The sequence below is a fragment of the Perissodus microlepis genome, chromosome 13, assembly GCF_051167445.1.
Source record: "Perissodus microlepis isolate ML-2025 ecotype Zambia chromosome 13, ASM5116744v1, whole genome shotgun sequence".
Classification (NCBI taxonomy): Eukaryota; Metazoa; Chordata; class Actinopteri; order Cichliformes; family Cichlidae; genus Perissodus; species Perissodus microlepis.
The window spans coordinates 18,834,609-19,064,088 of record NC_140473.1 but is presented as its reverse complement, the minus strand read 5'-3'; the positions used below and the strand labels follow the sequence as shown (position 1 = coordinate 19,064,088).

At 38.8% G+C, this 229,480-nt stretch overlaps 8 protein-coding genes and 1 long non-coding RNA gene across 10 annotated transcripts; 4 read left to right on the top strand and 5 right to left on the bottom strand.

Annotated features, from left to right (window-relative positions):
• Window positions 1-11,977: 11,977 nt before the first annotated feature.
• On the top strand, window positions 11,978-17,998 carry LOC146375050 (serine/threonine-protein phosphatase 2A 55 kDa regulatory subunit B delta isoform). The gene is made up of 10 exons (XM_084948551.1): window positions 11,978-12,157; window positions 12,355-12,429; window positions 12,969-13,066; window positions 14,599-14,764; window positions 14,849-14,961; window positions 15,049-15,226; window positions 15,340-15,504; window positions 15,754-15,923; window positions 16,066-16,157; window positions 16,315-17,998. Exons 1-10 carry the CDS (start codon window positions 12,151-12,153, stop codon window positions 16,592-16,594), a joined length of 1,344 nt encoding a protein of 447 aa, XP_084804677.1. The 5' UTR covers window positions 11,978-12,150; the 3' UTR covers window positions 16,595-17,998.
• Window positions 17,999-18,050: 52 nt separating this feature from the next.
• On the bottom strand, window positions 18,051-21,526 carry LOC146375049 (BCL2/adenovirus E1B 19 kDa protein-interacting protein 3-like). Its single transcript, XM_084948552.1, has 6 exons — window positions 21,289-21,526; window positions 20,716-20,887; window positions 20,525-20,585; window positions 20,151-20,257; window positions 19,808-19,957; window positions 18,051-18,566 (listed from the first exon to the last, which is right to left on the bottom strand). Exons 1-6 carry the CDS (start codon window positions 21,329-21,331, stop codon window positions 18,530-18,532), a joined length of 570 nt encoding a protein of 189 aa, XP_084804678.1. The 5' UTR covers window positions 21,332-21,526; the 3' UTR covers window positions 18,051-18,529.
• Window positions 21,527-24,541: 3,015 nt separating this feature from the next.
• LOC146375048 (alpha-2A adrenergic receptor-like) lies at window positions 24,542-29,901 on the bottom strand. Its single transcript, XM_084949411.1, has one exon. The coding sequence runs from the start codon at window positions 29,506-29,508 to the stop codon at window positions 28,312-28,314; it is 1,197 nt and encodes a 398-aa protein (XP_084805537.1). The 5' UTR covers window positions 29,509-29,901; the 3' UTR covers window positions 24,542-28,311.
• Window positions 29,902-39,881: 9,980 nt separating this feature from the next.
• Window positions 39,882-45,636, top strand: smndc1 (survival motor neuron domain containing 1). Its single transcript, XM_084948693.1, has 6 exons — window positions 39,882-40,024; window positions 40,379-40,498; window positions 41,146-41,288; window positions 41,755-41,916; window positions 44,672-44,825; window positions 45,001-45,636. The coding sequence occupies exons 2-6, from the start codon at window positions 40,379-40,381 to the stop codon at window positions 45,136-45,138; spliced, it is 717 nt and encodes a 238-aa protein (XP_084804819.1). The 5' UTR covers window positions 39,882-40,024; the 3' UTR covers window positions 45,139-45,636.
• A 304-nt stretch (window positions 45,637-45,940) lies between these two features.
• On the bottom strand, window positions 45,941-53,675 carry LOC146375046 (max-interacting protein 1-like). Its single transcript, XM_084948692.1, has 6 exons — window positions 53,276-53,675; window positions 52,168-52,270; window positions 52,040-52,069; window positions 50,684-50,798; window positions 47,936-48,107; window positions 45,941-47,840 (listed from the first exon to the last, which is right to left on the bottom strand). Exons 1-6 carry the CDS (start codon window positions 53,502-53,504, stop codon window positions 47,677-47,679), a joined length of 813 nt encoding a protein of 270 aa, XP_084804818.1. The 5' UTR covers window positions 53,505-53,675; the 3' UTR covers window positions 45,941-47,676.
• A 4,680-nt stretch (window positions 53,676-58,355) lies between these two features.
• Window positions 58,356-84,019, bottom strand: LOC146375045 (gamma-adducin-like). Of its 2 annotated transcripts, none has more exons than XM_084948326.1 (15): window positions 83,544-84,019; window positions 75,119-75,349; window positions 73,842-73,986; window positions 73,047-73,198; window positions 71,709-71,789; window positions 69,569-69,718; window positions 69,089-69,232; window positions 67,712-67,810; window positions 66,917-67,090; window positions 64,997-65,257; window positions 64,670-64,786; window positions 64,408-64,497; window positions 62,478-62,601; window positions 60,242-60,337; window positions 58,356-60,120 (listed from the first exon to the last, which is right to left on the bottom strand). In XM_084948326.1, exons 2-15 carry the CDS (start codon window positions 75,317-75,319, stop codon window positions 59,870-59,872), a joined length of 2,085 nt encoding a protein of 694 aa, XP_084804452.1. In that variant the 5' UTR covers window positions 75,320-75,349; window positions 83,544-84,019; the 3' UTR covers window positions 58,356-59,869. The 2 variants fall into 2 exon arrangements, with proteins under 2 accessions (XP_084804452.1, XP_084804451.1); XM_084948325.1 differs by lacking the exon at window positions 83,544-84,019 and adding an exon at window positions 78,074-78,287.
• A 23,521-nt stretch (window positions 84,020-107,540) lies between these two features.
• LOC146375044 (VPS10 domain-containing receptor SorCS1-like) lies at window positions 107,541-156,525 on the top strand. The gene is made up of 27 exons (XM_084947755.1): window positions 107,541-108,348; window positions 122,381-122,448; window positions 124,712-124,811; window positions 125,005-125,163; window positions 126,496-126,569; window positions 132,965-133,029; window positions 133,555-133,673; window positions 134,002-134,091; window positions 134,916-135,095; window positions 137,549-137,695; window positions 139,402-139,504; window positions 139,812-139,888; window positions 140,529-140,620; window positions 140,796-140,903; window positions 141,226-141,343; window positions 141,508-141,641; window positions 142,696-142,809; window positions 143,547-143,718; window positions 144,005-144,191; window positions 145,138-145,271; window positions 145,374-145,497; window positions 147,100-147,212; window positions 148,118-148,252; window positions 151,505-151,604; window positions 151,966-152,074; window positions 153,105-153,259; window positions 154,551-156,525. Exons 1-27 carry the CDS (start codon window positions 107,659-107,661, stop codon window positions 154,607-154,609), a joined length of 3,726 nt encoding a protein of 1,241 aa, XP_084803881.1. The 5' UTR covers window positions 107,541-107,658; the 3' UTR covers window positions 154,610-156,525.
• Window positions 156,526-157,893: 1,368 nt separating this feature from the next.
• Window positions 157,894-210,128, bottom strand: LOC146375043 (VPS10 domain-containing receptor SorCS3-like). The gene is made up of 27 exons (XM_084947754.1): window positions 209,292-210,128; window positions 192,089-192,156; window positions 184,038-184,137; window positions 183,768-183,926; window positions 183,571-183,644; window positions 182,676-182,740; window positions 181,927-182,045; window positions 178,923-179,012; window positions 178,481-178,660; window positions 177,861-178,007; window positions 176,853-176,955; window positions 175,319-175,395; window positions 175,131-175,222; window positions 174,230-174,337; window positions 173,867-173,984; window positions 173,612-173,745; window positions 172,905-173,018; window positions 172,151-172,322; window positions 169,839-170,025; window positions 169,440-169,573; window positions 168,947-169,070; window positions 168,523-168,635; window positions 168,165-168,299; window positions 167,398-167,497; window positions 166,465-166,570; window positions 166,216-166,376; window positions 157,894-160,696 (listed from the first exon to the last, which is right to left on the bottom strand). The coding sequence occupies exons 1-27, from the start codon at window positions 209,985-209,987 to the stop codon at window positions 160,632-160,634; spliced, it is 3,741 nt and encodes a 1,246-aa protein (XP_084803880.1). The 5' UTR covers window positions 209,988-210,128; the 3' UTR covers window positions 157,894-160,631.
• Window positions 210,095-227,195, top strand: LOC146375042 (uncharacterized). Its single transcript, XR_014801904.1, has 2 exons — window positions 210,095-210,180; window positions 226,581-227,195. It is a non-coding gene; the product is annotated as an uncharacterized LOC146375042 (long non-coding RNA).
• Window positions 227,196-229,480: the final 2,285 nt, after the last annotated feature.

The following is a 229,480-nucleotide window of genomic DNA, read 5'->3' as shown; positions in this document are numbered from 1 at the left end:
ATGAGGAGGAAAATAATAATAATAATAAAATAATCATAATAATAATACATAACAATTACTCGGAATTCATTGCTTATTATTTTTAGCTGGCCTACCGATTGCAATTTCCGTGATTAGTTTTATTATAATGGATTAAAATTAATAGCATTTGATATATTTATTCGATTAAATTTGTTAACACCATTACAAATTGACTTGATGAGACTGTTTGTTCACTGACGTATCGAAAGCATCTCAGTGGCTATGAGATTAAAGGCCATAAATCATATTTCAATAAGAGCAGATTACGTTTCTTCATAAAATTGATATATATTCTATTTCGTATTGTGATCGCGTGCTGCGGGTTATGTTATTGTAATTAAGGTGTAATTAATACAACGCGGAAATCATAAAATCACACATGATTATAAATATTTTAATTTACATTAACTTTTCATTGATCATTTTTTAACAACAGGTATTTGACTCATTTGTTTCGCTGGGGCAGTCGGGCAGATTTTTTATTTTTTATTTTTTTATGTTTTAGTTTTTGCGCACAAAATCCAAAAAAGGGAGCAAAGTTTGGAAATCAGACGGAGTTTTTCAGCATCTTTGTTATTAATGTCAAAACAAATCAGTCACATCGCGGTGCCATTTACTGCAGATAAAGTCAGGTCTTTTGACCTCCTTTATAGATTAAAAATCAGAGTCGGTGTCTCATGACATTAAACAAACTTCGGGAAATCCATGGTTCTATGTCTTCCGCATTTAATGCACGCCATGTACCTAATAATCAGAAACATCTTAATCATTTTTAAAGAGCCAACTGCCTACATGTCCGACTCCGTCCGAGAGGGACAAGCAAGCAATTCGGTTCATTAGTGGTGAAAGGGGGGAGAGGATGAAGGAGAGAGGGGAGGGTGCGAGGAAGAGAGATGTGTGCTATATCCTGAGCAATCTATCTAGCTGGTGCAGAGGGTTAATAGCTGCTGCCAAAGATAAGTGAATTATAAGCTGTTGCTTTCACCTCTACACAATCTATTGCCAAATTGCCCAGTTACAAAACCAGGTTGTAGATTTTTTTTTTAACTTTTTATTTTTGTTTTTATTTTTATTTATTTTTTTAGAGAACTCAAAGTTTAAATTTGTGGGGAGGGGGATATGAGAATGAAATCAAATGGGTGCTCTTTGTTAATTGTATTTTTCCCCCTTAGATGAAACAAATCGAGACGCGTGCTGCAAATGTTTTGTCTGTTCTACCGAGATTGCAAATATCTTTTTTGCACAGAACTCACTGTGCTTTTTGCACAGTTTCAAGTCGCTTATTAGAACTTAACCCCTGATTACACGCACCGAGGCGATTTAAATCTGATTATCAAATTAGGAGACTTTGAGACAAATCCTCTTAGATCTGATACTGTTGACTGGAGAGGGAAAATGGATCTCCACACCCGTCACGTAGGTAACGATGCTGTCCTGAAAGGGAGTTTTAAACCGTATTTGACAACAAATGCAGCTGCCCCGCTATTTCAGAAGATATTAAAGGAAAATGAATGCAAATCTGTGTGCAGGAGCCATCTGGACGTGGAGAGAGGGAGTCAGCTGCTCCACACACTGAGGCGCGGAGCCTGAATCCGTCTCAGCTCATTCTGTGGGATCATCTGCGTGGTGGGCTTACACCGTGGAAAATGCGCTCTCCATCATTAGGTGAAATGTTAGCATCAAAATAAAAGAAATGTTGATCCCCGTTTGTTTTAGTGGTTGCATGCATGAAAACTTTGCACGGGCGTGGAATTAGACCATCTCAGTCACATTTTCTTTTTATTACCCGCCCCCTCCCCCACTCTCCTTAAGAAATTTTTTTAAATCCACTTTTTTCAACAGCATGCTAGAGGTAAGTGATGGGTGACAGAGAATGGGAAACAATTGCAAACTATTTCATCTTGGCCGCATTAAGCCAGCCTGAATGCTCGTATAAATGACCGGCTGATAACACGGGGGCCCTGTTATCTCACTCTTTCTATTCAGTGATCACAATGAGTGAACCCCCAAAGATTTGGACCTGACCACTGATATAAAACCAAACTCCTCGGGACGCGTGGTTTCCACTCAAAAAAAAATGTTACAGGGTGACTTTAGAAGACCTCCCGTCTCGACGGGACGAGGGTGACGTCTTCTTTTTTGTGTGCGTGTGTCTATGTGTGTGTGTGTGTGTGTGTGAATTTACGGGGCGAGGCCCTCATGATCTCCTTAAATTTGCATGTAAATGGCGACATCAGCCTATACGCGTGCCAGGGGCCAGCGGGCCTCCCAGATGTCAAGGCAAAGTCAATCAGCCGGCCGCTGCCCAGCTGTCCATCGATGCACTTTATTGGGACAACACTTTCATTATGCTCACCTGCATTGTTTCCTAATAGATTGATTGGTAAAAAGCGAAGTGAAGGAAATTTTATTAGCACCCACCAAGCAAGTTTCCTCACGGCTTTATCGCAGAGGTTGTTTTAAAGTGATCTTTTTTCCCCTTCTCCTTCTTCTTCTTTTTTTCGATTAAATATTTATCAAGTACGCCCACAGTTAGGCATTATTCCAAATTCCATACGGAACAAATAGGCAATCAGCCCACTTACTGTTTACAGCTAACATCGCCTGTTCCGTTGTTTAGAGCTACAATATTTTGTGAAAATATTTGAAGTTGAAATTTAAGTTACACCGCGCAAAGAAAACTAATTTAGGGAGCTTCAGCCTACAGCCTTTGTTTAAAATTTCTGTCACTTGTAGCTGAATTAGAAAAGATTAACTCCAGCTGATGCTTGCGCGTTGACAATTTTCTCATGAGTAGGGAGGAAAAAAATACACATCACTTATATCAGTTTTCCCCTTTTAATTAAATTACCAAATAGCTTGATTCCGCATCACATATATCAAAAAAAAAAAAAAACCTTCAGTGCAAACTTTAGTTATTACAACTTATCGGCCTAATAAATGCACGCCTAAAATTCGATATCTCATATTAAAACATGGTTTTCACGATATTTTTTAATTATTGTAGTTAGAAAAAAAATCAAACGGCCAAGAGTGATGAGATCAATCATGAAGGCTGTTCGTGTCAAGTTGGAGCTAATAGACGGACAGCGCCCCTCGTTGGTTACACTTGAGATCATGGAGTCGATATGAGGCAGCTGTGTTGTTCAGTGACAAGATAGCAAAATCTCAAGTTTGGTTTATATGTAACTGCTTCCCCACTGCCCCACGAGCTACATTTTCTTTTTTCAAATTCAGGTACTATTTTAAAATGCAACAGAATTATTTTTAAAATAATAAAAAATATTTTTTTATTTTTAAAAAAAAAAAAGATCTTTGTCATCTCGCACACTAGAATAAGAAAAAATAACAGTTATTTGAAGGGCTAAAAAAATTAAGGAAAGAACTTTTTTTATGTATTATTATTATTATTATTATTATTATTATTATTATTATTTCTGATGTGTTTATTGTGTGTCTGAAATAAACATTATTTGACAATGTGCTGGTGTGACCTCACGTTTCGTCACTAACTTCTGTCAGAGTGTTCATGTTAATTGTGTGCAGTGGTGAGTTCTGTCAAGGGCATTGCCCGTGCGCACAATTTGCATTTCCATTCTGCTGTGGAAATGATGAGAGAGTTTCTGCGCGGTTTAGAGCCTCGCGGCGCAGTCTGTGGGCGAATTACATTTAAAGAAGGCGAGAGAAATTAAATAAGAAACCGAGACCACTTCAGGGCTATTAACATCTAAAATATCCCCTGGAAATTTAGACCAAAATACACATGACCAAATACCCAGGATACCTTCGCTCTTAACACAGCCCTGGTCTTGATTGTGTCCATCACTGTTTTGTAGGCCTATCTAAAATTCTTTATTTAAAAAAAAAAAAGTTATCACGCCACCTCACATTTCTCAGTGGCGCTGATGGAAGTGAGGCAAATTTGATTATTCAGCTCTAAATCGGAACATATTAACTTAATATATAGGCGCCCTACTGCCAAACAGACTGTGACACTCAGAAAAATGGGTGCAAAAATCCGACTTTAAAGGTCAGTTTAAAAAAAAAAACCCTCATCAGTAAGTATGATGTGGGCACATGTTGCATCGGGGAAAGTGGCCTCCAAAAGAGGAGGCATCAGCTTTAACCTTGTTCCTTTTTTTTTCTTATTTTTTTAGAGCGCCTGTGCATGCATGACCAAACAGGCAGCAGCCTTTCCCTCAGTACTCCAGAGACCTTTAATTTGCCTGTTGACCCCAGGATGGAGGTGTTGCCAACTCACAGTGATACTACCTCACCCACAAGAGACTAATAATTCTCAAGTTACTTACATCAAAATATATATTTTCAACGTGTTGCATCAGTGCCTCTAATTCGTTTTTCTCCTTTAGGGGCTGCCATTATAAAGGAGATACATATTTGATGGCAACTGGCAAGTCTACAAATGCATTTTGATTTTAGTCAGATTATTAATATCGGACTGTGTTACTATTAACAGAAATGTTAATTATGATGTCAAGACAGAGGGAGTCAAGGTGAAAGCTGCACAGCAATAGCTAAAAATAATCCATGCCAGCCAGAGTACAGTATGATCCTGCAGAGGAGTGTTACTGGCAAGGGACCTTTTTGCTGCAACAAAGAGGTGGAAAAGAGGAAGTAAATGAATTAGAGTACAAGCCAGATTTTGTCTTTGTTTCATCCACACTTGTCCTGTCCCTATTTTCCAACCTCTCCCTTTTCCTTGCTATTGGAAGTGCTGCAAATTGTATAATGCTGGTCTTTGTTCTACAGAGTCAAGCCACATGAATAGCCGTCCTGAGCACACACAAAAACACACTGACAAACTGATCATCTTAAAAAAGCAACGCCCTGGTGCTCACTTGGCCTACTTTCCACAGCAGCACTGGGACGTGGGAAGAGGAATAGAATTCAGGGGAGGATGTTCTTGCACTCTGGGAAACATTCAGTATAGCAAGTGTGATGCACATAAACATAGCCTTTGCATTGTCAACCTTAGACCGTATTTGCCCCAGATAACTAGTCCCCATGTGCTAGACTATTCTCTTTGACTTTGCAATTGAAATCCTGAGAAGATTATGCCAAAGCTAAAAGAGGCAAACTCTGGGGTGGGATTTCAATTGTCAATTCCTGTTGGATTTTATAGCATTATGACATATAGTACACCATCTGTTACGCTTCCCGTGACTAGGTCTACATCTGCACAAGTGGAGCTTATTGATGTGAACATCAGTACAACTAAGACCTGGTTTTTGAATGGACAGCAATTTTCAATCACCGATATTTTTCTCCTGAATCCCGTTTAACACAGATGTATGACTAAGTAGCGGGGTCTCTAGCTTACAAAACACCAGAGCAAATTAAAAAGGTGCAGGAAAGTAACCACTCCTAACTTTAGCTAAACAGACTTCCTGGAGCGCTAGATAATCTGGGGCTTCTATGTACACCGCCTAACCAAATGTCGACATCTGTGAGGGTGTGCATAAAGAAAAGCTCCTCAGAGAAACGGGGGATAATAATCTTAGTTCCCCTCACCTTCAGCTTGCCCATAGGGGTTTAAAAGGGAGATGAAGAAATCCTATGTAAACATGCCAAGTCAAATTTTCACTTGAAATGTGACATAAAGGCAAAGGGCAACCTTGGTGCATCGCTAATGTGCTTCCACGCATGAGTTTTCCAGTGCCCCTGGATGTAAACAATTGATGTATTCAGTCTGTGGTTTGAACACTGACTCACTGTGCACACTTAATATGTTTGAGCATCTTCTTAGCCATCACTGTACATTTAGTGCATAGGTGAAGAGCCCAAAAGAAGTCTACACAAAGCCTGTACACAATCAGAATCTCTGTACTCAATAGCTGCATGAAAGTGAGTTTTGCTCTCCTGAGAAACATACAAAGTTTGAGCATCTGTTCCATCATGTAGTCTTTGTTGAGAAATTAAATATTGAACTGATCTAGTGTACCATGAATGTTTCACTCACATAGTGATTAGACAGACTGGAGAGGCAAGACATCGCAGCACTTTACTCTGTTCTTTCATATACTGTATTTGTTGGTCTTGCCTTTAAGTGTTTCACGCGCCAGATTGTGTTGTTGTTATGGAAAATGTTTTTTAATGTTGCGTCAATTATACTTAGCATGCATGTGTAACTCGACACAAAAATAAATTCATATGCATGCTATGTATGTGCACAAACGCAATCATCCTCAGTCTGATAATTGCTGTATAGTGTAGTCCAGCTGAATCAATATAATTGGAAAAAAAGAGAGAAACATAAATTAGAGTTTTGGTTTTATGATTCAATTATGAACTTGGCAGCATCTGTTTTTTCATACTTTTATGTTATTGTGAATATGGAGAAAATACTGATTGGTTTTCTTGTCGCATCTCAGAATAAAGGGCGTCTCTTTTATAGTTTCTCATCCCTTACTCCAAATCAACAATTGTCTCTCGGGAGAGTCCCAAATGATGTTTCCTGACATAAACATTTTGGATTATAATGAGCAGACCAAGCCAACGTGCAAGCAGGAGAAGGAAACAGTATCATCACAGAGATCATAAAATGGTGTCGTGAGTAGTCTTTTGTCCAGGACCATAGGAGAGTTCTGTTGCTAAAGGGAAGGACAAAAGCAGAAGGCGCCACGGGTATAAGGTTCCCCTGAGCAACAATACTGAAAGTTTCAACTTGCAGCACATGGGTGTAACTTTAACTGGAATACTGTGGATCAAAGACTCACAAACAAAGTGGGTGGAAATGCTGAAGGAGTGTCTGTGCTCAAGTGAAGGACAGGTTCACTAGAGAGAAAGCGGGAGCGACAATTTCTGAAACACAGACCAGGCAATCAAGGCTAATTACTGAGCCTGTGTTTTGTGAACTCAAAGGGCAGCATGATTCAATTAACAAAACCGATGTGTATTATAATTCTGAAAAGCAAAATTACCTCTGTCGACAACACGCTTATCAGATATAAAACAAAAGCAAATTCAAATTAAACTGAACAGTTTTAAATGTGTTGGTGCTTCGTGCGCTTTAATAAGGAAGAGTGCACACAGTCGATTTTGTATTGCATCTCAAACATTCATTCCGCACTCTTGTCTTCACCTGTCATCTTTTAGAGAGTGGGAGAATTATTCAGTTCTGCTTCTTTAAATAAAAAAACACAGCCTTGAAATTTGTGAGGCTTAAGGCAATTCATCAGGTTAGATCAGTACAATGTGGATGTGTAACCTTTACACTGCACTGGAACCTGCACATACAAGTGTTATGAAAGGTCCCCATGGCACTCTGCTCTTCTGACATGGATTTGAAGACTTGCCACTTTATTAGCTGCTAAGCCCCCACTACTTGTTCTATATAGTGGAGGCCTATGTTATGAGCTGGGATCTCATTGTCTAGCGTTATTAGAGGTAGAGTCTGCAGCGCTCTCTTGTCTCCCCTCGAGAGTAGCCTGACTATTTGAAAGGAAGCTACAAGTGCAATTTAACCCATCTTATTTACAATATGATCTCTTACAAGGACATCATCGCAGCAAGGATTCACATATAATACATCTCTACAATGTGCTTCTTTCCTGTTTTGATTGTTTCAGGGGAGTTGTTTGACGCTCAATTGAGCCCTAAGAAGAAAAAAAATCTCTGAATGTGTCAAGTTAGAGCAGACACAAACTTTAGTCAACAACACTAGTCCGGTTTTGTATTTTTCAAAAATACTTCACATAAAATTTATGCACAACAACAAGTGTTTTCTGCTTAAAGGTCAAAAGAGTTAATAAATAAAAAAAGAGTGGGTATGGAGTTCTTAATGATAGCATTAACATCGTGTCTGGGAAAACAAGCTGTTTGTGATCATCACTTTTCTCAACAACGCACACACACACACACACACACACACACACACCCTCCAAAATGGAAATGATCTGTTGGCACTGAATAATAAGTGCCATAGTGCCATCTAGTGCACAAATTTGCACACTGAAGAATGATAGTCCCTGTATGTAAAACATACACTACATACTGCAGCGTACATGCAAAGGTACAGGGCTTAAGGGCTACTTGTGATTATGATAAAGGATGGTGTACTCTTTTCACTGATCGCTTGTGTGCTTCAGTGTGAGTTTCAGCTACACTAAATGACCACACTGAAAATTTCCACTCATAGGGGAAATAAACAAGGAGACAAAGGTTTGTCTTAGAAGCCAGGTCTTTGACAACCCGCGGCTGTGGCAAGCCGCAAGGATAATCTCCTTCAGACAATGAGACGATGTTGAAGGCTGTGCATGCAAATTATACTCTGCCATCTAAATTACAAAGACATACACAGACCTCAAGTCATCAGGCCTCATATCTCACTCATCTGGCCTCCTGGCTGTTAGGTTGCCAGAGGATACTATAGAGACAACAGAACAGAAATAATAAGAAAAAACACATGAGCCAAAACAAGAGTCTTGAATAATTGATTGTGTTTGTCTTTTGCTGTTTGTGTGTGAGAGTGTGTGTTTGAGTGAGAGCGAGAGTGTGTGTGTGAGTGTGTGTGTGTGTGTGTGTGTGTGTGTGTTAGGACTCAGGGTCTGGACAGAGCTTATGCCCCTGAGCAGAGCAGACACATCCACTGGCCAATGGTTTGTGTTAAAAACTGTCTGATTGACCAAATGTGGGGGAAGGGTATGTTTGTGCGTGCCGGGCAAAAATGAATGTGCATGGGTATTTATGTTCATGACTGTGTGTGTAAATTCAAAGAGAAATAGGTGAGGATAGTAGCTGCGATGTGTGTGATTTTTGGCAAACTAAACCTGGGCATGATTAGCTCATGTTGAAATCAGCGCTGGTTTTGTATTCAGTAACATGGGAATAAGATGAAGTAAAGATTTCCAGGATAACAAACGCTTTTTGTTAAACGGGCCAGGAATAGGTGTGTTGTAAGATGTTAAAAAGTCAATATACCTTCATTTTGTCTGTGCTGGTAATGAGCCATATTTTCTGGGGAAAATGGCTGCTTCTCCGGAGGCACCATGTCTACTGAATGTGGCCCTGATCCTGGATAAAACAGAAGGCTCACCAATCAATCTCTCCAGGTTGCCCACAGCCAGAGAAAGCAGCTGCACCACATGTTTGCCTTGCGCGATAGCGACAAGTTAACATACGGGCAGCACAGTAACCATCCACAAGCAGCCTCTAGCTGTCTTATAATGAATTCCCACAGGGATGGGGAACTATCAGAGTCAGTGGTGTTACTGGAGGCTCGGAATAAAGTCAACACCTCTCCTTATACCTGATGAAGCTACGGCACGGCAGCACACTCACACACACAGTCACAGCCACAACGCTCGACTCATACAAACGTGAACATTTCGAATGCACACAACGATTAAGCTGTACGGTTTATTAAATCATAAATTAGGCTGCAATCGGGCATTACACGTTCACGCAATGATGGTGAACAGAAATTGCTTGCTTTTAATAATGCAGTCTTATCGGGACAGCAGTTTTGTTTAATTCAATGTATAACACGTTATAAAGAGACATTTTAAATTAACGAAAAATCGCCATTCAGCAATTTCTTTAATTTTTTAAAAGCCCTATTTTTCATTCTGATTTGGACATCAGTGTGGCGTCTACACCCACACACCTACTGCTTTCAAATCATGATGTGTTTGTACTGTATTCACAAAGTAATGACTGACACAGTGGTCCACTTAGTCAAACATTTAAGCAATCAAAGTACAAAACACACCAAACCCATTTGGTGCACAGGGCTCGACACGTAGAAGTCAAGGGTGTTTTAAAAGGTTTAAGCGGTTGTTAAAATAATGATGGTTTTATGAAACACTGGTGGACCATCTTTTGTTAATTTAAAGCTAAATGCCCTCACATCTACTAACTGCAAATGAGATCAATACACAAGCTGGTGCTGTAGAGTTTCTCTGGTAAACTGACATTAGTCAACTGCATTTCAGACAGCACTTTCAGAAAATGCATAAATTACACCCATTATGTATTCATGTGTGGAATAATGTTAAACTGAGTGAGCAAAAAAAGTGCAATGCAGTCCATGTAGATAGATAGATAGATAGATAGATAGATAGATGGATGGATGGATGGATGGATGGATGGATGGATGGATGGATGGATGGATAGATAGATAGATAGATAGATGGATGGATGGATGGATGGATGGATGGATGGATAGATGGATGGATGGATGGATGGATGGATGGATGGATGGATGGATGGATGGATGGATGGATGGATGGATGGATGGATAGATAGATAGATAGATAGATAGATAGATAGATAGATAGATAGATAGATAGATAGATAGATAGATAGATAGATAGATAGATAGATCAAAGTATTTCCTCTGGTAGCGTTCCAGAAACTTTCAGAATCAATGCCAAGGAGTACTGCAGTTGTTCTGGTGGCAGGTGTTGACCCAACACCTTATAAGAACATTTACTTTTATGCTATATCTGTATAAATATCTCTATAGACAAATATATAGATATGTCTGTACCTGTATAGATAGTTAAATATAGATATATAGGTGTACTGAGAAAGAGAGTGAGGGAGTGAGAGAGTCTTCCTAACCTCCAGGCCTCTGCTCTGCTTCTTCCCGTGAGACTCTGCGTGAGTGATGAGACGATGTGTAGCTTGGGAGAAGGTTTTGGTGGGATTTGGCCCAGGTCTTCGAGGGTACATCGTTTTTATTCTCTTGCCACCTCCTAGACAATGTGCAGCTGCAAAAACCAAATATAAACTATGGGGAAAATACATATATATATATAATCAAACTTCAAGTCAGTGCAAGTGATGAGTTGGCTTCAAAAACACGCTATGATAGCTGAATAAAAACAAGCTTTAGACTATGCTTTTTCATATCTGCTTATTGGCATTTATCCACTGAACTGTGTATATATATCACCATATGTATTTAATTTAAAAAAATACACCATCTATGGCAGTTTTTTCTGTATGCACTACATCACACTTTATTTAAAAAATAAATACACAGAATATTTTTTCGTTGATTCTGTGTAAAATAGCTAAAACATTATTTTGTAGCTTGAAAAAATCACACTGAGTATTTGAAATAATATCAAATTAACCTAATATACTTTGAACCATTATCTAAGTTACCTTTGTTTGGTCATAGAAAACTGAAATTGCATGTGCAGAATTACCAGTTTTAGCCAATAAAACTAATTTAAAAAGCTCACTTACATTGTTGTGAAATTCTCTCATAGATTTAAATTCTGGATTCTTTGAATGGCAGGCTTCTTTCTAATAACACCTTCTTGCATTTGTTTTCACTGGACTTGTCAGACTCTTTTTACCTTTATCTTCGTGAAGAAATATAACAATAGAAACGGATACAGACTAAAATAAAGACTGAAAACTATATAGTGGATGCGGAGTAAACTGAATTTTCTCAGTTTTGCCGCTAGATGTCACCGATTGACCATCCAATACAGGCTGAGGTGTTACATGTTGTCACTATAATTCAAAGTGACGCTTTACTCAAAATCACACTTTGCATGTAAAATATGAAAAATAAAATAAAAAAAATTAAATGTCAAAAAACGTTTAACATGCAAACAAAATGTGTTTAACTCTTATTCATGGGCTGCTGTGCAAATCATTTTAATTAAACATATTTGCTCTGTGGATATATGACTGAAAAAAATGTAGATTTTCTTAGTTGTTTTTGCATGTGTAGCTGTTTATTTCAGTCACAGTGAAAATAACCAGGCGGGGATGTGTAAATTGTATTTGTCCTGCTCATTAGTGGGCAGCTAAATAGGATTAAAACTCCTCAATAAACATATATGTAAAACATGCAATTCATCGAAACAAAGCTGGGTGGATATAAAATCAGGTGAAAATGCACATTTACTGATATGATGCTCAGGAGGATGGATGGAGTCAGGATGTGGCATGTGTGCATGACGTCATTTCTCCATGTACTGTGCGCCATTTTGGAAGAAAAAAAAATCACGGATAATTTCCGTGGTCTTGACAGATCTGGACCCGAGTCTTCACACTGATTGTGGATGCTATCTATCTCCCCGAGCGCGCCGCACTGGTTGATAAGGCATTGGAAGCTGTGTACAACAAGAGCTGCTAAATGAAGCAATGGCGGGTAAGCTACTTTTTAAAGGAAGGGAAAAGGATCCACCTCACTTGGTGTGTGTGATGGCCTGAATCTGCAACTTGGCTAACCAGCGTTAGCGCTGGCAAGCTAAGTTGCTAGTTGTCAAACTGTGTCACTGTCAGGTCATTATTACCGCCCGATGAAGGGCGAGCCGGAATCACACTAACCCTGGTTTCTTTTTGCAGGAGTTGCAGGAGGAAATGATTTTCAGTGGTGTTTCTCTCAAGTAAAAGGAGCGATAGATGAAGATGTTGCGGAAGGTATGTGGCTAACGTTAGCTCGGCGGCTAGGCTACAGTGGTGGGCAGCTAGCTAGGTGGTCTGATGATGGTTCTCTGTGGGATTCACTTGAGGTGCACGAGAGCTGACGGCGGATGGACGCGCGTGCTTTTTTGCAAGACTGCTCTCGTGATTAGTGTAGACCTGTTTGTGGATCAGTTGCACAAACGTCCTTTCCTTGTAGATTACTGTGTGTCGCTAGCTCGCTATGAGCTAGCTGGTGGCTAAACTATTAAAGGGGGAGCGACCGTGCCCGTGACGTCAATGTGCTGCGTCCATAAATTGTCGAGTGACATCATGCTTGTTTTCATTCATACCTTAATGGGTGTACGTGATTTTATGTGGTTATCGGTATTTTACATTATATATATATATATATATATATATATATATATATATATATGAACAGTGGGACCAGACTTAGCCTGCAGCCCATTACAGTAGCATTCTAGCTGCCATCCCAACTACAGTGCGGAAGCTGAGCTGTGAGGTCTGATTCACAATGATTTGTGTCTTTTCAGCTGACATAATCTCAACAGTTGAGTTCAACTATTCTGGAGAGCTACTGGCAACTGGAGACAAGGGAGGCAGAGTAGTGATATTTCAGCATGAACAAGAGGTAAGGATCACACAGCAGTAACACCGTTCCAGAAGTGAAGCCCTAAGCTGTTGTTGTATATAAATATTAAATATTCTCTGAGCAGTATTTGCTTATTAATGATCATAAAACTGACCTTACAGCCCATTGTTAGTCAGTGGCACCAGTTTAGATCATCATGCAAATGTAGTGTTTGTAAGGTTGGGGAAACGTGCACTCAGCTGAGACTGAGGAAGTCATTTGGATGAATGCCTCCCACTGAAAACGCAACATCCAGATGAGCAGAATGAGCTCTCTGGGATACACTACATATAAAAGACCAAGTTTATTGTATCCATTTCAACAATACAATTTCTATGAATTTGTCTTGTTGTGCTCACATTTACCATAAGATGCATTCATCATCGTACAGCACAGAACAATGTAATGCGTAATAAAACTACATGTAAGAACTGAAGGCTGCATGCATATTTTAGGAAGTAAACAGTTGGCAGAAACACTGGCTAGGAACAAAGTGTGAGTGGTATTCAAACTGGATATTTTATTTATTTTGGTTTTAAGGTTAAATATTTAGGTACTAGACTATCATGGGAAGGTGTTATCTTAGTTTTTCTCAGTTTATTCATATATTTATTCAATTCAGTAAAACTTTATTGATCCTGAAGGTTGACCCCAAAGGAAATTGGGTTAAGGCTGCCGACCTTTGCCAGCGCCGTCTTACCCTTCTGACCATACATACATTACACAAACATCACATGGGGAAGACAGGCCAGAGAGGTATAACAATGGAAAATGCACAACACGAGGAAAGATAAGGAGCTCCAACAGGGAGATCAATTTGAGAACAGAAAAAAATCACCTCTGCACATAGCACATGAAAAAACTCTTAATACACCAAAGAAACACATGACAAGCAACAGGGGTGGGTAAAGGGTGAGAGACAGCCAATGTAGACATTACATCCGGGCCTGCAGCATAAGTGCTGGTCTCCTTGATCCACCGTCAGCATCGGAGGGGAATAAGCGTCAAAGGCGTTTGGACGGGTAGGGGGGATGAGTGTATTTATGGAAAATATGGTAAAGTTACAATGAAAATGTGCTATTAAACATTGTTTAGGGCATTTCAAAAAGCACAATGCCATGATCATAGTGTTTTACATCAGTACTCCATAATGGAACTGTTGTGAAAAATCTACATGTGGCTCCACGGTGTAGTAGTTTATACATGTACTTGGTCTATGGGTTTTTGGGGTTGTCTCAGGAAGACCAACTAATGTCTACTATGCAGAACCAAATATAAGGAGTTACCCACTTGGGCACCCCACTTGTAAATAACTGAGTGGCCGAAAATGTATTTTTTATTTATTTATTTTGCTTGTTGTTGATTGTGCTATTTTCTGTAATGAGCTTTCTTTTACATATTTATGCAAAAATATGAACAGGTAATGATGAAATCTTGTTTGTTTTTGGTTTTTTTGCTGTTGTTTTGGTTTTTTTAATGCCCTAAACAATACCATGATTACAGTGTTGTTTTTGTTGCCTTTTCCCCCTCAGTCTAAGAATCGTCCACACCTGCGTGGGGAGTACAACGTCTATAGCACTTTTCAGAGTCACGAGCCAGAATTTGATTATTTGAAAAGTTTAGAAATCGAGGAAAAAATTAATAAAATAAGATGGCTACCACAACAAAATGCTGCTCACTTTCTACTTTCAACAAATGGTAAGAGCTTTTTTCTGTTTTTCTTATTTGTTGATAATGAAGCGCTATGTTCCCTCTCCTAAAGCCTTTCCTTTTTCCCCCCAGATAAAACTATCAAATTGTGGAAAATTAGTGAAAGAGATAAACGAGCAGAAGGTTACAATCTGAAAGACGAAGACGGACGACTCAGAGACCCCTTTAGAATCACCTCTTTACGGGTGTGTTTAGCCGTCCCTCAGACCTGCCTCATTCTGAGCATGACTCTGTGTGATAACTTTTCTAAAATTGATTGTTGTACATTTCAGGTACCAGTACTGATGCCAATGGATCTCATGGTAGAAGCAAGCCCACGGAGGATCTTTGCAAATGCGCACACCTATCACATTAATTCCATTTCTGTAAATAGTGATCATGAAACTTACCTCTCTGCAGATGACCTAAGAATAAATCTATGGCACTTGGAAATCACAGACAGAAGTTTTAGTATCCTTTTTTTTTATATCAGAAAGCTGATTTTTAGATGTGTCTTAAAGTTTTAATAGCATTGCATCAATGTAAAATATAAGACTGCTAGCTCCTTAACAGTGTGCTAACAGATATTGTAGACATCAAGCCCGCCAACATGGAGGAACTGACAGAAGTAATCACAGCTGCTGAGTGCCATCCACATCAATGCAATGTATTTGTGTACAGCAGTAGCAAAGGAACCATCCGCCTGTGTGACATGCGAGCGGCAGCGCTCTGCGATAGGCACTCAAAGTGTAAGTACTTCTACCGTATTGTAGTGAAGCCATCGGTCTGTCTGGAAAATAGAGAATTCGAAAGTGCAGCGATTTCTGAAATTAACCTTAGTCTGACAATTTGTCTAGTTTTTTTGTTTTTTCAAAGATGCATCTGTTACCTGTTAATCTAATTTCTTTGTCGTGATCTGTAATTCAATTAAGAGCTCATAAAGATTCATTCAAGAATTTGAGGATTTCCCCCTTCGCCCTTTCCCTTTATTTTCTAAGTCTTTGAGGAACCAGAGGATCCCAGCAGCCGATCCTTTTTCTCTGAGATCATCTCCTCCATCTCAGACGTGAAGTTCAGTCACAGCGGACGCTATATGATGACACGTGACTACCTCTCCGTCAAAGTTTGGGACCTCAACATGGAGAACAGGCCAGTGGAGACGTATCAGGTGCTTAAACGTGCTTTTCTGGGGATTCAGTTTTAAATTACATTAACACTTGTGATCTTTTCTGGGACTTGGTTTTTATTTTTTAAAAAATCAACTGTAAGATAAAGCTTTGAACAGTTCCCTTTACATCGTTTCATTTCAGGTCCATGAATATCTTCGCAGTAAGCTTTGCTCTTTGTATGAAAACGACTGCATCTTTGACAAGTTTGAGTGCTGCTGGAATGGCAGTGACAGGTATGTTTCCTTCCTGCTGCAAAGGACAAGCATTTCACTCACTACTGTTTTTATAAATGTTGTTCCCGGCTTATAAGTTATATCAATCGGTGGTCAAACATTTGGTGTTACTGGAACAAATTCAAACATTGAGTTTATTTTTTACTCTCTCCGGCAGTGCCATCATGACAGGCTCCTACAACAACTTCTTTCGAATGTTTGACCGGAACACCAGGCGGGACATCACACTGGAGGCATCCCGAGAGAGCAGCAAACCACGGGCCACACTTAAACCACGTAAAGTGTCCACCGGTGGCAAGAGGAAGAAGGACGAGATCAGCGTGGACAGCCTGGACTTCAACAAGAAGATCCTCCACACTGCCTGGCACCCCAAAGATAACGTGATAGCTGTGGCAGCCACCAACAACTTGTACATTTTCCAGGACAAAATCAACTAGAAGATTTGGGGCTCCAGAGGATAGGGCTTTTACCGTACCTGTGTAGTTAAGCCTACTACTTGTCTATCTGTATAAGAAGAAACAGCCTTGTTGTCCTCCTGGTGAAGAATTTGAAAGCACGTGTCTACTTTTTTTGCCACAGGAGGTTGATCCATAGGCCTGTTTTATTTTGAGTCTGAGCTTAGGTTGTTTTTGCCTTTGGCACCAGGGCAATCGACATGCCCCCCTGACCCAGAAAGCCCAGTTCGGGTCTAATTGACAGAACGGCACTCCCTAGAGGTCAAACTCTTGAACGTTGGTGTTTGTGTTGACATTTTAAGCCTTCATTTCACAATTTAACAACAGAACTCTTGGAAGTACTTAAAAATGACGTCTTGTCAAGGTTGTATCATCAATTCAAAGTTTTTGGGCCCTCTGAAGCACGGATGAATGGCCAATAAGCCTAACTGTAACATTCCCCATTGGTCATGTATTCAAGCCACACAACTGGTGGAAAAGGCCATGAATTTGGAAAAGCGGACATGTTTCTCCCCCCAAACCCCACCCCCTTCTCTTATTTTACCCCAGTCAATACGGTGACATAATTTCACTGACTGTATCTACTCAAGTACACCTTGTCATCCACATAATAAAATAAACTAAATCTACAGACGTGTTTTTAAATTTAGAAGTATGTATTAAAACATGTTTATTGCTTTGCATGTTTTTATGTTGTAGAGAGGTGGAAAAATCTCCAGTCACACCACTGTCTATTGAGCAGATCTCAAGAAAACCTTGTTAAGGAAATACCATTCGGGGCTACCAGTTTGAGAACCACTGTTGGAGACAACCTATAACGTGTTTGTGTCAAGAGATTCAAGTTCTAGTTTTTGCTCATGTTTAGGATGCAGGCTGGAAACTACACTGCACAAGATGGGGTCCAGGACAAAGGGAATCTGCAGCCTTAATACCTACTTCTATCAGTGACAGCTACAAGTTATGTCCCCCAATGTTTTACAAACCTCATGTGCATTATTTGTAAATCCTATTTTATAGTTATGTCCTCATATACTGCTGCTACACGTGGCTGTCTATGAAAACACCGAGGAGGAAATTGCACACCATACAGTTTGTGATAGAGTGCCTCCGGATCACGAGATAAGTAGGACATTAAGACAGGCCTCATACATGTGCCCTTACTCATTTATTAGGGATGTCACCCAAATTTGAACTGCATATTGCAAATGTGGATCTTATCTCTGTAGTTGTGAACGCAGAAATGAAGGTTGACTACACAAAATATACTGATGAAATTAAAACAAACACATAATGCATTGTCTTTGTCCATTGATTCCTAACATGGTGGCAATGTATTCACTTGTTTATTATTTTGACCAAAGTTCAATAAAATTTTAATTGTGTTCATCTGCTGTTCGCCTGCTCTGCATCATTGTGAATTAAATCAACTGTAACACAGTTAAGGTCATGCATACGTTTCACACTTTTAATGTTTTTTGATGATGAACATGTGCCATTTCTATGCTGTTTGTTCTTTTTTGAAAATCACAATTTATCATTGCACAACTAAGCAATCAGTAATGAGTGCCATTAACTAATCTAAAGATTCCCCAAAACAAATAAAACAGTCAAGTTAAATTTCTTTGAGCCATCTGCCTCCTCTAAAAAACTGCTTGCATTATTTTTTAAAAAAAAAAAAGTTATTTGAGTTCAATCAAAAGAAGAAAACGCCGCTGCTGTGTTCAGAGGTTTACACCCAAAAAACAGCAATGACTGATCCCTCAACTCTCCACACTGCTGTGGGAAATGTGGAACACTGAATTCAACAGGACCACATCACATGGCTACTACATTTCCTTTGATCATTAGAAGGACCCATTTTAAGGCATGCCAAGATGGTTGCATGACGTTGATGTGGTAGTGCCAAGTGCCACGATCCTATTTAGGATGTGTTAGGCGCCTTCCAATATATATCCTACCAGGAAAGAAGAAAACAGAAATTAAGATGCTGCTTTAAAACATAAACACAACTAACTAGATGTATCTACTGAAATTGTTTTTTAACCGGGTAAAATGCAAACTCAATGACCACCAAATTAAGTACAACTTTTCAGCCAATGGCAGCAACTCAAAGCATTAAGGCATGCAGACATGGCCCAGATGACCTGCTGAATTTCAAATCGAGCAACAGAATGGAGAAGGTGACTCAAAGGAATTTGAACGTGGCTATTGGTGCCAGATAGGCTGATCTAAATGTTTCAGAATCTGCTGATCAAGCAGGATTTTCCAACACAGCCATCTCTAGGGTTTACAGAAAACGGCCTGAAAAAGAGAAACTTGAACAGCAGTTCTCTGGTTGAATATGCCTTATTGATGCCAGAGGAGTATGGCCAAACTGCCTCAAGCTGATGGCGAGGCAACAGTAACTCAAATAGCAACTCATTACAAGCAAGGTATGCAGAAGCGCTGCCTCTCCAGCTAATTTGCATTTGCTCATCAAAACTGGACATTAAAATGAAATTGGAAAAACATTTGTTATAAAACAGAATTTGCTATAAACAACATGAAAGATCCATCCTGTAGTTTTCAGGCGGTGGTGGCAGTGGGATGGCATGGTGGATATTTTCTTGGCACACTTTGGGCCCCTTCATACCAGCGAAGCATCACTGATATGGACCAAAATCTCTGAAGAACATTTCCACCAATTTGTTTAAGGTGTACCTAATGAGGTGGCCAGTGAGTTTATGTGGTAGTTTTTTAATGTAAAAGTCCAAAATACGATGTGTTGAAATAATGCTCTATAGAATAATAACCACAGGCTCCTAAATAAAGACAATTATATTCTCTGTCATTTTGAAGTTGATATACTTCAGGGAGTATCTTACCTAAACCTATCTGCTGTTTATCCAGTCAGACATTGTTCTAAACATCATTATGTTTGTTTTATTTTTACATATATTTCAGTGTTTTGTTGTGATGACACTGTCGTTTTTCTATCCTGCAAATCCTGCAAATGTTAAGAGAATACTGATTGGTCATTATTTAATATACAAATACCATTTTTAAGTGCATGTAAAATGATCCCAATATTTATGTGAAAATAGAAAACATCAGGTCTAGTGGGTCAACAGTTTCTGCAGCAACTCAAGATGTTCCCATACAGTGTTTTTAGTTTTTGCATACTGCCTGAGTTAAAGATTAAATGATGCTGCTTACCCTAAGCCAACAGCGAGTATGTGGGAAATGATAAATGATGGAAGGAAAAGCTTCAGAAAGTCAGAAGAGAGAAAGCCTCCCTTCTTCATGACGCTGGTTTTCCTGATGCTGAGAGAGGTTGAGCGCTTAGGGTGCTTCAGCAGGAACTCCCTACAGAGCGACACATTAATTTTTCATTGTTCTGAATACATTAAGATCAAGTGAGTGCCAGTTTAATGTCACACCGGCACCTTTGCTCACACAGACATCATTCCAAATTCTATGAATCACAATTACAAATCATGGCATGTAATAATTATAGTTGGGGTAAAAGATTATCTCTAATTGTGATATGACTACTTACTTTGGTGGACTGTTCTCAGGTCGGCTAGACCAGTCCCAGATCCAGTCAGCATTTTTCTTCATCAGGTTCTCAACTTCCCGTATTCTCTCTTGGAAATCTTCATCTGACTAAAAGGGGGAAAAAAATAATTAAAAAAATAATAATAATAAAATTATGTCACAATACATTTAGCTTTAACAAGGTTATGAATAATGCATAAACATAAAACTATATATAAAGAAAACAGATTGTTTTCAACTTGTCTAAGCAGGAAAAGCCCGACTCAGCTGTTAAGTAAGGATCTCCTTTAAGTGGAACGCCATTATAATTAAGAATACTTTCCCTTGCCTGCTATAACATGTCCAAATTTCTGCTGTGAGAAAAGCTTAATGTACCTGTGAGCTATTCCCCTCTGAGCCTTTCCACAGAAGAAGCGGGGTCTGTGCTCTGCGTGGGCTGTTGTGAAGAAGAACAAGAAGGAGAAGGAGAAGAAAACACATAAGGGAAACTCAGCTCACGACTTCTTCATATTACTCAACAAACAGAGGAAAAACTGCTCTTCCCCCTTCTGGCCACCCCCACCAACCTGTTGCACTGAGAGCTTCCTCTGGAGCTGCTCCTGCCTGATTCGTGCTGTGCTTCTAGCAACATTTTCTCCATGTCGGCTGCCAGGCTGGATGAGGGAATTTGCTCCTGGCTTCCTTGCTGACTGGCACTTTGGGAGCCATTCCCACTGAAATGCAGCTCAACCCAGGAACCTTAAATCAAATGCAAAGTCTTTAAACATGAATCCTGGTTATCCAGTACTACATCACAGGCCTATCTCGGCTAGGATAGGAATGCAGTCTCTGCGCATAGAGGAACAATAAACAAATGAGGACTGTTTTTAGCTTGTAGGCATTTTCATCGTGGCAACACTGCAGATTAGCCTTAATAACTAACTAGAACCATGGCCTACCCTGTATAGCTGTGTCTACACGTCTTATAGGTATATAAATCAATGTGGAGTTGAGATTCAATCTCGCTATTTAGCCAAACACCCCTATCGACTGGCTTTTCACGTGGTCAGGCTAGGTGACGTTATTTACTCGTGGTGTTTAACTATCGTCTACCGCTAACAACAACACTGGCAAATATAAATTTGGCGTAAATACTTCACCTTGCAGACTCTCGTCAGAGGAAGCGTCCACCGGTAGCGACATTGCAGCGGTATAATGCAGTCTCCGCAGGTTTAAAGGCCTATATATCAGCGAAATGGTGGCGAAATGCCTGCAAGCAGCTGGAGCTCCAACTACCACAATAACAATGACGCAACATTGTGTTTATCTAAAATGTGATTGGCTCGGAAAGGAGAGCACGCGCGCCACGCTCTCCCTGCGTGTTGCTCATGCGCGTTCACGCCCGCATGCAAGGACACGATTTATGACCCACCTCGATAAACACGTATCCGAGTTATTTGTGAAAATTTTATGCAAGCAGCGCTACAGAGAAAATGTGCTTATGTCAGCTGACTGTGTCTCACATTTTTGGTTTAACCTTCACTGCAGCAGTTATACACATCTGTCTGCAGAGGGCAGTCATAACTAGGATGACCAGATCCCCCCCCCCACAGCTTCAGACAATGTCCCACATTTTGACTTGTTCTGCAGGATATGCACTTTTCTAAAGTCTGGCTTTTACCCTTTGTATATGAAGTGAAGGCTTTTTTATTATAGTCAGAAGAAGGTCATCCGGTATAATGCCATACTCAAAAGGGAAAATTACAAGTCACCAAAAAGTCACATGCTTTGGAGAAGGTGTTTCTACACCAATCTGCATTTTATAATTAATCTACGGCTTTCTTCTACAGGGTGCCTTTTGTTTTGTCTCCCTTCCCTCACCCTCTACTGCTCGTGACAGATGACTGCCCCTCCCTGAGCCGGTTCCTGCTAAATGGGAGTTTTTCCATCCCACTGTCGCCAACCTGCTCGTAGGAGGTTGTCGGATTCTAACTTAAAAGTTACACAACTTCATAGTGTAAAACTCATAATCAATGATCTTTACTCTTGCATGACTATGTGTCAGTTCCATAGTCTACCAACCTAATTAAATTAATGCTTACTCGTTTGTACAGTTTTTCTTTCAACCAAGAACTGAATAACAACATGCTGTTTGGGAACAGCTAGACATATATTATATTGTATTTATTGTTCACAATTTCTTCAACCGGCTAGTCCAAATCTACAATCTCAAATTTGGGACTTGCAAATACAATTATGTTTGTGGACATGGAAATTAGTTTGGCTCATTATTCTTCCTAAATTGCATTACTGTGGGGGCTTATTATTATGGGTTGTGTACTGCTTCCTCGCAGGCAAAGGTTTACACAGTTTACCACATCATTTTAAAACACAGATAAAATACTTTGTTAAAAAATGTTACCAAACAGTTGATATCTTATGAGAAATGAAGTTTGCAAAAGCATGCAGTGAGTGGTGCTTCAGTTTGTGGTGCTTCAGTTTGTGGTGCTCGTGATGTTCCACCTTTTATCTTTTTAACATTTAGCTCTACTAGATGTAGATGTCAGCTAAAAGTACAGAAAAATATCTCAAACCTCAAACTCAGTTCAAACATATTTCCAAATTAAAGTGCATAAATTGGATTTATCAGCTAATGTGTACAGACAGATATAAGGAATATTCCCAAAAGAGCCAAGGAAGGAAGTCCCAATTTTGGGTATTCGATTAAACCAGAAATTTGTATCTGGAAACCTATCACTAATCTGTGTAGATAATCTGCCATTTTTATCAGACGGACTGCTTTCCGGGTAGAAGAAAGCCAAATTCCTGTTTGCATTAACCAGACCGCAAACGTATTAATAAATTGTGGTATAAGAAAACCTATCATTAGTGCATGAACAATAATACCTGGTGGCACAAAAACAGGGAACACATCATTCCACGTCACATGGTATTAACAAATTACTGCAGTGGTAATAACTTACTACAAATGTGTTGTTATGCAGCAGTCAAAGGAAAGGAATGATGTTCTTTTTAGATAGATTAAAGCAGCTCTTCATAACTGGATGAGGCATGGACCACTCCAACATCCTGCTGAAGAGATTCATTATTTTTCATGTAAATGTTACATTTTGAAAAAAGCATCTGGAAAAACATTCAGGCTAATTGGAATTAACTGGATTTAACTTGGACCTAATTTTCAAATATTAAGTGAGATCCTTGGCAATTATTTTTATTGTCTGATATTGCCTTTATTCTGTCTGCATGTTGTCATGTTTTTATTTCACAATTAGATACTGTAATTTACACTAAATTACTTACTTAGACTAAACAATTAGGTGCACCTGCTCAATGGCTCTTTATCTAGGTAGCAAATCAAGCAACTCTTAAACTTAAACCAAGCATCAGGATGGGGAAGAAGGGTGATTTAAGTGACACTGAACAGAGAATGTTGCAAGACGGCTGAGCTGAGTGTTTCAGAAACAGGCTGATCTCCTGGGATTTTCCAACACAACCATCTCTAAGGGTCACAGAGAATTGTCTGAAAGAGAAAATTCCCAGTGAGCTTTAGTTTTCTGAGTGAAAATGCCTTGTCAGTGACACCAAAGAATATCTGCGTATTGTTTGTGACAATGTCCATCACTTTATGACCACAGTGCATTCATTTTCTAATGACTGCTTCCAACAGGATAATGCATCATGTCACAATGCTCATATCATCTTAGACTGGTTTCCTGAACATGACAATTTGTTTACACTGCTCAAATGGCCTCCACTGTCACCAGATCTCCAAAAGAGTAGCTTTAGGGTGTGGCGGAAATTATGTGGGAAATTTGTAGCATGGATGTCCAGTTAGCAAATTTGTAGCAACTGCCCAATGCTCTAATTTCAAAATTAACTCAAATATTCTGAGGAATCTTTACAACACCTTGCTGAATCTGTGCCACAATAATTTAAGGCAAAAAGGGGGTCCAGTCAAGTACTGGTAAGGTGTAAGTAATAAAGTGGCCAGTTTGCTTCGTCGTCTTAGAGCCTTTTAAAAAGAGATGAGGTAGAGACTGAGACTTTGCTGGAGTTGTGAGCCTATAAAGCCACACATCTATCCACCTTGTTATGCCAGTGTGTTGGTGTATGGTAACTGGAAGCATATTCAGAGATTAATTGTTGGGTGTCTGAGTGATGAGGACAGAAATTATTGCAAGCTTGATCGGGAGTTGGTGTTTGCATAGTTCACTTATATGTTTGTGGATGTGTTTGATGACATCATCCGGGAGCATATGATGGTGCTGGCGGAAGACAAGGATTGAATACAATCAATACTACAGACAGGACAAGATGCCTCAGGAAGAATTATGATGTCCGGAGTAGGAAATTTGCAAGAGCTACACTCGGTATCAATGAAGGTGTGCTGCAGACGGTGATGGCACTTTCCCAGCGGGCAGAGCTGCTTGACTTGACAAAAAGAATCAAACTTGTTTTCAGACTCAGACTTTTATTAAATTATTTCTCATTTATGAGGTCACAAATTTGTCAGAATAATAGGACCTAAACAGCTCACTCTTTCACCTTTTCCATCAATTTGCCCTTCTTATCCTCTCTCACACACACGTACTCATACCCAAAGAGTTCTTTCAGAGTGTACTTTCAAGCACATGTTGTTCATAAAATAAAATAAGTTGCTCTTTATTATCCAAGAAAGACAAAGAGTTGACCCAAAAATGTGACTCGTTTACAAACTGCTGTATAACTACAGTTCTACTCATCATATTGTGTTGGCAGTAAGTGTTCACCTATGCTCTGCTTTTAGCATTTATGCAGAGATAAATGCTAACATAGCGGCCACTTCTTGAGCCTGGTTCTATTGAAGGTTTCGTCCTGTTAAAGAGCACTTCCCACTGTCGCCAAATCATTTGCTCATAGGGGGTCACATGATTGTTGGGGTTTTCTCTGTTTTCTTTGTGTTATTGTAAAATATAAATGACCTTGAGATAACTGTTGTTGTTTTTTGGCGCAGTATAAATAAAACTGAATTGAATTGAATAGATAAATGCTAAAAGCAGGACTGCTTTCATATTTCTCATTCAAGTAGCACTTGCATAAGGTATCTTTTGAGTAACTACAATCTAACCATCAGGTACTGTGAAATAAACTCGCGTTAACTGAATTTGCTGATGGTTTTGATGAATAATTGAGCAGGGATTTTCTGCTGTAGCTCAATACAAACAGGAGGTAAATATGATTAAAGTAAAGTATGAATTAGTAAAGACTGTGCTGGCTGACCCAAAGAATGAACTTTGATTTGTTGCCATATTTGAAATATTTATTCAACTTCACATTATCCATGCACTTTGGCTGTCTTTATTTCCTCGTTGAGGTCCTCTTTTCCCTGGGGTTTTCTTCTGGAGATCAAAAATAGTCTCTAATTGCACCAGTCTTGGAAAACAGAAAACACTGGGCTGCAAAGCTATTGCAGAAATGTCCATATTTTTGATTTTCCTCCTACTATGTTGGGTTATCATTTTATAATTTCTCGCAAAGAAAAATGCAGCCATCTTCTGCATAATTAGACAGCTAGAAATATTATCCTTAAATATATTAAACACATTCAGAAAACTAGGGATTGAAATATTTATTTTGGATGCAATGTGAGCACAGTGAGATCACGAGGCAAATTAAACAGGAGGCTCCTGCTGCTTACATCCCAGAGAATCTAATTTGATTGTCTTGCATCCTTATCAATTCAGGGGGGAGGAAGTATTATATGCCCCAGTGTGCATGATGCATTGTGCTCAAACCATAATGAATGACCCAACATTCAATTAAAAACACTCTATTCATCACCAGCTATGATTTAAACTTGTTAGTGTGACCTTGATGTTTCTCTGACTCTGTGCAATCCTGCCTTGGCAGTCCTTGTTTATTCAAGATGCACACTTTTCTCAGTGCTTTTTAATTGTCTCTAAGTTAGACCCCTTTGAGATACATGGCTAGCAGCTTTAAAGAGTACTTATTGAGTTGTAAGTGGGAAGAAATTAGAATAAAATGATGGAAGCTGAGCAGAGAGCTGCGTGAAAGTTGTAAGAACTTTCGCCAGAAGCAGCTTATAAAGGATGTCAGATGCATAAATCGCAGTGCTCTGTGGCCTGTAGAGAGGGAAATAAATCATTCTCTCTGCAGACCGTGCAAGTGGTCTTCTGTGTGCTAATGTAAGTGCTTATTTATCTAACCAACCGTCAGTCCCACAGCACGTTGAAAAAACATCCAGCCATATTTGACGCAGTCAACATTTGTCTGTATTTTTGTGATTTACATATAACTCTTGTTATACTTCACGACTTCTACTTTTGTATTAATCTTTTGGCCTAGTAATGTTATGGGCCTCTTGGCATTTAATTTCTCTGTTGCTTGGTGAGTGTGTTAAAAATGTAATTTATGCATCCTGCTGCTCAAGCATAGCAGCAGACTCCAGGAGAATTGTTATTTTAATTAAAGGATGAATTCAGACGGCAATCACTGCAGTTTCATCGTTCAAACCATACTGATGTGCAGCAGTAGAAATATTTGTTTTGAATACTTTATAGTACTAAATAGTTTTTTATGTTTATTTGTAATACTAATACAAGCAGATACCTGTCACAATGTTTCAAAAGATAATCTATTCTTATTAGGGCTGCTATAGCAGACCCTTTAGAAATTATGATATATATCGAATAAACCCTCATTACCACAAAGCTTCCATTACAGTGTGTTTTTTTTTTATTCCTTTTGACAAATTGTTCGCGGGAACATTCGACAGTCAGGTCGATAGTTTGCCATTCCTAATGGATGTTGTATTTTAAGACTCTGAGACATGGCTGAACCCACACATGTGTACCACAGGAATCTCAAAACACCAGAGTCCCAAATAACAAGCCATGGGAATCACTCTGTTGTATGAGAGGTGACTGGGGGTGGAAATGTTTGCTAAGTTAAAACAATTACGGATGGCTTATTTACTTTATGTCAGGTTCACAGGCTAATAGTGGCTTGGAATTAGAACTATAAAGAAAGGTTTTAGTGTTCTGAAAAGTGTGGTTAAATAGCGACAAGACAATGAATGGTGATAACACACCAAGTAGGATAACAACGCATTGATAAGCATGTGTGGATATTAACTTCACAGTGTTTGCAGGAGCCAATCATATTTCTATTGCTCCATGACTTCTGTTTGACTCAGGGGAAGGATTTAATGATATCCTGATATGAAGGACTATAATTCACAATGAACTGAATTAGATATTGTTTTGCCACCCGTACCTCCAAGGCATCATTTTCTCTTCAAATAATTGTCTTATTCATGCATTTGTTGTTTGAGAATAGTTGGTGCTGTGGGGATAGCATCCTTTGGGTGCAACTTGTTATTATGACTTGGTGCTATTGATTGTACTATACAAAGTATGATTTTTTTATTGGCAATATTGTAGCATTTACAGTTATCTACATTCCTTAAATGTGTTTATGTTTTTAATTCAAGTGGCATAGACAGAGAAGCTTATGTGCATCAATGTAGCATTCCTTCAGCCTGCTGTGAGCGCATCACTAAGGTTCAAACATAATACTTATATGCTTATTTAGACTCCTTTGACATTCTTGTGGATTAACAGTAATGTATAATTATCACTAGTAATCATTTTCTTCAGCTACTCCATGAACAGTCACTTTGATGAAGCCGTGGCATGTTTATTGTGGTAACGTCTAAGCCAAATGTCTGCCTTTGTATTACCAACATGGACAATTTTGCATATGTTGAGCAGACTCTGTTGCAATATGCTTCTGCTGACTTCTACAAGCTATTAACTTTGAAGCTAAAAACAAACACAGGATATCAGTTTAAATACTGTATACCAGCATAACCATGTAGAAAATGTGCATCATCAACATTGATACAACTTCACAATATCAAAGCTTTAACTCACAGGTTGTCCAAATATAATACGAGCTGTGTAGCAAATGCACATTTAAGTATGATTTAATATCGCAAAAACGAACACTTCATATCAATAAAACATTAATATATAACAGAAAAAATGCCCTTTTCTTTTTCAAATATTCAATATTGTCTAATATTTTCAAAGGTTACAATAACAGATAAATGTATGACCAAACGCCCTTTAGTGTTCAAAATGAATGCATAAAAGTATTTATTACACTCTTCTGTCCCTTTTACAAAGGATCTTTTTAAAGGATTTCCTGAAGTCATTATTGAATACAGTGTATATGACGGGGTTTAGTGAGCTATTGCAGTAACCTAACCAGAAGAACATTTTGAACAGGGTCTCTGGCACACAGCACTTGTCACACACAGCGGTGAGCGTGTACGTGAAAAAAAAGGGGAACCAGCAGAGAACAAACACTCCCATGACTACAGCCAGAACAAATGTAAAGCGCCTCTCTCTGTACTGCCTTCCTTTCCACCTTCTCCCTCTCTCGCGGGACTCCGGCTGTGGTTTTGAAGCGCTTTCTCCGGGATTCACCTGAGTCACTTTTGCTGTTTTCATAGCCTTCTTCTTTGTAAGTGAACATAAGATTGTTTCATTCCCATCAGAAGAGGAGGGTTCTTCCTCCACATCAAGCTCATTAGCCTCTTTACCGTCTTCTCCTCTCACCTCCCTCTGTTCTCTGTCTTTTCTCTCCAGCGTGTCCAAACCGAACTTTGGGTCTTCTGAGTTCCCATTGTGTCTTTGCCTTTCTCCAGGTGGGGCTCTTGTTCTTTTCTTGGCAATCTGGTAGATTCTAACATACACCGTAATCATAATGACGCAGGGTACAAAGAAGGAGGCACAACTGGAGAATATGATGTACCATTTCTCACCATTAATGTCACATTCAAGACTGTCTGTTTTGTCCTTTTTCACTGTGATAAGCGGAGGAAATGAAATGAGAGCTGCCAGTATCCAAACTAAGCAGACTTTGCCTTTAATCCTGAGTGGTGTCCTTCTCAGGTTATACTCAATGGCTTGTGTGACAGACCAGTATCTGTCCAGGCTTATTGCACACAGATGAACAATGGATGATGTGCAGAAAAGAACATCCAAAGCCAGGTAGATTCCACACCATACCTTCCCAAAGAACCAATAACCCATCAGTTCATTCGCTAAAGAGAATGGCATCACTAAAGTGGCAACCAGGATGTCTGCACATGCTAGAGAGACTAAAAATAAGTTCTGAGGTGCTCTCAGGACGCGGCTTGTCATCACAGCAATTACTACCATGACATTACCAAACAGTGTTAGCAGGATAAGGATACCCACCAGGATTGTTAGAGGCACAGAGGTCTGCACAGTATAAGGGTTCCTCCCAGGCAAAGTCACATTTCCACTGTTGAAGATAAAACAACCCATCAGAGTGAGCTGTGATGTCGATGGTATGGTCTGAACGGGGCTCTGTCAGGAGGCTTGGAAGCTGTGCTCCAGCAGTCTATTAATTGCATCCATTCAAGAACACGGCACAGAGTTGAGGCTTTTCATTTTGTTCACTGGAAGAGTTTCCTTCAAAGATATCTATGCTTCTTTCCTCTTTGTCAATTATAAAATAGAGACCAAAAAAAGCAAGGATTGGGTTTTTTTTTAATATAAACTAAAAAGACAAACAAGCAGTAAAAGAAATAAAGGGAACCTATTTATTCCCTGTTTTTCACATAAGATAGTTTTAAGAGTACTAAAAAAAATCGTTATCCACTAACCTTCAAGAATAAAAGCTTCTGCTAAATCCCCTGGAAGGTTTTGTAAAACAGACTTATATTGCAGGCAGATCTTTTCATCTAGTGCAGCTGAAGAGGAGCACATCTTTTATATAGGCTTATCTGACGCTGGGGATCTGTGACGCTGGAATGGGCGGGGCTCATCTCACACTGGACATTTAACAAGAGATTGGGGGTTGTTCTAAGACCATGAAACCACTGGCTGATCGTGACAATAATAATATTGTTGATTTATAGAAACAATATATGTAGTCTATTAAATTTAATTAGAATGGATTAAAAGCACACATTGGGTTTTTCATTTCTGTTCCATGAACAGATGGTGAGATGTTTTAAAGGAAAAATATCTGGATTGTTAGAGACAATTAAAGCTGCTTATAGAATCTTTTTCTTTTTTTTTTCAAATATATAATGACAAGATATCAAAATCAGAGTGAATGAGCTGAGGAAAAAAGCTTAAATGCTTAACCTTTTGTAACTTTCTTTTAATAGCACTACATTTTCAAGCACAGTCTAATGAATTATTAAACCTATGTGTACCAGGTAGGATACACTGATGTGATGATTATGTTCAGGTTTTACCCACTACCTGTATGCACTACTTTACTAAGTCACAAGCATGCTCACCAAGCTGCATTGCTTGTTTCACTTTTAGTTCGCTATGTTTTTCCGAAAACAAAAGTGCACACAAACCCAAGGTAATTCATGGCATTAGATTGGATTAAACAGCTTTAATAGTTAAATGTCAAAAAGCAGGTTTGTCAGCTAAATTCTTTATCCTGTGATATGGTGTGGTGCAAAAGTCTTGAGCCATCACTCACTTCCTGATGTTTTGCTTGGGAAATAGATGCAGACATTTAATGAAACATGTAGCTATAAATGAAAATAAAACATTAAAGGAAAAACAGATAAATTAAAGAGCATGAAAATCAATATTTGGTATGACCACTTTTGCTCTTCAACACAAAATAAACTTTCTTCCAATTTTCTTCTTTAAGCAGTCTTCAAGATTAGCTCTTCAGGCTTTCAGGAAGACATTTAAAATGTGTTTGAATGTTGAGGGGTGTTGTGGAAGTTTTCCGTTTAAATAAAGCCTGCAGACAAGTGGTGAGCGGTAGCTAACATTCTTTAATCAACACAAAGAATAGAAAACCAAGCTTGGTGGAGAGCCTGCATCATCGCGGGGCAGACGGTCAGCAGCCTAGCATGGCTCGCTCCTTCTTCAGGAACAAAAGGCAGTACACAGCTGTTTCACACCTTAAGGTTCACACTCCCTTGCTACCTCCCACAGTCCTCAAGGGAACAAAAGACTCTTCCCGTGGAGTTGTCTGCTTCCCCCAACTTCCTTACCAGACCCCCACCCTCTGTCTAACTGCACGAGTGTGAGACATGCTAAAATTCAGTGGCACCAAGGCATTATACAATAAAAATAATGTGATTAATACATAAATAAAAGAAATTCTTATACAATCCCACCCTTTGATTCTTAAATCAAACCTTAAGAATCACATTAATAACAGAATTTCTTTCCTGACATTCTGTATGTCACATCAACATTATTGTACACTTAAAGGAGTTTCACACTGTGTATCCTCACTTCACTGTTCTCTCACCACCCTTTGGTCATCTTTAATCATCCTCACAATCTAAGCTCTCACATGCAATGGCAACAACAATGATACAGAGGAAAGGCCCTCTCCAGAATATCAAAGTATGCATGGCAGAGTGAAACAGCATTTTGTTGTCAGTCATTACCCAGTCATGGTCATGGCTCCTGGTGTCTGTGCCATTTACAGAGTCATAATTCCAACCCTGATCTTCCTCTGCGCTGTCACTCTTGGAGCTTGGCACGCTCTCTTCATCCCTCAGTTTCCGTTCCAACGCCGCTGTAGATTTAGGAGCAGAGCAAGTCGTACACTCTTGTAGTCTTCCTCAATGTCAATGTAGAAACTCTTTCACTTTATGGGTTAGGGACGATCTCTAGGAAGCCCAGTGGCACAGCCCTCTGTGGGGTATCAGCTGTGCTGAAAGTGGTCTCTGTTCCTCACTGATCCTCTTGAAGCCTCTCTCCTGGCCTCCTGCACCTCAGTCTGTCCCTCCATATCCCTCATGTCACGGTTCCTGCAATTTAAAAATGAAAGCTCCCCCGGAAAACACTCTTTTGCCACATGGCCCTTGCCATGTGTCAGCTTAACGCAATAAAACATGCACAATAAAGTTGTGCATTGTCTCTTAAAAATTCCAGGGCCTCTCCCCTGGAGTAGCTCCACTCCAGGCCTGTAACCCTGTCATAAGAAAAAACATTAGCCAGTGGTGTGTCCTGCTGTAAATCATGTGATTAGATCACATGATTAACCCTCTGCTGTGGAAAAAGTGATGTAGATGTTAGCGCAGCGCATCTGTATGCACACTTTCTCACAGTGACCTCTGCATTGCAAGAAATACAAGGTCATGAATAACACACTGTTGATAAATTCACAAAGACACAGAAAGTGGCATTTAAAAGGTTAAGTCGGCATGGCCCAGAGCTCATGCAACCTAGGATGTTGCTGTCACAGTTCTGCTCCTGTGAAAAAGAAACATACATACATACATCCACCCTTTTGTCACTGTCTGGGTGGAGGTGCAATCTTGCACATTGGTGTCAAGTCAGTCAAGCTTTTGTCAGTCCAGTCAGTTCCCCTTTTTTTCTTTTAATTGCTGATAGCAGAACCTCTCATGTCACATTAAGTTTCTAGTGCCAGCAATATGATGCCATTTCAAAAAAAAGAAAAAGAAGAATTTAGACTGGATTACCTCGCTGAACCTTTTGTGTCCCAAATAAGTGGCTTTTTCCAGAGTCCATTTAATGTGGAGAAGCTCACTTGCAATCGTTTCCCGACGAAGTGTTGTGTAGCGCTTTCAATTCCGATCATGCAGGCCTGCTCTCCTCTTTGCAGTGCTCCAGACACTTTTCAATTCTCCACGCAAGGCAGTCGTTTTTTCTTCCCAGTTTCCTAAACCCAAATTTCAGTTTCCCACACTAAAACAGCCGTCCTCCATGCATCCTCCCGCCCCACTATGGACTCCTCTCCCCACTCCTTGTCAGACCAGTGGCAGTCAGTTCTCTTCCAGCTTTGTCCGGTGTTTTCCACTGTCTCATCTTGCCATTTTGCTCCAAAAGTGGCAATTGTCACACTCAGACAGTCTTCTCAAAGGTCCCTTCACGCACAGTGCAGTTGCAGCTAGTTGAAAACGCATATCTCCATCCATCCATCCATCCATGATGTTCTGGAACTGCACTTCTTGTCTTCAGGGAGAGATTCTTGGAGCTTGTTTTCTCAGGGTGACACACATGTGGAAGTTAAGCTGTTAAACAATTCAGCCAAAACTCAGCCTGAATGTTTCTAACAGTGTTAACCTATAATTTTCTTCCAACTGCTGCACATGGAAAATTGATCCAGGTCTGCTCTTCACCTGCAAGTGACACACTGAGAGACATTTTGATCATTCTTATCACTGCTTAAAACAACACATCTCCTCTCTCTGGTTTTGAACTCTCCTTTGCGTGTCTGAGGAGGATGTGCGGAAGTGCTTCAGGAAGGTGAACGCACGCAAAGCTACTGGTCCGGACGGGATTCCCGGCCGCGTCCTCAAGTCATGCGCAGCTCAGCTGGCTGGAGTGTTTACACACATCTTCAACCTTTCCCTCTCTCTGTCTGTAGTCCCAGCCTGCTTCAAAATGGCCACCATCATCCCTGTACCCAAATCCTCATTGAATGACTGGCGACCTGTAGCCCTGACCCCCATCGTGAGCAAATGCTTCGAGAAGCTGATCAGGGACTTCGTTTGCTCTGCACTACCTGACTCACTGGACCCTCTACAATTTGCATACCGCCACAACAGGTCCACTGATGATGCCATAGCCCTGACACTACATACTGCCCTCTCACCCTGGAGAAGAGAGACACGTATGTGAGAATGCTGTTTGTAGATTACAGCTCAGCATTCAATACCATCGTTCCCTCGAAGCTGGACAGGAAACTGCAGGATCTACGACTGAGCAGCTCCCTCTGAAGCTGGATCCTTAACTTCCTGTCTGACAGACGCCAAGTGGTCAGACTGGGCAGCATCACCTCATCCCCCGTCACACTGAACACTGGTGCTCCACAGGGGTGTGTACTGAGCCCTCTCCTGTACTCACTCTACACCCATGACTGCACGGCCACTAACAACTCCAACATCATTGTGAAGTTTGCGGACGACACTACAGTGGTGGGTCTTATCACCAAAGGTGATGAGACGGCCTACAGGGAGGAGGTCAGCGCCCTGACCCACTGGTGTCAAGACAACCATCTCACCCTCAACGCCGCAAAGACAAAGGAGTTGATGTTGATGTGCAGAGAAGTACACACCCCCATCACCATCAGCGGCGCTGCTCTGGAGAGAGTGAGCAGCTTCCGCTTCCTTGGTGTACATCTGGCTGAGGATCTTACATGGTCAGGACACATAAACAAAACAGTGAAGAAGGTGCAACAGTGCCTCTTCTTTCTCAGGAGACTGGAAAGATTCGGCATGAGCCCCCGCATCCTCAGGACCTTCTATCGCTGTGCCATTGAGAGCATCCTCACTGGATGCATCACCACCTGGTATGGCAACAGCACCGCTTACAACCGCAAAGCTCTCCAGAGAGTAGTGCGGTGCTCTGAACGGATAATTGGAGATGAGCTTCCCTCCCTCCAGGACATCTACAGGAAGCGGTGCCTGAGGAAAGTGGGGAGGATCATCAAGGACTCCAGTCACCCCAGCCATAAACTGTTCAGACTACTTCCATCAGGAAGGAGGTTCTGCAGTATCCGGACACGAACCAGCAGACTGAGAGACAGCTTTAACCATCAGGCCATCAGACTGCTGAACACTTCATAGACACCTCACCTTCACTACTGGAACTTCAACATTATGCACTCCATACTGTATATAAATGCCACTTGTTTTGCACATGTCCAACTACCAACCACTGTATATTTTATATACTTGCCATTTGTTTACTCTATTTAATTTGTAAAATATGTATATACACACACACACACACACAAACACATATATACACACACGTAGATATACATATACACATTCAGTAATATGCATACACTCTTATAATGTACATATATTTATTCATATTACTCTCAGATTTGGCCATTCTTATATTTTGATTGTTCTTATGTTATTGTATTTTTGCACACCTCTGTTGCTGGTGAAGCTCGCACACAAGAATTTCACTCACATGTACTGTACCAGTGTACCTCCACATGTGATGTGACAATAAAAGTGATTTGATTTGATTTTGAAAAATACAACTGTAGGGAGATGGTCTGCAACCATAGCTGATCTGAATTGTGCAACAAAAAAAAATATCCACTCAATGACGGTTAAATGGCAAACAAAAGAACTATGGCTGCAACGGTTCATCGAGTAATTCGAATAATTCGATTGTAAAGAAATGTCCACACAAATTCTTTGCTTCGTTTAATGCACGGCTCGGTAGCGCGCCACTGTTACCATGGGAACTCGACCGCCAGCGTTTCAGGGACATTTGTAACTAAAAACAGAGCTGTAATATTATGGGCTCAAAATGTGGTCATAAATATTTTGTACTTGTAAAAAAGATTTGTATGTGTAAAAAAGATTTGTGTGTGCGTAAAAAAGATTTGTATGTGTAAAAAGAATTTGTGTGTGCGTAAAAAAGATTTGTATGTGTAAAAAAGATTTGTATGTGTAAAAAAGATTTGTGTGTGCGTAAAAAAGATTTGTATGTGTAAAAAGAATTTGTGTGTGTGTGTAAAAAAGATTTGTGTGTGCGTAAAAAAGATTTGTATGTGTAAAAAGAATTTGTGTGTGCGTAAAAAAGATTTGTATGTGTAAAAAAGATTTGTGTGTGCGTAAAAAAGATTTGTGTGTGGACTTAGCCCAAAAAAAACCCTGCAAGTTACAAGTACGAATTTTGACCCTATTTTTCTTCCTTTCATCTGATTGGTCAATGTCATGTCAATCACAAATGTAACAATCCAATCAGAGAACAGATGGGTTTGGCTGTCGGAGGGGCGCTTTTTTGAACTGCAGGTCCTTGAAGGGTAATACAGTTTGAAGCTGGAGGATCTCTATATAAATATCCGATAGCAGCTAGGTCCCCTAACTTTCAGCAGCTGTTGAAAGGATAAAGTTGTGCTATATCAGTGGTTAGAAATACCATTATTACTTTAGGATTAGTTTAACACAAAGTCAGGGCTGACCCGGGACCATTGCTGTGAGTCACAGTGCGCAGCATAAAAGTCCTTTCACATCGGACGCAGGATGTGCTAATGCTAACTGCTAACTAAAAGCAAAGGATCCAGAATTTGTTGCGCTGGCTGCTGGGCTCTGTGGGTTTTTGCAGCAGCTCTACCTGTACTAGATGCACCTGCTCCTTGTCTTTTCTATCTCTGACTTTATGTCCTCTACAAGAGTTTCTGTTTTTTTTGCTGGTTCTTCAAATGTTCAATAAAAACATGTATGCTAATTCATAACGAAGAAAGATTTGTAATGAAGACTGTCATTTCCAAAACACTGCCCGCCCCCACCCCGTGGTCCGCAGCGCTGTTGAAAAGGCTGTGGAAGTCCCTATATTAAACACGTAGACCTGTGACACAAAAATCACCAAACTCGGACGACCACAGACTGTTTTCCTTCGTGGTGATGAAGGAAAACCTGGGTTGGCATGTAAAAGGGCATTTATTCCCTTCAAAGACCTGCAGTTCAAAAAAAGCGCCCCTCCGACAGCCAAACCCATCTGTTCTCTGATTGGATTGTTACATTTGTGATTGACATGACATTGACCAATCAGATGAAAGGAAGAAAAATAGGGTCAAAATTCGTACTTGTAACTTGCAGGGGGTTTTTGGGCTAAGTCCACACACAAATCTTTTTTACGCACACACAAATCTTTTTTACACATACAAATCTTTTTTACAAGTACAAAATATTTATGACCACATTTTGAGCCCATATTATAGAAACGTAGTTAAGAGCAGCGTGTGAATAAAAGGTCTGACTGCATTAAGCCCACACAACCGCCAGTTTTTAACCGAAACACTGATAACACAACGGCAGCAGCGACGATGACGTTGGCACAGTTTAACGTGTTGAACGTGGAGCTGGCGTCTGTTTACACACCGCGAAGAGCAAAGAGGCGGGGCCGGTACCAAGACGGTGAGCTCAAGTCGAGTGAAAGAAAACGTGTTTGTAAAGTTGCAAAACAGCGACGCAGTTCCTGTAATCACCAATAAAACCTTTACTGGGAAAAAGCTAGCGGGAGTCCTTCATCAAAGCACAAACTTAAATCAACAAACTTAAAGCTGCTCCTTTTGTTTTACACTGAGAAAAATCTGCAGCCTCCAGTTGTATTAAAATATGCACATGAACTGTTAACTTAGTCTGATAACAGGCTGGTGCATGATACAGTAGCCTTCCTATTTTCCATGGAAGAAATACCTGCAGAAAACAGGGGTAAGTCTAAAGGGGGGCATGGAGTGTATTAGACCAATGGTTCTCAAACTTTTCACAATGAGTACCACCTCATAAAATATATGAGGTACAGTAGTATAGACCTATTTATTTACCACCATATACAGTTTACACGAGACAGTTATATTTCTTATATGAATGATATTATTTTAACTTTCATAAACAGGACGTGACAAGTGATAATAATAACAACAATATTAAAACATTCACAGCAGGTGGGATATCCAATCTTTAAGCAATGACATGATGAAACCTGCTTGCGGGTCCGAGCTGCTCTGTGTTTATTAAGGCTGTTGTGTTTTTTAACATGTTTTAATGCTTTGTATCTTTTTCTATTTAATCTGAACAATCAGTGATCACCGTCGGCCTCTCTCGGTTTTTATTACCACTATTCATTTTAAAGCTCAGTTTTTAAAACCTGTAATGTAACTACAGCCCAGCCCATGCAGCAGTATATTAATGATTAACCTCGTGTTGTGGATGGATTATATCAGTAGTTCTCTTGACTGAAGTTTTGTCCATTTAAAATGATGGTTAAAACAGGGAAATGAGCCTGCCAGCGCTCTGTAGCAGCGGCGACCACTGGCAATAAGGAAAGGGTGCTCTTCACAGAGGACTCACGCTCCGGGAGGGGAGACGTTTTTCTGGTCGACTCCCAGAAGAGCCTCAGGAACTCTTGTGTGTTGTGCAATGCCTCCACAATGGTATATTAATTAATCTTAAAATTCTTTTTGGAGATTTTTCCGCATACCATTAGAGAGAGCCCAAGCACCACCAGTTTGAGAACCACTGTATTAGACCATATTAATCTCAAGGCGTTCATAACATTTCTCACAATGAAAGTGAAATAGTATCAAATATTGTGTTAACTAAACTGCATTCATATTTAAAAATATAGAAATACAAGCTTTTTTTTTCAAAAGCCAATAAATATGTGCATGGGCCATTAAACTCTGATCCACTGACCTGAGGGTTGTTAGGTTAGACACTGAATTATTATTAATATTAATATTTAACATCTGCATCGTCATAACGTCTATGATGGTCTAATATCTGGTCAAATGTCTCTTAGGACGTTGCACCTCGACCAGATGCTTTTAGTAGCCAAAGCCAGCAGGCTTTGGGAAGGTCAGAATAATGAAGCCAGCTTTATTTTGTTTCATCAGAGTTGGTGTAAAGCACCCACAATTTTGTTGTACATCTTCAATGACTATTCTATTCTATTCTATTCTATTCTATTCTATTCTATTCTATCCTATTTTCAATCTAAACCAGTTTTGATGTGTATTTGGGATCATTGTCCTTTTGGAACCCTCAAATTGTGCCCAAGTTTCAACGCTCTAGCTGTTGGTTTGAGGTAAAGTTGTAGAATTTGGAAGTAGTCCCCCTTTTTATTATTCCAGTCACGTTGTGCAATATACCATTACCACTGGCAGCAAAACTGTCCCAGAGCATGATGGTAACACCACCATGCTTGACAGCTGGTACAGTTTTCTTAGGTTTGACCTCATGGCTTGAACTTTGGTGATTCCTGGGTCGTTCCTGAACAGTCTAACCAATTTCCTCTCATCTGAGGTGACAATTTGGGCCATTTTCCACACCTTGGCAAAGTGGTCATGAGCTGAATAACTTGTACTTAAAATTGTAAAATTGTCTGAATTGTCTGAATTGATGATCTTGGAATCTGCAGTTATTTACAAATGGCTCCAAGAGACTTTCCCAACTTGCAAAAATCTACAATTCTCCTTCTTAGATCTTTACTGAGTTTCTTGGACTTTACCATTGTTCTGAGTATTGCTCTGTCCAATGAATGCTGTCAAACAAATCCTTTTTATGCTGGCAAACAGAAACTACCAAGTTTTAGTCAATCATGATCACTAATAAAAGGTTAATAGGGCTTGGCCTTGTCAAGTTAAAATATATTGTAGAACAGAGCACCACTTATTAAAGGATTTAAATGAGTTTGCTTATATTTTTGAATCTGGGTGTATAATCTTGACCCCATTTGGTTTAGAGAAATTCTGTAAGAATGTGAGAAATTCAAACTTGTGCAGCCAATTATTGTTTTTGTTTTTTAAAAAGTCTTTAGGATCAACAGAATCATTCCACTCTGGAAAAAGGACTGATCAAAGATATCAAAGATTTAAAGCCACAAATTATCGTGACATTCATGCCCATTATGAGCATATATAAACTTTTTACAAAAACTGCATCCCTACATAGCCAAAATACATAGTATGTGAGTTGTAGGAAGTTCAGTTTTTCTGTTGTGGACCTGATTCGTATTTGAATTAAACAACCTTTTGATTTATCGTTTTACCCTTGGAGTCTCCAAAATGTTTAAGCTTTTATTTTATAATCTTCATCCTATAGGATAAGGGTATGGTTCACTTGTGATATGCAAAGAGACAATATTATTATCACCGTCAGGGGCGCTGGCGACATCAGAGCCCATCTGTTATCGCGAGAGCGTGTTCAATGTGTTTCCGGCTGGTTGTCCGCGACGGAAGTACAGAGAGTGGACTGTTCTTTCTTTTTAAGCAGGCATTTTGAACAAAGATATCGGGTTTAGAGTTGAATGCTTACTGTATTTATCGGCAAAGAGTATAGATATTGAGGTAAGATTACACAGTAATCTGTTATTTTTGTCTCTCAACCAGTGTGCCGCTTATAGTTAGCATTAGCCGACGTACGTTAAATTTACGCAATTTTAGGGCCAAGGGAACCCTGCTTGCTAACCGTTTAGCGCCATGTTAGCGCGGATGCTATATGAGACAAAACGTAAATCATGGTCTTTAGTATTTTTTGTGACACAGCTTTCACTCGTTACGGGTTTTACACAGCCTACGTTAGAAGTTTGTACATTCGGCATATGCCTAATCCAGGCTAGCACGCATATTTATTCCGTTTGTCACTGAATTATAGGATTTGTGCTAACGCAAGTAGCCATTTTCCCTGTTTTGTCAACACAGATGTCGGAGGACTTGGTTAAACAGTTGAGCAACTACAAAGCCCAGCTGCAGCAAGTTGAAGTCGCTCTATCTACTGATCCAGACAATGAAGACCTTCTTAAACTCCAAAAAGACTTACAGGTTTGTTTAATTTACTCATAGTAGACAATTGCTTCTTTTAAAGCAAGGTGAGCAAGTGATGTGTTGCTGTTACTTTTAAAGTAACACAACGAACACATAAATGAATTATTTATAAGTTTTGAATAAATGAAAAAAACACTATATAAATTAAATATTTTTTTTTACACAGTGTTGTTTCTGACTCAAAATTATTTGCTATCATTCAAGAGAGATGTTTCACAGATTATAGTTCAACAAGGCATTTACAACAGTTTAAATACTTACAATAATACTTACTATATACACATACATACATATCCTATGTGGAGAATACCCCATTTAACAAATTACACCTTTGCATGAAGGCAATAGCATGCATTCCAACTTGTAGGAAACTGAAATGTTTCAAAAGACAATATTTTGTGTTATTCCTATTTTAATGTTTTAAAGTTCTGTCTGACTGTCTTTACAGTTGAGCTTGATTTCCTTAACTGATTAATGTTTTAAACCTTAATTGTGGGGTGTGCCACAGTGATTTATATTATGATACTTTTGCACTTTCTGTCACTCTGTTTTTATTGTTACAACTGCAGCGACTTTAAATGTTACTGTTAACTATATTTTCTGATGGAAAATGAAAATCTGATTTCCTTTTGTGTATTTTGCAGGAAGTCATTGATTTGACAAAAGACCTCCTGACCTCACAGCCGGCAGAGACTGTTGCCAAAACAAGTGGCTCGGACACAGTTCCTGTGAAGCATGGCTGGAAAGTGGGAGACAGGTGTCTGGCTATGTGGAGTCAGGATGGACAGTGAGTGTCAGCAGCCTCTTTAAATGAAAACATTATGTGTGTCCGCATACTTTTTATAGCGCTGCAATTTAAACCCTCATCTGATTTGTAGTAGCTGTTTTATTATTTACTTTATTATTTTTGTAGATGCATGTTAGTCGCACATGTCAAGTACCTACATTTCCAACTGTACTTGTTCAGTGAGTCAAGGAAATGAAATTATACTGATATGGGACAGCATTGTAAAAACAATATTATAAGCAACAATTTTAGATTTAAATCCACACATTTAGCCATGTTTAAGGAAACAAGTGTACAGTTTTTTTTTATAAATATATATTGTAAAAATTGTAAAAATAGAAAATGGTGTAAGATGTGTAGTTGTATTTAACAGACAGATTATATGTTAGTTTTAGGCTTTACTTATAAAGTAGAGCTGGAGTATTTGGCTCATACTCACCTGCTTACAGACGGGATTTTTTTGCAGGATTTATGAAGCTGAGATTGAGGAGATAGACCGAGACAACGGCACTGCAGCCGTTACCTTCACTGGATATGGGAATGCTGAAGTGATTCCTCTACAGAACCTCAAGGCAGTAGAGGAAGGAAAGCTTTTGGAGGAGGATGGGAGTGTAAAGCCAAAGTCGAGGTATGAACAAACTCTTCTCTAACTCACTCAATGAAACTCTGTGCATATAAAACTGAACTTAAATCAAGGACAGGAATGGGAACAACTGTAATCAACCATACGGACAATTGAGACACAATTAAATGATTTAAAGCTTTAGAACTAACAACACAAGAACTTTGAAGAATTGGTGCTGCATAACTCAAAAAAGTAATTGAAGCCGAACTTAGCTTAGCTCAGTGGTTCCCAAACTTTTTTTGCTGGGCCCCCCTTTGTTTTACAAGAATAGACAGGGGGAACAAATCGTGGCAGGATGAGCCTGATATTATTTGTATCCCGCTGTAACTTTACTGTATAAAGAGCTAACATCTCCAAAATGTCCAGAGTAGTTAGTCATTACAACAAGTGTTTGTGAACTAAAAATCAAGAATGTGGGATACTGTTTGTCTGTGATTTGAAGAGCCCAGCGTGTGCTCCTGACGCAAGGGAAACCAATTCTGCCGTTGAGACCTACCTTAGCACTTGTGCAGGTGAAACCAAAGGGTAGATATTGTTCACCATATTTTCTAGTCTTTGGCTTAGAATGAAGTTGGTTTGGAAACATATTCAGCGATGCTTCATCTCCTGCTTTGCGTTTCTGTGGGCGCCCCGTGCTAGCAGTGTCCAAGCGTTGTTTTGGTTTTTTTCCTTTTCATACCGCGCCGGGCCCCACACTTTGGGAAGGTCTGGCTTAGCTAATCTTATTAAAAGAAAATAACAAAATTAAACTTAACTTCATGCTACTTAACACAAAAGGATGTAGCGCCATTAGAAAAAAAGTTTGTTAGGAAAAAACAATATAGAATTTTACTATCAAGCTATGGGTAACTTTTGCATCAACCGTACATAGCAATGAAAAAGGGCAGCAAACTGCTAACAGTAAATTATAGGAACCTAAAATGATAGTTTAGCAGCCCTAAAGCAGCTGCGGCTATTAGTGTTGACGCTTGACTGGACCGTGGGACTGAAGTGGTCCAGTCAGTTGTTTTTGAAGGCAGGATGAGAAACAAGTGCAAGTACAAATCAGTAGCAGAGGCCTGCGCACACTAATTAGTCTATAAAATGGGTAAAGTGGGACTACATATGCAAATTAGCTTAAGCTAACTCTGGTACAATGCCTGGAATGGCAACATTTTGTTAATATTGTACATGTTACCTTTTCAGATAAAATTAATTATTGATGATGATAATAATAATAATAATAATGATAATAATAATGATGGTGATGGTGGCACAAGGGGAAGTAGTGCATTGACCCAGGACTATAAAAGGTATGTTATAGTTTCTGTGTCAACAGGTGTGCTTGGGTGTGTATGTGACATAAATTTAGTCATAAAACTGTGAGCTTGCTTGCGCCTCCCTGAAGATATCATTCCCTGATAATGACCGTGGTTCAGGGGGTTGGGTCTGGAAGCTCATCTTGTAACCGGAAGGTTGCCGGTTTGATCCCCAGCTCTGTCTGTAGCTGGTTGTTGTGTCCTTGGGCAAGACACTTCACCCTACCGCCTACTGGTGTTGGCCAGAGGGGCCGATGACGCGATATGGCAGCCTCACTTCTGTCAGTCTGCCCCAGGGCAGCTGTGGCTACAACTGTGGTTTGCCTCCATCAGTGTGTGAATGTGAGAGTGAATGAATAGTGGAATTGTAAAGCACTTTGAGTGTCTAGAAAAGCGCTATATAAATGCAATCCATTATTATTATTATTATTATTATTATTATTATTATTATTATTATAAGAAAACAATAGGAAATTCTACTATTATCCATGAAAAAAAGTTTCTTTTCTCATTTAACCATCAGTTTAAAACAGTGCATATACCTGTAACAATTAGCTTTATTAGTAGAGACACATCAATCTCTACTAATAAAGAAGAAAGTAGAAAAATAAGATTGTTTCTATAAACAAGGGCTAAAATTCGAGGGACCGGAACTGGCAAATTTCCAGTATTCTTGTTCTGGAGTCGTCATTAATTGGTCATATGGCTGATTAAGAACTGGTCTGCTTCAATCATACACAACTTGCGCACAGCAGCGCAGACAAATAGTCACTTCTGCAGTCACAGCCATATGCTAACAAAGCATGGAAGTAAGTTTGCCAAAGACCACCGTGAAAACCTTTGTAACAACAAACCTAATCAGACAGCTAAATGTGGACACTCTAAGGAAGTTAACAGAGGGAAAGTAGCTCAAAGTATCAAGGACTCAAAGCCAGCCACAAGACAGCAGTCTCAGCAAGAGCAAGGGATTTAAGCTGTTAAAAGGAAAATGGTGGAGATGAATATAAACAAGAAAAGGGACAGTGTCCTGCTACCAGGCAAATTTATAGGCACATTGTAAAATGATGCAAGTATCTGAAAGTCTTTTGCTGAATAGATCTGCTGCACCTGCTTTTGGTTGGTAAGGTAAAATCTGTCAGATTCAGTTGGGTGTACAGCAACACTTCCAGTTAATTCTTTTTGTACCGCTTTCCAGTAGCAGAGCACTTTATTTTCAATAAAGTGAGAAAACATCCTTTAATTTACAGCAGTTAAAGGAAAATTCTCCCCATTTAATAAGCTCTTTATTATGAAATATGTTTTGTGTTGGAGAAAATTGTATTTTTTTCTGTGTAAATGCTGTCAGTTACAATTCTGAGAAAGAAAATTAGAATCGGGGGGAATCTGTATTGACTGACTCTCTCTCTCTCTCTCTCTCTCTCTCTCTCTCTCTCTCTCTCTCTCTCTCTCTCTCTCTCTAGGAAAGAGCAGATAGCAGAGCAGAGGGAGTATAAAAAGAAGAAAGCTCAGAAGAAGGTACAGAGGATGAAGGAGCTGGAGCAAGAACGAGAGGAGCAAAAGTCAAAGTGGCAGCAGTTCAACAACAAAGCCTACTCAAAGAACAAGAAAGGCCAGGTAAGTTATTTTTAAGACTAGTGTTAGAAAACCAAGATATCGGCTTGAAACTAGTGACATGTGTCCATAGGTTACTGTTAAGTTCTTTGTAATGCATAATTAATACAAATTTTCCAGTACTACATTGTTGCAACAGCTACTAATGTTGATTTCCATGTGCTTTTGTTTATTCTAGGTGAAGAGGAGCATATTTGCATCTCCAGAAAGCGTCAACGGAAAGGTGGGAGTGGGAACGTGTGGTATTGCAGACAAGCCTATGACCCAGTACCATGACACGTCCAAATACAATGTCAGACATCTAATGCCACAATGACCTGATATGACCTGTACATAATAGTCCACTGTATACTAGCTGTATCAGTGCTTTCCATTGTGTTTATACATGATTTAAGTTTCTCAAGTAAAGTAAGCTTTGAAAGTAAGTGCTTGCACACCAATGTTTTGAAATATTGTTGTAGTTTCATATATATATATATTATTATTATTATTATTATTATTAGGCACAACAAATAAAATCCATATGAGGGACTTGCCCTCCATTGGAGCAAGATCATCTATTATGTAAGAAAAGGAAATGGTGTTTTAGAAAAGCCATAGAGTTTGCTGTTTGTCCACTGAGGCCAAATACCATCTGTTTTATTTATAAACATGCGCCTGTAGATGTGGTGTTTGCATTTGAGGCTGGATTTTAAACATTAACGTGTTCTAGGAAAGTCTGAATTAATAATGGTGTTGATTTTGAGTTGGCTGAATTTAAGTTTTCCCTCATGTACATATAACAGTGAAATAAACATTGTTTTCAGTTTTTAAAGATTTGATCCTTTACATCATTTCACCATCTCAGCAGTGTATTTTAGTTGTGGCCCCGTCAGGTCCTGTAGGTGGTGGCAAAGCGATGTCGTCAACATCAGGTTGCAGCTGTGAATACAACCGATTTTCTCATATGAGTAACATGATTTTTTTATTTTAATTTTTTTCTCTTTTCTCATGTTAGATGCTCAACATTGGTAAACTGGCTACACCACAGACCTGACTTACATGTGAAACTTGCTCTGTTCTAATACAACTCTTATAACTTTATTGAACGTTAAAAGTAGGGATTAAAATAGACAGGATTGGGGTTTTTCTGTGTAGAGGTTTATTAAGATTTCAAGGGTAGTTATCAGGAACTGTAACAAAGCAGGGGACCAGCAGCACATGTTTTGCAAAAAAGTCACCTTGGATGGCTGATTAAGCACAAGAAAAACATTCTGGGGGTGTGCTTCAACGTACTTCCTTAACAAAAGTCATTTTCATAGTGCATTTTATAGTTTCCCAAACACGTTGGGGGTTACAGGTGCAAGAGTCATATACCCACTTTAAGACACAATTTGGTGGTGATCTACTTAGAAACTGGATCAGAAGAATGCAGATAAATGGTCTCATTTGGTTTCATGGATTTGAATAGCTCAGCAGTGCAATTCTTTGCGTCAAATACACATCAAATTATCAAGTCTCCAGATTTCAAGGATTTTAGCTTTTTCTGCTACGATACAAACAAAAAAGTTAAACAATGAAGTACAAACCAAAATCTGTGGTGTTTATGTGGTTCATGCTACACACATGGTTTTAAGACTCAATCAAAAGCACATTACAACATGATTAGAAAGGCTACATTCAAATACACATGCACCATAGCGTTTCGAGTCCATTACAATCATTTCACTGTTGATTATGAATAGCTGGTACTACCGCTGGAGCAAGTGGAAAACTAGAATTTGGAGTTGGACGGACAGAATAATGTGCTAAACCCAGCCAACGCTGAAGATATATTAAAACTAGAGGCATTATTGCTTGAGCTTTGTGCTTGGACAAGTGCGGGATAGCTTATTACTGTCTAAAAAAATTTAATTCACGCACAGTGTGAAAGCATTTCGAGTAATGCATTAAACTCCTAGCACTGCTTCAGTGGGGATTTTATATCATGTAAGTTTGGTAAACATTTAGAAACAAAAAATAATAAAAGAATTTAACAGCAAGGGTTTTTTTTCCCATTCAAGCATGACCAAGACCTAGCTACAGTACAATTAAATATACCAAAAATAAATATTATATGCAAAATAAATTAGAATAACAAGGGTGGACTGCACCACCTGTCTGTATCTGACTGTATGTCACTTAAGAAGAGGGACGCCACATGGATCGATGATGTTTGTGGGTCCTAAAGCAGAGGTTATAGAAGTATGATAAACATTTTGGAATGCAGACATTTTAGCCCTTTCCTCTGACTTGGACACTGACAAGAAGTGCTATCTGGATACATTATCCAAAGAAAAAGGGCCATGTTTTTTTTTGTTTTTACAAGGCAATGGAGCGAACGTTCCCAATGGTGAGTTTCTAGCTGGTATTTGGGATTTTTTTGTCTGTTTTGCTGGTTTCTGAGGATCAACTTCACTAAAGGTACAGTTTAGCCTTTAGTGTTTGACACAGGTGCATTCATGGGTCCTCTAAAGGATCACTATCAAGTGCAGGTATGGCGGCTTCAAGCTGGTAATGGGTAAAGGGACATTCGGGTGATTGATTAAGTCATCTTTTAAAGTAAGGAAACCGTATATTGCTGGAGATTTGTGGTTGTGTAAATTGGAGCCGCTTGGTTTTTGGAAGGAGACTGTTTTAGACTTTCAGACTTGAGCTGAACTTAAGGCTGGTTCTTGGGTGGAGATGTTTCATTTGTCAGGTAAAGATAGGATAGGGGCTGGTTCTTCTGATGACAGATTAGCTAAACGGTAAGGGAGACTGGAGCTGTAGGCTGGTACTTTGACAGGTAAAAGCCATAAAAGACTGCAGCTTAATGAAAGTATAGGCTGGTGCTTTAAGCAGAAAAGGCCAGTTTCAGGCTGCAAGTGGAGTAGCCCTCATCACTGGCGGAGCTCTGCCGGCTGCTATGGTCATCCAGGTCGCTTGCACCACTGGTGCTTACACTGTCCATTTCTCCATGGGAGAACTCAGTGCTTTCCACATCAACTTCAATTTCCTCTGCTCAAACACACACAGACACATAAAAAAAGCCAATGAATACAAATCAGTCTCTGCATTTGAAATGAAATGAAGCCTTTATTGCAAGTACTAACCTCTGTCAGACTCTGAGCGATCAGAGTCCATGCGGGAACCCAGGCTGTCCGTACGAACGCGCTCCCACTCTCCGTGGGTCTGCAGCAGAGCTAGCTGCCTCTGCAGGTGCCTTTGCTCCCTCTCTAAGGTCTCCAGCTGGTGCTGACTCCTCCGGTCTATCTCTTCAAGTTTCTAAAAAGTGGCACGAGTAAGAATTAAAGGCACTGCATTATGCAGAAACCTAACAACGATGTCAGGCAGTCTGTGGGGTTCTTAACCATCCCAGTCGGTGTTTTCAAAAAGCATTTTCAAAGATATTGTTATCACTACACCTCTGTAAATGTTCCTCGTGTTTAACATAATATGGAAAGCATGGCAGAATTCTCATGTATGCAGCGAGTTGATAATGTGGTAATATGTACATATATATGGCTGCTGTAAAATGCGATAACCCCCTGCGCTTTCTAATAAATTATTTAACACAGTGACAGCAAGTTGCTGGATGGGATCTAAGGGAATAGATGGTGTCTGTGTGTGGTGGATAAAAGTGAAATATGGCTGGATGGAGAAGGAAGAGAATTCATTTTATGAGCTTCGCTATACAAATGAATCTAAAGGTCACCCCGTCCTGCTTTGGACAAGAGCGTTTTGCTTTTGGCCCTCTTAGTTTTAATTTATGCATTTAACCTTCGCCAACTTGGACTCCAGTCCAGTTTAGGTCCACTTATGATTTCCAGTAGTTTGTGTTGGATGTTTGTACTTCAAGCTGTTTACTGCAATTGTAGCTGTTAAGCTAAGAAATAACCAAAGTCCTGAAATTCAATTATGAACCTCTGTAATTATACGGATATAAGATCACATAATCCCGGTCATTACGCCCAGTTGTCCCATGAATCAAAGATCATGTATGGAACTATAGCAGCACAGTCTGGATAATTTGCACACAAACCAGCAGTTGAACAAGATTTGCTGCTTATGCGTACATTAAAACTAATGTCATTTCTCCACAGCTGCACATTTATAGTTCCAAGTGGCAGAATGTGTCAAATGAACAGTGATTTTGGGGGAAAGTAATTAATTGAAAAAGGACTGCTTTTCCTATTGGCAAAAGCTGTGTATTACATTTCATGTAATGTCTCCTATTATATTATTAAGATAATAAGCATTTGGGACATATTAGCTTGAAATATAAATAAAGATTTTTTTGGCTGTGACACCTGCTTCATTTTACATAAATATGACAAAAATGTATTTGTGGTATTACATTATGAAGGGTAAGACTTTTGACCTGCTAGTTCTGAGTAACGTTTAAATAGACTTGTGTGTTTGTATAATTGAATTTGGTATAATGGAGCCTCCACATAAGTGACAGTAGTACTAGCCTTTCTCTCTGCAGCTCAACAGAGCTTATTATTGGTTGCACCTGCTCCACCTTTTATTGTACTGCACAACCCCTGGTTCCAAAAATACACCGCAGCAGCATTCAAAAGCCTCATTTCCTGGATGTGAAACAGGCAAGTCCAAAGTCAACAGCTGACATCTTAGGTACTTTACTCACTAACCCCAACTGTGATAAACTCTCAGAGCCTGTTGCCAAGCCAGGATTGCTTTCATATTGTAGCCCTTAGTCATTCTTTTGCTGTTGCTCACAGCTGGAAACTGTACAGACGGGGCAAAAAAACAGCACTAATTTTTCCACCAAAGTTTGATCTGAGTTTGCTTGCTGTACTCAGGGGAGCCATTGCATTGAATGTTTGAAATCTTTAAGTCTCTTTTAGTTCAGTCAGTCAACCAGTTTTAATAGCAGGATAGCTGCAGTGCTCCTAAGTCCAAGGTTAAGTGTCCCATTCTGATGTTATCCTGCAGTGTTAAAGACACAAGTTCTAATCAAAGACTTACCAAGGCTCAAAACCTTGCAAAGGTGAGCCCTGCAAACATCCCCAGGGAGATTTTTTCAAAGGGGAAGAAAAACTCAAACAACCACACAGCAGCTGCCTTAAGGTCCAATCATCTCGGGGTTCTGGGAAAAGTGACTCTGCTCGAAAAATCCCTACTTTACATGTAAACCATCAGCGCGCAAGCATTTAGCGTTGCTTTATTGCCAGTTTATGATAAATGTTGTGTTTATCTAGTCGTATCTTCTCCTTTCCTAGTGTTTGAACTGAGTCAGTTACAATTACAATCAAACCTTTTCATCCTGCAGCGGCTGCTGGAAATAACACAGCTCTCTCCCCCTGTTTGAGCCAATATACAAAGCAATTTGCTGTAAACAGAATGCCGGCACTGCTGTTGACAGCAACAGGCCTTTTCTTTTTCTTTTATTATTCTTTTTTTTTTACTGATAATTACCCATGACTGAATTTAGTTGCTTTGGTTTCAGGGTCCTGCTCTTAGTCGCACTTTGCCTGTATCCAGGCCTTTGAATCTCACCACTTTGCAGAAACACAGCAGACAGTTCTGTTTGATTTCAGGCCAGTTCATGCTGGCTCGCCGTCACACCGCTATGGCTTGCTGGGACACATTATGTTATTAGTATCACCTGTGTTTTTCGTGCTACGACAAGTCAAAGCCACTGCTGTGAATAAGGCCTTTTTCAGTATGTTGACTAAACGGTTATCTTGTTGCTGCTGCTTTCCCAAAACGATATTAACCAAACTATTAACACGTCAGCAGTCAGGCAGAAAAAGCACGATGTCAGTATGGTTGCATTACTACTTTTGAGAGGAAATCAGCTCTTAGTCCCATTACAGCACCATAGACTACCACACCTTGATATGTGCTTTGGCCTTGTTGAGCAGTCCCAGAGTGGTATGCCGACTGCAGTCTGGTCCCAGAGGAATGAGGGACTTCAACCTCTCCAAGCACAGACGAAGATGTGCTCGCCTGTAAATGACATAGAGCAATCTGCATTATTCAACATAATACATGAACAGAAAACTGACTGATGAATTTGCACAGTAATGTATTCATTTGCACTGATCCTCATCCGGTCAGATTATTACCTCCTCATCCAATTTGATTTGTATCTTATTAGAAAAAGCAAAAACTACTTGATTGTTCCTCATCAATTCTATTCAGGATGATGAGTGATGTAAGTGTTAATGGATCCTGGCACTTTATCTGTTTATCCCTTTTGCTCATAAGCTATGCCATCTGACTCCCTTACAATTAAATATGGATCTGTCTGGTCCCAGATTTAAAAACTGCCGAGGTCAGCCTGATATTCTATTTCTGATCCACCAAAGCCTCTGAGCCTGTGGTCTGAATGAATGCAGAAACTGGCAAAGGACACTCACTATCCTTTCAAAAAAATGGTGTAAAATGTAGGTCAAGTCATGATGTCATTTCTTTTCTTCTGCATTGGCCACCATTTTGTAATAGAAAACAGTCCTTTATGAGCCTTCTTGAAGATGCTCTCTTCCTCTTTTCATTTATCATTTAAAGTGAGAATATGTCACACATGGCTGGGCATTTCATTTTAGGATAAATGTGTCCTGACATTTGTTTCAGAGCAGAGGCTGCCTCATCCTGGAGCTACAGACGCAAGCTGCAGTTAGACCTGCAGCTGAGAATCTCTCACGAAGGAGCCCTGTTGTCTGGAAACAGACGGTTCCCATTTGCTGACTGGGGAAATGTCTGCACGTCCTCTAGGAACAGTGCTGCTTACATCTCCCTTTTATTTGCCTCGCAAAACGCACTCTCCTATCACACACAACTCATGAAATATCAGAGTTGTTGATAAAAAGAAGGCCTTTTTTTTATAATCCCATGATGATACTATGCTGACTTATAGAACTCTGGTACGAGTCATGTTGAAAATGCATGGCCAACATATTTAGCATATGACTTAGATATGCAAACAGTTTGAAGCTCCATTTCGAAACAACCGACTGTTAAGATAAACTGCCACAGACGATTAACGACTATGGGCGTGTTGTCGTTCTTTTTCCATCCTTCATCCTCACAGTCAACTTGTTATGCGTAGGTAACAACGAAGGAAATATAACTCACAATATTTCATTGTCTTTATTTTACCCTCTTTAGTGCAGTCTTCACCTGTCTGCATTATGTGTTTATAACCTAAACATGCGTATAAGTGACCTCCTCTGTGATTTTTCACTCACCTGTTCTTTTCCAGTTCATTGTGTGCCGACCTGTTGAAAATAATAAATATATAACCAGAACGGTCACATGGCTTAAATATGCAAAATACAGCATATGCATATAAATATATTTCCAGACTTTAACCTACCTATTGTGAATATTGTCCAGTTTCCTGTTCTTCAATTTGCGTTGTTTCTGTTGAAGTGAAATCTGGGTTGCGGGGTATGTTGAAGCATACCCGTGCTCACATTCTGGTGATAGAAGAAAAAAGATAAAGAGGATTAAATATGCTACAAGGAAGAAGATGGTTGGATTTGAGCAATGGCAACACATCCTTGGAATGACTAAAATTCTGTGCAATGCACAAGCACACCTTAAAAAATGTCCATGCATATATACATATAGTTTCATTTAGAGCAAGACAATTTAAACTTATCAAGAACAGTCCAGACTGAAGAGCAAACGCTTGGAAACAGCTCTCAAGCAAGAAGAATTTAACAAATCACACAAGAACTACTGTTCCCAGAAACCTCGCCAGACACAATCCTGCACGCGATTGGTCAACTGCAGTGACACTCGCGTTGGGAACATGGATCCTGACCAATGAGAACTTTGCAATTTGTTCCATGTGGAAACCATGTGAACAACACATACAAGGAAGCAGATGCTGGCCGAGCAAACCCGCAGTTGGATTCCGAATTAGGAATTTTCATTGGAAATTAAAAAACCCACATTGCAGTCTAGATCAGAGAGGGCGTAAATGCGAGATTTCCGAGTGGATGTGATATTTTAGGAGCGCAATCTTAAAATTAGCTGTGAGGGAATGATAGAAAAAAAGAAGTATAAACTGGATGTCTCGTGTCATAAACGTCTACATGTATGAACGTAAATGCGCACACATGCATGGCTGTGCTAGTTCATATAATGAACCGTGCGTTATGAGCCGGTCTGCGTCTCCCACGGTCTGCAAAAACACCGGTTTTAATGGGAGCGGATCGCTGCAAGGCTATTGTTGCGAGGCTGTCTCCGCTATGCGATTGTTTCCCGACTTCCAAATTTCGGTGATTTCTGGAGTTCTTCGAGTGGTCATATTACGCAGGATAAGTGTGAGGCCGATTGAGACCGCACGGTTTCCCAGTAGCAGGTAAAACATGACGGGCTGCTGTCGGGCTGCGCGTCTTTTGTCGCCTTCGCCTCTATTGTTGTCTGCTCGGCGCATTACGTGTTAATATCCCCTGCAGCCCGTGTTTACTTACTTCCGTTGTTCTTCTCAATGTTTTCAATGTAATTGGCTGCATCGAGCAGCACTTGCACGTTCTTCATAAAAGTGCCGATTTGGTCCATTGCGGAACATTTGGAGTATATAACGTCGCTGAAAGAATAGTCGGACATCTCTCCGAAATCCTGCTGGTCCATGGACGCATCAGACTCCGACATGACCTCTTCGGGTTTCAGCTCGCTGTGATGTCTCATGTACTTTACCATTTTTTCTGTTCTTTCTTTGTTTCTTTTTTTTTAACTTTAGGCTTTTGGGGGGGCTTTGACAAATACGCAGCGCTGAAATTGCTCTCCTTGTTCCGTCTGTGCGCTGAGCGGATGACTGAAATGAACTAGGCTGGATGGAATTGCAGTCCTTAGCCTCAGCCACTTGCCCTACTTGGTGGATAATCCCTCCCACTAACGCATGCACATTGCATTCATTGTCAACCGTGCCATAATAAATCCTCATTATCAATACTGCAAGAGAGTAACAAATAGCACACTTGTGTCCAGTGACATTCTGCAATAATGGCTGCTTTCATTTGTAATAAAGCTGCATTATTTTAGCTGCCATAAACTGGATAATTATGACGAATGCTCCTTTTCCCATGTGCATTCAGTTATCTCTAAATATGTATGTGAACAGAGTTTAAAAGTGAAAAAGCATTAAGATCAAACGGCAGATCTAATCAATAGTTCAACCTGTATACCGGGGACAACTGCCAGGGTTGGTCTTGGTTATAAATATGTAATCACTTGGGGCTTTTGTGTTGTTAAAGGGCCCCACATGGTCCTGCTTCAATGCTGGAACCGCACTCTATTCCCACATGCTTTTAAATGTGCTCTGTAATTAACATCTTTACACATTTGTACACTGGAATAGCAGTTTAGAGAGCTACTTGTGTCGCTTTCATGTTGCACCGCGTTGTCATCCCATCCTCACAAAAAACAGATACCTGTGCGAGATTTGAAAGCCGATTGAATGCAGTACAACATGCAGAACTCAGGTGTTTGATGTGATAATTTTAGGTGATTCGTTTACTTCCTGCTGGATTGGAAAATTGAGTTTTGTCAGGGGAGTGCGGGTGGGGAGGGGGATTCTTGGTGTAAATCAAATGAACTCATATTAGTTCAGGTGCAGTTTGTTTGCCATTATTTGCATTTAATAATCTCATTGTTTGCCCCCCTCAGCCCCTCTGGGTGTCTTTTCCTGGTTCCAAAGCAGTCTAAACTCACATCGAGATTAAAAGGAAAGTTGCAAACAAGTGAAAGGATTTTTAGGAACAGGCACAGCCAATCCTTGTGTAGAAATGTCTTTACTTTACTAAACTTTAAAGTTATCTGCCATTTTCAAAAATTAACCTTGAAATTGAACCTTTTTCGAGCTTGATGCTCCACTTCTGTTGTCCCTTTTGAGAGATTAAGAAGTCATTTTGCCCCACACTGGGAGGAATGGAAGAGAACAGAGGGGGGAAAGGGACTGCCTTTACAAGGCCAGCCATGCGTGCAGGGCTGTGTTGTGCCTCTGAGACAATGGGTGCAGATGGCTGGCCCGCTGCAGATGTGGTCTGGCCTGTAACGGACGCCTGTGAGAGAGTACACCATCCCATAGAGGCTTTAATAAGCCTGGCGAGGCCTCTCACATAGACACTGAAACAGTGACGCACACTTCAGGGACACATATTCTTGCAAATACAGGTCTGTTTTGACTCATAGGCACTGCATATTTCTCTCCTAATATGCAATAAGGCTTTTGTTACTGGAGCATGTTTAGCATATAAAACAACAACGCCAGTGTGCACTCAGACATCATCTACTGCTACGCACATGCTCAAAAGGACACACAAATAGAGTGAGACATGGACAGAGAGTTCAGTGGGGGATGGAAACTGACAGCATTTTACCAGGAAAAGACTCATCTGTGCTGTGAGGCTTGTGTGCAGACTGATTCTGCGTGCTGCACACTGATAGCGACTGTGGAAAGCTGACCCGCTGTAGGTTGGTGTAGAATGTGACCCCAACTGGAGTAATCTGAAAAGCCTGAGGATTACACCAGTGGCTCAGTTGTCACAGAGGAGGCAAAGTCACACAGTGCTGGAGTGTGTATAGGCTTGCTTTTATAAAAAAAGAACATGACAAAAATCACACATAAGGGAGAATAATCCATTCTGGGTGTTGTCAAAAAGGCAAATATATTTATTTATTTTTTTAAATGCAGGGGACTCTATTTGATGTTACCCTGTTAAGATGATGTTTTCAGACTATCCATTGTACCACAGCAGTCTCCCGTTGTTTCAAAACAATAGTTGCACTTTGCCCCGAGGTCACAGTAGGACAATAAAGCAGACCAGACGTGTGTCACCTGCTCCATCCTCTCCTTAGCACTGTCAGGATGTGGATGAGGTCAGCAGCAAGCTTTTTTCCCCCTTATTTATTCTTAATAACCATCAGTCTTTGTTTTTACATTAAACTTAAAATCATGTTTATGTTTTCTTAATTATCTAATTTTATTGTTGTTGGTGGTGGTTTTACACAGTTAAATGCACTGCCTTAAAACTTTTCTCCCTATTACATCTCATAGAAGATGTGTGTGGTTTGGAGTTTGGTGGAGGTTCAGATCCTGTCACTCCCCCCCAACATGAACACCTGTTGGAGACACCAAATCCTCTCTTTGTCTCTGCATCTCCCCCCTCTCAGTGGATTACTATGACAACGCCCATTCATATCATGGCTGAATGCTGATTATACAGCTTCACACAATTATCTCTGAATAGAATATATTGTTTTAGGGGAGCTCGCTTTTTCTTTTTTGAAATTAGATGCAGAGGCTGTGTAAACAGTTCCCAAGATGTATTTAATATAAGAGGTGTTACTCCATCTGGTGAAAATGGCTCAAGTTTTGTGATGCATCACTGTCCAACAACATCAAAAATCTCCTCATGTTTAACTGATTCCCATGTAAGTACTCCACAGGGTATTTGTGCATACTTCTGCAGTAGCCAGTAGGTTTGTGAAGAGGCGATCAACTAACTAAAAGACAACATAAAATTACAATTTAATCATAGAATTAAGTAGATATGGACAAGTTTGTGCACCAAGGTCATAATTAACAAAAGCAACCAGGAAACAGCTAAAAGTACGACTGAAATCATAAAAACAAATAAGTAATACATTTTTTTTAAATGAAATGGCAAGCTAAAACTATGGATAACTAGCTAAGATTGTTCACTAGTATAAATAAGTTCCTGACATTGTTTCCCAAAAGTAAACCAGGCATTTAAAATGGTTTGCTAAAAATCTTGGCTAACCAGTTAAAATAGCAAAATATTAGCATGGATAAACTGTTGAAACTGTGAAAGTAAAGTTAAAAGAAAGAAATGCTTTATCCAAAATTTAGAAAATACTTTTATTAGAGCAATTAATAAACAAAAATATAAATACATAAAATCATATGTGGCTAAATAAAATAATAAAAACAAAACTCTATAGTGCTAGCTAAATGCTATAGATCCACAGTTTGAATAAGAGTATTGATAAACAGTTAAAATTGTTAGCCAACAGTATGGATAACAGTTGTATAATCATATTAAGGAAGTACACCCTCTTTTAAATTTGATGTTTTAGGTTTCAGGACATGAAAATATCTTGGCTTTTAACAGATATTATAATGTGATCAATGTAGTCTCACATGAACAACAACACATTACATATTATGGCTTGTAATTATTTATTTATCAAAAACTGAGCTGAAATTTAGCACTGATGAAAAACTAAACACACCCCTACTTCTTCCATAGGAATTAAAAGTAGGAGCCAGGTGCTGCTAATTAGTAAGTATGAACACAGCCACTAAAAACAGTAGTTTTTGGCAGTTTGACGGTCTGGAGCAGTCGGTTGTGTTGCTAACGATCTCAGAGAAGCAATTGTTGCCGCTGAACAATCTCCGATGGGTTATAAGATGATTTCAAGACAACTTAAAAAATGAAACAAACAAACAAACAAAAACCCAAGAGGTGTATTTCGGACTCAGTTACACTGCAGGCTTCAGTTAGCATGTTAAATGTTAAAGATCGTGAAAGTACAAAAAGAAAACAAATGAAAGTGTGGTTTGTATGAAAAGCTATGGAGTTCCAAGGAGAAAGCCTCTACCCTTTAAAAAAGTTGCATGTCAGCAACTCATAAGATGTCTGGAACAATGGCTTTTGGATACACAACAACAAGGTGGAGTTATGTGGTTATTGCGCAGCTCGACACTTGGAGAGAACCAAAACAGCAAGGTGGTGGAGGGGTGATGATCGGGGCTTGTTTTGAAGTCAGATGATCTGGGCACCTTACAGTCATTGTGTCAGCCATGGACGCCTTTGTATACCAAAATATTCTAGAGTCAAATGTGAGGCCATCTGTTCAACTGCTAAAACTCAGAGTCGTACAACAGGACAATGATCCCACTGCAGCAAATCTACAACAGAATGGCTGCAGACCCAAAGAAGAGTACGCTTAAATTCCTGAGCAATTTCAGAGACTAAAGTCATGCAGGAAACAATTACAAGTTTTGCTGCTGAAGGCGTTGAATCATAGGAAGTACTTACTTTTGCACACACTGCTTCTGCATTTTGCTCAGTTAAAAAAAAAAAAATAGTGATGCAGTATAATAAATCTCATGTTGTTGCTCATTTGAAGTTGCATTTACTTAATTTTAAGGTCTAATAAGGACTAGATAATGTCCTGATATGTAATACTTTAGAAGTGGCAAATGGTGCACCTTTTACCACAAGTGTGTGTAAAATGTTACAAAGTGGATTAACAGTTTAAATTTGTCACAAAGTCATGAAATAAATGACTGTTAAACAGAGTCATAGCTAAATGCAGTTGGTGAATAGTTTAAAGTTGTAGATATCTCAGTTTAAACATCAAACAGATCTAGTTTAAGATGAGTTCAAATAAAGTGATTTAATGACAAAAACAGTTCATGTAAAATTTTGACTGTATAACAATTCTGCGTGCAAAAAGATCGGGAACCACTGCTTTAAATGATCGAGCATCCTTCAGCTAATAACCGAGACAGAAACAGAACAGTTATGGAAACATATCCCAGCTTTTATTAAATCAGGTCGTTAAATCAAGGCATTGTTAAAAGGCTGACTTTGAAGCAAGGTGACTGTCATGTAAAGCATGATGGGAAAAAAAAATAGGTGATACAAACAGCAATGTAAACAACAGAGGAAGAACAGCATTAAGCACACTAATTACACAAGTAATACAGTTTGTAAACACAAAGCGCTCTGCATGTTCAGTAAATAAGGAGCTTAATTAAGGTGGGTAAAAAACCCCAAAAAACAACAGAGGAAGTGTTAAAATATTGTTATTTGATTGTACTGTCACATCTCTATATTTCATTGTTTAACATTTGGTTTAGCGTAACAAAAGAACTTCACAAAAAAAAAAAAAGAAAAAGGAAAACTATTTACAAAGGCAAAGAATTCACTCCCTTTGGGTTTAAACAAATCATTCACATTATTGACTGGGATGTAAATATATGGCCCTCTAATATACTTTATATCAAACTAACAGTGGCTACAAAGAAAAGCTTTCCATCAGCCGACTACTTAGCCAAAATCTGCCATCAGCATCCGTCACATTCATTTCACTTTGTGCAGCGCAAACGTGCCACTTTCATCCAATGAAGCGATTTTCCCATCAGTTCTGTAAAAAGTCACGCTTTGTCACTCCTAAACAACGTGCAGCAATCCTCGCTTTGCTGAGCTCTTTCTGATAGTCACAGTCAATTCCTTGTCACAATTACAATAAAGCAGCAACCATGGGAACAATATCACATGTTAAAAACTACATGAATTATTACTGAATTATCAATCACTGTGTGTTAAGTATAAGAGTTAGTATGTAAATAGACAAAGAAATCATCTCTCAAACACTATAATGTTAATACCTATAATATAAACCGACATATATTATTACAAGGTAGTAGAACTATGACTATGTTCAGTTACAACTCGTACTTCTTATAAGTCTAACTGTCATATAATTTGAATATCTTCAGCCGCTGTTACACTACTGGTATGGAAGTTAAATTTTTTTTTAAATTGTTAAACAATTTTCTTAGCTGTCAGTATACATTCAACAATGAACTTGTGCAAAAAGGGGGAAAAAAAAATTCACAAATATGTAACACGTCCGATCGGATGCATTAACTTCAAAGCTTTGGCCTGCGTTTGGCTCTCCAGGGCTCTGAGTCACCCCCGTGTCCTTTGATACCTATTTCTAAAACCCGTTAAAAAATATGGGTGAGAACAAAGAACCAAAACAAAAACAGTCCTGCATTGCATTTTGATTTGATGAAACTCCGCTGAGCCCTCAGTGGTCAAATGAAATCTCACAGGAAATTAAACCTTCCGCATTACCATCTACTGGCACATCTCTGAAAAACGTTCACATTGAATAATAGCTGTGAATGTGGGGAACTGGGTGTTCAAATACAACAATGTCCTGGGGGGCTTATTTCACTTCCCTTCAACAAACTGAAAATTAGGAAGGCAATTCAGACGTTTTCATTGCTTTTCGGGTTCATTCGCTCATGCTTCTGGTTTCTCTTTCTCCTCCTTCTTTTTCTTGCTCTTCTTCAAGAATGAAGGTGTGCGGAACTTCTTTTTCTTTTTCTTGGGGGACTTGGTTTGGCTCTCCGGGGTCTGAGGCTCCCCCGTCTTTTCCTTCGTTGTTATGGAGATTTCCACCGTTTCTGAAGTGCTCACGCTCAGCTTGGATACCTCGATGCTCAGATCCTCCTCCATCTCTGCCAAGTGGTCTTTCCCATTGGGTATAGTGTCTGTCACGAGATGAAGCCAACGGAGAGGGATGCGAATAAAAACACGTTAAATTATCCATTTCATTTGAGGTATTTCTTGTCCTTTTTCACTAACTGAAACACCCATTCACTTGCTAATTACCTTGTTTAGCTGGCGTCATTATGGGAGAGAGGGAGAGGGAGATAGTCGAGCCATCAAATGTGGTCATCTCATCTGCATCAGTGGCATCATCATCTTCTGTAAAAGGATTGAAGCTCATAGGGGTCAGTCATCCAACAAAGCAGGTATGAGTCAGCTTAGGCTATTATATGAACAAATAAAATCCCAAGCTGATGTCGGCACTCTACAAACAGCTAACAGGGTTACACAATTCATTCAGAGGGAGAACGGGAATGTTGGAACAAATGTCCCAGGAATCAATCATTAGAAATTTTCCCCGGCAGCACACATTTTGCAATCTTACAGCAAAGAAGGTATGGATGTATAACTGACAACAGCACTGCACTCTTCAGACTTCCCTTTATGCATCCAGAGCCGTGATCAAAAGCACATCTACACTAATATCATTTACTTTAGCAACATCTCGATGTCCACAACACTCCCACGTTTTAGGAAACCAAAAAGAGAGACTTTTGGAAATGCTGCCGACCCAGTTTTAGTTTGAAAACTTGAAATATCTAATACCAGGCTTTACTGTAATGTGTGGATGTTGAGGCTGTGGAATCAATGAGGCAGAAAACCACACTGACTTCTTGATCAGACCGCATCAGTTATAAAAGTAAGCTATTATACCTGTTATGACTTTATCTTTTCTGTTTGGGCTCTCCTTCCTCATTACCACAGCTGTTTCTAGTGATGGATAACGCCCTGGGGGCCGCTCAAATATCTTGCAATATTTGTTTTGTTTTCTACCACCATGACTGGTTATACTGGTTTTACCTTTAGCGACAGTTACACCATATTACTAGCCCAGATAATATTTGTATCCTTCCTCTGTAGTATTTTTAAAAGCAACTAGCTCTACCCCTCTTTCCACATACAAAGGTATGAACAGTGCACCTGATTGGTCATCATTTTCAACTGTGTTAGGAATTAGCAGGGACGCCACTAATATCTACCACGAAAAGTGTTTGTAAAATCTTATGGTAGCACAAGCTTAAAGGTTAGGAGATGTCCTTTTTCTGTCTGGTCAATGTTAAGATTGACCAGATAGCATTCCAGCATTCCCATAATTATTTAGGCACTGACAAAACCTGTGTAATTTTGTTCCCGTATACTACCCGAGTGGATTTTAACTCAAGCATTCAGTATGTGATTTAATTGCAGACTTTCATCTTTAAGGCAAGGGGTTTAACTAAAGTATTGCATTAACTGTTTGCAAATTGCCGTCATTTTTATACACAATACGGGTCAAACATAATTGGACAAACCAATGATGAAACTCGTGTGCAGTCAATGACTGCCCGAAGTCTAGATCTCGTGGACATCACTAAATCCTGTGTTTTCTCCCTTGAGATGCTCTGCCAGGGCCTCACTGCAACGACATTCAGTTGCTCCTTGTTTGTGGGTCTTTCTGCATTCAGCTTGGTCTTCAGTAACTGAAAAGCACGCCCTATTTAGTTTATATCAGCTGGCTGACTCGGCCATTGAAGAATATCTCTTTTCTTTACCTTTATAAACGGGTTGCTTTTGCAGTATGCTATGGGTCGTTATCCATTTGCACTGTGAAGCACGCTTCGATTAGTTTTACAGCATTTGGCTGAATCTAAGCAGAGAGTTCAGCCCTGTACACTTCAGAAGTCATCCTGCCGCTTCTATCAGCAGTTACATCATCATTAAACACTAGTGGCCCAGTTCCACTGGCAACCATACATGTTTATGTCATAGCATTGCTTAACCATGTATACCAAATACTTACATCCCCAACTCTACCAAAAACCTCACTACACTCATGCTGCCAGCATGCAAAATGCAAACTAAAAGTATTGAACACAAGAACATTTTAACAACTTTGTTCCATAGTTTTCTTAGCTCACATGTTCCAATAGTGAAGCATTTCTGTGATGGAGAATAACAAAGGAGTTACTTTGATGCACAGTTGCAGAGATGTTTCCTTCCTGTACACAGATTTCCCTTTGTTTACAGTCACAATGAGACAAAAGGAGTTTGACACGGCGAGTGTCTCTACAGCTCATCTCTCACCAGTAGGAAGTAGTAGGAAACTTTCCTCCTGTACAAACTTTCCTCCACCCAGGACAAGCTGGCTCTAATTAACTGCCTTGAGCGTAACCTAATGGCACAATTCTTGTGTGGCAACAATAACCACAGCAAACTCAGTAAAGCGTCTGACTAATGTATAAAGGATAGAGAACAGTACCTTCTTGGCCTTGCTGCTTTCTTTCTACCATGCTCTTGTATTCTTCCAGCTCCTTCTCTGTGAGATCATTGAAAGGATTGGGAGGAAGAGAGCGGGTCTGCTCTTCATCCTCAATGATGAAAGCCTAAAGACACGGGAAAACATAAGATGCCGTTGCAGTCAGCTGATGCACAATATTATTTCCAAAAGGTTGAAACAGTTTGTTGAATGTCAAATGTTGAAAGTAAAAACTTTTGTTTGTTTTATTTGTTTTTTTTTAATATATTGGGGCTTTATAAATGTAATAATGGTAACTCCTTTTCTTAAAAGCAAAAATGGGTCAGGGGAATGTTTACCACAGTGTTGCATCACCTCTTCTTTTAAAACCCTCTGTAAACATTTTGAGCTCTGACATAAACTGTTGTACAGTTATCAAAGCACCCCACCTCCCCCCACCCCCCTTCTTACATGGTGAAGGATTTCAGCTGCTCCAATATAGAAGGACTTCTTTTTTGTACTTTGTTTTTTCGTTAAGTGCCAAATGTTCAACTGGTAACCGACTGAACTGCAGACATGGCCGTTTAGCACCCAGACCCTTTCATGATGGAGCCACGCTGATATCACACGCACAGAAATCTTTTGCTTAAATAAGGAAAGGCGTCCCTTATGAAACAAAAAAACAAATGCAGTATCTGGATAGCAGTACATGTTGCTCTAAAACCCAAATATCATTCATTATTAATGGTGCCTTCACATGTGCAGTTGCACCAACTCCTTTCAGCTTCCATTTCTGAATGCAACGGAGTGGTTTTCTGATGTGCTCCTAAGCCCGTGCACTCGTTTCCACTACACAACTATTGCCTGAGGATGTAAAGATCAAGATGATTTATTACTGGTTTTCAGCACTGCTGCTAGCATGCAGAGATTTCTGTGGATTTCCTGAATCTTTTAATCCTATCGCGTACCATAGATGGTAAAATCTTCAAATTCTTTGCATGTTTATAGCTAGAAACTTTCTTTGCATTATGTATTATATCTTATTTACTTATTTACAAAATAAAATAACACATAATCACAGTCTTTTTGTGAAGGTGTTCCAATTAGCATTTATGGAAGGATCATGACTGTTGATACATTTGGTTAATTGGCACAATCTACATAATTAAAAATCTTAGGCATATAGTTCCTCTTTGGACAATATTTGAATTTTTGGTTGCTTTCATAAGGAAATAAATAAATAAATGTAAACACTGTGTTAACCTCTGCAATCAAAATCTACGAGAATGTGTGAATTATATGTGTGACAGAATATTTTAGTGTGCTATTCATTTACTTCTGTGTGTTCGGGTTTTTTGGCTACATATTTTTTTTGTAATCTTGACATTTATCAGCCTCCAAAGCTGAAAGATCTGTAGATCAATGGACTCAAATTCCTCAAACCATTCCTGAACAACTCTTGTTTTAGTCGTGTCACATGATCCTGATGAACAATGCTGCTGTGTGTGTTGCAGTCTGAAACAATGTTTAAACTAAGTAAGACCACAGGCACTACACCTGATACTAATTTGGAGAGATGACTGATTCAAAATTCCTGGATCACCAACTCGTAACTGAACGGTTTAAGAAACATAGGTGTGTAAACAACAAGCTATCATCTAATGTTAGACCTTGTATATGGACTTCACTCCAAGGCCACAAATTTGTGTTTGGTTAATTATCTTTGTTTTAACAATGATTGTTAGCAATAAATCCTGTCCGTTGGAAAGACACATTTGTAAGAAAAATGTCTTCATGAGTTGAGCAGCAATTTAGTATGTGGGTTGAGTTGTGTGTTATTTTCAGACGTGCTTAGGCAAATGCAAAACACACTAAAATACCATGACACACACTGCATCATGAAATCCGGCTGCTAATGTTGCAATTTTTTTTTACAAATGATACATAAACTTACTGGTCCTGGTATGGTGTCCACAACAATGCCTGCCAGTAACTGAGATTTAGGTCCCGGGGTCATCTGGTCACCTCTGTGTTGCTCTTTTATCTGAACAAACATATACAACAAAGGAATCTCAGCTTTAGGATTTTGGTTATTAGATGATATGACTGACATTCAAATGACAGTGTAGCTGTTCCAATCTTTGTGCATTTCTACCGCCCAGGTTTGTAACATCTGGGGGCAATCTTGTGGAAAATGTGATCATTTTTCAACTGACCCGGTTCCTCTTATCCAAAACCTCAGTGGGGTCAGTGTTGAGTGGGACAAACTGGTTAGGGTCTTCAATCTTTATTGGGGTGCCAACGCTGTAGCCTGGCTGCGAGGACTTCATCCACTGAGAGAATTTAAATAAAGCAAACACACACATAGATTAATAGCAAGAATTCAGAATATAAAAAAGTGCATTTAAAAAACTTGCCACAAGAGGGCAGGCTAACACAGATAAAAATGGGCACCTCAAAAGACGAGCTTGCTCAGGACACCAAAGCCAATAGGATCAAATCGTTTCATTTCCTCTTACACTTTGACAATAAAATCAACACACCATGGTTTTTGTCCTCGGGCTCACGTCCCCGCTGGGTGACTGTTCAGGAACATTGACCTTCAAGTAGCTGTTGGGTGAATTAAGCCACCGGGTCCTTTCTCTCTGTTGTTTCTGCGCCATAAACTTGAAGGGGCTCCGCAGGCCAAGCTCACAGTCTTCTGGCGGCATAGCCGACACTGTGGCGGGGATTTCGACGTCGTTCTTAGACCGGGGTTTTTCACGGACAATGGGGTTCCGGTAAGAATGGCCCGTTCTGTATCCCTAGCACGTTACACAAGGAGAAAATATTATTGCGGCACACGCACCGAGAGTTTCCCTTTGCCAGAAGTTAAAGTCTTTGAAATATTTTGCACTATTCTTCTCTGCTCATGGGATAAATAAGAAATATTAACCCAAAACCCCAAACCCCCCACAATTCAAATGATTCACAGGCCACCCAGAATCCACTTACACAATACTTTTAAATATTTAAACGCAATATATACAAACAGCATTTTTGCAGACGCCTCCAGTTTGAAAGGGAGAAGACACAACTTTGGTTTGAAGGAGTGTGTTGTTAACAATACATCAAAGACCGAGAGAGACAACTAGAAAACTAGTGATGGGTCCTTGCAGTATGTAGAAAAGTGTGGTCTGAAGAAAAGCAGTGTAACGCTACATTAAAAACAATCAAAACTGGCATTTCTGCACAGGCAATTTGACAAGTTTGCCACAAAAAATAAGTAAATAAAAAATAAAAATCCCCTCTGCATTGAGCTTTGATCGTCGCAGTGCCAGCAAGCCATTTTTCACAGAGCCGTTCAGTGGAAACTAAGGCTCAGTTTCCAAATGCTGTAAGTGTGACTGAAACACAGTAAACAAATACAATTCAGGGCGTATCAGTCGTAGCATTCATCATCATAAATTTCTGCACAAACTGTACAAAGGAGTACAAGAGCTACAGTAACTATTGCCAACATGTGTGACAGAATCTAATATAATGAAAAGGTGAACGGACAGATAGGAGGATATTTTTAATTAAGCAGGTACTTTAAAAGGCCAACTCCTCATCCACACCCCTAATCTGTTTCACCTTTCCATTGCTCATTGCTTGGTTTAGAGAAGTCACGCAGCCTTTCCTTTGAGCATTTTTTTTTTTAAAATCATTTTTAAAACCATGCAATGCAATTTCTAAATCGCCTTCTGTCAGATACCATTCCTTCATCATTAGCTGTGACCTTTAGCGCAGCTCAGCTTTTTGTTGTCTTTGTTTGGGAATCATCTCTGACACGGCAACAATCAAACTCCACCCTCTGTCAGGGAAGGTCAGGCGTCCGGTTGCAACGACTGCGCTGGCATTTTCGTCCCGTGGCATACTCAACAGTCTGGAAGAAAATGCCAAATCCTATTTCCAAATTGAGTACACGGGAGTTATTGCACTAAGTGGCTGTGTGGTCCGTGTGGCTGTAACTGCCCGCAGCACGGCTCACCATCTGGAAGCTATGTTTGAGAGGGTGGGCGATCTCTGATCACACAGAGCTAACACAGCTGCAGTCTGTTCCAGCCGGAGCTGTTAGCAGGAAGGCGACTCGAGCAGACAGTCTGACATCTTCTGTGTCCACAAAACATGTCAGGGCCTGGGCATTATCAGTGAGGCTTAAGAAAATAAATAAAAATCAGGGTGTATGGTTTTGCAAAGCCCAGCAGAAGGAGTTCTGTTCTCACAGCTAGAACAACAGTATCCTGAATATTAGGAAATGAAATCTGCAAATATCATTAAACAATATGAGCCAATTACAAAAAAAATCCATTTAAGATTAGATAAACAAAAAAATACATGAAGTTTCATTGTGTCCTCTAGTCAGCAACTTCCCGAGGAAGCATGTGAGACAGGAAACTCAAAGCATCGTGGGTAAAAGGCACAGGTCAGGGTTCACTCACCAGGTTGTCTAGCATCCTCATAAGAGACTCGAACTCTGCCTCGCCTATTTTCCACTTGACCTCGTTGTCTATGACGACACCGGCAGCGGCCACTCCCTGGGTCAGGGGCTTAAACTTATCCCTGTCCAGGAGAACGAGGTTGTCCGCGCCGCCTGAACATCTCATAGCGTTCACCTAAACAAAGCCATTTGTACCATCGAAGATTGTGTTAATACAATTTTCACTTGACATTCGGTGCAGTTACTGAGGATTTCACTCATAAAAATTGGAGATTAATTCTAAAACTTTCTTTTCTGAGACACATCATTTTATTTTTAAAACAATCCATCATAGAATTATATAATTCAACAATTGTAAGTGAGGTGAACTCTGAACACGTCAAAAACGACGGAAAAACCAACAGAGTCGAGAAAACAAAAATCGCTGCAAAAGGATCTCTTGCACAAAGCAACAGGAGTGTTTCAGGAACACTGCGGGGTTCCACCTGTCTGTAAACAGAGATCACTGACACATATTTGAATCAGGTTTACTCAAGCAAGCAGCACGCTTGATATTAGCTTTGCCTCCATTTCAGGCACTGCTCTGTTTAATGTGTCTGACTCATTTGTAGACAGAGGGGAAAAACATTTCAACAAATAAAAGCTGGAAAATAATATCAGTGACTCACACGCATAAAACTGACTTATGAAGTGTGAAGAAAGGCCACATCAAAGTTAACCAATTGCTTTGACCGGAATGGCGCAATTACACTCCATTACCAAGGGCAGGTAGGATCAAGAATAACGATTTTTATACCTGGATCTCACAGGCGAGCTGTGAGTGGTACATATAGTGGAAAGCTTCTTCTACTGTTTCTCCCAAAGCCAGAAGCCCATGATTCCTCAGGATCATCAGCTGAAAAACACAAACTGCCACATTAGTACATCCTGAATGTGCATTAATGAAAATGATTAAATGATGGATTGGATTTATATAGCGCTTTTCAAGGCACCCAAAGTGCTTTACAATGCCACTATTCATTCACTCTCACATTCACACACTGGTGGAGGCAAGCTACAGTTGTAGTTTAATTAGACATTTCTTTTAAGAATGCATTTATTAGACCAGAAGCTCAATGACATTCTCACATTTGTCTGTTCCATACAAGGCTACAGCTAAAATAAAACAACGACTGCAGTACAGTAGCCTCGTTCTGTCCAACAGTAACAAATCTGCCTATTAAAGCTTCTTTTTGCACTTTTAGAGTTTATTCATGCACATTATGGCTCTTTTGTTACTAATATATGAGATATCTGCAGTATTAATATGTTGTGACTGCTGCTTAACTGGTCGACCCAAGTCAAATATTGCTCTCAGCATTACATTTCACACTAATATTGTGGCAATCCAGGGATGCCATCTGGTACAGACAAGGTTATTAAACCATTTCTAACTTTCCCTCTTTGTAGTCATTGTTCAGCACATTAAGAAGCTGGTTGTGACGATTCAGTTTGTGTTGTTTTTGAGTAATGCATTAACATTTGGTGATATATTTATAAAACTGCCTAACTCTAGATGGTGGGTGAAAAAATGGCAGTGATGTGCAGCATTCTTCAGCTATCAGAGATCCAAAATAAAGAAATAAATAAAAATGAGTCACAGAGCTGTAGTTTTCAGCATAGTCTAAATATATGGGACTACCACTGGGGGGGAAAAGGAATAAATAGGCAGGCTTCAAGGAAAAACACTTTGGTAGACCAGACTATTTCTGGGCTGGGAGCCCTAGAACAATCTTAGATCGGCTGGTTTAAGCAGCCTCTACCTCTTTAAATTTGCTCATCTGCTTGCAATGATTGTGTGGCAGACATGAGAGCGGTATCGTCTCATCTAACTTTACTTTAAATGTCAGAGTAGTCCCTAAATAGGTGGTTCTAATATTTATTAATTTTTATTATTTTATTTATTTATTATTAAAATGGGTAAACGCGCTAAACAAACTGCTTAAGACTACTTGTTGCACCTACACTCCATATCTAAATAAACTAAATATTCTAGTGTACTCAGCTATTTACAGTTAGCAACCAGTGGTACAAATACCCCCAGCACATGTGCATACAGTACAATATAATAAGCCCACTCTGTCCCACGTGAACGTGAGCTTGCCACTAATGGAGTGCCTTGCTTTGACAGTACCTTGGCAGTCGGGCCCAGAGCTTTCTGAAACTCCACCTTTGTCTCTTTATCATCCAGGCTGCCATGGTAACCAAAGCACCTCACGTCTCCCAGAAGCAAAGCCTCTTGGGAAATGGGCAAGATTCCACATTTCATCGAGGACACCTGTTAGCATGGGATAAAAACAACTAAGCGTGTGACACACCAGCATAAACAGAGGCGCCTTTTTCGCTGTCAGGCACAAATAAAATGGTGCACACATCATGTGCTGTGCATTTTATAGCAAAGCTTCAAAGAAAATGGTAAAAAAAAAAAAAAAAAAAAAGAAAAAGAAAAAAGAGAGAGAACAGAAACTGCATTACAGACAGCCAGCATCTAAAATAACTAGACATGCAGGGGGCTGCCTTTAACTCAGCCTTCTTCGTGTGATACCAAAGTAGTATTTAGCAGCAGCTTTGATTAAAATGAAGCTCATTTAATATTTGCCCCGAGCGTACTTACAGCGGCTGTAACTGCGGTGTGTGTATGGATGATGCATCTCACATCAGGGCGCATTGAATAAATGGCAGAATGGGGAGCAAATCCAAACTGCTCGATGCCCAGATCAGTAGAACCCTGGTCTACAACCTCACCAATTATGTTGACCTTCACCTAAATATTGGAGAAAACAAACAAACAACAAGCAGAGATTTGTGAGAAATGGGAGCTGGCTGTTTAGTATTGTCAGCAGTAGTTGTAGGTGTAGTACTTTAAAAGAATACTCAACTTTGGTTTGCTTTTTTTATAACACTATAAACGTTAAGGTAATAATTGCCTGCAGCGTGACTGAACCATTAAAGGTACCCTGTGGAGTTTGTGTCTAAACAAGGTCATGTTTACAATTGTTAATTACAAGTACACATTGTGTGCATGCTTAAGGTCTAGCAGAATGTTTTCTTCTCCTTAGAAGTGTATTTCTTTTAATAGTTTAGAATATACAGTGTTGTTTTTCTTTCCTTTATTTTTGCGGGGGCATTATGACTACTTCTGTAACCTGTCGAGCAGTGAAACAGTGTGAGGTGGATGACAGCAAACAGCACAGAACCACACTTGTGTGTCAGATACTTTTCATATCCTTTCTTTGATATGCCATTATTTCAAAATCAAACAGTTAATTAAATTAACGAATTTCCCCAAAACTACGACTGGTTTCGGATTCATTTTTAATGAACTTGACTTCATTTAACACTGGTTTACTTTAAGTAAATCAAATAAAAATCCTATTAGGATCTGAGCTCTTGACGATTTTTCATTTTTAGAATGACAACTGCAAAAACCAAAAGCTAACATTAAAGAAAAACTTATGCTTTTAGAGTGCGTCAGCTGTCAGGAAGTGTAAGACCGCTGCATGAAAGAGAACGAGCCAACTGACAATAATGTAAATTTACAGCTGACTGACCCTTCCAGTCATAACAGAACACAAACACAGATTTTATGCTGTTGTTAACTGTGTGATTTCTGATGTTTAAAGCGTCTGTGTATCTGCTTAAAGTCATTTTGTAAAACTTTACGGCTGGTCACATTATTGGGGTGGTACCTGTTCACCTGTCAGCTGCAGGAGGAGTGGGTGAATGCCCTTTTTTGTGACTGCTCAATGATTTTGTGTACTTTACATTAAGTCCAATCATTATTATTGAAAAGAACCCGCCTGCCACTTTGACTTTAGTTGTGATTTCAGACAAAAACAGTGACATTAATTCACATCTGTTGCCAGGTACATGTCGTAAATAGAGATGTACGTATTGACCAGTGAAAAGCCGGTCAGCCTACCAAATGTCCAATTACAAACTGGTCCATTTCATGCATATACAACATGCAGCACACTCACAGCCACACACTAAAATGATGTTAGTGTGGAAACACATCACTGTGAGTGAAGACACAAGGTTCACCAAAATAAACCACAGTTGGTCTTAATGAGGCACTTAAATCATTTTCACTCAGCTGAACATGGACATTTTAAAGAAGCTAACAAAGGCCAAGTGGCTAAAGCTAATCAGATATCAGCCTGGCGTGAGCAACAGATCAAAGCATTTGTGAGGAAAATGGAGATAAGTGAAGAAGAGAAAATAGTTAATATCCTGATAATTCAGTACAGTTTTACTGCAGTTGCCTCAAGACGTTTTACATTTTAAGGTAGAGACCCTACAATAAAATACTGGAATACTAGAAACGATTTAAGTACCAGACGTTTGTTTTGTTATATGAAGCTGCTGCAACTGCTTTTGTTTGGAAGGCAAAATACATATATGGTAAAGGTGAGTGTGCAGCAACTAATTTTCAGTTAACTATTTGTCCCGCTTTCCAGTAGCAAAGCACTTTATTTTCACTTGTTCTAAATAAGATCCTGAAACTTATAGTTTGAGGCAAATTGTAAAGTTTAATCATTTCTTTTAATCATGAAAATAATATTTGGTGTTAATGAAAAGTTACTTTTTTGTCTGTATATGCTTTTAGTTAGTTCTCAGAAAGAAAATCGAAATCAACAGAAACTGGTATTACAAATAAATGGGAATCAGAATTGGCCAAATAAACTGCTATCTGTAGTACTAAAACTATTATATTCCCAACTAAAAATAACACACTCAACTACTTTCCTTACCAAATTTGCTGCCGTCACTTCAGCAAAAGAAAGACCTCGTGGACTGATGAGAATGTGGTCCTGCTCTTTATTGACACGTACCTATGACAAAATGAACACATGAGTAAAGTGGCGAAAAGCCCAAGTTTGATGTACAAAAATCAAGAGGACAGTGATTTAAATGCAAAACGGGGGCTTCAGAACAGGAGTCCGAAAAAGAGCTATGTCTGTTTTTATATAGTCTACATGTATCTTCATCTAGCATCAATGTGGCTGCCCTTTCTGGTTTCATTACTCTTTGGAATATTTCAAACTCATTGGCAGAAAATGCTTAAAAATTGCTTTGGTTTTGTTTTGCAGATAAATGTTAGCAGTGAGAGATAAAGCCTCATTCACACAGACCCAGGTGATACAAATCATTGACCGCTTGGCAACCTCAAGTTGCCAGGTAGGAATGTGTATTCCCCAGCTGGTTGGTAAGTGCTTGCTGGCTGTTACTGGGTGAAATCAGTCACAAACAGGGTGCTTCACCTTTGTATTTATCACACTTTTCGGTTTCGCCACTGCTCACTGAGTGGCGGGGTAGTCAAATCATCATCTTCCATACAAACTATAGGTGACAATGGTTTTTTTATGTAGCACCATACAACTCTTTGCAACCAGTCTCACCTACCTACTGCCAAACCTCAGCAGCCTTTTGCAAACCGGTTGGGGAATACACATTTTTTCCTAGCAACTGATGGTTGCCAAGGCATTGTCCACTGGTGACCCGGCCCATGTGACGGAGGCTTTATACACTGCATATCCTGCGACTATCCTTTAATATAAATTAACTGATGTAAAATCTTTGAGGCAGCATTTTTAAACATTTGTCTAAGTAAAAAAAACAAAAAAAAAAAAACAACAACCACTGCTGCTGCCATGAGGAATGAAATCTCTACATTTACAATGGGGTTTTTTTTCCCTTTTCAAGAGGGGTTAACACTGTCTAAGAGAAGGAGGACACATTTTCCCAAGTCAAGGGTAAAAAAACTCTGAACCACAGACAAAAGCTTTTTTTTAACTTAGAAAAACTCAAAAATGTGTCTGTCTTTGCTTTGTCTTTGGGGAATATCAGAACCTAACATTCTGATGTTCTCCAAGGTGTACATCAGATGTATGGTTGTGAATTCTTGCTTCATATTCACAAACCTTACTTTTCTATGCCATAAATAATATATCGTTTCTGAAAATAAAGTGGTATTCCCCTTTAAGCCTTCCAGGTGCCAGAGAACAAGGAGCACACATAAAGAAACACAAACCTCTTGCTGCATACATAAGCAGGTGTGCACTGGAGCATGATTGTGAAGTTGTACTCACAGTAATGTAGGAGCTTGTAAAGCGAGCCCAGCTGAAGAGGTCAACGAGCCTGTAGAGGCTGGCCAGCTTGCAGCGACTCTGTTTCTCCCCTTTGGCAAAGGAGGGAGACTCTACGCCATACAAGTCATTGACTGGGGTCACCATCCCGATGCCTGCCACAACACATAACATCATCAGTACATTGCAGTGCATCCGAAAAATGTACAAGCATGTTTACATGATTTGTTTCCACAGTATGTAAAGTCAAACATCCCGGGGAACATGAGTCTCCGCAGCTGAAGATTGAAAAAAGGGCCCTACTCAGAATTCCCAAAGTGTATCTGAGGGTATTTTGGGGATGTAATACCATATAAGGCTATTAATGATACAGGGCATTAACTTTTACAGCCACTTTGGCTTTTTAAAGGCGCAGGTCTGCCTCAACACTTCAAAGCATGTTCTTACATTTTCCAAACATTTACAGTTTTGATCATTAAACTGTCTAAAACTATAACTTCAGCTCTGTGACCTCCCACTGAAACACAGGGGTAAAAGGTCAGGCCAGTATAATGAACACTGCAAACTGCTATACTTGATTACTCAGACTGGTCATGAGAGTTACTTAATAAAAGCACTATTGAGCATTTTATGCTGTTTCAGGGTTGTTGAGTGTCACAGGAGTTGGGGAATTCAGCCTCCAACAATGAAGATATTCAGTCTGGCTGATGCACACCGACGCAGGATACACGTTGAATGACAAACAGGCCGAAAGGGACATAAATGGATACATTCAGACGCACACACGAGGCCACTCACTGATGGGAGCAGTCAAGGGGCCTGCCCCTCCCGTGGTGCTGGCCATGACCAGGTCAGCAATCTGCCTCAGTGCCATGAGACCTGTAGGGTTGTTGCCCTTAGTCAGCTGGTCCTGAATCAGACCTTCTAATTCATCTTTAAACACCTGCAAACAAAACCAAATAAAACTCTTTTATTGTAGGAGATATGGTACAAAGAAGCTAAAACCTAGCAACTCATGTACATGCAGCCTATCTTTGTCCTACTTCCAACACCTTCACAGGATGTGTGGGGAAGCACAGCGAGCTTTCAGATGCTCCTTATAACAACTATACACAAACCACCAGACCACTAAAAAAAAAGCTCTTTGTGTACATCTGTGAAAAGGGGGTTCATTAGAAGAAGGAGCTGGCATTAAACTTGACCATCAATTTCTGCGTCAAGAGTAGCCTGTGAATCTTGAAACGACATCATTTTCTCCTGAGCTGCAACTAAGCTCAGGCATTCTGCTTCATCCGACCACGGTTCCCATGGTGATGTGATGAGCTCCACTTGTTTGGTGGGTTATGCAATCACAGACGAGTGTGGGCTCGTCTTATTTCCATGCACTTCATTGGTGTGTACTTATTTCACATCCCTGTACTTACACTGACTGTATGCTGTCTCCTCCATTTGCTCTACATTTGATCAATTTTTTACTGTGTATTATATGCACTGGTGTTTATATTATTCTGTCTTTTGTCAACGAGAGCAGATCACATAATAGAACAGATCTCTAAATGATGCAAATTATATCCTAGGGTGAATCTCTACATTATTTAGGCTGAGTTTTTGCTGTGCTGTCTTATTATTAACTTAACTGAAATGTACCTAATAAACTGACATAGGCTTAAGGACAACAAGAAGTGCTACAATTAGGATTTTAAGGAAAATAGTGAAAAATGCCTCCAAGTGTAGTTTAACTTTAAAAATGAGTCACTGATACACAGAAAAAGAAGCAGACTAACACTAACCCCCTTTGTAAAGTAATGATGATAATAATAATATTAATAATCTGGACAGTAACAATGGTAGAACCATTTACACTTAATTCTGTAAGCTAAAGCTAACCCATATTAAAATACAATGCAGTATATTAAATGATGTGCACATAAACAAGTAAAAAATACATGCACTACAATCAGCATTGAGTAAAGGGTAGAGTGTATCTCTCTGGGGTTTAAAGCTCTGTTTATTACTCATACACAGTGAAAGCTTGTGTGTAGGAGGCTATTTGTATGAAGCCTCTTGCTACATACTGGACTCTGCAGGATCTGGGTGACCCTCTTCTTCTGCTCCATCATGTTAAAGTCCTGCCTCAGGTCCGGTGACATATTCTTGCTCCGGAGATACTCAGGGTCGCTCTCATCCACGCGGTCAAAGTAGCGCTCCTTGGAGTCGTTGCTGGACAAGGCCAGGGTCAGAGACCCCACCGTCTGCCTCACATCCACCAAACTCATATCCTCACCGCAAGGCCTCCCACTCTTCCTCTGGAAGAAAGGAGAAAACATCACAGCTCATTTCGCATTCAGGCTGTCAAGGCAACTGATGCTGTTTTAACAGAAAAGATGCTGGATGGGTGCAATAGTGACTAATGTAATTACAGAGAAGGAGATAAAAGAGAGGCGATTATTGTTATGTGACTGATGCTGCTTTGAAAGGACAAAGCTGGTGCTTTGCAAAAATGACAAGTTAGTCACAGCTACTGTGAATATAATAGCATTTTTGTTTTATTGCGATCAGTACATTTTACTTTCTTTTCCCCACAAACACGCACAGAACCAACACATTTCTGTCTCTATCATTCCTCAGCGGTATATTATGTTTTATCAGAGAACACTGGCAACACTTTGTAATAATCACTGCCAAAAGTAAATGATTAATAATGTTTATGTCAACTGGTCATTCGTTTGCATAACAAAACAGTACTTACCAAAGTTTTAGAAATATTTGTTGCAACTTTACAGTTAAACAGCTAAATAATACTTACAGATTGTTTACAATCCATTGATTCACAGTTAGGTAAACACTGTTTTATTGTTTGCTAACAGAAACGACAGTTTATCTAACCATCAAGTTATTCTAAGTCTTAGGCATGAATTTCATTTCAGCAGGAAATCACTCGGTAACTTGTGTTGTTACCGGGATCTCCTTTTAACTGTTCGCCGTAACCTTCTACGTAACCTGACGTGCACAGCCCGAGAAATGTAACTACACGTCAGGTTGACACAGCACGCAACAACCTGAAAGGCGCGAAATGCTGCGGTGTAGGGATAAAAGGAGTTTTTGGTTAAGTTAGGTCATCTTCACAGTGTCATTAGCATTTTTAACAGAGACAATTATTCAACACCATGTCTAAAGAACAGACGATATTATGACTTTATTTCACATTTGGTTGATATTAAATTGGTGACACCATCGTGGATTCTTTTAGATTCTTCACAACAAATGTTGTATAAGTCCGGACAGACATGGATATAAACTGCAGCTTTACGGGTTGGCAGACAAATACAACTGAAAGGCAGTATTTCCAGTTTTCTGTTACTTAGTGGGTTTCAGCACCAAACTTCAACATCTCCTTCCTCTCCACACAGACTGATGCCAATTTATACACTGTGAGAGGAAAGTAGCAACAGTTTCAACTCTTCTGTTCATCAAGAAGCTATAAAGCATGGCCAGCAGCAGAGCCAGGCATGAAGGGCTTAGGTGGTTGCCTAGGGTGCATAATATCAGGGGGGAACTGGCACGCCACACTTTCTTTTCTTTTTTTTTGGTTAAATCATGCTTACAGCAACAAGTTTATTAACAAAAACAGTCTTTTAACTACAATAACAAAAACTCCATCCCCTGAACTGTTGACAAGATGATGGAATAAACAGCGGCTGCCATCATGAGGTAACCATCCGTGTAACCAGTGCATGATAGCATGCCTACAATCCAAACTGCCCAAACTAATCTCAAGCCAAATTAGAGGAAGCCTCAAAGCTCCTTGTTTATGAAAAGAATGATATCGGTGAACAGCCTTTTTCATCCACAGGACGAAATCTAAATGATAAGACTTTATGATAAGATGATAAGATTTCAGCAACAGAACCAATCTACATACTTACAATTTCCAAAGTTATGCACACGCACTTGTTCGTAAGAAGTTACAGAGGTTCGCCAATAATCTCGATTTAACAAAACAAACAGGAGCTAAAGTTGTGTTTGTCTTTCCTCTGAGTTTATTAACTTTCACAGGGTTACCTACAGCATCTACTTGTGTCCCCACAGGCAGAAAGTTGCAGGCATTTACACCACAGTGGTATCTTTGTTTGTTTAAGAGACACGTAAATAACTAAATAAATCTGTTTTTCCTAACTTCAAACAAATGAGGTGTCACACAGAGAGCCCCGGCTTTACTGTTCAATCAACTGTTGACATCTGCCTTCCAGACATTTTTATTTTACTGTTAATACAAATGTGACTGGTTTATTCAAGTCAAAAACAGTAAAACAGCTTTATTTAAACATTCTTGTCATGTATCCGCCTACATTTAAGTCATCATTATTGACAGTTCCAATAACTACATAGGATGCAACTTTACTATTGATAAAGTAACTAACTTGAAATATGACAGCAAATAGCCCAGGAGCATTGGAAATGCACTCAGACGTAGTTAAGTCTAAAATAATGAATCTACTAATTAAACAGTTTTGTAAAGACAGGCAGTAGATTTGAGTTTATAATTAATTATAATAATCTTAGCTGTTTTGGGAGAAAAGAGCAGGCTATTCAACCAAAACATTTTTTTTGTACAAGAGCTTTTTTTTTTTCTTTGGGGGGGGGGGCACCGAATCCAAAGGCTACAACCGGCCCTGGTCGCCTCATGCAAATGAGATATTTTGAAAAGCAGCGTGCGCCTTTGATGCTGCAGTGTTACCTGATGTGGGGGTGGAGGGAGATACATCTAGGTCTACTTCACATTAGGCCGGGAAACGCAACAATTTCACTCTACTAAAGCAGAAATAACACTCTCACAGCTGTTTTCATGGCAGCCTGTAATCAACCACTCGATGCGTGGCATCAAATTACAACTTTTAACCGTTACTGCAACGAAAAGTAACGCAGAGGGGGATGTATTAGCCAAAGCTAGAGGTACGAGCTGAAGAAAAAAAAATCAAAGTGAGCACATGAACCCAAAAGTAAAACTGTTACTGCAAGTTGAAAATTACCTGAAGCAAAGTTCTCTTAACTACCTCCGGGCGACGTGATGTCGAATATCTCCTGAAACGTGGATAAAGGTGAGCCACGCGGATATTATTCCCAGTTCGGATGCATGGTTTTGGGGGGAAACAGGCTTGCAACTTGTGCTGCTACAGTATCCAGACGAAGCAGCAGGCTGCCCGCTGCGGGTAAGTAGTGAGTTGAAGAGTGAAGATTGGCTGCATGGAGGAGGGTGTGGGTGTGTTGGTGTGGGAAAGAGGAAAAGTGACCATGTGACTTCACTTATCCACCCACTAGAGCGTTTGTATTGAGCGGGACAAAAGCATGGCCACTCAGAGCTTAGTTTTTCACAACCACACTGTAGCTAATATTCCTTAATAAACCTTATTCTTAAAATCCCCCCCAGGGAATATCTTACAGGCTTGCAATAATTTTTGGTGAGGATTTGAAGTAAAGTTTGTGTGTCTGTGTGTGTTTTTTTAAATTACTCTTCTCTCCTGCTCTCTTCCTCTCAGTGTGTGATTCATTAACTCCTGCCACTTCATATCATAAATAACTGGGACGCCTGTGATCCCACTGCAGCTCCGAAGAGGTTTACATCAAAGCTGTATGCCTCAATCATACAAAAACAGAATATTTCAAAGCCAGAATAAGTGCCCCCCCCCCCCAAAAAAAAAGTTTTCCACAATATAGCATATTTGCTTACAGAAAGCAATTCATAAAGTGTCTCAAAGACGAGAGACTATAACAATTCTCACTATTTTATTCACATCACACTTACTTTTCCCGAATTCACAAGCACAGCATGCCCACTTCACTTGTAAAGTAAAAAAAGACCACCACTTAATGTTCTGGCTGCACAAATCATATTTTTTGAACGGCCACATTGTTGTGCAAGGTTCTTTTAGACACGCTGCTTTTCTTTAAGTGAAATAAGATGGTTCTCTCAACCGAAATAAGGAATAAGATCAAAGTACAACTGAATGCAAGGCTGTGCAGATTTGTGTTAAAAAGAGCAGCCACCTCTCCACTCTTTTCTGCTTTGCTGGTCACCCTCTACGAGCTGTAGTGTAGCAATATTCAAATGCACTCCTTGTTAAATGAATGCAAGTCTGGAATTTCCAATTTTCTCAGTACGGCTTCCGTCAGCCCACAGATGTATTACCGCTTTTATTCACGCACAGTCGGACACACTCGTACCAAAATCTTGATTTTGAGATGTAAGAGAGAGAAGGATTAGATCACTGACTGACACAACAATTGCAGGAAACACAGTGGAGTCTTGGAGGCGGGGCAGATATGTGGACATATGGGTTGATGTAATGAAAAGCAGAACTTTCTCACTCTGGAGCAGCGTGACCCCCTAAACTCCCCCCTCCGCTCGGAACCCTGCCTCCCTGTTACTGGCAGGGTTCCCACCAGAAACCACATGCAAGCTTAAATGTCTGCGCACAACATCCTCCCACCTTCCAAGCACCACATTCTTGCTGGCTATTTAAACTTTTCAGTGAGGCCAGCCTATCCTGAAAGCAACTCACCAAATGTCAGGTGTTATTACTTGACGACTCATTCATACAGATTACTGTTGAGGATACTGATGTCCGCTACTGGAATCCCACCTTTTTCTTGTCAAAAACCTACTACTGCTCTGCTGGATGTGACATTGAAATCAGACACACAAATACTGCCTGGATAGATCAAATGAAAGCATGTAGCCTACAGTAGAGTAAAACTCTGGGAAATAATCATATAATTCCTTATAAGATGAATCAAAGAGATGCAATATAAATACCGATGCAGAATTGTTGCTTCAAGAAAAACCATTCCTGCAGAAGATATTGGTGAGATTTGGTATAGTCAGAGTTAAGTTATAACCACTAACTGTGTGGTGAAAAATAAAAGAAAACTCAGAAAGTAAAGCAAACACAGCAAACTCCATTTCAGAGTGAACAATAAACTCAAGAAAAACTGCAAAGCATGACACCAAAAAGTCACAGCTGACTTTCTTTTCTAAAGGCTTAGAGAAGAGTAGGCGAAAGCTTTCAGGGTGTCATGCTAGATGAGGGACCAGCGTGTGAACTGGAGTAAACCCAAAGTAAAACCCGGGAGACATAGGCACAGGGAATGGTGATCGGTGTCGTGTCATGGTTGAACTTAAGAAAGATATCTGGCCCTGTGGAAGGCACAGCGTGTTGGGATGTGTGTAGCCACCTTTTGACCTGTGGATTTATCTTTTATCTCTGCCCTTGATGGGTTTCTTGGGGGGTTATGATCACACCAGTGCTAGTGCTTTATCTCTTTTCTCTGTAGGGAAAAGCTGACAGAGGGATCTCTATTCTTTAACAGGTACGTAACACAGCATGGAGATTGTTCAGTATAGGCATCACGTAGAGTTGTAGTTTAAATAGTTTCCTATAGATGACAGAAAAGGTAAGAAACTACTTATTACACAACAAAGAACAATTTCTGCTATTGTGAAATTATATATATATATATATATATATATATATATATATATATATATATATATATATATATATATATATATATATATAGAGGTAAAAATATCTCGAGTTTCTGTATATCAAGTGGCAAAAATATGAGATAATACATTGCCCATAATGCAACTGCTGTGCTATTTTTTAGAGCACTCCTTCCTTATTTTTTCAAGTCCTCATCAGTGTTTTCTTTTTCCTTAGCAGTCAGAAACTGCTAGTATTTAGCACTGAACATTATCATGATGATTAATTTCGAGAGAGAGAGAGAGAGAGAGATGTCAACTTTGTTTCAGGTCCTTGCAAGCATTGTTGCCTTGGTAACCAATGCTTATGCTGTCTGAGGCAAAATTAGTAAGGGAAAGAGAGAATTGGTGCCAGATAACATGGCATCAAGAAGAAAGATTAGAAATCGACACAAACTGTACCGTTTCACAGAAATACACAGAGTCGAACTAATCATCTCATAAATATAACCCTGATTACCCCGTCTGCATGACTGATGGATCTTCTTTGTAATTAGGCCACAGGGTAAAGACCTGTTGTATTTCTCTTTTAACCAAAAGCATTCTGTGCTGATTACCTTGAAGACTTAAATCATAGCTCTGACTTTCAGACATGTTTGAAATATTAGTCGTAACCATTACGTTGCACTCACTCAGCCAGACATCAGATTCTGTGAGGCACCTTTCGTTCTTTTTTCTTTTTTACATAATCAACCCATTTAGCCTCTGAACACAGCATAAATGATACTGGCTACTTATTGGGATTTGACAATGGCATGGAAAGCTCTATTTTTGTCCCAGATCCAAGTATTCAAATATATGTATAGAAATAAAGCTACAAATAAACTAAATTTGATAACTACCTATAGAGAGTTTTAGAGTTTTGCTTATTTCCCCCTTTCTCTACATTTTGTGATTCTGTTTTGCAGACATTATGAATAAGATTTTTTTTTTTAATTTATTTGTGTCTAATTTCTTTCAGTTTTGTCTATTTGCATGGTATGGCTCTGTTTTATGACCACCGCACATGGCATTAAATCAGAGACAACATAAAGAGGAGGAGCTGGGATGAAAGTGGGTTGCAAAGTGGCTTACAGATGGGAAACATCTACAGGCAAAGTAAAGCAGCTCAAAGAGCATGTGCTCTCAAAGAGCATGTGCTCTTTGAGATTTGCCAACTAGATGCATTGATATGGGCTGTCACTGAGATCAGTAAATAGGGATTAATGAGTTCTACTATACTTGACTTCACCGCCTGTCTGAATTAACTCCATCCATCCCTCTCTCCATCCTCTCATTCATTTTCTTTCACTTATCCAATTCAGTGTTGCAAGGATGCTGGAGCCTATCCCAGCTGTCATAGGGCAAAAGGTTGAGTACATCCTGCACTGGTTGCCAGAAAGATATCCAGTGTTCTGCACTCTATTTAATTCACATTTTTTAAGCTGAGAGACTCATCAGAGCCTTATTTATGTCAGTGACTTCTTTAAATGGTCAGTTTCTAAAACATATTCCTTTAAACAAGGTCCTTTAAACTTTGATCAAATGAAAGGTCCCAAATAGAAACAAGAACATTCCTACTGACATCTTTCTGATAAATAAAATACACCTTAGTTTGTAGAAAAACTCAGACACATACGTTTTGGAGAGGAAACCTTTTAAATTTTCTTTAAAATTTCTACTACAAAACAATGCCATTGTTTTGGTAACATCACATAAATATATATCACTCCACGTCTTGCTAAAAATGGTCGTGCTACTCCCGCTCAGCAGGGTGGGTGGCAACAACAGAGCGCACTTTGAACCTGAAACAATTTACATTGTTATAGTTGGATCGGTGCCTTCGCGGCATTTATGTGTAGAACTGCGTCGGCACACGCATGATCACACACTGCCGGAGACATATTCAAACACACACACGTCGCAGCACTTTGGAAAGAGACAGACTTTGTTTACCTAAGGGGAAGAGCTGGCTGTAGTCGCTACTGCGGTTGTCTTTGGATGGCCTCCATGTTGGAGATCTAGCGGTTTTGTGTGGTTCACTTTAATTGAGGCTGAGGTGGTGGCCTGGCTAACAGATCCTTGCATGTTGTCACATTCAAATCACAACTATGAAAAAATGAGGTGGTAATGTGGTAAATTTTCCATAAACCTCTCACATTTGTGCAAAAACCTGACATTTACTATAAACTGACAAAGTACCCACATGCAGTGCAGTAAAAGCCATTTATTATCAAATTAATTTAGCAAGGAGATGATGACAGCGTAAAACTTAATCTAACGTAAAACGTTATAAAATGAAAACTGTGTCTAAGTGTAAACGGCAACAGGAACAATTGATTGCATGGTTGATAGGGTTTGGGTCATGACCTGCTTTTGGGTTTTATGGCCGTCTATAACTCGCATCACCAGGCACACACATTATGAAATCCCATGCTGCCCTAGCTCCACATCTAAAGTCAACAAATGCTTGTTCAGAGTAATGTTTCTGGAGAGTGATGCTAATTGAAAACATCTGTTTGAAGCCTCTGCAGCTGGAGGTAACCCTGCTGCAGCAAACAGGCCAGTTAGGCAGTGACAGACGACTACCATGTTAAGTCTAGAAAAAGCAGTAAATAGAGATGCAACACAGTCTTTCTGTAAAAAGCAGCAACTCAGAAACTATTTACAGGTTTGCTGTAACTGAAATTTCATATGGTGTTACAAAAAAATCACTCCACAAAGGATGTATCACAATCTGTTGCTGTAAGAAATGCCATTCTCCTGGGCCATAAGGTGTCCTTTATCTGTTATTAGTGTACTAAAAAATACACTTTTCCCTTCCAAAAGCTTCAAAGCTTGCATAGAAAAAAATAATTTAAAATAATCACCCTGCCATGTAACTTATTTGCTTTGATCTTAGCTCTAGCAAATGCCTGCTCTCATGGATAAAAAGGTAAAAAAAAAAAAAAGGAAAAAAGTAAATGAACACAACTTACATTGATTGCTGTCTCTACACTTATCCTGCAGCAGAATTCTTCACGTTTTATTTCAAACTCCCACGATTCCAGCCGTTGTTGGATAGCTGTTTACATTATCACTTTGAAGAAGGTCATCTGGTTTCCCAGAAGAGAGGAAACTGCTGCTTTGCCTCTGATCTCCTGAACTCCCTCGGCTCCTCTTGTCACAGCGGCTGTCTATTCTCAAAAGGAATGGAAGAAAACTTGACCAAGCATTTTGAATGGACTGGACTGCACTGAAAAAAAAATGGGAGGGACAAGCTTCCACCCCGGCATACATATATAGATATATATATATCTGTATATTACACCAACTAGTTTCTCTAAAGTACGTATGATTTACTTCATTATTTTTTAAAGGCTTTTTTATCAAGCAGGAATTACATGTTGCGTTTGTACCTAACCATAAATGGAGAAAAACTGCAGCAATCTCCTGCCAGGCATATTTTTCCTCTGCATATTGAGTGTGCCTCATGTTCTAAATTTTGCTTTCGAGGAGGGCATTGCACACAGTGAATTCTTGCCTGCATGCTTTCACCTCCTCCCACATACTCTCTCACAGTGAGTGAGTAGGATGTGTTGCTCTCCCTCTGTACTGCACCACCACCTGAATATATCAGGCATTTGAAGAGTGCATTCTATCGCTGTGAAGAAGGTAGAAATGCAAGGTAATTACAAGCTGTAGACTGCGAATAACCGTTTTGACTGAGCAACAAATGCACCGTGATGGCAGATGATCAAACAGCGTATGTGGTAGACAGCGAACCATGCATGCCTGTGATCTGTGGGTCTGGGTACAGTTTATCTTATCAAAATGATAAGAACACTAGGAACACATCACGAAACACAAGGAGCGTGAAATATGTTAACTTCATGTGCAAAAATCCATTTTCTAGAATGTCAACAAGCCTCTGCTGTGATAGCAATAACATGGCATTTATAACTTTTACACTCCCACCAAACATTGATATGATCTGCCCCAATGAAATTCCAGATGTTTTGGAAGAGAAACCAAGAGGAAACTGTCCGCTTTTTATTTTATTTGGCTTGGCATCAGCTGATGAGTTAAATTTAGACGTTTCTCTTTCCCACCCACTACGCTGCTGTTGTTGTCTTTGCGCAGTCTGATAAAACATTAATTTCCTGAGCTTTCTGCAATCGCAGAGCCACACCCACAGGACGGCCCCAGTCAAAGAGCGCACGGAGGGAGGTCAAAGGTCGCAGTCGGATGAAGTAAGCAAGTTATTAAAATAAACATCTATATTGTGCGGCTCAGAAAGTTCCTTCAGAGGAGTTATTGATTTTCTATCCTACCTGCACAGGCACACTCATGGAGACACTGAAACAGAGAGACTAAGGAAAAGGGAGAAAGGAGGCCCTAGAAAGTTTCTAAAATGATTCCATGTGTGATAAAACTTGTCAAGCAATATCACTACACTACACTGCCATCTAGTGAAGACTTGGCAAACATAATGACAGTAATATACGTCTCCTCTCCTCCACTGTTTTCTAGTGACACACAGTGTATTTCTCTCTCGCGCGCTCTTTTTTTGGTACATGTTAAACCAGCTATCTGGAAAATCAAGAAAACAAGAAATTGAAAGCGGTGGAAGAAAATAAAACATCACTCTGTAGCTGGTAGCTCTAGGCTCTGAGATTTGTGCTTCAGATTTGGGTGAAACATCTTGATGTTTGTAGAACAGTGTGTTGTGAGGTTGCTCGAGAAATTGCAACCAATTTAAAAAGAATATATATATATATGTGTGTGTGTGCGTGTGTATAAAAATAGGTGATTACTGTGGTTGATTTAGCTGATAAAAAAGGAAGCTGGAAATTTTTTTTTTTTAAAAAGGCACTACATCAGTAGCAAAAGGGCATTAAATTGTTTTCCTAGAAGCTTTTTCTGCAGCAACCTTTCACTCAATATCACATTCATGAGTATTTCAGCGTAAACATGACTTCAGTATTTGAAGGATCGTCTTCAGGTCATAGAAAAAAGTGGTGACATGATCACAAAAATGAACTAGAACAGAAAATTATGGAGATATACTTGCACATGTCAGGTATGCTGACTGAATGGCAAAAACAAAACCAGATAGTTTTCATCTCCCACAGACACTGACGTGCCTGAAAGAAATGTTAAAAGCGGCTTAAGTTTAAATCAGTTTCTAGTTAACAGACTGTTATAAAGCTGAATCCCAAAGCTTTAAATGGAAAGGAGATTTTTCTGAATAATGCTGCACTGAGGTATTATTACTGGCAAAATGCACAGTGCTGCATTACTAAAACAAAAGAAAGGAAGGAGGAGTTAACAGACGAGTGCAAGACAGTATTTTTTAGGAAATTCTTTACAGAGGAAAACATTTGTACTTGTAACTCTGACTTTTCAGAAACACTGGCATCAGAAACCTTGGCATCACCTCAAAATATGTACCCAATCACACACTTTGAAAAGCCTTGATCTAGCAGTGAGTGGATGATCATCTGATGGCAGTGGCAGGAAAAGTCTGGGACAAATGAGCTGTTTGGTGTCAAGAGAAAAATAAAACATCAAAGATGAGAGTTCTGGTTGTTTCCTGAGCTTTCAGTTTGGCACCAACATGAGCGTGCACCACCAGTTTTTGACTCAGCTGCTGTTACTTATCACAGAGCCCAACAGTTTGGAAATAAATCAAAGCTTCTCTCTTGGGGCTACAGAGTAATGGGTCTTTGTATTCAAGAATCTTTTCAGCGTGCCATTCTACGCTCTAGTCGAGTTGAGTGCTCGCCACAAAGTTTGCTTTGGTAATTTACATCAACAGCTCCTTCGAAGGAAATGCAGACGGGATAAAAATGTTAAGCACACTCCCCCGTATCGATTGGGTGGACCGATCTTGGCTCTCTGCACCTCCTAACCAGAGCTCAGTGCCTGCCTGGCTCACCGCGGAGGCAAAGAAGAATAGCGCTGATCTAAAAGGCAAAGCCCCAGCTGGGGCTTCACTTTATGTTGGAAGAAGGACAGAGTGCTGTCAGACCAGATTCCCAAGTACTTGAAGAAGCTGTCTCAGGCACAAAGCAATTAACTGTTGCTGTGGTTGTGATGGAGCCAACTGGGGATGCGCTGCTTCCTTAATTATAGATGGATTTTATTCTTTATTGATATAATCATAACTGGTGGCACAATGCTCAGCCTCTTTTTTTTTTTTTTGCTGCTTCTTTCATGATTATCCTGAAATATTTGGGAAAACAAAAATCTCCTTCAGTCACTTGTGTAATGGGATTCATTACGTTTGTATTCAGGTAATTTGCTTGACAATGGGTAGGCTTATTACATCAATATGTATATAATAGTGGGGGATCCACTAAAGTGACCCAAAGTAGGCTATAAGCCGTTCAGTATATAGAGTTGTTTCCTTCCACAGCACCATAATAAAGACAGTGCTGTTTCCATTCGTTAAACAATTATGTCTCAGTCATGCCAAACAATAGCAAAGGACACAAACAGACTCACTCAAAGGGAAATGAGGCGCTTTACCTCAGTCTAGCCTTCCAGGTTTAGCCTGTCGTTGAACTTTGTAAAAATGGCTCTTCATTTTATCACCCACTTCACATCAGGAGCTGCCCTCAAACTCCCCTCATTTAATAGAAGGCCTTACCTTCACAACACATGCACACACACACACACACACATATTCTCATGCATATATTACTCCCCACGCTGTGACACAGATTGCCCGTGCTAGCTAGTTTGAGGAGCCACAATATCTCCTTAGGTGACTCCAAACCTTAATTACCCCAGGAACAGAGGCATAGATGGATATCTAAGACAACGTCTTACTGAGTACCGCGCTGCCTCAGAATCCCTGTAAGGCAATTACTACTTCTGCAAAGAATAAGGAGACAGAGGTAAAGAAAGGAAAGCAAACTTCATTAAAATGAAAAGCATTAAAAGCATATCCCCTCCTGTGATCATCATTTTCTTGTCCTGCGGTTCTCTAAACCTGGCTGAAGCCCAGGTTTGCAGAAATATCAGATTTAGCACAATAAAACTTAAGACTGAAGCTAAGCCAAAACCTGCCTGCTAAAGACATTGGTACTATCACATTGTTTATAAATTGGTTCTTTGACTCTGACACCCTCTGAATTTGGAATCAATCCTCTATCTACCTTAAACGCATAGTTATGGATTAAAAATAATAACTGTCTAATGATGGAAATCCCAGACCTGGAGCACTCCCAAGATGTAATCAATTGTTCTTTGGCTCAATGTTCACCTCCCCAACTAATATCACGTATATCCATTCATATCTTTTAAGATATAAGACAGAACATGATAATGGTAATAAGAAGAGGCAAAGACATAACCTTGTTAGCGCAGGTGATGGGAGAGTTGATTTGAGAGCACTTGCTGAAAAATGTTGCCTATTTTCTAGGTCAGTTTCTACCATTTGCTTTTAAAACATAATTATTTCTGGTTATTTCTTGTAGAATAACAGGGGAACATGTCATTAAAAGTTACTTTCACTGACTTTTAATGACTGCGATGATGATGTGGATGATGAGTCCACTGAGAGCTATAATGCTCGGATATGTTATATAAGTTTGCTGTAAGAGTGGTACAAGAACTTTCTAATGTAAAACAATGTCAAAAAGAAATTTAATGTTAGGACGCGAAAAGCCGGTTTTCCCCTCACTGACAGCATCATTTGTTACCTTTTCGCTATCCCCAGAGAGCTCAATTATTTGTTTGATCTTCATGGGCTTTTTCAAAGGAACAAAAGTATTTGTGATCTTAAATTCCATGCTGTGTTATTCATATAACAAATCCGGTCATCTGGATTTAGATCTAAGAGATCAAAAAAATGCTTTTTGATGAGTTTCGACTGACAGGGAGAAAAAAAAAGAATATTTTAGACTTCTTTGGAGCACAAAGTTCTCCTAAGATTCAAATAAACACATCCGTTCTTCTTAGATTAGATTAAAGTTCTTGCAGAAGCAATGACACGAGCGCATTTCTCTCTGCAATTGCTTATTTTCTCTCCAAAGTCCTTGAAGATGGAGTTCAGACCATCCAGCTAATCACAGTGCGTGTGATTTGCGCCTAAACTTGATCCCAGCGTGGCCCTTGATCTAATTGTTATTGAATACTTCAAGCTTTTAACAGTGCTAGAGGAAATAATATTACTGGAAGAGCATCTGGTTTGGATTTCGTGAGGGAGCATAGGCACATAAAGCTTATCTAACCTTAATTTTAGCTTCGCCACCCCTCGTTCTGGCACTTATTGAGAGTTTTCTATGAGGTTCTTTGAGGTAAATGCAACCAACACGTTAGGTCACAATGCAGTTACACCAAGTTTCTCATTTGAATTTCACGTGCGCTTGTGCAAACATTTAATTAGTACTAACAGTTAGAATTTACTCAGCGGGATGCATGAATATCTGCCAAATTTCAGGGCCGATCCATTCAACATTTGACATTTAATTAAAAACTAAAACGTGAATCAAATTGTGCCTTTAGAGGAAAAGTTACCAGACTAAATTAAATTAAGAAAATAGTGCGTGCCAATCCATCATGTTCACTGAATAAAGATATTTCAGTAGGAAAGTGAAATTTTTGATCCGCTGACTGACTGTCTAGTGTGCTGTTATTGCTTATGAAACTTTAATGATGAAAGGAGGAAGAGAGAGTCGTATACTTTTTCGAGCAGAGAATAGGCCCATCATTGCAGAATGCAGCAAAAACCGGAGTCTCGGGCTTAACTGACAGTTCAGATTTGCAGATACAATTCATCTCTGGCTGCGCAGTATTCACACTCGAGTGGAAAATATAGAACATGCTTAATTTGATTTTTCCCCCCCAACTTTTGAAAGGTTTGTTAAACCTAGTGCGAAACCATTCAATATCAATATTCTGGAGATTTTCATTATTCACAAAGCAGCTGCTGAGGTGAAAGAACTGCCTTTTCAAACAATATAAAGAAGTGGACATGAGGTTATTTTTACTGTGGCAAAATATATCGTGAGGTACTTTTTTCCCCCCCCAAACACAGAGAATCTATTTAAATCTGTGAATAGATGTTTGAGGTGCATTATCACACAAAGCTCAATCATCTTTTAACAACACCTATCTGCCTTGCGGCACATTACCAGTCTTTTTGTGCGTGTCGGTGTTGTATTTGAAGAAAATACACTTTTAAAATTGTTTTCCATCATTTCAGTTTGTAATGAAATTCTGTCCTGGCTGTATGCACTGCTGTGTGTCGTGAATATTTGTCAGCTATACTGTTATACTTAAGAGAATGTCTACAAATCTGCTGCTTATTCTACTATTAAATCAGGGATGCTCGGTGTACATGCGCATTCAACAAAAACTACAAGCTGTAAGTTGGATAGCTTTGCCACAGGTCTTTCAAAAACAAGTCGATCACACAGCTGCAGCTTGTTCAAAACGCTGCTGCTGGAGTCTTAAAAGACAAGTGCAATACTTACTCTAACTCCACTTCTCGCTCCTTTGTACTGACTTCCTGTGAATTGATTTGTCAAACAGTGCTACTGGTTTTGTAAAGCACTAAATGGTTTAGGGCCAAAATAAGTTTCGGGTCTGCTGATATTTTATGCACCATCCAGGCCTGCTGACAGTTCCCAGAGTGAAAAGAAAACATGAAGCTGAGTTTAGTTTCTGTGAATCACAGACTGGGATAAACTTCCAGAAAGCCTGAGCCTCACTCCAACTCTCCATTTTCAAATTACTTTTCTTTTGCCGCTGCTTTCAGCCTTGTTTTCCTCTTTTTAAAAACAAAATGTCACTTGGGTTGTAGCAAAAGGTGCCACACAAATGAACTTTTCTTACATTTGCTAATTTCCATACCTTCAAACCACTTAACACTTGCTTGGATTCTTTTCCTCATTTGTGATATGAGAAATACTACAGGCGGTTAAAGTTCAGGTTTAAAGAAGGAAAAGTTTCAGACCTTCAGCAAGTTTTCCGATTGATATTGGGCTGGTCAGCGGGGTAAATACTTTTTAATCGACATTTGAAACCCTGCTTGTACTGGCTGGACTTTCATTGACATTGTGTGCATCACTGTGTGCAGTGTGTCTCTTGCTTTTTTATTGACTATCCTTAGAAAGGTGCTGCAGCAATGAATTAAACTTTATATTTACCTCGCCTCTCTGCTTGCCTTTCACCTTGCCATTCCGTGCTTGGAGCTCTCCAGAAAAAAGGAAAAGTGAAAAAGAAAAAAGACCCTACAAGAACCAGACGATATATTTGTTAACCTATAATTCACCATAATTAATGTAACAGATTAAAGTAGTCCTTTAGGTTCATGAAATATAACCAAGGGTTGGGAGACATATCAGGTGCTGCTGCTCAGCATTGCCGTTATCAAAGAAGAACACTGTTAAATGAAAGAATTAAGGTCATGTTTTCAGTATCTTGGCTCTGATTCATGTTAGCCTGCTGATCAGGGATTTGAAAGGTAGCTCTTTGAAGACCAGCTTCAATCATTTTAATGAGTTCATCATATCATTGCAGACTGAGATGTCCCTGATGTCATGGTGGGGTCTCCACTAAATATATTCCATTGTTGTAACCATCGATTTTTCTCCTCTGATACATTCATTTTTAACGAGGCACATCTCCTCCCTGCTCCTCAGAGGCAATCAAAAATTGACAGATATTCTGCAGGATCCCCAGTGGTACTCAAACACCACACAGCTCTACTGGGTGAAAAGGTGGGGGGGAAAAGGTCAGTGGAGGTATGTACGATAATGCCCTCAACAATGAACTTATGTGGAGTAAATCGTATGTTACATGGACTCAGCATAGTCTAAAAGTCTGTAAAAGCAGGGTTCCTAGAATTAAATTTATACCTATAGCCACTTCGTTTGGTTAAAATATGTTTTTAAGAACTGTTCACGCTGCATTTGAGTCATGTTTACACACAACAGATTTTCCAACACAGTTAAAGCTTCCTCTCAGGGTGGTGGCTGTGCGGCACAAACACAGCACATGGCTTGCATGTGGGTTTACGCAACAAAAGTACTTCAGTTGAGGTTAGCGAAAATGATGGTTTTCAATCAATCGTGTTTAACAGTCATGTGTCCATAACAAGACTAAGGCCTGGTGCAGTAGTAGCTTATGTGAGATGATGTTTAACTGGTGCCCGTTTAAAAGAAGGAGTGAAAAAAAAACAGCTGATGCAGTGCAGGTGTGATACTGGTTAAATAGATCCTCTCATACAAACTCCCTCCTGGTCCGATTGATCGCATCAGACTCCGTTGTTCACATAAAAAGTGACAGGAGTAATTGTGTCTCCGGATGAGAATAGCGATCAAATCCTGGCTCTTTTTCCACCTCTGCACAGCTGACTAATCACTGCGTGAAGCGGGTCTGAATGTTGGGTCGCCACAAGTCTCAAAAAGAGAGGGAGGGAAAGGGGAGGTACTATCTGACAAGCAGTTTCAGCAGGGTGTACCTATTGTCCCTTTATTTGAATAATGCGTTAGAGCTAATGGATCTGTGAGGCTGTTGTTAGGCACAGTAGTGCTGATGTTTATCATTTAGTGTTTTACCATGCCAACTTTGATTGTGATAACAGGATTTAATCTTAATCATAGTTTACAAAAACTGGTCCTCAAGCAGCACTCAGTTAGCCTCATGCTAGTCATGCAATTATTATAATGTCTGAAGGCCGCTATGACCAAAATATCTATGAGCATAATTCATGTCCTATAAATCACCACATGCCTCGAATCTAACAAGTGAATCAAGTCTTCCTAAACCACTGCTCTGGCTCTAATATGCAAAAGCACATGAACCATATAAATCTTCACTTTTTATTCATTTCTTTACATGAGGGTAATATGCTCGCAGATGCTTTGATCATCAAAAGGCTACATACTTTGAAAGTGACAGTGGGTTTGTTTGTGCCTCTCACCGCCCCCCACCCCCCTCACAAAAGATCTTCTTGAAATCATTGTAGAACAACCCAGAGAGTGTTTCTTTTTGTTGCTTAAGCACACCCATGTGAATGTCATATTTTATTCATAAAGTCTGAAAAGTGTGCCACAGAGAAGGCTCAGCTTCCTACGTCAGGCTTCAAAAAAACTGGATGGTGCTCATAAAAGTTTCAGCTCCTTTCAGCATGGAGAGTTCAGACATGTTGTCTTCAATTATTTCATTTCACATTAAAAGTTTTAAAACATTCACTCCGTGTCCAAAAATGGGGATACTTCTTGGTGCATTCTGAGGGTATGTCCCCTTCCAGACCTTCTAACCCCATTCATAAAACATATGAGAAAGACTGGCAGTTCTCCAGCAACCATATCGGTCTGGCTTTTCTTTTGGTTTTCATTCTTGCTTTATTAGATACAAGCTAAGTTATGAAATGCTAACTTTTGCTCCCCTCCAACAAAGTACATTTCCTGCAAAAGGGGAAAAAAATAGTAGTGTTTTCACTGCAGGGGCAAATGGCTTCTTCAAAGTCACACTCTGCAGTACTTTCTTTTATAAAAACCCGCTGCTAACAGGTCTCTGAGGACATGCAACTGGATTAAAGATCAGATTAGAGCTCCTGGAATTAGGGAGTAAATTGAAACAGATGCATGTTTATGAATTTGTTATGAGGAGATGCACTCCTTTTTAAAATCACATGTGCTTTTTGTCCCCCCACTGTCCGCAAATGCTGTATGAAGCTGAAGAGAATTATGAAAACATAATGCTGGAATTCATCGTTAGGAAGAGTTTGCCCCAAAATTTGGAGCTTTGATGCCAGCAATATTTCCAATGCTGTCACATCAAAAATGTTCTGAGCAGCCACTGAACTCTGATAGTCTCCCATGTGAGACGCTTGTACCTCATTTGTGACATGTTTCTTATTTCAGTCTTTTCACAACAAATAATGATGAAGTCATGGAGTTAAATAAAGCATCGGTGTTATCACCCTAACAGCCAAAACTGAGACTTCCAAAAATACTCCATTGACGTCACCCTAAAACTGCTCAAACAAATTAATGTGAACCTACACGAGGTTCGCGAATGCACTTCTGATGGCCCTGATTACTGTCTCTTCCCTCACACCTACGATAAAACTCGACTGAGGAGTTTGCAAGCCTTTGTGTGTGCTTTTCACAGAAGCAAATCTCAGAGGAGCAGCGGTACGCTGCGCTATGACAGCCGAGCATGGGACGTCAAGAGTCTCACACTTTCCGTTTCTTTATCTTTCTTTTTTCTTTTTCTTTGAGTACTGAGAATAAGCTGAGTCTTCCCAATTAGCACGTTTCTGAAGAGGTGTTGTGACAGCCAGGGAATACAATTTACAGTTGTTACAGCTTAACTGAAGTCACTGTGAGTGTCTAACAAAGATAATATTAAGCTTGATAATAATTCAGAAGACTATATAAAGCAAAGTATCATGATGATTGATTGGACACGCTCGGATCAAAGGTGGTCTAATCCATACAGCACATCTGTCCAAGCTGCTTAAGCATTCCTCCTGAAATTGCTGTCTGCTGCCAGATAATGTAGACCAGTCGCGAGTCACACCTGCCTATTGTAAGCTTGTGGGAGACCTGAACAGCTTAGCGAAAAGCAGGAAGGAAGTTTGCAATGTGAAAACTCAGAAAAGAAATGTGAGATATGTGCTGATGTTTCCTGGAAGGCTCTATTTTTTATCTGGCAGGATACAATGAGCAACGTGTGGGTGAAAAATGGAATAAATTTGTTTTTACAAAGCTTGCAAACTTGCATTATGGAGTCTCTTCACTAGAACTATGCTCCTCATAGTTATCTCTCAAGCAAAACAGAAGCTCTAGCCACCTCATTTTTCCTCACCTCATAACTAATTTTTTTCACACTGAGAGAGCATCTGTGAGAAGTAGCTGTATGTCTTCATTTCCATCGAGATTCTTGGGAAATAAATGATGCTACTGCTGTAGACTATATAGGAAAGATGGATGTAGCCATTGTGATGTTATGCATTAGCTTATATATGCCTTTTTGAAGCCTTTAGCTATTACCACCCTGTTTTTGTTTCTTCAGATTTTTCTTGTTCTGCCCTAAAAACACAAAAGAGCAAGTTGTGAATCACAGTCACACTACATGAAACTATATCCTAATAAAAAGAACAGTTTGCTTTATTAAACAATCCCGAAACAAATATAAAACCAACAGGAAAGTGTTTACTAAGGTTAGACTAAGTGAGCAGCAAGCTTGTTTGGGCATAGGTGTCAGTTCAATCAGTTTTTAAGCAACCAGAGCAGCTGCCCCCTGCTGGCTATTAGCAGAATGATTGAGAAACGTCACTCTTTCAGACTCAGAGGCAATGTCCTTTGTTTACATACCTTCTATGACTGGAACACCTTAAAAGACAAGGAAATATAAATCAGTTTGCAAACCACTGGCAACATGTGGTTGTAGGTAAATATGTGTATTCCCCCATCACTTCATGAGTGATTGATGGCTGCTACGAAGAGGGTGCTGCACAAAAAAACCTCTTTTAGACTGCTCTGCTCTCTAGCAGATTGCTGCATTTGCCTGTAGTTTACGTGGAAGATGCCAAGTTATCTGCAATCACTCGCAAGCTGCAATCACTGGCTGAGCAAGTATTGACTGGAAACCTGACAAACCAGAAACAGAGATATTTCTCCATTATGGACACGGACAGCTGGAGACGCATGGCCGAGCAGTCATCCTATTACACTTATTTGAAGTCTGCTTGAAGTCAAGGGCGCATTCACATGTGGTGCATTGTAATGTACATTGTCTCTGTGAATAAGTGTATGTGGTCAAAAAAAGCAGGCAAATGCAAATGTGCAACTTTTATTTTGAAGGCCAACAGTATCAGTTTCTTGTTTGAGTTCCACTTTTTACATTTCAGTGGGTGTTTGCAGGCAAGTTGACATCTTACATGCAAACAACGGATGACTCCTGCAACCTGCTTGTGACCAAAGCAGTCAGGAGGTTTTCAGTGCAGTACCAACTTTGTGACCCATTTCACCTCTGGTAACCACTCGCCAACTGTTCAGAAAATCTCGCTTTGCACTAAACATCTGTAGTTGACAACAGGGTTACTAGCTGGTCTCAGAGTGTGTGAATCTGTCTGTACAGTAAAGCCAACAGTTTGACTAATCCTATCAGAAAACGCACAAAAGCAAAATCTAGAAAAACAAGATGGTTTTTCATGGATTTAAAACTCAAACTATAACATTAGAGGTGCAGATGGGTACATCATTGCTGGAAGTTCAATTTTAGCTAACACAGAGATATAAAGATGGAAATAGTCTCGTATGATTCTCAGCAAAGAGGCTTATTTTTAAATGTCAAACATTTTATATCACTGGCATTAAACTTAAAACTTTAAATATGTGACCTCAGATAGCATTAAGACAGAAGGCTTAGGCCTTCCTGTGTAAAGTAGCAGTGAGGGATATTAAGATTTGGCTCCATGTCTGCTTTGAGAAAGAGACAAGATTCTATTGTAACTCCTTTAATAAGTTGTCATTAGTTTGTTCTATGATGCATGACTTATAAGCTTTGCAGATTTTATGGCTTTTTATTGTTTATTGTTGTAAAGTGGAGATGGCTATACACACGCTAACATATTGTTGGCTATCTAAAGACACTTGTTGTTCTCACATTGTGCAGACGAAGCTGTGATCACAATATCCTGTCGTTTTGCTGTATTCCATCATTTATGTTTCCCAAATCTCCAAGAAAATAGAGGGAAACGTGACAGTATCCTACAGAGGCTGACTCATGAAACTGAACTCATTGTTCTTTCTTGGCGACTCTGCGAGCCACTATCCGCTATCGCATCTTACCAGTGGCATCGGAAACAAAAAGACTCAAAAGTATCGATTTCTATTGGTGCCTTTAATCTTAAATGACAGGTCTCTGTGAGTGCCATTATCTCAAAGAAGCTACAATGAACTCCATTGATTAATTTTGTCTTTTGAAATAGTGGTCTTGAGTCCAGTAAGTATACTTCTTTTGTGCTGATACAGAGAATCGATATATGGCCCTTTGTAATATTGTACTGTTTTTTTTCCCTTCAGTCAACTTCTTCCTCCACTCAGATTTCATTGAGTCTTGGAAACGATGTAGTCAGATAAAAAAAAGTCTGTCAACAGAATGCACACTGGCATGTTCACAATAGAATCAATTTATTTCACTTACTCTTTCTTCTGATGCCATTTATGAGCATCATCTTTATCATACTGTCATCCTCCTACAGATTTTTGATGCCAAAAGATTTTAGATGTAAGTACACAGCGATGCAGTTGGAGCGTGGTAAACTATGCTGCAGTGCAGACCACTCCATTATACCTTGGAGAACTGGGAATTGGAGTAAAGGGACTGAGTTATATGAAAGGAGCTGTGCATTTGAGACCTTCAAGCTGATAAATTAAACCTTCATAAGTGGAGATTGACAGCTCAGCTGCCTTCTGTGCTTGGGGAATTCTTGAGGAAGTGCTGCAAAAACTATACCTGTGTCCCTGAGCTGCAGTGCAGGGTCAGCGCTGGAGGTGGCCACCTCAGCTAGGTGTAAAATCAGCCAGTAAATCACAGGCAAAACAGGACAGTGCTTTTGTGTGAGTCCTGTGTGTGTGTGTGTGACTGAGTGGAGAATGTGTGCAATCTTTCGCATTTCAATGCGCTTCATCCTGAGAGTCCCGTCTCCACAATGAATGCATGATCAGCCAGGAGATTATGTGCTTTCGGGTATCAGGGTACTTTGTGCGCTGCTGTATGTTTGTGCTTATTTTTATGCCAACATTTACGTGTGCATGTGTGTATTTTCGTGAGTGCGTGCAGGTCACCCTGAAGCTGCCAGACCAGATGTGCAGGAGTCTGGACTGTGTGGAGTGATGAGTGGCTCTCTAGCTGACTCTGCAGACTTGGAACAATGCACACAGGTCTCTCCAACTAATGAGCTCTCTATATAGACAGCATACAGAGAGAGGCTCAACTCTGCCTACAGTTTCAATCAGGGCCTCCATATCTGGCGAGCTGAGCTTTTTCTGCTTGTGCTGGCACTGGACCAAGGAACCTGATACAAAATGCAAATCAGCATCCAGTACCTGAGGTGGTTCCATTTAGTTTGTGTCACAAGGTGGAGAGTAACAGGTTCTTTGGATCAGGATGGAGTAGGCTAAGGAATGCATAAACAGCTAGGCTATTTTTGTCTAGACTTTCTAACACATAGGAATACACAGAGCCTTGCTTCCCCAGATTTTGTTGCAGAGCACTTTGTATAACTGGGACAGCAACCAAAATCTATTAAAAAAATTCAAATAACAAATTTCTAACAATAAAGTTTAAATGCTTCATTGAAACAACACTGTGTCACATTTATAAATCAGAGCGCAAGGACAAAAACGAATAATATGTTTCAACATTGCAAGCCTGTTGTATAGGAAAGTTCTGCTCCCCGATGGGCTTTTAAAACTGACTCCAACTAATATAGGTTACAGGGGCAGAGAATGACGCAGCGCCCCTTGGGGCAAGTGTCCAGACTTCTTACGGAGAAATGACTCTACATTATTCATTTCACCTCTAATGTCTTTGTTTTGCAACAGTGCCTGAAGCAGAGCAGTACCACTACCTTGACTCTGAGACTTCCAATGGGAAGCTTCTAGAAATATCTGATAAGCTCACTCGGTGCTTTGAAAAAAAAAAAAAAAAACAGCTAGAAAAGGATTTTTTGGTTTGCTGGAAATATGCAATAAAAAGTGCTGTGCCAACGGTGTCTTGTCATGATTAGAAGCAAGTAGGAAAAAAGCTTTATCATCACTACTAGCAGCATAATAAAACAGGACATGAGCTGAAATCTAGCCTTCCCAGTAATAAGCATGACTCTAATGAGACCGGGAATTGTGGGCTTTTAACCTTGAGTAAATGTTTTTACCTGCCTTGTAGTTTTTAACCTCAGGGGAAACAGCAGAAAACACCACATCACATGTTTTTTGGACTTCCAGGTACATTAAGACATATCCAAGGTAGGATTTTTTTGCACAACAGGCAGTTTAGAATGCAAATCTACTCTTATGCTAGAAATCATAGCCTGGTAGCAATGTCATAAAATATTCATTTTTTTTTTTTTTACAGGAATCCTATTCTGTGGTGCAAAATCCTCAGCTTCTGAGAGAGAAGTACAAAGATAGACTCACATACCCTACAGTCTTCCTCTGCCATATCATGTACCTGTCAGGGAAATTACAAAGATTCGTGAGCTCATGTCAAATTTTCAAACGCCTAACCTTTTTGTTTTAGGTTTGTGTTTCTGTGGCAGCACTAAATATATGAGATGCCCTCTAGTATCGTACAAGCTTTCCGTTTTGATCTATGAGGTTGTGATATAAGCTTTGGTTAATAATTGATGTCTGGAAGAATGTCTCTCTCCAGCTACTTTGTATGACTCAAAAATGACGTTCCTGAAAATAAGAAGGGGTCTTTTGCAGGATGAAAATGTTCACTTTATGAATCACTGATGCACTGTGTGGGAGTTCCTACCCCCTCCTTGCTACCTTATTATTGTGCAAAGTTCAGTGTTTTTAAGTTTGCCATGGCCTTTAGACTAGTAAGAAAAGGTTGAGATGACCTCATTAGTGGTTACTGGCTAGCACCTGGAGCTAGTAATGTGTGCCCTGAAGTTTATATCTGTATGCTAAACATCAAAAATGACCTTCTCATTTTCTCTTATGTGTCTCACCATGGTTAATTAATGTCAGGAGAAGGTGGTACCAGAAGACACCTGCTCTGCAAGGTGAAACATGAGAACAGCATGTTGCTTCCAAAGCTAAGCTGCTACCAAACGTGGTGTAATCCCCACTGAAGAGAAACAGCCAGCAGTCTGTTAGTTTAGTTTAGCATACAGACTGGAAGCAGCACTAAACAGCTATGTGTCTCTCTGCACCAAACAATGCATCTAAAAAAGGATTCTTGAAATGGAGTCTCGGGATACCTAAGAGCCTAAAGGTAGCTGAGAGGTCAGCAATATAAACAGCTAAAATCCTAATATTATACACAAATACAGATCATTTATGACAATTACGCCCAGATATGTTATCTTGGGGCCAAGAGACATTCTAATTTGAGCTGACATGAAATTACTGAAGGCCTGTTCCTGCTGCTGTGTAGCTTAGCATGTTAACCAGCTTGCTAGCTGGTATTTGATTGCCCCCCACCCATTCCACTAGACTAAAGTACAGGGTGGGCCATTTATATGGATACACCGTAATAACATGGGAATGGTTGGTGATATTAAAGTCCTGTTTGTGGCACATTAGTATATGTGAGGGGGCAAACTCCTCAAGATGGGTGGTGACCATGGTGGCCATTTAGAAGTCGGCCATCTTGGATACAACTTTTGTTTTTTCAATAGGAAGAGGGCCATGTGACACATCAAACTTATTGGTAATGTCACAAGAAAAACAATGGTGTGCTTCGTTTCAACATAACCTTATTCTTTCATAAGTTTCTCTTTGTTCAGAGCCATTGACATGTCGAAGAGGTTAACACGTGAGGAGCGGATCGAAATTGTGTTGATATCTGGTGAATGCAGTAACCGGGTCATTGCAGCAGATTTCAATGCAAGTCACCCTACGAGACCACACATCTCCCATGCTACAGTTAGCAAACTGCTTGCTAAGTTTCGTGAAACTGGTTCAGTGTTGGATTTGCCAAAATGTGGATGCAAGAAAACTGTCACTAATGAAGAAACATCAGTGGCTGTCCTAGCTTCATTCAGCAAGAGCCCACAGCGTAGCACTCGCCGCATGTCACTGGAGAGTGGCGTTAGTCGAACATCTCTTCGGCAGATATTAGCTACTCACAAATGGCACCCTTACAAACTCCAGCTACTGCAGCATCTCAACGAGGATGACCCAGATCGGCGCACAGAATTTGCAGAATGGGCAAAACAAAAACTGGAACAGGAACCTCAGTTCACACAGAAGATTTTATTCAGTGATGAGGCAAACTTTTATGTGAATGGTGAAGTTAACAAACAAAACCACCGTTATTGGTCTGACACTAACCCACATTGGATGGATCCCTCCAAGACTGTTGGAACAACAAAAGTGATGGTTTGGTGTGGTATATGGGGTACAACGATAGTGGGTCCATTCTTCATCAATGGAAACCTCAAGGCCACTGGATATTTGAAATTGCTACATGATGATGTGTTTCCCTCTTTGTGCACTGAAGCTGGCACGTTCCCTGAGTTTTTCCAGCAAGATGGTGCACCACCACATTATGGGTGCCAGGTCCGAGCATTCCTAGATGAACAGTTTCCTGGAAAGTGGATTGGTCATCGTGGGCCAGTTGAATGGCCCCGATCTGACCCCCTTAAACTTTTATCTTTGGCGTCATCTGAAGGCAATTGTCTATGGTGTGAAGATATGAGATGTGCAACACCTGAGACTACGGATACTGGATGCCTGTGCTGGCATTTCTCCTGCGGTGTTGCTATCAGTGTGTGAAGAGTGGGAGAAGAGGGTTGCATTGACAATCCAACACAATGGGCAGCACATTGAACACATTTTATAAGTGGTCAGAAACTTGTAAATAACTCATGAAAGAATAAAGTTACGTTGAAACCAAGCACACCATTGTTTTCCTTGTGATATTACCAATAAGTTTGATGTGTCACATGGCCCTCTTCCTGTTGAAAAAACAAAAGTTGTATCCAGGATGGCCGACTTCTAAATGGCCACCATGGTCACCACCCATCTTGAGGAGTTTGCCCCCTCACATATACTAATGTGCCACAAACAGGACTTTAATAATCACCAACCATTCCCATGTTATTACGGTGTATCCATATAAATGGCCCACCCTGTACTGTTAATTTTGCTGTGACCAACACCACTCATTGACAGCACAGAGCAGAATGAATGTAACTATAGATTTACTTGAGTAGTTTACTAGAGTATAGATGTAATGTAGTATATTTAGGTTTTCTCATGGCATGAATGGAAATATTGTACTTTGTACTTTAACAAATGAGACAAATTACATTATTATAGATCAAGCTACCCAGGAAGTCATTAAAAAGCCATCAACATCAAGTGCCATTCTACATAGTGAATATATTAACTTTAGATAGGGTTATACAAGTTGTGCACTGCTAGTAGATTTATAACTCAAGTAAACAAGCTTTTTTAAGAAAAGAAATTCGACTTTGTAAAACAAATAACCAAAACAGTGTTAGTTATGTGCAACTCATGTGCGGCATTTCTTTTCATGTATTAATCCTATCTTTGATGGGACAAAACACAACACATGAGCCTGACATCATTTTAGATCATTTACATTTTTTTTTACACTTATTTCCTATTAAATTCTCTGACAAAACACTGATGTCATCCTGTTCTTGTCCCTCTCATTATAACCCTATTAAAACAATCTGGAAATGTCCCTGATGAGGAATTTCCCCTAAGGAATCCCATACTTGAACATGTTATAGCTAATGTGTTTATTTGTATAAAAGCAAAAGAGAGTGAGAGACATGCTATCTCCTCCTAAGAAAGTCAAGTGAAATGACATTGTCTTGCCAAAAGAGGTATCAGATGAAACAAACTCCTTATGTGTCATTCTAGAGGTCATAGACAAACCGTGGATGTATTTCGTTGATTTAGAGGGCCTGTTGTCATGAGCCAATTTCCAAAAATAGAGCGTATCTTTTCTGCGTGTATTCATTTGTATATTAAATATATAATACCAGAAGCAGATAGATAGATAGATAGATAGATAGATAGATAGATAGATAGATAGATAGATAGATAGATAGATAGATAGATAGATAGACTATTCAAATCCTAGGAAACAGTTTGAATGCGAGCATATATAATTGATAATTACAAGTGTGTGTCACAGTTTGTGGTTCTGCAGCTGGAGGCTGATGAAAAGCTGATCAAAACCGTGACTCCCACTGTGTTGAAATTGTTTGCTTCACCCAGCTAAAGAATAGCGATCAAGCTTAGCTTAAACATTCTCTGAGAACACTTTCAAATGTTTATCTAGTTGGTGTATAAAAATCATGTGGTATTCTCTTACTTGAGAGCTTCTGTCCAGTTGTAAATTACCATGATGATGTCTAAATTAAGCAACAAAAAAAGAAAAAGACACATCACTTTAAGGAGGGGATGCTCACCAGGACGCCTGGACATCTGTCACTACAAAGTGAAGTGGACATGAAATACTTCTAAAAGTTTAATTACAAGCTACATCAGGAGAACTCCAGACCTGCTGTGCCAACATTTCAATATTTCTCTCAGATATTAATGTTTACAGCCAGCGTGCCCTCAACTACAGGTTCAGCTTTCTTTTACTTTTCCCACTTTCAGGTTTCTCAGACCACCTAAAGTCATCCCCCAGGACTCAAATTTGTTAATCTAATGGTGGGTTGAATCACCTAGACGGCAGTTTCCAAGGAATCCATTTTTATAAAAGACTAAAAAAAAAAAAAAAGACAGAAGGAAAAAAACCATGGGGCCATTGTCTGCAAACGTGCATGAATTTGCTATCTTAAAATGAACTTTTTCATAAAATGAACTCTCTTTTTCCTGCCTTTTTATGTAGTGTACCACATAAAGATGACATTTGTTAAAGGCTATACACTCACGCAGAGAGAACTCTCATTCATTGCTAACATTTCCTTTAACTCCAACAGGCAGGTCCGCAAAAACATAATTTAAAAGATATTTCATTTCTGAAAATGGATGCATATTCTATTGAAACGGGATATTAGGCTTATACATAATGTGATCTTTGGCTGGGTTTTGTTCCAAAATAACCTGGGGAGGACACCTTTGTCATCATGGCTGCAATAGTAAACGTGCACTATGGATCACTTACGGTAAAAAATTCTTTACATTTCAAAGACTACACTGACAGTCAGCACAGAAGCAAATTACTGAGTCCGTGTCTAAAGCACATCTTATCCAGAAATAACTCTAGGTGTTGTTAATTACATTGTTTTTTTTACTAGCAGACCTGAATGTAAACACATTTTCACTGTACAAGAAATGATGCAGTCAATAATGAACGCCTTCAATATTGCACAGTTGCTATCCTCCTTGATCAGTTCCTGAATACTAATTAGCACCTGCATTATCTTTTAATATTTAGTGCCTCCATAGTGTAGTAGTTTACACATTCGCCTAACATTCGTCTAACAAGCAAAAGATTCTCCCATGTTTCCTATGGGAGGAAACATAAATCCCTTCTGATGTGAAAATCAGTCAAATCAAAAACATGTGGAGCTACCTGCTGCGGTGACCCCTTGTGAATAAGGGAGCAGCTGGAAGCAGCTCTGTTGTCTTTTTAAAGTTTGTGGTTATTCAAGTCCTTCTAAGTACTTCAAGTTTGGACCTGTAATGTTAAAATATTCAAAATAATGCAGGATTCTCCAACAAAAAATGAATGCAATGATAAAGCAGGTAAACATTCACTCAGTACATTTGTCTCACACTGTAAAAATACCTTTACTACCCAAACCACTTATGAAAAAGTAGTCCAAGCTACATAATTGTTGATGTTATTCTTGTTTTTAATGTAAATTATTCTGCTCCTAGTCCTAACTGTAGCTTTCAGCTAAATTTCCTGAGACCAATAATGGGGTCAGATCAAACACACTGTAGTTAAGCAATAACATCAATGCATCTGGCTCTCTGGCAGGAGTAAAATGAGGAAAATCTATGCCCTGTAGCTCAAAACATTTATTTCTTAGCATTTCCTCAAACTGTGTGAAGAATGAACTCTTTCAGATGCAGATTAATGAGGCTTTTGTGATAATATTAGGCTGCTGTTGTTGTCCTGATCTCCAATAAGGCAGATTCTGCCCACTGAAGGTTAAGCAAAACATTAGGAAGAATGAAGATTAACATAATGGTGAAGAAGTATGATAATAGGGAAATCCAGCTCACTGATTACTAAATTTGTGCTGAATAACTAATGGTTTTAAATTAGACCTCATATGCAAGAACCGAAGGTCAGTTAATTAAAGCTGCACCCACCTTACCAGAAATAAGCAGAAACTAGACTTCAGTACACAAAGTATGCATGTGGTAGGTTTCTGTTACTTACACGTTCACAGCATTTTACACGCTGCTTCACTTCACTCACAGCAAAGCAGACACATCAAATCATATATTTGAACGATCCACTGAAAGGTTTGAGCTATCAATTGTACATAGCCTATAGAATTTCAGCGTTTCTTTCAGCGTTTTACCTTATCTCTCAATATTGTAATTGAAATCATTATTTGAAAAGCTGATTTTCTCTTCCTGGTGCCCCCGAGGTGTGTTCAGCATTAATTAAAGTGGATGTCTCAGGTGTCCGTCATCGAACTGAGCTCGGCTATTCCTACTGCAACACCTTATAGCGAGGCACGAGTTGCTGCATAACACGTCTGCACAGCAGCTACACTTTTTTTCACCCCTTCTCTTTTATTTTTAGATGATCACATTTTCATTATGTACATTGAATTACTGGATGCAAAAAAAGGTTATTTTTCTATGGCAACCGTGTGTGACTTTTGCCATATACAGATACTGTTGCTGCCACCCAACACTTTGCAGCACTGAAGGCAGATGTTACCTTTAAGTTTGAGCAGAAGGTTTTAGACAATGTTCTGTGCATGAGTAATGTCCTGACTGTCTTTGCTCCCTTTTTAAAGCTGTTATGAGGACTGGAGTAATAAGGACAGTTGTGAAGGTAAACCAGACGTCAACATGGAAAAGACTAATTTCAGAGATGCCCTATACAGTGCTCTCTTCTTCTTCTGCTGAATTCTATTTAATTAAAAACACAGACTAATCCAGCAACATAGATAGCTGTCACCTCTTTCCTTTGTGTGCTTCTCACACTGCCGGCTCACGAGTTCCCATCATAAAGGCAGGAGCTCAGGGAGCATAACGCAGTTTGTATTCAGTCAGTGTGACAGGCAGCAAAGCTGCAATCTTGTCTGTCGAAAGACAATGATTCCACTCAGCTGCCATGTTGTGCACACAAATGTGCTATACGACATCAGTCCCGAAATCTGTCACCTTGCAGTGAAATTTAAAGTCTGCGAACAAGTCTAAAAGATCCTCCGCAGATATTGTTTTTTTAATGCACAATTTTGTTTTTGCTCTCTTTCACACAAAGTTGGCTTGTACTTACCACAGTTTTCCTTTTTCTGAGACATCTACAATTTTTTTTTCTTACACTTCATCCTCCTACCGCGGCTTCAACAATGCGTAAAGAAAACAAGACTTGCAGCTCAGGGTTTAATGATTAGTTGGCTACTGGTTTATCCACAGAAAATGACTTTCTCCCTGTGACACAACTGCTTGTTTCATTTATATGAGCTAAAATCAAATGACCCCTGGGTTTGGGAGATTTTTTTGAGATCAAGCAAGTAATTTCAGAATGTCACCTTAGACTAAGATATTGTCATGGCCTCTTTTCACTATTTTCTGATTAAAACATTTTTGAATAATATGACTAAGTAATCAGTAAACGTAATAAATCTGCTAAAGTGGTGATGCTGAGGATAACTTTTTAGCATTATCTATCACAGAGACGTTACAAGCAAAACAAAAGGAGGAACTGCTTATCCACATCTGAACTAAGCAGATAGGCATTATGATCACTGCATTATTACTGTGAACTCGACAAAGGCAGAACAAGCACAGAAACACACATGTGTAAACTTGTGGAAGTGTCACTCACACACACACAAAAAAGAGACCAGTTTTTTCCATTTTTTAAAAGGTGTTCTGTATTGAAACAGTTGGACTTTGCTTGAGATTTTCATTACAGTCGAAAGTTGAGGTTTTTAGCCAGTGTTCTCTGTGATTGAAATTCTCAGTCAGCCATCAATCTGCATTATAGACTGGTTTCCCCTTGTCTGGTGGGGGCTAACTGAAACAGATTGAGACAGCTCTTGCTCACTGCATCACTAATGGCTGGCAATGAAAGACGTCTCTGTGCAGTTGACCCGTATGTGGAACAGGATCACGTCGCAGCTCAGAGCGATGGGGAGAACGCAGCTCAATATAGGGAGTCTCTTCGGCATCACTCACCAGTCAACAGCATCCTCATCCTATTGACTAAATGTTGCCCAGAAATAGAATCTAATCACAGAGTTTGGACAGGCTCTAGTTCTCCTAATGGTCCACCATTAGCTGACTGGAACAAAGCCCAAAGTATAGAGAAATATAACAATATATTTTTGCTGTATGCACTGCATGGCAATAATGGGATCGTTATTATTGCCGTGACACCTGCGCACTCTTCTGTACTCAACAGCAGAGATCAGAGATGTAGCAAGACTGATTACTCACTCACCTCTGCTTTGAATTCTTCTCATTATTTCCTGTTATTCAAGCCTCCATTAACCCCAAGAAAAGGCCACAGAAAACAGCAGGTAAATTTTGGGGAATATGCATTTTCTCCATTCAGCTGTATTGAATGGATAATACAGGAGCAAAGCCTAAGTGAAACTATTTCCAGCCCATTTTGCAGGCAGGCCACAGCCAGGACTTTACCTGCATGACATAATTGACAGTGAACACAGGCAATCTTGTTAATTGATTACTCAGACCTGCTAATGGAAAATGCAAAGCCTCATTGTATCTTCCATAAAGCTCCTGTCAGTAACATTTCCTCACAAAGACTGCCAGTGGCAGACCCACTAATGTTTCCAGACTTCCCCCCCAGGGACCCCATACATCACCTTTCAGGCTGTTTTGATTCTGTGCATAATTACCAAGATATAAGATGATTATTAAATCAAATGTTTTATAATGACATACTATCTGTCACACTGTTGATCAGAAATAAACTTAAGTTACACCCAGCCCCTATGCGTGTTTTTATTATTTTGTTGTTCCTTCTTTCTTCTTCTTCTTTTTTTTTTGTTTTAATCCAGGTTGAGATGATGATGCGGGGTATCGGCCCCGCTCCCCTCTTGTGCAGGATTCAGCCTCCAGCTCCTCCTCTGATGCATCGTTTGCATCAGTACTTGGGAGCACTTGTCCGCGCGCTGCTGCACCTCCTCACAGTACATTCAACCACTTTACCAGGTGATGACAGACACTCGCTCAAGACTAAAAAAATGATATGTTTTTAAGTAGGAATCAACGTAGAATGGAGACGCGCCTCGGTCACTGCCTTTTTATCATTTTCTCTGAGTGGATTTGGATCTTTACCCTAACTTCCATCCTGGGCGGAACAAAAGCGGAGGTAAGGTGCATTCCCTCTTGCCAGCTGCCGCTCATTTCCGCAGCATTTCCCCGGGAACTCTCGGCGCTGGATTTGACAAATTTTGGAGAGGCAACAGCTGAAGAGTTTCTTAGATTTACCGAGGGGTCGGTCACCCCCCGAAACGAAAGGCACTACGATGCAGAACTGACCGCGAGCGAAGAAAGTTCGTCCAAAGTACAGCCAGGGTTTGGGGGAAATATCTCAAGTTCTCCGCATAAAGGCGCCCCAAGCAGTAACCAGAAACTTTCCCAATCTGAAGTGTCTTCACGGGTGTCCTCCCCCTTTCTCAGCAATGTGACCGAGAATAACACAGACGATGGAGGAAATAAAATTGGTGATGTGACGGAAAACGAGGACAGGAATGTGACCAGTTGGAGACGTAGTGCGAGGAGCACAGAGACTTGGTCCGGATTCAGACCCGAGGGCGGGGAGGATGCTTCGGTTTCGGACCAGGAGGAGTTTCACCTCACAAGTTCGACATTTGCGCTCACCGAGGACACGGCTCATAACCAGGCGATGGTGCACTGGTCCGGACAAAACAGTAGCGTAAGTAATTAATGTGCTCCAGATTTACGCACGGACCTCTTTTTGACGCAGTGTGGTCATCATTCATCCACAGGTCTTACGTGGCAGTAAGACTCATTCAGATGTTTCATTTAGAGCACGAGTAACGCGATGAAAGATTAAAACTGAGAGCTTGCAGAATTTAAAGGAATCAGTCTCTGCCTTTCAACCTCTCCCTTGCTCTCCCTCTCTCTTTTTCTGTCTTGCGCACGCGCACATACACGTGCACGCACACCCTATTCATGCTGTTGTTTATTGATCGGCTGACTTGGCAGATATGGTAAAGAAAAAGAAAATAATGTTCTGTACACATAGTTTAAGGGGATTATGCCCCATTTGCTCTTTTGTGCGTGTTTCTCCCATTTAGTCACTCACAGCAGCTCATTTTGCTTTTCCCCGTTTTGGTCAGTCACTCATTTCTAAGTTCTCTGCATACATATGATTTGCAAGATTAAATCAATAAAACTATAATTCGCCTACCACCCATTATATAAGAATGGCTCAGATAAAGTATAGGAGGAAAGTTATAATAGCGTAATAATTAAGAATCAATATAATTACAATCATGCAAAGAACCTAAACCTGGAGTCCTTTAGACTAAAAGACAAATTAAGGATAAATGAAGCATGAAATAACATCATAATACAATGACATGCTAAAATAAGGACTTGGAGACAAATGGATTTACAGGTTGAAAGATAACAGAATGCTCAGTGGGGGTTATTCCCTGATATCCAGAGGGACATACTTTCTACAGTTTGGACAGATCCAATTTCCTTGGGTCTGATTGTGGTTCTGAACTTCAAACAACCTACATGGAGGATGTGAGTAAATGTAAAGACACTTAAAACAACAGGGAGCCTTGAGGATGGAAGCTGGTGAAACACCGTAGTGCTTTATAGACGAACAAGTTATTTAATATCTGTAAAATATATATGGAGCTATACCGAGTTCAGCTAAAACCAGATTCACTCAGTGTTCTCTTCTTCTTGTTCTGGTCAATATCACAAGCACCCGAATTTGAATGATTTGTAATTGACAAATCAAATTCTCAGCAAGACCACTGAAATACACAGTAGGCTTGTCTAGTCTACTGAGAATTAAGCACAAACTGGGTTTTTGATATGGCAATATTACTCAGCTGAGAGAATTCCTATTTTATGGTGTAATATAATGCTATGATCAAAGTCCAACACACTCTCACTAATGTCTTTTGCTTAGGCTTGAACTGTGGAAGCAGAGAGCTAAGATTTTTGGACAGTACATCTCTTGTGGCCCTGAGGCAAAGCAGAAGTATTTTTACCTTGCTTGTCTGTCATGAGTCTCACAAAGTTATTACTCATCAGACTTATTGTATCATTTGGCTGCACAGGTGTGCATAATTCTGTGTCATCAGCATAGCTGTGGAAAGTTCCTATTTGAATACATTACCTCAGTATTGCTCTGCTTTGACTTTAGGGCAGTTACACCTATTGGCTTTTTGCTCATAGTTCTGATAAGGATCCTCTCTCCTCTGTACATAAACACTAGTTAGGATGCCAGAGCCAACTAGTGGTTAGCCGAGTTTAGCAGTAAGCCTGGAAACGGGGGAAACTGTTTCCCCAGCTTATCCAAAAAGTAACTGGTATGATACATCTTGTCTACAACAAGAGCAGAATTTTTTTGCTTTGTGGGGTGACTAGAATGATTTCTTAACAGTTTCCTCCCAGTTTGTATTCATTATGCTAAGCTATAAGCCTCACAGCACACAGTTTTCTACCTCTTGCCAGGAAAGTAAATAAGCTTATCATCCATAATGCAGTATAGTTACAGTATAAGATGGGAAGTATCTTGGGGTACCAAAGATCCAAAAGTCATACAGTAATAAAAAGTGATTAAAGTGCTTTTTTGTGTATTTTTGTCTGCTTTTAATTAATAGTATTAGTTATACTCCAAAACCTATTATTGTATTAAGTCATTTTCAGCAGGATTTGGCACTATCGTCTTCACAGTTGCATGGCGAACTTTCTGCTTCAACAAATTTCCCCCTTATGCAGAATCTCACCTCGCCTACTCACAGTCTAATGTGTTTGTTTGTGTGTGTGTGTTACTTGCCACACCCTCTCCCCTTCTTTCTCTCTTTCTCCATGTGTGTAAGTGGAGGCCAGGTGGTCAGTAAGAAAACGTGTACATTTTCCAGCTGGTCTACTTTTTAAAATAAATCTATTTAAAGCAGTAATCTATTTCAAAATGAAGCCTTGTCCTAATTAAACATCTTTGCTTAATCTATTAACACTTACAGTTTAGTCATAAGGGCTTTAATCAGATTCCCTGGAAACAAGAAGACATTTAGTATCACACATCACAGGCCTAAGCAGTCTTGTCTTACAGGCTGAATAACACATTTTGTATTATTGACTGTCATACAAAGAAAGAAGAACTGTTTAGGGACCCATGTAACTCAGTTTGTATGGGAACCTGCTTTGAGAATTTACACAGTTATCACATTATATTTGTCGTCCATGACATTTTATTTTTAGCAATGCTCAAAAATGTAGATATTTGTTTGTTGTGCTTGTTTGAAAACTGAAATATAATAACTGATGAAGCAATACATCTAAAGAAATTCAGTCAGTTTGTACGGTTTGTGACACACATTGTCCGAGCTTGATGTCGACATGCCTTGATATCTAATTTTTCTGTCCAGTTCAGGCAGATGCTTTGCTATTTATTTGCTGAAGCCTAGTTGATGGATGGTGCCATTCATTTCTCATTTGTCCAATTATCACGGTTCACAAACAAAGCTGCAACATCATTTCAGCTTTTCAATCAACACAAAAAAACAGGCAAAATCAAAAGTAGTGCTCAGTCCATGCTGCTAATTCATGTGGTTGTTGTCTGTCACATTTAGCATTTCAATACCAAGGCTGCCTTCATTAGAGTTGAACAATTTAACTGTAGCGGTTAATTAGCAAGCTTCAAGGACTCTATTAAGAAGAAACTGCAATAAATTGAGATATATTTGAATGTTTGCTTCACGCTGAATTGTAGTGTAGCATTAAATAACTTTCAATGGTTTACCTGCATTAGATTATTTCAATAAACTCTTCAGCACTGGGTTTTTGAGTGGAGCCAAGGGCACAACGTGTTTTGCAGGAGGAATTATAACAGCTTAAATATCCACAGGTGGATAGTGTTTGATAAACCATATTTGCGTTAGACTTTGTCGCTCTTTATTTGAACAAACGAGGTGTGTGTATCTCCAACAGGCTGCTTCTTATAGTCTGCTTGCATCTTTTTCAGTGCACTGGGTCTCTTCCAACACGTCCTCCGGATAAACGATTGTGATCAATCTGTTGTTTCAGCCATCATAGCACAAGTCATCACCATTCCTGGCTTGAGACAGGGACGCTGGAGTAAGACTGTTATCTAATTTTCAGAATTTGCTTTAAAATAGAGCCTTTTAAAACATTAAACACATATTTCAAAGTTTCATTTTGTAGGTTATAAGGGTGCCTAAAGGTAGCGACTCTCTCATTTAACAGCTGTTTTCTAGGGGAGGACTGTCTCTTCTCCTCTGTTTAATAAAATAGAAAAAGCATCTTAGCTGAGAGCTTAGACAGAATTTTGGAATCTACAATATGGATGGAAAAATTGTGGGTAAGGCTTACAGCAAATATTTCAGGTCACTGGCTTATAGAACATGTATAAATTGGACAAAACGTATACATCCACAGAGCACAGGTAAACCAGCGATATATAAGGTAAATCAATGAAAACTTGCAGTTTTAGTCACACTATATAAAATACTTATTTTAAAAACATGCTTGCTGTAATTTATAATGGATCTTTTCATGGCAGCCATGTGGAAAATTAGACTGGAATTTTGGTGAGCAGTGTTGGTAAAAGTGCAAGACAGGTGACCAGAAGTTAATCAGGTAAATAATCCGGCATCATGAGTCCCCATCAACTAAACATTTAACTTCAAATGATGTGGAAAAATCACAAAAACAGTGCGACAGAGGCAGCACTGCAAATTACTTCTGCAGAATATTGCAAGATCGGGCTGTGTGGGTTGCACCCAATTTATTTAATGTTGAACGTTGTAATTTAGAGGGTATGATGTTCAGGTTGCGTGTTGTCCTTGTGTTCGAATGGCTTCATTCAGGTGCTCTAGTTTCCTCCCACAGTCCAAAGACTAGCAAGGTGAATCGGAAAGTCTAAATTGCCTGCAGGTGTGAAAGTGCTTGTCATTCTGTTTCCCCTGTGAGGCTGTCAAACCTGTCCCAGGTCTTACCCAGGTTACGCTGGGATACGATCCAGCATCACATGACCTTGAAAACATCTGTTCCGTTTTATTTTCACTTTATCCAGCTGTTACACAGAAGAAGAAGAATGCAGGATGCACATTGTGTTATTTGTTTTGTGAAGGAAAAAGTTAAAAGCAGAAAATTATTGATAGTGTTGTTAGTAGAAAACACATTTTTCCCCCACCCTTCCATATTTTCAAGGTCAGGATAGGGAAGAGTGCTACGACGTCCAGGAAAATTCTCAAACATTTTTGTCCAAAAGAATGCTTAAATTACTAGTAGATAGATAGAGAGGCTCCTAATACATCTCCCAGTCCTTGAGCTTTTTAGGGGTTAAGATATTTAACGTGGTTCATAACTATTTTATCATGGTCAAGCTTGAAGCCTTCTGTGCATGTAGTGTTGAATTTCTCTGTGCTTCTCTGCTTTGAGCAACCTCGAGGAGAAGCTTCGCAGTTCATGACAATCCATATTTTCAGCTTTCCCATTTTTGTAGAGGGCATCCTCCTCTTCATAGATCACGTTCTTGATAGCTTGGTGCGCAGCTTCTCCTCATCTGCCTCATTGAGTTTTTGGTGAATTGTCTCATCCGCTACTGCGAAACTGGAGGCTGGCCAGGTATGCAGTCAGTCACCAGTTTCATCCGAGTTTTTAGTCGTTTCTATGACTCACTGACTGAATCACAGATAAAATTTTGTCATTCTCCAGTTCCACTTTATGACTGTCTTCTGTGCCCTTGAAAGTCAATATGGGTAAGCATCACTACAGTATCTTTTTAACTGTAATGTTGCTGAGCTGAGTCTTTGTGTATGTTAGGTTTGGGCTATAAGAATGATGAGATAAGCAAGCCATTTGTGTATTCACAGTCAATACAAACATCTGACCTATAATTCACTTTTATATGTATATAAATCTCTGCTGTTACATGAAAAGCGTGAGTCTACCGCACCCCAACTACATAAACCTGAAAACGGAAGATAAGATTTAGGGTTACAGATATATTTAAGTTTGCCAGCACCTGTTTTTTTGAGGATAAATTATCAGTTAAAGATGTGGTTTCAGTCATACTACCAGTGTGAATAAAATGATGTGATTTCCCAAGATAATTAAGGAATCAAAAGCAAAATGTTGATGTTAGAGCACTATGGAGGTATGTAAATTAATACATCAAAATTAAGGCTGGAAACTTCATGCTAATAAAACAAACAAATAAATCTTGAGGGTGCTGAAAAACATGAAAGTCATATCTCTTTCCTTTCTAACTTCCAGGCCTCTTCTTCTCTGTTTTCCCATATATACCATCATCCCGGAGCCACAGCGAGAATACTGTGTTTGCCCAAAGTGCGATATTTTCACTACAAAGCTGGCCTTACTCAAAGAAAATGCTAATGTATCAGCATCGGGAATATGCAGGATAAAATTGGATGAAATAAGCAGTATATGGTGAAAAAAAACTGTTGTGTGGACCTGAAAAAACAGTCAAAAATAAGTGAGATATGCAAAGCGTTGGAAGGAAAGTAAATAATCATATTTACCAAGATGTTGCATTTTTGGTTTGATGTAAAGGACAGGAAAGGCACAGCAAACATACAATATGCCATGTTTTTAAGAAAATGAGCACACGGGTCAGAAAAAATTCAGAGGTCTTTGGACCTTATCCAAAGTTAGCTCATCATTAATAAATGTAATAAAGCAAAAATAATGCTGTCATTATTTCTTTCTTTAAATCTATACTCATATAAGTCAATGCTAAATTAAATCTTAATGAATAAACAGTGACATGAAAGGGATTTATGACTTCACATCTCCCTGTTGATCAGTTTGACACAATTTCCTGTCCCACTTCTATCAAATGCCATATTGAAGTAATTACAAAAGAAAGTGCAGCTTTCTCTGCAGCAAACTCTAATCTGGATCATATTGCTGCTGTTTTGCCATTTTTATTTGTGCTGGGTTCCAAAACTAGTCCGGTCATTAACACCTTTCCACTATTTTATCTCGCCTATGTAAATTCTGTCTCTTCAGCAAAGCATCACAAACAGCAAACAGCCTGTTAACATGCTCAGACATCCTCAGACAGCCCACTGACCGACGCAGCCAGAACGGACCTCCACCAGCTCTGCTCACTCCTGGCTGGGATGTGGAGCCCGAGGGGCTTGGTGTAACGTTTCGGGAAGGGAAAGATCACACACATAAATAAATTCATGAAATACATAATGATAGGAATCGCAACACCATGACTTAGCATAAGACAACCGAAGACAACAAATTCATTTTTCCTGACAATTTATGGCTGTAGTACTGCCTGTACTGCATGGATAAACAGAGAGACTGATTTTTTAAAGCTCAGCACTGCACAGAAACTACTGGCAGGATGAGTTCAGCTCTGTCGAGCCACCAAGCCTTCCTGTGGTGAGGTTCTCTTACGCCTTGAAATCCTGCTGAGTGTGTTTTTTTTTATTGGCAAGCTGCGTTCCCCTCCTGGGTTTCCTTTCTTCTGCACCGAGTGTGGTCTAACAGAGCAGAAATTCCAAATTCAAATCAGGTAACGATCTTATTCTAGACAAGGATAAAGTTAATTTGCCGGGAACAATGCATAATGAGATCTCACCTCTTTCTTTGTTATTTTTTTTTGCTTTTTTTTGTCACAGACACATCTTTTTGTTTTCACTTCTTTTTGTTTGCTTAAATACAACTTATGCTGTGCAGGTCCATGCTATTGTTATGTGTGCTCTGGCTGTTTCCACTGTGACTCAGTGTTGTTTCATGAGCAGCTGCTAAAGCTTCAGAATAATTGGAGTACCAGTTGGTAAGCAAAGAGTTGGCCTATTCATTTGCACAGATATCTTCACAATTAATGTTAAAATTACCGCTATATTATTGAAGTGCTATTTGAGTTGTCGGTTGCTTGGTGTGCCTCAGTGCCTCAGTGCTCCAGCTCAAACACTCTGCCAGTTGGTTGCTGCTGTCAATATTCTTTTGTCGACCATTGCTCAGTTTGCACCTCATTTTGTGGTTCAGAACACTTTCATTTTACAGTGGCCACCTGCATTACTTGTTCATATACCATCTGGCTGCTTCAAGAAAAGCCTTATAATCAAAACCATAACTTTGATTTGCTCACTCGAGCTCTCCGTTTTGGATTTACAGTGATGCATTTTGGCAAACAGAAGGATCAGCTGTTTTACTTTATTTATGTCAGAGGAAACATATTGAAGAGTCCAGAGAGCTTTTAGGTTTGTCAACACACTGTCAATTTTTTACCTTTTCACTCAGCACTTCCAAATTTCAAAGTGAGTGCTGAAGATTTAAAGGAAGTTTTGAAAAAAGAAAAAGACAAATCCTCCTCGCACAGCGGGCGTAACTTTTTGGCTGAGTTGGAAACCTACCCACTTGCTGTCTAATCTTGCTTGCATTGATCAGACCCCTCCTTGTGCACACTGACTCACAAGCTTAGCATGCTGCTGCAACCCAGCTGCTGAACTAGCCTGGGCGTTCATTTATGGTGAAGAAGCAAATGATGCGAGAGCGTAAGCTGAAAGAGTAAGGAAGCCGTTTCAGATGACTTGCCAACCGAGCTTCTACTTCGACACAGTTCCGTTGTCTCGGCAAGAGAAGTCCAATAAAGTCACATACTTGCTGCTCTGCTCAAAAGCCGAAGCTGTAATGTGAAGCTGCACTTAAAATGCTGATTATTTGATGTTTTCTGTCTGCCAGAGGAACAGAGTACTGCCATCAGGCACATCATAGATGAACTTTATTTCTGCAAGAATGAAAGTAAAATGTGCATCCTTGTTAAAGCAGAGGTCGGAAAGCCTTTACTTAAATTCCCAAGCAGCACATTTACTCCGATTAACACCTTCTTGTATTTATACATCATTCTCATCAGGACACGGATAGTTTATGTTGTGCAAAGTGCTGTTGAGAAGTTACTTCATAATTTATGATTGCAGTGACCTGCAATCCATGGGAAAGCCAACAGCCCTGACTTCAAACAACCTAGCTCCAGCGCAACATCTGCTCTACGAGGAAATGTTGCCTTTGTTAATGAAATGATATAAATTGATGTGGCAGACAAAAGGCTCTGTACATTGTGTGTCTCACTCAGGTGGTATTGAAGTGTATGACGGCATGCTCTCCTGCAGGCTTTTGTTGCCGCGCAGTGCGTCGTAGGGCAATAAACACCCTAATAAAATTAGACAATGCTTTCTTTTTTGAAGGTGTCAAATGATGCTGTTTAATGTGGTAATTTCATAAAGTGAAGTTTCATAATTTCTGCTGTGCTTCCTCTGGGAGCTTTGAATTTGCTTGCTAAGCTTTGTTTTTTTTTTCCCATTCCTTAAAAAGCGTGCACTCTAACATTGTTATCACCTCTGTGGTGTGGATATCTAGGTGTTCTCACATTTCTTCTCCCAATTAGTTTGCCTTATTTGTGAAAATCAGTGCCACCAGTTGTCACACCTTTAAGCGTCATCATTACACAAAATCTTGATGCCCTATGACAACATGCAGTAATTAAATTTGCTTAAATTGTGTATTTGTGTTAATGGCGGATCGTATGCTTACTTGTGATGCGGATGTGTTACATTTGAGCATGCAGCAGGGAAAAAGGCTTCGACAGTGACCACTTTTTGATGTGTAATATTTGTCTTTATTATTAATATTCCAGTGAGTAACTCCTGTAACAACTGCTTTTATGGAATCATCCATCTGTTTAATTGCTGTGGCGAAATGTGATGACAGTTTTATTGATGAGGCGTCTTAATTCCAACAGCTGATAAGGCCTGATCAGCGGGTTGGTTAGAGTAGGAATGAATTGCAGTGTGCACTCTGTTGCTCATTTCATTTGTCTCAAGTGTTCATCCTTCAGTAACCGAATCCCCACGCTGCTTTCTACCACCACACCGCCCCTACCCCTCCGCATACAACGCCTTCATTTCCCACCAGTAATCTCTTCACCCTAAGCTCTTTAAGTCACCATTAAGCCTCCATTCATTCTTATATAATGATCAAATTCATCCCAGGCCATTTACCTTCAAGGTTTAAGATTTACAAAGGATTAAGAGTTGAAAAATCAATTTGCTTGCACTTGGATGTCAAGTAATCCACTTTGGAAACATGCTGGAGTTACTGCAGCCTACTGTTCTATGTACCACACCTTAGTTGCAGGAGTAGGTTAAGGTTGATTTGCAGTGTAAACATGCGTGGTTTGTCTGGTGGTACACGATCTCGATAAGCACTCTGCAAAAGGTTTTGATTATTATTATTAAATCTGTTATTTAGACACTCACCTTACACATCACGCGTGATTCATTCACAAATAAAGAAAAGCAAATGCAAGGTTAGTTCAAGATAAATAAATATAACCTTTTAAAATGTTTCTATTAAATCAGAGAATGTAGTTTCCTAGCTTTTTGCAGCTCTTTCCATTTATTGACAGCAAATTATTTAAATTCAGTTTTTCCAGTGCAGTGTGTGAACAAGAGGTCCAGCTAATGTTAAAATTATTAGCAGTCCTGGGATTGGACATCGTAATTACAGTGTTTAAATTTAATTAAAGAGCATATGCAATCAGGGAGTTTTTACAGTAGGGCCTTGTAAATACAATCATAGAATGATGCTATCTTTTCTAAGCTTGTTCATGTAAAATACATAAAAAACAATCCCCACTGTGATACACACAATCAAGAGGACTTAAGGTAGATGAAGAAGCTTGCATGTAAACAATATCCCCATAGTCAAGCGCAGACAGATTGTTTAAGAATTTTACGACTGCTGAATGAGAAGCAAGATTTGTTTATCTGCAAAAATCCAATTTTTGATTTTGGCTGTCTTGGTCCATGTGGGCCTTAAAACTGATTCCAGCATCCAGCCACTGTTGTAAAAGTATTTATAACAACAGATTCAGTTTTATGACCATGAATGGTTTGAATATTGACTATAGAGCTGATACTTCTTTATCTCCTCCAAGGAGGTTATGTGGTCTATCTGTTACTCAAAAATGATTCAATTCAATTCAGTTTTATTTGCACCAACAACAGTCACCTCAAGGCCACTGATGTTGTGCTTATATACAGTTGTATACAGTTGTTGTTGTTTTTTAAAGCTGGTGAAAACCAAAATGAACCATTCCACCTACGACTGCATAAGTCATAAACCTAAATAGAGTCCAATAACATTATCTATATGGTTATTGTAAAGCTGAAGCTGGTTTACTATTCAGCTATTCACCATTTTCATTTTATTGTTTGTTAGGTTTATTTATGATCAATTTGCTGTTACTTAATAGTAGTTATTATAACGTGAGGGCTTGAGTACATCAAGATCTGCTGCGTTCAGGATCTAGCATGTCAAGTTTATTTTTCTTTCATTTATCCATCTGTTAATCTAAAGGTGCATTTTTATTATATCCATGGGAAAAATTATTCTTAAACATTTGTTTCTTATTCACCCCCTCTCCCCTTTAAAACAAGGGAAAGGACTGAACCAAAGCCAGAGTACAATATGAACCAAACAGTGAGTTAGAGAGTTGTTTTACCCCCAGGTAGCTGACACCTTTGTTCAAATTGAAAGGTAAAAATGTGCTAAAACAGATTCTTTTACCATTTTCAGAGGATAAATTACCATGTGGTGTATTCATTAAAAGAAAAGCCTTCATCTGGTGGTTTGAAAAAGCAATTTAATAGCTTCTGTGACATGTTAAGCACCTTTCTGACACAGACATGCCAACAAAGTGAATATTGTATCACTTTATTGACGTGTTAACTGCAGCCATCAAGTTTCACCTTACTTTCAGCATCACTCAGAATACAGGACTCTTTTCCAGCCAGCAGGAAGGTAGATACACATGACATTTTGCTGTAATCCTGGAGTCTTTCCAAGGAAATGCATAAAGTTAATTGCCATACAGAAGAGGGGGTGGGAGTGTAATTTGTCCTAATTTTCAGACTGCTGCAGGTTGTTTTATTGTGTATGACAGTGTCCATGAGGCTATGACTTTTGGAAGGCATAAAGGCCATTTTATTGGAAGACCATAAATCTCTGCAAGCCAGTCTGGACACAAAGTTATAACAAGCTGTGGGGATTATCTTAGAACTACCTCCCATAAAGAGAATTTTTATACATTCAGCACAAGGTAAGAGCAGAGTCAGAGTTTTCTGTCTCAGCCTATGCATAGGGGGAATACAGTCTGGAAAGAAAGTAAAACCGTGAATTTACAATTTACTGCATTAACGGTGTGGTGTTAGGTAGAGGCAGTGGGCTATTGGTAATATTCATAATATATCAGATAATGGGTTTTTCTCTTGGAGAAACATGAGCAGAATGAACTAAATTTGCTGTTTAGAGGTTATATACAGTAATTGCAAATATGATATCTCTGAGAGGATCTTTCATTCAGCTCAGAGTAATTGTGATAAAATATTAACTGATCTGTAGACAGCTAATCAAAGCAAATAATCACTGATTTCAACCCCAGTCATATAATGTCCAAAGTGAACTGCAATAGCATAATAACACAATAATAATTGTTGAAAACATAACTACCGTACATGCATTTTGTAGTTTTTTAAAAATCTGTAAACCACAGTGGATTTTAATTAAAACAATTGATATGTAACCAAAATGCAGATTTTCAGCTTGATTTGGGTTTTTTTTGTTAACGAATCGCAGCCATTTGAATACTTAGTCTTCCATTTGCACAGACTCAAGTAATAGGGACTGGATGACTGCGTGTCTAAATCTATGTTTCCTCCTCTGAGATGCTCTGCCAGGCCTATACCGCAGCCACCTTCAGTTAATGCTTGTTTGTGGCTCTGTCTGTTTTGTACATAATAACTGAAAGCATTCTCTACTGGGTTGAGATCAGGTGACTGACTCGGCTATTGAAAAATGGCCTTGAGAAACTCTTGGGTTGCTTTGTAGTATGCTACGGGTCATTATCCGTTTGCACTGTGAAGCACTGCCTGATCAGTTTTGCACTATTTTTCACGATTCATCTTGGTGCTTCTATCAGCAGTCACATCAACAAACACGAGCAGTCCAGTTTCATATGCCCATGCCATAACGTTACCATGATCCACCAAATGATGTGGTATGCTTCAGAACAGGAACTGCTGCTCTCTTCTTCTCTATACTTTTCTCTTCCCATCATTCTAGTACAAGTTCATCTTGGTTTCATTTGTCCAAATATGTTTTTCACATCTGTGCCTGCTCTTTTAGGTGTTTTCTCAGAAAATCCAATCTGGCCTTCCTGTTCCTGAGTGTAACCAGTGGTTTGCACTTTGATTGTCTAAACCATCTGTATGCCGATTTTTGAAGGCAGGTCTTGATTGTAAACCTCGGCAATAATATGCTTACCTCCTCGAGTGTTCTTGACTTGTTAGATGCTCTGAAGTTGCTTTTCTCCCAAAGCTTTTGCTATCTCTCTGTTTATTTTGTTGTTTCAACCTAATTATGGACTCGTTCGCTTGCTGTGACACGTCTTTGCATCTACAGTATATTTAGGAATTATAAGCATATTGAGAACAAACTTGATTTGACTTCATATTGAATAATTTAGCTTTGAAAAATACTATTTTTTTTTTTTTTTTTTTACAGAAAATATGGTACATGATTCACCTGAAAGTGCACATTTATCAAATAGAGATGAAAAGGATTTGTTTGATTTTAACCTGGAAAATGACTTCTGTCTGGCCTTTTTATATGCAAAAGTTTAATAAAAAAAAAATTAAAAATTCCTGTTAATATGATGAAGTTCTTAGTCATCATAGGGAATGTCACCCCAAATGCTCATAACGCTTGATAATTAGAAGGTAGCGGTGAAAAGCTCAACAAGATGCCTCAAAAGGCTTCCCGAGAGAGTTATATGAGCTGCTGGTTTTATGATTCCCTAGTGCACAAAGGGCACTGCTTGAGCAGTTAATTTGCGTAAAGGATGAAGGGCACCATGTGAACTGCTGTTCACGTGGTGCCCTTCATTAGCTCACAATGACTGTTTAGCAGACATTATTTTTATTTCTGCATTTGTTTGTGCTAAATATATATAATTATATGTAAAACTGTTTCTTCACTAAAAAAAAGTAAAAGAACAAACAAGTAAAGAGCATGTAAACACGCCTTCATGCATCAGTAATTACATGCACATACAAACACACTGGCTTTGATTAAGGTTTGATACGTTCTGAGAAAAGCAGGCAAATGATATTCCACAGCAAGCCGTTTATTAATATTAATTTGAAAGACAGCAGGAAATCTGTAGTTTTTATGTGTTTGGTAAAGCCCTGTGAACTGTAAACCACACATGTAAGTGACATTTTTTATGACTCTCTACAGAACGGATGTCCTATATATTTTTAAGGTCTGCCTTTCTATGCCAAGAATAAATTATAGTGTTTACTGATTTATTCATTTAGTCATTGCTCACCAGTGGTAGCATTTTTTGGTCATCTACTCTGTCTTAAAAATATATAGGTATATAAAACGCAGTATATCATACATATGTGATCAGATTTTTTCCCTTGCACAAGGCTTCATGGCGTACGGGGGTAGTGGGCTGACAAGGCATCACGGTTTTGTCGTGTTTTTAATAAAGCATTGTCTGTCAGGGAGATTAAAAGACACATGCATGGACGGCTTTTGGTTCGCTATCTGACACTTTGTGGCTGCTATTGAAAACTGATGATACACACCTTCACAGCTGGTAATCTGTTTGATCTGTTTTCTAGGTGATTCTCATGTTGACAAAATACTACGACTTTAACTCTGGCAGAGTAACGGAGAGTTCTTTATGGAGGTAAGATCTCCTCTCTGATATTACGCTCTGTAGTTATACAGCAGGACACATTGATGTTACTGTTATGTTGATGTTAATGTAGTTGCACATTCTAATGTCCTGTTTGGACCCTTGGAGAGATCATTTAACAGCACAAAAGCATTAACACTGAATCATTAACTTAATGTCATTGTTGTGTCCACAGTGACGCAAGTTACTTTCCTGTCAGTAAAAGGTGAAAGATTTAATTTAGTGTAATAGAAGTTGGTAAAGTCTACACTTTGTCATCAAATGCTGAATCTATCCATTTCCACATATTTATGACAAGCATTTTAATTTTTGTTGTTATTAAAAGAAGTGCCCATTAAAATAAATGTTGACAACAAAGAATTTAATTAAATGGGAGGAACACAAATTACTGACAGAATAGTTGAATGATGAAGCTTTAGCTTATCGTGCCTATCCTTTATACAGAGCATATTTGAAATGGCAATGCTTTTCTAACTCGATTTCATTGAAACAAAAACCAAATGAAAAATAATACATTTGAAACAAATGGTAAACAAGGACAAAAGCGAATGTTTCACAGACAATAGTAATAAGGTTTTACATTTGTTCATCACCTGGTTTTTAGAATTTAAAAAGAGAACTACACAATCTTAATTCCTTGTCATACCTATTCCACAATGGTTACACCTATTCCAGGTGTTAAAGATTCCTCCTGTTGGTGAAAAATGATCATTGTTTTCATGAACTCTGACTAATGCTCTGATCAAGGCCTGTGTGCTGAGTCGTGCTGGAGCTTTTTTTTTTTAGGCTAAACAAATGAGGTTTTATTTGATTTAACCTTTGAATACAGTTTGGAGGTAGATTATTTTGTGCTTTGTGTATTACCAGTGCAGTGTTGAGATGGACTGAATAGTAACATTTTAAGGGATGTAGTGTAATGAATAGTTGCATAGTTGGTTTATGATTATCTGATCAATTTTTAAGTCCTGTAGTATTTTTCCCCTGTACCATACACACTGTATTAGGTCTTGTTTTGAATGTGTTTCTCCACACCTCCACACAGTAAGTAATGCACAGTATGTATAATGATTTTGATTTATGTAAAGTTTTATGTATATTTAGTTTTGGACCTTCATATTTTTACATTGTTTATATTCGCCTAACAAGTGAAAGTTCAATCCCTTTCAAGTTTGGGAACATAGATCTGTTTGGGCTTGTGTCAAGAACGGCATCTGTTGTAACAAATCTGCCAAATCTGACATGTGGAGTTATGGAGCAGCCAAAAGTGGTTTTCATATGAACCTTCCAACATCATTTATATACAATTATCATGCCCCGAAATACATTTTTCTTGCCCTCTTTATACTTATAAATTTACTTTTTTTTTTTTTTAAATTTGCCTGTTACAAAACATCCTCTGCTTTATTTTGCTTTAATTTTCTGATAATATATATATTTTTTAATTTCAGCCATTTTCTTTCAGTTTTCTTTCCACTATATTGTTCCAAGTTTTCCTAGAGAAATATAAATTAATCATCAGCAAATAAAGTGAATTTTAACAATTCAGACATGTTACATGTGATTTCTATACAGTATGTTATGTTGGTGTTTAATACAGTCATCAAGAACTGAAGAAACAAAGTGATTTTCTAGTTATTATCATTCTTAGTTCATGAAGATTTGTGCCACATTTCAATGCATTCTCTTGCCAGGATATCAAATACTGGTGTTTATCCTCTAAGACATCCTAAATCCACAAGTTTTTTTTTGTATTATGCAGTGCAATGGCTATTTTTTACTGAAATGTCACCAACCACCTAAAACCGATATCTATTTTGGTGAAAATAATAGGCATTCAAAATGAAATCTGAAATAGTGCCTTTGTTTTGAGATGAAAAAATGACTTCAAAACCCCATTATTAAGCTTTCAGGCAAATATGTCCTTTCTTTGATTTCTAAAACACGACAGAGGTGGTAATTAAATGTAAGCATCAATAATAACTACAATAATAACACTTATAATACCACTACTAATTAAAAAGGAATAATAATATCATGCCCCAGCCACACATGCAACACTGGATTTATTGTTTATTTTAATAATTAAAAAATTCTCCATTCATTTAGCAAATTGCTTCACGACTTCTGCTGTGGTAATTTTCTGCTTCCCTGAAATGCTTAATGATACCATCAGCATCTTAACTAGTAGGTGTTGCGCTGTTCTTCTCTTCTCTCCAGCAAAACCCATTTACTTTGTCCTATAATTGAATTTTAGGTCAACTGATTATGGGACCACGTATGAAAAGCTCAATGAGAAAGTTGGGACAAAAACCATACTGAGCTACTTGTATGTCAGTCCAAACAACAAGATGAAGGTAAGTGTGAACGTGCATGTTGTGTAGGTGGATTCATAAGTCTGTCAGCAGGGTTATTATGATTTTTACCTTACGCAGCCCTGCAGGAGTCTGTGCCTTGCGTCTGTTGCACAAGCACTCTTTAAGCCCTGTGGAATGGATGCTGTCATGGTGGGCTGCTGATTCCCCTGTCTCTTGTCTTGTCTTGTCTTAGATCATGTTACTGACCGACCCAGAAGTGGAGAGCAGCTTGCTCATTAGCCTTGACGAGGGGGCGTCCTATCAAAAATACAGCTTAGCCTTTGATATCCTCAGCTTGCTTTTTCACCCCGAGCAGGAAGACTGGATCCTGGCTTACAGCCATGACCAAAAGGTAGAGTGTAGCTGTCAGATGGCATGAAATAGTTGCAATAAAACCTGAAAATGTGACAGAAAAACATCTCCATATGAGAATGTGGGCTGTTGTATACAGATTACTTGCTGCTTTTTATTCTTTTGTTACTTTTACTTGAATGTTCTGCCAGACTGAAGTCACCGTGGGGTCACATTGCAAGTAATCTCTCTATAAAATGATACAGAACATAGGTTGCCTTCATGGCCAGATGCATTCATTTTAATGCCAACGTTAACTCTCATAACATGGTCTTCACAAGCACAGATATCTGCCGCTTCTGAAGCCCTTAACAGGTCATAAGGTGCAGCTACAGACAGCTCTGAATGGATGTGTCCTCAGAAAGCACAGGGGAAAGTTAACAAGTTAGACACGCCCAAACAATGCAACAATAGCGAGCATAAACACACACCCTCCATTACTCTGTGTGAGAACCCTGCTGTCTGCTTTACTCAAAACCAGAGGCATCAAACTCGGACTCCCAGCCTGCTATTGGAAGACTTGATTTTCAGAGAGAAAAACGGTGAAGGTCTGAGAAGTGAGATAAATGATGCAGGGAGGAAGATGAAAGCTGAGTTGAGAGCCACAGATGGGTCAAAATAAAGATGCTCCAGAGACTTTTGCCTTTAGGTCATTCTGTATGTCTTTGTAAAGCTACATTTCAGTGGTTTTCCTTGTTCCTTTTATCGCAGCTATAGCTGGGTTTCATTTTACATTTATTGATTGCCTGTCATGTCTTTTAAAAGTTGTAAGTACTTAGATAACTCAAAAATGATATTGCCGATCCTTGTAAGGCTGAGAGCTTAAGATGCACGCTGCTCAGTCATTAAGGAGAGATGACAGGCTTTCGGACTGCTTGAACACAAGTAAAATGGCTTTATGGAAAAAATTACAATGACAGCTACAAGACGGATTTTAAGATGTCAGGTAGGAATCCTGCTGTGTTACTTTAAGAACAAGACGCTGTGGTTTTTAATTCAGAGACCACTTTGTATATCACTTCCCTCTTATTTAAGCCATCACAGTAGATATACACCATTCCCTGTTTTATTTTTAAAATCTGGCTTCTAAGGGTTACTGCATTTTTACATGAACTGGTGGATCTCCACACAAAGCATGCACTTAGTAGTGCTGTATTTTTTTTTAAAAAACAACTAAAAATCTTAATGCCACAAAATTTAAAGATTTGGTAGCTGCTTGGAAAAAAAGTTGGACATAAATCTTGAAATAATCCTTTTGGAGATCCTGAAAAAAATCATCTTTATACTGTACCTCATGCCGTAGACATTTGATTAATGCCTTCCCATTTTTCAGCTCTATGTCTCCGTTGAGTTTGGAAGAAGATGGCAGCTTGTGCATGACAACGTCGTCCCCAACAGATTCTACTGGTGAGATCAACATCCAGTCATTTGTCATTCTGGTAGAAACATGCTGCATTATTTTCACACAAAATATGTAAATTGAGTTGTGTGCATTTTTAGCACTCTGCTCACAACAGTAGTACAGAGGGGAATGATCAGTCAGCAGCTTGTTTTCAGTAATGACAAAGAAGACAAAACATTAATGTTATCAAGTCAGATTTAAACCTAACATCTAGAGTCTCAAGTGTGCCATTTTTTAAAGTTTTAGCTCGGGCCTGCCATTTTTATTTTGTCTTGTAAAGCACTTTGTGGCTTTGTTTTCAAAAGTGCCATGTAAAGCATTTTTTTTTAAATAAAGATCTTTGTAGGAAGTGCCTTGGGTTATAGAAAAAACAACATGTTTGCATTTGTCCTTTCAGAAATGGTAAAAATTAATTAAATGTAAAGCCTTTTTCTTTAAATAGCAAATGCCAAGCAAGGTTTCCAGGAAGGCAGAGCTTGGCTTGTATTTATAAATATTTTATATTTGCTTGTCATTCTTTTTATTTTGTACATAATGCGCTGTGTCTAGTTTACACACACTTATAAATATTTGATCCACTGAATGCAGTCTCCTCATGAAATATTTTTGGCATATTTTTGGATTACCATAGTATGTTACAAATCAGGGCTTACCCGAACATTATCCATCAGGTTTTCTTTTTTTGGTTTCCTTTCTTTCTTCCTTTTTTTGCATGCATGTACCTGTTGCATAGAGTCAGGACTGAGGTTGTGTCCTGGGGCTTTTGAGCTTCTCTTAGGAACCGATACAGGGACTATGGTCGCTGATATGTGTTAAATTTATGACAGTTTTTATAGTAGCTGGCTTCACACTCTTCTCTAAATAAATAAATAAATAAAGCCATATTAATCAGGAAGTTTGAAATGACGTACAGTGGAGTGATCTGCAGGTTTTTGTTAGTCTTAAATCATGTTGACAATATTATGGTAAATACAAATCTGTAGGGAAGAGGTAATGACTAAGTAGAATTCAGGGAAAGTCATGAAAAAGGCATTTTAGTGCCTTGTTTAATGATGCTGATATTTTTATCCTCAAGCCTCATTGCTTATGGTTGTTCAGGAGAAATAGTTAACTTTCTAATTTGTTTTTTTCTAGTCAGTACAATTAAATGCAGAACGATGGACATCTTTGGGTATTTCAGTTTGCAGTTAGGTTGGAGAATCTTCATAAGCTAAAACTGCTGCATGAAGTAAGCCCACAGGATTTAGTGACTGTGTGTGTGTGAGTTCGGTATTTATTGCATCAAACTCCCAGCCCACAAGGACTTAAAATACACTAAAAATACAATTTGCAGTGGTGAAGGAGCTTGTCACACAAAAACATTTTATTGCCAACACAGAAATCCTGTCCCATGTTCAGGGCTAAAACACAGCATTATAATAACCAGCCTTCTACAAGAGTAGGTTATAATCCCTTTATAATGATGTGTAAAACATAAAGTAGACTAGATCTTTCCATGTAACCTAAATAATGAACTACACACAGTACTGTACAAGGTCTTTCATAATTTTCCTATAGACTATAGGCTATTTTTCACTCATTTTCAGTCCAGTACTTTTAGAGAAATGCTACGTAACACTGACCTAATTATCATCTAAGGATACAAAAAAACTAACTGAAGGGATGAACCAGTCAACTTGACAAATAAACAATTTTATATTGTATCTTTAGGCACTTTTTTTACTAAATCCTCTCTCAAACACATTAGTTCCCATTTCTTGAGCTAAATATGTGAAACATGTCAAACATAAAGCAGTTTTACAAATATGAAATTGTATGTTTGCACCAAGTTGATTGCCAAATTAGCTGAAAGGTTGCCATATCTCGATGTAGTGTGCAGTGTGTACAGGTGTAGTGCAAGGATGGGCCAAACTAATTCGGGCTGGAACTTGTAATTACATAAAATGAATGTCTTTGATACTATTCTACCACTTATGTTTATTACGAGTGAATACATGCACATGCATAATGTATGGAAACAATACCTGATCTATCACCATTGTGAAGACCATCATAGCGTATTCACTCTCTTAAATACTGACATTCAAATTTTAACTAAATTAATAATATAATAAAAGAAAGAAAGCAAGTGTTGCTTGACTGCTGTAAATGAATGAGCTTCATTTATTCATTTGATATTTGCTACCTTAAGTGAGTTCATTTACTTCATCCTCACTGTATGTACACAATTATCAGTGTTTTCATAGAATTCACATTTAGCCTTTTGTGCATTTAAATACGTTATTCTGATCATTAAAAATTAAAAACAATATTCTTATGGGCAGTCAGAATGGGCTCATTGTAGATGTGGGTGGGCCCTCTCCCATTAGACATTAAAAAATGATGAAATGCAGAATCTATGATCTAGAAAGCATCTGACTGACAACAGCTTAATTTTTCAGCATTAAAATGATCCCAAACACACAGTGAAACACGGTCAGTTATGAGTGGCCTCCCCAGATCCAGCCAAAAAACAGCCAATATTCAAAGAAAAGCTTTAAATGTCCTTCAATAAGCATGGAAAACTATTCAAAAACGTTACAAGATAGCTTGCCTAAGAGGGTTCAGGCTGTGGTGAATGTAATCCTACCAAATATTGACTTTCAAGCTTGTTAGAAATGTGTTTTTAGGCAGTTTACCTTATACACTGTAGATCCATGTATGTTTACTGCACCTGTTCCACATCCCCTAGCAAAATATAAAGAAATGAGGGGCAGCTGAACATTTTTGCACAGTAGGTTAGTATATAAATACACATGTTTGACTTTCAAATTCTTTCTTACATGAGACTGCAGCTACTCTTCAGCAGAGAATGTGTTCATAATTTAGGTTTGTACAAGACATCAGCAGATGGTCTTTCTTCACAAACCACCAAAGGTTTGGTGTGAAAATCACTCATAACAGTTGTTTGTTTTAAAAAATAAAAACCAAAAACCAAATAAAGAATTCACCTCACTAACACAGAAGCGTCAATGCAACAAATCCCAGTTTTAAAGATATGTTTGATTTTTTCCCCCCATCATCTGGAACAGTGAGTGATGCCAAAGGATTAATCAAAAATCTAATTTACAGTGCTCAAATGTGTAAGCACATCCTTTTGTCTTTAAGGAAATACATAAACCCAAATATGCAAGAAAAAACATCCCACACTGCTCAGTTTAAGATGATTTACAAAAGCATATGGTAACACTTATCGTGAATTCATGACCTCTTGCATACTGATATGAAAAGTTGAATATGATTTATTTTCTGCTGCTATTTATCATTTGCTTTGCTGTGTTAAAGAAGGACAAGGCTGCCTCTTTATCTGAAAGGCCAGGCTAAAGATACGAAGAATGAAAGCTCTGATATGTAATTATAACATTTGGAATTCAACCAAAATCGCTCAATGCCATTACTTCAATTTTTTTAGCCCATCCTACACCATGATGAAGACATTAACATGATTTGATAATTCACAAATCTTTGCCATTAAAATTCCCTAAATTGTTGCGTTAGATACTATTAATTCAGGTATGTTACTTATAGTTCTGAAGGTTTTAATCAAATATTTTAATCAAATGTGTTTACTCAACCACAAAGCGGTCTATGAATTCCTGAAAGGTCTTGCGTCCTTGCTGTAAAATGCTACCAAAAGGCGTTAGTTATTGGGGAACATAGTGTAACATTGCAGGGGTTATTTAAGACCAAGTGCTGCTGTTCACTGATAGAATTGGATGAACTATTTGACAGAAAGTCCATTAAAAGAGATGGAGCTGTGAGGCAATTACAGAGTGCTGAGGGAAGCAGGATTGGAGCTTTTTATATTGTAGTTCAGACACAGTATGGAAAATGAGAAGAAAACCCATCTTCTGTCACAACAGCTGCTATTAATACAAGAAGTGGTCACTCCAGTCACTCTTCACTTAACCGCTACCGTGAAGAATCTGTAGGGAAAGTGAATAAGATAGCTAAGTATACTTTACAGATAACGAGTGGTACACGCCAAACGACCCATCAGGTCAGCATCTGTAGTTATGGTTGCTATGTTGTTGCTCCTGAAAAATGAAACCCTAAAAATCGCCACTGCTCCTTCTCTTATTTCTCATGACCACTAATGAAATTTAAATGACAACCAACTAATCTAAGACAAATATTGCACTTCTAAGAGCATTAAAAACCCCCACCAATTACTGTGAGCTCAATGCGCTTACTAAGGAGTTTTCTCAGTTTTCTTTGTTTCTGTTACAGCCTGATTATGTACAAGGCTCCACTTTATTCAAATATATTCAGTGCTTTTTGTCTCGCTGCTACTTGATACAAAACACTGAATGTTAAAATTGGGGGACCTACAATGAAAGCCTAATTTAGGGCTTCAGGAGTCCCAAAATAATTTATTAAGGGGATAAAATAAAAATGAAAAAAAAAATTCTGCCTGTTCTTTAAGTTAAACTAACTTTTAATCCTTTGCAAATGTATGCAAGTCAGTACAATTATATTTATATGTAAATAAGCTATTTCTCAGTTAGCATTAGTTGTTCTCATGCACTTTATGAAAAAAAAAACATGAAACATATGCAGCAACTATCAGCACTAGTTGTGACAAAAAATAGTAATACTCCAATTTAAATGTAACAACTTCTTGATTTTGGAACTACTGGGAATAACTGGGAATAACTGTTTAATACATAACTTAAATTCGCATGCAGTGTAATGCTTGCTGCTTTATATTTTATTGTCAGTCTGTATTGTAGTAGCTTTGGAGGAATCACACCAAAAAAATCTGATAAAATATAAATAATATAAAAGCTGATATTACTTCTGAACTCTTTAAGTCCTTCATCTCAGACAGCCTGTTGTCTTCTGATTGGCCAACTGGAAGCCTGGGCAGCTCCAGGTGCTTTGGAGCAATATCACATCTGTTTGGCAGCGTGGAGTTTCCAAATACACATATGTGTGTATAAAAGATAGATGTACCCAGCATGTCATTGTTTTCTGTGCTCTGTGTTTTGAAGCCTCATTTTGGCTGCTGCCGTGTTAGTTTTTGGACCCAGAAGTGACCAGATTTAGAGAAGAAAGCAAAAGTTTAACAAACCGCCACCACAAACTTACTGGACAGACATGTGTACCTGCTAATTTGTTTAGTAGCACACTAGTAAAATACCAGAATTTAACTCTTTAACACTAAAGGGCAAATTTCTAAACCTTCTTGCACAAGCTGTACCACAGCCATAATGTCAGTCAGGTTATTTCATGAAAATGCTCCAGAAGACACTAGCAACAGACAGTGGAGGGCTTGAGTCTGTGACTTGAATTAGTGGAGATGAGGCCAAGCAAGCAGATATAGTGTTCAGCAGGCTGCATCAGCACACGTCAGTCAAAGCAGCCACGTCCAGAATCCAGAAGGATGAGTTATAAAGACCCAGTATATATTTGTTATGATGGAGGAGACTACCTCTAAAGACAAAAAACAGTGTATTATGTATTTTCTGTGCCAGGCTGTAAACAAGGTTTTTATTGCTTCTAAGTTGGCCATTTTGCTATAGCAGTCTGTGGGGACTGACTCGCTTCAAGTGGCCTCGGTAGTTTTTTAAACACTTTTGTGTTGGATTCATTTTTCTAGCCTGGAGGTTGTAAACCTTCTAAACAATGTACATTGTTATTTACAACTTTTCAATATTCATGTCAGAGCCAGAATCAAATATGATTAATCAAAAAACCCATTGCTACAAACATGACATGAACATTTTTTTCTGCATCTTCATAGAGATTAAGTAAGCTTATCACAGATTTCTTTTATATAGACTTCTCCATATATTGCTTGTGATTGAAACTCTAGTGTTATATCATACAATCAGCTGGTAATTAGCTTAACCAGTCTGTTTTGAAGCATAGATGCCCTGCTGCTGTCCTTGTTGCTGCAGATCTTCTCATATACCAGACTGAATTTGAACATGTGAGAATAGATTGGAAAAATTGCCATTTGTAGTTAAGAACAAGACATTTGTGTTCATCTCTGTTTTTACATTTTGCTCTTGGAATCTCCTCACCAGGAACAGGAGGAGGCAGTGCTCACAAGCAAAGGATGGTAACACACTACAGGCACTGGAAAGCTGGCCAGTCAGAGCACAGTAGGCTTATAGAGAAGAGGTGGGGCTCAGTGAGCCCAGAGCTAATATCACCTTTTTCATGCAGAGGCTTCAGCAAAGCCCATACATCAGACAAAAGTGGGCTTTTAGGCAGCCTGTAGCTCTTATATGTGCTTCAGAGTAAGAAATAAATGAGGAATTCTTCAGACAATGTGAAACATTCACTTTTCTTAAGGGTCACGGGACAGACACTGATTATAAAACAAAAAGTAATGTTTATCATGATGTTACAGGTCCAGACTGGGCTTGGACAAAGAACAAGGAATGATTCATCTGGAGATCAGCGTCTCTGATGGGCGTGAGTAATAACAACATGTTACCTTGGCAACACAGAAAAAAAATTGATTTATCACAATTTAGTTTAACAATTTTTTTTAATATAATAAATATATATGACTAATTTCATTTAAGTATATTTTTATTACAGTGAGAAACAAAGAAAGTAGTCAGTGCTGAAATTCTTCTTCCCATCTGGCTACATGAAGTCTTCATACAGTCGAGCTTATTCATTTTTGAAGGGCTGGGCTGTGACTTGGCGCACTCGGCTCGACTTTCTTGGCCACAATAGGGGCACTTCCATAAGGGCCTTGTGTGTTAATGCCCTATCTCTGTAGAGAGTACTTAATTTGGCTGATGTTAACAAACTGGGACAGCTTTCTCTACTTTATCTATTAGTAAGAATATTGGCTTCCAAATTTTTGCTTCTATGCTTCACTTAATACTATGAGCATAGGCACTGCTAAGCCTTGACTGTGGGCTACAGAAGGTTGTTTGTTCCTGTATTATGTTGTCTTTTTAGCACTAATTTCTTGCTTACCCACAGGATCGCAGTACATAACTTGTAAACTTCAGAATTGCTCTGATGGAAACAAGAGCAAACCTTTTCCTGGGTTTATCATCCCTAATTCCCTTGTGGTTCAGGATGAATACGTTTTTATCCAGGTGGGTTTTTATTGTGAGGTCTGGTTTCATTAAAAGACAATTAAATGCTGTAAAACCAATGTGTTCACTCTCGTCTTAATGTACAGTCATGTTTTTCATTAACTAAAAGGGGCCATTATCCTGTGAAGGGATGGGGTAAAAATTAAATTGCAGTGTTGTGTATTACTACAATGCCACTCTGGCATGATGCACAACAGCCTAATTAGCAACAGACCCAGAGTTTTGATGGCAGCATAAATTATTTGACCCGAGCTTCGGGCAGTTAGTGTCTTCATTTATGTTTATGGATGTTTACCATGGATAGATGGACTCTATTCTGCTTTTGTAGGTGCCAGTAGGTGGCCAGTCTGTCCATTATGTGTCCTATAAACGAAATGCTTTCTACCCAATGAAGCTTCCCAAGTACACTCTGCCAAAGGTAAGGTAACTGGAAAGGATGCAGTGTTTGATTGAGAAGAACAAGTAACATTAATTTAACTATGAAACATTTATCCCTCTGGGATATTTTGTTCTATGATTATAAGTTTTAGTGGGTTGATTATTTCCAAATACTTTCATCAAGTTTGCTTCCAGTATTATTTACTGACGAATCCATTAAATTGTTTTCTGTGATTTAATCTCCTGAAAAATGATATAGGATTGCATAATTATGTCTCTGTTTATTTAATAGCATTGCACTGATTTTCAGTTTTCTCATCTATATCTACTTCGCCTAAATTACATTTACTTAAAGAAAGCAAATCTGGAGTTCCCGAGGGCTCCCCAAAATGTTCTGAAGCAGAAAATGTCAATTTAGCATCTGCACAAAAATGCACTGACTTCCATTTACTGCAAGCACAGCAGGGTGGCTTAGCAGTTTGAGAGACTGTGTTAGAACAACAGGAGAGATTTAGTTCCAGCAGTGTTGTTTCAATAAATCTATCCATCCTGCCTTGTATTTTGTGACCATTTTTTCTGGGAAGGGCACATCTTGTGCACCATGCTGGATAAGAGATTCAGTAAAATTAAAAGGAGCTTGGCTTCATTTTTAGTGCACAGCGTGAAATGCCTTAGGTCTAATTGCTACAGACCCAGACTGAGTGATGTCAAGAAGTGACAAATTGTTAGCTCGCAGCTTTGTGCACATCGCTAAGCGGATTTACACTTACTTGTTCTTTAAGCCATTTCCTAAGAAACATATTGGCAAATGAGTAGTTAAGTAATCCACACAGAGGCATCCACTCATGAATTCTGCTTAATTAGGACTTACAGATAATCAGCACAGACGATAACCAGGTGGTGGCAGCGATTCAGGACTGGCACCAGAATGATTCCTACAACCTGTACATGTCTGAGTCCAGAGGGCTATTCTTCACCCTGATGCTGGAGGACGTTGTGAGCAGTGGAGGTCCCGAGGGAAATATAATGATAGACCTCTATGAGGTAGGCAGTGAATGTGCTGCAGGGGTGGTGCTTTTATCTGACTACATGGTTTTGTAATATTAGGGCAGTGGCTTTTTTTGTAGTTTCTCCTTTTATATATTTCATATATTTATTATATTCTGTCTGTCTGTCTGTGTTAACATTAATGCATTACTACTTAAGAATGCTTTATGGAGCACTAATTGAGCTCCTTCAAAATGTTAACCCCAGAGTGTTATTGGAGCATATGGTTTTAATTTTATGTTCCAAATTAAGGTAAATGAAGGTACCATATATGGTTCCTCGTTTTATTTTCTGAACATTTTTCTTGACTGGAGTCTTGTCCAGTCACAGGCACAGGCTGCTGTAAGGTGGCAACATTTGCAAAATGTGGCTAAAAATATATACTTTTCTTCAAAGGTCTAATTTCATTTGAGTTCATTCACTGAACTGAGCATGCGTATACACACAAATACAGGTTGTGCCCGAACAGAATACTTCAAGTGAAAAAAACAGTATTTTTTTGAGTCAATACTGAGCCCACTTTGAAGAAAAACAGTAGCAGTGAAGTATATCTCTACTACAAACAAAAAAATAAATAGCATGGTGAAACCATGTGAAAATCAAGGAAAACTAAATAAATCATAAACATTGAATTACTAAATCAATTTTAGCATTAATAAAATATAATAACACTAATATATGTAACTGAAGTATAATAAAAATACTATAAGGGTATCAAAAAACCAAAATCACACATTTCACTGCTTGAAAATGACTAAAAGTGGGATAAATGTCTCACTGGATCACTGTATGATGTTATAGGAACTTGTGGCAACATTCAGTGTATTATTCACTACTACTATCCTATATTTATAAGAGTTTTTTAATAACACAAATATGGCTCTCTAGATGCATCTGGTGTATGTCTCAAAGTGGACTTATGGAAATATGATCAAATATAGTGCCACCACTTTTAGCCATAAATTCCACTAATTTCTAGAGACAACACCTATCTCAACATTTAGAACAACTATTGAAATACATAATGTAGAAGACTAAAGTCTGAAATACTCCCAGCCACTGCTGATTGGGTGCATTAATGAGCATTGCATTCAAATGCATTTTTATCACTATGTGTCACATACATTAGCCTGATGTTTGCTGACTGACTGGGAGACGTTTATATGGTTCCACAACCTCACAGTGAAGCCAGTTTTAACGTCTATTTAAGTTACCAAATGTGGTTTCTTGCCCCAACAGAGGGTTTGCTTGACAGAAAATCAAAAAGTTTTATCACATTCATCAAGTCAAAATGTCAGATATTTACCGAGTTAGATTCCTTTAATTTGTTTTCTAATTTGGGATTGTAATTGTTTCCTTAAAAAATTCTAAAAAAAATTACATTAAATAACATTAAATTGATGCTGCTTAGGAATGATTTTTTTTTAGATGAATAATCGGAAAAACACTTTAAATTTTTTTTACCCATATACTGAAACTGTTGACTATAAGAGGACTCTGAAGGCAACATGGGGAGAGCTAACAGAGACACTATGTGTCTCTAAGAGTACCATACAAAAGTCAAATCCCTGGTTTGGGATCTTTCTTGAGGAACATAACAGACTCTGACAAGTAAAGCACCAACAGATGGACAAAAACTTTCATAAGAGTTCTTGTGGATTTTCTGCTGTGTTTTCCTTAAGTGCACTGAGATGTTTTAGATGCCCCTTCTATAATGAAGCAGATGTTACACTGCATTCATTCTCTCATATCTACTTTATGGCTGCTTTATCATCTTTTTCATGCAACATTACAGTTTCACAAGAAAACATTTAACAGGTTTAGTCATTAGATAAGGTATCATTCATATACACATTTCGAAAACACAGTCAGTGATGGTGCATTGGCACAGTGCAGAATACTGGCTTTAACTAGTGCCCTGAACATATTATATCTGTGCTGACAGATCTACTATGAGGTTGCAGCAGCTGCACATGTATACATCAGCCTAGATTATCCTCATCCTTAGCCAGCAGTAAAAGCATCATGTTGTTGAAAGCTAAGATAGCCATCAGCAGTAGTTATGCTGCTCTCTGCCCAGAAACACTTAGCTGCAGTGACCAGTAGAAGATATGAAATGGTCATTCATACTTTGACAAAGATTTGTGGAAATGAAAGAGAAATGTGAGCTCAAGTGATAGCTGCAGGTGAGAGTCTGCATCTCTCTCTGCACATTAATACAAAGAAGAAGACATATCTCAGGGCTGTGCCATATGTTGTTTTGATTTTGCAGAGTCCTACAGATGGTCCAAAATAGTGCTCCATGTCAGGAAAAACTATCACTTTCAGACATCTCTTCCTTTCCAAACTAGGTCTTCAGCTTTACTTAAGTTTGAATAATTTACGGTTATTTTTTTCCTCCCTTTTTTGTTATTTTTCCCCCCACTGCTCTCCTTCTCTCATGTTCTCAGGTTGCCGGGATTAAAGGGGTGTTCCTGTCAAATAAAGTTGTCGAGAACCAAGTGAAAACTTATATCACATACAACAAGGGGAGAGACTGGCGTCTTCTTCAGGCTCCAGCAACCGATCTCCAAGGAAACAAGGTCTATTGTGAACAAGTAAGTGGGCCACTGACAAGAGGTACATTTGGTTATTTGGATTTCCATTATCTGCTTGCAAAAATACCGCAGTGAATCATGCTAGACCATGGTCAAAGTCTGCTGATAACTATGTGCCATAGCAACGCAGTTCTGAATGTGGCAGTAAGTGAAGAGACCTGTTATGATTTGGTTTACCTTCCAGTATTCATTTATATTCAATACATATTACTACAAGTAAAGGGAACATACCATACCTTTCCTTATTTTTAGTCATATTCAAACGTGTAAGTGTAATCCCTATGAGCCAAAGCTCAGGCTCCAGACTGCTCTGAGTACTAGGTTCATGTTTTCGTCTTATGTGTTGCTCAGTTCCTGGCACAGAACTTAGATGAAGTCAAACATGTATGTACGCACTCTCTCTAGACAGTATTACTACAGCACTGCGTACGCAATAGGGGTGCAACATTTGCACAAATCTATACGGGACTGGGGAATGACTGCAGGCATGAGCACTTGATCATCGTAAATCACGAACAAAAAATTGTGATGCACTTTCAGGCCACTCTTTACATTAATCCCCTTTAAAAACTCCAGTTTTGCACTCAGATGTTGAATTTTAGAGTGTGTCTGTGTCCCGTAGAGGCTTATATTATTCATGCAACAAGATGTTAGCAGCAGTGGCAACGAATAGGGTGTAAAACACTGGATGATGGAACTACGACATGAGTAAATTCTGTAAATTCCATATAAGTTTTAGTAGTATTTCTGTAGTATTGAATGTGCAACATAGACATTTTACTTGCTGCCTAACCTTTGGTGTTTCCTGACATTTTCCTGGTTTTCCATGTCAGTCACATGTTATTATAATATTATGAAGATGATTTAATCATCAAGTTCTAGCTTTAAACATGTGGTGATTAAATGATTTAAAAATCACTGGATTTTATTTTTATTCACGTTTTGCATAGCATCCCAGCATGCTTTGAAAACCAGACTTTAATGTATTGCTCTGTACCATAGATTTTTGGATAGCTTTTTGTTTGTGTGCTAAAATGCAGCACATTATTGCATTTTTGCTTTATTTTTCTTTCTTTTCTTTTAAAAAAATAAATCAGTACAAAGCTTCACATTGTTTCTTATTCCACCAGGGTAGGCGAAGTCAAATCATAAAAGATAAGGAGCACAAGCATAAGTGGCAGACTTAGTCAACAAGAAATTAAAGGAAAATTAAAACTTTTTTTAATTTAGAGAGATTCTAGGCCCATAAATTAAATCTAAAGAGGCACCTAATCCAAAAAGGTCCCACAAACACTTTCTGTCGTCCAAACTGCCTTTTAATCTACCAAGCGTACACTCGTAAGAGATTTATCTGTACTGCTGCATCTCTATCTCTAGCCATTTTCCACTAATTCTGGGAACTGTAATAAGACAATATTTACTAAGCATTACTCACTATGTGAAATAGCATTAGTTGGGACTCATATTGCTTCATGAGCTTTGATTCCACTGGGCTACAGCTGCAACTAAAATGTTTTTTTTTTTAGTTGTTGTAATTATTTTTGATGCTTGTTGTGTCTTTTTACAACAGACAAAAGCCCAAATATGGGCTTTGAGTTACTCATGTATATAACAATCAAATCTTCACATCATCTCCTCCGCATAGATCTGATCTATATTAACGTTTCATTTTGATTTGGAAAACTAATGTCCTTTGCGTTTCGCAGCCATACTGTTCGTTGCACCTGCACCTTCACGTATCAGAGAATCCTTACACCTCGGGAAACATTGTCAGCAAAGACTCAGCTCCAGGAATCATAATAGCATCAGGTAAGACTATATTTGATTATTTTGCACATCCATACTGTTGTTTACGCTCTGCCTTAATGCTGGTCTTTGCTCACATCCTTCAGCACACAGTCACATCTGTTTTCGTTTAGATGCAATTCCAGCTCTGTCTTTCTTAGCTGACAACAATTTAGAATATAAAAGGAAATCTGTTTGTCCTGCACATCTGTTGCATGTTCTTTAGTGGAACGACTAACAAAAGCACTTTTGTGTTGGTTCTGAATTAACGATCGGATCTGAAAACGTGACATGCTTAAAATAATTGAGATTAAAAATCTTTTGTATTCAGGCGTGGTTGGACCTGAGCTGACCAATGCTAATGTCAGCATCTTCATCACATCTGATGCTGGGAACACCTGGAGAGAGGTACATTACATTAACTGTTAGATTAGGGCTATGGGTACATTTTGTGATATTAGTACCTGTACAATGTCTTCATCTCGATAGGTAGTGCTTTCTGAATGTATTACTCTGTTGAGTATAATCAGGTTTTCCTTTTGAGTCTTTTTATCCATTCAAGAAACCAGTGACGTCTTCCCCATGACTATTCACTGAGTGTAATACGGAACAAAAGTTTTAAAACATATGACTTTAGTGAGCTATTATCTGAACAAAGAAGAAGAGAACAAAACAGGGAATCTGAGCTTTCATTGCCAACTTTTATTCCTCAGTTTTCAGCTGCTGTTGCTGCAGTCACATTTTCAAAAACCCCCCCAACAAAACAAAAAAAACAAAGGCGTGAAGTTTGACAGCCAGCCTTGTGCATATCTGATCTTTAAAACAAATAAAACAAAAGGAGCATTTAGACTTTTTGCCATTGGCTTAAGTCTGAAAAAAATATAAACAATAAGAGCAACGCTCGCTTGACGCTTTCCTTTATTCACACAGCTGAGACTCCTGTGTTCCTGCTTGTTCGTTGTATAGGTGTGAACATGCATGTTCTTGTACTTTGTGCAGACTTGAATTTTTCTCTGGAGTTATGAAGTGGAGCTGATTATGTCTGCAGGTTTTTCAGGAAGAGTACAGTGTGTTTTTCCTGAATCAAGGAGGATCTCTGGTGGCCATCCGACACACACCTCTGCCAATTAGACACATATGGTAAGGCTCTCCAAGGACACACCACATCTTTTTAGAGACTGTATTCAATCTTCAAAACAAGGGAGTTTGGGGGGGGGGGGGGGGGAGATTGCTTCCCCTCTGATGCTTTTCATACAGAATTCAGCTCTATTTGTGGCTGGTCTGTCTGTGATCCAACCATTGTTCTCTCCCTCAGGCTGAGTTTTGATGAGGGCAGAAACTGGGACAAATATAGCTTCACCTCCTCTCCGCTCTATGTTGATGGGGTGCTGGGGGAGCCTGGAGAGGACACCCTTATAATGACGTAAGATTTGAAGGAACCATGAAGACTCAATGTGTTTCATTTTAGTTAATTACCGCCCTTGCTAATTATATTTTACCCAGATGAAGACTTAGAAGAGTTCACAATATTCTTGATTTTATTTGATATGGTTTTTGGGTTTCATCAGCCAAGATGTAGAAGAAGGGTTTCTCTGCTCCTGCAGAACATGGGTTAGAGTCAGTGTATTATTATTATTATTATTATTATTATTATTATCAGTGGAATTACAGGTTTTTCACATATTTCTTCTCAAATCTACCCCACATTTGATTAATTTTCTTGCTTTTCTGACTTTTTTGTGTAGAATATTCGGTCACTTCAGTCATCGATCTGAGTGGCAACTTGTCAAGATCGACTTCCGGTCCATTTTCCAACAGCGGTGCACATCTGACGACTATCTGACGTGGCAGTTGCATAATGAGGTAAGGCGGTCTTTCTGCTATTTGACTAATGATAACGTGAAGATTCATCCATTGATTAAAGCCAAGAGAATCACTTTGATTTAGCTGCACAATAAAAGCAAGATGGTAAAAAAGAAACAAAAAAAAGAATTTCTGAAATGTTTATGATGCATTATTAATCACAGGGTGAAGTGTGCATCATGGGAATGAAGAGAATCTTCCAAAAACTGAAAGCAAACGTTCGATGTGTCAAGGCCAGAGAGCAGTATATTTCCCAGATGTCAGATTCCTGCTTGTGCACAGAGGCGGATTTTGAGTGGTGAGTTCCCTTCTCTGCAGCTACACTCTTTTCACTTCATTAAATCCAATGCACAACACTTTATCAATCTCCAGAGGCAGAGTCTGTGAAGTAAACCTAAGGCACAACAAGAACAGTATTTGAAAAAAGATCTATTTTATAATTCACTACTTGTTATTCCTATTTCAGTCATATTCTTTTGTAAATTTAGGACATAACTTGGTAATAATAATAAAAAAAAAGTTTCACGAACACAGATGTTTTTCTGCTTCCTAGTATATTGTGCAGTTCATTTATATTATCAGTATTTCTCAACAAGTCACTTTTACCACACGGTGTTACCCAAACTTATATTTATGATAATATGCATCGCAAAAGTATGAAAAATCTCAATTATAAAAAGTTTAAACACCAGTCCGTGACCACATGATCACGAGATAAAGAAAAATGTGGGTGCCCAGCCTTCGCAATCACATAAAAACAGGTTCATTGCTGCAAGATTCAAGTGCCCTTGAATAGATTTCCATAATGAATAGCAGTAATGGTTCACTCTAGACTCTATTATTAGCTACTTCTATACGTCTAACAAGTATTGCTTCGATACTTGTTTATCACTTCAGACTGTCTCATCCTTTCTTTTATCTTTCTCATCTAACCGGTGCTGATTGAGCAGCACAAACTAATATAACACAAGCTTAACACCACTTTATTACTAGATGACTTCTGGCTCCTGAGAGAGTGTTTCCCTGATCATGATGAAAGATTTCTGACAGATCAGTCTTACTGATGAATACTTTGCAGATGTATTATAATTGTGTGTTTGTGTTAACACAAACAATGCTTTTGCTGCCTCAGAAATTTGATGCAACCCCCCCCAAAAACATCAAAACTTCAAATACTCTGAGCTGCTTTGCTGTGGGGACTTTTCTCTAGCCCAGAACATTTCTGTTTGAAGGATGCATGTAGTTATTGATTTTTTATTTTTATTTTTTGGTGTGGGGTTTGGGTATTTTTTTAATATATAAATAAACGATCCGTAATCTTGATAATAGTGTCTTTTTCCCTACTGAAACAGTGACTATGGGTTCGAGAGGCAGGTCGATGGCACCTGTGCTCCAGCTTTCTGGTTCGTTCATTCAGCAACATCTAGAGACTGCATCACAGGGGACAGCTTTCTCAACACCACAGGGTATGCTTGAGTCACTTGTTCATTATGTTTTTGATTTAATTCAGTTTTATTTGTCAATGCAGTTTACATTGCACAGTAAAGACCATCAATAGTAGAGAGATCAAATATCTCCCACCGAGCTAGCACTTGGTGGCAGTTTTCACAGGGTGAGATTTCTGGTAGAACCAGATTGAAATGATGCCAGAAAAACAAGCAGCAGATGCACAAATGTTTTTAGTTAGTTTTAAATCAGCCTTCATGAATCACCTGTTGTTGTGTTAAAATAGTAGTTTTCATACAATGTAATTTCCAAGGTTAAAAACAGATGGAAAACATGCTTGAAAGAGACGTGTGTGGAGTGGTAATTAAAAAGATCAAACCTCTGATTTTCTTACTTCAGATTAAGAGCGAGGCTTGCTTATATTTATTGCCACTATTTAACTGTCAGCCAAAATAAGCCAGCTGTATAGCACAGGCTTCCCACCACACTGAACATCACGTCACATGCTGCTTAAAAACTAGTCATAGGCTAAACCAGAAAACATATGTGGGAAATATGATTAAAAAAATATCCAGTAATAAATCTGTATGCATCAGTATCTATTCATAACAGGCTAATTAAACTCATCTAATACAGCAGTTAAATATAACAAACAGTCGTATCCACTGTCTACATGGGTTGTGCCTGCTTTTATGCTCATGCCGTGTCTGACAGTCCTTTATTTTATAAGTCCTCTCTTTTCTTTTACGAATTCTAGATATCACAGAGCTTTGTCCAACAACTGCACCGAGGGAAACCTGTTAAAGTACAGCCCCAGACAACAAAAGTGTCCCAGTCAGGCTCCCAAGGGCCTCCAGCTCTTCACCAATGAGGGAACGCTGGTAGCAACTTTGGGAAAGAATGTCACCTTCTTGGTGTTTCTGGAAGAGGTGCTAAGTTCACTTAAGAAAAAAAAACCATGTAGTTTACATTATAGGGTGAAGCTTTTAGGGTGCATGCTCTTTTATTGGTGTACTGTATACCAAGATGCTGTCATGAACATATCACAGAGGACCGAGCAGCAGCACATCAAATAAATATGCTGTGACATGATTTACAACATGACCTCATTCCAGTAGATATTAGAGAAAAAGCACACGGTTGTGTGTCAGCAAGAATGCTGACAAACAACCAAGGTTACAGCGTGAGTGACAGTATTTTCTTTTCTTTTGCAAGGGTCTTGGCTCCATGACAAGTATAACAGTGGACTTTGGTGATGGAACCGCTATATCGTATGTGAATATAAGCTCCATCGACGACGGGGTCAAGCATATCTACAGTAAAGTTGGCATCTACCAAGTTTCTGCTACAGCAAACAACGCTCTGGGCTTTGACAGGGTCGTACTCTACCTCCATGTCTCCTGTGAGTGGAAAAAAAGTAGCTTGTCCTGGATAAGCTCCTGCTAAAGCATACAAAATCATATAACGCATACAGTTCCACTTCCATGCTAGATTTATAAGCATCATTCATAATGCAATGCTCATATTAAACCTTAAAAGTTCACATGATTCACACAGTTTTTTTCTGATCTTGGTGTTGTATGATGTCAGTGACATCTTTAATACAATCAGCTCAGGCGATACAGCTCTAGCTCACAGATGCCCCGCCCACCTGCTGTTCAAACCTTCTGTTAATTGTTTACATCAGATGAAAGTTGGCTGAAAGGGAGCTAAAACAGCTTGAGGGTCTACACCATGGCCCAGTGTAAGATAAATGAGGATTATTTTGAAATCTGAATCATGCAAAGCCATGTCCAAAAATAAAAATATGGAGCTGGAATATACACGTATATAATACAGCTAACTTTGCACCAGCCTTCAAATAGATCAAAACACTTGGACTTTTGAACCTTTAGAGTGAAAAAGTGGTTTGAAAATGCACTCACGCTCCTTCTGCAGGTTCAGATCGGCTCATTAAAGTAAGACTTCACCAAAAAAAAAGAAAGAAAAAAAGCTTTGAGTGTCATTCATCCAGCGTGGGTGTGAAAGACAGCTGTTTGTTGTCTCCTTGTTGACAGAAAAGAGCGCCACTGGTCAGCTTGAATTTACCTCATTATAACAGATTCCAATAGTGGCACTTTCATGGGTGCAAAAACATCAAAACATCTGCAGACACTTGTCAAACCACTCCTGAAGCGCATTCAGCTCCATCATGCCTGTCAATGTGTTCCAGGCTGCCATTGTTGTGCCAGAATACTGTGTGATCAAATACGTGGTTTCTCTTGAAATTCGGAGCACCATGAAAGCTTTACGTTTACGCATTTTAACAAAAGGTACGACTTTGGAGTTTCTGTATTTTCCCTCTAAAGGTCAACTCGAGCAGGTCCAGCTTTCTGCTCCGTCAGTGGTCATCAAGAACAAAGCAGTAAACCTTACCACAGTGCTACAGCCCAGTGATGTGGGAACAGTCACTTATTACTGGTGGTTTGATAACAAAACAGAGGTAAGCCATACTTTCTCCTACTAAACCATGCCGCCTGTTTACTGAGCAGCATGATAGATAGTAGACAGTTTCATCTCATCTCATGCCTCTATGCCTTTTTAGCCTGTTGTGACCCTCAGTGGCGCAATGCCCTTCACTTTCTCCAAGGAGGGAACTCACACTGTTACTGTTCAGGCTTCAGTGGGCAACACTGTCCATCAAGATCAAAAGAGGGTATCAGTTTATGGTATGTATCTTTTTTATGTTACCATCATTTTCTTCACCTAATGCACTTAAGTAGCCATTCGATAATTGTTTTGCCTCTAGAAATTGAGAGTGAATAACTTGAAAACTTTATGGCTTCTGACAGCACAAAAAAAAGGGTTCAGTGATGCTTCTTTCAGCCACATCTCGTGCCATTCATGAGTGAAGGACGCTGGCTGTGTTGCAGTAGAAATTGTTTAGTTTAGTAACTACAGTTTTGATCACGTGAAAGCTCTGTAGGGGTTATGAGATGTGCCAGAAAACATAAAAGCATTGCTGCAGTGTTTCTATGATCCAAGTTTAAGCCTGGGTAAGCAAGTGAGACCAGTTCATTAAGTAAGAACTGTTCTTACTTAATGAACTTAATTCTATTTTCAATGACTTGGAGGCATTTACTTCAGGCTCCAGATGTTTTGCCTGTTGTTTCTGGAATTACAATTACTTTTGCAAAGATATTAATTTTTTATAGACAATCAACTTTATGAATTTTGGTTGTTTCTGTGTTTTATTTTTTATTGCTTGCAATTAACAATGTGTGTATAGTTTTGAATGTGTATGTGCTACTAAATTATGCAACTTATGATTGCACTGTTGTCTTTCTTGGCCAGGACACTTCTATTTTTTTCTAGTATAAATAAAGGTAATTATAAATAATGACAGAGCATTTCTTTAAATTTCGTTCACTTTTTATGCTAGTTTGCAAAGTTAATTGTACCACATATGGAACTGGCACATGAACAGGACCCATCACTCAACTTTAAATGCATGCATTTTCTTCTGCTTATCCAATTAAAGTTCCGAGCCTATCCCAGCCATCACAGGGTGAAAGGCAGGGTGCAACCTGGACAGGCCACCAGAATATCGCAAAGCTAACACAGAGAGACCAACCATTCACACTCACACCTGTGGCCAATTTTACAAAGAATTTCCAATCAACATGCATGTCATGAGCTGTGGGGGGAAATTGTACCTGGAGTGTACCTATGGAGGCAAAAGGCGAACATGCAAACACCACACAGACAGTGGATTCAAACCGAGGCCCTTCTTGCTAAACATCAGTGTTAACCACTGCACCTCTGTGCCACCCTCACCATAAACAATAAAAATACATGTAACACAGACAAAGACAGCAGAAACTCTGCACAGAATTTCTATCTATTTTCTTTTTGATATAAATTGTTTACTAACATTTACAAAGATGTACATTTTAATGAAAATACCAATTCTGGGGCTGCTCTTTCAATCTAATGAAACACTTAGCGCTATAGCAGATCTCCAGTGTGAAGCAGTTCATTTTACATTCTGCCAGTAGTACAATCAATACATTTTATCACTGCTACTCCGACTGTCTTTTCTTGTAGCAGCTAATAAACAAAGTCGAGGATTTAGCTGCAGCTAATGATGCATGCACAGGAATAAACAATGTATTCTAAAATGAAATAAGAAGGTCACCAGACCAAAAAATATATGCGAGAAACGGCACTTTTGCCAATCAGTGTAAGGGTTATTTGAAGTGTGTGAAGTGGATAATTGTTTAAAGAGGTTTTTTTTTTATGAAGTAAGAAGATTTCTGCCTATATTTCAGATTATTTCCGCTCACACGTGTTGGCATTTTCATCTAATTTGGATGAGCTGAACCCCGGGGTGTCTGAGTGGAGAGAGGACATCGCCAGAGTTGTGAAAAACTGCATGGTTCAGGTCAGTTTTTCAGCTGCTGGTGTTATAAAGGCTGTAACATGAGTAGGAATAAACTAAACTTCAGAAATCTCATTTAGATTCTGGCAATTAGCAGCTTTACACTGGTGTGGAGGAGGGAAAAAAAACTCTAGTCACTGTCTAGTGAGCTGATAACACTTAAGGTTTTGGTTACGCTACATTTGTAATGTATGCATGTGATCTTGTCAAGTGTTTCACTCCAATAGCTGCAGTGTCTTTAACCTCAGTAGCTGTGTAATTAGTCGTTTCGCTCTGAACGCTGACATAGTACATCACTCGAAATCATTATTACGAGCGCAAGCTTTCAACTGAACATGTCAAAACACTAAAGGGCAGTAAAAGTGCTGCTATGACACTTGCCTTTTGCCTCTGTGAAGAAGAGAATGACGGTGAGAGAACACCACAACCTATAGTAAAAAAGAGCCACACTGTGGTTAAATGTGCCTGGTTTTCTCTTTCAGACACTGTGGGGATGTCATCAAAGCAGCGGGTTATGTAAAAGACCTGGATACTGAGCTCTATATATATCCGACAGTAGCCCTCAGTATGAAACATTCACTTTGACCTTCTGTCTTGTCAGATATGACCACAGTTTGCACCAAGAAACTGACAGCAGACCTCTGGTTACGGCACAAATGCACTAAAAGCTCTGGCCTTTACCAAAGACTGTCATATTGAACTTGCATGTTTAACTTGATTCGTGCATTATACCTCGACAGTGACTGGTGCTTAGGCAAATGATATATGAAGCAGAAAGCAGAAAGAATTTACTCGTTAATACAGATGACCCCCAAGGATCGTATTTCAGGGCCGGAGTGCACACTATCACCTCAAAGTGTGTCAGTTCAAAAACCTTTTTTAATGAGGTTTTGTTGTTATTATAAAAGGTCACTGGAATCAGTGAGGATCAGCTCCTGGTCACAGTGCTTCCAGGGCTACCAACTACAGCAGAGATTTTCATTGTACCTGAGAAGAGGCCAAGTGACAGAGCCATGGATGAAAAGTGGGCACACCTGGATCAGGTACTGTCTCATAAATCACTATAACGGTCCTTGACAGATACTCAGTACACTTTGGTTTTCTGTAATCCACAAAAGAAAATAAATAAATACAAGAAGCTGAGGAGTTAAGAGACCGTCTCAGGAGAGAACATCTCAGGAGAGTGCCTCCTTTCCTTCAGAGTGTCATACAGGATTGTTGAGCTATCAGTATAAGCTAAGTATTAAAAACATATCTTTCTATCACTGCAGCTGTCTAGCAGGCAGGAGAGGACCCAAAAGTAGCACTCTAAAAACACCACATAAACTCACTGACTGGACTGAGGACATAAATACACATGAGGTAACAAGAGGACAGGCCACAGGTGTGAACACAGGTGACACTAATCTAGACAAATAAGACAAGGGAAGCAAAACTGAATGTGTTAGGAGACTATTGAAGTAAAACAGGAAGTAAGATAACCACAGAGACAAAACTAAGACTCACAGGCTGGACACCAGGACCGGGGACAAGACAGACTGAGGCTGAATCACAAAACTCTTGATAACCTAGAAAATAACATTCGGAAACCAGACATCATTATCTCCTGCTTTCAAAAAATACAAACCCAGACGAAAACTCAGAACAGTTTCTGTCACCACAGGGTTGCATCTTGCTTTGCAGATACACAGAACATTGTATTTACCATACCATAGTCTTAAGCTAAAGGATAAAAATGAAAGTGGTCTGCAATTTTTTTTTCACCACACTGCCTCCTGCATTGATTTTTTCCCCCTGAGAAACTCTTTGCATAAATTTCAGTGCACACACATTCAGTTTCTCATATATTGCTGCAATCATCCTTAATTATCTAAGATTCTTTCTCCAATTTCCGATTGATGTGGAGCATCAAGCTGTTTTTAGTCCTTGGTTATATGTATTGGAGAAGTGTTTTAAGGAGAGTTACATCTTAACTTCACTTTCTCTCTGTTTGTCCACAGTACTGGAAGTATGTGTGCGCTGAAATGAAATTGTATTTGCACAAATTCCCCCTCTCTTATCTCTGACTACTGACTATTATTTCCTGTTTCCAGTTTTTCTTTTCTTTTATGTGTTTGACAGACAGAGTCTGTTCTGCGAGAGACTACCTAATTATTATCCAATTATTTTATGCTTTTCTTTATTACTTCTTAAAATGTCTTCTGCCTTCTTTGGTGCCACAGTTTCCCTTTTTTTTTTCATTCCAATCATCAACTTGGGAGACTTGAAACTTGTTCTGGCAAGGCAATACATCAAAATGAGCATAATGTCTGCTCTTATTTTTGTCAGAGTTACATTATAGTTGCATAGTAACACAGTTTTAAGTGCAGCTTGACTTGGAAAGTCTGCACTCCATCACCACCTAACATTAAGGTTAACTCTGACAAAAATAAATGCAGACGTGATGCTCATTGTGATGGATTACCGAAGTCAGCCAAGTTTAAAGTCTCTGAAAATGCATTTTCATACCATTGTGAAATGAATGGATGCCACTGGCTGCTTGGTGGTGAGGAAAAATATGATGTTATGCCTTGGAAAAGGTCAGCCGTAATGAGGACTGTACATTTTTTGTGGTAATTGGGCTAAAGCATGCACAAACTCTGGTGTAGTCCATCAAGTGAGAACTCGGTGAATAAGAGGAATGTGTTCCATATAGGCTCATTGTTATTATTATATAGACACCATAGGCTCTTTTCTTACACGAGTCCAATCTTTCAGTAGCATCTCAATAGTCTGTCCTCATGTACTTTCTTGTTTTTTGAGTATACCCCTATTTAATCAGTATTTCTCTTCCTTATCACACTTATTGTTTCACAGAACCTCCAAACTGATTTTAAATCTGTATCACTAAACTGTTAATTATTTCAGTGTTTCCACAGATGCATATTGTATTTCAGGCACTCCTAAAATGTAATACTTTATGTCAACACTAGAGGGCAATGCCTTCCCGTGTAAAAGCACTGAAGCTGCATCCATCAGCGCACTGAAATAACACTCAGAGTACCTCAGAATGTGTAATTGGGCTGACAGTCACCTCTGTGAAGTTTTGAGACTTGCATAAACCTTTGGGTAACGATAACAACTTTATTTTAAGCCGCCCGGGCTTCGTGGTTGTTATTTTCTTGCTGTAAAATAATATTCCTGGAAATGTATCGCGCATCATGTTCGGAAAAACTATCACATAGGTAAACAAAGCAATAAAACAGAGATGTTTTTTAAAGCTAGACAAGCTCATTTATTCATAACGGAAGAGACTGCAATGTATCACAAGTAAACATAATTTTGCTGGCTCACAGTCAGTCTTGAACTACGTTAATAGGTATTTAATTACATTGATGCATCATATAATTGGCACCATCGAGAAAGGAGACAATCTGGGGCAGGCGGCCGGGATTGGGAATTAAAGAGATGTATTTATCTAAAGCCTGTCTGATTACCTGGCAGAACCTCACAGACAATAGGGTAATAAATCTTCAGTTCACTGTTCTCATCTCCAGTGAATGACTTGCAATGTGGAGGCACTGAGTGAGCGCCAACACATACACATGTGCATCGATGAGTGCATGTGTGGAGGAGCTTATTAAAATGTGTAATAGATTTACTGACCCTGATATGCCACTAGAACAAAAAGTAATTATTCATACTGTGTAGAGCGGTCTAATTTTAACCAGTGGAAAGATTTTAGAAAGAGCGAGATGGAATTAGTGAGGCATGGCTAAGGACTCAAATGGGCACTGGGAAGGCATTTTGGTCTCTTGCTAAATGACTGCTTCATCAAGGTGTGAAAAGCAGGGGAACTTGAGTCTCTTCAGGGAGAAAAATTAAAACAGCAATTTTAAGATATTAGAACACACTTTGATTTCCAATAATGTTGCCTCGCTGAACCTATAAATGGGCAAATCACATTCTCTTTAAAAGGAAGCACGACAAGGAAATAGTTTGAAAAACTCCCCGCTGTGATGGAAATGGCAGAAGATTATTTTTTAATGTCACCGCCACACCATAAGCAGAACACCTGGTTACCTGATAAGGTTTTTTTTTCCCCACCATTAAAGCCTGTTAGGTTTCAGTGCAGCAGGTTTGGTTTTCCCTGTGTCACATCACCATTTGCTCCTCTTTAGAAGGAAGCAAAAACTCTGATTCATAATTCAAGCTGTTGGATGGAATGGCTGTGGTTGAAATATTGATGACTGTGAAATATTCCTCTACAGCTGCCGCTAACTGAGCCTTCTCCGCTCTGCCACTTCTCGTCATAGCTTTCTCAGGTTCTGCTAAGTGCTCTGAACCAAGACCTCATCCAGTTCACACTCAAACCGGGGGTGCAGGTAAACGTGTACGCCACACGGCTGTCTCCAGGTGAGCCTGCTGCATCTGTCACACACCTACCTGAACAAATGGCAGGCAGTCTGATCCATTTTTGTTAGAGATGTGTTCCAGGCCCCATTTCTGGGGTCGTGTCGGGGCCAGACTGTGTGCGGTTCTTCTAGTTTGAGGCTGAAAATGAGATCTACATGTGAACGAGCCAGCTTTCAGCCTTTCAAATGCTTATTAAAAATTAAACAGAAGTCTGGAAAGTACAGCTTATGTATTTTGTCATATTGTTGCATTTGTTTTCCATGTTCTCTCTGTTTATACTGCGCTGACTGATATTTAACAGAATTGCTATATAATCTTGGCCTGCATATGTGCTCATTTTCTCCATCTTTCTGCTTCAAAGCTCCTCTCGTGGACAGCAGTGATAGTGGCCACAGCGGCACGGCGGTCATCATGCTGGTGTCAGTTGTCCTGATGGGCCTGGCTGCCTTTGTTATATATAAATTTAAAAGGTACAAAATACTTGGGTGACAGAGCACAGTCAGAGAAAGATAAGTTAGGCGGAGTCATGAAAATAAGCCCTCTGATTTGCAGACGCATCCATGAAGTTGTCTGTGATAAGATACGTTATTGCTTTGTTTGTTTGTGTGTATTCGCACGGCCCTATTTAGGGTTGCTCCCATTATCTAGAAGCAAGCACCTAACTGCCGAACTCCTAAAACTTTCCAGAAGTATTCAGACTCCATATATCTCTGAGTTATGGACATCCACGACACAATAATAGCTTGAGAAATAAGACAATTCCCCTCTGTCTCAATCTGCAGAATATTACAGGGAATGACAGGCTAATCAATTCTCCCAGAGCGCTGAATGGGTGTCAGAGTCCTGCAGTTATCAATATTCATCTATCTGACAATGTGAGGGTTGACCTTTCAGAAATGCTAAACACAGCTATCCAAGGTGAGGCATACTCTGCAGAATGGCAGGAAAGGTTGAGAAGATGAATCCTGAGACAACACACATTATACAGTGAGGGACATACAGTAAATAGCATCCTCTGCTGGAGGTAATCCCATGCCAATCACAGGGGGATGGTTTTGTTCGTCAGTAGTTTGTGGAATTTTACTCATTATAAAGCAAACACTGCTGAACTTTATGGATAGTAATTACTACATTAAGAAATCAACTTTGAGTTCTTAAGCTCCCCCAAATGTCACAGCACCAGCTGCAGCACAAAAACACAAGGGGGTGAATCTGAAATTAGAAATGCAAGATGTTAGTTTTAAGCAGAATTGGGGATGCATCTGAGGGGATGAAAAATTGATTGAAAAGTGAGGTGAACAATATGAAAAGTGAGAGAGCAATGCCCAGTGGAATGCAAAATGCCCTAGTTTCCAGCTTTCAAGCAATCCTCTCCCATCCTTAACAGTTAAAAATAGTGCGTGACACATTATGCCTAGTGAAGGCATTAGTGAAACAGACCTGATGGCAGGTTTCCATTAACTTGCTTCCCCCCCCCCCCCCCTTGTGCACGACCTGCAGGAAGATCCCAGGCATGAACACATACACGGCAGAGCAGCCTGACAAAGAACAAGAGGTCATCCCGTCAGTGACCTCCATAGCTGTCCCAAACCCTGAGGGGGACAAGCTGACCGCACTGGATCACGTGGATGTACAGCTGGACTCAAAAAGCAGAGGTGTGTAGCGCTTTGTTAAAGCTACAGGCTTTATTCAGGTTTATTTTTTTCAGCTTGTATCAGTTTTTTAAGCAACAAAATAGGTGTCATCTTCCCAGGCAGCCAAGCCGGCGGTGTACTTGTCACTAAAACTGCATAATTACTTACCTGATACAATTGAGGTAACTGGAATTTTATTTGTAGTGCTAAGAGCAATAACAAAAATGACATTTAGAAGATTCGTTTCTTTCCTGGGACATTATCGCCATTAATTTGGAGATCCCACAGAAAGCACTGTCAACAGTTTTTTAAATTTTTTTATTCAGAATGAACTATAAAACACTGTGAAGAAGCCAAAAAGGGCACACTTACTTTATGGGCTATAATTGAAGGGAGCAAATGTAGACTTTGGATAATGAGTTCAAAGAGGATTATCCTGGTGGAATCTTCTGGACAGTCATGGCAGGATCGAAAGTGAGAGTTACTTAAAGTGGAAATTCACAGAGAAACTGAAATAATGAAACTGTGCAACATAAATCTGGTATTTCTTGTTGACTAGTACGCTCTTCCATTAAGAATCATAGTTTTGAACATGTACATTGACAAATGCATGATGCTACACCTGATACATTTTTATTGTATGATTCCCAGAAGACGTCTTGTTTGATACTGTATGTAGCAGTGTCTTCATTAAAGATGAACCAAATGTTTGGCAAAAAAAATGACTAGCCACGTGCTAGGAAATCAGAAAGCTATATCTTAATCGCGACATGCTAAAACTGTGTTCACTGAAAGGCATCGTGTCTTTATTTGTAAATAATAAATATTTGAAACATTAAAGAAAGTTGTCGCAGTCAGGAGCGCTGGCCACAAGTTAAAGCTCGCTGACTTGATATTCGCTTACTGTTAAGTGCCAATTCTATTTTTCCTCCCCGTGTATTGTCAGACGAGTTGCCAAGACAGAGTTATTATTATGTGTTATGTATTTATGTATTTGCCAGCCTGACTTTGGCACAGTGAGGTATTAGCACGCACAGGTAAGCGAAGCACAACCAAGTGTGAGCTAAAGTGATGAGAATGTCTCGGTGAATTATTTGACCCAATAAAATAATTAGTACAGCTGCAAAGAAGCAGAGTGGTGAAAGCATTTTCATCAAGAAATATATATGAAGTTCCGGTTGATTTACCTCCACGCGTAGCTAAACAATCGACCCATCCAAGATAAATGTGTTTGCCTGCAAAAATACACCCTCATGTAAATAGCATACATAAAATTCCTCCCGTGTCGCTTTCCTTTCTTCTCCCTCGCCAGGCTACCTGCCATCTCACACAGACATCAAGCTCTCTGATGAAGCACCCCATGTGTTTTAATGTTGAGAGTCTATGACCGACTCGAAAGCAATACATCTTCTTTGGCAGTTACTTCCAGCAAGCTATGAAACCACGGTCACAATGAATGGTCTCGAGTGTTTTGCTACCCATGCATGGATGGACCAGTTCACACTGTGCTGCCTAATCCCTCTGAGGAGACTGTACAGATTTATACTTGCTTCTTGAAAAGGAACACTTTTTGACTGAAATACTTGTATTTTTGCAAGGACACTGATCTTTTTATGTAAATAATGTACATCCATAATGGAAGAAGTCTCAGCTGGTTACAGCTGCGCCTGCCCAAATATGAAAATATCAAATGGGAGTGATGTGTAATCATATCTCAAAATATTCTACCGTTTCTGTTTTTGGACTTGTGTTTGTGGAGTTTACTTTATTTAACTATGCGGAAATAGCTTATCTGAGTAAGACAGTGAGGGAAGCAGATTCATTAAGCTCTGTACAATCAGTAAATCTTATCAGGAGATTCTCATCAAATGAAAGCTTGCAATATCCAGGAGATGAAGGAGAGCTCCTAGTCCCAGATCTGTGTATTCCATCAAGCCTGCCTCTGTGCCGCTCAAAATGTTATAATATGTGTCATAACAAAAATAAGAACAGAAGATTATAGTAGATGGGTATGCACAGCAGATGAAAATCCGAGCAAACCCTCTTGTCTAGTAGACTCAAATAAGTCATTTTGGTGACAATGAAGGCAGCGGAATGAATGCTAACGTCATAAATGTTACCTTGCTTTGACGCGAACAACACACTAGTGCTCTAAATCATTGTTTTGGGCTATTATTGCAACGGTAGTCTTATATTTGATTGTCATACGGTCAATTTTAACTGTTGCACAAAACAGTGACTTTTACACTTTGTATTTATTCATTGCCAGAAGCATTTCTGGTGTATTCGGGTTTCTATACAGAGAACAAAATGTAAATTTTCAGAATAATAACACTGCAGCAGACACTCACTGTAATGCAGTAAAAAAAGTGCTAAATTTACACTTTAGTTATTAGATCAAGGTTTATTTTCAGTTTGTCGCCTCCTTGACACAATTATTACTTACTTTTCATATTTTCTTTGAACTGCTGGTACTGTGAAGGATGTGGTGCCTTTTTATAGGAAAAGAGTGAAACTGTGGATTTTTGGATTATTGTAATTCACTTTTTATTTACTCTGGACTGTTTATGATATTAAGATGATACCGACATCTACACATAGCATTTCCTCGGTTTACTGCAATGCACGGGAGCCTGCAGTCTGTTTAAGGTTTACCCCCAAGGACTCGGCGGACAAAAGCCTGCAGATTTGTTCATCTCGTTCGCTGCAAGGGACACAGAGATAGAGAAGACATATCTCCTGTCAACAAGGCTCAGCCTACACACACTGCTTTGGTCAGCTGCTGTCTCTTTGGGATAAGTACTAAAGTTCTTCTTCATCAAACTTTTCTTTTTAAGTGTTGTCAGCATCATATGTCAGTAAGACAAATTGACTAGAGGCTTCTCCATACTTCTTCCCTCCAATCCTCCAATTGAGCCTGAAGCATAAATAAACTCGTCTTCAGACAAACTCTCATCTCTCATCTGAAGATTTTTTTTTGTGCTTGTTATTTATTTAACAACTATTTTTTGTTAAGTCCAAATAATTAACCTGTGAATACGATTGTGAACATATTTGCATGACCTTTTTTTTCTATTTCAAGCTACCTAAATATGTCTTAGGTAAAAAAAAAAAAAGAAAAGAAATGTTAACAATGTGAACTGGAAAATGTTATGTTTCTCAACGGGCTAGACTAATCATTCATTATAAGTGATGTGATTATTCAGTGGGTTGTTACTGTGTTTTTCATTTGATCTTGCAGAAGTAACCATAATTACATAAATAATAAAGAAGAAACACAAAAAGGATTGCAGTGTGGCTGCTATATTTCTGTTGTTTAAACCACGTAGTTAACTCGCAGGCTATGCAAAGTCAATCAGCAAGGCTCATGAGGAGCAAAAGTAAGGCTCTACCCTAGCCGACTGTGAGTCTATCACAAATTGGTACTTTTGATTGATAGGCACGCTCACATTGTAGAATTAGTTGCTTCTTCTTCTTTGTCTCTTAACAAGTGTTGCTTAGCATGCCTGAAGTTTCAGTGCAGCCATTTGCATAATACAATGGGGCAGAGCGAGAGGACAATGAAAAGCACCAAGTAGCCTGGAGTGATTCTAATGGGATAGTTCCTTGGCTCTCCCACTGTGCAACAAATTAATTATCCCCTCTCCAGGAAATCAACACACACACACACACACACACACACACACACACACACACACACACACACACACACACACACACACACACACACACACACAAAATCAACAAGGAAGATTTTCCCAGTCTGGGTAGCACCTTGAATGAAAAATGTCCCACAACAATAACCCACAGCAATATTGTGTTAGCCACAGTGTGAAATTGATGAGCATGTTTCCTTTCATTGAGTGCTACATTACAGTGTCTGGCTGCAGCGAATCATCCATTAGTGATTGTCACCGTTCAATTTGATTGTGCACTGCCGAACATCCCAGGGCAGTTAGAGAAAGGCCTTGGTGTTAATTCAGACTGAGAGCAGGAGCGAGAATAAGACTCTCGGGGCGTTGATGGCTGTTGGAGTGATGAAGATTGGTGTGCGATATGAAGCCGTTGAAGTGGCAAACAAAATGCAAAACACAGAAACAAGGTCCTGGTTGCTGCAGCTTTGTATGTGAAGACATATTTCAGCCAATCACACAAAAGTGTTTTATGCTCCAATCTCACTGTCTTTCACATTTCTTTTGTAACTCAGAGAAGAAATCATACTAATACTCCCGTACTAACATCTGCTTTTCATCACTTGACCACAGCTGTAGTAATTGTTCCCATTAAAAAGAAACCAGCTATAACTGGCAACTTGAATGATAGAGTGTTAGAGGTAAAATGAAGCTCAGTCTAAATGTCAGATGGGAATCTTCACATGGGTGTTATCACACTTCTGCCCATTAAATCTGACTTCAGAGCCTCTGTGGGATCATTAAAAGTGCTGTGGTGAGCCTGATACACTGGCTGCTACATGGCACCTGTGTTTCAGATAAGGCTGTGGTGGTGCTGCTAAAGAGAAGCTTCTCGAATCCTTTGGTTTTTAGGTTTGTGTCATGACAACCCCAACATTTTTTGTAAGCACTGCGAACCATTTCTTAATCTTACATGTTCCACTGTTAGGCTTACTGTGGGTGTATGCATAATACAAAACATAATTCCATATAAAAATACATTTATTTTGAACAATTTCAAAATGGCAATTTGTTCACAGTAAGAAATGTGATTCCAAACAAGACGATTTTATATAATTGACAAAAAGGAACAATATCATAGAAGTTTCATGTTTCATGCACAACTCTGGGCAAATGCACAACTAGACTATAAGACAAGGTGTTTAATAGTTTGTTTAATGTGTCAAGTAAAGTTTAAAATCACAATGATATATATATATATATATATATATTTATATATACAGTACTGGCTCACCCCAATAAAAGTCTTTTATAGTCTTTTATCACAGATAATTAGGGCATGCTACTGTAAAAAAAAACCAAACGAACAAAACAAACAAACAATGAAATTAAAAAAAGTGGACATACATCTTGCTGTGAGACTTAAAATCAAGGAAAGACACAACTGCCTGCTCAGTGGGCTGCCTTAACGACAATGTATGAAGATGCTAGTGTACAGATTTAGATTCCATCTTATTCTATGTACATGTTGTCGATATTTCCCCTTGTAAGGCCAGACTTTCATGATGTTGTATACCATATTCTGAGAAACAGTCATTGAAAGCACCATGTTATCTAACAGAGCAGAAACATACATCCCTGTCTTATACTCTTTACCAACAGTCACACATGTATGCATAAGCATTATATCTACAACTCAAAGACCTCTAGTTTTAGGATGGTAACGTTTAGCTTGAGCATAAAGTTTAAGAGGTTAATAGAATAAATTATATGATTTAAAAAAAAAAATCAAACAATCTATTATATTTTTGTCTTATATTATAGTCACACTCAGGAAAACAGTGACGTGAGCCAAAATTACTGAGACTGTGTACAATGATGATCTTGTCACCTGAAATGATTGTTTCAAAGACAGGGACCAGGTTTGCAACCACTCGCAGTCAGTTGCCTTTGGTGGATGAAGACAGCAATAAAACGGCAAAAAGACGGAGTCAGTCTGCTATCAGTCTGCTTTCAGTTTGAATGTAGCTGGCTCTACATACACAGAAATTCACATTAAACGGAAATTCACACAAACTATTTACAGAGTTCAGCCAGAACCTCATAGATCTGAAACAGAATTTCCTCCACAAATAATGACATCATTGCTGCAAAATGACAGAGATGGTCAGCAACCTTGCTTTCATATAGAGATATAACCAGAATACAACTTGTTGGCAACCAGTTGAGTCATGTCTCCTATTTCAAAGAGATGCGCCGCAGATGAGTTGTGCTCATTGGTGCAGACTGACTCAGATTGATTGCATTGTGTTGCAATCTGTGTTTATAAATTAGACTGCAGTTTTATGCAAACCTTTGCTAACCGGTCTGAAGGTGACTGCACTCAGTCTGAGTCAGGCCATGATTGTTTAGAGACAAAGGTTGAAGGTGTTGCATGCTCAACTTCTGCTTCTTATTTGCAATTGGTCGCCAAATGCAAAAAAAATCTGATGCAATCACAAGGCCACCACCCATTTTTCATAGTCATAATGGGGTTGCAGTGCTAGTTTTATACTAGTGCGACTGAACTATTATGAAGGAAGAGCAGAATGTAATCTGCCCCATCATGCAAGTCTTTGTTGGATGGGTTGACTATCCATTAAAGCTGTGTCCACACAACAAGTGATTCTCAGCAGTGCTGTGACCAGAGACCACAAAGTCAACCTCAAGTGACTATAGATAAAAAAAAACTGCTAACAAAGCAAAGTGGACAAGTCCAAGATAAACTTTTCTCAAAATTGAGGCAATCGATTGAAGTGACTACCAGAGAGAGCACAGGATGCCGGTGATTGACTTACAACCTGGTAATCAATACATTAGAGCATAACCGAGGCAACCAGAGCCTGGAATGATCGCTAGCAACCAACTGTTGGTTTCAGATGCATGAATTGCTCCCTGTGTGGACACGGCTCTTCAGGATGTAACAAAGAGGAAAAAATAAACAAAAAGTATGAATAAAATAAAATATTGTAATTGACAGAGTTGATCATTTTTAGTCAAATTAGTATGATAGAGATAAATATGAATGCAGCAGAACCTTTTTATTAGATGGAATCAGTATTTTCCAGCCTTGTTTAGTAGTATTCTAATATTCCCACAGGGCTGTCCTTATGACAACTACTGAGAAATCAATGTCGAGTTTACAAACTATAGTAAAGCCTATCCATCCTCTCTCTAGTACTAACCTCTCCATTAATAATATCCTCCTTCTTATTAACATTATACCCATATATTCCTAACACTGTTTTCTCTAGAAGGGCACCTACCAAAGCTTCCGGGGTATTTGTTTTCTAGTGCCCAGCCATGTGTTTCCCAAATACTATACAAAAGGAGTAAAACAATATTTAAAGCAGCACAACATCATCTGAGTATTCATAATATTGATAATGTTCATATTAGCAATGTAGGATCCATGGCATGTGGTAAAGAGCGAGGGAGTCTTGATGCCACTTACTTTTTGCTTGTTGCTGCACTTATTAACACATTTCAGCATTAACTGTCCCCAAACTAGAGGCCCTGTAGTCTGGCTCAGTGGATTCATCTTTATCATCTGGTATTGTAAACTAGATGCTTATTCTATCCACATGAATAAAAAAAACATGTCTCGGAATGATAGCAGCTATTGGCGTGAAAACAAAGAAAAAAAAAGACCAGTAAATAAAACTATTTCAGCACAGTTGAAACACAACAATCAGTACTTACTCTGTAACAGAGCTCATGTCTTAGACATTAGTACAGTTTGGAAATTCCCTTGTAACAATTCTCTCCATATTTCTGCCAAGTCCACCTGAAAAAAAGAAGAAGAGGTGAACAAATTATTAAACTGAGTAAATAAAATAGCAGGGGACTGCTGTGGCATGATTTGTTTTTTTTGTGTTTTTTAATTAAATGGCTTGTAGAGGCTTTTATATTTAATTGCATCATTCATGCATTTTGCCTGAAACACACTAAAAGAACATGGCTTATCCGAGCAGGCTGAGCTGGTGATGACGGTGGGCTGATAAGATACAATCGCCGTGACAAGTGGGGTCATTCAGATCGTGCAGACACTGGCTTATTCGAAAGTTGAACTTCAGTGTCTCAAACATCTCAGTTCAATAAATTCAGCCATTTGTATAGAGCAGCCTGAACCTAATTTCATGTTCATCCTCATAAGTAATAACCTGCAATAAATTCATTAAGGTGGAGGCCTGGCTGTCAGTTCAGATTTACAAAAGACATACTGATTTTTTTTAGCTTTAAATTAATCTTATAAGAGGGATGTTTTAAGACTAAAACTTGTGTAGCCTGCAGCAAATTGAGTATTTAATATAAAAGATAAAATGAGCTTTAAAATTGAGATCGGAGTTCTAGTGCTTTTTAAAATGAACCAGAAACAGTAACTGTATATTAACTAAAGTGAGCTCTTTCACCTCTATAAAGCTAAAAGCACAGCTCAAAGAAATGAGCAGAACACTTGATTGTCACAGTATAACACAGTCGGTTAAACATCAAGTTTATCAGTCTGTTCAGTTAGGAAGCATAAACTATTGTAAATCCATTTCACCTGCTTTGGTAACAGTGAAAGTGACAACAGGTTCACTGGAGAGGCAACAACAAGACAGCTGCTAAAAAAGGAATGTTTCTGCAGGAGGTGGTCACAGACAGTTGCTCTCTCCTTATCCCTCCCGACTGATTTTTCTCTTATTTTGCTTTTTATTAGTGCCCTTGTCACTACTGGTAGCATGAAACAATACCTGCAGCCCATTCAGGCTGCACAGGTAGCTGCCCCAGGATGGCGCATCCATACATGCCATCACAAAAACTTTGGTGTATGTCTAAGGACAGTCTCAAGATTGTGGACATGATACCAAAAGACTGGCTAATACATGCAGAGAGGTGGACAAGACCGAAGAAGGGCATCAACCAAGAAGCAGGATTGGCCTCTCCTCCTGTGTGTGCGGAGAAACAGAGGGAGCACTGCCAGAGCCTTACAGAATGACCTCTAGTGGGCTCATTGTGCATATTTCTGACCAAACTGTCAGGAACAGACTACGGGAGACTGGGATGAAGGACTGAAGTCCTTTAGTGGGACCTGTGCTCACAGCCCACCACCGTGCAGCTCGGCTGGCATACAACAAAGAATGCAAAAATTGGCAGTATCCACCTCTGATCCCCTGTTGGCTTCACAGATGAAAGCAGGTTCGCTCTGACAATGAGTCAAAGAGTCTGGAGACACCATGGGAAACTTTATGATGTCTGAAACATCATCCGGCATTACAAGTTTTGGCGTGGGTCAGTGATGATCTTATCCTTATCCTTGCAAGGTCATACAGACCTGCATACACAGACTGCTGTTTGGTACCAGGAGGGAATCCTCAGAACTTTTGTCAGACCTTATGCAGGTCTACATTGCTCTCATGTGTCCAGAGGGCATTTAAAGCAGTGATACACTGACTGGCTCTCATATTCACCAGGCCAGGGCTGATGATCTTTTCAGACATGTTAACTTCCATTTCTATATCAAATGATTCTTATTCCAGTTAGGTTTTGTTTAAAATCTAGATGGTTCTATTTTATTTCAGACCAATACATAACAAACATTACCAATGAAGCTGCAATAAACCATTTTTGTGGCTGCTTTGGAAAGCAAAAATAATTAATATACATATCCTTTCAGATTTATGTGGCCAATTGTTTTTCAGCAAACATGTTACTTTGCACAACCAGTTGTTACAAACTAACACGATCCCCTCTTTCAGCTCTGTGTTTGGTCTCCTATAAAGTTTTTATAGCTGCAAAATGTCTCAGTATTTTTGCCATCTAACTTTTAATCTTGACTACTTGCTGTTTGGTGCTGAGCTGCTGGTGTTTTTAGAGCTTTTTCACAATAACAGTGGACTCAACATGCTAGTTGCAGATTGCATAGCTAAGGTTAAGTCCACTGTAAAGCCCTGCAAAGCTGAGGGGAGCTGCAGAGTCAGAGGTTAATTCTCTGTAGGTTCATCAATAAGAACACCTTTCAAACTGTCCTGTCACATTGCCTTTTGACACACTATTATTAGAAAACAACTCAGAATCAATTTAAGGATGTCACTTAAGAGTAACGATCAATGGAGCACATGCAAAAGAAAACACACTCGAGACTGATAGCTGTGACCAATTATGTAGCCAAATGAGAGGTGCTCTTCAAAAGTTACTGCTTCAGTGTTTTGTCTCTTTGACCAAGAGATTACATTTGATACTCCTACACTGAGTCTAGTGAATTCAGGTGTAATTTTTGGAGGTTACATGCAGTGCAAGCCTCATCCTCCTTTCAAAAACAGTTTCCTTTTTCCTCATACAGCATCAATTTTGTACGTACAAATGCTAATCAGAGAATTCTAACTTGTCTTCCTTAGTTGATTGCTAGGTAGACTGGTCCTGACAACTTCCTGTCTTGTATAATGTATCATACATGAATCCCCTTTCCAGCATAATTAATCCCCATTTCAACTCAACTGTAATTTTCTACGGAGCCCATATGAGCTGTCATTTTAATCATTTAGTATTAACATATATCAAATGAAAGTCCTTAACTAAGCTGCCAAAAAAATGTTCATTTAAGTCTGTCAGATACTGCTTGAAACATTCAAATCTTCCTTTTAACCTTCATGAATTCTGACTGTAATTTTACTTAATAGCTTCAGCGGCATTGTGACAGCTACCAGTGATAAGAGATTCTTCTTCTTTTTAAAGCATGTAAGGATATTTGGACTAAAGTGAGGACACATAAAATCACTGAACCCACACATTAATTAAATTAAACTCTCTAGGGAAATATTTCCCACTGGCTGGTGGAACACCTGCCTTACAAGACATGGAAGGTTCAGTACTGTATAACAAATGTGCTCTATTTATTCCACATTTTTAAAAAGAGTTCACAAAATTGTGTAGGTAAATCATCGATGGCAATACTAAAAACAGATGAACAATCATATTAATCCTGCAGTAAGGTGAACAGCGACTTGGACTAACAGATGGTAGACTTTATAACGTTCCTGTAAAATAGTGAAAACTGAATACAGCAGACTCAGCTTTCTGGGAACATTTATATCTCAGCCAGAATTGGAATACATGAAAATCAAACCAAGCTGATGAGTACTAATGAAATCTTTAAGCAGCAGGTTGTAAATTCATTTAGCATAGCGAGCCACAGATTAAAGGCCCCATGCTGCTCTGCCCTTTTCTAAATAAACACTCTCGAAAGCAACTAAAAAAGAGTCAATTTGTTTCAGATCAGCAAGGACTTGGTTGAAACAGCTGAGAAATGAAGAACAGCCAAAGTGCTGAGTGACCAGAAAAAAGGCCTGCAGCCCACATGTCTGTGTCAGGAGCACTGCAATGCTAGTTTTGTCAAACAGTCCACACCGTCTGCAGGGACTGAATAGTTCTCATCTAAAAGACATCACAGCGGATGTCAAGCATAGCAATCAAAAAGTTAACTTGTCATGGTGATATCTGGTTTCTGTGCAGATGCTGCAGTTGTGCTCGGGCTGTGCAAATTGCAAAAATATGACACACAGCATTGATAAAGACGTTGCAGCACCTCAGACACGCACTGAATTCTAATGTATTTTTGAGTAGTTTCACTAAAAAAATAAAAAAAAAACATGCCATTTTAAATAAGAGCAAAAAGAACATCCTCGTATTTTGAGTCTACGCTATATTAAATTTCAGATTTATTCAAATGCTCAGTGATGTTTTTTAGGGCAATAAAAAGTTAATCAGCATCTGTCTTTTACAATAACAGTCAGCCTTTAAACCCCGTATTAATAAAATACATATTAATACATTAAAAAATAATCACAGTAGGTTCTCATATACTCTTAATGTGGGCCTGAAATAAAAGCTTGCATCATGATACACTATCTCTTCAATGATTGAAAGCAACAAAGTACACTTATACTGTACTTGACTATTTGACATTTATACTATATGTTTACACACTATGTTTTAACATAAAGTAGGTCCAGCATTTTATTGAAATATATGATCTAACATGTTAATACAGTATGTAAGGCAGAAACAGAGCTTGCACAATTGTAACAAGCTTGAAAGTGAATATTTGATCTGATCATCTTTAACTCTCTTAGCAGCATTCTTGTAATTTCTTTAAGTAGTCTTCAGGAGTAGTTCTCCAGGGTTCTTGAAGGACTTTCAAAGCTCTTATTTGGATGTTGGCTGCCTTTTGTTCCTGTTCTCTATCAAGATGATCCCAAAATGCTTCAATAATGTTGAGATCTGGACTCTGAGGAGGCCAATCTGTGACACTATTTCAATTTGTGCTTTTTCCATCCTGTAGACACTCACTGTTGTACCTCACTTCTGACCTCCTCCATTCATATTGATTATGATTTGAATAAAAAACTTCAAATGTGGACTCATTACTCCATGAGACCTGTTGCCACTAATTTTCAGTCCCGTCCTTCTGTAATTCTGCAGACATGAGCTTTTGCTTCATGTTTCCCTACCTTAATAATGGTTTCTCGACAGCCATCATTCCACTGAGACCACAAAGGGCCAGATGTGTCTCTCAGGCTCTGTGTCAAGTTGTTTTTCATTTGTTAAAGACATGACTTTCAGATATGGCTCATACTTCATCATCATGTGGATACGTTTTAGGCCTGCCACTTCTTCTTTTGTCCTCCATTTGTCCAGTTTTCTCAACTTTTTTAAGGATACACTGCACAGCTCGCTGCGATCTGCCAGGTTTTTAGCTAATAGCACCGTAAGAATCACCTTGTTGTTGCAAAAAGTAATATTTTGTGTATTTCAAACTATATTGTTAACATTTTTCATACAAATGACATTTTTTGACAGGCTAACAAAGTGCCAAACAATACAATTTTAAATTGGTTCTTTGTTAGGTTTTCTGTGATGTGTAGATACAACACTGTTAATCCTGTAAGCTAAGAGCCTTTTTAAGCTTAAATGATTTATACCTCAGTGTTAAGTGGTTCATAAAAATACTCTGAAAATGGTCAGGTACAAGAGCTGCACTGAAAATAAGTAAAAAAGCAACCAATGTCAAAAGAAAAACTTTGAAAGACCTTCAGAAAGCCTGGAGAATTATTGCTCCCGACCATTAAAAAAAAAATTAGACATAGCCTGGGTACTTGGAAGAAACATATATAGAAAAGAGGGATGCCTCACAACTTTTGCACAGTAGTGCAGCCTCATTATAATGTAGATTTTGTGTCACTACTCCATTAGTAATAATTACAGCACATTTTTCAACAACACAGTCACAGTTTGCCTGCAGTAAAGGCATTTTGAAAGGATTACCTATGTTCCTCGCCTCCAGCTCTTTTTCCATGAGTTCTTTCTGGGAGGGAAACTCACTGAGCTTGACCTTGGACATGGTGTCATTCTGACCGACTGTGCTTATCACTTCTGGCTCCTTCTCATGGCTGTCCTCAGTCTGGACGTGGACCCAAGGGATTTTCCTAAGAGACAGCAGAGCAATAAAGATGATTAGCTTTTGATTATCAAGTGAGTTCAACAGTATTTACTTCGTTATCTCAGTAAACATACCTTTTGAACTTGTAGATGAAGAATGCAGCTAAACCAACAAACACCACGATGAGCAGCATCAGCATGGCCGACCCACTGGGAAGTGAGTTTGAGTCCACAAGTGGTGCTGAAAGCCAAACACCATAAATGAGCACCAGACTTTTTACATAATATGTGTTAAACCCATTCCTTTTTCCTAAACCATGTCCTATTCCAAGGATATTACTTCATTACCCAATGTCATGACGAGCATATCCCTACATGTTATCCCCTCAGGGCATAAAAAGCACCTTTAGGAGGTCCACTGCTTCTCTCCGGGGTTCATACTGCATGCAGCAGTAGCTTATGCATAGTCATGGCTTTATAAATGCTGAGATGCAATATTCAAAGTATTTCCTCTCACTGCCCATCTTTCTCCCCGTCACAGAGAAGCCTATGAAGTCTTTGACCTTTCCGGATCATTTTAAAGGCAACCCAGACCTTTTGTATGCAGACACAAATGAAGACAGATCCATTGGTGGATGAAAAGGGTAAAGACACGCGAGGTGATCGACACGTTTTTACGATATGCTAATGACCCGGTGACCCTGTGAATTTCCCGTGCATATCAAACACCTGCTTTGTCAATCATGTGATTGATTGGCTGACTTCAAAGAGAGCTACTGTCTCATAGCCTCAGGTGCAAAACTGGCACTCTGTGAAGGATATTTAAATCCTGTGATATACAGCATCGTCCGTCTCTCAGGAAACACTATTTGCCTTGCTTTATTTTTTCAGAGCGTCGTTAAAATTCAATGTCAAACCAGTCTAACGAAGACACATCTTATCTAATGCTCTGTGGATCTGTAGACATGCTGTATTAATCTGCCGTAAAATAAGCCTAGGGCCTGTTTGAGTGTTTTGTTTTCACGTATCTCTAAAAGGGTTTCAATGTAACGACTGCTGAAAACTTACCCAGAGTTTGCTGAGTCATGTACACAATAATGCGAATGTCAGCTTTCAGTTCAAACTGGATCAGGCCTTGGTTCAGTGCAGTGACAAAAATATTTGATATCTGTCACAGGATTTTAACAAAAACACACAGAAAACACAAAGGTTTACATTAAAATTTCACGAAGAAGCAAGACATTTTTGGAAAAGAAAAGATTGATACAATAATTAGCTTAGCTTAGCATAACGACCGGTGGCGCCATTGACTGGCTCTCTCCATTGTTCAAAGATTCGCCCGATAATTAACACATTACAGTGCGTTTCTCTCGTGTTTTGCACTTACTTTGTTTGAGTCCTAGCAAAATAAACAGTCTGCAGATCTTTTGTGAGCTCAAAAGCTTTTGCTCAAGATCATTTAACAAAAATAAATAAAAATCAACTATTCTGACAAAAAGACAGGAGCCTGAGATGGAAGTGGCAGAACTGAAGATGTTAAGAGTTTTACTGAGGATGTAGTGAAGGAGGACGTGCAAGTGCTTTTGTGACAGAGGAGGATGCTAGGGATACGCTACAAGAAGAAGAAGGAAAACAGAAGAAAAAAATACCAATTATGGAAACATGCATACCAACCATATGAACAAACAGTTAATCTTATTAGCCTATTAACAGCCTTTAGGTCCTCTTAAATATCTAGCATAAATATAAATACAATGTATGTTTAATGTCCAGGAAACAGCAGCTCTACATAAAAGCTGACATGATCTAAAACACAAATTTATCGTGGCTCTTACCATCTCAAGAGCCGCTTCGCTCCCACTCTTGTGGTCAGTAGATGTCTGCTCATCAGGCAGAATAAAGAGCTCTGCTGTAGTTGGAAGCCCTGGATACAGAGATACCAGCAGCTGATCTTCATGAATCCCAGACACCTGCAGTGACGCGAAAACACGACAGCCAGGTATGGCTTTACTATGGAGGCTAAATTCACACTAAATAATGTGTCTCCTAAACAAAATAAAAGAAGAACACATGGGTTACAAAACATCATGACTGCTGTGTCATTTTAGCGCACCCGTATAAAATAGTAATGACCCTGAAAGCCATTGGTGTTCGCTGTCAACTGCAGGAAAGATCTCTTAGGAACTGATGTACCTGTGATAGAGCTGTCCGCACCACACGACCTATGTCCTCCCTCCATTCGGGGATGTCAGGATTGTGCTCATCAAGCGCTGGCGAAAACGACAACAGCAGTGACCTGAAGAACTCTGGAAAAAAGGTGAAGTGATGTCTGTTAGAATATTAACGCTACTTCTAGTTTAGGTTTTGATTAATCTCATGTGCAGTTTTGTCCTTTTTCATTTGGCAACATCTGCCTTGAAGTTAATTGCTCCTCGAGATTTCGTGTTCGCATACCGTGACATTTTATTCATTAGATAAGTCCACGTTGACATCAACGTGGCGAAGCTTGCAGCGCTGACCGAGAGGCATCACACTTTCCCTGAGATAGCATATTGCATATTCATGTAACAGGCATCTCTCCAATTAAAGTGCTTTGAAGACTGTCTCCCCCACTCACCTTTAACAGTTATAACTTTTGAATCCTGCATTACAGTGCTCCCAGAAGCAACCTGGACCGTGACCTTGCTTTTTCCTTCGCTCTGAAATGTGTGTGAGATGCTTCCCTCCAAGGTTATAATGGGCTGGATTTCAAAAGGAAAAACACAGAGAAATGCACAGAAAAAGCTGCATCCTCATGGCTGAATATAGAACACTACGTATATCTACTGTATAATAAGGGGATGCTGCGCTGAACACAATCAATCTCAGGCAAATATAATCAACCATTCAAGCTGGATCCTCCAGAATGGCACAGGGCAGTTACATACTGTCACTTTTTACATGATTTGTGGGGAGATCTGTGTAGATTTACACTTTCAGATAACAAACAAGAGCACAAAGACATCAAGAGAGGAGTGGGAAGATGGGGAAAAAAGCAGCAGTAAAAAGGATAAATGCCTTGTGTGTATAGAAGAATGGTGGGAGGAGGTGGAGGAGGAGAAGCGTCTCACCTCAGAGCTGTTGTCAAACCACCAGAAGAAGGTCAATGTTCTGGTGTGGCTCGGCCAAACCACTGCAGTCAGATTAGCCTCCTTCCCTCTGACGGCTACAATGGGAGCGGAGAGATACACCCGCTCTAGTGGACCTGCGGCGATGACAAATACGCCATCATATATCGATACATGCATCGAATGAATGCAGCCAGCAAGAAAAGTATTATTGTGATCGCAGTTGATGTACATTTAGCTTCAGGTGTGTGCTTTTGCATTTTCCAAGGTTAAAATGCATAAAAGTAGTAAAACCATGACTGAAATGTAATTCAGCGGGAACGTGACTATCCATGAAAGAAAAGAGGTTTATGCTATCTGCACAGCCTCAGGAATCAGTAATGATGTTTCTTATTCACATACTGGTGATGTGTAAAAACAGTGTGCTGCTGTCAGATCCTTGGCTGTTTTCTGCAGAAGCTGTCACGCGGTAAATCCCAGTCGTTCTGTAGATGTGCTTGATGCCATCATCCGCCCTGCTCAGGTTAGAGTACGTGATCTTGATGCCATCTCCAAAGTCTAGCTGGATGCTGGTCCTCAGCGAGTCTCCCTGTGGACAGATGGTATTACATAGCATCTGTCATCATGGCTTAGGTAAGGATACTTTCACTTGGACCACATGCAAGGGAAGAACGATCAGTCTGCCGCTGAAGTGCTGGAGCTGAGATGTCATATAGGCTGTGTCATAAACACTTTGAAGGTGAATATGAATGGAAAAAGACAGAAATTCATCAGAGAAAACAAGTGGAAATGTGAAAAGAGAGACGCAGAGGCAAAAAAGGTCATGAAAGAGTCCCAAAGTAAGATGGAGGAGTTTATAATCTGGCGTCATTTTTCCAGCTCATCACTCAAAAACAAACAGACGCAATGCCATCACCAAAGTGTTTTTCATACAAATTACAGAAACTTTAACAACAAACTTTTGGTTTTATTACTCAGGCTTTGAGCTATCTGTAGTGAGATGCCACGCTGAAACAAAAGATCAAATAAACTTCATTTGTGGTGATCAAAACACCCTGTCAGCAGTTTTTAGGCGGCATTTCAGAAGAATCTAGTTCCAATTAAATTAGTTAACAATAAGATCTCAGGACTAACTTCTTCCATAACTAACCTCAAGTTGTTTCTTTTTCTTACATTTAATGAACTTACAAAAAGGTGCAAATCTATGTTATGTTAAAAGAGGTAAATTTGAGTGGAACAGGGAACAAGGAAAAACAAGGTTTGAGGTGATATTTCATAAATGCATCCATTTTTCAGGCTAAAGGTTTTTTTTTTTGTGATAACCTTCGAGTTAAAGCCGTTCAAGTTTTTGGGCAATCTATGTAAATCCTATACACACATTGCATTCAGATCTGGTTTTTGGTGCAGTAATGTGCTGCTGTGAATATATTAGTCATAAATAGATCAACATTGTATATATTAGTATTTTGAATATCACGCTTTTCTTTTTTTCTGCATTTGTCTTTTGAAAAAATCAATACATATTTCCCAGAAGAGAAGTCTTACAAAATATTCCTGAGAATAATTTGAGATTTCAGATTACTTTTAAATGAGGTTGGTAACTACCATCATCATTTCCAGTTCCATCCATTTTTGTAACTGCTTATCCAATTCTGGGTAGTGGAGGAGGGGGCTTAAATCGACGTTCTTTTCTTTGGGTTAGGGTTAGGAAAATGAAACAATGAACACCTCGGAAGAAATTAAGAAACCGTCTTCCTTTCTTTTATGTGGTCTTTTCTATCACTGGCTATTATATTCTTTTTTTCTCTCTCCTCCAAAATGAATCTCAGTCGTGCCTCATGGAGAACTGGATGATGATTCCTCGTAGGCTCCCAGTTCCCGCCGAGCGAGCCAGACCGATGGACGACATCTGGAATCCGATGCTGTTTTCTGGCAGACGATGACGACATCAGCTCAAATAGCTTCTTCAATCTCTTAAACTCATCTGAACTGATGCAGATCCTATTGCCTTTCACATCATGATATTGTAACATGCAGCTTTTCCAGCCCCTCCGTTTTTTGCTTTGTTTATCTTTTTAAACAAGCTTATATACGTTTCCTTTCTGGAATGAACTGTACATCAGTTGTTCTATTTGCTGTCCTCTCTGTTGCATACTTTACTATTAATTATGTTTTGTAAGGTGACCTTGATTGTCAGCGCCATTTAGTAAAGTTTTTTATTATTACAATCAACTCTGAAACCAGTTTTCACATTTTTCTTTTACATCTTTTACGTCCCTAATTATTGCAGATCATTTATGCTAGCCTGTAGGCCATCATTAATTGAGAATAACATCCTTTTAAATGTGTCCATCTCCAGCAAGGCACATTGTTTCTTACAGGTTTTAATAGGAGGTTCAGTTTGTCACCATAAATTATATTTAAACAACACAATATAGTAGCTGAAAAAGAGGACATAGCATGTCTGATTTAATGGGCACTTGAGCAGATCCTTTCTTTAAAGTTTGCTCCTACCACCTCCTACCACACACAAATGGAAAAGTATTCAACATAACATCCTCACTTCTATATAACAGCAAGACAAAAGTAAATCAGTCATTCGTTTAGCTTAGGAATTAGGGAAAAAAAGCAGGAGAGCACTAGCCTGGGTTTGGTTCATTATGCAATATCTGCTTCTTCTTACACTGCAGTGACTTTTAGGTGTAATAACTCACCTCATTGAGGGAGACTATAAAAGTAACGTTGCTTCCAACAGGGGAACTGAGCTCCCCCTGACTGGTAGACAGCTGGAGGCCCTGGGGTGCTCTGGGACGACACGGCTGCCTCCTGGGCGAGTACACATTCCTCCCTGCCTCCTTACAATTATTGGACAAAACCTTCCGATACCTTTTGAGCATAGAGTAAGTAAAGAGCATTGTCACATCACATAACAGAACCCAGCATTAGATACATGTTTTACCAGTTTTCAAAAAAATAAAGACTTAACTGTTAAGTGCCAGTAAATTTTCATACAGCTCACAGCTATTTACAAAAAGAGGGAAAAAAATGTTTTTCCCAAAAGATTTTTTTTCTTTGTTCACCACTATCACATTTATTTTGTATTTATTTCCGCTTGGAAGATGCTCCTCAGTTTTATTTCTGCAATTTAGTGCAGGAAAATAGCACCCAGCAACAGCACATACTGTGCATTTGGCAGGCTGAAATACAGACCTCTATGAGCACACTTAATTTTGTCAGTTTCCTGAATGTAAAAAAGCTTCATAAACAAAAACCTGTTTTGAATTATTATGCGTTATGAATTATTATATATTTTAGAATTGGGAAATAATGCAGATTGGGCCCTCAGAGCCCTATTTCTCAACCAATAGGAAGTAAACTATTATTTTCTGTTTATGTACTACACAACATGACAAAAAAGGTGTAATGGGATATAGTTTTGTGATGGACTGAACATTGGGGGCCACTTACCCTGTGCTGTTTAGGAAGCTTTGGCTGGTGCTGCAGCTTTTAGCCGCACCGTTTGGATTAAACCAAAAAGCAGGGGAGCAATTCCCATCTGCCTGGCGCTCCCATCCATAATCACTGCCAAAGCAAAGCAAAACAAAACAAAACAAAACAAAAAAAAACTTCATGAAATGATAAACACTGCTACTCAGAGTAATCTAGCTATGCACGCTTTTGTAGTGGGGCAAATGCTTTGCATTTGGAGCTTCATGGCATATTTTAAGACCATAACTAGAGACATGATTGTCAGACATGTGGGATCAAACAGAATTTCAGACAGATGGATAAAAGATATTTAAAATTCATTTAACGATCCATTATTAATTGAATTCTAATAAGTCACTTGACATTATGCAAATCACAGCAGCGCGATGAAAAGTTCTTAACTCCGATCCATATTTTTCAAACTATAATTATATCCGATGAACAGAGTCATATTGGTTATTCTGTAAATATGCCGTGTAAGAGGGATATTAAGCCTTATGAAGTTCTGCAAACTGATACTTTTGTTCTTTTATTACAGCCCTAATTACGCACAACTGAATTAGATGTTCAAAGTAGAGAGGCTGTTTGGTAAACATGTGATGAAAGAAATTAAGAGTCACTGGGGATAAAAAAAAAAGTGAGTTACAATATATTCCCTGCTAGGAACACTGAATATAAGCCATTACCATTCAAAATCATAAGCTGTGCAGGGGCATGGCTCTGAGGAATAGATCCTGGAATAGTCTTGGGCCAGCATGCAACGGTTGCCTGGCCTGCGCTTCATATAGATCTGCTTCTCACCCATCACACAGAGCTCTCCCTATATCACAAAGAAGGAAAGAAAAAAAGCTTGTCTTCTTTTTCACAAGTCTGAAAGAAACAAATGTGCAAACACGCGCTCGAATCGTTAATAAATCAGAAGTGATTAATAATCCTGTTACCTTGTTGTGCAGGTACCATGTCTGATAATCTCCATCCATGCATCTCCTGCTAAAGAGGCCTTTGTAGTCAATCTTAATCAGTTGCCACTCTGACCGATGGCTGAAGTGCCCAAAGAAACTGAAAGATGATGCATAAGAAAAGCAAGATTATCTTGAGACATAGACATGCAGTTTTATGATATCATATTCAGCACCTGCAATCTGAAGTCTGTCATTAATGTTAACAGGCAACATAAAATTCCTCTTGATTAGAAGTCTAAGTTAATCGGTTGAACCTTTCCTTGTTTATATCAACACAAGAGTTAATTCTTCAGATCTGATATTGTTCTATTCCTCTTGGACGCTACCCATGTGTCTCCTTACGTGATAATATGATTGTCAGACTCTGGCTCCATTAAAACTCCATCCACATACAGAGGAGCCAAGGAGAAGCTGTGGCGGTCCCATTTCTTTCCTTCATCTAGACTGATCCTGCGTAAAGGAAGACAACAACTGTCAGTGGACGAATATCTACCTACCGCTGTTTATCTATCTGTAGTAGATAAAATTATTGTTTTCTCTGTCCGTGTAACATTAAACATCATGAGCACACAGGTTACAGAAAGAAAAAGCAAGAACAAAGAAATATGATAAAAGATTTGAGTTAATTTAGCTTTTGCCGCAGGTGAAAAATGAAGCACCTTGAATTCTCTTCAATGTGAAAAATTATCTTGACAACAGACTGAACAATAGAACAAATGTTCCTTGGCCCAGGTAGATTTTTGAAGGTGACAACAGAAAAGAGAGATATGACTCAGGTTGTAACATTAGAAATAGATTTGGGGGGTTTCAAATCACCTCTCTCGGAGCTTAATCACATTTGACAGGGCTGTAGTGTGCAGGGACATCAAAGTAGATAGTGTTACAGAGCTCCCACAATATGAGGGACTTATGAGGGCATTCTGAGTCTCATATTTCCACCCTGCTCTACTCCTCATTTACATAAAAGCACTCAAACCATCATATCCAACCACGAGTACAAAGCTGTAACAGACTCTCTTCCACTGGAAATGACTCAGACAGTTCTGAAGCTGCAGCACCGATACAATAATCATGCAAACTTGGCCCATCAGCATTTTAAAACATTAAATATAATCATATGCTGCAACCCCCCCCCCCCCAGACAAAATTGCACTCGTGTAATTTCCCACTACAACCCCAGCACCTACAGTTTCTACCTACAGTATTTATGGGGTTAGAGATTACTGAAGGAGCTTATACCTACCATAAGTGTCGAATTGGCGCCGCTGCTTGCAATACCGCCAACAAAGCTCCTCCATTGTCAAGAAACCAAACGTTGTACTCTTCATCAAAAATCTGAATCAGTAAATTTGAAAAAGAGACACATTTGCTCATTTTATTAGGCAACACCATTCTTTAAGGTAACCATGCAAAGCGTGTCATGGATGTCACCTGTCTCCAGCTATTTCCTGCGTCAGATGTTATAAACATCCCAAGGTTGGCGGAGGACAGCTGTGTTCCAATATTCCCTGAGTCCAAAAACATGCATAATTTCAGTCAGTATTTACATAGCAAAGACTCACTATAGCTCATAACTCACTTATGTGCACAATCAGCTGATAGAAATCACTCAGAAGCTATGTATGTTCTCATTTTCCACTGCAGGAAAATGACAGTTTACGACTTAGCCTGATCTAATCATCTCACCTGAAATATCAGATTTAGTCTGAGAAGTTTTCATATTTGACTTCAATGACATAAAGAGGGCACTGTGTGCAACAGTATTGTGCAAAAGTCTTGAGCTACACCTCATTTCTTTATATTTGGCTGCAGAGGATACGGGACTGTCTTGCAATTTTTATCGGGGTCGCCACCGATAGGTCTCCAGGCTGGCTGAAGGTATTTCATAGATTTCCTTTGGACATTGGCTGCAATCGTTCTCCTTTTCAGTCCAGTTTTTGTGCCTGACCATTTTCAGCAATAAAACAAGTACCTTACCCAAAACATGAACCACTGTTGTGTCTCCACATCAGTGGAAGCAAGGAACCAATTTTAAACTATTATCGTTAGCAATTTTGTCACAATATCATGCAATTTATTCTGAGTTCTTTAGTTGAATCTACAAAAAATGTCAAAGATAACACATTTTGACAGGTATAAAGTAGTAAATGAAAAAGGGAGAAAAGCCTGAGGTTTGTCAAATTACACAACAACTGAATGGGTCTGGATAGCAATGACACTTACCAGTGAAATTGAGTGATATGAAGTTTTTGTTTCAAATTCCTCTCATCTCCTCAAATTCTCAATATTATCAACATATATGGAGGAGGTCAGGAAAGAGGTACTACACTGAGTGTCTGATACATATCTGTTAAACATGGTGGAGACTCTGTAATGGTTTACCGCAGCATTGAGGATCTTCTCAAAACTGATGAAATTATGAACACAGAAAAGTACACATTTCAATTCACCATGCAACACCATCCAAAAGTGTCTGGAAAACAACGGCTTCATTTTTCAGCATGACAGTGATCCCAAACACACTGTCAATATAAAAAAAACATACCTGGGCAAAAAAAAAAACAGACCGTGGAATACCATCAGCCATGGATTGGCCTCCCTAAATCCCAGACCTCAACATTAGTGAAGCCATGTGGGAACATCTTGACAGAGAATGGAACAAAAGGCAGCCATCATCTAAAGAAGAAACCTGGAGAAGTATTCCTCTATACTACTTAAGGAAATGATAAGGAAGCTTGCCTAACAGAGCTCAGACTTTGTTGAAGATCAAATCAACTACTGACTTTCAAGCTCAAACGAACTGTACGAACTCTGCGCTTCTATATTTAATTTCCATATAAATGTGCACATATTTCAGTTCTCCAGTGCACCTATCTCCTATTTTTTGATCAAATTATTTAAAAAATGAGAGGAGACTCAAGACTTTTGCACAGCACCTTAAATTCATGTCCTAATGTAACTCTACCTGTAGCCACAATAATTCCTGGAACAGACTTTTTGCTGGTGATTGGTCCGGATGTGTAAGGATTCTCTGACATCTCCAGTTGAAGATGCAGTGAGCAAAATGGCTGTCAACAAAACGGATTCAAATACAGCACAAGTTGAAACAATATATATCTCAGATCTTAACAGCAGCAATTATAATTAGCTCGGCTTTCAAACTATTCTTCCCGTTGAGCGAAAAGTGCTAACATTTTCAGACACCATTTATAAAACAAAGATACTTTGTTCCTCTCATCTTCTCTGCTAGGAGAAAAAAAAAAAGAAATGGCTGAGAGGACACAGAGGGCATTTGAATTGTTTCATTCTAAAGCAAACAAGGCATGTAATTAAAATTCCCCAAGATGCACTGATAAAAATGGCAAAATTGATTCAAATCATTTCACTCATCTCCCCGAATAAAGCGTACCGAAAAACATCAATAAGGCTTTTCATACGGCTGAGGTTGGAGGAGGGGGTCAGGAAACAGAAGAGAGCATAGTGGTCATTTGTAAGACACACAGAAAGACTATAGCCTGCTATTAATTGAGGAATATACATGACTTTAAATGGTCTCTGAAGAACATATTGACTGGATTAGGTGAACATCATACCTGCTGAAAAACAACACAGCCACATAATGTAATTCAGTGCAATCTAACTTTCATTAGTTCTGTTTGACTACAGGTACTAAATTGAAATTTCAGAGGTTAATGGAAAGTCTAGACCCCTAAAATGTAATGCAATGACACTCTGTGACTTAAACTGATAATAAGAATATTCCAACAAAGCATCTTTTCAGTCATTTAGGGGACTAAAAAGACAAGTCGATGCTGAGGCTGGCACCTGGCCTGGTGCAAAAATGGCTTAGTCTCCAAGAACATCCAAAACACAGCTGATGAGGCTGAAACATTTGAGGAATGTTTCATGTCATAGGCTTAATTTTGCATGAATAAGAGCATTCATTCACTCCTGCCCAGAGGCTCAAGCTCACCAGAATGCAGTGAAGGTTATTTCCAGCCACATCAGTGGCAGGAGCTGGCAGCAGGGACCATGTTTGCCCCTTGTTGTATGTGATGAAAGTCTTTATGTAATTATCCACCAGTTTGTTGGCAAGATACATGCCATTTATCCCCTCAACCTAAGAAGGAAAACAACAAAAATGCATTCATTACTGTCTAAGCCCTTTTCACTTCTAGTTTAGAAAATCAATCTATAATTATTGACTCGTCTTTTGAGCCTCAGTGGAAGCAGGCTGAAAATACATGGCAATTTTAAAAAAAAACCTCTATGAAAAGATATTTCATGTTTTGAAAAATGTTATTTAAAAGTACAGCATTATGAGCAAAATATGTAAAGTTTTATTGTTAATAATTCAAAACAGCTTTAAATAGTTTACTGTGTAACGATGCACCATATTTTAGTAGCTGTTCAGACAAAATATACTGCCAACAAAATTCTGATTTTTAATTATTGTATTATTAGGATGTTAATGGATTAAAACCTACTATATAATGACAGCTTCATAAATTAACAGTTCTCCAGCACAGTAACAGGAAAGGGAGTAAGTGGTGGAGTGCCAACATCAGTCCATAAACAAGGCTAACTACACACCTTATAAAAGTCCACTAGTAGATTACCCGCAGGTCCTCTGCTGGTTCTCAGGTTCTCTAATGAAAGGATAAAGTAGACCCCGGGAGAGTCTGAGATATACAGGCTGTAAGTGTTGTTCTGATTCCACTCTTGGACAGCAGCAAATACCTGCTTCTCATCTGTGCTGATAATATGCATGTCCTGTAGTAGGATGTGTGCGAGAGAAAAATGGACAGATGGAAAGACAGAATGGGTAAGAATGACAGATGCAGGCAAACAAACACAAAATAGTCTCAGAAGAGACGGCATTAAAAGGCTTAAATGTGACATTTCTTCATAAAAGTCATGTGACTTAACTCTTAAAACAAAAAGCAACAAAGGTGATTTGAAACAATAACAATATCTTTTCTTTTTCTTAAATATCAAACACTTTTAGGATGTAGTTGTTATTTCTGTTGCTCACCTTTGGCAGACAATATTTAGGTAATTTCATCCGCTTGAATGATTCTCTCATGTAGGAGACAAAGTAGCTGGCTCGTCCTGACTTGGTTACCTTTGCAATGAAGGCAGAAAAGCTTTGTCACTCTGTAATCAGATCACATGCACTGTATATACCCCTGTGTCAGGAAGATACATCATATTTGAAAGTTATTTTTTCACAGTAATACAGAAAGAAAAGAAATTTAGTTCAGTGGAATTTATTTGCACATTCCCATTATAGCCGTTGCTGTTGGTATGATTTTTTTTCCTACATAGAAAAGCCTATGTAGACCATCAGACAAATGAAAACCAAACTGAGATGGGAGGTGTTTACAAGACATACAGTACAGTGAAAAAGGTGCAGAAAGTAAAGTGAAAGTCATTTTCATCAGTAGCTAAAATGCCGTAAAAAAAAGGAAAAAAATCCTTTTACTGTGGCCATCGTTTTCTTTTAAAACAGCACTCTCCTAGGCTTGCAAACACTTTTTCAAGGTACTAGGTTATTCAAAGCATGTTGCCGAACATGCCAAACATTGCTCCTATGGATTCTCTTTCATTGGGGATTATATCTCTTTGTATAATCCTGGACCAAACCATCTTCTAGTGGTTTGGGAAAAAATGCAATGGTACACTTACTTGTTTTTTGTTTTTTTTTGCTGTTTTTTCAGTAGGCAGCATATGTACTCAGCAGGGTTGTCAAAAAAAATTGTGCATGCTAATTGATACTAAAAATAACTATCAGGTTACATACTCCTTTAATGCAGTATTGATATCAATAGTGTCACCTATGCCTCCTTCAGGTGACATAGAGCTTCACACAGCACTGTTGCAGAGAGGCACACAGCCCCTCCCCTCACTAGCAGCTAAACACATGAATAGCATAACAAACTTGGCAAAGCATCTGAAAGACTGATGTCCCACTCTTCAGGAGGTCAGTGAAGCTCCTGTTCCAACAGCACTTTAGTATTGAACAGTTATCATAAATTTGAACTTGTTAACAGAGCTTAATGTCAGCTGTTTAGCTAACACTAGTTACCCACATTATCAATAAGCTAGCAGCTAGCAGCTATGGTCAATAATAAAACAATGCTTAAAACCTTATCTTTAGCAAACCTCATCAGTTCTGCCTATCTGTAACAGGATAGCAATTATTTGTGTCTAAATTTTTGTTGTTTCTGTAAAAGTCCCAGACTGAAGCTGGGAAACAGACAGAAAGAGTAGCAGTCTAGCTCTGACTGACAATGAAAACATGATTCTAAATCACCTGAAAGACGTAAAATAAACAGGTTTGAAGCTGAATACATCTGCATGAACCACTATTTTTAAAAAAAATATTTTTATTTAAAAAAAATACATATGTAAAAAATATAAATATATAATAAAAATATTTTTCTGGGTATCGAATTTGAAATTCAACCTCTCTCTGATTATATGTTTAAGTTTGCCATAATGCTACAAATTGAATCTGGAGCCAATCAAAAGCCTCCTCGACTGTACTATATGGCACACAGATATCAAACCAATTATAGTACCTAATATTTTGTACAGCAATGCATGAGAGTTGGACAGCACCCCACTCTGTTGTGAAAAGAGGGCATGCAGAGACTTCTATCGAAGGTGGTATATGAACACTGCTTTCCAGAGTGTTGAAAGCAGACAAAAATTAAGCACAACAGAAATTACTGTCATTATCTCAATTAGTCTAAAGCTAAGAGGCACTGAAAATTGTGCTGGCTTTATCTACAGTGTTTCTTGGAGATCTTAATGCACTACCACTTTCCCTTCCACTTACAGGCAGGGCAACACTACTTGATTGCTTATTTTCTAATCAACTAGAAGGATGGTGTTTGTCCCCCAACACACTACATTAGGACCCTAATGGAATAATCTATCGAAAATCAATGAGCTGCATTTTCCCAGGCCACATTTTTGAGGATGTTGCACTTGGCTGTTCCTTCCCTCCCAAGAGACTTTGGAGGTGTTGAAGACTGCTTATTTCGTTGTAGCCCAATCGATAACCTCATTACTCTTTGTCAAGTTAAATCCAACTGCCCCAAGCAATGAAAGTCACAAGAAAGTCATCTGTGCCACCAGATCTCCGTGCAGACCCTCCCTGTATGTCCAGTTATTTTCACCAGCATCTTCCTCGTGTCTGCCTCTGCCTTGACGGTCAATCTCATCTCAGCTAAATGCAATTTGGGCTTTTTATTGAATCACCATTTCTGAATCACACTGTGATTTTTTTTTTCATACAGTTTCATTCTTACACGGTAGCCATTCCAATCAAGTCAGTGGATTAAATGTGTTGAAAGTGAAACTAGGTCACTGCTAGCATTGCTGCTGCAACATCATATCATATCAAAAGATTAAATCTGTGAATAAATAAATCAAAATGAACAGAAAATATTTAGGGGTGTTTATTTAAAATGAAAGCAGCCACTGAAAAGTAGTATAATTTGATTTTTTTATTTTCCCGAAATTTAGTTAGTACAGTCAAGGATGACCAAAATGCATCAAGCCTGACCAGCAAGAGAAAATTGCATAGCTGTGGATGGAAATCAATGACAGTGGAGGGCATTTGAAAATTTAATTTTCTAATAATGACCCTGACTGTGGCTGTCTAATTGGAGTCAAAGTCAGAGTGAATGATAATAAGGACACCAACCTGTCTATTCACAGTTCCTTTTTCAGGCATGGAGTATGTCTGTGTGGAAACTCAAAGACTGAGCGTGCCTTGACATGAACGAGACAAAACATAATCAAAACACACATCGGGCCAGTGGGGAACAGGTGTGTTGGAGAAAGCTATTACATGGGTTTTGATGGAAAAGGATGAATTGGGTGCACATGAGAGCAAAATAAAAACAAACGACAATGAAAAAAAGAAAAAGAAAATCAAAAAATCACATAGACAGCAACCTTTGCATGAAAAGATGCCGACGACTGGCTTAGTTTAATCGAGGAAAGTAATCTATTACTATGCAAACCTGTGTGAAAACGTATTCATCCTGTACGACGAGTGAGTTGGTGTCTACGTGTCCAGGGAAGAGGTACTGTCTGTTGCCTTCTGTGCATCGCTGGGCTCTGCACTTCACATACTGAGCACCTGGAAAGAGACAAAAGGAAATCAATCAGAAGTTGATTACAACTATTTATCTTCAAACAGTACTTTGTATGCAGTGGAGCTGCTATACAGTATGTAAATCCAAAATCCACTCCAAGTTCATCGCTCTGGAACAATTTTCAGCTTGTGTAACAGTCAAACACTGACACTAGTCACCAAATACTTTTTAAATCCAAATTAGATTCAAGACTATTAGAGTCAAAGCTCTGGCAGCGTTACACGACAAAGTAAATTTCAAGATGTTATTGTGCCAGACAAGGAGAGGTTGTATGGTAATTCTGATACGCATTTTCTCACCACAGGAGGAATATGAGCATCATTTCTAATGCAGGAGATTCCTTTAATTGGTTTGACAGAATAGACCACGCTGTTTAGAAAGGGGAAGCTGAGGTTTGTCTATGAAACTCAGGGGGGAGATTAACGAGAAGAAACATCCATCAGCCCACTAAAATTCTCCGTTTTTGTCAGGAGACACCTATTCTGCTTTACTAGACTTCAGGGACCAATCTGAACAGAAGAACAGGTCTCATCTTGCCCGTGACCTCGCTCTAAATGAGAGGCAAGGGGTCCTGTGGGTCTTGCTACTGCAGCAAACTGGAGTGCAGTACTCACGGCCTTTTCCGATGCGCGTCTCAATGTGGACCACATCTGATTCTCTGTCCAGCCCCATTACCGCCCTTGAAAGAAGAAGAGGAGGAGAAAATAAAGAGGAGCGGAAAAAGGTTGGTGGGTAAGAAAAGGAAAAAAATGCTCAGATGGACATCACTATTCTGTGAAACCCATAACAATATGTTTTTATTTCCTGTAGATCAGTCAATGTACGATCTGTGCCACCAGCGGCAATTAATCTCAATTCACCAACAACAAAGGAAACGGCAAAAGAAGAGTAGTATGGCATGGGGGGGGGGGCTTGGCAAAACATCCCCCATTCCCATAAACACATGCCATGGCAAATGTGTGTTTTTACAAAATTGTAGGAGGCTCCAGCCTTATTTTGAAAAATAACTATTTGGCATAATGTGCATGAAGAAATAGTATTCAAGTGGACAAATAATGCAGTGTTTCGGGTGCTGCTTCACCCGCTGCGCTCTTCTTATTTATCAAACATCTAACTGTTCATGCATGTGGAGAGGATGTCCTCCAACCAATGTCCTTTCTTTCCCAGCAAAAAACCCACTGGGTTTGACACATACCATGACAAACAGGGATAAACGGCCTCACATCAATATTCACTGCCTTGTGCCCGCACAGTCAAGATTACTAAATGACAGCGACAACAAAAACAGCATGTCATGTTTGTGCTATGGACAAAGAAACATATTCCTTCAGGTCTATGTGATGTGGATATAATCAGTTTCGAGCTCGACTGCTGTGTGTGAGATCTGCTTTTGACTAGAGGTCACAGGATCCCTCTAAGACTATAGAGTCGTGAACACTATGATGATGCAAATTGCAATCACTGTACAGAAGGAGTTAAAAAGAAAGACGGGGGTCGACATAATCATACCAGTAGAATCTGCCTGGCATCACGTTGTCATGAACAAGCTGCCATTTCCTCCCAAAGTCCATCGAACTGTACAGCTGCAAGACAAAAACAGGCTGATCTTCATCACGCGTAAAATTTTCAGGAATAAGATGTTACTGAGCATCGTACATTATTTTATTCCCACTTTAAGTTTCATTGTGGATTCACTCAGAAGATACCTTGCTGTCATGACTATAGGCGAGTATCCAGTTCTCCTGCGCGGGATGGAAGAGCAGGCTCAGGATGTTGAAGTTAATGGGATGCTTTTCAAAGCTAGCCCCTTCATCTGAACTGATGAGAACAGCACTCTCTACTTCTGGGTCACTAAGCACCATTATCTAAAGTACAAAGGGCCAGATGATGTGTATTTATATACACACACATATACATGTATGTGAAAAAAAGATTTCACGCCAGGAAGATGTAATAAGCAACAGGTAAATGCTAACCTTCTGTTTGTTGGTAGGGCAGACGTAGAGGTAACTTAAAACTGTCCTTGAACCCACTTTGTCGTTGAGTTTGGTGTAGGTGCTCCCATAATCAGTGGATCTGGACACAAATAAAAAACATTTCATGTCTGATGAAAAAAAATCCACTAGAGACAAATTTGAAAGCCCCATAGCAGAGTGTTGGGATGTTTTAGCCCATTAACTGCAAATCACTTTTTCTTAGAAGACTCCAGAGTATACCATACTTTTTTCGATTGATTTTCTACCATTCGGGCAGCCTTTTGCTTTAAGGGATGAAAATCTACTTGCACAGTCTACATTCATGCTAATGTAGGTTTTGTTGCTCCTGTAAAGTGCTGCGTTAAAAAACACTGCTACACTAAAAACTGCCATTCATTGCAGCTCAGATTATAAAAGGACTAAATGTGTAATGTAATCAGAGGGTGGTGTTTGGCTGAAAAGCAGGGCTTTCAAGTAGTAAGTGTAGAGCTAATTTTTACAGAAATATGCTGGATAAAAAGATAAAATTAATCACTGCTAAAAGTAACCCCACGGTGCTTTTAGCAAGTAGTGAGCGGGCGTCTATTTTGTTTGTTTGTATCTTAGGCTTCAGGCAGCAACGCCAAGTATTTTGAGTGGTAAATAGCAAAACCCAGCTTTGAAAGCAAGATGCTGAGTCACATACAAATTTGCACAGCAGTGTGCATGCATATAAATAAATATAAATAAAAGTTAAAGCTTTGAAGTCAGCTTTAATTTAATTTGCTCTAACTAGCTGCAACATCTGCCTATTATTTTTGAAAATACAATTTCAGTATTTATATAAATATTTCCAAAACTTTAATTTGCTCTCCAGACTGTGGAGCCTAAATTACAGATAACTTGGCAACTCATCACTTGTGTTCCAAGGGGGAAGCTACGTTTTAATTACTCTACAATTGTGCTCACTAGCCACTTCATTAGTTACACCTGTTCAGCTGCTCGTTAAAGCAAATATCTAATCAGCCGATCAAGTCAGTGCATTTAGGTGTGCAGAGATGTTCACAATGAGCATCAGAATTGGGGAGAAATTTGATTTAAGTAACTTTGAATGGAGCATGGCTGTTGGTGCCAGACGGGCTGGTCTGAATATTTAAAAAATTGAGAGTACTTGGGTATTCCCATGGTATGGTCAGAATTTGAGGTAAACAACATGAAAGCATGGATTCATCCTACCTTGTATCAATGCTTCAAGCTTCTGGTGGTGTAATGGTGTCAGGGATACTTTCTTGGCACACTTTGGGCCCCCTAGTACCAATTGGCAATCATTTAAACACCACAGTCTACCTGAGTATTGTCGCTGACCAGCAGAGTGGCAGAACTCAAATTATTTCACACTGGTTTCCTGAACATAAAAAAATGGCTTCCATAGTCTCCAGAGCTTAATCCAGTACAGCACCTTTGGGATGTGGCAGAAATCTGCATCAAATGTGTGATCTCATCATGTCAGTATGGACCAAAGTCTCTGAGGAGTGTTTCCAGTAGAATTAATGCAGGAAAAGTATGTTTTCTCTTTGGCCCTTTGTTAAGATCAACTTTTGTTTAAACATCAAAACTTATCAAAGGTTTTTAACAGCATTTAGGACAGGTGAAGAAGAGAGCCAAGTCATTTTTGAGGCCTCCCTGGCTAGCAGTTGAAGGATTTGTATGCATGTGATAGAGGATTTTCCTGATTTTCCTTCTTAAATACTGCCAACTTCTTCCCGTATCACAATGTGAAGAAAGAATCTTCCAAAAACTTCCTTGTAACTTTGGAATTTTCACTCCACCTTCAACCCTAAAAGGTCCAAATAGCTCATCCTTAATTATAGCAGCTCTTACCAGTACCCCTTTTCCACCTCCACCTCCGGCCGGTGCACTTTGTGTTTAGTAATCCAGCCACGGACACATCTGTCTGCTCCAAAAACAGTCACTGTCATTTCATCTTGTTCTTGTTCAGCCAGAACTGGAGGGGTTACCCACATTCTTCTGCATTTAATTTGTGCCATTTTTAACAAAACACTTCATTATTTGTTAGTCACTCAAAGAGGTTTTGCAAACATCTAAAAGTCACTGCATGGTTTTTGATATTTCCCTGTTATTTAAATCTCATCGTGGGCTACCTGAGATAATTAATTTGTCCAGTAATTATGAACACCTTAATAAACAGTGTGAATCATTTTAGCCTGCTCCCTCTCATATTACAGAAACATCACCTGAAAATGATAAACAGCAACAAGCTTTTAGGCTTATATGTTTTGGAGTTGAAAAGTGTGCATAGAAATTATTATATGGTGAATACTAACCTGCCAAGTGATTGTGCATGCAGTGTAGTTATATGAAGAATGATATGTAATTTAGCAACAATCTTGTAGCTTGAGGACTCACATGCACAGAAACAAGTATGCAAGAGATAGGATATGTATTATCACTGCTGACAAACATGCTATTAGTAGGCAATACAAATGCATGCTGCATGAAAGCTGTAAAAACAAGAAGGAACAGCTGAAATACAAAAAAGGTGCAGTGAAGGATGACATCAGCTAGTGAAGGTGAAGCCACTGTCGAAGCAAATTAATACATTTGGCTCAATGACTAGTTTGCCAATAAAGTGAAAGCAAGGCTAGTGTATGACATCACACTGCTGATTCTATTGATCAGCTACTGGTTCCAATAAAGCCAAAGGAAAGAGCAGACAACACCACTATTCACATAGGATTTGTATTGTCAGGGGAGCTTTATGTGACTTAGACATTTACCCAAAACACGGCATCTAAACTGTTGATTTGCTTGAATTTAATAACATGTCTGCTAGCCAGCTACAAAACTAATGTTACTATAGACTGCCAAATAACTACATTTGAGCTTGCATTTTGTATGAGTGGGTGTCCATGCTGTGTGGCAGAATTGATACCTGAATTTGCATGCAAAAAGCAGCGAAACACGAAGAGGCAAAACATAGGTACACAGAAAAAAGACAGACATCACTGTGACGTCTCCATGCATTAGATTATTATGCCATGGCACTTCTGTATAAGGTAGATAATTTGCTGTGGACTATTTACGTTTAAATTACAGACATGTTACATCTAAAAAGGATTAAGATTATAGATTACTAGGAAATATTGCTATAGTAAAGAAACACAAGATTGCTAACTAAAGTCACTGCAATTATTTTTTAAAAGCTAGTTGTGCAAATATTTAAAAGAAATACCCATATCTTATAGGACATTTCTTGAACACAGTTGTTTGGCCTCAGGAATACACATAATGTACAATATTGTGCAAAAGTCTTTAGCACAGCCTAATTCCTTTACATTTTTACCCAGACTTTCTTGTATTTGTTAAAGTGTTCTTGAGCAATAGTTCTCAAAGCTTTGAATTTATTTTAAAGTTAATTTAAACTGGACATTGGCTGCTTTTTCACTGATTCTTGTCTTTGTAACTGACAGTTTACAGTGTAGCTTTTGTAGCAATCATTCAAATAAAAAAAAGGTGCTGCATCAGACAGCTTCGCAGAAAAAAACTGTTTTAAATTGTATCTTTAGGCACTTTGTTACAAGCAGCCTGTTCCATAAACACATGATTTGTTCCCATTTCTTTAGCTGAATCTACAAATAATGGCAAAGATAACACAGTTTGACAGGCGTAAAATAGTATTTTTGCACCAACAAGGTGATTTGCAAAGAGCTCTTAGCTGAAAATCTTGACATGCTGTGCAGTGTTTCCTCAAGAAAATTGAGGGAACTGGAGAAATGGAGGACAAAGGAAAAGTGCCAGGTCTACAAAACTATCTACAGCAGAGAAAGAGTATCTAAAAGCAAAAATCCAACAAAAACCTGACACAGGACATGAAGATGCATCTGCTCCTTCATTCTATCTACTGTTTCAAAAATATCATGAGAAATGGTCTCAATTTGAAAATTTTGGTTCAGATCCTTGTCAGTATGCAGAGAGACAGAGGTACTAATATGAGTGTTTTATAGTAGTCTTTAAACATGGTGGACACTGTCACGGTTTAGGTCTGCATTTCAGCCACTGTTTGTTCAAGATCTGTTCAAAATTAATGTTATAATTAACATATAGTATTCTATATAGTATTGCATAAGCGTCAACTGGCAATGCAGTAAAGGCATACCTGGATAGAAGAACACACAATGGAACACTATCAGTTATGGATTATCCTACCGAGATAGCGGACCTCAACATTGTTCAAGCAGTGTGGGTTAAAGAGCAAACTTCAGGCAAGATTCAAAGAAGAGCTTTGAATGACTTTCAGAAAGTCTGGAAAACTATTCCTGAGGAATACTTGAAGAAATAACAAGAAAACTCGCCTAAGGGATTTTTTTTTTGAAAATGTGTGTTGAAGAATGAAGATAGTCATACTGAAATATCAACTTTTACAAACTTTGTAGATTGGTGCAAACTCTGCTTCTTCCTAATACTGCATTTCTATATATGCATGTGCACATTTCAATAAACCGCTGAACCTATTTTTCCATTTTCCTAGCAAAATAGAAAGAAATGAGGTGTGACTCAAGACTGCTAGCCAAGACTGTACTTTGGTGAATAATATCAAATGTTATAAAATTATTTTTCTGAGAAAATTCCACAAGATACATTTAGCGTTTTTGGGATTTTATCAGGAAATTTGTCATCACTGTAAGATGGTGTATATTTCACACCGGGGCTAATTTGAAGACTCGCACGTTCGAAATCATTAAGGAAAGCTCAGACTTGAAAGCTTTTTGACAACCAACAAGATAACATGAACGTCAACAGAAGGAATATGATTTATGAGAGCCAAGTCTGGCAGATTTCTGCAGTGAAAAGTTGGGATAATAATCAGGCAGTTCTCACAGAAATCTGCAACAGAAATAATTTAACTCTGACAAAGACATCATGCAGACTAAACATCCATTCCCTGCATGTCAAACAAGTCTCTGCAAGCTGATTTAAACGATACACTGACATGTAATAAAACCAGGTACGAAATCAATTAATGAAGTCCAGGTATGTAATGGAAAATGTTAATCAGTAAATATAGAATATGCTCTTTGTTGTTGAAGGGCTAAATCATCCAGCATGACTACAGTCCTTGAATACAACATTATTCTGCGTAATGGACACATTGGAAGCTTACAGTATAAGAGTAATAACTCTCCTTTCATACTGTTTGTACATTGAAGGCTGTGAGGAAGGAATTTTGAAGACTTCCTTTCAAGTGCTGTGATGAAATCCCCTTTCATATAGCTTTTAATCTTAAATTAGAGCCAGAATTGCCTTTTATTCTCTGTGCTTTCAACTGATTTAGATATTTAGTTTCATCCTCTTTCATTAGGTTTTCTTTTCAGTAGGGAAAACTTAAAGTGCTCACATTATGATTTTTGAGTTTCTCCTCTAACCCTTTAGTCTGTAACATGGCATTTTTTGTGAATGTAAAAGGTTTTCAAAGTAAGAGAGGACAAATGTAGTTATTCCCTCCCATGGAAAATAGTGCTTCTGAACGGTTTGAAACAGTTGTAGTCCAGGATTTTCTTCTCTTACTTATCTGTGCCACTACACAGCAGACTGTTATACTGCCCACATGGAAGCAAGTTTGGCACACCCTCAAACAAAATGGACAAAACACTCTGAATTATCTGTTGCTGCTGAACACATGCATACCCAACAATGCAAGAAATAAAAAGTAACTGCATTACTTTTATTTTGGTGGCAATCTCCCCACAACAATAAGAAAATCCTTATAAGTTAAGTGCTAGCACTGTGCACAGCTAGTGTGGTTAACATTATTGTTTTATGCATTTGTTTCTCTGCAAATCTCTTTGCACTTGCATGTTGTACTTTGCTGAATTCCCAATAAAGCTCCACATTTACATATTTTTAGACTACAGAATGCACATAAAACAGTGACACGAACACAGCCAATTTAGACTAATGTACAACATTACTTTGAAGCAATTTTTTAACCTGCTACTCAGTGCATCTAAAAGAATTGTAGCAGCAAGCTACAAACAGCAGTGATGCTGTATTTTTTTTAAATTTACATGTAAATTTATTGGTTAATATCAGTCACATAAAGCTTAAGCTAAACCTTTTTGTTAACAGGCGACAGTGTTACATGTAACCCAGTGTTACCTTGCTTTGGACTAGCTATCTGACCAATCAGACCAATCCTTCCTGAAAGGTAGTTTAAAAGGAACAGGAGCTAAAGCAGAGTGTATAAAAATAATCTATGTTTAATTGATCCTCGTGGGGAAATTCCTCTCTGCATTTAACACATTCACGCAGTAAAGTGGTGGGGAGCCATTGGGCTGTAGAATAGGGAGCAGTGTGTAGGGACAGTACCTTGCTCAGGGGTACCTCAGCATAGCCGTTCAGTGGATTCAAACCCCCGACCTTCTGATCATGGGGCCACCACTCTACCTACTGAGCTATCCCCACTCTATGAGCATGAGTATCCCAGTACAGCCTGAGAAAAGCAGTGTTTTCTTTTAATATTAAAAATTTAATGAGACAGATTTTAAAATAAATGTAAATAACAACCAGCTGTATTTAAACGCAATCAGAAATTTAGATCTGTTGCATGTAAAGACACTTGCACAAAACTGCTATCCACAAAAAGGGGCAGATGTGTTCATCATCTTGGTTCTCATATTTCTCCTCAGCACAAACAGCCAAACCAAGCTTCAGTTTTACCTGAGTGCCTCCAAATGTAATTTCACTGTATAATTGGATAGACACCCAGTGTCTGCTATCATTGTCTGTGCATTAACTTGAATCGTTCCGTTTGCTGTTGACATTGTTTTCAAAGCCTCACCCTAAACGCATTTGTATTTGTGCTTAAGTACTGCTTTCAGCTGGCATATCGCTCTTTGATTGCGGTGGTGGAAGTAAGCCTCTTAAACGATGTTACTATATTGTGATGTTTCTTGGGCAGGATCGGCAGGCGTCTCAAAACACAAAAGGCACTTGATGTGTGTTTAGATGGCTTCTGTAAGTCACCCGTTGATCCGAACACTGCGTCTTGCCACCAACAGAGGCCTGCAGCTGTAGTCATAAATCATTTATTGTGTTATCACAGAAATCATTTACTCCCTTTTCTTTTCATAACATTCAAATCTCTGCTTTTCTAATACCCATAGTAAGAACCTTTGTGCATCCCCGGAGGAACACTCTAATTTACTCGTGGTGCCATTGTTAAGCAGACACCTTGATGATGGAAGACCTCCTGTACACAATATGGGATTTCAAAATGTGTCAAGTCGGGTGTAAATCTTAGTGCCGCCTCTGGTGAAACAGATATTAATTTGAAACTCTATGCTTGGCGGACTGATGGTCTCTTTTTCACGTGTATTTCAGAATGAAATGAGTTCTCTGCAGGCTATGGCAGAGGTGAGAGAAAAGGCATATCAGAGGCTGGATTGGGCTCTATGGTATAATCCTTAATGAATTCCATTCTTATTTATGACCTGACAGGGCACTGTAACTCACCTCTCAATACATACTGAATGAAATTACTACGGCTATATAGCAGCAATTGCATGTCAATTGCTTCTGAAACAAAAGGTTACAGATGACAATCAATCAAAAACTCCATCACAAAGTTTCTAGGTCAGAGAAAAAGCACCACAGATCCAAACAGAGAATCCCTCAGATCATTCTTAAGGTTTATCTTTCAGAAATAGTCCTGCTGATGATGGACAGAAAATAGGTTGGGCCTTCTTTAAAAGGTTGTTGTGGTGCTAGTTGTGTTATTTATGGAACTCCAGCAAGCAAAAAGAGGATGGTACTTCAAGATGCTTTATTAAAACATACTTCATATTGGCTTCGAGTGAAACTTGATTGTTCGTATCCTAGCAAGGGAGAACACTATAAATCATGCTTACAGTATCCAGCACTCGATGAATATATTATTGTTGTTGTTCTTGGCTTGTGATTTTGCATTTTTATAAAATTCCTGCAGTGATACCGCAACCTTAATATTGGTATGCAAAGGAAAAAATAGCAGAGATTAAAAAAGGAAAACTTACCTCCAGAGTGAGCTCTCGGTAACACCCCCCAGATTGAAGTCATAAAGCTTAGTCAAGATCAGGATCACCTGCAACGTAACCACAACAGACATATTTAATTACAAGTCAAGATCTGCATTAAAAACCTTTGGCTCGGCAGCGCACATTATCTGTCTCCACCTAATGACTTGGAATAAATACAGCATGTCCGCTACTTTTCTTTGCTAATAAATATCAGGCTCATACAGTATGTTAGCCCAATGACAAGTGATCCTCATGTTGTCAGGAAATGTCAGTCGACTAGTGGCAGGATCTGAAAAAAAAAATCCATGAAGGCTGTCAAGAGTTGTGTCTGTATCTCATGTGGAATGATACCTACATGACAGAAAACTCTGAACATAATTGTTCAGTGAACAATGAAAAGAAATGCAGTCAGTGGCTGCAATGAACCATCCTCTCTCATTTCCTTTTTTTTTTTAAACTTCATCTTTGCTTTTACCTTCAAAACATTTAAGTACCTTGGCTGCAAAAGCACCAACAGATCTCAAATGCTGATGTTACATGTTGTTATTTTACTCTTTTTACTCATTGGAAGACGTCCAGTTCCAGTTTCGGTGGAACATTTGTTCTCTGGGGATGGTTGGACAATGTGTTTCTGGGGGAACAAAAATGCGGCCCATAAAAGCCTGTCAAGGCACAGAGGGCAGAGTGAAATGGTGTGCAAACGCATTATTGTCACTCCAATGGCATTATAAATGACTTCCCGTGGGGATGCTCATAACTCAGGATAGAAAGAAGGGTAGGGTAGAGAGCTTGGGGTGCTGTATGAATTGTGGGAGAAGGAATGGTAGATAATTACAATCAAAGACTAGAAAGATGACATAATATTGTGATTTTATTAAAAAAAAAGCCATGAAAGATAGGTCAAAAGCTCAATTACAGTGAGTTTAAACGTATTAACCTTATGGGACCCATGGAACGACTCATTAAACCGTAAAAAGCCACACAAGACTCAGAGGAACAATGACACGTATCTAAGTCTGCTTTGAAAATGTTAAAACCCAATTGACCCACAATTTAGCCATCAAATGGCCACTGTGCATGGCTGGGACTATCTGCATTGCAGGTTAATTAACCAATCACACAGTGAGATAAGCATTTGCATAACTAAATGCACCATGTCTGCAAGGTCCAACGCTGGAGTCAGAATCAATTTGGAGCGCAGACTTAGTTAAATGGCTGTGATGTTAGTCCTAATTGCCTGCTTTGAAAAATAGATACAAGAGGAAAAACTGAGCCAAATTGTTGATCGTTTGTCTCTTCAGTTCTCTTTTGCTAACAACAATGAATCTGTGTCACGGGATATTATAAATACTACGAGGTAAATTGAATCTGGATTTGATTTTATCAGTGTCAGAACTAGAGCAGTTCATTCTTAACCACCGGCATTCAAACATCCGGCACAGCAAACGAATCGAGTGAACAACGATTAGATGTTCACAGTTTCGTGGGTTTCAATCATTTCTGCTGTTTTGCACGTGAATTCCAAATGAACCAAATGTACATAAATGTAGCTGGTGATGTAAAATAACCTTGAAAAAAATAGCCCCAAATGGCAAAACTTGATAACGAAAAGCCTCTCTGCACCCAAGCTGTAATTGCCATTAGGAGCTCTCCCTTAACTGTTGTCAACGTGTTTGTGTGGTTGGCTCATTAACAAAAGCTGACCCACTGAAATGGGTCAGTGAAGATCTACCTCAGGGGCCAACAGACTAGTGAGGCAGCTGACTGTTTGGATGATTTGTCCCTAAGTGGATACATCAAGAGTATATCACTGTAGACTGCACGTTCCCACATCTTCAGCGTTATTGATAGGCTGTGCATCTGTGACTCAAGTCAATAGGGAGCAACTACTATACATGCAAATGCCGAGACCAGTAGGGACAGCACATGACTTGCACACCAGATGTGTGACTTAAAGTATGAGAATGAAGGTGCATTAAACACGAAACTCTGCGAGTTTGTGGTGCAGCCTTGCATTTATGTAAATACCGGGAACAAACAAACACAAAATGGCTTCCAGAATTATTTTGAGCCTTCTAGGTAAATACAATTCTCCATGCATATCATTGCTCACTTGCATACATGAAATTAAGTAAGGACCCTGGAAGGCCAAAAGCAGTGCATTTATTCATGTTTATGTTTTATTGATGTGAGCAAAGAGAGCTTTGCCCCGGGAAAGTCAACCAATCATTTTTCAGATTGGCTCTCACCCTCCGAGGAGTTGGGTTTAGTCATCCTTTTATCCTAACATTCTATTCTTGTCGCTGTCTTTTCCTTCTTTTCTTCCTCTTTTCTTTCTTTGATTCGTTCAATCTCACCTCATTTGTTTCTTTCTTCCTTATAGAACAGACTCTCCAATTGCTTTCTTTATTTTTAATCCAGCATTTGGCGACAGAGGAAAAAGAAAACATTGAAAGGCACACGCAGACAGGTCGTTTTTGCCAAAGATTTTAACTCTTAGATGACTGAATAAACAGCCTCCATGGCAACAAGGGGGACTTAGCAGCAAACAGATCTACCAGAGTTTTTCCTGGCTAATGGTTTAGTCACTCTAAAATAGAAATAGGTCAGAAACCTCCTTTCGACTTGGAAAAATCAGTGGGTTACTTTGTGATTTCGTTCAGTTTTTTTGCTGTCAGAAGCCGATTGCATGTAGTAGCAGCCAGCTGTTTGCCCAGAGGTTGAGCGTGCAACACCGTCAACCTCTGGGTTGGGTGACCGTTTTTGATTACAAAGTGACAATCATGGCCTGACGCAGGCGTACTGCAATGACTTTCAGACAGATTAGTGAAGGTTTGGAAATATATCACATGTTGCAATCAATCTCAGCTCAACTCGTCTGCAAAGCATCTCTTTGCAATGGAGCACTCAACTCAACTAACTACTTGAGTTGATTGTTTAGATATTTTTTGTTTATATTCCTACATAAAAGCAAGGTTTCTGAGTGTCTTTGTAATTTTTGCTGATCCTGCAGCCATCCTGCAGCAACTATGTCACAACTATAAGGTTCTTGGTGGAGTCTGAATGTGAGGAGTGTCTGTGAATGTCAATATCTGGCAACAGACTTAACGCTCCCAACTTAACCACATTCAATCTCAAACTTAAAGCAGACTGATAGCAGACTGACTCTGTCCTACCACGTTATTGCCTGCATCAGAATAGGTTCGAAGACAGCAATTTACTGTGAGTGTTCACAGACCTGGTCCTCATCTTCGAAGCAAACATTTCAAATGCAACAAGATCAAAAGTTCATTGCACGCAATTGCAATAATGCATCTTTGGAGGCCACCAAAAATTTCTCTGCTCAGGAAAAACTCTGCCTACGCATTCAACTTGCACAACTGTGCAGGCCAGACAGCATATGCAATGACAGCCTGTGGACTGAATCATGTCTCTACAAATTCCATATCAATCCGACTTTTGTTTTAAGCGAAATGGTCAAATTTGAATGTGCTTCAGTGGGACATGAGAGGCATCTGAACATAGTTGGTGGGCAGAATATTTTCTACACAACTCGCAATTTAGGTATGAATCATCTATTTGTACTGTACTGAAAAATGGCTATTAATAAAATAAAATAGACTGTTGCTGCACATCAGCACAGTTATTTTGTGATTTCTAGGACCAAGCTTCAAATGGAACCTGTTGCTTATTCAGCCCCCAGTAAAGCATAATTAGGCTGGCACCCCTCAAATATTGTTTCTGCCTAATTGGGTAGTCAAGGGAAGCGAAGGAACCCTTACTCTAACCATCACACCTCCAGACTGTTATTTTTCTGCTCAGGAGTAACACATCGCGGGAAGTAGAAACAATCTTTAGAAATGCGAGAAATGAATCCACTTTCATGTGGATCTGGTGCTGTTTTTGAACACAACCAGAGGGGACAACAAGGAGCTAAATTAATTTCCAAGGGACCCCCAAAGTTGATACCAGTGAGTGATGTAAGGTTCATTGTAATAACTCAGCTAGCGGCTGATGCTCAGCGAAGCACTGACATATCTCTATTTTGTTACTTACCTTTAGCCTCTGCAAAGTTCACTGCTACAACGACACACATTTACATTTTCATGAATACACATAAGCTTTGTATATTGTACTGCAGGGTAAACATTCATACAGTGAGGGAGCCATCTCCTGGGAGTGACCCCCGTCTATCTGAGCCACAAACGTCTAACAACTCACTGGAATATTTCAACACTAATGGAATTATTTTCATGCATTAGATATTTTATTTTAAAACCAAAATATGCCACCTCTCCCTGACAGCTGTCTGGAGGTCAGTTTTGTGATCTCCCAAAAGAGTAAAAGTGGTTTTTGAATCCATCAAGTGACTGAGTAAGACATAATCTGACAAGCCTTGCCTTAACTGGCATGCGAGTAGGTACATGTGTACAGTCTTCTCTAAGAGCTTTTCATGTGTCCAGCTGTAATAAGTAATATGACAGTGCAGACTTGAGAAGCGTCAGACTGGGTTTGAGGTCATTTAGGAATGACGTCACCGTTGGAGAGTTTGGTGATTTTTTTCCTTTTTTTTCACTCATTTTTTCACTCTTCTCTTTCGCCTCAGTCCAACCGGTCGAGGCAGATGGCTGCCCTCGCTGAGCTTTGCTCTGCCTGAGGTTTCTTCCTGTTAAAACTGGATTTTTCCCCCCACACTGACACAAAGTGCTTGTCATAGGGAATAATCGGGTTTCTCTCTTTCTATGTAATATTTTACCCTACAATGTCAAGAGCCATGATTTCATTTGACTTCCTGATTTGGCTATTACTCACCATTTTTACCTTATTTTGTTCTCAACAAAGTGTGTGTCATTGAAGATTTTCAACTTAAATATTTCATTCATTAAGTTCCGATATGTGTTTTAGGTGATTTTTTTTGAGCAAGGGAAGAATATTTTCATAGAACAACAACATATAGAGGTTTATAACAAGTTTCAGCTCAGTGTCCAACACCACGCAACTTTTCTGTTTTGTTTCACAGCTCTCAAAGCACCGTTTTTGGCAGCAGTGGGCAGCTGTTTACAGTGAAAAACCTCCAACACACTCCTGCACAGCAGCTCAGTAGCAAGCAACAGATAGAAACAGTTAGTGCTTAGCTTTTTCACAAGCAAATAGATAGATATATGCCTTTATGCTAAAAATGTATTAGTATCGTTGTAGTTTTAAGTCTCATGTTGTAGTTGTTTGAACCAGGTGGTGCTGGTCCCAAAAAAATCTGGATCATTCAAGCCATAGCAGAAAGGTTACTGCAGCAAAATAGACAACATGCAAAGAGAGAAATCCAAGAAAGGTGAGAACTGGTGAAAAAAAATCACTGGTTGACAACAAATATAAGATAAGCTGTATCATAATGAAAAGCCTGATCTATTGTTGCTGACTGAGAACACCCTCGTCATTCTGATTTTGAACTGATGCCCTCAGGTCGACGTTCTAGGAAGCCTCGAGCTCGTAAAATGCTTTATAAGGGAATCATTTGTGCCAAATACAATTAGTATACTGAACAACAAGATACTGCAGTGTATTTCCGTTATACTGAAGTTTTATGTATGTACTATATATGTATGAAAGTGTGCTGATAATTATCAGTATTTTTCTTAATTATAAATTGATTTGTGACTGATGTGAACAATAAGGGTACTCTATTGTTTTATATTCTAGTCTGTTCTATTCTATTATTTCTGCAAATGGAGCCTGGGTAAGCTATGCCTAGCTTTTACAAAATCCCATTCAGAATTTACATAATTTCATACCCGTGTCACTCCATCCACAGGTACTCTCTATGCTCTTTCAAATAAGAAGCAAAGGAAGTGGTTTGAAAGAGGTGAAAAATGTGCAACACCTTGGGGTGAGCCATATCTAACCAATATTGCTGATCCACAGAGACCCCCTAATGCATTCAGGCTATTATCAAACACCAAAAACTGGTGAATACAGCAAGCTGGAACTCTCCGCTCTACCTAACTCCACTCCATTCCTGTTCAGGCAAATGCAATCTTGAAGACATAAAAATAAAGCCTGTTTCATTTGTTGTTAAGCTCATTAGATTCTCAACTTCATTAAGGAAATAAAGACAAAAGCCAAGGGCAACAAAGAGTAATTTGAGTAATTTGACATAGACTGCTTTCTTTAAGTCAACTACCTAATTAATATCCTTGATCTCCTACCTACACTGAGCACATTTCAGGTTTGCTGCAGACTATCGCTTTTAACTTTCATCTCCTGTGCTTTGGTGCTTTGCTGTTTTGTGTCTTTTGTTGAGCCAAATGGGACTACCAGTGTAGTTGTAGTAAGTCATCCGTGTATCAAAATGAGCTCATCTCTTTTGTTCCACAACAGATTCAACAAAGTAGTCATAAAACGTTTTCCTTTTTTTTGGCATAAGATTAAAGATTAATATATTCATGCATCCATTAGAAATTATCTGATGCAAACACCTGCAGAGAAAAGAAATACAGTATTGGTTGCAAATTTGCATAAATTTCTTTAAGGCTTGACAGCAATGAGGGCAAAATCAAGATGCACTGCAAGTGGGTGGAGGGAAGAAAAACACAACATCTTGATTGTGGCTCTGGGAGGACGTCTCCAAAGTAGAGCACTTAGTAGAGACAAATGTCTTTTAAGAAAAATTTTGAGGTCCAAGAGAGGCCTTACTCTGTCCTCATCTTAATTGTGCACCAAATTGATTGTTTGTACTTTTGTGGGGGAAAACATACTCCAGGGGATGATGCTTTCATCAAGTAAACCCCCGCAAAATGTCCCTTGTGCATTAGTCTGCTGTTTCTATGTTTGCTTATCCACTAGACTTTTGAGCTTTGGTCATGTAACCCTGATGCTTCGAGCTTGAGAGGTTTCACCAATCAATTCAGTCCATTAAGAAGGGGGAAATGAATGAAATGGGCAGAATATAAAAGGGTTTCACTTCAATGCAGCTCTATTGTGAGGAGATTTTGTGAACATGTTGTACTTTTTTTCTTGCTAACAACAATACACAATAAACTGTGCTGTTTGTCCTTAATAAGATAAAAGATTGTGATAGATCTGCTTCAATCTTTTTTTTTTTAAAGAAAGTTTGGGGTAAGAAATCATTGAAATATGTTTAATGGACTGGATATGAAAATATAAACTGTCATGGTTTTTTCTTCCTTATGTTTGATGTTGTTATGCCACGATGCACTGTGGTTTCCTCTAAAAAGGTGGAAAACAAGGAACACAGCATTCAAGGACAGATTTGATTGCAATTTTAGAAGTCATTTAAATGTTTTGACACGTTTAACAAAGTTTTAGTCGCATCCCATGCAATCTAAAATTAATTTGATGCATTGTAAGTGGTGTAGAGAGCCAAAAAAAAACCCCCAAAAACCCTAATATTTGCATTTTTCTCTTACAGGGTTTTGGCACTGTGCTTCTCTTGATTGCTCAGATTTAGAGTTCATAGGTTGAAGGTACAGTTGGATGTTATGGGTGCATTATCATCTTATTCATTAAGCCACAGAAAACAACCAAGTCTGACGATTAATAGGATTATTAGATGAAATATGGTAATATAAAATGTAATACTAAATGAAAAGTTCCCCCAAAATCAAAACTAATATTTTCATTTTGGAGAACTTTGTACAGTCTAATGCCATCTAGGCATTTCTTCCAGTGTCTTCTGTTCTCTCACAGCTTTGGCTCCTAATGGCTCAGCTTCTGCCTGGAGGGGTCTGAGCTAGAGCCAAAGGCGGTAGTTAGTCCAAATTGAGATTTTGGAAGAGAGAAGCCCTCCACCTAAAATGACCCCCTTCACTGCCAAAAGTGCTGAGACTCAGCTCGTGAGCTAAATGTGTCCCACATATAATTTTGTCTTTCTTCCCCTCTTGCTTATTTGCATTTTTCATAATGCAAAGAGAGTAAACTGGTAAACATTAGTTTTAATAAAAATTACATGCATACACTACGCGTTTTCTTTGCCAATTATACTTTTTAAGGAATAAAGTCCTGCCAAGATCATGTTTGATAGGAAAGTTATTTTCCAGAAAGTAATGTGCTATGTTCCTCTTTTTCTTCTTTCCTATTTTTTTTTTTTTGTCTGTACAAATACTGTACCGAAGTGCTTGTAATACAGTACAGTACAAATATAGTTTGAGCTGTTTAGTTGTAAATATCTTGTGTTAATTTGGGTTATATTTACCCTGACAAAAAGTTGTAAATACAGTCTAACAAATCAGCCCCTTCTCCTCATTATTATGATAAAGACTGACAGGGGGATGAGCTCGGTGGGTTTCAGCGCCAAATGTTGTTTCCAGTTCATTTGAGAATAATTATGTTAATAAAACAAAAGATCAACCCGTTGCTCTTTTTTAAAAATTGCATCCATATTCAGCCGTGGAGTGTAACACTCGAGGTAAGCCAAAACAGTTTCTTCCGTAGAGAAAACTTCGGGTGTTTTACAATAATTTCTTTTTAGTATTGGCTCGTGAATCTGGATGTTCAAAGCGCAGGACTTAGACACCAGAGACTGGGCTTTTCTGATAGACAATACAAACACTTTGAAACCCCCTAATCATAGCCATAGTCTCTGATAACTGTTAACAGAGTAAACAAGTGAGATATTCAAATCACTGGTGATTTGACTGGTGGTTTTTCTAAAACTAAAATCCAAGAACAGCATTTTTCCTGACATCAAAACTAACAAGGCGCTGCGTGTTTATCACCACGCAAAGGTTTTAGCATGCTTTGATTGCAATATGTAGATATTTTGTACATATTTTGTACATTGTAAGAAAAGAATGAATTGTGTGGTCAATGTATTGTAATTTCAAAGTGTCAACATTTTGTGAACTGACAGATAGGTTAACAATTCTTCTCATGCTGGTGACTAAAACCATGTGATGTGTATTATTTCTGTTTCAAAGCACACTACCAATTTATAAATAAACATAAGGTTCAACAAGGCGTATAGTGGCGGTTTTGCCTATTATGTTGGCCATGTATAAATGCATCCATCCAATCATTTTCTTCCTCATATGCAGGGTTACAGTGGGTTGTCACAGGAGAGAGTTAGTTTGTTGCAGGAATAATGCTTAATTTACGGTACTGTGATTGTGTCCACATGCTGAGGTATTTGCCTACAGAGAGGCTATAGAGAAAGGTTTTCAGCCAATGCAAATGTGCTCCCCTTCAGTCCTCCAGAATCCCAAGTGCACTTTGCTGAATGTGGATGCCACTGTGCATTTGTTGAAAGTTTATGATTTGACAGGAAAGAGACCCACGGTGTAGTTCAGCAAGAAGGAGAGAAGTGCCAAAATCCCAATCAAAGATCAAAAAATACAGTATGAAAACTACAGACAGCAGCTGCAGTGAGCAGCTCCTTTTTTTTTTTTTTTTTTTTACTGTTTTTAACACACTGCTTCACTTCAGCTCTTTCTGTATGATAACTTTGCTCTTCTCTGTGGCTGGCTGATGGACCAAAAAAACACCACAACCAAGAGTAGCCCACAGGCTTGATTCTGCCTCCATCTGAGTATAGATGTTCTCTGCAGGTAGATGGGCAGTCCACAGTTACCAGCAGACTGCAAATGTGCTACCAACGGTGAGCCATAATTTCACCACAACAACAGCCTTCAGCCACACATCTATGGCCAATTTAGAATCTCCAGTTAACCTATAATGCATATCTCTGGACTGTTGCAGACAATGCCACAGGCACAGAGAGAGAGCATGCAAACTCCACACAGAAATGCCTGAGCTAGCCAATTCAAACCAAAGACCTATTGTTACATTGTCAACTACTTTTCTTGCTGCTGCAAGAGTAGAGCTACATACAACCAATATAATAAAATTTCCATTACTTCTGGGCGGCAAATTAAGCCATTAAAAGAAGCAAAAAAAAAGACAGGAATGGATAGGATTATAAATCAAAGATGGTCATTTAAACATTCTGAACAGCACTGTTTAATTATAAGTGTGTGTCAAAATCATCGTATGAAATCAGGGCTTACAAGTTGTTTGCTTTGGCTTCAGAGGATGTGAAATGATCACCATAGTAAAGCTAGAACATAATTAGATTTTATTTAGCTATTAAAATAATTTAGTCTCATTCACAGACATTTATAATGATGGCAGTTCAAATGTGTTCAAATACAATCATTAACTCACATAAATGATGTGTAGATCCTGTCAAGTCTTGTCACTATTTCTGCCATTATTTTGATCCATATTTATTTGCCCATTTATACAGCTTCCGAATTTGACAATAAGTCAGTTTTTTTTTGTTGTTGGTTTTTTTCTTTGCAAAAGCAAGGCGTCATTTAAAATGATTTGTTACAGGAAACCAATTGAGAGAGTACTCTGTTTTCTAAATGTGTCATTTTGTGTTTGGAAGTTTTCCATCATCTCCATTGATTGCACAGTGTGTGTGGCGCTCAAGGGTTGGGTCCTTTGCATCTCGCTTGATCGGGAAAAAATATTTTCCTCCTGCAACTAATGCATTCCTGTCACTGTAAACAGCCAAGTCAAGCTATTATTTAAGCTGAGTACCACCTGAGCAATCCCAGTCATCTTTAAACGTGATAGTACCGTCTGTGTTTCTTCTGGTAATATGCTGCTGCAAATCCCAGCAATTCCCAACACACAGTTTGATCAAACTTGTTTTGTGTGATATCAAGAAGAATAAAACTGAAGACTAAATTAGCCTTGACCTTTAGACATACAAAGTTTTAAAAAGGCACAGTTTGTGTTAGCTCGGTCTCTATGTTAATTAATGAATTTGTCTCCCAATCTGAATATAAATTTTATGATTTTCTCCAATCAGAAAATGCATAAATTTGCTTTTATAACCTAATCACAGTTATATCTACCTCACTGCAGTTATTAAAGCTAATTAATCACATGCAAACCTGTCAAGTATGATTCTGCACCCGCTTTGTCTCTTTGATTAAAGCTGAAAAATAAAACGTGTGCATGTGTTAGTCTTACACAAATAACGAGAGAGCGAGGGCAAATCAAGTAATGACAGTGTGCTTGAACATACAACTGATGGCAGGCCTTTATTTGCTGCTTAAAATGCACTTTGTGAGGCAAATTTAAATTCTGAGTGCTGAGGAAGTGCTGAGAGGATATGTTGATGTGATGCATTATGGTCCCTGAGCACAAATGATTCATGGAAAAAAAGGGGGGCGCACATTCATGTCATTTGTGGAGTAAAAACTGGGATTTCAATGAATTATTACTACATCGAGGTAGAGACTTGTAGCCTGTGTGCTATAAAATAAAACTGAGGCAAAAGAAAATAACAATGGGAATGCTGCCTTTTTCTCCAGAAATTTTTAAAAATTGCCCATCCAACCCTGAGAAATTGTGAGGGTTTTTTTTTTTGTTTTTTTTTGGTGTGCCAAATATCAATCTGCCTCTAATAGAGCAGGGCAGAGCTCCAACCACAGCCATAGTCATAGATGTTCTGACCTAGTATGGGGATGTTAGGTGCTTAAAAAGGCCTTGATCTTTACTTGAGAGCCATTTTCTAGCATTAACATTAGCTAACATACCTGTTTGCAGCTAGAGAACACTTTTGATTGCAAGGCAACTGCACAAGTTACCTGGTAGAAGGCGACCAGTCTCCGAACAGTGGTGGTCTGGATTCACTAATAGTGAATGTGAATTTCTGTTTAATGTGAATTTCTGTGTATCCAGACAACAACAAATTTGCAACAGAGGACAATTTAAGAATCATTTTTTGCCTGATTTATCCCAATTAATCACCATATTATCACAAGTGATTGCTGACTGACTCCATTATATTTGCTGTTTTTTTTTATTGCACCATCTTGACACACCAAAATCACTCTGAAAACAGCAGCCAGCTGCAAGTGATCCGGATCAAATCCTTTGTGTTTAAAGCAACCATTTTAAAGATAATGAGCTTGCACGTTCATTGCACACGCTGGCAATAATTTTGATCATGCTGTAGTATCCAACCACCGTTTTCCATGGTGTGACTACAGCATAAGTAACATAGCTGTTTTAGCTAACATAGCTTTGTTGGCTAATGTGCCTGTCACAGCAGACCAAGAGTTACATATACACTCATTAAACACCATTAACCTATAATGCATATCTCTGGACAGTTGGAGACAATGCCAAAGGGCACAGAAGGAGCATGCAAACTCCACACAGAACAGTAACAGAAATATGCTATCCAAAATAACAAATTTTAAAAAGGGAAAAAACAACAACAAAACATTTTTACAGATGATAATAGTCCTGAAAATCTTTTCATTGTCACTGCAATTCAATGCTATCTTTCACTAATTGTTATAAGTTGTTACTGACAGGCTTTGCATTTATAATTACTGTGGATTTATCTCACCCAGCCTAAGTTGTCCATGGAGATTGCTTTTTTGACTAAATTTGGACTAAAAGCCAGTCATGATCTTTAAAAAGAGAACCCTTTATGTCTAAAGTTGGCTGAAAGGTAAAAGATCAAAAGTAATTTGTTTCAGTCTATTGCTGGACTTGAATTCATGTTTATCCTCCTGAACATTTTCTGTTGATTAGAGGTCACATTTTAACATTGTTTAGAAATTTGGCAAAGTCATCTTCAGTATGTTTTCAATGGGTTGTTGCTGTGTTGAACAGTAGCACAAGTACTTCTATGCTGATAATTTGATTCAAGCCATCAAAGCAGTCCTCTGCACAGGCTGGCAAAGTGCTTGTATGCAGGTATACTAAGAGAAGCTAAATTAAATATTTTTTACCTTGCAAAATGTCATGATGTCTCTCTGGATTTATACTATCCAGTGTCATTTCAGCTCTCTACCGATGTGGAATGAGTTTTATTCCCTTTGTTAATACAAATTAAACCTAGGGATGTGTAATAAGTCAGCTAGATGACTGCTAAGTGGTTGTGGCCATCACTCAACAGGAAAATAAGATGTGGTTAATGTGATTTAAAAAAAAAAGATTCTCAAATGAAAATAATGTAGGGCTTTTTTTTCTGGACAATTTTTAACTTGGTGCATTAAATTGTGTTCAATTTCGCCCTTTTTTTCCCATTTATGTTTTCCTTCTACTCTTTTAGAGTAGTTATTTAGTCTAAGTGTTACTCATATTTAATCACTAGTTCCAGGAACATTTTCACAATATTTTTTTTTACAACACAGCAGCACATTTTCTATGCAATAATGCAGAGGATGGCATCAGAGGAAAATGGAATATGGTCAATAGCTCATAAATGTGGCATTATTAACCGGTCTTAACACCATGGGAAATAGCTGGACTTGGATCTAATTACCTTTTATTTATAGCTCCACAACAACAATCTCCAATAAAGTAGAAGCTCTGTGCCATCAGTACGAGTAAACCATAAACCATAGTAACCAGGTAACTGCGTCACACGCTCTGGTCACAACCAGTGGCTCAGTATTTCAGTGGGAACTAGACGGGTCTCTTTTTACACAGCCAACAAGACTGGTGCAGTTTCTATCACCAGCTTACAATCACATCAGTGGACAGCACACCCCTAAAGACTTGAGACGGGCTGGATTAATGAACAGCCGTGTGGTGTTGACACCTCAAGGGACAAGCAGGTAAAGGACAAAAACGGCTGTTCGAAAAACTCTTTTATGTTGAATTTTATTCTCTCTTTTTTGTGCATTTTAAAACTCTAAATATACCATCTATGTTAAAATCAATTAGTAGGAAAAAAAATGAAAAAAGAGACATAACTGAAAGAAAATATTAAGTACAAATTAAAGATTGAAGTGCTGCCAATATTATAATACAAAGTGTACCACAGGAGGGAAATAATTTGTACTTAAATGTGAGAACAACAACCAACTTTGATTTTCATCAAACGTTCAATGGATCAGAATCCCCTTAGCTAGCAATCGGGGGCAGGATGATGAAAAGTTCATGAAAAACAGGCCTTTTATCAGTCTCTTTGACTGAGTATCGTAATGTTTTTTTTAATAGAGGAATTTTGCATGAAACTAGAACTGCAAAAGCAGAAAAGTTCTCGTTTGTGTACAATAGGAAAGTGAAATGTTGCAAGTTATGAGAAAATTTTAAAAGGCACATTATAACTTTCCTCTTTATTTTATCTGAGAACCTCACCAGTGGCGGCTTTTTAATACACTTTTCATCATACTGTAACAGCACCAAACTCCAGTCAAACTCCCCTGTGAATTGGGAACCCATTACATTTGATTTTATGGATCAAGGAGCTCCCGTGCAACCAGCTTTGGCATGTTAAATGGAATGGCTGTCTATCTAATGAACCAGTTTTAAACACAGGTGTCCCCGAGGGCCATGCCATTTCCTCCTTTTTATTGTCTATTTATTCTGATAAGATTATGTGCAACAATAACGGCCTTTCTCTGGTTAGGCATGCGTACAGCATGACTCAGGAGGCCAGTCTGATTCCCATGGACAATGATGTTACAGAGCTGACAGACTGACTTGAGTCTTGCCACCTCACAAGAAACCCCCCCCCCCAAAAAAAAAATAAATAAATAAATAAATAAATAAAATAAGAGCTTAACAAGTCCAAAGGTGCCCAGTGGGATTTATAAAGGGCATGGCCCGTCCTAAAGCAAGTTTTTAACAGTAGCTTCATAGAGATGACCAGCTCCTTATTGTCATGGTATATATTTACATTATTTACAATGACACACAGTATAATTTCTGAAGCAAATGCTCAGACGAAGTGAAGTCAATAAAGATACTCATTACTGTCTGCAGCTTCGACACAGTGTCCTAGTTTGGTCAGCTATCTGTGAGGAGCTTGGTCAATCAGGAGACTAAAATCATTTGGCTGCCAATAACTCCATGATCACAAGCTGGCTTGCACACTAAGACTTTTGCCTTCAGTGGGGTAGAGAGGGGGCTCTCTGCATCCCTTGAGTGTAGGATGTGGTGCAATGGCTGTTTAGAAAGATTACCAATAGTCATATCACAGCTTGAACACCCATGTGAGGAGAAGACTGAAATATTGATTTGCCATATAGGACCATCAACAGCCAAGTGTATTTATTAGTATTTTTAATTAGTTTATTTTCTGTTTTTATGGCACACATCATTACAAATCATGAATCTTTTTATCACCATCCCCATTCACATTCAGCACAGACTTAAGGAGTAAGAAACATGCACAGCCAATCGATACATGTAGCTAAGAACCATTCATTTCAAAGGGAATTAGTACATGTTTTATTCCCATGGTCGACTCCAATCAATGTTATCTCTCCTAAAATCAGAGACCAGAGAGCTATGACTCTAGGCTTTGATGTCTCAGACAATCACTGAAATCTAATAATAGTTGAGAGACTGATTTGTGGACAGATTTTGGGGTTTTACGCAATAAAATTCTTTATCAAATCTGAACTCTGAGGATACCCCGCTGGAGTTTTCACCATCACCTTCTACATCTTTTTCATTTTACTCCCTGTGGAATTTTACATCTTGGTCAGATCACAGGCAAAGTCTTGAGGTGAATATTTGATAGAACTACCCCACACCACAGAAATGAAGTAATTTTCCTTCAAATGTCCCTGTAAGATTGGATTTATTATCAGTCATTTACATCTAATATAGCCTGAGCTATAACATCTAGTCATAAAATGCCATCAATCTAAACTCTACTGTTTCAGTCGTACTTTTGGGACCATGGAAAGGAGTTCAGACTGTATAAATCTCAAATGTTGACAGCTGCAGTGACAACCCCGTCAGCGATAATCCAGTGAACAGTGTCCTGCAGTAGCAAAGGCCATCGTTGGTGAAGACATCTCAGACCAGAAGCATATTTCACATAGCAATCCATGAATCAACGTTATTATTAGTTATATTTCAGGACCTTCTTCAATGACCAACGTCTGTGATGCCTCTTATGTTATGACATACACCACAAAGAAATTGCACCAGATAAGAACACGCTTATGAGGAACATGCAAAATGATATAATTCACCAAGTGAAATATGTCTGCATTTTGGGATAACACATGAATATTCGCATTTTTTCTGGGACACAGGGACCTTTAGATGTGTTCTCAGACTAATGTTTCAGCCGCACACCCGTTTGCCCAGCAGACTAAGGTGACTCAAATTACCTGAAGTAAAAAATGCAGAGCAGCTCATTTCTTTTGAACAAGCCTGTTTGTAGTTTAAAGATCTTAGTTCCTGATAAATGCTGCCAGTTGAAAACATTTTTGCATGGTGGATATGTAAAGAGAGATAAAATCTCCATGGCTTTGTCTTTGTTATGGTAAAAAAAAAAAGTGCATGTGCATTTAGCTGTGGTGTAGGTGTGTGTGTGCATTTGTGCATCTATGTGCACGTTTGTGAGGATGTGGATGTGTGTGTTTGTAAGGGTGTGTGACTGTGATGCGGGCAATCTGGATGTTTACTGCAATGTCTTGTCATCCATTTAAATTGTGCATAGTCCCATCAAGACGTGTTGAAGTGTATCATACTGCAATACAGTATTTAGACGGGCAATTGAACAAGTATCAGCTAAGTGTGAGTAAATGTCAGTGACAAAAGCATGTTCAATTTGCCAAAAATGTCAGATAGTGTCTCATCAGCATCACATAAAGGGCCAGGTTGGACACAATCCTTTTTAATTGTAGCTACTACACCTTCCTGGAAGGCATTACTTGATTATTTCATAAATTATTAATGTGTTTTGATTGCTGCCAAACAGCCTGCACCTTCCCACGGCACTGTCACATCAAATTTACCTAAGGGGTTAACTGTTATTTTAAAGTTCAGGTGGCGAACAGTTTGTTGAGATAACCGATTCCATTACTGTTTGAAAAAACACGAGGGAATCCTCCAAGTGCACACTTATATCCATCTGGCGTCCAAGCAAACAGGCGCGCAGTGCGCAAACACTAATAATCTCTTTATAGGTAATAAAAGAAAACACAATTATGGTTAAAAAAAAATAGCAAATGCTCCAAGTTAAATGCTTTGTTAGAGTGGAATTTATTTGCAGGAACGAATTCGTTTTGTGCGCACGGAATCAGCTGTGCGTAAAAATGTGACAGATTGACGCGCATCGACTGAATAATAAAAACGTCTATATCAGGTAGAAACAAAGTTAAATATCACCAGTGTGTGGGGCATTTTTATGTTCTTTACACCTTTAAAATATGATGAAGTGTATTTTTGTAAAACTGAAACTTACGCTGCTGTTGTGCCCGGACCAGTGCACCATAGCCTGGTTGTGTGCCGAGTCTCCCGACAGAGCAAAAGTAGAAGTGTCCAGGTGAGGTTCGTTCTGTCTCGGGATTGACACTCTTGCTTCCTCTCCGCTGCGCCGATACTCGGGTCTTGCGCTGGAAACACCTTGGACAGTTTGCACGAATCTCTCTCTTGAATACGCTTCTCCACTTATACTCCTATCCACGTTTTCGTTGTATGTTGCGCCCACACTCCTCTTTGCCTTCTTTCTTCCGGCAGAAAATGTATTTTCTAACATTATATTCGCTTTGAATCGTCCTTCTTTGTCCTCGAAAATGTTATCATACTTTTTATCGGGAATGTTGAGACCGCTGCTATAGTTTGTTTTGATGCCGATCGGTGCCTCATTTCCACTCTGTGTTTCATTCCACACTTGCTGCCCATGGTTTCGTTTCAAAGCCCCGGCTGTATTTGTTTCATACGCGCTAAAAACTTTCGTGTTATTGTCGATTTTCAGTGAGACTTTGATTTCCGCCGATTTTCTGGGCACACGTGCGTCCAGTGGCGTTACATCCAGTCGATAAAATCTGTCGAGTTTTGTGGAAAAACTTATTTCCGCGCGAGCCACAAACTTCGGGTGAAAGGGGCAGAGCAACACCAAAGCCAAAAGAGAAAACCCCCAAAATGACCAAAGTCCCATTGTGGTCTTCCAAACTGACAGTCCACCAGTGGGGGGAAAATACAGAGAGCGGCAGAGCTGTTCAACTTCTAAAATATTCAAGGCATCATCTTTATGAGCAAGAAGCCATTCAGGAGACCCGCTCACGTCCAAGAATTTGTCAAAGTGAGGGACCAGTTTGGGAGGCGCTGCGCATCAGACAAACGCACCGACGGTGAGTGACTGCGGGAACGGTTGGAGCTCATTGTTCATGAGGACGTTTGAAGAAAGAAAACATTTATAACGCTGTAATCACCCGAAATCATTTTGAAATTATTCCACAATTCTATTGTGTTTTATTCAGTAACATCTTAGACTCTTTATGTTGCCTAAACCTATGCAATTTGTTCAAAACGGAGCTTGAATGACTCAGAGCTGTTGACAGCAAAAGTAATTTGTGCTTTGCAGTACCCTGTTCATTCTGTGGCAACGTTTTGCCTTTGAAGTGGCAGGAAAAAAAAACATCATTTGCTTGCATCAATCAACACCGGATTCACTTGTCAAATGTGCACGCGCGTGAGTAAGGGTGCGTTTGGGGAAATTCAGATGGACTTTCTGATAAACATCCATGACTGATATCATTTTAAAATGCATTGCAGCAGAGATTCTGAATTATCTACCTTTCTTTGTCTGTTGACACTGTAACTTTTTTTTTCCAATTACGCCACAGACACGGTGTGCCTGAGGCCTTCTACTGCACAACAGCCCAGGATAGAAGAAGAGCTTTGAAGTCGTATAATGATATGTTTGGCACCATCTTCATGACTTGTGTTGCCACTGAGGCAAGAAGGATCAAGTAGCTCTTTCAATCTTGGCACTTTGACAGTTTGTATTATTCCGTCATTTTTAGAGTGTACAGTTGAAAACTGAGTTTCCTCCAAATCAATATGCAATTTAAAAGGTATTAGTTTCAATTAGTGCAGCTAAATGATTCCCGAAAAGGCAATTCCAACTTCCTGCTGACTGAGCTGTCTGTCAGTTCTTGAAATTGTGTGTCAATATTTTAAAAAGTACTCCTGAAATACTTGTTTGTGCTATTTTGAGTGCATAAGTGCATTCACAGTTGCACAAGCAAGCCTAAAAGTACACACTGTGACGTCACCCTTAGCTTTGATCTCTGCATTTTGAAACCTTAACATTAGGATTTTGGCTGGCACCATATTTGATTTTTAAGCCAGAAGTTACATTATATGGATGAAAGGATGGAGTGATAAGTTGTGCTATTTAGGAAGGTTTCCTAGTAACCTACATTTGAGTGGTGAAACACACATTGGCTAATTAGTCCTAAGTAATAGACTAATAAAAGGTGTATCTCCATGTTGGTCTTGTTTCTGCGTCATCATAATAATGTTGTTCCAGCATCAGCACTGCAATTGACCAATCATGTTGTTGTGATGCCAGAGCTTTGCTATGTGGTAAAGACATGTATGTTTCAACCAAGTTTCATGTTGGTTCCATACATGCCAACCTTCCCGATTTTCCGGGACCCGGCCTTCGCGGTCTGTGGGCCGGGTCCTCAGGAGGATGCAGCCTCTGAATTTGGATGCCTCCGCTGTTTCTGGCCAGCCAATAATAACGGTGACATTTAACTTATTTTATCCGATAAATAAACACTGTAAAATTCAAGTTTTTTGAATACATATACATATATATATGTGTATATGTATACCCCCCCAACAGCCCTTTTCAATGTCTCCCTAATTCTGAGGTCTCAAGGTTGGCAAGTATGGTTGGCTCCATGTTGGTTTTAAATAGCATTAGCTAGTCTTAAATAGCATTAGCTAACTTCATGGCTAATGCTAACTGAACTGCTAACTGAACTGGTTAATCCTGGACCATCATTGTTATAGTGATGCAGGAGTCACACCAACAAAGGGATATCACATTGCAAAAATGCTGGATTTACAATCTGAAGCACGGTGTTTATGTATGTCCAAACTATTGTGTGTGTGTTTTTTAACAGACTTTTATATGTGCCTTTTATTTCTGTAAATTTGGCCACTTTAACATGGAAGTCTATGGGGAGCGAGCTTCAAACAAGCACCCAGAGAAATGCAGTTTTCAGCACTTGACTACATTTTCCAGCTCCAGGGGTTGTCCCTTGGCCTACACATGCAGCACATCAGTTCTGATAACAGTCATGCTGAACATGGAACTGATCTCTTCTTCCTTTCAGTGGTTGCAATTTTGGAAATTGTAGGGTCTTGACCTTTCAGCATAAAGCATGTTCAGGTGAATGTTGTTGGCACTTTATAAGTAGACCTGGATTGAATTGAATTGAAACAAAACAGAAAGAAAGGGCTGACCAACCAAATGTTAGCCAGTAGCAAAGGAGATCGTCAGTGCTATCTAGGCAATTAATGGTGGCATTTTTCATCAGCTATTAATGTTACATGTCTTAATAGCTGTCTTTGGTGTAGAAGAATTTAGTACTACATTTTTGATGAGAGGATCAAAAATATGACAGCTGTGGTGATAATCACAGTCTGATTCTCCTGTCTTCATTTTTGATAAGTGAACAGTTTGCACCATTCAATTTGAAATAACACCATCTTGTTGGAATTTGCGCACTATGTTAATAAATATGCATATACACAGTGCACTACATGGAAGCGTAGTCCACAGATGTATTCAAATGGAGACACAGTGATAGGCCTATGTTTACATCTGCTGCCAGACAGCTGCCCAAAGGACAACAATAAAGAGAAGAATTTTCATCTTTTCCAAGGACGACAAGCACAGCACAAAAGCAGTAACCAGATATGTTTTTGTATGTTACTTACATTTTGAGATAAAGTGAGAGCAATAATACCCGTCAAGGTTAAAAAAATCCATGAGATGCTTAAAAATGGATCCCACGGTTGCATGAACATGAAAAATAGAGAAAAAAAAGCCAACTGTCCCATCTTATTCTTCATTTGATAGTGAACAAAGTACTTCAGAACAAGTAAAACCAAATCATAACGATTTTCAGATTTCATATTCAGGAATGCAGCCTTTTACTCTACTGTTACAACTCTCAGCAGCAAAATCATGCATCTGCTCAGCTGTAAAACATAGTGGAATTGGGGGTTGAGAAAATTTACAGCCCTTGAAAACTGTGCAGCAAGAACAACCCCAAAACAATTCACTGGAAGGACTGACGTTGACATGAGTTCAGTGCTGAGAACAGCACCTTCGGATCATGCACACATTCACAGACAGTGCAGTGAAAACAGCAATCAGAAGGTAAGCCGGCAGTCCCATCCGCCTCAGAGGGCTCAATTCTTGGTCATCGGTTTTTGGCACGGCTGTACAAACAAATTGAGATTCATACAAGTGAGTACTCAGGGCAGCAGGTGCTACTGTTGCATCTCCACAGCACGCCAGACAGCTAACTCACTCTACAGGCCATTCCCGCCAGAACGCCCCTGCAATGAGGGGGTAATTGGACTGATCACACTCTGTTTACCCATTATGCTGCTAAAATGAAGTGGGTTGTTCCCAAACACACTGTGACAGGCCAGGGAGGTAGGAGGAGCCTCTTCTATCAATGACACATCTTTTAATCTATACTAACCTTGGGCAGGGAGCATTGTGCGAATTCGCTGTTTGCCTCATTGTGCACGTTCATGTGTGTGTCTGTGTAAGACAGAGAGGAAGAAAGAGGAAGAGGCGAGCATTTGTACTTTTATGAAGAAGTATCAGGGGGAGAGTTTTTAATGTGTCTGTGCCCTACATCCTGTGTGTGCTTTCACTATGACAAGGAATATTGCATATCTTCCTGGGTGGAGAACATCTCAAATTCTGCATAAAACTTAGCTACAGTGAAAGAGAATAGGCAAAAAGAGCGATGAAAGGACAAGACTGAAAACTGTGTACATCGCTGTAGCTCATTTAATTTTATATGCTCCCCTCCCCAGTGTAGATCATTAGCAAGATTATCAGATGTAATCATCTCATTTCTCTTGGCACATAACTCTGACAATCCTTGCAAACGGTACCATCCTCTCTCCTGTTTCAACCAAAGACAGGGAGCAAACTCTAAAGCTTTCAGGACAAAATCCCATTTGTGCATCCGCTGTCTGCATCCCAAGCTTGTTAGTTCCAACACTTCAGTGATCCCGGCGGAGCAGATGCACAAGCAGTAGCAGGAACCATAATGGCCATCACCCAGACAGCTCAGACTCGCATGCAAGAGATGAACAGCAAGGTGCACTCCCCACACTGCTATACCCATGCCATTAAAAAGGGAAACTTTCTTTTATTGCAGATGGCAAAACACTTATTTTGTACCTCCTTCATCGTCTAGATGAAATAAAAGGGATTTTAAAATCACAGTGGGAGGAGTAGTTTAGGACAGTTTGCCACTGCTATAAACTGGCCCTGTCACTGAAAACGGGCCTCAATGGTGAATCACTGTATTACTATTATCGCTTTGACATATTTGTTCTTGGGCCTCTTTCCTGTACACGATGAACACAGGGAGCAGCTTGGCAGGATATCAATATAATTTACTTGATCTCTTAAAGCTGTAGTTCATCTGTCACGCACAGCGGTGATGTTTTACTTTCAGCAGAAATGTGTTGGGTCAGTTATAGGCGTTACTCCTTTAGCTATATACATTTACATAATGCAGCATCATTGCAGTTCATTTCCAATTAATCACAACTTGGATTGACATCAGTTTGGCTATTGTGCCTCCCTGTCTTGATCAAATTGTATCTCGGAACACTGGGATAAAAAGATGTCTGATTATTTATCAGTCAGGTTGTAAACCAGTAGCTCTTATGATCCCCACAATACTGTCCAAAAGTCCTGAGCTACCCCATTCATTTCTTTATAGTTTGTTAGGAAAATGGGACATAGGTGCAACAATTTTTGAAACATTTTTAAACTCATGTGGAAATACAGTATTTAAGGCAAGAAGAGATTATATATTTATAAGAAAGTTGAAAACCAATATTTGGTATGACCATCTTTGCTCTTCAACACAATGTGACATACATGTTTGCAATAGGCTGCTTGTATAAAAATGATAAAGGTTTTGCTGCACAATGTTTTTAAAAAGCAAAATCAATTGCACTACACAGTAGTCCTGAAATATAGGAAACGTGTTTAAATTCATACTTTTGGAAAACTGAAAAATGCAAAAGACATTTTTGAGTGTCATTTTTTCTTGTATTAGCACATTACCATGATAAATATAAGTTGAATCAATTAGGAAAGACTGCATTCTCAATTATATATTTTAAAAAACTAAAGGATTATTTAAAATCTGAGCACCTGACTTCTTTTTAGATCGTTGTAAAAATGTTGAAAAAAAAGTACCATGCCTTTGTTTCTTAATAGAACTAAGTTTGAATGTTGCATCAATATTGGTAAATTCATGCTAGAAATTAACATATTTAACTGGGAAGGCATGTGACTTTCTGCCAACCATGTGTCGGATTAACAACTTTCAAGATGTAAGAGAAAATACATGAATAAATTATTGAATCAGCTTAATCACTTTGGGGAGAATCTGTGTATGAACAGAGGCTCTCAGTAATGTTTCTGAATACTTCTTTTTGCCTAATTATGTCACCACACTCTTCAAGGCCTTTATAAAATATGACCAAAAATATAATCAGATAATTATAAAGTTGGTCTGTTCATTCTTATTAAACATGTTTGTTTATTGCCACTGGAGAGTGAACACCATCTGTTATCAAAGAGAAATTCTTTGACCCACACTGTAAATACCTGATCCTTCTCCTACAGAAAAGCCAGCCATTTTCTGCAGATACTGTTCTACTTGATCAAATTAACATGTGAATTCTTTTAAATCGTAGCACACTTGTTACCAGTTTAGTTTGAAGTTGATAACAACTGGCATAGGGAGTGACCTCATATTACGTAGTCACTTTATTGGGTACACCTGCTCAATCACATGGCAGCAAGTCAATGCTTTCAAGCATGTGAACAATGTGGACGAAAACAGCTGCTCAAATAACCTCTCGTTGCAACCAAGGTATGCAGAAGGGTCTCTCGAAGCCACAACCCATCAAACCTTAAGCTACAGCTGCAGAAGACCACACCAGGTGTGAACCCTGTCAGCTAAGAACAGGAAATATGGGCTCAGCAAAAAATTGGAAAATAGAAAAAAAACATTGCCTGGTCTGGTAAAATCATGGATCCATCCTGCCTGTAACAACGTCAGTGTCAACAGTGGTGGTGTAACTGCACGGGGGGGATTTTCTGGCAGACTTTGGAGCATATAGTTAAAAAAACAAGAACAAAAGGTGAAAAAAGGCTCTAAAAAGCAGCCAGGAGATTTACATCAGCCTGCAACTATGTGATGCTATCATGTCAATATGTACCAAAATCTTAGGAACGCTTCCAGCGCGTTGTGAAATTGATGCCATGAAGGATTAAGGCAGTTCTGAAGGCAAAAGGGTGTGAAATCCAGTATTAGTGAAGTGGCCTTAACACAGTGACGGTGGCTGTATTAGGCATAATTGCAGTACAGTATGCTGAATAAATCAGATGAATCTGTGATCATTATGCTCATCCACTACTATTAGTTTTTGTGTAGTTGGCACATTACAGTCAATGTGCAGCTCATTTCATTTTCATATGTAATTTTCATCTGGACTCAAATTTAATTCTATGCTCTTGAGCTTTAGGTCATCTTTATGTGGGCAAATAAACTGCTTATGAAATCAGACCATATTTATATGCATATATATATTTAGATGTATAAATACCGAAATCATTTCGTATTCTTATTTAGGTGAGTTCAAATATGATTAAATACCAACAGGATAAGATAAGATTAGATTAGACTATAGAAGCGATAAAACCTACTTGACACTGAGTTCATCCAAATCCATTTCCCACCTTGCTAGTATCACGATGATGTTAAGACAGATTTATCACAGTGGTACACCATAGCAAATTAAAATGAACCAGTACGTGTTGTGACTGACAACTGATTAAAATAAATAAATATCTAAGTAGCTATCCCATCTCCCCTGCTCCAGCATCATAAACAAGTAATGGTTGTATCAGTTTACTGTCGTGTCATATTTTACGCTGACAAGAAAGAGGCCAAGGGAAAGAAATGTCTTCCCCATTATGGATTTCGTCCTACATTTACACATCAGCTATGTGGGCTAACTTGGACTTTTAGTGGGTTTCCTTTAGGCTTTCCTCACAGGCTGAAAGGAAAGTCAATGCTGCTTAAACCCCTCTGCAACTTTTGTGAGATTTTTTTTTTAAATGAGCACTTTAGAACTCGGCCAAAGGTGATGCGTTCTCTGCTCCCTTACTTTTTTGGGGGGGTCTATTGGCAGGCAATTGCTTACCACCAACCACACTTTTTCTCCCACCACACATACACAAGCGCACACACATTTCTCCTTTTTGTCTCCCTGTGTTTCTTGGTCTCTCTGTCTTCCTTTCAAGTACATTCCCACCCCCCTACCCCAACCCATCCGCTCTCGGTCTATGTGTCTCCACTTGCACTTCCTCACTTCTTTCCCATCTCACTCCTTTTGAAGTCTGAGACAGCTCGAAATCCTACGCGGTTCTTTTTTGGACAGCCAAGGGGAAATGGCTCAGAAAGAGGGGCTCAAGTTCGATTACAGCTGTTAATCAAAAATCTACACTGCCCAGCATGGCGTGATGTGAGAAATGATTTTGGTTTTCATCTGTAGAGGCCATTGTATATTACATGCACAGAGCCATATGAAGATATCTTGTGCATCACTGCACATACAAAAATGTGCAAAACAATGTACTAGGATAACACAAAATATAAACACTTTTGAAGATATGCAAGGGAGGACACAAGAAAAAGGAAAAAAGAAATCTATGATCAAGCAGCCGAGGATCAGTACAGCTCATTCTGCTCACATGCAAAATACAGTTCAGCAGGTCTGAGAGTATGTGCTGTTTGTTTTATTGAAATGAAGGACTCTCTGTATGTGCGTACCTTCATCCTGTGCATTATACATTATACATATGCATTATACCCCATGACATCAGGGATGATAAACGTTATGACAGAATCTAAATTTTGTCACTCTGAATCTAGCAGGAGACAAAAGCCAAAAGCCAAAAGTTGACCATCAGCATGCTCCATCAGAGAGACTTCAGGACAGACTTTCCTTTGCCTTATGTGGAGAAATAGCCGTCATAGAATCAATATTTGAACTGGCCAGTATAGACTCGGGAACAGGGATGATGGTAGCATGGAAACAGAGACAGCTTAACTATGAATGGACAAGGAATCAGATGACCAAAGACCAGGAGCAGATTCAGCAACAGGGAATACAGAATTGATTAAATAGTGGTTGATCTTTGGCTGGCTGAACTGAACAGATTTAAAAAAGGACACATCATGACCTCTACAGTGCTAACCAGCAGAATCTCTAGAGAGGCTGGGGGGCTGATGAGCTGGGCAGTTGTAAGAGGGAGGAGCTGAGTGATAATAAAGGCAAGGAGCTTTGTGGCTACAAGGTACAGCTGTGATGTGACCTACAATTTCATCTCCAGGTATTGCCAGGAGATGGTTACCGGAGAACCTAAGGGCAGGATTAGGCTGGAAACAGACAGGTTTAGTGCTAGACCGGACAGTTACTGATAATTCAGCCAAGACCCAAGGCTTGTAAAATGTGAAAAACAGCTTCTTTTGTTAAAAAATAATTTTTTTAAAAAGTCCATCTTACACGTTATGCAACCTACAAGAAATGTGCAGTATTGTGTGATTCATAAAATAGTACCCAACAGAGACGTTTCAGTTGACATGGACCATGTGTTCATTATACCGGTTAAATTGAACTTAAATCCAAAAGGTGATAAAACAACAAAAGTACAAAGTAATCACATTACATTTTTCAGTAATGTTGCAATGTAACACATTACTGTACTAAATTCAATAATTACATTACAGTTACAATTATGTTGTTACTTGGTAGTGGTGTGTCAGCTGTACCCCTGACAGTGTGTTTCAGGTGATTTTATCGAGTAACAACAAAACAATGTAACAAGTAGTGTAACAAATTACTTTTCCCAGCGAGTAATTAAGTAATGTACTGCATTACATTTACGAAAAAATAATGAGTAATGTGTAATACATTACTTTTCTTTGGTAACACTACCAACGTACAGAATGCAGGGGAAAACTATGGGACACAAAAATAGTGTGAGGCGGACTGACACGTGAGACACGGGAAAATCTGCTTGTTAAGTCTGAAGTCACTGGGAGTTTCTGGGTCCAAACACTCTTCCAAACTCAGAGGCACTACTGAGTATTAAAAATCATCCAAATTCTTTCAGCTTCACAACAATGATCAGTGTTGCTGTTGCAGAATCCATGAAAGTCTAGTTTCCACTAAAATATATTATACCATATATATATACCATAAAACTGGAAACCATAGTAGTTTGAAAGTGAAAAGTTGGGCTAGCTGATGATGCTGTGATTCCTGGTGGCTAGCTATGAAGCTATGGTTAAGTTTATAGAAACACATTAGCATGATGCAGAATCAGGGTTATGGAAACGAGGGTTCAGGCATTGTAGATAATATTTTGTAAGACACACTTCATAGGTGATGTTGAAAACTGGATTGTAGTTCATGCTAACAATTAGCCGAGTCCTCATTCGGTAATGACATGCCTGCATGTTTAAATCCACATTTATATATTACTAATTCACACTCAACAAATGGTAAAGCCACAGTGTTAACTTAAAATATATATAATTAGCTTATTTTTGAGTACATATATAAATCACTCATATGTTTTTGTTTTTTGATGAATGATGAACTCTTTCTACATCCAATCTTTCACATCCACACCTACAGCCAATTTAACATCAGTGATTAGCTTTATATGGATGTGACGTGGGTGGAAACCAATAAAGATATTACCCAGACGATCAGCAGGTTCCAGCCACTTCGCTACTGTGCCACCCGTGAACTTTTCAATTTTCTTATTTTGCAGCTGTGTCTATCAATGCAATCACTAGTGATTCTAAGGGTTATTTGAAAAATTTCTCATTTGGAAAAGTAATTACGTGGCATTACTTAACATCAAAAGTATTTAGTTTTATCACTTTCTTTCTTCCCTCAGTACAACTCAGTCAAAGAATCTTCAAACAGCATTTTAAAACTGCTGAAATAGGAAAAAAATGCAACAAAAAGCAACAAATCTACAATAGGTATTGTAGGAGGTATTTACTGATTACAGGCAGTCTTTATAGTCCCACAGACACACCCACCAACTCTGAACAAAATTTACTTTTATCTTTCAAATAGGGGAGACCGGGGATAGTTGTAACATTTTTTACATTTCTGTCTGTAAATTGGAACTCTTTTAAGGTAGTGGATTCAAAATATAATGCAAAGTATTTACATGTCTCTGCTATTAAATAGTACAGCTATTTTCTCTGCAGCACAATTACTCATTGCATGGTATGGTCTCAAACACAAAAAGTAACCCCATAGCCTGGGTTAGTTGTAACATATCCTGGGGTGAAATGTAACACAATGAAATAAGGGTACTGACAAAACATTAACATGTAATCTTTTTTTATTCAGCACATGAATGAATGAATGCCATTTATGTAGCTATGTGTGTGTGTGACAGAATGCAAAAATCTAGCTTTTGAACATATTCCAACCCCCCAAAAAAGACAAATTAAGGAATTTTCTGCAACTGAATATTTCATTAATTTTGGTTGGTCTTCCTTGAGTTTGGCCTCAGTGGTTCAGTGGGCATTGTAACCTACAACTCTTGCACCAACTTTTGAACATAACAATGAAGCACCAGCATTGCAATTCCATTACTTTTTTTCATGGCTTACCTTGGTGTGGTTTGCAAAGTGCTTCAGAAAGATGAGGAAATCTGTTTCTTGCACCCATCCGGATTTATTTCCACTACCAGTACTTCCTACTGGTCCATCTCTGACAAAGTGGTCTGCATAATGTATGTGTGGGAACACAAACAGTAGAGGAATTGTGTTGCCAATGGCATTAACCGCATATACAAAGGTGACCAGTGAACCTCTCTCTGCTGATGTCATTGCCCCAACTTGTTTAATATAAGTTAAAGTAATAGTGTGGTAAGTTGTAACATTTGCAATATTGTTACAACTAACCCAGACTGTTGCTGTTACAACTGACCCAGACTCCTATAGCCATGAACTAGCTAAGATTGCAGCCAACGGCTAAAACATTAGCACTAAAGACCTACACAGAATATATCCCCACAGACATACAAATAACATAATTTAAGTTTGATGAGTTTAACTGCAAAGCAGATAATACTATTAGAAATTGAAATAAAGTAAAAAACGTACTTTTTGGCATACAAATTACTTTTTTTCTTATTAAATTATCTGTGTTCGACAAAATGTGCTGATTTTTCACATGTGATAGAAGAACTGAATTGGGCATGTACAGGATGAATCACATCATTTGAAACTTAGCCCCAGGGCTGGACTGGCCATCGGGCATACCGGTGGACCGCTCGTGATTTTTCATTTTTATGGGCCGATGGGGTTTTCTTTTTTTTTAATGATATAAATGAATGGTGGTGGATTGGCCAGTTGGTCATGATCGACTCTGGGCTTGACCAGTTACAGCAGAGGAGGTCGAACTTTAAAGTTGAGGTGAAAAGGAACGCGATTTCATAACTATTTCAGCTAGAAAGTTGCTAATTCAGTCATGAAACTGGTCAATGATCAGCTGATCGGCTTTTCTCTCTGCGCCAGAAAGAGGGAACCAGCAGATGTCGCACTAAACAACAGCAGCACGTTTAAGCTTGATCAGCTGTCGGTAGAATTTATTTAATGTTAATTTCTAGTATCAGCTGATGTTTGCTGGAGCCACAGCTGTAAAAGCTGCTGGTCATGATGTCGGTTTGTATATCTGGTGAGAGGGAAACATGAAGATGAAACCAGGAGATGTCCTTACTGAATCATCAGAGCTGAACAGGTGATGGAGAAACAGGTTTACATTTTAGGTGACATGAATGAGTTGAAGGGAAGAAATTAACTGTTTCTGAGAGCCAAATAACACCAGGATCCATACTTTTCTTTCTTATTCTCATTTAAAATGTCTAGCTTTTAATAAATATTTATCTGAATCTTACAACCAAAGTTTTCATCTGATGTAAAATGTATAGAAATGCATTATTGTATTCAGTAAATATTAAGTATATACCCTAGTAAGCTATAGTACTTTTTCCTTTGGGAAGGTACCATCTGTGCAGTCTGCAGTTCTGTTGAAGAAAGATGTTGAATCTATTTAATTATTCTTGAAAAATAATTAATTTCTGTGCATTTTTTTTTTCACACTGCATCAAATTAAAGTTGATTACGTCAATTAAGCATCATGAGGTGGAGGGTGGGGGGTTCCCTATTTTTTTTTATTTTTTTTTTTGCTGGCAGTTTTAGAGCCCTATTAGTTAGGTTGCTTACTCTTTAAGATACCAGAATAGGAAGGATGGAGTAGGTTTAAGTTTATTAGATTGATCAGTATTGCTGAACTATGAAATATTTTGGGTGCAGTGCATTTTTTGCATACAGGTATAACAGAATAGCTTTAGTGTTTTTTTTTTAACTTGAGTATGAACTTATACAAAAAGCAGCAAGATATTAAAAAAACAGTTTTATTGATTAAAAAACACACTATATCGGATTCATATCGGTATCGGCAGATATCCAAATTTATGATATCCGTATCGGTATCGGACATGAAAAAGTGGTATCGTGTCATCTCTAGTTGTAAATATTCCAAACATTTTACATTTGACCTGCAGAATTTGGTACAGCGTCTACACTGCAGAAAGTTTACAAAACGTCCAATTAAAAATAAAGACATAATTTGAAGTCATTACTAGAAGGTATATTGAAACTCTAAAAGCAGCATCAGACAGCAAATTCAACTAGAAAGTGCATTTCCTGGAGTAAACACATTGGGATTATTGCAAGCTGCTGTTTGCTAGAAGCAGTAGTGGGTTTCCAGCCTTTAAGCATACTGAAGTAGGAGAACATGAAAGTTTTGCAGAATGAAAACAAATGCAACTGTTTATCAAGAACAGAAAAATTGACAAAATTTTAAATTTATGTTTTCTCCTAAAACATTATGAAATATTGTTGGGTCACTGAAGGTCTCAAATGCACTGGAAACCTGACCTTGGTTTAAAATAGATAATGCATTCAAGAGTTATTGCAATTCGGATGAAATTGACTCACCTGCAAAACTGTGTTATTCAGTTATATAAAAACAGTAACTTATATTGTTTATAAATGTAAGAATCGAGATAATCACACTTATCTAAATATGGTATATGCCAAGAATACATTGTATACACTGTAGAATAGGAAATAAAGTTTTGTGAATATTTTCATATTTAAAAGTGGACATGGACTATCATTGTCTGCAGAATTGAACAAATCCTTTGACCAAACAGATGGCTAATGTTAGCTGACTAACTCCAGGAAGACAGGGTGTCGTTGTGTTTTTTGGTTTGTCCATTTGTTTGTCTTTTTTTCTCTTTAAATCAAGGTGTTCCCACAATGTGTAATTTATGTCGTCACATCATAGTTAATGCAAAATATACGAATATAAACCAGTTCTTAAATAAAAACTAAAATAAGACTAGTGCTTTTTTGACAGGTGAGTGGGTTCTGCACCATGATATATTTATTTTTGTTTGTTTATTTGTTCTTTCTTTTTTTCTGTAGGTGAATCTGGCAACATTGAATATACAATAAATAATATGGTAAACATTTAATTTAGCAAATATATGAAAGATCTGTGATAATCAGTGTATCAAGAAAAATAAGTAAATAAGTACTAGTATTTGACGAGTATATAATAAAAGGCCTAACTATCACTGTCAGTGAAAACTACCTGGAACTCCAGTAGTGGTTGCTACTAGCAACAGGATTTTTCACTTATACTGATTTTCTGAATGAATGATTACTAGTAACATTACAGGTGCATCAACTTTAATTTTCCTTTGAGCCTTGAAAATGTGTCTTAGCCATTCTCAGTATATGTCACTGTGCGAGGACCTGTTTTCAACCCTATTGCAGCAGCAGTGTTGTAATGTTGATGAACTATTTCAGCACATAGCAAACATGCTCAAGATGAATAATTTATCAGGATGTGAACATGATTACTGCCAATACTAAAGCACAGTTACAAATATGTACATTCAAAGAAAAACAAAGCAAAACAAAAAAACAGTTTTTGAGCATCCCATCTTATTGGACTGTCATGGGAAACAATGGAACAATACAGATATTAAAAGACGTCTGTGTTCATTGACTAGCATCTGCTTTTACTTCTTGTGTCATTATACCAACTGCCATTCTTAATAGTGACTTTTTACTTTTTCTTTACTCTTCTTGCAATTGGAATACTGAGCTGTCATATTTATAGGCTCTGCTGCAAGTCCCATAATAAAAAAAACATGCAGATAAAGAGAGTGAGAATAAACTGTCTCACTTCTCACAGTACAAATGCAAACTGTACCTAGAGAGCTAGTCTAGAGTAGAGCAGACAACCAATTATAAAGCTAGCCTCAATAAAGGCTGAAATGTTGAAACAAAGGAAATAGACATTAGATATGCTCAGAAAAAAAGTTATTTTGTTTTATTGCAAAGTATAATATTGCCTTAAAACATGTCCTTGCTAAAATGTTAGAAATGCTGTTTAAAAGATCTGAAAAGTACTGGACCGACATTATATGACTAATAGTAGCCTGTGAATTTCCTTAAATATATAGTTTGTGTGTGTATTTTTGTTTTGTGGGGCTGTTTAAATGTTTTGCAGGCTCCTGAGTTCACACCGAGGGAAATCTCAGTGCTACAGTGTGAAGCTGAAAAACACATTTAGGTCCATAAGCTTATACATAGCATTAAATAGCATTGCCTGTTTAGTGATTCTATAGAGTTGTTGTCTGCACATTTGACCAACAAGCAAAAGATCCCTTGTTTGATTCTAGGAGATGACACAAATCTCTTTGGACTTGTGTGAGGAAGGCTATGTGTATAAGAAAAATAGAAACCTGTCATATCAATCGTGCAGAGCTGAGATGAGGCATTTTAGGAATTATACATCTAATTTAATCTATCTAATTTTTATACATAGTCCGCCATTCTATGTTAGTTTGTCCAAAAGTAATTCGACAAACGAAAATAATTAAAAAAAATATCAATTATTATTTTTAATTTTGGGGTGAAAATCCTTTGCAGTCAATGACTGTCTGGAGTCTAGAATCCATGGATATCACCAAATGCTACATTTATTCCCTTGAGAAGCTCTACACGGCCTTTTCTGCAGCCACCTTCACTTGCTGCTTGTTTGTGGGTCTTTCTGCCTTCGGGTTTATATTTAATAACAAAAAAAGCATGCTCTATCAGGCTGCAATCAGGTGACTGACTTGGTGACTGAACAATATCCCATTTCTGCCTTTAGAAACTCTGTGTTTTTGCAGCATGCTTTCCATCATTATCCATTTGCTAATGTGAAGCCCCGACCGATCAGTTTTTTGCTGCATTTGCCTGAATCTGAGAAGAGTATAGCCCTGTACACTTAAGCATTCATCCTGCTACTTCTGTCAGCAGTCACATCATCAATAAGCATTAGTGGTCTGACTTCACTGGCAGCCTTACATGCCCATGCAATAATATTACTTCCACCATATTTGACAAACGATGTGGTATGTTTTGAATCATGATCTTTTTCTTTCCATTTCCATACTTTTCTCTTCCTATCATTTTGGTAAAAGTTTCTCTTGGTTTCATCTGTGCAAAGATTTATTTCAGAACTGTGCACGCTCTTTAAGATTTTGTTCTTAAATGTAACCAATGGTTTCCACCTTGTTAATACACCTCTGCTCTTCTGCAGGTTCTTGATTTGGACAGATATTTTCACAGCCAAGGAATGAATTCTGTGATTGTCCACTTTGTTGTCTTCAATGATCTTCCTGGCCTTTTGGTGTATCTGACTGGCTGGTGCAATACTTCTTTTTAACAATGTGCCAGATTGTTGATTTTGCTGCTTCTAAAGGTTTTTTCTCTTTAATAGGTTTGTTATGTTCTTTCAGTCTGATGATGGCCCCTGCCACTTCATCACCAGCAGCATCAACTGCTGCAAGTTCAGCAGTTGGAATCAACTCCAGATCTTTTATCTGCTTAATACGTCGAAGAATAATGAGGGAACTAGACTCACCAGGCCGTTTAACTGCTTGTCCAATTACTTTTGAGTCTCTAAAAATTGGTGCCTATGCATAAGAATGTCTATAATTCCCAAAATTGTTAATGTTGTTTATTGAGCCCCTTAAATTAAAGCTGAAAGTCTGCACTTCAATGACATATTGATCATTTTAATTAAAATCTACTGTGGTAGTGTACAGAGGCAAAAAATTGTGTCATTTTTTTTGAATTACTTAAGGACCTAAGTGCACTTTATTTATCATGTATTTTGGAGCTGAAATAACAATAATAACAGCCACACAGGGTCATTTTAGACAAAAGCATGCTTGGCAGCATTTTAAGACAAATACCTTTTTCTTTTTCTTTTTTCTCTTTAGAATGAAACTGCTTCCATGCACAACGCAAGTTCTTAAAGGAATTAGTGGAAGTCCTTGACTGGCTGATATTGCACCTTGAATTTTACACATCCACCACCTTTGGGATGAAATGAACTGTAGACTGGTACCAAATATCACCAACCTCACTCATGCTCTTATGGATTAAATATGAACAAATCCTCACAGCCTGAGTTTAAAATCTTGTGGAAAGCCTTCTCAGAGAGAAAGTGAGGTTGTTTTGAGATCATGTTAATTGTTTCTAGAATGAAAAGCAGTCACATACATACATATATACAGCATATACAAACACAGGTGTGTGGGGGGGGTGCGTATGCGTTTGTCCGTGTGTGTGATGTTCTTGGGTTAATTTGTTTTTCCATTTGTGTCTCAGGAAATGTAATTGCTGCCTGGATTATGCTCAAAGCAATGTTTTACCACTGAAAGAATTGCTATGCTGTCGCACAAAGCACAAGACTTTCACAGCATATACAGGGTCTGAGTTATAAAAATAACTTCTTTTTTCTGTCCACTGTTTTTTTTTCAATGTTTAGTCAAGACTGAAACCACATTGATGTGCTTAAGAAAATAAATAAATAATTTAACTTCGTAACTTCATTTTGCAGATTCACTCAGTGTAAGTATTTTGCACCTTGGCAGATGCATTCATTGATTGCAGTGGTATTATATTCATATATATATAATTATATACATATGTAAAAAAAATACACTGACTAGCATGGTGTTTTTTTAAATTGTACAATATTTTGTAATTTATTTAAAAATAACATCACTATTAGAATCTTAAAAACACTTTGCGTTTTTAAATGTAGTTTAAGGTAAAGGCCATGTCTTGTTCTAGGTTATTCCATTGTAAGAGAGCTTGTACGTTCTTGAGATTCCTTCCCAGGGGTTTCAGCCCCGCCCCCCTGCTCATGCCTTGCCTTAGGTGACCTCAACAGTTGACTTGATGGTAAGGTGGGGCAATGTCATCACCAGGGACAAGGTGTGAGCAGTATATACTGCTCAACAGTACTGTAGCTTATTAGTCATAGTCTTTTGTATGATATATTTCCAGCATAATGACTTAAGTAATCTATTTGACTTAAGTTGATTTACCTATAATTTATAAAGCTGACAAGTGGTTCTAATGGATGAAATCTTTCAGAGTCCATTTAATTAATATTTGATTCCAGTGCATTTTATTCATTTAAGTGACAAATGTAATGATGTATCGCTATTTGAAGTCAATGCAAAAAATATATATTTGGATAGTATATATTTTATTTATTTAGTATTTTTTATTCATCAAAATGCCATAGTTACTTGAATGTTTATGAAACTGAACGACTCTTAATATCTTAGAATGAAAAGCTGGATAACCATGTATCACCCTCCACCTCTACTGGCTAATATGAGTAAAAGGTGGTCCTACAATTACATTTATAATCCTGTCTGTGTGTAATGATACTGCTTATAATGAAACAGAAAATTTTCAGCCGACTCATTTTCCCTCAGTTCTAGAAATAACTTGACTTATTTCAGCTTAATGTGTCAGTTTTGCCACTATTTCTTTTGGCTCTGTCTCAGTGCCTCGTAACATATGATGTTGTATGATGTGATGGATGACTTTAGCTTTGTAGCCCTTGCCATTTTTAAAATGGCTAACCAGCTAGTTTGGTTACCAAGGTGAATTCATAGACAGTGAGCAGCATTTCTCTGGCTGAAAATAATTTGTTGATGTCAGACGACCAGTTCTCAAGGTAAAAGAGAGTTCAGCCTGGCACTAGCAAAGTAAACCTAAGATTATAATAAAATAACACTGAAGGATATCACTTGCCAAATCTTAGTACATTAACAAATTAAATGTTCCAGGAAGGAACAAACATTATGCCCTAACAATTTTAAACTGGTGAATTAAAAACAAAGAAACGTTTCTGTGCAGTTGCTAAAAAGGAGAAAATAAGCAAAAGCCTTTTTTTAACCAAGATTTTATCACATTTCTGGTCAAACATCTTGGATTTTAGAATATAAGTCTATCAAAAAGGAATGGTGGTGGGCAAAGCAGACCTGAGAAGAAGACCTACAGATGTACATAAATATGATGTCAAGTGAGTAACACTGTTAACCCATTTGAGCTGGATGAGTAAACAGGCACAAGTATTTGTTAATGCTTTCCAATTATTTTGTAATTATTTTTAAAGCTTGTTGTGCTGCCCAATGTGGCTAAATAATCATTTTGTGCAAGTTTAAGAATGTATTCATTTTAAGTTTCCAACGCAAGAACATTTTTCTCATTTATTTAGTTGCATTCTATTACTGTGTTTCAAGTTTCCCTGTTCGGATCAGCTTTTTTGTAATCAACATTTTACATCCTCACTGTGTACTGTATGAATCTAAAACACTTTATACTGTAACACGCTTTGCCTGCAGTTTGCTTGCCTGAATAATTAAAGACAACTCCATTAGAGACCTATTTGGATGCAAGTCTTTGCTTTGCTTATGTTGAATTTAAAACTCAACTATAATACTCATATGAAAAAACTCATGAATAAATGGAGGATCACATTTAATTTGGTGTTTTACAAAAGTGCCAACACTGTCAGTGCAAACTACTGGAGCAAAAAGAATTGGTTGTGCAGAGTTGTTCGGGCTGAGAGTGCAAACATGGTATAAGAGTCTGGTGGGCATTCATAATTTCCAAAGTTTAAACTGTCTCCTGTAGGGCCAGAGGCTGAGTCTTATCGGGGATGACACGACTTTTACTCTCTGGATCCCCCGACTGCTCACTGTTATTAACTCTAATGCTTAACATTTTTTTACTCACTGTTGAGAGGAAAACCCACCAGTTATGCCGCATAGTGGTTACAAAGCATGGATATTGGCAACAAGAGTATATGTTC

Excerpts from the sequence above, each read along its gene's own strand:
- LOC146375050 (XM_084948551.1), top strand. Across the intron at positions 12,430-12,968 it reads AGATGAAGATGTTGCGGAAG|CTGACATAATCTCAACAGTT; the intron begins GTATGTGGCTAA and ends GTGTCTTTTCAG. Across the intron at positions 13,067-14,598 it reads TATTTCAGCATGAACAAGAG|TCTAAGAATCGTCCACACCT; the intron begins GTAAGGATCACA and ends TTTCCCCCTCAG.
- LOC146375049 (XM_084948552.1), bottom strand. The coding sequence starts at position 21,331 with ATGTCGCTACCGGTGGACGCTTCCTCTGACGAGAGTCTGCAAG. Across the intron at positions 20,586-20,715 it reads GGAAGCTCTCAGTGCAACAG|CCCACGCAGAGCACAGACCC; the intron begins GTTGGTGGGGGT and ends TCTTCACAACAG. Across the intron at positions 19,958-20,150 it reads CCTGAGAACAGTCCACCAAA|GGAGTTCCTGCTGAAGCACC; the intron begins GTAAGTAGTCAT and ends GTCGCTCTGTAG.
- LOC146375048 (XM_084949411.1), bottom strand. The coding sequence starts at position 29,508 with ATGGGTTGTTTTATCTTCAACAGTGGAAATGTGACTTTGCCTGGGAGG.
- smndc1 (XM_084948693.1), top strand. The coding sequence starts at position 40,379 with ATGTCGGAGGACTTGGTTAAACAGTTGAGCAACTACAAAGCCCAGCTG. Across the intron at positions 41,289-41,754 it reads ATGTGGAGTCAGGATGGACA|GATTTATGAAGCTGAGATTG; the intron begins GTGAGTGTCAGC and ends ATTTTTTTGCAG. Across the intron at positions 44,826-45,000 it reads CAAAGAACAAGAAAGGCCAG|GTGAAGAGGAGCATATTTGC; the intron begins GTAAGTTATTTT and ends TGTTTATTCTAG.
- LOC146375046 (XM_084948692.1), bottom strand. The coding sequence starts at position 53,504 with ATGGTAAAGTACATGAGACATCACAGCGAGCTGAAACCCGAAGAGGTC. Across the intron at positions 52,271-53,275 it reads CATTGAGAAGAACAACGGAA|AATGTGAGCACGGGTATGCT; the intron begins GTAAGTAAACAC and ends TTCTATCACCAG. Across the intron at positions 48,108-50,683 it reads AGGCCAAAGCACATATCAAG|AAACTTGAAGAGATAGACCG; the intron begins GTGTGGTAGTCT and ends GCCACTTTTTAG.
- LOC146375045 (XM_084948326.1), bottom strand. The coding sequence starts at position 75,319 with ATGAGTTTGGTGGATGTGAGGCAGACGGTGGGGTCTCTGACCCTGGCC. Across the intron at positions 60,338-62,477 it reads AAAGCAGCAAGGCCAAGAAG|AAGATGATGATGCCACTGAT; the intron begins GTACTGTTCTCT and ends ATCCTTTTACAG. Across the intron at positions 60,121-60,241 it reads AATGACGCCAGCTAAACAAG|ACACTATACCCAATGGGAAA; the intron begins GTAATTAGCAAG and ends ATCTCGTGACAG.
- LOC146375044 (XM_084947755.1), top strand. The coding sequence starts at position 107,659 with ATGTTTTTAAGTAGGAATCAACGTAGAATGGAGACGCGCCTCGGTCAC. Across the intron at positions 133,674-134,001 it reads ATGAATACGTTTTTATCCAG|GTGCCAGTAGGTGGCCAGTC; the intron begins GTGGGTTTTTAT and ends CTGCTTTTGTAG. Across the intron at positions 140,621-140,795 it reads CTGCCAATTAGACACATATG|GCTGAGTTTTGATGAGGGCA; the intron begins GTAAGGCTCTCC and ends TCTCTCCCTCAG.
- LOC146375043 (XM_084947754.1), bottom strand. The coding sequence starts at position 209,987 with ATGGGACTTTGGTCATTTTGGGGGTTTTCTCTTTTGGCTTTGGTGTTG. Across the intron at positions 178,661-178,922 it reads CTAAATATTGTCTGCCAAAG|GACATGCATATTATCAGCAC; the intron begins GTGAGCAACAGA and ends ATCCTACTACAG. Across the intron at positions 170,026-172,150 it reads TTATAGTCTCCCTCAATGAG|GGAGACTCGCTGAGGACCAG; the intron begins GTGAGTTATTAC and ends ATCTGTCCACAG.